This window comes from Leuciscus leuciscus (assembly GCF_965113295.1).
Source record: "Leuciscus leuciscus genome assembly, chromosome: 12".
Classification (NCBI taxonomy): Eukaryota; Metazoa; Chordata; class Actinopteri; order Cypriniformes; family Leuciscidae; genus Leuciscus; species Leuciscus leuciscus.
In genome coordinates, this window is record NC_138736.1 from 23158184 (window position 1) to 23429969 (window position 271786).

Below are 271786 nucleotides of genomic sequence, written 5' to 3' on the forward strand. Positions count from 1 at the left end.
CAAATCCCCCCTCCCCTCACACACTCAGAAACACAGAGAGAGGGAGAGAAAATTCTTCAGAAAATCCACATTCAAACCAAAATATCTCTCTTCCTGTTGGTCGGAGATCGTTAATGTAAATTAGAAAGTTGTCCGTCTTGATGAGAACAATACACATACCAAGTTTTGTTGCTGTTGATAAAACTAACCCCCCCACTTATGACTAAAGGTGGCGCTACTGAGCCCCTCACCACGCCCGTTTCTGAAACTTTGCACATGTCTACGGGCTAATAAATGTGATGTGTCTGTCGAGTTTCATCCAATTTCAAGTATGTTAAGAGTCTCAAAAGCATCAAAAAAGAATATTAAAGTTTGAAGCGTTGCCATGGCAACAGTATTAACCTGTTAAGCTGCAACGCCACTTTTGAAAAATCCCCAGAAATGACATACCCAAACTGAAACAGATACAGTTCATGAACCCTTTGCACTAAAAGCACAAGTATGATCTCATTTGAAGGCTGACACCTGGTAGTTTATTGTAAATGTAGAATTAATTATTGTCATAATGAAAAAAACTTTTTTTAAATAGCTTCAAAGTTTTGTAAAGTTATTAGAAATTTATTTTTATTAAACATATTCATGAAAATAAAATTGAAGTGGGCCCTGGAGCAATCTAGAAATGCACTGCAGCTAAAGCCATATGTGTGACCATGTTATATTTAAAATCTGAAAATGATAAGTCTAAAACTCTGTATTTGGTTAAATGTTTTTCAAGATCATGTCAAATTACTTTATTTTGATTAGACTCTAAAAATGCTACTGATGTTTAGTCATCATCTAAATCATCTATTCAGTCTATTGTCTTTATTGTTTTGTGGTGCAAACGAGCCCCATTCAGTCTCAGTCTCCCCAGTACACATTCACACACCTCTCCAGCCTGGTTATGGATCTAAATATGCATATCTTTTGTCTGCATTATAGTTACTAACGACTGGCTATTCACAGGCTATTCATAGGGTTTCAATCCCTAATTTATTTGATCAAAGTTCTCACTTATATTTGAAACTGTATCAAATGCACTAAAACATTTCAGAAAAGCATTACTATTTAGAAAAGAACCCCATAAAAGAATAACTTCTAGGTGACAGGTGCACCTGAGCTAGCTAGCATGTTAGCTTAGCACACCATCAATACACGACCATTTATGAGATTAAAACTATGTTTGTGCTTCAAACTTATTTTATAACGCAAGCCGATTGTTTTAAATAATCTTCTGTGATCTAATTTGGCTTCAGATAAAAAAAAAATCAGAAAGAAAATATATTATTTATAGTATGCACGATGATAAAGTCTATATCGATTAGCATTACATTATACATATAATCTATTATTATAAAAATACCTGGCATTGCTTGAAGAACACTCAAATATCAAATATCATTTGCAATCATGTTTATTGTCTTCAAAACGTCTATATCTGCATATTACAGCGATCTCTGTGTTAGCTTTGTGTGTAGCTGCTAACAGTGACGTCCTTGAAGGTCACATGATTATGTCTCTTCTTCATGTTCCATATATGGAGTATTATTGTGCATGTAGCGCCCTCTGGCTATTGGTATGAATTGAAAACACAGCACATCTCAGTAAGAAGCGCTCATAATGATTACATCGACGCATTTGGGTATAAATTCAATAAATATTATTCCTGTCTATAGAAATATGATGTGAATCTATGAGAATATATCAATATTTCTCCAAGTCTGCACATTTTTTAGCTAAAAGCCCTGAGGGACGTTGTTTTGTGAAGCACTGTCATGACAACAGCACGGAGTTTTTTTTTCTGAATGGACCAGCTGACGCTCATAAATCATATTAAAGGGATCAACGCATTTTTTCATTTCATAACTCCTGACACAAATTAAGACATAACTGTCACTATAAGTTTCTCAGAATACAATAGTTGTCAAATACTGAAACTTGAGTCTAATATCTTTTTAATGATGTATAGTTTGTCAAGGTAAAACATTTAATCTGATAGTAACTTTGAACTAAATAAATAAAAAAACGCTTCAGTGCGCCGACGCACTGGTGAGGGTTAACAGGTTAAAGATATCAAAAATCCTTTCACAGGTCTACATCTGCCGTGTGTTTACATTATACACATAAACTTTGAAGCAAATCGGGTAAAAATAAGAGGGTGATTTCAAAGCATTTTGAAAGGGACACACTTCCTGCTGCCAGTTGGTGGCGCTATAACTTTGACTCACAATAGTCACATCCATGTGATCGGCCTCTTACAACGAACACACTGCTGAAGTTTAATCAAGATCAGTTAATGTATGCAGAAGTTATAACACACTTCCTGTTTCCATTATTCGCCATCAATTCGTGTCCTCGCCACGGCCAAACCGTTCGAGATATCAAAAATCTGTTCGCAATTTAGCATCCTCAATGTCTTGACTTCATGCTGACTGAGTTTGGAGGCGAATGGATGAATTCCCTAGGAGGAGTACATTCAATTCCACAGCATGCGTTTCCAAACAACCCATAATAGCCGACTTCCTGTTGGGCTGGCGTAAAAAGTAAAAGTACGAAAGTTGTTTGGCCCGATGAGATCTATATGTGTATTGAGTTTCATATTATTACATGCAAGCGTGTCTGATTTATGGACCAAACTTTCGGACCCCGTTCAAGGGGGCGCTGTTGAGCCCCCCTGCCACGCCCGGGTACCAGCTTCAGCCCGGCCCTGATGGCCGCAGGTTCTGACCTGTGTGCAAAATTTCAAGAGTTTTCGAGCATGTTAAAGGCCCCAAAAATGCCCAAAAGGTTGACAGAAAAATAAGAATAATAATAATAATAATAATAAATATAGCTGCGAGCAGCGATTGCGGGCCCAAGCCGGTGGCACCGCCACCCTGGTGCCTTTAGTTACACTAAAGGCACCGGGGTGGCGGTTTCACCGGCTTGGGCCCTCCATCGCTGCTCGCAGCTATATTTATATATATATATATATATATATATATATATATATATATATATATATATATATATAACAACAAAAACAAAAACAAAATATATATATATATATTTTTTTTTTTTTAAGTGTGTTTATATATATATATATATATATATATATTTTTTTTTTTTTTTTTGTTGTTGTTGTTGTTGTTATATATATATATATATATATATATATATATATATATATATATATATATTAAATTTTTTGGATGCTAAACATTTGTTTATTATAGGCTTTGTACTTCACTCACGTTCCACTATTGAAGGGAAAAATTATCCTCTTAACATGCGCAAATATGTGCTTGGAAACATCACAGTTTAGCGGTGATTACTGTGTTTAAATAGTCAGTACAATTCATACTATTCAGAGCAGTGTAATTTTTATATGTTAGGTTGACTATTTTATTATTATATTTTATAAAGGCTATAATGAACAGACTGCGATATCAAGATTGCAATGCGCTCGCTCTGCACCATTATCAATGTCCGTGCGGACGAACATATTTTACTTTCGTTTTTAAGTTACCGATTCAAAAGCCCCCAGCGATGTCACACATCGATTAACCGGTGGGAAAATTTTCCCACAGTCACATCCCTAATATATTTATATATAAATACAATAGGCCAACCTGAAAGAGAATTTTACTTGCCCGATTGAATGATCAATCCATAAACATATGTCTTAATCATGAATGACTCAGTCATTCAAACGAATCGTTTGAACGAATGAATCAATGACTCACTCATTAAGACGGTCGCCTGGCGACACTTAATGGTGGTTTAGTGTTATGTTTAAAAGTATCATTATTTCCAACGTGTGTGTGATTTGTATGTGCAACATTATCAATGTCCGTGCGGACGTCCGTATTTTTCTTTCACATTTATATTAGCAATTTAAAAGCACCCGCTCGTGTCACACGTCGATTAACCGGTGGGAAAATATCCTCAGACACATACTTAATAAATGTATATTTAAATACAATATTGGCCTACCTAGTAAAAAGTTGTATATACTATTTTGATGTCCTTTTGGACACAAGAGGGCAGAATAGCCCTATGCATGACTTTTTTTTTTTTTTTTACTTTACTGTTTTTAATTTTAGAACAAAATTAGAATAAAATTCTTTTTAAAAACAGAAAAAAATGGGTTTAGTTGTAATATTTGTATACTTTTATATAGAAATAAATGGTATATAATTACATTTTTAGAAGATTTGAGGCTTTTTAGTGTTTCCTTTTTGGACTTTAATCCCTCGCCATAGCAAAACCGTTTGAGATATTTATTATCCGTTCACAATTTAGCATATTTAATGTATTTTCATCATGTTGAAAAAGTTTGGTTGGAATAAAATAAATAGTTTAAGAGGAGTGGCTAAAACTTCAGAGGCTGATTTAGCAAAAAAATCCACATTCAGACCAAAATATCTGACTTCCTGATGGCCGGAGCTAATGAATGTAAATTAGAAAGTTGTCCGGCTTGATGAGTACAATATACAAACTATTTTTTTTTTACTGTAGTTAAAACTAACCCCCCCACTTTTGTCAAAAGCATGTTGAAAGTGACACACTTCCTGCTGCCAGTTGGTGGCGCTATAACTTTGACTCACAATAGTTACATCCATCTGATCGGCCTCTTACCACGAACACACTGCTGAAGTTTCATCAAGATCAGTTTTTGTATGCAGAAGTTATTCCACTTCGTGTTTCTCTTTTCTCGCCATAAATTCGTTTCCTCGCCACGGCCAAACCGTTCGAGATATCAAAAATCCGTCCGCAATTTAGAACCCTCAATGTCTTGACTTCATGCACACCGAGTTTGGTGGGTATTGGATGAATTCTGTAGGAGGAGTACTTCGCATTCCACAGCAAGCGTTTTCCAAACAACCCATAATAGCCGACTTCCTGTTGGGCTGGCGTAAAACTTAGAGCACGAAAGTTGTTCGGCCCGATGAGATCTATATGTGTACCGAGTTTCATATCATTACATGCAAGTGTGTTTGATTTATGGACAAGTGTTAGGATCCCGTTCCAGGGGGCGCTGTTGAGCCCCCCTGCCACACCCGGGTACCAGCTTCAGCCCGGCCCTGATGGCCGCACGTTCTGACCTGTGTGCAAAGTTTCAAGAGTTTTCGAGCACGTTTAAGGCCCCAAAAGCCCCTGAAACCTTGAAAAACAGGAATTTTAAACAAATCTCACTCAAAAGACAAATCCCCCCACCCCTCACACACACAGAGACGCAGAGGCAGAGAGAGAGAGGGAGAGAATTCTCCAAAAAATCACATTCAAACCAAAATATCTCACTTCCTGTTGGTCACAGCTTATGACTATGAATTAGAAAGTTGTCCGGCTTGATGAGAACAATATACATAACGATTTTTGTGACTCTACTTAAAACTAAGCCCCCACTTATGACTAAAGGTGGCGCTACTGAGCCCCTCACCACGCCCGTTTCTGAAACTTTGCACATGTCTACGGGCTAATAAATGTGATGTGTCTGTCGAGTTTCATCCAATTTCAAGTATGTTAAGAGTCTCAAAAGCATCAAAAAAGAATATTAAAGTTTGAAGCGTTGCCATGGCAACAGTATTAAAGATATCAAAAATCCTTTCACAGGTCTACATCTGCCGTGTGTTTACATTATACACATAAAGTTTGAAGCAAATCGGTTAAAAATAAGAGGGTGATTTCAAAGCATTTTGAAAGGGACACACTTCCTACTGCCAGTTGGTGGCGCTATAACTTTGACTCACAATAGTCACATCCATGTGATCGGCCTCTTACAATGAACACACTGTGGAAGTTTCATCAAGATCAGTTAATGTATGCTGAAGTTATAATACACTTCCTGTGACCCTTTATTCGCCATAAATTCGTTTCCTCGCCACAGCCAAACCGTTCGACATATCAAAAATCCCCTGGCAATTTTTCATCCTCAATGTCTTGACTTCATGCACACCGAGTTTGGAGGCAATTGGATCAATTCTCTAGGAGGAGTAGATCACATTCCACAGCATGCGTTTCCAAACAACCCATAATAGCCGACTTCCTGTTGGGCTGGCGTAAAAAGTAAAAGTAGGAAAGTTGTTCGGCCCGATGAGATCTATATATGTACCGAGTTTCATATTATTACATGCAAGCGTATGATTTATGGACCAAGTTTTCGGACCCCGTTCAAGGGGGCGCTGTTGAGCCCCCCTGCCACGCCCGGGTACCAGCTTCAGCCCGGCCCTGATGGCCGCGGGTTCTGACCCGTGTGCAAAGTTTCAAGAGTTTTCGAGCACGTTAAGGGTCTGAAAAGTGCCCGAAAGGTTGACAGAAAAATAATAATAATAATAATAATAATAAATAATCCTACCGAAAACAATAGGGCCTTCGCCCTTTCAGGGCTTGGGCCCTAATAATAATAAATAATCCTACCGGAAACAATAGGGCCTTCGCCCTTTCAGGGCTTGGGCCCTAAATATAGCTGCGAGCAGCGATTGCGGGCCCAAGCCGGTGGCACCGCCACCCTGGTGCCTTTAGTTACACTAAAGCCACCGGGGTGGCGGTGTCACCGGCTTGGGCCCTCCATCGCTGCTCGCAGCTATATTTATATAAATATATATATATATATATATATATAAATAAATGTAACAAAAAATATATACATTATATATATGTAACAATAAATAAATAAATAAATAAATAAATATATATATATATATATATATATATATATATATATATATATACACTGTATATATGGTGTGCATCCACGGCGAGGAACGGGCAGAGAAGAGCGAACGTTTTTTAGTTCATTCCTACTTCCATAGGAATTAATTGAAAACGCTCGCTCTGCACCATTATCCATGTCAGTGCGGACAAACATATTTTACTTTCATTTTTAAGTTAGCAATTCAAAAGCCCCCAGCAGTGTCACACGTTGATTAACCGATGGTAAAATATTCCTCACCGTCACATACCAGTACCTAGTATATTTTATATAGATACAATAGGCCTACCTGACTTTGAACACAAGAGGGCAGTATAGCACTATGAATGACATATTTTAAAAAGAAAATTTGGACTAAAAAAACATTCTGGATGTTTTTAAACTTAAACAATTATTAAATAGAAAAAAAAAAGAATAAAATGGGTTTAGTTCTGATATTTGTATAATTTTATATAGAAATACATGGTGTATAATTACATTTTAAGAAGATAGGAGGTTTTTAGTGTTTCCTTTTTTGACATTACTTTAATCCCTCGCCATAGCAAAACCGTTTGAGATATTTATTATGCGTTTACAATTTAGCATCTTTAATGTATTTTCATCATGTTGAAAAAGTGTTGTGGGAATAAAATAAACCACTTAAGAGGACTGGGTAAAAATTCAGAGGCTGATTTTGCAAAGAAATCCACATTCAAACCAAAATATCTGACTTCCTGTTGGTCTGAGCTAATGACTGTAAATTAGAAAGTTGTCCGGCTTGATGAGACCAATATACGTACTGATTTTTATAACTGTGGGTAAAACTAACCCCCCCACTTTTGTCAAAGCATTTTGAAAGTGACACACTTCCTGCTACCAATTGGTGGCGCTATAACTTTGACTCACAATAGTTACATCCATCTGATCGGCCTCTTACCACGAACACACTGCTGAAGTTTCATCAAGATCAGTTAATGTATGCAGAAGTTATAACACACTTCGTGTTTCCATTATTCGCCATAAATTCATTTCCTCGCCACGGCCAAACCGTTCGAGATATCAAAAATCCGCTGGCAATTTATCATCCTCAATGTCTTGACTTCATGCTGACCGAGTTTGGTGGCAATCCGATCAATTCCCAAGGAGAAGTATATCGAAATCCAGGGGCATGCGTTTCCAAACAACCCATAATTGCCGACTTCCTGTTGGGCTGGCGTAAAACTTAGAGCACGAAAGTTGTTCAAGCCGATGAGATCTATATGTGTACCGAGTTTCATATTATTACATGCAAGCGTGTTTGATTTATGGACAAGTGTTCGAATCCCATTCCAGGGGGCGCTGTCGAGCCCCCCTGCCACGCCCGGGTACCAGCTTCAGCCCGGCCCTAATGGCTGCGGGTTCTGACCTGTGTGCAAAGTTTCAAGAGTTTCCAAGCATGTTAAGGGCCCCAAATGCCCCTGAAACCATGAAAACCAATAATTCAAAGTATTCTCACTCAAAGAAAAATCTCTCCCCCCCCTCTCCCTCTCCCTCTCACAGAGAGAGAGAAAATTCTTCGAAACATCCACATTCAAACCAAAATATCTGACTTCCTGTTGGTCGGAGGTAATGAATGTAAATTAGAAAGTTGTCCGGCTCGACGAGAACAATATACGTACTGAGTTTTATCATTGTAGATAAAAGTATAGACCTAACTCCCCCTCTTTTGTCAAAAGGTGGCGCTACTGAGCCCCTGCACCACGCCCGTTTCTGAAACTTTGCACATGTCTACTGGCTAATAAATGTGATGTGTCTGTCGAGTTTCATACAATTTCAAGTATGTTAAGAGTCTCAAAAGCATCAAAAAAGAATATTAAAGTTTGATGCGTTGCCACGGCAACAGTATCTAAGATATCAATAATCCTTTCACAGGTCTACATCTGCCGTGTGTCTACATTATACACATAAAGTTTGAAGCAAATCGGTTAAAAATAAGAGGGTGATTTCAAAGCATTTTGAAAGTGACACATGTCCTGCTGCCAGTTGGTGGCGCTATAACTTTGACTCACAATAGTCATCTCCATGTGATCGGCCTCTTACAATGAACACACTGTGGAAGTTTCATCAAGATCAGTTAATGTATGCTGAAGTTATAATACACTTCCTGTGACCCTTTATTCGCCATAAATTCATTTCCTCGCCACGGCCAAACCGTTCGAGATATCAAAAATCCCCTGGCAATTTTTCATCCTCAATGTCTTGACTTCATGCACACCGAGTTTGGAGGCAATTGGATCAATTCTCTAGGAGGAGTACATCAAATTCCTGAGCATGCGTTTCCAAACAACCCATAATAGCCGACTTCCTGTTGGGCTGGCGTAAAAAGTAAAAGTAGGAAAGTTGTTCGGCCCGATGAGATCTATATATGTACCGAGTTTCATATTATTACATGCAAGCGTGTCTGATTTATGGACCAAGTTTTCGGACCCCGTTCAAGGGGGCGCTGTTGAGCCCCCCTGCCACGCCCGGGTACCAGCTTCAGCCCGGCCCTGATGGCCGCGGGTTCTGACCCGTGTGCAAAGTTTCAAGAGTTTTCGAGCACGTTAAGGGTCTCAAAAGTGCCCGAAAGGTTGACAGAAAAATAATAATAATAATAATAATAATAAATAATCCTACCGAAAACAATAGGGCCTTCGCCCTTTCAGGGCTTGGGCCCTAATAAATAATCCTACCGAAAACAATAGGGCCTTCGCCCTGTCAGGGCTTGGGCCCTAATAAATAATCCTACCGGAAACAATAGGGCCTTCGCCCTTTCAGGGCTTGGGCCCTAATAATAATAATAAATAATCCTACCGGAAACAATAGGGCCTTCGCCCTTTCAGGGCTTGGGCCCTAATAATCCTACCGAAAACAATAGGGCCTTCGCCCTTTCAGGGCTTGGGCCCTAATAATAATAAATAATCCTACCGGAAACAATAGGGCCTTCGCCCTTTCAGGGCTTGGGCCCTAATAATTAAAGCTGCAAGCAGCATTTATCGGGGTTCAAGCATTTAAGGCCTTTAAGCACATAAGCATTTAAGACATTAAGTTTTATTTAGCAAGCATGTAATCACTGACATAATAGACGGAAAAGACCATTTACAGCCAATACAGGCAGTTTACCATGGGAAATATATGGTTTTAAAACTTTTTAACAGTTATAGTGCCACCTATGGTCCGATCTCCATAAAATTGTTTACTGTGACCTCAAATTGAACCCATACACATGTGTACTGAGTTTGGTGAAGATATCTCATTTACTTCTTGAGTTATAGCCATTTTAGTAAAATAGGCTCCTCCCACAACAATTTACTACATTCTAGTATTATTTACTATGATTCTAGCATGATTTACTATAGTTTACCATGATTTACCACAATATACTACATTCTAGTATGATTTACCATTGTTTACTGTGATTCTAGCATGGTTTACCATAGTTTATCATGATTTATCATAGTTTACCATGATTTACCCTGTTCTAGCATAGTTTACCATGTTCTAGCATAGTTTACCATGTTCTAGCATGATTTGCCATGATATACCATGTTCTAGAATGATTTGCCATGATTCTAGCATGATTTACATTGATACACCACATTCTAACATGATTTACCATAGTTTATCATGGTTTACCATGATTTACCCTGTTTTAGCATAGTTTACCATGATTTACCACGTTCTAGGATGATTTGCCAGGATTCTTGCATGGTTTACCTTGATACACCACATTATAGTATTATTTACTATGATTTACCATGTTTCTAGCAATTATGTGAAGTGTCAGTGCAAATGAAGTGATGAACACTGACAAAATCTGATTGTGTTATAATAGTTATTGTTATATAAGTGATTTTTAGAGTCTAAATATGAATGTGAGCACATGTGAAAAGACTTCATTAATAAGTAGAATGGCCAGCAGAGGGCAGAAGAAGACCACTTATTGGCTCACTTTCACTTTAAACTTCATGATTTTCACCAGTTTTCTGGACTAAAGCAAACCAGTTTTTCCATGTTAACTCAATAATGCATGCTTACACACACACACACACACACACACACACAGAGAGAAATAAACATACACAAATACAAATATGTTTTTAATGTTTTGGAATATGTTATTGAGAAAATATATGTATTGGTCTATTACAATTCCTTTGTGATCTAATAATATAAAAAAGAAAAGAAAAAAAAAGAAAAAATGATTGCTTTTTAAAGCATTTGTTTGTTTCCCAATACTGAAAACGAATGAAAAGGTCATGCGTAATACTGCTGCTCCCTCTAGTGGACAGTGGTATTACAGCTTCCATCTTACAGTTGAACTGATTGAATGAATTAATGAATGGGAATTTGGTTTTTCACTTATATCTCGGGAACCAGAAGGCGAAAAATTCTGAAACTCAAGAGCATAGATAGTGCTTGAGGAGCCCTGTTGAATGAGACCATCAATTATTTACTATGATTTACCATGTTTCTAGCGTGATTTACCACATTACTAGCAATTATGTGAAGTGTCAGTGCAAATGAAGTGATAAACACTGACAAAATATGATTGTGTTATAATAGTTATTGTAATATAAGTATGTTCCATGTTAACTCAATAATGCATGCTTACACACACACACACACACACACACACACACACACACACACACACACACACACACACACACACACACACACACACACACACACGGTCACGTCTCCTCTGATGTCTGATCTCCACACACACACACACACACACACACACAAACACACACACACTGCACAGGTCAAATAGACCTATATTCAGTCTGTCCAATGGTTGATACAACAGAGTATCCCACCGGTCACAATTGTGACCGATCATAAAACACACTTTTTCACACACTTTTCCATGAAAATATCTAAAAATTATGATTGATTGTTTCAAAGGGATACTAATGACACATGATTTGGATATTTTTGTGTCTGGGAAAAATTTGGGATTAAATGGGTTAACCCATTTAATCCCACCGGTCACAATAGTGACCGTAAAAAAATGTTTCATTTCTAAGGCTATAAAAATGTTACTGAATGATCTATCAATGCATTTCCAGCAGATATTGAAATAGTAAAGGGTCTCAATGAAATATGTGCAGTGTCGCATGTTTACTGTAAATTGTCACATGACCAGAGCTGTTTACTTTCTGTTTGCGCCAAGACAAGTTTTTGGTACACATCATGTTTAAGGTGTCTAGTATTGATATATGCATTTGCAATTACTCAACTTTGTTTAATGTGGTCATAGAACTCACAAACATGTCAACGGCAACAATAGTGACCGGTGGGATAACCCATTGTATCTACATGCTAATACACATAGGCTAACTGTTCTACCTTACTTTCTACCTAATTTTACACACAGACACACGTACACACACGGTCACACACACACACACACACACACACACACACACACACACACACACACACACACACACACACACACACACACACACACAGATACAAATATGTTTTCAATGTCTTTAGGATGTGTTATTGTGAAAAAATATTTTAATGGTCTAACCATTTCATATATTTCATTGTGATCTATATTATCAGTCCAATAATAATAAAAAAAAAATAGCTTTAATCATTTGTTTGTTGGCCAAAGCTGAAAGCTGATAAAAAGATTAATACTATGTCTAATACTGCTGCTCCCTCTAGTTGACAACAGTGGAATTACAGCCTCCATCTTACAGTTGAAGTGTTTGAATGAATGAATGGGAATGGGGGGGGCGCTCCCGAGGCCCGCGACGACACGTTTCGATCAAGAGCCCGGAGAGGACCTTACCATAAAAATTTGAGCGCGCACCGACTTTCCGTTTTCGAGTTATGAGTGAATTTGTACTGCGGGGCGTGGCCTAAATGCCGTTTTACTTTCGTTTTCATGTTAAATGTTAAAATAATGATTTTATAAAGTCTAAATATGAATTATATAACAATATTACGGAGTAGTATGATGAAATGACAGCAGGGGGCAGTAAAATACCACTTATTGGCTTAATATGTCATGGTATTCATTTTAAGGCTACATATTGAAGTGACCCTATTATAGCCATCCAAATGAAGAAGTTATACTTTTTCTGATAATTATTTATCTAGAGAGTCCAGAGAATTGCACTGCACTGGTTTTGAACATTATTATATGAACATTATGTTCATAGATGGAAAACACTATTTACAGCCAATACAGGCAATTTACCATAGGAAATATATGGTTTTAAAGCCTTTTAACAGTTATAGCGCCACCTATGGTCCGATCTCCATAAAATGTTGCATGCTTGTTAATGATGTTATGTCACATATGCTCATCAATTTTTGTGAAGTTCTGAGTTTTCGTTTAGGATTTATAGGCTTTTTAGTGCAACCGAGGGAACAGTTTGAGAATTCGTGAGTACGGTTTATAAACTGAGCAGACGAATTGCAAAACCGTCGCCACGGATTGTGTTTTTTTTCTCCCACAGGTGACTTCCCAGGCTCCGTAGTTTTCTTTTGTCAAATTTATTTTATACATTTCATGGTCCATATATTACAGCATACACAATTTGTTCTAAGTTTCACCCTTTTGTATAAATAGTGATGAAATTAAAAGTATAACACCTGTGTGTTTGCATCTAATAATTTTGATAGCATTTAATTTTTTTAGATTTGGAATATTTTCAATATGGTATTATACTTTAGAAATAGCAAATTGCGGTCTTATTCCATTTTGTATTATGTTAGGATTTTACAGATTTGAAAAGAAAGTATGTATTCAAATTGGCCTGTTCATGAATGAGAAAATAGTTTATGTAATTTAAAAGATCTAGCCATTGAATGCATTTTGTGCTAAAGCAATGATAAATGATCCACAGTTTAGCCTGTTGTGCTCACTGTGTGAAAAGATTTAAAAAACAAAACAAATGGTCTAAGTATTGAGAAACTGGTCCAATAGTGATTGTACGTACTTTGCTTGATCATACATTTCATGATCACAGGACACATAAACATGTAGGTGGTGTCACAAACTTTGCATATTACAAAACAATGTAAAAATGTTATTATACTTTTTATATTTATTCTTGGTTTATGATGCCCTTTCCCAACATAATTGCATTTTATATAAAAAATTACAATATTTTTACAATAAAATATTGCAACTTTATAATGGGTCTTATTCAGCAACTGATACATTTTTAACTGACTGATTTATAGTTCCCCACCGGTAACAATTGTGACCAAGAATAATTCTCATGCTTTCACTAACTTTAAATATTTAAAAGGCATGCAGTTTGTTTCTTCATGAGTTTGTAAATATATAAATATAAATATGTATAAATATGTCTGCTCACTTTGCTTTGAACAATGTGGTAATACATTTTTGAAAAATACAGATTTCCCATCATGTTGAAATATCTGGTTGTAAAGCTCTTATAAGATGATATAAATATGTATGGTTAATATTGCCTTTGTATCCAACAAATTAGTATTTAGCTTGATATTTAAAAAAAAAAAAAAAAATACAACAAAAATGACAATGTTTCATTTTTTAATCTTAAATTTTATTGAATTAACTATTTTATGTCTGATGGGTTAAGGAAAGGTATAAGGAAACACACTTTTTAATACTATGCATTTTTGCAAAACAGTCTTGAACAGCTCAAATGCAAATGACTGAATACATGGAAAGTCCTAAACATATGGCTACTTCTAAAATTATGAAAAATATAGATTTCCATTTTTATCCAGAAAGGAAACCTATTCACATATACCTTATTTCCTAAAGAAAGACTGTAAAGAAATGTGAATATATTCTCATTCAGTGTCCATCACTTGGACAGATTCATCCACAACATCCAGTGGTAATGGAATAACTGTTTTTGTGAGCACAGTAGTAGTGCCTGGCTTGTATCTGTAGGTGCCCTCCCTGGTGCATTAGAAGAAAGAGAGAAAATGTTTTTGAATGTTAAGAGATTTTATGAATAAATATGTGCAGTTGTAAACTCAGAAGGTTATTAAAAGAGAATTGATCAGGATGAGAGTTGATTAGGGGTATATTCCAGAAAGCAGGTTGTGCATAAGTTTACGTGGTAAATATATATACAAGTAAATATATAGCAATATAGTATATATAATGAAACCTTAACATTCGGTTTCATTAAAAATGTCTACAAATTTATTGTCTTTAGTAAATCCTGACAGTGTTTATTTTAACCCCAAAAATCTGGCCCTATGTTTACTAAAAAATGGCATAGAATAGTTCACAAGTAAGTGAATAGAGTGCTGCAGGGATGACATTTTGTAGGCCAAAACCCGGAAATGAGTTAGCATTTTAGAACTTCCGGTTCCACCGTCCTGAAGTCAATAGATTTTTAAAAGTTTTTTTGTTTGCCAGAAATAAGGTCTGTGGGTAGGGTTAGGATTAGGGTTATCATTGCATTTTTTTTTTTTTAAATGTACTTGTCTTGAAAAAGGCTGTTGCTAACAAGTGGCTTCGTGAATGGGACTACAAAGGTTGTCAGGGACATTAAATGTCATCACACTGTACTGGAAAAATCATCTACTCGCTAGTCGGAAGTTGTCAATTTGTTGGAAGCTAGTGATGGTGAAGCTGAGGTCCTGCAATGTGGTGTAGTTTGTTTATAGCCTTCTGACAATTGTATTTATAGGCTTCAAATTTAAAAGTTGTTAATTTGTGAAGATTATCATGATGAACAAAAAGTGTAAGAATCTTTTTTTCTTTTTTTTTTTCTTTTATTGTTCACAGAGCTTATTTTCTGCAATAATACAAAAAAGCCAATGAAAACATCCTACTGAGTTTTTGTTGAGGGAACCAGGGTGATGCTAACTTCTGGGTTGGCCAACAAAAATAATAATCACTGCAGAGCTCTATACTAGGATGTACCTTCCTGTATGAGTGTGTTCACAGTGAACATACTCTTGAGTTGACTGAACTTACTTCTGGCCTTACATTTACATTTACATTTATTCATTTAGCTGACGCTTTTATACAAAGCGACTTACAATTGCTATATATGTCAGAGGTCGCACGCCTCTGGAGCAACTAGGGGTTAAGTGTCTTGCTCAGGGACACATTGGTGTCTTACAGTGGATTCGAACCCGGGTCTCTCACACCAAAGGCATGTGTCTTATCCATTGCGCCACTACCACCCCCTTGTTTTGGAACCGATAACTGAGTAAGAAATGTAATCAACCAAGAGTTCGGGGTAACCCTGCTTTCTGGAAAACCCAGGAAAATGGATACATTGAACTAAATTCTCATTTTAAAATGATGAAGAATTAATGTTACTGCAATCTTCCACATTACACTGGTATCTTACCTCAATCCTTTCTGAACAGGCTGGTCATATCCCCTCAGATAATCCACAGCTTTCTCTGTGATCACACATAGGTCTACATTGCTGCCAGAACCCAGATCACAGAAGATGCCTGCAGTGATGGCATCTCTCACCAGCTGCTTTCCTTCCTCCATCTTTACGTTCCCAAGCGTTTATGTAGGTGTGGAATTGACAAGAACAAATACAGAACGTGTTTTTGGGAAGTGGGATTCAACAATAAAGATTACATTGAGGGTAAGAAGCAAAGAATAAAAAATAAATGTCAGATTGTAATAGAAAACAGGAACAAAATTCTTTAAATTCTGAAACAGGATGCAACAGTTGGATGACAGTTGGATGTTTAGCAAAAAACTAAATCTTTTTATTTTAAAATATGTTGATTATGTGCCGTAAATCATTAGTTTTATATTTTACTGTTCCAGTATTTACAATTATTCATTGGATTGTAGTTCATTTCCATATAAAAGTTGTTCTTTTACCTTTGTCTTCTTTTGTCAATGTTACATTGAGCTCAAATTTGATAAAAGGAAGATCAAACATGCTTGCTTGACACACGAGAACGATTGAGGTTCATTCATTGAGCTTCTGCAGGGACCAATGAGGTTTGTTCTCGAGCATCAAGCAAGTGTTTGGGTGTACTTCCCCTTTGAAGGGCCCTCAGGGGTCCGTAGACCCCTAGTTAAAATGCAAATGTAACTACAATAACAGCATATACAATACCATGTTGGAAAATATCAATAAGAATGTCTAAAAGTTGTCTTACCTCCATATTTGGCTTGTAACGATCTTCAAATAGAGAAATGGCAGCAGCTGCTCCAGACCCTGTAATATATAGTTTTGCTAAATAAGTGCAGAAAAAACATGCCTGATTGTGTTCATTCAAATAAAGGAGATAAAGTACCCATGGTAAGGAAAGGAAGCTTATCATAGGAACCATGAGGGTAGACGCTATAGAGCTGTGGGCCGTTAATATCCACACCTCCCACAATTAGAGAAGAACCAATGTGCCCCTGATACCTAAAAAAAAAAAAAAAAAAAGGGAAACAATCAGCCCTAGTCCTGGACCTGGATAAGCCCTTTAAGATAAACTAATATTATCAGTCAACTAGTGAGCAATATCTTAAATAAATAAAGAATTATGTATTTTGATGTATCAGTCATTTTGGTATAATCACTTAAATCAAATTGAACGACTATGACACTTTCACCTGAACAGCATCTGTTTGAGCTGTCGGGTCACCATGGCCACAAGAGGAGGTCGTCCTGTGCTCAGCGAATGCAGTTCTACATTTGAAGACATCATCTGAGTAGTGACCTCAGCATCAGCAGCAACACCTGCACCACAACAGCTATTGTGGTAAGAAGAACGAAAGAAAAAGAAAACAATAAAAACAGGCACTATAAAATTTTGTTTAGACAGAGACTTGAATAATGATGATGAGCAACCAAAAGATTCACTCACTAGATTTTGGGAGCTATGTAGTGGATTTTCATGCAGTTTTTATCAGCTACGACCATATCATCCGTGGCTCTGGTGTCTGCACCTAAAATCACTCCATCCTAAAATAAAATCCATTTATTTTTTGGTTTATTATAACTAAATAGTACATACCATCATATTAATTTAATATCGCTAAGTTTATTTGCAATTACTTGAATTACAATATAGACTTAAATGATATGGAAATGAATTACAACATAGACTTAAATTATAAATATTTAATCAGTAATTAACAACACAAATCATGCTTTGCAGTGTCAAAACAGACTTTGAATATCAGGCCAGCAATGGTGGTGCCAGTCTTCCTGGCGTTTGGTGCACTGTAACCCTTCTCTGATAAATTTGCTTCCAGAACAGCATTTCTATAAATGAATAAACAAACAAACAGATACAATACAATTAAAAGATATGGCATTATTAAGGTAGGCCTACTTTTTGTCACTATTATGTTGTTTAGGAGTAGGCCATGTTTACTCATTCATGTGTCAAAACACTTTGATGTGTTGCATATGTTTTGGCTTCGTTACAGTCAGCATATTAGCGCTTGGCAATCAATGTAAATTGTAGTAATGTCTTGATCATATTATTTATTATTTACGTCTTGATCATGTTGTTATAGATGTCTCACCTGCGTGTGTTCTCAAAAGAGAATCCTCCGGTCGGCGTCTTTGTCGATGTGTGTAGCATATTTCACCTGCACACTGTATAATATGTAAAGTATAGCTCTAACAATCAGCTTTGGGTAAAGCTCTTTCTGATCACCGCTTTTGAACGTTTACTCGCTTCAGCTTTACACAAAGAGTCGGTGCGTCAGCACTTTTAACGCCCCAAACTGCAGAAGTTCCTTCTTTCACTTTCACTTCTGACACATGATCGCTTCTCTAGGCCATTCAGTCGAATGAAGCAGTTACTCTAACCGAACGGTTAGGGGTTAGGCCTATTTGTGCATACAAATAGGTAGGCTAAGTCTATTTTCTTGTAAAAAAAAAGTTTTATTCTATTATTGATCTATTTAATCTGGCCAATTTAAGATGGAAAAATAGCTTACACCAATAAAAGCAATTTATGAGTTAGATCAAAAAGAAATAATAGACCCTTAATTAAAAATTCAGATTTAAGAACAGGTTAAAGAATTCTGAAAATAAAGAATGTTATTTACACATGCAGAAATTGGATCAGTTTGAATGGATAGAGCAGGTTTACAAACAGTGTAGATTTGAATGTCATAACAGTGTTGTATAATTGGGGCATTATAACCGTATAATTTGACCCAGCGGTATAAAGATAAATAATAATGGCCCAAGAACTGATATGTAACGCTGGGGAATTCTAAATATGCAGGAGCGTTGGATCCAATTGCAGTCAATAATATTTATTAACAAATCAATCAAAAAACACAAGGACCAGAACATCTGAGAACAATGAAAACAAGAAATTTAGCTGCAAGCAGCAATTATCGGGGCCAAGCGCGAAGACAATAAGACATGCCAACATGGCTGGGTTGTTGCCTAACCCCAACTGCAACAATGAGAAATTAAAGATGATTTTAGGCAAAATGGCTGAAAAATCATATATTTAGTAACTAAAAATATGATTTACAGTTTCTCAATCGATTTGGTACATTTCTCCAAACTCTAACAGCTCTCAAAACAGTTAACACAGCAAACTAAACACACTCTTATGTTGGCGAAACAATTAAGTATTCACTGCACAATGAAACACAGCATTTTATTCTAGTAATGCATTTATTAAAATTCAATATTAACATCAAAACTAAAAGTGTGTTCTCTGTTGATTTGATAACAAATTCAGCTGAAGATACACAAAGAAATATATGAAAATACTTGTTTTTCCATTAAGTTCTTTAATGAGGAGTTCAGGTGTATAACAATGAGTTGTCACACCACAAAAAAATAGATAGGAGAATTCCTAAATTGGATTCAGGAAAGGAGAATATGGTGGAAGGAACACCATCCTGAAATGTGGGTGATTCTCAAACCACTCTCGCACTAGTGGTGGAATTGGACATTGTCCCAAACAACTACAAAATTCCACACCATTTTCTCCTGATCACCCTGCGGAAAAAGGATTTCATTGAGGAGGTTTAAAAAATGTAGGAGCCTTGCTGTGTTGTATGGTCCCAAGACAGCATTGTGTGCCACAACACCAGTTGTAGAAATTGTGGCACAGAGAGTGATGCTGCCTCCTCGTTGTCCAGGGACATTGACTGTAGCACGATGGCCAATCACATTTCTCCCTCTTCTCCTTTTTTTGTGAAGATTGAAGCCTGCTTCATCAATGTACAGGTACTCATAATGAGTTGCACTGCTATCCAACTCCAAGATTCTCTAGAGTAAAAAGAACACAAGGTACAATACAGTAAGTTAGTGTTTTACAGTAATGGCATTTGATTGCAGTCAATACTACTGTGAAACTGTTGCTGAAGTAGAATGATATAGTTACTTACCGGTTTTCCCTCTGAAATGTGCGGATAATTGAAGCCACTGTGGATCTGTTTATATTGGGCTGAACTCTCTGCCCAGCTTCTCTCAGTGAGAGACCATGATTTATGACATAAGTGTGGCTCTGATTTCATTTGAAACACGTGTACCTTATCCTTCCACCTCTCCTCCCTCCTCTTACACCTTGCCTTCCTCTTACACCTTGCTCTCCTCTTACACCTTGCGCTCCTCTTACACCTTGCCCTCCTCTTCCTCTGTCCATCTCTTCTTATATGTTCTACTCTTTCTCTTTCCACTATACCATTGCCCTCCAATCTATCCATCTCTTCTCCCTCTACTCCTCTATCTTCTCCTCTTCCTACATCCTCAGCTCTTCTTTCTCTTTCTCCTACATCCTCAGCTCTTCTTTCTCCTTCTCCTACATCTTCAGCTCATCTTGCTCTTGCTCTTGCTCTTTCTCCATCTCCATCTCCATCTCCATCTCCCTCTCCCTCTTCCTCTCCCTCTTCCTCTTCCTCTTCCTCTCCCTCTTCCTCTTCCCTGTCTACCACCTCTCACTCTTACACCTCTTCCTTTTCCACTGCTCATTCTTCTTCTTTTTATTGTCTTTTCTCTTCATTCATCTTCTTTGTTGTTTTTCTCTTCCCCTTTTGTAGTTGTTGTAATTAAGACAGATGTGTGAACAATTAGGAAATTGCCTTTTTCTGTGTTGAGTGGATTACTAACTCATCAGATATCAATTTGGGTTAATTGAGGACATAAGGTGTGCAACTGATTATTTTACAATTCACAGAGTTTTGTTTGTTGTGTTTTGAAAATGGTACAAAAATGCTTGTGATCTTTGTGAAGACCAATGAAAAAGCTGCAAATGTTTTTCCTGATATATTAAAGATTTGGTTGGCTGTATGAACTGCTGTGATAACATTAGGGAATTTTGTGCACAGTGTTTTGAGAAAATTATGCTTTTGATTTGTAATTTGTATGAAATGAAGGAGAATCTGTTTAGGACAATTACAAAGTGTACAGATCACTGTGTTAAATGTTTTGAGAGCAGTTACTTGAGTTTGGAGAAATGTACCAAATCGATTGAAAAACTGTAATGGATTATCAAGACACATACAGAGTTTTGTAACAGTACACCAATGCATTCGTAAAGTGTTGCATTTAATATCATGATATTATAAAGTAATTAATGGCAATGTCCTTGTTTTGTTCTATTATAGCGCCACCAAGTGGCGTAGTTCCACCGCTTTTTTTATGTGTTCTCAGAGTGAGCCTATACATGTGTGTGTCAAATTTGGTGAAAATATCTCATTTTGTTTTGGAGTTATAGACATTTATATGTGTTACGAACTGCTCCGACACACGAAGGTTGAGATCCAAGTGCAGCTTTAATTAAGAGGCAATCCAGACACGTAATCCAATATACAGGCAATAGGTCAAAACACAGGTAGGCCGTCCGTTCGTCCAAACAAACAAAACAGGCAGGGGTCAGAGGCAAAAGAGTTATCCACGGAACAGGCAAAAAATCCTAAAACCAGGGAAAATGCTCGGAAATGCAGTGCAACAACATACAAACCTTCGCAGTGAGTGAATGAGTGAACATGGTATAATAGGCTGAGACTAACAGGGTAATGAGACACAAGTGAATGCAATCAGTGATGATCAGTCCAGGCAGTGAGTTATGGGAAACGTAGTTTGTGAGGGAGTGATAATAGTCTGGTGACCGTTACAATATGTATGAGCCATTTTTCGTATCTCCGGACCAGTAGGTGGCGCTGCACCGAAACGCAGCATGTAGCCTCAAGTACCAAGTACCGGAACATGTACCAAGTTTGGTGTGAATACGTTAAAGCGTTGCGGAGATACACCCGTCAAAACTGTCACTTTGTTGAACTGTCACTGCAAAACTCTATACACAAATCCCTTCATTTCTCATTGCCTAAACCATGTTGTCATTTAGAAAGCACTAGCATTCAATATTGTTCACTCCAGTCAGCACAGCTTCAGCTCAGTTTGTACATAGATAGATAAAAGCGCCAGAGTCAGTTCATTCAGTTTTAGAACAATGGATCCAGAAAGACATGAAGGAAGAGGTCGAGGACACTGGAGTGGAGGAGGAGGAGGAGGAGGAGGAGGAGGAAGGTGGAGGTGAAGGGCAAGGAGACAAGTCTCGGATGAAATTTGTGCCACTCTAGTTGCCCATGTCCTTGTCCATGATATGACAATGAGGGAGGCTGGGCCAAATTTGAGTCGATTCACTGTCACCTCGATCAACCTTCCGGGAGAAAAACAGGTAGATGTACTTCAGACTGCTCTCTACTGTATTTTTTGAGAGCTGTACTATGTGCTGTTACTACACATACATGTACTGTAGCTGTTGCACTATACTAGCACTACTGTAAGTACTTGCACTAATGCATCAAAATGCCTCACATACAGATAGAGTTTTCTGAATGCTTCCATTTTGTAAAAAGGATGTTACAGTTACAGTAATCAGTACTTCTATTTTTCTAGGACACAGAGACGATGAAATGGAAGAAGCCTGCCAAATATTTCAGTTGATGCGTGCTAGCGGGAAAAAGGCATGCAAGAGGATTTTACCCCTCTGCCTGGCTAGGGCCAATATAGCCTGTGATGTGGACGAGATTCTCTGGCCTGTCCCAGACCAAAGACGGGATGCTGAGGCGGAATAAAAAAAATGTTGTGTGTGTTGTACTATGTAGTACATGAATGAATAAAAATGTGCCAATGTATCCATTGGTTGTGTCTTTTGTGTTCATCATGTGAAAAGGTTTGTGAGGAGGGGAACCACAAGCAACATAACTTACCAGTTTTGGAAATGTTGTGTTGAATTTATTGCACCAGTGTGTTAGACTATGTTGTAATGTGTGTGTTTTTGAGGGCTTGTGTGTCCTGTCTGAGGGCAAAGTTTGGTTTTTCAGCAAGAGTGAATGGTTTTGAGTATAGAGAAAATATGAAAATATGATGTTTGGGGAATTGGGTGAGACGTTGTGGATTTGTGTTTACTGTTTTGAGAATACGAGGCATAGTTTCAAGAAATGTGTTTAAGCAATCGAGAAAAACTGTAAACACTATAACCAGGCTTTTGAAGTAAAATTTCAAAACCATATCATTTATCAAAAGAGTAGATAGGAGTGGAGGAAGAGGTGAAGGAAGAGGAAAAGTAGGAGGTGGAAGATCAGAAAGAGCAGTAGGGAGTGGAGGAAGAGGTGAAGGAAGAGGATGAGGAAGGTGAAGGGGAAGGGCAAGGCCAAAGAGACAAGCAGTGCCACTCTAGTTGCCCATGTCTTTGTCATGGATCATGGAACATACCAAATGATGTTAAAGAAGGGAGTTTGCAACTAAATGTAATTTACTTGAGGTTCTGACAAAATATTCTATTTAAATGTTATAAATGAGTCTATTTATAGGCTAAATGTCTAAAATGTTATTAATTAGTCTACTAAAAATATGTAGGCCTGTTAATTTAAAGAAATTAATTGTGTTCAAAATAGTTTAAAATGAATGAATGAAGACTCGTTTCTTCCAGACTTTTTGAAGGAATCTCTTGAATGAATGATTCAATACTTTATTTTTCTTTTTTACAATTGCTAACAAGCGTTTATCAATACTTAAAGTACTTTTTCTTAACTCTTAACACACCTACATCACACAGCTAGCCAAATAGTTAATTTTCTCACCAAAACCACATTGTTAAATACAAACTCTAAATTTCGAAACACTAAAACCCTTTTTCTCAAAACACAGCAAACCCGACTCAAATCGAATCACTCGGTCAAAACACTAGCACAAATTTTCTATCCATTATGAAATCACAGCGCAATGTCTGTCAAAATACTAACAATTGATGGCATTGTGAAAACTGCATTAGGGCTCGCAAGTCCATGGCGTGGGCAGAGTGACAACTGACCAAGGTGGAGCCTATAGAAGTAATTCAACACAAAAGGTCAAGCAATATCCACACTATCATTATGAGATTTATTTTTCCACAATACATAACATTTCAAACCATCTATACAGAAAGTCATACTGTACTGCATGTATTTTCAAAAAAGTACTCATTGTTTCAAGAGTTGGTTGAAAATCATGCTGTAATACATAATGCTATAAAGCTATATAATGATATAATGCTTTAGTCTTTATATCCACAATGAGTAAGCCAAAGGCAACAGTGACAGGTAAAGAAAACTCCAGATGTAAATACTGAGAAAAAACCTTGGGAGAAACCAGGCTACATAGCTACCAATTCTCCTCTTGCTATATAGTCTGAACATTTGGAACATTGTCAATGGTAGTTACTATCTTGATTCAGGTGTTAGGTTCAAGTTTAATTGTGCGACAGTGAGTAATATTGTTTTCTCTGTGGCCCAGATGATGAAGGCAGTGGCAGCTGGGAAGTGTGCTGAAGTGCAGTCATTCCTTGTGTCACCCCATCCCACACCGTCTGTGAAGTCCATTGTGGAAGAGACTGGGCATCATCATTCTCAACATAACTTGGCAGGACAGAGCTTCTGTGGTAAAGATAAATATAGTTTAGGAACTGATACCATAATAATTGTATCCCCTCTACCTTAGTGGTCCGTGTACTTTTTTATCATTTCATTTCCTGTTTGGAATGGAATAACGAGAAATGAAAACAAGCTCGTTTAGTCTAGTTTTTTTAGTCTAGTTTAAAAAACGAAAAATTAGATTTTGGCTCGATTTTTCATTTTTCGTTTGTGGTTTACAAATCGGTTTATGGGTTCGATATTTCATTTGCACACGTGGGCGGCGCTGAAACGCCCCTTTCATCTGATTGGTCAAAACGCTCCGCCTTCAGTATGCTACGAGCTTTTCTTTCGAGGTGGCAGGCAGGGGTGCGTTTCCCGAAAGCATCGTTAGCCAACTATGGTCGCAAGTTCCGTCGTTATCAGCATAGTTCAACGAGTCGGTGTTTCCCGAAACCATCGTTCCAACAAACATTCGCAAACAGCATCGCAAAGTTGTGTGGTTGGAACGACAGCTCTCGAGCTGTGGTTAGAAGCATAGTTTCTAGATTGCATGACATGTGGACTAAATAAATCCGAATCTTGAGCAAAATAAGCAAGCTGTCATTCAGTACAACCTGTGTCTTTTATTTAGAATACATACAAATGTTTTAAGTCTTTGAGTTCTCTTACGAGAGGTCTCTCGTACTTGCGTAAGTATCTTACGTTAGGGGAAAACCTCTTTTCCTCGAGATATTGAAGCCAAAAATTATCGTTAATTTTGCAATAATGTAAAACGCATTGCAGCAGCATGCAGACCATAGACTGTAAAAAAATATGGACGTAGTGTCCGTGACGTCACCCGTAGGTTTCTGAAGAGCATTTTTGAAGCCTAAAGTGGGCGGAGCCGGCCGTCGCCATCTTGGCCTCGCGTCACTCCCGGATAACAGAAAATGGGCAAAGAGGCGGGGCGGGTGGGGAGGTAATGCTATGCTATATGCTACTGACAGTACCAAGTCTGCGACTGCACAGGGCCTCTAACTAAAGTGACAGTTGATGATGTAAAGCCAATTAAAAGTTCCTGTTTTTGCCCTTCGAAATATTATAATAGTTAAAAGACATGGCAACAAGTGAGACTGTGTATCGTGATTCTGTACTATTCTGCTAGTTGAAAATGTATATGCAGTAACTATTACTCTGAGAGAGTGTGTGTGACAGTGATTTATGTGCATACATGTCAGTCACTCTTTTTTTATAGTGTATGGTCCGTCAGCGCGGCATCGCTCGTCAAGTTCGTAGAGAGCTTATTCAGTCCATTTTAAATTCTGATTTTGGCCGCCTCTCAAATGGGTTAAACCATAGATATATTAACGTTACCTATGAAGTTCAAGTAAATGCGCTGGAAATCCGCGCTCATGTAAGGATGTGCATTTATTGCATGGACGGAGAAAGCGCCGACACCTGCAGGTTTTAATCTGACGGTACATAAGCATATTATAATCTATCTGTTCCGTGAGAGCAGAACAAACGAGCCTTTATTGACGTTTTTAAATCTGAAAACTCCAAAAAGCAACAAAATTGTCAGACATCCATTAGTGCATGTTCACAGAGGAAAACAACTGAAATACAGCGCTGTATACAGCGTCGATACTCGACGACAACGACGGAATCCAAAACCATGGGCGAAGTAATGGGTGTATTAAATTGTATGAAATAATCCCGAAAAAAAGCACAAACACTGCAGATATGGCAAGTTCAGCAACTAACATTTGCTGAGGTGAAGTGACGGCTAGACTAACAGCAGACAAACGGCTTGCATTGACATCAGCGGCAATCCACCTGTCACTCAAGTGGACACACCCTTAATTATGCAGAACTTTAAATATTAATCAATTAAACGGATGAGTTATAAAAAAATTCACCCCCCTCACAGTTGTCATGAAGGGCAAAATTAGCTGTATAGACCAAAGCCACATACAGACACCAGGCTGTAAACACGTTTTTTTATGCTGTAAAATTTGGCATTTTAACATGGGGGAGATACAGATTTGACTCACTTTTGACACCAGCCTCAAGCGGCCAGTCAACGAATTGCAGTTTAACTCACTTCCGTGTTGGTTTCAAGAGAGAGACGGGGAGGTTGCCGCGTGATGCAGACAGGGGCGAGACAGCTCGCGTGCCCATTGGCTGCTCTGCGGCAACTGCACCAGCCTATCGATAGAGGCCCCTCATGACGTCAGAACCAATGAGGGTGCGTTCGCTGAACCACAGCTCGGCCAGTCATTAGGAAGGAACGATCTGGTCATTCGCTTCCTTAGAGGAGCTAAGAGGCTGAACCCTCCCAGACCTCCCTCAGTTCCCGTTTGGGACCTTTCCACGGTTCTGGAAGCCATGAAAGGTGCCCCATTCGAGCCAATACAGTCAATAGACCTGAAACTCTTGTCTTTCAAAACAGTGTTTCTTCTGGCTCTCGCTTCAGTGAAGCGCATAGGGGATTTGCAAGCGCTCTCAGTGAGCGTGACGTGTATGGAGTTTGGGCCTAATCACTCGAGAGTCACACTCAAACCAAAGCACGGATATGTTCCTAAATCCCTCAATACACCGTTTAGGGCACAGGTGATCTCCCTGTCTGAAGAGGAAGGGGACGCAGGCTTCCTTTGCCCGGTCAGGGCGTTAAGGGCCTATGTGTCTCGCTCATCTGTTTTCAGACAGACGGAGCAGCTCTTTGTTTTGTTCAGCGGACGTTCTAAGGGACTAGCTGCGTCAAAACAGAGTCTATCCAGATGGATAGTTGATGCTATAGCGCTAGCTTACACATCCAAGGGCCTGCAATGCCCGATAGGTGTCAAAGCGCACTCCACAAGAGGCATGGCCTCGTCGTGGGCTTGGTCCAGTGGGATTGCCTTGCAAGATATCTGTATGGCGGCAGGCTGGGCCTCCCCGTCTACATTTATAAGGTTTTATAACCTCGAGGTTCCCGCTTTGCAAGCTAGGTTGCTCTCGGTTTATTTTTCAGTATTGCCCGCCCGATGCTATCAGCTCAGGATGCTGAAACTGCTAGAGCGTCGATCACTGATCGTCTGTATACTTCTGTGGGCAGTGCGTAAGTCCCCCATATTTATCAGTCCAGGCCGAGTTCGCCCTGGCTGTGTGGAACACTTGATATAACATGCTCTTATCAGAGCTCCATATTACAGGAATGATGCTATTCTAGCCCCTCTTCCCGGATTCTCTGTGAGTCCCTTGTGATTAGGCACTGTATGAGCCCCGGGCACCTGCCCTTGGGACTTTAGTGTTATGTCTCAAGCACGCACGGCGTTTTACATTGTGTTCCCCTAGCGTAAGATACTTACGCAAGTACGAGAGACCTCTTGTAAGAGAACGTACTCGGTTACTAACGTAACCTCGGTTCTCTCTAGAAGAGGGAACGAGTACTTGCGTATCTTGCCGTGCATGCGTCATGTTCTGATTCGCTTCAGCGATGAAAAACTGACCAAACCAGCCTCTCTGGGCCGTATTTATAGCCCTAGCCCCACCCGCTTTCGGCGGGACATGACGTAATGGGCGCGAAGCACCCTCATTGGTTCTGACGTCATGAGGGGCCTCTATCGATAGGCTGGTGCAGTTGCCGCAGAGCAGCCAATGGGCGCGCAAGCTGTCTCGCCCATGTCTGCATGCTGCTGCAATGCGTTTTACATTATTGCAAAATTAAGGATACTTTTTGGCTTCCATATCTCGAGGAAAAGAGGTTTTCCCCTAGCGTACGCAAGTATATCTATAGTATATATTGGGCGATTGTATATCTGTTGAAGTTATTAGTGGCGATCGGTTCGGAGGTGAACGCCGTAAGCGGAGCTCACATGTACACCCGGGAGGAACTCCTTTTATTAATCCCGTATCTTCCGAATGTTTGTTCTCAAGTGCAACTGCCTGAAGATTGCAAAGAGCTTTTAAGGAATTCTAGGACAAGGACATGGAACAGGATTTCATCGAAGAAACGAGGATCTAGAGGTGGGGTGCGACAGAGATTAAAAAGAAGAGGCCATAAACCTCCTTTACCTGTAATCACCCTCTCAAATGTACGGTCCCTAAGAAGTAAAACCGATGAACTGCTATTGAAAGCGAAATATGACAGCGATTTCAGACAAAGTAACTTGATATGTTTTACTGAGACCTGGCTAAAGGATGGAATACAGGACATCGACATAAGTGGATATACAATGATAAGAGCGGACAGAAATGTAGCCGCATCTCAAAAAGCAGTTGGAGGAGGTCTGTGTATCTATGTGGATAATAGGTGGGCCACTCGATTTCGTATATGTGAACAGGTATGTACTCCGGATTATGAACTCTTGTCAGTGGCTTTTAGACCTTTTTATCTTCCCAGGGAGTTTGGGCAAATAACAATTATTTTAGTATATGTTCCTGGACCGGATCATGTGAAAGCCGGGAACAAAATAGCAGAATGTTTTAATGAAGCACTGGCCCACTCACCTGAGCAACCAGTATTGATTCTGGGGGATATGAATTCATGTGATCTGTCAACTTTTTTACCTGCTCTACATCAATATGTTGGTTGCCCGACTAGACTCTCGCGTATCTTGGATAAATGTTATGGCAATATTGCCGAAGGATACAAAGCCATCTGTCGCCCCCCTCTGGGGAAGTCGGACCACAATATTGTACATTTATTTCCCAGATATCGGGCTAAGATTAAACGAGAGAAACCGACTGTGAAACAAGTACATTTGTGGACTGAACGGAGCAAAGAACAACTGAGAGACTGTTTTGAACAGACGGACTGGCAATTGTTTTTTAATGCTAATGACAATGTTCATGATATCACTGAAAGTATTACGTCCTACGTAAATTTTTGTGAGAGCAACTGTGTTGAAACAAAAACTGTATGTATATACCCAAACAATAAGAATTGGTTTACAAAAGATTTAAAAGTATGCCTCAATGAGAGGAAGGTAGCCTTTACGACGGGGGATAAGGTACTAGATAGAGAGAAAAATAGAGAACTTAGGGGGAAAATTAAAAGTGCTAAACTAGAATATAAAAATAAAATTGAAAGTAAGTTCTATAAGGGTAATGTAAAGCAAGCTTGGGAGGGACTGAATGTGATGATGGGAAGGAAGGGAAAGAAAACGAATCCCATTCAATCTCATAATGCATCTTTTGCTGATGAACTAAATGTATTTTTTGGCAGATTTGACACTGGTGAATGTAGCACTGAGGTTGATAGGATCTGTTCTGATATCCCCTTATATGAAAACATTACCCTGGAAGAACATGAAATTGCATACTGCTTGTCCCGCACAAAATTAAATAAGGCACCTGGACCTGATGGGTTGAATGGGCGTGTACTAAAGGATTGTGTTTATCAATTGACCGGGGTCTTTACACAGTTATTCCAGCTTTTGTTAAATACACGAATAGTACCAAACTTATGGAAGGTATCCACAGTTGTCCCAGTACCCAAAATTACAGGAGCAAAAGGGTTAAATGATTTTAGACCAATATCATTAACATCTGTTTTGGGGAAATGTATGGAAAGAGTAATTATGCGGCACTTAATGTATTTCGTGAGTGATGTCTTGGATCCATTGCAATTCGCATATAAAAAAGCAAGAGGTACTGATGATGCAGTTTTAACATTATATAATTCGGTTGCTGAGCATGTACAATTAACTTCAAATTATGCTAGAATTTTGTTTTTAGATTTTACATCAGCTTTTAACACGATGAAGATTCACATTTTAATTCAGCGACTGATTGATTTGGGGGTAAATGGTGGACTTATCTGGTGGATTAAAGATTTTCTATCTAATCGCCCGCAAAGAGTGGCTATTAATGGCAAATTGTCTGGAATTATCACATTAAATACAGGAGCCCCTCAGGGAGCAATTCTATCACCAATACTATTCTCTTTGTACATTAATGAGTATAAGATAAAAAATGAGGGGTTTAGTCTCCTTAAATATGCCGATGATATGGCACTTGTGGGTCTTATGAAAGTGGGAGATGTTGGTAGTGCTTCTGTATATTATGAACATGCTGAAGCACTTTTTGAGTGGTGCCAGTCGAGTGCACTGGTGATAAACACAAATAAGACAAAGGAGTTGGTAATAACTGGAGACAAGCGTAATATTTTGGGGTTGGAACCTGTAGTACTAAATGGAAATCCAATAGAATTTGTCAGTAATTTTAAGTATTTGGGGACATATATTGATGCCCAACTTAATTTTTTTGAAAATAGCATCTGTAAGAAGGCTCACCAGAGGTTACATCTAATTAGGAGGTTGAACCACTTTGGTGTGAGCAAGATTATACTCGAAATGGTTTATAAAAATTTTGTGGAAAGTATTCTGGTTTTTAATATGACATCATGGTATGGTAACCTGACTGTTGTGAATAAAGCTAGACTGTCCAAGATTGTGATTGAGGCAAGCAAAATAATTGGCAAGACACAGAGACACTTGAATGATCTTTATTGTGGAAAAGGTAAGGAAAAGGCTTTAAAGATAGTAGGGGATGTTTCTCATCCTCTACATAGCAAGTTTCAACTGCTGCCGTCTGGAAGACGTTATAGGCAACCACGAGTAATTAGGAAGGTTTACCAATTATCCTTTGTGCCAAATGTTGTCAAGATTTTAAATGGTAATGATTGATGTGTGCTTTGTTTATTACATCCCCCCCCCCCCCCCCCCCCCCCCCTTTTATTGTACTTAATGTGTTATGTGTTGTTGTACTGATGTGAAGCCAGAGACAAATTTCCACTACGTGGACAATAAAGTAAGTAAAGTAAAGTAATCGTTCCCTCTTCTAGAGAGAACCGAGGTTACGTTAGTAACCGAGTACGTTTTTCAAGAGATTTAAATCACCGTTTTTGAAGAGTGCGCATGTGCGAACGTGCTCTACTAAGTAAGAGTACGACTACGAGCCTATGACCAAATCTGGAAATAAAGCAAAATAACTGAGAAAAATTTGAAATAGTCCTCAGGTGCCATGTCTGTAATTTATATTAAAACATCTTGCATTAATTCGATCTCAAACAGTTTCATTAAAATAAGTTATTACTCCAACACGTGCGTGACGTCATAAACCAACGTGGTTGAACGACCACTTTGCGACAATATGGTTTCGGGAAACAGTCATCACTCATCATGATTAGATAGTTGATTTCTTAAACAATGCATCGTACTATGGTAGTTAAGCAGCGAGTTACGTCGTTGTTCGGGAAACGCACCCCTGAATAAGAGTCAGTAGCCTACGAGTACGGCACTGACAAATGCACTTTAATAAAATTATGTCTGAAACCACCACTCACTGTTAACTACGCACACTATTTTAAGCAGAAATATGTTTCTGGTCACGTAATTCGTGCTGCTGCGACTTTGCAAGCGACCCCATTAATGTGAGCCATAGTATATGACAGATTATTTTAGCATGATGTATTTCCCATTGATAAATACAGAGCAAATTAGTTCCGTCACTTTGGATAAAAGAGAAGTGGAAAAAAAAACAATAATTGGCTGAACGTTACCATGATATAACATTTACCACCCTGGTCTTTTATTTACATCAAAAGGCAAGGCAGGTAGGCGTGTGTGACGTATAAATCATTTTGAAAATTGAATAGAAATAAAGATTATATTTATGAATGTATGCATGTGTAGCCTACTAAGTTCACATGAAAAGAAAGAGACAGAAAAGAGAGAAGCTAGAAGTGAACGTACATTAGACAAAATTAGCAGAGTTTGGGATTAATTAAAATCATGTTGGTTGAAGAGCACAGTATACCTTTTACATGTTATTAGTTTTATTATAAAACTAATACAAATTTATTACATACTGAATTGGTCGATGTTTCCTTTATTATGTTGGCTTGAAAAAGACAGCATATATTTAAACATTATTATTATGTATTATTATTATGAGAAATTGACTCTGCCTATAACTTTAATGCTTCACCAAACTCAGCTCTGACCTTCAGACTGGTCTGACTCGCTTATATCTTTTCTAACTAGTAAATGGTCAGACTGACTTTTCCAAAAAATCCATTGACTTGCATTATCTGTGCAATGAAGGCTTAATGCTGTCCACTAGAGGGGGCGACAGGGTAATAAGTCTTTTCTACTCTCTTTGCCTGTTTTGCATCAGTTTAAATGACAAATAATTGCATGAATTTCATTCATAAATAGGTCATATCTGTGTATGTGAACAAATTTGTTTTCCTTTCAAGTAGGCTATTGCCTACAAATTATCCTGCTTTTTGCAATGGCTTGCCATACTGCCCAGAATAAACAATATTTTCTCCACACGAGATGTTTAAAAACCCTGCATGTAGTGTTTGTGAAGACGAGCGCATGTCTTACAAAGGTTCCAGTTCTGTTTGGGCTATTGTAGTTTGTAATGCTTGTTATGTTCCTAAATTTAGATAGTATCTATCTATCTATCTATCTATCTATCTATCTATCTATCTATCTATCTATCTATCTATCTATCTATCTATCTATCTATCTATCTATCTATCTATCTATCTATCTATCTATCTGTCTGTCTGTCTGTCTGTCTATCTATCTATTTGTCTGTCTGTCTGTCTAACTATCTATCTGTCTGTCTGTCTGTCTGTCTGTCTGTCTGTCTGTCTGTCTATCTATCTATCTATCTATCTATCTATCTATCTATCTATCTATCTATCTATCTATCTATCTATCTATCTATCTATCTATCTATCTGTCTGTCTGTCTGTCTGTCTGTCTAACTATAACACACCACCTTTTTTAAACTGTTATTTAAAAAAGGTGGTCTGCTATATTTCACAAAGGAAGCCCATTTGTGCGGTCGTTGGTGTTATACGAGAATGACATTCTGAATATGAGCCTACTGTAAAATTAGCTGGCTTAAATAAACCATGTTAATCCTATATATATATATATATATATATATATATATATATATATATATATATATATATATATATATATATATATATATAACCACTTGAGAAATATATCTAAATATGTATCTAATTTTCTCATCTAATGATTTTCCTTCTATGTGGTTTGGCCTTTGTATTCTTGTAAACTTTTGGGATAAATTTTTCAGACTTTTTACATACTATGGTTTACCAAAATCATATGTGTAGCATGTTTAGTCTCTATAAACTCCAATCTTCATCCCCCATTTGTTAATTTACATCACATTTTGCTAACTTTATGACGCATTAGTATTATAAGCATCTTTAAGATTCTTGTGTTAAACATCCAATCAAATTACATGTTCAGAGGCCTGCTCGAACAATGGGTCTTAAAGAAATTTCCCTCCAAAGGAAAACAGTTCTTATTGGCTTACACACCTCCAGAGGGTGTGACATCTTAACGCTTTAAAGATTACTGATCACAAGATCAGCTCCTCTTCTTCATGTTCATGTTTTCGTCGCTTTTTGTTTCGCTTCTTCAAGCTTTTGTTTTCTTCAAGTTTGTTTTGTCTACCTAAGTTCGCCCTCTCTCTGCTTTTTGTTTTACGTCTTGCCTCGTTTTAGTCCCGTGCTCATTCATTCCTACCTACGAGTGAAACGGACTTAAACTGAGTTTCCGGCAACTCCGCTTACGAGTAAACCATTTGAACTTCCCGCGGACGACGCGCTCCTGAGAACCCGGAGAACGCTTCCAACTAACGGACACACCAAAGACAGACACACGCATTCTCGTTCAGCCACAAAGTACCATGCAAGTATTATTTCTATCGAGATTTATATGCGTTTAAAGGGATACTTCAGGATTTAGCATTAAGCTTTGTATTAGTAGAAAACCTGTAGTATTTTCGAATGACCATGCTTTCCACCCTCATATCCCTCTGAGACGAGAGATTTTTTTCCTTTTTTTGTCTAGAAAAAATCCTCCGATGACGCAAAAATCGTCATTTTGCGTCATCAGAGGATTTTTGGGCCAGAGACTAAAGACTACAGCCAATAGGAGGGGCTGTCCCGCGTGTTTTCAGCCCACCCATAGGAGGTGGGATCTCACTCACAGAATGTACACAGTGTCAGCCGTCTTTCTTTGGAAGCTAAGCAAGCAGGCTCTTGTTCTGTGGAGAAAGCTGAGAGCTGACCATCCTCTTTTTCCAGGACATGTCCGGCCGTCCAGATCGTCCAAAATGTCCGGGATTCAGAAAACTTTTGCTTTCTGCAGTCGCCATTCATTGTTTACATGCACACCTTTTGTTTCAGTCTAACTGAATTCATACCGAATGATGAATCTGAATGTAGTGTTTACATGAACGCTAAACAAGTGATCGGTTGATGTGCGTTTTAACATTGCTAAGAAAATTCCCGCTCCTCTGTGAGAGATACGAGACCGGTGCGTCTCACACGCTCATCAGTAATCACGCCACCGGCCTCGCGTCGTTGTCCCGCGGCCCTAGTCTCGTCCTGCTCGCCACAGTAAACATAATGAATTGCGACTGTAGAACGCAAAAGCCAAATCCCGGACATTTTGGGCGATCTCGAAATCCCAGGCAGACTCGTCACACTCACTAGTAGCCTAGCGCTCTCTTACCGGTCTCTTGGGGGTGGCCTTCTAGGGCAGCGAAGCAAGTGCATTCTGGGAGTTGTTGTCTTTCATCCACATAAGCCAAAAATAAATTTTCTGGCTTTTCTCAGTCTAGAAAGCTCCAAATTCAAAAATAATTTCACATTTCTTCTACATAAATGACCCATTTTAAATACTAGAGGTGGGAATCTTTAGTCACCTCACGATCCGATCCGATTCCGATTCTGGAGGTCACGATCCGATTCCAGATCGATTCTTTATCTACTTTCCCCCCCTTATTAATTCATTAGTTTACATAAGTAATTAAGTACTTTTTTTTATAATTACTAATTTAAAAAACAGTTGTATTTTAAGAATTTTAAACTTATATAATTTCAAACCATACAAGCAAGTAGCAAATAATAAAGAGGAGCATAGAAACATGACAAACAACAAACAAAGAGTGCTTTCAGTATTTAAGATTATCTGAACATTTTCCATTCAAGAACTGTGAGTGATTTTTCTTCATCGTACTTTTGTATTTTATGTCCTATGACATAGACTGCGGGAGATCTATTAAGCTGCATTCACGCTCGGATCTCTTTTGAAATATAAGAAGTAGGCTAATGTGGTTTAGGGGTTGCACGACTACTGATTTCTGCTAGTCGATTTCTTATCAAAACAATACTCGAGTTACTCGACTACTCGTGGTTCATGCTACTGTAAATGAAAAGACATGAAATAGCTAGATCTTATCAATAAACATTTATTAATTCATAGCCTAATGCAACAATTACATAAGTAAACTCTCAAAACATTATAATTATGACATTTAATTTTTAAATTTTCATGTAACAGTCTAAAGCCAAATAAATAGCCGTTCTTGCCTTTCATTTCAGACGTCTGCTTCTAGGGGCCGTTCACATATCGCGTCTTTTTCGCGCCCAAGGTCGTTATTTCAAATGTAGGCGTGCGGCGAGCGCGCTCATAATGGAAGCAACGTGGTGCGCTAGTTTTTCCAGGCGGGTTTTTCCTTCTCATCTCCAGAAATATATCTAGTAGTAAAGCTAATGCAAGGGCTAGAAACCAATTAATCCTTTGCTGATACTTCTTCGTCGTCATCATGGAGAGCGCAGTTCACGGTTGCATAGCAACGACAGACGCCATGGGAGTGCAAGCGCTTGTAGGAGACAGCGGCCGTGCTTTCCACACGTTTTTAGACGCAATATGTGAACGGCCTCTTGCAGAGTTGGCCAATTACAATATCCTTGATGAAATACTTCCACACATCTGACGTGTGGTGTCTGTTGGTGACGTTCGCCATTTTTAATTAATTTATGGTTAATGGTCGCTCGAGTAGTCGATTGTTTCCGACAGCGTCGACTAGTGGTTGAAGTAGTCGATCTATCGACTACTCGACTAGTCATGCAAGCCCTAATGTGGTTTGTCCTGTCCGTTTAATCCCTTGCTTAAGACATAACTGGCTGTGTTTACGTTCATTTTGCACAAGTATATTAAACCACTTACACGGAGTCGCACAGCCGCTTGCGCGAGCAGTCTTCTATACAAACAAAGCGCGCGTCAGCATTTAAAATTGAAAGCAGCCTTCTGTTAGTGAGATTCATATTTTAAATATCTAAGTCCACTCTATTCCAAACCACATAAATGTATGACTTCGTAGAGCATTTGTAAGGAAAATACAGACGGGCGAGACAGCACACTTTAAGTGTAACATCAAAACAAGCGCGCGTCTCTCACAGCGCATCCTGTGCAATGAAGCCTGTGAATGTCCTTGTAATTCGCTTCAACCTTTCCGAACTTTATGAAAGATTATTTTACGGAAGGTTCGAGTTGTGTACGTGTGTGATGAATTGTTAGCAAGCAGAAGACGGGTGTTTCTAAAGCAAACTCAGCGTCATTGCACATCTGGTAAAAAACTAAGCTCAGAATCGATTCTGAAATTCTCAGAATCGATTCTGAAATTCTCAGAATCGATCCAGAATCGTTGGAGAGAGAATCGCGATGCATCAATTTTTTTCTCCCACCACTATTAAATACACATTCATCTTTCCAGAGGTGAAGTATCCCTTTAAAGGAACAAGCCGACTTCTTGGGACTTTAGCTTATTCACCTTATCCCCCAGAGTTAGATAAGTCCATACATACCTTTTTCATCTCCGTGCGTGCTGTAACTCTGTCTGACGCACCCACCACTAGCCTAGCTTAGCACAAAGACTGAAGCTAGCATACTGCTCCCAATAAGTGACAAAATAACGCCAACATTTTCCTATTTACAGGTTGTGATTTGCATAGTCACAGCGTGTACGAATAACAAGGTCACATGAGACACAACCATCTTCTAACCGTATACATACTGGGAACTATATTCTCAGAAGACGAAGCACTGCTACTTCTGCGGAGTGATTTACTCCAATTCTGAGCGAACTCTGGTCCTCACCACGGGGCTTCTCAGGCGCGGCGAGCAAATCACTCCGCCCAAGTAGCAGTGCTTCGCCTTCTGAGAATATGTGACCATGTTATTTGTACACGCTGTGACTATACAAATCACAACATGTAAATAGGAAAATGTTGCCGTTATTTTGTCACTTATTGGGAGCAGTAGGGTCAATTTATTTATTTATTTTATTTTTTACAGATTGGGCTTTGGTCGGACTTGGGCTCATTGAGCTTTTCTCCTTTCATCGTGCCCATAATATACGTGCAGAGCGCAGGCTACTGTATGAAATATTGTTATATTGATAATATTATAAATATGCAACGCAATATGCGATCACGCGAGTAATGCGGCGCGTGTGCAAGGTGACAGTTGACCAAGCAGAGCATCAGGGAGAAGTTGGAGCGTAAGGAGTTACTAAAAGTTCCCAATACTTCAGGAAAAGCTGCATTTTGAAAGAGTTTTGATTTGATTACCAAGCCTGAAGCCTTCAACAGTGGATGCTATTCTTTTTCTTCACAACGATCGCGAGAAAACAGTGAATGAGCCTACTCAGTTCAACAGATTTTTTTTTTCTTTATTATATTTTTATTATTATTTAACATTAGCCAGTTGGCGAAGAGTTCTTTGAAACGTTGTTCTTCAGTAAAGTTACTTGACATCAAAAAAAGGTAGGCCGTAAATCTTTATTTACTGCTGGATCACATTTGGCTATATAATACTCTCTACTGGATGCTTTTGCTTCTCTGTAATGGACAGTCTGTATTAATATTTGTGGGCATAATTGTCGGTGGTGGTAGTTATGTTTGAGGCCTATAATAAAATTTTACCTAGTAGCGTGTGAATGTGTGTGTGTGTATGTGTGTGCGTCTAGCAGAGACAGCGCGCATCAGAGAGCGCACGTCAGAGAAAGCTCAAAGTGATATTGATGTTGGTCTCGAGTCGGGTTCGGGCTGAAAAATTGCAGACGCTTTCGAGCTGGGGCCGGATTAGGGCTTGAACACCACGGGCCAGGTCTCGGTTAGGGCTGGATGTTTTGCCCCGTGCAGGGCTCTGGGCAGTATGCTAGCTGGAGCCGTTTACCTCCAGTCTTTGTGCTAAGCTAGGCTAGCGATGGGTGCGTCAGACGGAGTTACAGCACACACGGAGATAAAAATGGTATTTATGGACTTATGGAACTCTGGGGGATACGGTGAATAAGCCAAAGTCCCAAAAAGTCGGCGTGTTCCTTTAACCCCCTGAGGTCGGCTGTATCGCCGGCGATACCAGCTCGCTTTTTTTTTATCAATGTAAAAGAAACTCATAAATACTCTGTTGACTTTGATTTTCCATAGGAGTTTCATACATCAATCGATTCTGTTAAATGTGTATTATTTCTGTGTATACTCACAATAAAAACAAAGTGTTGTGATTTTTGCCAAATAAAGAAAAATAAACACGAAGCGAGTTCTGCCTTCTCTCTGCCAGTGAAGTCCATTCTGAAACGCGTCCGAAAATGAACAATAACTCAGCGAATACTCAGTCAAACAGGCATACAGACACAAAGGCATGAAGCTTGAATTCTCTTCTTTTAAATGAAGTAATTTATATAAAAAACAAATATTCTCATCTTGTGAAATCTGTATTAAAAGAGAGCGATTCCAGTCGAGCTCATCTCATCTCATTACGTTTTAATCGGCCCCGCCCATGGAGAGCGCGCGCTATTCAAACGCAAATGACTGAGACGATCCCATACAAACTGTGAACGCCCACATATCAGCTCGAGAAAAACATATCAGCTCGAGAAAACACATCAAGTTTATTCAGATAAGTGTACTTGTCTACACTGTCTCGCAGCGCTGTGAGGAATAATAATAATGGAAAACTTACCTCAGAAGTGCTGGTATTTGGAGGAGCAACGGATGGAATACTGTAGTAAGTTTTTTTTCATTCTCAAGTAAATCGCGTTTCTGTGTGAATGAATGAACGGCAGAGATGCGCTGTATAACAATAACGACTCGGGGTAAATGTGAATTAGCTCAAGAATATAGGGAATTTTGGAAATATTAATAAATATGACTCATGGTCATAATTCATAAGTCGCATGTACATTTTTTTTATCAATTATCGAGATTACCTTGTTCTGTACTGTCTGATCATGACAGTTAAGAAGGGGGTATCCCTCTTCAAACTCCAAGAAAGTTTTATCTTCTGGCCACGAATATCAAACTTACTGAGTTTCTGAATTAAGAACTACTAAATGTAGTTTATATCGAGCTTGTAGCTTAGATCTTTGAAATTTCATTGACTTTATAAGGTGGGTTTTCAAACACAGAGACAATTAAAAGTATAAATGGGTTTATTAATAAAATGGCACACACTAGAGATTATATAAACTACAAATATAAACGTACGTAAAAATGCAAACAAACAAGCAAACATTTAACCAAACAAAACATAAAACATAGCGTGATCAGAATGAAATGAAATGAAAGGAAGAAAGATATAGAGAGAAGGGAAAAGCTAGTAATTATTACATACAGAAACCTAAGTTACGAGACACCTGGAACAGCTTTTATAGGAATCAATATACTTGCGAGTGCTCTTTCTGGTCAGGCTGAAGCTGATGCAGGAAGCGAGGATGGTGTCCTGTTTCTGCTGCGTCTTCCGGTGTCGCGGGAAGCTTGAAAGGCTCACTGAATGTAATGTTACCGGAAAATAAAGTTCATCTCCCGGGATGGGAGAGGTTTAAGGTCTTTGTTGCAAGGGACGCAGCTACGACTCGAACATGTGCTCGCTCGATGGAGAAGGCCAGGGCCTCCTCCAGATGTTCCTTTGGAGAAGTGCTGCGCCGAGGAAGAGGGTCAAGAGAAGTTGGATGAGTTGAGAGAGTTGGAAGAGATAAGAGGGCGAGGAAACTGAAGGTTTGGACTTTTATCAGTGTCCCATGTGCCGTCCCCTCCTTCGTGTAGGACGAATCAGCTGTCGAGAATTTTCGAGCGGGAAGATTCCTTTGTCCGGTTAGACACGCCCACTCGAATGAGTCATGATTGACTTTAACTTGAGAGGATTTTCTCCAGACATATGAACTTATAAAACAATACGCATCACTGAATTCTGCTATCGGAATTCAACTCCGTTAGCTGGAGAGGATTACAGAGATATCAAAAATGGAATATAGGCTTTGTAGCAATGCAAAGATACATTATTATGCATTTGTATAGGCATTTGCAGTTCTATTAATGTTACAAATAGGACATGTATGCTTTCCTATGGTTTACACACACCTCTTAACACACAAATTTATATATTTAGTACATTTAAGAGTGACTTTATGGGTAAAAGTCCTTTTCTGTAAGGGGGTTTCTGTTTCAAAGTCCAGAGTGTGTTTGTGTGTGGGGTGGTGGTCAGCTTTTATGACCTGCCAATGAGATCGGATTACGGGATGCGATTCTACTGGGAGAACATTCTTCAGAAATACATTTCAGAGCCAAACACTCGAAGATCATAACTATAAGATCAAAACAACATTAATCACACATGCATAATGGAATTGTACATATATTTTAAAGAAATATTGCTTATCCTGAGTTACACACAAATGTTGGTCTCTTGGTGTGTGTGTGTGTGTGTGTGTGTTCTGGAATGTCACGAGTCTATAAAAGTCACAGGGAGTCCATGCTGAAATGGGGGTTTTAGAGGGGATTCTCCAAAACAGGGTTTCCTTATGTGACTCAAATGTCCCTCGGGGGAGCCACAAAGATGCAATTTTGACCGTTCAAGCAGACTTGGAGGCGCCATGACAAACTCGTTGTCTAAGGAGACAACGAAGGATGTGTTTGGAGATCAGGATTTACTAATTTGAACAGCATGTGACCGCATGTCATAGTCATTGTCGTTACATATTCCCCCTTTTTGTTAGATGAAGACCGGGGATGGACTTCATCGAACAACAAATTAGCACAATGGATGACAGGTGAATCCTGATGGTCGTGTAGCAGGTGGATCATGATGGTAGGATAGCAGGTGGTCCTTAGAAGCTGAGGATTCAGCTCGATGAGGTTCGGCGTGGTCTCTGACTTGGCACCCCCTTTCCGGGGATTCCCTCTGAGACCTTGGACACGGCTTTCGTGAGCTTGGCTGCAGATGTTCACATCTCGTTGAGTCCTGTACAGGATGAAAGCCAAGACGAGTGTCGGGGTGTGGTCGGTGACCGTGGAGAGACACAGCACAGTGTCAGCTGCGGTCCAGATTTGGACACAGGTGAGGTATTCAGGCTGGGCGGTTGCCCATGCTTGGAGGGCTGTGTTGACAGGAGCCATGTTCATGAGTTGGGACCCCCCCCCTTTCCTCAAACCAGAGGTCCAGTTCTGGATCTAAGGTGAAGTTGTAGTTCTTGGAGGATGGGAGTTCCAGTGCTGTCTGGCTCAGGGTGTTTTCGTAAGATGGTACCATGACAGGTCACCAAGGTGTGGGATGGCACCTGTTGGTACTTGAATTGACATACTCTGGTTGAGCATGTTGACACGTGTGGCAGTGTCATGCTGGTCGTGAGTTACAGTGGCTGTGGAAGTTCGGTCTGAATTTCGGCCATGGGCCGTCTTACTGTGACTATGTTTGCTGGTGTTGAGGTAGTGTGCTCTTTCGACGTTGCTGGGTTTGAGTCGAACGTACACTTTCTGAGTGTGGGTCCTGCCTTGGTAGTCAGGAGTCGGGGCTGCTCTCTCTCCATGCGATGCCGGATGCCGGACCTGGTGAGGTGATGTCCGATCGTGGCTGCTTTCTCGCGAACCACCACAGCATCCTGTTAGAGGCAAAAGGGAGAGAGAGAGAGAAAGGGAGGAAAAATTTCAGCGAGGGTCGTCCTTGGTTGGCTTAGGACAGTCTTTTTGGTTCGCTGTCACCAACCTGTATGCCACATGCTTTGATGTCCCATGCATGGCTTTTTGGCACATGTGGCGTCATTGTTACGCCTGACCCCCCCCCCTTGTGCTTTGTGGCCTTACAAGCTGTGGCGCTGTGATGGCAACAGGTGCACAATGCGTATTGAAGTCCTGTGAACGCAACATGTGCGTGGTGGCAGACAGCTGTCTGAGGCACTGGTTGTCAGTGAGCTCCGATGGCCTGCGAGGGTGGTGGAGGGGTAAGTGGTGGCATAGGAAAAGTCTGTTCATCAGAGGCCCGCATGACTTTCTTTGTACACAGCGGAGGTAGCGTAAGCGGCTCTGAGGCGTGCAGTGTAGTTGGTAAAGTTCGTTTGTGCTGTGTAATCACTGCAATCATTAGGGTGGGTGGGTTGTCTGTATGTGGCGCAGACATTGGTCTGGTTACTCAGCTGCGGTTCAGTCATGACCTTGAAGCAGTCGGTGTTAGTGTTCGTTTTCTGTGTCTGTGTCAGACGTGGCTGCACTGTCTTCATCTGTTGTGTAAGAAGACTCGGGCTCACCAGTGTTCTGGGGAGAGTGGTTCCAGTTTCGACGGTCTGGGCTTGGAGTTCTGGACGGCGGGTGGTGCTGGTTCCAGAATCTTTCCGAGCGCTCGGTCCGATGCTTTGGATGAGCACCGTCACCGTCGTGCTGCCATCTGCTGGCCTGGAACGGTGTTGATTCTCTGTGGTAAGGTCTGTGACTGAGGGGTTGTTGGACAATTTCTGTGTCTAACTCTGAGCAGTGCTCAGAGACGGAGTAGATTGTGTGTGTTTTTACAGTCTTTTCATCCATAGCCCTTTGCTTGGTGTGAGCCTTGTGGGCTAAGTCTCTGAGTTTTCGAATAGACATGGTTCGTGGGCAGACGAGCACGCCGAGATGTTTACTCACGGTGCTATGCAGGTTCCGCAGAAACAAAGTTCTAAAGGTTATATCTTCTTCCATATCTGGTGTGTTGGTTGCTCCGAAGAACGTTTGTCGGAGTCGGCCATAGTAGGAGTGTGGGTGTTCAAGTCGGGCCTGTTTGACGTCAAATGCCGTGATAAACCCTTGGTCTGATTCTGGGTCAGAGAATTCACGGATCAAAGCTTGTCGCAGTTGCTTGTAATCTGCTTTGACAGTCTCTGGTTGGCGATCCAGAAAACTACGCACATCTCTGCTTGAGGTGATTCTTACCAGGTACAATTTGTCCCAAGCTGTCGCGTTGGCGACAGTTTGCAGGTGAAAGTCAATGTCTTGAAGGTACGCATGAACACTGCAGTCTCCGGCAAACGTAGGAATGTTTCTGGCCAGCTTGTCAAGGCTTGTTGGAGGAGAGCTGTTGCTGGGGGCCCAATCCGTCTGGAGAGGATTCTGACCCTTTGCAGCTCCGCCCCCTTTAGCTTTTGGTGTTTGGCTGACAGGCGCGGACTCGCTGGAAGGGGGAACCGGTGTGAGATGTTCTTCCCCTTCCCGGTCACTGTTAAGTCTGTAAGAATGTCTCAGTTCTCTGCGAACAATGTCAAGTTCGTCTCTGAGATCGTGTCTCTGCTGAGTGAGCTGATGGATTTCAGTCTCTGCTCTCTCAAGGAGAGCTTCAGCCCGTTGGAGCCTTTCGTTGAGTTCCTTCCGTGTGTTTTCCTCCGACTGCTGTCTTTGATCTGTGTGCCGATGAAGATCGTCCAGGGCTTTTTGAAGTCTTTCAACTTCCTGTTGTAGCGTTGTGTCCGTCTCGTCCTCTTCCTCGGTCAGGAAGATTAGCTGGTCTAGCCGACTCTGTGTGTGGGCTCGGTCCTTCCGGGCTTCCGTGGCTTGAAGCCGTAGTGCGGCTGCCTTCTGCTCCAGGTCGAGGTCGTGCCAGCGGACTGAGGGATTGGGTGGGCTTGACATCTCGGCTTACTGTGAGCGAGAGAAGCACAGCACACACACAAAAAGAGACAAAATGCAAGTTTGTTTTGGGTTAATGAGCTATACTCATACGGGCTATGCCGTCTATGAGAATTTCGGGGCTAACTGATGCCGACAGTTAGCTGAGCCAATTTCGTGGGTATGGATGAAACCCACAATAGAGATTTGGACAGGCGGTAGCCTGGGGGTCGTTTTAGCGACGCCCGCTTTGATCGTCACTCTATTATTCAGCTTTCCTGGGGTCTCTCTTAGGTTCTGTGTCTAAGTGAAATGAAAGAAACAAATCACAACAGAGTGGAGAAAGAGACAAGGTTGAAGGTAGGGAAGATCAGAGGGAAACACAACACAAGGAAGTGAATTGGTCTGCAATGAAATGTCACAAACAATAACACGGGGAGCGTTATTTAAGGAAAATAAATAAAATGAGATAAAATAAAATAAAATAAAGAGGCCTAAGCCTTATTAAGGTTGTCTTGTTGCTGGCTCTCAAAGGTTCATTGTTTGTGATATGTTTGCCATTCTGTGATCTGCTCTTTCTTTCTTTATTTACTTTCGTTATTCTGTTTATATATACAGTATATTCTTTATTAAATGTAGTTGTATGTTTTATAGTTTCATTTATTAAAAATCCATTATACATTTGATTGTCTCTGTCTGCTGCTAGAACAAAGCCTATTACATGTGTGATCTTAAGCTACAAGCTTTACATTTTGATTAACCTGCAGGTTAGTAATCTTATAGAACAAGAAGGTTATGGTTCATGGCCAGAATAATAGCTTTTCTTGAGAGTTCATAAGAATAAGAATACTCCTTGAGAGTTGATAAGAAGATCGTATGGTCAGTTCGGCGGACGAACGGATTATTCGATGTGGAATTAATTTTGTAGGTTATTCTTAAATTTGATCTATAGCCTATCTGTATATTTATAGTTAATTATAATTCATTGTGATTAATTATCTATATACAGAGATACAAATATACGGGCTATGTATTCCCTTTTTTGGTGATTTAAAATGTGTAGGTAATAATGGCTCATAACCAGTATGATTAATTGTTAATTATTAATTATTAATTATACATTCCCCTCATTTGAGCTGATTTCGCTACAAAAGTAAGCAGTGTTGGGCTCACGTAAATCTCTCATTAGAATCAAAATGTTTCAACATTTGCGATGTATTTGGATGCTAAACTATTCTTTATCATAGGCTTTGTACTTCACTCACGTTCCAATATCGACGGAAAAAAATCATCTTCTTCACACACATGACTATTTAAACAGAACAGATTAGTGTAATTTTTATATGTTGGGTTGACTATTTTATTATTATATTTTATTAAGGCTATAATGAACAGGCTGCGATGTCAAGATTGCAATGCTGGAATGTGTGTGTGTGTGTGTGTGTGTCGCGCAGGCGCAATTGAACAGCGGACACATAAAAACATACTCCCGTCATTTTGTTCATACAGGACATCATTCAAACTGCAAAGTGTTAACTTATATTTGTGTACAGTCACAATAAAACACAACATTGTGCTTTTGTAAAATAAATTCAAGCAATCCGCCCCCCGAAAGGTGCTAATTTATTGCACCTTTCCACTTTATCTTCTATAGTGGTAAAATATTCTCACTGTCACATACCTAGTATATTTTTATATAGATACAATAGATTTTGAACACAAGAGGAAAGTATAGCCCTATGTATGACTTAATTATTATTTTTACTATAACTGTTTTTAAACTTATAAATAATTCTTAAATTGAAAAATAAATAAATAAAATGGGTTCAGTTGTGATATTTGTATACTTTTATATAGAAATAAATTGTGTATAATTACATTTTTAGAAGATATGAGGCTTTTAGTGTTTCCTTTTTGGACATTAATCCCTCACTATAACAAAACCGTTTGAGATGTTTAATATCCGTTCACAATTTAGCATCTTTAATGTATTTTCATCATGTTGAAAAAGTTTGGTGTGAATAAAATAAACCACTTAGGAGTAGCTAAAATCTCAGTCTGAAATATCCCAAAAAAAATCCACATTCAAAACAAACTATCTGACTTCCTGTTTCTCAGAGCTAATGACTGTAAATTAGAAAGTTGTCCGGCTCAATGAGAACAATATACATACTGAGTTTTGTAACTGTAGGTAAAACTAGCTGAACAATTTCATATGTTCAGTGAATACATATATTTTTTTATTTTACCTTAAGCCTTTAAGCTAAAATTAACAATGCATCGTGTTGCTTGGGGATAATTAGTTGGAGGCAATTTGTTGAGTCAATATTTAATTGTCAGTTTCCAAAATATATATATATTTTTCTTTTTATAGTGTATATCCTAAGAGTATCAGCATAAGTGAAAACTCCTTGATTCCAAGTATTATCTCCCAAGGGAAGCACATACATGGTGGAAAACTGGTAAATGTGAGGTAAGAGCTTCCCTGTAGCTGTAGGCCTACAGCAAATCAGATGCAAAGTAGGCTATGCAATAAACTTGGCATTTGTGAATGTCACTTTACATGTCTGCAACTTCAAATCAAAACACCTGTGTATTCTTTGCATGCAAATCGAAACATGTAGCCTTTCACATAAGAGCTGCAAGTGTAAAATATCACTTTCAAAAACCATATTGCACAAACCAAGGAACTACAAACCATATGCAAATGTGCAGCCAGACTGACAAAACTCCTTTTATTTAGCATAGAGAACTCAAATTCGCAAAAACTAATTTCTGCTCTCAGTAGCCCAATAACAGAAAAACTGTACTTCAAGTACTAACATTAAACATACATTTTCAAACAAACTGAATGCATGTCAGCACAGCATTTGTACATAAGAAAAAATAAATAAAAATAAATAGGTTTGGGTCTATTTTTTTTTTCCATCAACCACCTTTGGTTGAGTCGCCCGAATACTGAACAGATCTCGCAAATTTACTTCAGGATCAATATGGTGTGGGATTTTGCGCTCATTAAACAGGCCTGTCAGATCAGCTTCCAGTTTGGCCCTCTGAGTGATGTTCATGCGTAATGAAAAAAGAGAGTGAAGGTCTTCAACCAGAGGATGTCGATTCCGCCCTTCCAATCGTTTCTGCCAACTCTTACTGCTCCGCTTATGTGGATGCTAAATACAAGTGTTAGAGACAATTGGCTGCGTTTTATATATAAAAAGAAACCTGCATAAAACTGATTTGTTAACGTGGCAATGTACAGCATGTCATAGATGCCATTGATGTAGTTCAAGCAGCTGTTAACCCATCATACTCTTCAGGGATATAACTACCTTGAGTTTGGCCACATCAGGTTCATGACGCAACATGTGGCGGACAAGGCTTTCCTGTAGAAAAAGCACAGGTAAGGTTACTAACACAATATACTGTAGAACTCCAACATGTGAACACATGTGGCCCTACAAGTAAAAACTTGTGCTGTCAATTGATAAATTATTAAATCACTTCTGAATATAATCATGATTAATCCGCTCCTAACATTAAAGTTAATACTTTTAATTTGTAATAAATTTCACATTTAAACCAAAACCATTCCAAATTAATGTAGAAAGAGCAAAGACAGTAGCATGCGTTTTAAATTTGTTTCATGGCAAATTTTAATGAAACATCACCAATACTGCTAAAGAAGTCTATGAAAGATTTTTTTTCCCCTTCAATTTTATCCATTAAGTATAGCCATTCAGCATTAGAGGTGTAACGGTTCAAAATTAGTTAAGTCACTTATTTAAATAGCGCTTTACAATACAGATTGTTTCAAAGCAGCTTTACAGAGATAACCGGAAAAAGCACATTGCAGCGCTTCCGGGTTCTACGTCAAAATGCCACCTCACTATTCAACAGATATTGTAGGTCTAACAGGTAGGATATAACGTGTTTAACTTTATTCAATTTCTGTATACAGTCTTCACTGCATAACCTATAAATGGAATAGATTAATCCTTGTTAAAGCTATATAAAAGTCATTCAGTCAAGAGCAGCGAGTTGGTGACTTTGTTCTTTGATAAGGTTATCCTATTTCTTTACAAAAAGGGGGATTTCAACTACAGTTCAACTGCATGTGATAGTGCAGTAGTCTACCATCCCTACCACATTCCTCACTGTACTCACACGCATGGCAAAAGTCTTGCTGCAGCCAGGGAAGGAACAGCCGTGTGAGAGCAGCTGCAGATGAACCTTTCGAATATGGTGCTGCAGATTGAAGGTTGTGGAAAAGTATGCCTGGCAACCTTGACTGGGACATAGCAAAACTGGTTTCTGCAAGGCATGCGTCCGCTTGTGCCTTCTCAAGGCATCACGTTTCCGGAAGGCCTTTTGACATACCATACAGGAGAATGATGCTGTTGACAAAATTAAGTGAACTTGTGTAAACCATTACGGTCACAAGAAGCGTGCATAGCACTCATGGGAAATGGAAAGGTACTGGCAGTTTACATCCAATAACTAAAATGTTTGCACTGGTTTACCTGGGTGACTCGCCATGTGTTTCCGTAAATTCCTCCAGGTGTGCACACTGATGGGACATTCAGCATAAAGACAGTGATAACCTGAAGAAACAGTTACTGGGTGGCCATTGTAAAACCGTTACGGATAAAGTGGTCTCTTTCTGCCATTTTTTTTATACAGTTGGTAATAGCAGAGGTGTTTGAGTAATTGTACTTCATTACAGTACCAATAGAGTAACCTGCCATTGAAAATTCTAACAACCTTTAAAAGGCAGAAACTGCACATTGTCAAAATTGAGTTGTGACCAAGATTGTCTGGGTTTGACCCAACTGTGTTTTGATTCAGAGAAAAGAGATGGCATAACCCTTCATGCTCAATTCAATAAAAAGCCATTTTATTTTTAAAGGTGCATTAAGCAACTTTTTCATGTTAAAAATACCCGTTTTCTAACCCATACATGCTTAAACAATTGCCTGATGGGCTGAATGAGCCCTTCTCTGATCACTGAGATTGTCTCTATAATCCTGTAAAGTAAAATAAATAAGAGGGATTCGGGCCGGAATTTTAGACTGGGCGTGACGTCATGCGCGTTCACGGCACGCTCACCTGGCTGTCTGGCAGGTTTGTGTATTCCCCGCCATTCTCCGTAGAAGATGGATTCTAAGAGACCGGCTTGTAGTTCATTTCAAACACCAACGCAAACTCCACGCAAGATAAAAAAAAAAGAAAACTTTTGTCCGTGAGCGTGCACACTTCTGGCTGCAGTTTCGCTTGCCGCCAGAGGTGGCATAGTTCTGCAAAAACTCAGAGACTTGCGCAATGCACCTTTAAGCTCCAGTATTGCAAAATTTGCAGTAGGGATGAGCAAGGCACAACCTAAAGCGGGGCTAGTTGTAACACGTTTGAAATACTTTCATACATGCTAGCATGACGAAACTTAGTTTACCAGTTGACATTTCAACACTATAGAAGAATCTTTGGAAGAGATCACTGAACATTTAACAATAGCAAAAGTAAATGTACATTTTTCCAATTATGTTTTTGTTTTTCAAATTAGACAAATCTGATATTTTAATTGAATTATATTTTAAAAGAGGCCATAGTTGCGCAGGTGGGGCACGTCGTCACCCTGTATTACAATGTGCCCATATTAGATCTATGCTATTCTGTGATGTTAGCGATGTAATTCACATTAACAACTTTTATGAATTCTATTGTGGGACCATAAAGAGGTGGATAAAGACAGTCAATGTTCAGAAATGTTATTATGTTTTGAACTATGGGGTGGGCGATACGGCAAAAATATAATTTCACGATTTTTTTTCAGGAAAATCACGATTCACGATTTTAATCACGATTCTTTTTTATGTTGGTTTTACTATTACAGCATTACAGCCAAACTAATGTCCATATTTTAAAAACAAAGCCTTAGGTAACAAAATATAAAATAAAAAAAGAATGGCAGACAGGGGCGAAGATAAAAATTGTCATTATTTTCTTTGTTATTAAATATTAAGATCAAATATACACATTACACATTCACAACTTAATATACAAATAAGTTATACATGATATTTATTAAAGCTACTATTAAAAGTTATCAGTCAAGAGCAGGGAGTGATTTTCTCTTTGCATTTTGTGGTTTTATTAACATTAAAGGGATAGTTCTCCTAAAAATTCAAATTGTCATAATTTACTCTCAAGTTCTTTTAAACTCGAATAGGTTTATTTCTTCTGTTGAAAATAAGTTATTTGGAAGAATGTGGGTAAACAAACAGTTGATGTACCCCAGTGACTTCCATAGTATATTTCTCATATGGAAGTCAATGGGGACCAGCTACTGTTTGGATAGCCACATTCTTCAAAATATTAATATTAGAAAATACTAGAAAGAAATTAATACAGGTTTGGAACAACATTAGTTAATGAGATAGTTCACCCAAAAATAAAAATGATCCCTTTAAGGGCAAGCGGCAGCGTGTTTACTATTGCTACTGTCCCTTTAAGAGCTGCGCGCGACGCGTCTAATATACACGCATTTGACAAGCAGATTTTCTCTCAATTTTCTCAAGTTTGCTTTCACTTTAGACATAACCGACTTTGTTTATGTAAACCTTGTGTATTTGACAGTATTAGCACAATAAGACTCGAAAGATAACTTGGTTATCTTTCGGATAGTCCATACTGGATAGTCCAGTATCCAGGCGCTGGTAGACAGGCTTTTAGTGCATGTGAGATTCACATCTACGCGCTGAGAAACGCACACGTTAGAACAGCGCATCAGCACGCGAATTAAATGTTTAACCGACAAGGCATTAAAGGGATAGTTCACCCAAAAATGAAAATTCTGTCATCATTTACTCACCCTCAAGTTGTTTCAAACCTGTATAAATTTCTTTTTTTCTGCTGAACACAAAAGATATTTTGAAAAATGTCTAACCAAACAGTTGATGGACCCCATTGACTTCCATAGTATATATTTTTTTTTTTCTACTATGGAAGTCAATGGGGTCCATCAACTGTTTGGTTTCAAAATATCTTTTGTGTTCAGCAGAAAAAAGAAATTCATACAGGTTTGAAACAACTTGAGGGTGAGTAAATGACAGAATTTTCATTTTTGGGTGAACTATCCCTTTAAAGCACATGCAAATTATGAACTTTTGTGAACTGCAGTGTCTCGTTCCGCTGTGTTAACATTTTATGTGAATATACGTTGCGTTGTTCAGTATGTTGGGACAGAGGCGCCAGAACAGCAACTAATAGAATGCACGATACTACGATATTTCTTCAAAAGCAGATCGTGGAGACATTAATCATCCACGATCAAAAATCGTCATATCGCACACCCCACTGAGGCATATAGCGGTGTTCTCCGGTGTGTTTGTTGTCAAACTCAAGATAAGATTTAAAAACAAAAAGCGCCATTATTTTGTATGAAAGTTAATTGCATTTAATTAAAATATTTTAGACTTGTGTATTTTTTTTAGATCAGATAACATGTTACAATGTACACCACCTACGGGGCATGTCACATTTCACTTCAAAAATCAAGAGAAAAAAAAAGAAAAAAAAACAACTATACACGAATTAAACAAAACAATAGTAGACATGTGAAATTAATGTAGGGAAAAAAACTCTGAACCCCAAGTAGGTTTACACAAACTGAGAAAGTCAAAAAGCACTAGGTTATGCCCTGCTCTCCCCCATCTTGCCTCAGTAGGGTAGAATGGTCAGGACCTTCAATTTTAGATGCTTGGGAGTTGAGCTTGTACATCAGTGCACTTTACCTTGTCGTTTTTATAAGTAAAAACTTGACAGTACACATACTTACCAGAAAACAATCAAGTAAATAAACAATGGTTATTCAGTTAATGCCAATAAAAAGAACACTTAAAGAATTGATGAATCCTCACCTGTGTGTCTTCTATAATGAGCTTTCCGCGCAATGTGAGACTCAAACCTCATTCCACAGCCACTTTTCGAGCACCTTGTGCAGAATTTTTTTATTTATATTTCCTCCATATTTTACTTTCAGCGGTCAAAGTTATAAAGCATTTATATATATATATATAAAATAATAATAAATAAAATAAAAAGTTTACCTGAAACTTGAAGTGCCGTGCGTCGCCAGGTGCAGTTTTAACGCTCGTCTTTTCCTGAACGTCTTTGCGCACTGATGTTCTTTACACTGGGGAAACAGACTCAGTTTTGGTAAGCATTTAATTATTTCACAAACAGCAAAATGCGGCAAGAGCCAGTAAATGTGTGGTGGGAAGAGAAAATGGGAGTCAAACCTGGAAGTAATCGCATTTTTCACTGTGCGCGTAACGCACGTGCCTCTTAAGTTTGTCTGCGGCGTAGAAGTTTTTGCCACAAGCAGCAGCAGTGCACCTGCTCAATGATAAACATTTAAGTAAAAAAAAAAGAAATGGTTAGTCCATTAATATAGGTTTATACATTAAGAACCGTCATTCTAAACTGGCCAAAAGTTCAATCATTAAAACAAAGACTTTAAAAACAAAGAATTCCCTTGCAACACATGACTAAAGTAGCCTACAAACAATCCACATAGCCCCTCAATTAATACGATGCCATAACCTCAGAATTAAGAATTTGAAAATGTTTACCCAGGTAAGTCACCCAAATGTGTATACATGCGTCTAAAGTGTCTCTAACATGTGCCTTAACAGGTCTAACGGCAGGACACGCCGGACAAATATACGAAATACTGTAGCCTATTTTAAACTGATCGCATTTAATAACTCTATTTTGCCTACTTGAAGTTTTTCTCGCTGCTGTGTACCGAAGCATGCCGAGTCAGGTGCGATTTACGGGTGAAGCTGCGTCCACATCCCACAAATACACACTTGTGAGGCCGCTAAAGAGAACAAAAAGAAAAATCTTATAAATGTGAAAAAAAATTCTTTTTTTTTCTTACACTTAAAGTGTACTACAACTCACCGCACCAGTGTGCACAGTCTCGTGCTCCAGCAGACGCCATTGTCGAGTGAATGTCGCGCCACATTCAGCATAAGAGCAGTTGAACAACTGCTGTCGCGGCACAGCATCCTCTTTCTTAACCACCTGTGTGTTCATCATTTTACAAACGTGCTTGCAACTACCAATGCGTTTTTACCGTGATTTTTTTTTTTTCCCAGTTCGAACTATTAATTGCTTGATGACCATGTCGGCTTTAAGGTCACTCCTACCACCTGCATATGGTTGCGCTAATGATGTTTGCCAATAAGTTAATGAGAGCACAGCCGGTGTCATAAACAATGATCTGTCTAACGTTTTTTTACATTACTTTAGCTCATTAATATAAGTTAAGCCATTTTAAACTTTTTTATAGTCCTACAAGATTGATGATTTATTAAAATCAGTTGAATATAATTTAAGTAAAATTGACTTGTACAACCAAGTTGATTGTATGTAAACATTTAAGGCATGCAGCTTTCTTTTCTTTTTTTTGTGTGTGTGTGTGTGTGTGTGTGTGTGTGTGTGACATATACACTGTACAACTTATAATTGTACTTTATGGTGACTGTGGGCTGCATTTACATGTTAGGATTATGGTGGCTAGCAAACAACGTTGTACAGGTTGATTTGACGGTTGTCCACATTGTGCATCAAATCTTCTGAAACTGCCAGAATTTGGCTGGAATTTGGCTGTTGGCGAACATGTCAAACTAGCAATCAAAGACTCCCGATTTTGAATCAGATAAATCTTTTAGGACTCTCATCATTTGTCTCAGATAACCACATCGTAGCAAAAATTGTGCAGGTGAACCCTACTTTAGTTTACAGCCTGCACAAGCGCCACTCTTCAGCATTATGGTAACCACAAAATTGAAAAACATTACAGAAACAGATCTAAATGTCCAACATATCTGAACATTAAACGCATAGGCCTAACTTTAATAGCCTGGTAATACCAAACTCTGCTACTTCGCTTTGCTTCGTAGACAGAGTCTGGCATGGCATAATTGAAAAGCGTTTTCTTTGGGGTGCTTGTCTGAAGTTTAAAATCATTGGTTACCCGTAAGCCAATCACATAACGTTTGGTTATGGTGTGTGTTATGCACATGCTCAGCCGCATCTAACTTCCACTGTAAACACATGTATGATGCGAAAACAAAACCATCTAGCGAAATACCGGAGTGAACATGGCTGTGAACGACTTTGCAGATTATGTGAAGTAAATCTACGCATCCACGATACAATCAGCGGCTACGTCACGGCTCTCAGCCCGCCCTCTGTTCGTTGATTGGCCGGCTGTTTTCAGGCCGGAGGAAAACGGAAAGCTATGACGCTGTCTCAGACTGAGTACAGTCTGTACGGAAGTACGAAGTCTGACATAGTCAGGCTATAACTTTAATGCCTGCAACAGACTTTTAGCAATCCTATAAGATCATTAGAAATCACAACTTATTCTTAGAAATCACACTGTACGCCAGGGTTCCTCAATAGGCGGCCCGCGGGCCACATCCGGCCCGTGAGAGGAAAATGTTTGGCCCGCGCTTATTTCAAGGTTGTAATGGTAACATCAGCGTAAGCACGTCACTGGCGTTAAAATTCAAACGCAGTATCTGACAGCATTCGCGCACATTGAAAATGGCAAGTGTTAAGAAAAGGAATGTGGACACAGAAAATAGACGATTCAAATCTTAATGGACTGAACAATTTTGTTTTATTTTGCCTGACCACAACAACGCAAAGCCAACGTGTTTGTTATGCACGCAGACCGTGGCTGTCTGTAAGGCTGATAATATCAAACGCCATTTCAACTCATTGCACTGCAATTTTAACAGCAATTTTCCTGAACATTCTGAGAGTCGCAAACAGAAGGTAACACAATTGGTAGCAGCTTACAAGCAATCAGTTGCTGTTATTCATAAAACCACATCCATACAGGAGAATGCCACCGCAGCATCCTTACGTGTGGCTTGGAACCTGGCAAAGGCCAAAAAGCCGTTCACGGATGCCAAATTAATTAAAACTTGTGCGATTGACATAGTGGATGACAAAACCAAAAAAAATGGTTGTGGAGCTATTACAGAAGGTGCCATTATCCGATTGCACGGCAACAAGAAGAGGAGAGGCATTGGCGGGTGAGTGTCTGTCCAATCTTTTATCCGACATAAAGAAAGCCGAAGTCATGTCACTTGCAATAGACTCGTCTTGCGACCGAACTGACATTGAACAGCTGTCAGTGTTCGTCAGATATTTTGATGGGAAGGTTTTCCGCGAAGAGCTGCTTTGTTTGCTGCCAATACAAGGACGTACAACCGGAGAAATTATTTTTAACGAACTGATGCAATTCTTTGAAAAGAATGGATTAGATTTAAGCAAAGTTGTGTCAGTTGTCACTGACGGTGCTCCGTCAATGGTTGGACATCACAAAGGCCTGATAAGCAGGCTAGCTGCTGTCAATCCAAAACTCATAGCATTTCACTGTATAATTCATAAATCGGTGTTATGCGCCAAATTGTCTGGAAAAATAAAAGAGACAATGGATACTGTGATGAGGCTGGTAAACTTTATTTGCGCAAGTTCTGGTCTGCAACATCGCCTTTTCCGAGCCTTGCAGGAGGAAATGTCTGTAGAACGGCACAATCTATTGCTGCACAATGATGTACGATGGCTGAGCAAGGGCCGTGTGCTAGAGTGTGTGAACTTCAAAATGAACTTTGTTAATTTTTAAGCAGCCTTCAAAGCCAAAAGGCAGAGACATTTCTGAGGTTTTTGACCGACAACATAGAGATGGCATTCGTGCATTTTTTGTGCAATATCATGTCTCACCTAAATCAGCTTAATTTGCAATTGCAAGGCAAGAACCACACTATTGCTGACATGTACGAAGCGGTTGAAGCTTTTCGTTTAAAGCTGACCCTTTTTGAGCGGGATCTTCAAGGGAGAAAGCTGCACTTTCCGTATTTACAACAGCATTGCGAGAAACACCAGGTGCAAGAGGACCCGTTAATGCGCGACTTTGTGATGAGACTGGCAGAGAATTTCAAAGAGCGATTTCAGAGCTTTAACCTGTCAAGTGAACTCCTTCTCTTACTAAGACAGCCATTTTCAGTCCCAGCAGATGGACAATGGACTGCTGAGGCCAAATGCCTGGTTTCATCCTTGGATTAAGCATCTTTGCAGCTGGATGTTTTGGAAATGTCAAAGTCTCACTTGATCAGAGAGCAACACAAGGAGGCTAGTGTGAGCGACATTTGGACAAAAGTTGTTACTCAAGCTAAATTCAAGAACAGCAGAATTATTGCAATGTTCCTTCTTTCAATGTTCCCATCCACTTACATCTGTGAGTCATCGTTTTCTATAATGAACAACATCAAGAACCAGGATAGAAACAGACTGTCCAGTGTGCACCTTGATCAGTGTCTCAGAATTGCTACAACAGAATATAGCCCTAACATCAGAGCTATTGCTTCAGCCTCTCGCTGTCACTCCTCTCATTGAATGGGGAGTACATGACAGTTAATACTTTTAGTTTGATCCAAGTAAGAAAAATAAAATATTAATTCTAATAGGTCTAATAATTGAATCTGCTTAGGGAAATTGATGAGAAGAGATCCAGTGTGGTGATGAGCAGGATCAGTCGACTCCCATGCAGACATGGAGATCCAGAGTTGTTTTTTGTTCATTTGTTTTTAGTTTTCTTTATCTGAATACAAAAATGCTCATAACTGCTTGAATAAAATAAAATAATGAATAAAAATAAATAAAATCAGAATAATTATATTGTGATTTGTGACTCTTTTAACAAAACAACAACAATAATAGCAGAAGAGCAAACATTAAGGTCATAACATTTTGGTCGGTGGCCCTTGGCTTTGTATCGTCGGCAGAATTTGGCCCTTGGTAAAAACCAATTGAGGAACCCTGATCTAGTGGCTGTAGTTGAAAATTCATGTTAATTTTATTAGTGTTTGTTTTTCAATAGATGGCAGCCAAACCATGGCACATATTTCATCACCATGAGTGAAATTGAGAAATGTACAGATGTTCTTTAGTGAATTTTATATAAAATAGCAACATTTTATGTAAATGTATATATTTAAATTATTACAAATTGAGGCAAATAAATTTAAATACCATAAATCCCCCTAACTGCACAACTGTGCAGTAAAAACAATAAAGTGAGTGATATTATGTTTTTTTATGTTACAAAATCACATTTTACTGTCTGGTTAGTTGGACAGAAAAAGGAATATTGTTGCCCTATGTGTTGCCAACTTCAGAAAAGATAAATATGGAACAATTGTGGTTCTTTATAGGAAAATAAGGGACACTAAAAATATTGTTGGGTAACTATAACGGGGTTTGCGTATGGTGCAATGCCTGCCCTGATAGCCATAACTTTGTCCACAAAATGAGACAGAAAATGGTTGCAGTCATCATTAGAAAACACAGGGACAAGAGATGTAGCAGGAGAAACAATGTTGTTAATAGTCTCAAAGGCGGTATCCTCACAACTATGTTTCTTTTTAGAAAGAAATGGTATCTGCGAGGATTTTCAGTCAGGATTTAGACTGTACCATGGTACTGAGACAGCTCTCATCAGAGTCACAAATTATTTGTCGTATCATCCGATCGTGGTTGTATCTCGCTATTAGTGTTACTCGATCTTAGTGCTGCATTTGATACTATTGACCACAACATTCTTTTAAATAGACTCGAAAATTATGTTGGCATTAGTGGAATTGCATTAGCATGGTTTAAATCATACTTATCTGACCGTTATCAGTTTGTAGCAGTAAATGAAGAGATGTCTTATCGATCACAAGTTCAGTATGGCGTACCACAAGGCTCAGCACTAGGACTGTTGCTTTTCACTCTGTACATGCTATCCTTGGGAGATATCATTAGGAAGCATGGCATTAGTTTTCACTGTTATGCTGATGATACTCAGCTCTATACAGTATTTCTTCACGCCCTGACGAAACTTACCAATTCATAAAATTAACGGAATGCATAGCTGATATAAAAAAATTGGATGACTAGAAAAAAACAGAGATTCTAATTATTGGACAAAAAACGTCCTCCCGTAATAACCTAGAATACTGTCTAACACTTGATGGCTGCTCTGTCAAGTCTTTGTCGTCGGTTAGGAACCTGGGTGTGCTCTTTGATACCAATCTTTCATTTGGAAGTCATGTGTCTAGTATCTCAGGATATGTGTCACAAGCAGCTCCCTCCCTCCCACCCTCCACACTCCAGAGCACAGTGGGATTGCTGGGCACTGTGAAAGTGATAAAAAGAGGTTTTCTGATAATGCTGTATATTTCACAAGATTTCACACTAGCAATAGTTGAAAAGGTTGAAAAACATTATGTTCTTTAAATGAATATATCACTTGATATAAAATTAAATATCTTACAAAAAATCTACTGAACCAATTATTTTAGTTTTAGATGAATAAATAAAATCATCTTACATTTTCAAGAGAGTTGAAGAAGCAGCTCCTAACATATAGATGTCCATTCAACGTATGAATGGGTTCACAAAAATGCAATGAGTTTAAAGTTAAATACAAAAGACCCCAGAGTGTTTTCCTGAAGCGCCTCTCACACCAGCGTTTGACAGTCATGAGACATTGTGAATGTTTTGTTAGTGCTAGATTTATTTCAAAGTATAATCTTAAAAGTTTAAATTATATCTTTTAAAAATACAAGATGTTTTAAATTTAATTAAATGAATTATTTAAAGTCTTAATAAAAACAAATATTCTGCATCGATGGTCTGTGGAAAACTTGACTTGAACTTAAAGTATATTTTTAATTTATCAGGGGTATGTAAAATAATTCGAAATTTGAAGTGTCACAAGTCATCTCACATATGAAATGTTCAATAATTCCTTAAGTTGTATCTGTGAGAAAATCCCCACATATCTTCAGAGAGAGAGAGAGAGAGAGCAACAATGAAAACATTTAGAATTGATGATGCCTCAGGCTGCCCCCCATTGATAGGCTGCTTATAAGGTCCTTCCGATCACCACCACATCTTCAGAGAAATACGTTACTTGACAATAATACAAGCTTCATGATATAGGGTGACAGACCAGATGAGCCTCTGTGCATCATGTTGCAGCATATGTAATGTTAGTCTGCTAACGCCTTTCCAGAGTGAAAGTACTACGTTTATTTCAAAGCATAATCGTAAAAGTTTAAATATGATATTTTAAAATGAAAAGATTGTTTAAATTAAATCTTTAAACTAAGTTTTAATACATTCGTATCTTCTATTTATCTTTTAGAAGTATAAAGTATAATTTGTATTAAACAACGTCTCTTCAAAACTTTAGATTGTTGAACATTTTAAAGAAAAAACTGTACTTAGTCGTCTTAAATCTCATTTATATGAAAAGATTCAATCAGCATTTTCAAAATAAATAAATAAATAATTTAAATCAGTTCTAAGCTGTTTTGCACACACACACACACACACACACACACACACACACACACACACACACACACACACACACACACACACACACACACACACACACACACACACACACACACACAAAATCCCAATTTAGAAAATCACCACACATTTTCAGAGACGCGATGTGCCCAGCATAAGTAAAGTTTGTCTTGAGCGAATATTTCATTTTACTCGTCTTAATTCAAAGCAAGATCTTACTTTTTCTACGGTAGCTATGATTTATTGCACGTATATAGTGTATATCATTTTAAAATTTCTTGTATCTCCCGAATTATCCTTAATCAGTGTGGAAACACACAGGGTGAAACCCTTTACTGAGGATATGAGGATAGACTATCGGTTATCTACTCAAAATATATGTAGAATTTAAAAATTTTAGCATTGCGACAGGCTTTCTGTCTGTTGGAGGCATGAACAGACTTTGGGGAGAGCTGGTGATGCTATAGCAGGAAGTAGGGATGCACCGATTGGGAAATTCTGGGCCGATACCGATACCGATGTTTAACATAACAACTTGGCCGATGGCCGATGCCGATGTTTTTTCTTTTTGTTATTTATTCCTTCTTTTGTGCCACGGAAACATACAAGTCTTTCGGCTCTTGATCACACTATTAGGGCTGGTCCGAATACCATTTTTTGAGCTTCGAAGCTTCGTTAGTAATGAACATCGAATATTCGAAGCTTCGGAGAGAGAGGGTGCTGAACATATTCTTCTCTCTAATAAAGGCAGGAATCTCTATGTGTCTGTATGTCGGTTTGCATTTTTATTATTTCGAGAACCGTTCATCCAACCGACTTCACAAGGGAGTGCAGTGTCGCATTTGGTGCAATATAGACGGACACGCGAGACGCGACACATTCAGAATTAATAAACTTTTAGTAAACTACAGATCAGCGCGAGCGGGAAGCGGCGGGATATGCTCCAAGAACGGACACTGGACTAGTGATATAAAATGCACACACACAGGTCTGTTAAATTAAGCAATACTTTTAATGTAGTTTAATATTTTTCTGACTAACAAATTACTGACACAGTAAAGGGTAGATTTAAATAAAGAAAAACGAAATAGAAATAAAGAAAAACGAAATTTAAATAAAGAAAAAACTAAATTTAAATAAAGAAAAACTAAATTTAAATAAAGAAAAAACTAAATTTAAATAAAGAAAAACTTAAGAAATTAAGTTCAATTAAAAACGAGATTAATTTAGATTGATAATAACGGGTAAAAAGCCTAATACATTTTGTTTCTATTATTCTATTTTTCACAATGTCAAAGCAACGCAGCTTAACCCAAAACACAAGCTCAGGCATGCACTTTCTCTGTAAGAACGTGTCTCACGCAGGCAGTGTGCAAACTCCAACCTGTTAACATGGGAGCCTAAATAAAAACGGACATGCCACACAGCTGAGACGCTCACGCCACGCAGCCAGTGTGTCGCCGGCCTTACCCCTCATTTACACTGCACACATCTGCGGTGCATTACGTCTGCGACAAGGTTTTAGTCCGTCCTCCACGCGGTGCCAACTCACACCAGGAGCATTTCAGAAGCGGAGCGACTGGATGCGCGAGACCACGTGATTCGCCTGTCCGACGTGGTTTTTCTTGATTTTTGGGTTTCTAGAACTTTCTACCATACAGTCTATGGTTTCTACCAAGGATATTGGTGTCTAATACGTTTGGGAGTTTGCACATGGTGTTTATTTTGAATTTGACAATGTTTTTTTTACTTTTAGTTTGTATTTCCGGTGCGACTTGGACGCGCGTCCGTCAAAAATAGACTAGGCGCCTATATTTAGCGAAGCGGCGTGGAGAGCCGCTTCTGGGAAGCTTCTGAAACGCGCCGCGTCGCGGCCGGTGTAAACACGAGCATTGACTAGAATGGGCGCGATCAGCTCCGGTAGCCGTGTCGCAGCCGTAATGCGCCGCAGAGGTGTGCAGTGTAAATGAGGGGTTACGGCGCTGATCCACTTGTCCGTGCGACACTTTTGTCGCGCCGCGCTCCACTATATTCCTATGGGTGACGTCAAGCGACTTTGTCGCACCCGCAAAGCATTCCGGGAAGGCGGCGCTTCATTTAAAAAAATGCTGCGCGTCAAAAAGCTGGCCGATGCCCATCTTTATGCAAATGAAGTCCGTTAAACGCGACGCGTCTATCCAATAGAAGTAGAGCATATGGAGACGGAGGGAAGTCTCTCGCAGGTCCTCTGTTCTAATACGCTACATTTCCCGCTCGGTCAAAACCACGCCCATAGCGGTTAACGCCCATCAACGTACCAATGTGGGGAGGCGTCGCGACACCACGCGACAGTCGTGTCGGACAAGTGGATCAGCGCCGTTACGGTACGTTCACACGGGGCGTCAGCGTCAACGCTTGACGGAAGGCGTGGCTGAAGTTTGGCACTGACACCATGGTCATAGCAGCGTCAGCCAATGAAATTTAAAATGTATCCTCAGTTTGCTGCTCTTGAACAGGATGAACGTGATTGGCTGCCGCCTGGCTACTGTATTTGCATAGAGCGATCCTGATTGGCTGACGCTTCCGTCTGCGGCGCTTCACTGGCGTTGCTCGCGGCAGAAGTTGAAAAATTCTCAACTTCTGCCGCGAGCAACGCCAGTGAAGCGCCGCCGACGGATCCACAATTCTTTTCGGCAACGCTTGACGTCACCCATTCAAAGTCAATGGGAAGCGTTGACGCAGACGCCCCGTGTGAACGTACCGTCATTCAAGCGCAAGTGAGAACCGTATCGCGGGGGATCCCAGGTTGTTAAATGACTTTCTAACAGCCCCCCCTCTTGAAATTTCAATGGAACACGTATTGCAAACTGCAAAACGCTGATCTTTCTCTGAAACTGTCAAATATTGCCACACGACCGCCATCTTCTTTGCTTAATCTAAGTTACTGAGGAGAGTGCGTGGGTGCCCTCTTCCGTCTCGGTATCTCCCCCCGCCCAAATAAAAAGAGGGAAAAAAAGTTTCTCCTGAGCACAGCGTTCATGACACTTATCATCGGCGAATTTCATTTTTATTTCCCGATGGCCGATGGCAGTTAACGAGGCAAATATCGCCCGTTACCGATGTTCAGCCGATGCATCGGTGCATCCCTAGCAGGAAGCATGCCCTTTGACCTCCTCGATTTTGAAGGCTTTTTTTGTTAAAGGCCCTACAAGTTAGTTCTTAAAAAACATGCACTTACTTTTCGTATTAATAATTTGTGTGATTCCACATCATAGATAGAGGGAAAGTTGCACTAAAATGAACTGTCAATTTAGTCAAAAATTCTCAAACAGAAAGACTATCACCTAAATTCTTAATGGTAATTTATTCCTATAAACACTGAATGTTGACAGCTCTCAAAGAAAAGTCTTCACCTAAAACACATACAGTCCAACATACAAAATGTGAAATGGTGACAACTGCTATGAACAAGATGACTAAATCTAGTGGAGTAATAAAACCATAATTTGCAAACTTTTGTGTATTTATTATAAACAGTGCTTTTCAACCCTCTTTTCTTAGTGATTTGGTCTTTTTGAATCTTACATGGGTGTTTTGGACACATGTGATTCCAGTATAAAGATTATGTTTTAAAGTTAGTGTGTGGAACTTTGCAACACTACCGTGTGACAAAATATGTTGCTGTGTAAAAATACACCCAAAGATTTAAGCACAACTAATTACACACATACTAAGTAGGAGAATATCTAACTGTATATTGTATATTGTGAACATTCCATTATCTGTTTATTTTGGGGTCAGAGAACATCCTTAGCTCATACATCTCTTTAATTTTGTGCTGGATGTTGAAGTGTTAGTTAAAAGATAAAGGTATTAGTTAATAACAAACAAACAAAAACTTTAAATCAAAATGAAGCCATAATATTAAAAGTAAAATATGGTATAATTACAGTTTGAAAATGACTTCCATAATATTTTCTTTTAGTAAAGCTATGCCTGGATCACCCAACACAAAGTTTTGCATTGTGAGTGAGACCTCGCAAAGATTACACCAATAGATTTCTCAAACATTGCATGTTTGCACTATGCCTGAAACTTACTAATCAACATGCATTTCTGTAGGTTTGTCAAAAAAGAAAAAGAATCTGTTATCATGGTTTAGTTGTATTTTAAACCACTGCTTTTTCTTAAAAACATTGTGTCAGACGTATTTAGTAGCATTATTCTCTTGTTTCATCGTGTAATAACTCCATATTTATCAGGCTGATAAAAGTAGCATGAACCTTTGTAGAAATAAGAAAAGTAAATTTATAAAACAAAAAGAACCAGTTAAGCACTGAATGGTTTAGGACCAAAGTACATTTCTGATCTTCTGTTTGTCTGCTTTCTGTCCCAGACTTTTATGCACCATATATCTGGAACAAACTCCAAGAAAACTTGTTTAAAGTTAAGGCTAACCTTTAGCTTAATTTTGTTTGCCACTACCTTTTATTAATAAAAAATAAAAAAAAATAAAAAATTATTTCTTACACTGCACTGTAACTTTTATCTTGTTTTTGTTTAAGTATTTTAAAGTGTTTTTGATTGTTTTCTTATATTGTATTTTTATATTGCCTTGCTGTTGAAATGTGCTATTCAAATAAACCTGCCAAGTTAAAAAGTCCTATTTTCATATCATAATGATCTAAAGAAAAGAGTAAAAGATATTTGTGGCTTTCATAACACATTATAATAGGTTGCACATGTTTCATGTTTACCCCTTTGAATTCAGATAATTCGAGTTTAAGGGCACATGGAAACTTACAGTTCACTGTACACTGTTACCCGCTAAAATGTCACAATTCCAACAACAACAAATAGGCTAATTTAGATTTTAAAAAAATAGCACATGTCAAAACGAAAACACAGATACTTAACAGACAAAAATAGGAATGTCTTTTACCTGTTCTCTTCGACCAACAGATAAGTGAATGCAATGCTCCGTCTCGTTTAAAATGTTTTGTGGTAGAAAAATGTAAGAATAAAATTATAAACTGTATTTTAAACTAACCATTATTAACAGTAATAACGCATGAACTGTATTCCTCTCTTTAGGGCTAACATTCTAACACTTGGAAACACATTGTACTAAAAAGTTCTGTTTTTGTCTGTTTGAGTTATGGAAAATTGTCTAGTGCTGACTGTAACAAAATCTAAAATATACTGGGCCCTATCTTGCACCCAGCGCAATTGACTTTGTACACAGACGCATGTATCATTCCTATTTTGCACCGCGCACAGCAGACTTTTCCCTCCACAGACGCACGTTGGTAAACCAGGAAATACACTTGCGCTCCCCAGGGCGGTTCAGCGCAAAGAGGAGGCGTGTTCCGGCACAAACGTTCCCTATTTTGCAGGTTTAGAAAACAATTCCGAAAAACCTACTCTAAAGTCAGTGGCGCGTTGCGCATGATATATGCTATTTTAAGGGCGCATGCTTGGCCATAATCAATGTAGCGTGTGCACAACGCGCATACACTTTGATTCTCTCATCTACACAGAAGCAGAAGTTCTCATTTTTGCAAATCATACATTATTACAATAGATAGATAGATAGATAGATAGATAGATAGATAGATAGACAGTTTATTATAAAAGCATACATCTAGCTTACACATTTACCCAAATTATCATACGCCTGTTTAACTGAAGTTAATTTGGGTGGGTTTCTCCCATCCCCAATGTCACTTCTCTGTGTTTTACGGCCCTGACGAGAACGTCGGTCTCCTCGGCTGTGAACCACTCCTGGCGTGCGCCTGGCAAATCCGCCGTTATAATAGGAATTCACCATAGAACAAGCGTGCCTGCTCTTAAAGGGAATGTGAGATATCGCTCTGATTGGTTTATTTCACGTTACGCCCAAACCACACCTATGAATAATGAAGCTACTTCAGACCAACCCATTTTAGATTTGCATCGGGCGCAAGAGTCATTTATCCCGCCGGTATAATAACAACAGCGCCCAAGACCCGCCCACAAGGTTACTTGCGTTTCGCGCTTGATACTTACGTTTCAGATCGTTAAAATAGGGCCCACTGTCTCTCTTGTCCCAAGACATATTGAGTAATCAACAGAACTCTTAACCCTTTACTTGTGTTTTTTCTGTGTTCCAAGATATTTTTGCATAGGCCACTAACAGAGGGTGAAAAGGAGGGGGCTTGCTTCATATTAATAGAAGGTGACAATATTAAAGTCATGAGTTAGGCAGGTGATTTGGTTTCTATGTGTCATGTCTTTATCCTATAAAACCTGATGTATTATTCTATGTGGGTGAGATTTCTCTGAGAACTGCTTGAGAAACTCTCCCGGCTGTGAATAAAGCATTTAAAGGACAATTGCTAGAGTTTGTCTGTCATTTATGCTGCGCAGCAAGAAAACTAGTTAGTAAGAGAAAACTAGTTACTAAGGGAAAACAAGTTAGACTAGGAGACTTATTGAGTGGGGACGTCGATTTGTAGACGAGACCCAGGGGACGTCGATTTGTAGACGAGACACAGATAGACTAAACGTCAACAGTAGACGTTAAAGGGGACGTCGATTTGTAGACGAGACTCAGAAAGATAGGTTTAGGGAAAAATCTACCACAGTTTCAAAACGGTGGAAATGTTTATCGCGCGATCGCGAGAAGAGTGATCTCTAGCCTACTAATTATCAAATCTCACGTTGCCAGTAGTCATGTCTCAGTAGGGCTGTTGCCATCTAGTGGTTGAGAAATGTAATTGCATTTTTATTTACTTTAAAATGAAAAACATTCAAATAATATCGTAGATTGTGTATGAATGTTATGTGTGACAGCAAACATGAAGCTGCGTGGGCGAAAAACATGTAAACAATTTTAAGACTATTTTGGCTATACTAATCACTGGTCTAAATCAGGGCTATTGCCAAGCCGTTAAACGTTGACCACTGATTGCCTCAATTTTGCCGGGTGGGCTAAAAGCAGAATGCACATCCCAATTCAGAGCTAAATCTACAGATCGACCATGTCATGAAATGATACTTGCACCTTGATATTATTACCAATGTGAACATAATGGGATATCAACCATCTCATGCACTGCCTGGCAAAAAAAAAAAAAAAAAAACTACAATTAATCAGTTTTGACTATAAGTGGGCTACAAATAGCCGGTCTGACTACGAGCTAAATTGTGGCTACGCACAGCCTACACATAGAACATGTCAAAGAAATGAAACCAAACACCTTGTAATCACAGTTGACTGTGCCTACATGATGGAATATCATAAATCTCGCAAGTTATTTTGGAAAAAAATGACATGCAACCAGATTCAATGCTATTTTTGGCTAAAAGTGGGTTACACATAGCCGGACTATATCGGGTCTATATTTAACCGAGACGGTGAAATGACAGCTATTGCTTGCTGGGTCTTTAGCACATTTGAACACCAACAACAACAAATATTTTAGCAAAATATATTTATAATTCAGTGTTAATGTATATTTTAGTCTGAATTGTTGCGCTCCTTTTCCGTCTGTTCGTTCACGGAGGTTTAGCCTGCAGAAGGCTCGTCCACTCATGACAGCAAAATGGAAATATTTGGTTGAATTTCTAACATTTACAGATGGAGAATATGTCCGTGGAATGTTAGTAATTGAGGAAATTATTGGATGTCACTTCAGCTTAAAGATTATAAATAGAGGTATATTTGTTTCCACCAATCGCTGCACAAGTGAAGTTTACGTATGATGATGAAAGCACGTTAGTGCGAGCCCTCCCATTGCAGTGCCTGCAGTAAAAAAAAAAAAAAAAACTTGTTTGAGATGAGCAAAATCTGCACAGAACCGATCACCGGTGATCAGCGCGAGATGCATGCCGGTAAGAAATGTGTCCGAGTGCGGTCCGCCTTGCTCTGATGTCATGCTGACGTATGTCAAAAATCTCTCGCGAGCGCAAGGCGGGTGTGTCGGATTCTGCAGTTGCGCACAGTTGCTCTCCACCGACTGCGCTGATCAAAAGCACGATGGGAACCGACTTGCTGACGACACAGCTTAATTGGTTTAAACAACCGTGATGTATTGTTCTCTTTTAAAATGTTTGATTTTAAAACTCTGATATCATGTTTTATGTGTATATGTTATGTGTGAATATTCCCAAACTATCTGACAGTGCGATCTCTTTGGGTTATGCAATTACATTTTTATACATAATTTTTATAACAAAATACATAAAAACACATATGTCTGTATTAAAGAAAAAAATATTGATAAACATGTATTTGGAATGGAATTAAATAACAAGTACTTTGGGTGTCTTGTTAAATATTTAAATTTTTTTTCATATAAAAGCAACAGAACTTAAATTACATCCAGTTTATTAGCAGGGTCATTCTATGAAAATGTCAATTTTTCTGTCCCATGCCTTTACAGAAATACTACACTTAAAAAACACTTTAGGGTTACAATTTCTTTACATTTTAAAATAAAACAATATGTTATTTGAACAATTACACCTTCTTGAGCCATCAATGTGGCAATATTTGATTTTTATTAATTATATAGAATTCCAAGCACCACAGAAGTGCTCGTCCCCACAGTCATACAGAGGGAAAGTGCTTTATTTTGAGGTCAATAACAGATTTTTACATCATTTAAAATACAATAATGTATACATAACTATCAAATATATTATGTAAATTATATATATAAAAAAATGCAGAATAAATATTATAAAATTTATAATGAAAGTAGTGGTCCCCTGGAGTTGTGTCACTGGTGTTACCATTAAACAAAAATATCTTATTTTGAAATAAAAATCACACTGATGACATCACTTGACTTCCTTCTTCCAATTTCCCGAATATCTATGAAGAAAAGCCCATAGTAGATCCACTGTCTCTTTTCCGTTATCAGAAATCTTCCCAGTTATCTCATGATTTCATATGAAGCTTTTAGTTAAACTCACTGGTATGACCCACTTTACTGTTAGGTAGTTGTACAAAAAAAAAAAAAAAACTAGAATTCAAATGGATTAAACTACTTAATTTAGTTAGTATACCATGATTGACAACATGTGGTTTGTTACCTTGCAGCAGCCATTTTGTAAAATGAAAAAATTGTCACTGGTGTCACCAGTGTCACTCCCATTTATAGATAAACTTTATTCAAAGCTATTCATTTAGATTATATGCCAAATGTAACAATTTAGTCTCATCTACTTAATTATAGTAGCAGAATAATGATCTTTGGTCTTATGCATGCCATTGGTAATTCATTGTGTCACTGGTGTTACTGTCTTTTTTTTCTGTCACATTAAATACAATGTCACATGTGACATAATAATAATGTTAAGTCCATTTAATTCTGCTCCACTCAAAAGTTAAGATTTAAAAGATTTTATCATTACTTGATTTTAACTGGTTTTCAAATATTTTCATTGTTATAGCAAATAGATGGTAGCGCAGATGAACTAATCTCATTCAAGCACACTTTTAACAAATCTGATTAAAATAAATAAAACATCATCTCCTTATTTGTTGCATTATTATAATTTGTCGGTAACTCTGTCTACATGTGCTGAAAAAAATTTGAAATCATATTTCATAAAAACCTTTAATATTGCCAAAGAAGTAAGGTAACACCAGTGACAAAAAAATGGTACATGCGGTCTTTAAATAAATGTACAAAAAATATAAAAAATCATTAAGCTGTCATTTATGCGTATTCATAAAGTCAACGAGTGTAGTCTAATAATGTGGTGTAAGTTTAAATGTTAGAAAAATAAATCAATTTTAAGACATCTTGCCTGACTTGCCATACCAAAAGTGGACGTTTCTGTAGAATGAACCAGCAACACTGTGCACGAGCGTCAATGCCGCGATATCCGCCTTTGATCTCGCAGATGTCAGATCCACTACGAGAAGAGGGAAATGTCCGGATTGCCTGCGCTTCATCACTCCTCCCCTCACTGCAGCCGGCTACTCTCGCATACATCTCAGGCGAGGCGAGGCTCAAACAAGTCTAAAGTCCCTTTCACACTTTGGTGGTCCGTCGCCCAATCGCCCTAATGAAGAAACCGCCCCTGCTAGCAAGTTATCTGAATCTGAGAGAAACAGGAAATTATCCAAGAGTACAACTATTTTTTTTTTTACACATTGAGGCTCCACACTCCAGTCCAGTCGGTGGCGGTAACGCAACCAATGATGTTTTGCCGACCGTCAATAAACAACAAGAAGAAGAGTGAGCGGCGCGCGCATAAGTCACATAGTAGCCTAATTACATTATTCATTTAATTCAATAATAACCAAGATCACCACCGGCACCGAGTCTTAACATGGTAAGTTATTACAGCATTACTGACCATTTTGTCTCAGTCACGACGATTTGACAGTCTGTCACGAGTATTTGTTTACGGTTGAGAAATTGGTCATTTATAACCCTTTTCATAACTCTATTGCATTGCTGATTTCTGTTTGCCTGTGTTTACTAATGCCTTCTTCAAGAGAACATAAAAAAGTTAATAGTATGCGTAAACACTTTAGGTGGGCGCAGTTTAATGATTACTCTACTGCTGTGGCATTTATGAACCAACCAAAAAAGCGCAGAATGTTTTGTCACAAAGAATGAAAGCTGCTCATACTACTAAACTAATAAACAATTAATTAACGGAACAAATCAACAATTAATCCGTTGCACATCAGTCAGTGCAAGACAAAAGATGCGATCGGAAGAAATGGTCATTTAGCAATGATTTATTCTAATAATCTGTAGCTTATAAATTTGATGTATACACATTTGGTGGGCTGTGTTTCCCTACAGCATCCTAAGCAACATTGGTGCCAGTGGTTCGATGATTTTAGGAAACGCAGGCATGACAATTCGCTTGTAAAATGAAACTTGTAAAGTTGAAACTGCAGAATATATCCTTTATTAAAGGGTCATGAAAACCCTATTATTGAAAATAATTGAAAATACATTTTCCGCTTTAAAAATAAATAAAAATAAAGATGGACAGTGACAGAGAAATGTGCACAAATTAAGCATACTTTCCATACAATTGAGGGATTATCGAAATATCTAAATTTTAATAAGGAGTGATTATTTAACAAAAGGCATGTAAAACGGTCAGGGTTACATTTCACACACACACACACACACACACACACACACACACACACACACACACACACACACACACACACACACACACACACACACACACAGAAGCGATAGAAAAGTCCTCGGGAACGCATCACTCGCAAGACGCAACCTGCCTTGGTGTTCAAGGCCGAAGTCCACCATTCTCCAGTTGAGTGGTTGCTACACACACATAGTTTAGATGTGTCCGTGGTTGGTGACCAACCGCCCGCAGCCAGAGTCTAGCCCTGGCAGCATCGCGGGGAAAGATGCACTGGAACTTTTGCACCACGAAAACAAACGCGCGTCCCATCATTGCCTGTCTCATCTACTATGCAATATCACAGTTTGACATGTCTGTTATTGGAAAGTTCCACGTGGTGTCATGACTAATTAAGAGCAAGTGTCTTCTCATTGGATAAGAAAACTCAGTACATGAATAATTATGAGACACAGATGAGTCATCAAAGTACTGACACGATGAAGATTTTAAACCCGGAAGATGAAAATAGCGGAAAAAAACTAAAATTTAACCATTTCCCCCCTACTATTAAATCTAACAGATGCTAACAATGTCTTCAATGGTGTTCAACACACATAACTCTGAAATCTCAGAAAATGTGGTTTAGGGTTTCATGACCCTTTAATGAGCTGTTCTCTCCTGTACTCCTATAGATAGCTAGGAGGGTTACATCTAGAATACAATGCCTTACACCCAACACTGATTGGCAGCAGTGTTTCCCACAGGATTTTGTGAGACATGGGAGGTGGACCTCAGTCCTTCTAGGTCCCCCCCATCCCAACAAAAGTACATTTTGTATTTTAAAGTTAAATTCATCAATCTGGTCCACCTTGAGAGTTAAAAAATAAGAGCTCCAAATGTTCAATGTGCAAAGAAGTACAGAATTGAACCTGAACTTAAAACTCTTTTTAGATGCGATGTAGTGTCTCAGTCTACATTACATTAACACTGGTGCTTTAGGAAGCCAAACAATTAGAATATGATAATATTTTTATATTATTATAATTATTCCTATGACAGTAATGGTCATATTGTAAAACAAATTTACTGTAAAATAAATGGAAATGAATAGTTCATAATATATTATTTTACTTATACACAGTAGGGAATTTACAATACTATACATGATCTATGTTGGAAATGATGCAAGTGTGAAAATAATGCATACTAAATGCATGCTAAACTCCACAGCACATGCATTCATTCAATGTGAACTGAGCTGTTCTGAGACATGGAAAGTGCGCACTTCGCTTTGAAACACGCAGTGCAAACAGACTATATAAGCTGTTTCTCGTTTTGATGCATGCACACACACACACACACAAATGCGGTCATTCCGTGTCAACTCAACCAGATGTCCCCGGCTAAATGTTTTGATTTTGATAATTTAAAGAAAAAAGCCAAAATATTAAATAATATGAATGTAAGTGGGCAGTTTGCTAAATGAATGAATGAGGCATTTATTTAGCGTTTTCATATGTACACTGTAAAAAATGATCGTAATTTTAACGGTAAAAGACTGTAAAAATGCTACAGTGAAAAACTGTTAATTGGTTAACAGAAAGTTTCCGTACTATATACGGTAAATAACTGTGATAGATCTAACGGTACATTTAATGTAATTTTACTGTAACATACCGTTAAATTTACAGTTTTTGAAAGTGAAAAAACAACTCATTGTATAATTTACAGTGAAAAACCGTAAATTGACATTCCCACAATTCCCTGTGACACTTCACATTTGATGTATTTTTGTTGAAATAACTATGTTTGTTTCTTCATAGTTTTCTTCGTTTTTTCTAATCAGTTATGTACATTAGGGGTTTATGTTACATTTAATGTTGTTAAATTAATGTTTATTGCATTTTTAAAATTTCATGTGTTACCATGATGGTGTTTAATGTTTGTGTGAATGACACTGTGCAGCTTCTATATATATTAGTATTAACTTTCTTGTGGAAGAACTGCTTGTGTTGAGCTTTGATTGATCATGTGACTCTCATCACTGCTGTGATTGGTGGTTATCAGTGTACAAAACAGATATTAATACTTCAATAGGACGGTAAATTAACTTTATATCATATTACTGAAAATTACTGTTATATTTACTGGATTATACTGTAAAATTGACATGTTGTTCAGAATAGCACGTACATTTTACAGTTTAAACCAGTAAATATAACAGAACTCCAGTGTGTTATATGCTGGTTTAAACTGTAAAATGTACATGTTATTCGGTAAAAGCAATTACTGTTTTGTTGTATATTTTACGGAATTGTTCTGGTAACCCCAGCTGCCAGTTTTTTTCCGTAAAAACTACGGGATTTTTTTTACAATGTACACCCAAAGCACTTTACAATCATATCAGGGAATCTCTCCTCAACCACCACCAGTGTGCAGCATCCACTTGGATGATGCGACAGCAGCAACAGTACAACGGCGCCAGTGCGCTCACTAGTGTTGGGCGATATGCTCTATTTTCATATCGTCCTATCGTCAGCCTTTGAGATCGGCGATACACGATATTATCGTGAGGGGGGCGGGGCTTACTTATTTGATAATTAACTTGCTTATTTACTCGTTAATTTGCTTGTTTTATTAGTTCGTTTTATATATGAGAATTGTGTTCTATTTTGCTAGCAAAGGTGGAGTGTTTATTAATAGGCTAAATCAGGTTATTTCCCGGGATAGTGAGGTAAAAAAAGATCCTAGAGTATTTCAACATGTCAGCGGGAAATTTACGGACACACATTATCCTCTCATGCCGTTACAGATGCAGCATTTTGACTGTACTTCTGCACGAGATGGGAACACGTTTTAATCATTTCTTAGGTCAAGAAAGAGTCGGAGTTTGTGATATATGTCCTCCTACCAGTCCTCTCTCTGTCTGTATGCACTTCACATATCGCATTTCAATAAGCCCAAAGAACGCGGGTTGTGTTTTAAATGCCGGGAGAAATCAAAGGCAAAAATCTAAAAGTCGATCGGTTTATATAGGCTACTTAAACTTATGACTTGACTCCGATAAAGGAAAACGGGTTAATGTGTTTACATGACATGCATTGTCAGTTTATTCAGCATAATCAAGTTAATAACGTGCATGTAAACGCACTCATTCCCTGAAAATGAAAGCAGAAACGGACTGAGCTTTCGCTGCATTAACGGTGCGTTCTCTCAGAGATGACGGTGGCTATTCGGTTGTTAAGTCGTGACGTAACCAATACTCTTTCCGGGTCCAAAGTCCAGGTCCTCTCTACCTACCTACCGCTAGGGGTGTGCGATATGACGATTTTTTATCGTGGACGATTAAAATGTCTCCACGATCTGCTTTTGAAGAAATTTCGTAGGATCGCGCATTCTCAGTTGCTGTTCTGGCGCCTCTGTCCCAACATACTGAACAACGCGACGTATATTCAGATCAAATGTTAACGGAGCGGAACGGGACACTACAGTTCACAAAAGTTCATAATTTGCATGTGCTTTAATGCCTTGTCGGTTAAACATTTAATTCGCGTGCTGATGCGCTGTTCTAACGTGTGCGTTTCTCAGCGTGTATATGTGAAGCTCACATGCACTAAAAGCCAGTCTACCAGCGCCTGAATACTGGTCTAAGTTATCTTTCGAGTCTTATTGTGCTAATACTGTCAAATACACACAAGGTTTACATAAACAAAGTCGGTTATGTCTAAAGTGAAAGCAAACTTGAGAAAATTGAGAGAAAATCTGCTTGTCAAATGCGTGTATAAAAGACGCGTCGAGTGCAGCTCTTAAAGAGACAGTAGTAATAGTAAACACGCTGCCGTTTGTCCTTAAAGGGATAGTTCACCCAAAAAAAAAAATGATCTCATTATTTACGCACTATAATGTTGTTCCAAGCCTGTATTAATTTCCTTCTAATATTTTTCTAATATTAATATTTTGAAGAATGTGGCTATACAAACAGTAGCTGGTCCCCACTGACTTCCATAAGAGAAAAATATACTGGAAGTCACATTCTTCCAAATAACTTTTATTTTCAACAGAAGAAAGAAACTTATTCGAGTTTAAAACAACTTGAGAGAGTAAATTATGACAATTTGAATTTTTAGGAGAATTATCCCTTTATTGTTAATATGGTGGTAGCGCAATGGATAAGACACATGCCTTTGGTGTGAGAGACCCGGGTTCGAATCCACTGTGAGACACCAATGTGTCCCTGAGCAAGACACTTAACCCCTAGTTGCTCCAGAGGCGTGCGACCTCTGACATATATAGCAATTGTAAGTCGCTTTGTATAAAAGCGTCAGCTAAATGAATAAATGTAAATGTAAATGTAAATGTTAATAAAACAACAAAATGCAAAGAGAAAATCACTCACTGCTCTTGACTGATAACTTTAATAGTAGCTTTAATAAGTATCAATTTATAATTTATACAGTGAAGTCTATGTTTTGTTTTATTTTCATATTTGTTCATTTAATTACTTTCTTCAATGCTACTGTTTAATACACCTGTAGCTGAAAACAAAGCACTGTTTATTTGATTTGTATATTAAGTTGTGTGTGTAATGTGTATCTTTGATCTTAATATTTAATAACAAAGAAAATAATGACAAATATTTTTTATCTTCGCTCCGTCTGCCATTCTTTTTTATTTTATATTTTGTTACCTAAGGCTTTGTTTTTAAAATATGGACATTAGTTTGGCTGTAATGCTCAGTCACAAAATAGTAAAACCAACATAAAAAAGAATCGTGATAAAATCGTTAATCGTGATTTTCCTGAAAAAAATCGTGATATGATATTTTTACCATATCGCCCACCCCTACCTACCGCTTTCGCTGGTGTTTTGGTTATTATTGAGTGTTTTTACAATGCCGCAGTACTGTGTCCCGTGTCCCGAGCTAACTCACTTCAACCTCATAAATCTTCTTTTTCACTGATGCCTGGACTCTACCCTTAATTATGCCACCTGAGTGATGAGCTACACTAACCACTCTGTTGGTGTTAAAGGAATTTAAACCCTTTTTGACCGCCAAGGGTGCCTCACTAAGAAGGACGTGATCGTAAATAAATGTACAGGTTCCACCATTGTTATTTCTGGACGAGAGGAGCGCTTGGACCCAAAACGTCACGCGTGACGTCAGACTTAACAATCGGATAACGGTATAACAACTATCTTAATTTACTGGCTTAATATTTCTCTTGTGGACTTACATTATTGACAGTGAAACAATTAGAAGAATATTACTTGTTAAACAAGTGTTTGAAGTTGCTTTTGATTTTCACAGATGGCAGAGTTGTGTGCGTTCGTGAACTAAAGACTTTTATTAGGCCTATATAATTTTAGTGATATTATTATTATCAATAATATTTTGTAATTGTATTGTTTTTAGTGTTATTAGTGTCATTAAATGTTTTGTTAATGTGCTATGGAAACAAAATACTGACGAACAACGATGCCGTCTTCATCTTGGCTCTGTATAAGAATGATGCGTCTGTTAAAACAAGCACTCTTGACAATTTGTGAATGGACATCATACACGCGTCGGTGATGTCGCAAGTGTGGTGATGTCGTTATGAATTTAGGCAAGGCAAATTAATTGTAGTTCCTAATTAATTTAATAACAATACTAGCTTCATAATAATAATAATAATAATGATTTAATACATTAATGGGAAAACGAGCTAATTATCGTATTGATATCAGGGCTGGACTGGTAATCTGGCATACCGGGCAAATGCCCGGTGGGCCGACGTGCTTTTTGGGCCGATACATCTCATACTTTTTTTTTCTTTTTTTTTTTCGGCCCATAAAACTCATAGATCGGCGGCCCATTCGTTTTGTTTTGTTTAATTGACGGCGCTGGGTTAATGCCGGTGTAATGCATTGGTCAAAAAAAAAGTAAGCGTTAGTTTTTTTCCCACTGACAGACCGGCCCATGAAACGCGTAGATCAGCGGCCCATTGGTTGTTTTCTTGATTGACACTGGGCTGGCCCAATCACATCTTTAAACACCTCCCCCTTTGGGCTTTGAGTGAGCGTGCAATGTCAGTGTGTATCTGTCAAAACAGTCTGAGACATGGAGAAGAAACGCATGGAATGTGCAGAGAAATAGCGTGAAAAATAGATACAGGCCCTTCAAGCAGACGCTGTAAAATGTGACAAAATATATGTTTTCTGCAGCAGCAGGACCTTCATCAGCTCCCGTGGCTGATGAGGAGGATAGTGAGGAGGATCAGGAGAGAGATGAGAAAGGGTAGAGTCTGCGGTAAGCAGAACTACGTTCAAAACACTTTGGCTATGAGTGTAGGAACCCATTACCCAGTTACGCATTATTTCCACATCTGCATAGTTGACGATTACAGAAATTTACTAGAAGTTTAAAGAGACGCGTTTTATCCATGTTTTCCGCCAAAATAGAAGCTTGATGCAGTTTCCGTCAAAATAAAAGATCAATCTCTTTCAAGTTTAGAAATTAGTACAAAACTAATTATGAAAGTTTTCTTTATTTTTCAGTGTATTTGTTTTACAATATATGGCTATAAGGCTACTGTCATGAGATTAATATTATAATTATTATTATGTAGTAGTGTAATATAGACAGACACTGTTACTAAAAGAAGTTAGATTTTTTCTTTGTTTAATTTGCACACTGAATATGGGTTGGAGCTTTTAATTTCGAACCCTCAAACTGCACCAGATTGATGAATATAACATTAAAATGCACAAAAGTTTCTTAGGGGGAGCCTGCCCCCAGACCCCCCTAGAAGGACTGAGGTCCACCCACCACAGTTTTACCAAAAATCTTGTGAGAAACACTAGTATTGCTATGCCAATGCAGCTTATAGCTTGTTTTTTGGATGCATCACTGTGCAGTATAGTTCAATTGTATTAATAAATTATTCTGTTAACTCTCACTCATTACATGGCATTAGTGGTTTTAATGAATAGGAGTTGAACAAAAACATATTCAAGGGCGTGCAAAGATGGGTGGTGTTTATGATCATATGTAGTGGGCCAGTCTGGGCCAAAATGCCAGGGCCGATTTTCTGTCCCAGTCCAGCCCTGATTGATATCATCAAAGGCATCTGCCAGCAGCGATATCTCTGACTATCGTCGATACACAATACTACCGTCTATCGGCACAACCCTAGCGCTCACAACACACCAGCTATAGGTGGAGAGAAGAGAGTGATAGAGCCAATTCAATGGAAAGGAATTATTAGGAGGCAATGATTGGCAAGGGCCAATTTTTAATGACCACAGAGAGTCAGGACCTCGGTTTAACGTCTCATCCGAAGGACGGATGGCAGCATCATTATTTTATTTTTACGCAGAGATTGGTAGTTCTATTAGTAAAGTCTGTTTACTTTAGCAATCTTTGTTGCATTATATGGCAACAGTTTGCCCCGAGTTTGCATGCCTGGCTGTAACTCAAGAAGTTACAGGCATTAAGGAATATCCTTAATATCCTTTTAGATGCTAATTATAAAAACAGGAATTTTCTATTCATGAATAGAAAAGAGAACTAGACTAATACATTTAGTCTAGTTTCAACGTTATTTGCTCCGAGGATGGCACCGTCTTTTAGAACAACTATTCGCTGTATCGCTGCCATGGTTTGAGCAAACTCGTCACCACAATCATTCCCTTTAAATAGACTATTAAGCCTTTAATGGTTCGGCTTCAATTGATCTAAGGCCTAACCTTAGCTTCTCCAAAGGTGGAGAAGGTCTGGCTTAAATACACTAAATCCTCACCAGTATAGGAACTGGAGTAAACCAACTCTGTAGCCACACTATAGCCTTCACATTAAGAATCCAAATGCAGGGAGTAAACCACACTGTAAATACAACACAATACAAAAGACATTGCTATCATTACAGAACTTATTTATTGACAAATATTCTGCAAAACAACACATTTTCTATTTGCATTAGGTACACATATTTTAAGGTGATGATGAAGTTCTATTCCACTCTTCAAGATTAATAAAAAAATAAAATAAAAAAAATTCACAAAATTAGAGTACAAACTGGAATAAATAAATGCTCAACCTTACAATTATCCATATGGATTGCAGCTACTTGGACAATCTTTTGAAGGACTATGCAAAATAAATCAGCCTTGCGGAGCACTTTAGGTCAAGATAAATAAAGTTTTTTTTTCTAAACCACCAGTTACTACTGGTGTATTTTAATACTTTAGGGTAGTCCATTGGGGCCATAAATCAAACCAAAGAGGAGAGTAACAACTGTGGCAAAGGTCTTGCACATTATCTGGACCAATCTGCTCTTATAGTACTACAGAGAGGCACCTTATATTTGGGTTTGAGTGGATAGTGGCAACATCATCTTCAACGATAGTTAAGATCCTCATCTTCTCCCCTTGTGAATGTCTTCTTGCTCTGTGTCCTGCAGTAGAAAATAAATCAGCATAAAATTAGGGTCATTTTTATTTTATTTTATTGAATTATGTTAGACCAGAGTGTTCCTAAAGGTCTGCTTATGTAACTTCACTTGAAACACGGTCATGTTTAACCTTATGATTAGAGCCCGACCGATATATCGGCGGGCCGATATTAGGCATTTTTCAAACTATCGGTATCGGCATTTATAATGGCCGATAAATGAATATTTAAAAAAATAAAATAAAAGCGGACGAAACACCCTTCAACCATGTTATGAGTGTTGGCGCTGCATAGTTTGTCCACCAGAGGGCACTATACAAGGAAGATCGCTCGGGCTAGAGGAGTGGTTACGAACAGAGTCCAGAGTTCACCAGCGCTGGATGATTCTGTCAGCATTAAAGACTTTTAAAATAATTTAACTCGCGTTCATGTTTGAATGCCTTGTGTTTGTGATGCAAAAGACTATGCGCACTAACCATTACCATAGTAAACATAGTAAACGCTTGAAGATACGCAGTGCAAAAACATAGTGAACGCTTGAAGAAATCAGACCAATCATAAAGGCTATCACAGTCATGTTTTTATTTTATCTGTCAGTAGCCTACGTCTCGTCTCTTTATACCGGACTATCATAAAATAAAGCAACTTTTTTTTTCGGGAGCTTCCTCTGTTTCTCTGACTGAAAATATCTGTATGGGAGTCGAGAGAGTGCTAAAGCTCCTCAGGTCGTATTTTTGGTGGCATATATTTGTAGAAATGATCATTCTTTTCCTAAATGTGATGTAAATATGTCCTGTAACTACCAGATAAACAGTAACAGACGCGACTGAAGAAGTAAGTGTGTCCTCTTTCTTTTGTGAAATAGACCTAACGGTAATTTATTTCTGAGTGACTAATGTGCAATTTTGACATAAATTAATTCATTATGATCAATGTATCACTTTTTATTGTAAACCTGTGGTAAAACATCGATGCTTGGGTTTTAAATATTCAAGTAAACAACAAAAATCATGTAAAATCAATATAAATCAATATCATGTTTGTTTTCAACGCTGTTTCCAGTGATTTCTGATTAGTTTTCAAATCACAACGAACTTATTCTGCCTAAATAAAGTAATGATTACTGTATTTATAACTAGCATATCTGTAGTTCCAGTCTCTGCATTGTAAAATGTAAGTTAGGCACGCGAGGAGTTAACATTTAGACATAGAGAAAAAGTATCAAACATAGCCTGTGCATAAAAGTTAGCTTTTCTTTTACACGTGTGTGAAATCCAAGTGTGCGTTGCTGACTTTGTTTAACCGCAGCATTAACGAGTCAAATAATTTATTTAGTGCATCACTAAGTAGTAGATTTTAGAAGGCAGGCAGCAAATGATGATTGAAAATGGTTTGTTGTAGCTTGATGGAATAGATGGATAGAATTAAAAGAGTGCAGGTAAAGGGATAAGCAAGTTGACATTGTAATTATAAGGTAGCTTATAACATTGACATTTGGCAGACGCTTTTATCAAAAGCGACTTACATTGCATTTTAAGGTACACATTTACAATCTTATCAGTTCTACACACACACACAATTACATAATTGATTTATTACTGTCAATATTAATAATAATAGTTGACTTTTTTTTGTTCAAAGGACTTTGTTTCATATCTTAAGTTTGTATTTTTATACATTATATTTATCAGAACTTTAATATATTCTGTTCTGTTGTGACAATAAAACAAACAAGTTTATTTTTAAACTGCATTATCATATTATTTTAGTAAGGCTGAGGACTCTTAAATAACGACAAATAACTAATGTTAGGGAAATCTGTTCATGTTTTGTTACGCGTTTCTGGATTTAAAAATATATATATATATCGGCCGATATATCGGAATATCGGATTTTTAAATCACCAAATATTTGTATCGGTATCGGCCTTAAAAATCCTTTATCGGTCGGGCTCTACTTATGATTGTGCACTGTATTGTTTTAACAGGTTAGATATCAGAGGGAATGTCTCCAGACAGTGTTGTGAAACAGTAATTTTCGACTGTCTTTGCTTTGATAAAATAACAACTTGTTGAATGTGTGCTACCAGGTGAAGTCAAACTGATCACTGAGAAAGTTTCAACTACGATTATTTAATAAAGTAATTTTTACCATGACTTTGTCTGTTGATGATAAGTTTTGTATATCACACAAAACCTATCTCTTAACAGCATCTGGTAAATAGGTGAAATATATCAGGTGTGAGTGTATATGCTGATGATCTTCTTACCAGGCAAGTCTTCAGAATGTTTCCAGACTTTTCCCTCATAAACAAAGGCAGAACTTTAAGAGTTGTAGACTTTCTTTGAGGAAGCACATTGGAGTTTCTGTGTCTGAAAGACAGAAAAACAAATATGGAACACGTTATATACAAAGAGAAGCATGGGAATTACCTTGAAAAAGAGATGGCACCATTCAGCCTTTAACCAGAGAGATATGATCACATGCAAAATAATTACTTGATGATCAAGTTGGTCTAGGAGGATCTTCATCTCATCTCCATACGCTCCACCACTTGCTTTGTACGACTAGATTTGTATTCATTTAACCAAGAGAAAAAGGTGCTCTTCGGATCAGTTTGTGTGATCCTGTAATACTCAGCAGAGAGCAGAGACCCTGAAAAACAAAAAAACATTGTTGAAACAGTAAGAATTAAGTGTAGACCAACACAAGTAAATTCAGTTCAACTCACCTGATCTTTTCAAAAATAAAGGCCACTGTTTTAGCACATCCAAGGATCTTGTCACTGTACTGATGTTCTTTAGTCTAAAAAGGACAAATACAACAGAACAAAGATACATAATTTTATTAAACAAAACAACAACAAAAAAAATCATTTACAGTAGGTTAATTTAACACGTAGTAAAAATAATAAAGAAATTGAATAATCAAATGTGAAAAAGAATCAAAGCATAGTTTTCACTGTATTTATTAAATATGACAGATATTAAAGATACAAAAGTTATTATAAGAGCAGTGAGCCATTTTGTCTTTTGTAGCCTAATATTTAAGGATACACAATATTTGTATCCTATTCACTTTAAAACATACTGCACACATCACTTACATTGAATTGGCTCTATCACTCTCTCTCCTCTCTCCACCTATAGCTGGTGTGTGGTGAGCGCACTGGCGCCGTTGTACTGTGGCTGCCGTCGCATCATCCAAGTGGATGCTGCACACTGGAGGTGGTTGAGGAGAGATCCCCTGATATGATTGTAAAGCGCTTTGGGTGTACAGTAGTACATATGAAAGCGCTATATAAATGCCTCATTCATTCATACTACCCATTCTATTATTTAATATGCGAAGTTAACATACATATTTTTAACATAACACATTAGTTTTGCATATATAGGCCAATATTATTACATTTTTCCTCTAAATTGTATTGTATTTAATTATATTGCACTGTAGAATGACTGAGCCTCAACCTAAGCATGTACAAATTGTAACTGAAATTTGTATACGTGACAAATAAACTTGAAATTAAATTGAACGGACTGCGGTCACTTTAAGAGCTCATGGATCTAATACTGAAACATCTAGGTTTCACAAAATTGGTTATGTTCACTTAAAGGAGAAGTTCACTTTTAAAAAAACTTTTGCTGATAATTTACTCACCCCCATGTCATCCAAGATGTCCATGTCTTTCTTTCTTCAGTCGAAAAGAAATTAAGGTTTTTGATAAAAACATTCCAGGATTTTTCCCCATATTATGGATTCTAATGGGACCCAAACGGTTCAAGGTCCAAATGACAGTTTCAGTGCAGCTGCAAAGGGCTTTAAACGATACCAGACGATGAATAAGGGTCTTATCTAGCGAAACGATCGGTCATTTCAAAAATAAATAAAAAAGTTTAAGTTTTATAAGCACAAATGTTCGCCTTGCTCTGTTCTGTGATGCGCGTTCGTGACGTCACGTAATACGCAATTACGTTGAAAAGGTCAAGTTTGATGTGTTTACAAATGTGCGGGAGGAGGACCATATACACATTTTCAAATGTATTTGTGTCAGTTTATCGTTTAAAATGCCCATTTCGTGTGCGTATCCTGGGTGTTTTAATATTAAAAAGCCAAAAAGAACATTTTTCAAGCGTGACCTTTTCAACGTAATTGCGTATTACGTGACGTCACGAACGCGCATCACAGAACAGAGCAAGGCGAACATTTGTGCTTATAAAACGTAAACTTTTTTATTTATTTTTGAAATGACCGATCGTTTCGCTAGATAAGACCCTTATTCATCGTCTGGTATCGTTTAAAGCCCTTTGCAGCTGCACTGAAACTGTCATTTGGACCTTGAACTGTTTGGGTCCCATTGGAATCCATAATATGGGGAAAAATCCTGGAATGTTTTCATCAAAAACCTTAATTTCTTTTCGACTGAAGAAAGAAAGACATGGACATCTTGGATGACATGGGGGTGAGTAAATTATAAGCAAAAGTTTTTTGAGAAGTGAACTTCTCCTTTAAGACATTGCCGACCGTGTTTACTTGAATACTTTTTTTATTTTGTTTTTTTGTTATTGACATAATTGTATGTGTATGTCACTATTAAATCGCAATACGCCACGAAAGATAGCTGAATTCGCACTCAGATTCTGTCCGAGTCCGAGAGAAGCGGCATTCTGTCTCTCAATCACCGCAAGCACCGCATTTAAGTCTTTATTCACAACTTACTGAGCTTAACATTTTTAACATCTTTTAAACACCATGCACGTCCTTGTCCTTCTTTTCTCATTCAAGCATGTTTCCTCACTCTAACGTTAAGACTGGGTAACTTAACGTTAGCACGTTAGTAGCAATGTGCTACGTGGATAATCTCTAACAATAGAAACTTATCGTCACCACAAAAATCTTTTAACATAATACTATATTTTATCAACATATGTGTGCAATTTATAGCCTATTTTCATGTATAAAGCTTAAAGAAAACTTACCTCAATCGGATGAAATCCAGTCCCTTCGATAGCGTGGTTGAAGGAGGAAACGTACTCGGTTACTAACGTAACCTCGGTTCTCTCTAGAAGAAGGAACGAGTACTGCGTAAGATATCTTACGCTAGGGGAAAATCCTTTTTCCGCGAGATATTGAAGCCAAAAATTATCCTTAATTTTGTAATAATGCAAAACGCGTTGCGGCAGCATGCAGACATAGGCGAGGCAGCTCGCGCGCCTATTGGCTGCTCTGCGGCAACTGCAGCAGCCTATCGAGCGAGGCCTGGCGTGACGCCAGACCCAATCAGGGCACTTCGCGCCCGCTGCGTCACGTCCCGCCGAAATGGGCGTGGTCTAGGCCTATAAATACCGCTCGCAGGCAGCTATTATCTAGTTTTTCATCATCGAAGCAACCAGAGCGTGTGCATGCACGGCAAGATACGCAGTACTCGTTCCCTCTTCTAGAGAGAACTGAGGTTACGTTAGTAACCGAGTACGTTCTCTTACGAGAGGTCTCTCGTACTGCGTAAGATATCTTACGCTAGGGGACCCAATGCAAAACGCCGTGCATGCTGAGATCTGACACCAAAGACCCAAGGGCGAAAACCCGGGGTACATATAGTGCACAATCACTCAGGGAACTCACAGGGAGTCCGGGAAGAGGGAGGGGCGGAGCCGCACTCTTCCACATATGGCAGCGTCGCTTAGATGCGAATTTCATCATACAGACAGGGCGGGGTACGGCCTGAACTGATGGGGAAATGTGGGTCTTACACAGTTTGCCCAGGCACATCTTGTGCTGCTGCTTTTCACTGTTGATCACCGAGCTGTGCTCAGTAGACGCAGGATTCTGAGCTGATAGCATCAGGTCAGATAATACTGGTTAACTTAGACCGACAGCAGCCTGGCCTGCAGGGCGGGAACCTCTAGGTTGTAGAACCTTATAAATGTAGATGGGGAGGCCCAGCCTGCAGCCGTACAAATATCTTGCAAGGCAGTCCCACTTGACCAGGCCCACGAAGAGGCCATGCCTCTCGTGGAGTGCGCTCTGACACCCAACGGGCACTGCATGCCCTTGGAAGCGTATGCCAGCGCTATAGCATCAACTATCCATCTGGATAGGCTCTGTTTCGACGCGGCTAGTCCCTTAGAACGCCCGCTAAACGAAACAAAGAGCTGCTCCGTTTGTCTGAAAACAGACGAGCGAGACACATAAGCTCGTAATGCCCTGACTGGGCAAAGGAGGCCCGCGTCTCTTTCCTCATCAGGGACCGGTAGGGCTGACAGGGAGATAACCTGCGCCCTAAACGGTGTGTTGAGGGATTTTGGAACATAACCGTGCTTAGGTTTGAGTATAACTTTCGAGTCATTAGGCCCAAACTCCATGCACGTCGCGCTCACAGAGAGCACGTGTAAGTCCCCTATGCGCTTCACTGAAGCGAGAGCCAGCAGAAACACAGTCTTGAAAGACAGATGTTTCAAATCAATTGACTGTAAAGGCTCGAATGGCGCACCTTTCATGGCTTCCAGAACCATAGAAAGGTCCCATACGGGGACTGCGGGAGGTCTGGGAGGATTCAGTCTCTTAGCCCCTCTAAGGAAGCGGATGACTAAATCGTTCCTTCCTATTGACTGACCATGCGTTGTTCCTGAGAACGCTGCTATAGCCGCCACATAAACTTTGAGCGTGGAGGGGGCCCTGCCCTTGTCCAACAGCTCTTGTAGGAAGGAAAGCACCTCCGTCACTCCACAGTCTGTGGGTGACACGCCACGGGCTGTGCACCAGCCCGAAAACACTGACCATTTCGAGGAGTAGAGCCGTCTCGTAGACGGAGCTCTAGCCTGCGTGATCGTGTTTAATACTCCTTTAGGGAGTCCAACATGTACCCGTTGATGGCCCAGACATGAAGGGACCATAATTCCGGGTGAGGATGCCAGATCGAGCCGTGGGCCTGTGAGAGGAGGTCTCTCCTCACTGGTACTGGCCACGGGGCAGTACTTGCTAACTGCATCACGACTGGGAACCAAGGTTGGTTTTCCAAGAACGGTGCTACCAGCAATACTGAGCATCCTTCTTCCCTGAGCCGCTCTATCACCTGAGGCAGGAGAGAGACGGGGGGGAAAGCGTAGAGCAGGCGGCGGGGCCACACATGGGCCATTTCTGCTCTTGGAGAAAAATTCCGGACAGTGAGCGTTTTCTTGAGACGCAAACAGGTCTACTTCCGCTCTGCCGAATTTCTTCCACAGCAGTTGGACTGTCTGTGGGTGTAGAGACCATTCGCCTGCCGGTACATTGTTCCTGGACAGTCTGTCTGGTCCTATATTCAGGAGCCCTGGCACGTGCGCTGCTCTGAGCGAGCGCAGGTTGCACTGAGCCCATACCAGGAGGCGTTCTGCTAGCCTGTACAAGTTCCTGGACCTGAGGCCGCCCTGGCGATTTATGTAGGACACCACAGACATGTTGTCCGAACGGACCAGGACGTGGCGTCCTTTTATTTGGGGACAAAAACGCGTCAGAGCGTTGTTTACTGCCAGCATTTCGAGGCAGTTTATGTGCAGGAGCTTCTCCCGTTCCGACCACTGGCCGAAGAACGGTCTGCCCCTCGAGCAGCGCTCCCCATCCCGAGGTGGACGCGTCCGTGGACACCACTTTCACCCTCGAGGAAGTCCCCAGGCTTACACCTGACTGGTACCAGTCGTTCGCTCTCCAGGGTTTCAGAGCTGTGACGCACTTCTGATTGACCCTGAGGCGAAGCAAACCGGATGCCCACGCTCGGCGAGGGACTCGCGCTTTCAGCCAAAACTGCAGCGGGCGCATGCGGAGCAGGGCCAGCTGGAGCAGGCCCAGCTGGAGCACTGATGATGCTGAGGCCATGAGACCCAGCATCTTCTGAAACTTCTTGAGCGGGACAGACGCGCCGCAGCGGAACGAGTTCGCTGTGCGTTGAATGTCTACCGCGCGCTGTGGTGATAGTCGCGCTATCATGGACAGCGAGTCCAATTCTGTGCCCAGGAAAGATATCTTCTGACTGGGTGACAGAGAGCTCTTCGCCCAATTGACACTGAGACCCAAATTCTCGAGGTGATCGAGTAAAACGGTCGTGTGTTCTATGAGCACTGAGCGAGATTGCGCTGGAATCAGCCAATCGTCCAAATAGTTCAGTACTCGCATGCCTCTCATTCTGAGGGGTGCGAGTGCCGCATCCATGCACTTCGTAAACGTACGGGGTGCCAGGGACAAACCGAACAGGAGGACTGTGTACTGATATGCCTGGCCCTCGAAGGCGAATCTCAAATATCGCCTGTGACGTGACGCTATCTGTATTTGAAAATACGCGTCTTTCAGATCTATTGACACAAACCAATCTCCTTGGCGAATCTGCACGAGGATTTGTCTGGTCATGAGCATCCTGAACTGTCGCTTCACAAGCACTCTGTTCAGTTGCCTCAGATCTAGTATGGGTCTGAGACCCCCGTCTTTTTTCGGTACCAGGAAGTATCTGCTGTATAGCCCTCCTTCGCTCTGAACTTGAGAGAGAGAGGCTCTATGGCCCCTTAGTTCAATAGTTTCGCCACTTCGGCTCGAAGTAAATGTGCTACTTCTGCTTTTACCGTGGTCTCGACGCGCGCCGCATAGCGGCGAGGGCGTCGGCGAAACTGTAGCGAATAGCCTCTATTTATAATGTCCAGCACCCACTTCGAAAACCCCGGGCAGCTTTGCCCATGCGTCTGCATGAATAGCTAGGGGTTGAATACGAAGCGCGCTCCGCTCGCTCAGCGATGGAGAAGCTTCGGCGTGCTGTAACACAAGCGTCGCGCTCGTGACATTTGAGGCATGGGGCGCGCTGATAACAGCGGGCAGATTGCCCACGCTCGACTCCTCTGCGGTGGTCAACCGCGAGGGGGAGGGCTGGGCGGTTCCCGTAGGAACTGTCATGTCTATGTGTGGATGTGGGCGTGGGACAGCGGGCACATTTATCACACCGAAAGCATCGTTCGCTTGAGTGAAGTGAATGCACGTTGGTTTCGTTTTTACAGAAACCGTGAGACATGCATAACGTGGTGTTAGTGGGCACTGGGTAGTGGGCACATTCACCATGTTTGAAGCGCAATCGATCTGAGTCGATTCATGTGCGCGAGCCCTGTGTGACGGGCTGTGCTTGTGTGTAGAGATGGGCAGTGGGCATTCTTTCTACACATAAAACACCATCGGCCGTGGCCAGGACACCAGAAAAATCACACTTATGGGATTTATCTGGGTAGCCGTAAAAGCGGCGTTTGTGTGCAGGCAAGCGTGCTGCGTCGCCGACTTGTTTACTGCAGAATACACTGGAACAGTCACATTTACTGGAACTGAACGAGCGAGAAGTTGCCATAGAAACAGAGAGCGTCAACATGCTAGCGTTTATTGCAGGCCTGCGTGCATTACAACAGACTCGTTCACTGCAATATTGACATTTCCAGTCGCCTGAATTTCAGAGGGGAATGGGAAATGTATAGGAAATGGAGGTCGGTCCGTCCGCAGCGGTACCAGAAAACTCCCTTTTTTCCTTACGCCAGTGACGCACGGAACACCATAGAAACGGTGTTTGGGTGCAGGCGAGCGGGTTGTACAACGTGCTCGTTGGCTGCAAAATACAAATCTGCAGTCGCCTTTTCAGGGAACTGACAGAGCGAGCATTGACGGCATAATTTTATCTGCCGGTAGACCCGGGATCGAACGCGGGTCTCTCGCGCGCAAAAACCTGAGAGTCTGCCACTGGGCCACAGGGGGAGACACATTGTAACTCAGTTAGCGCGAGTATTATCAGAGAGCGTCAACGTGCTGGCGTTTGTTTGCAGGCATGCGTGTATTACAACAGGCTTGCTCACTGCAATACTGACATTTCCAGTCGCCCGAACTTCAGAGGGGAATGAGAAATGTACGAGAAAGAGGAGGTCGGTCCGTCCGCGGCGGGACCAGAAACACTCTCTTTTCTCCTTTCGCCAGTGACGCATGGAAACCATAGAAACGGTGTTTGGGTGCAGGCGAGCGGGTTGTGCAACACGCTCGTTGGCTGCAAAATGCACATCTGCAGTCACTTTTCAGGGAACTGACAGAGCGAAGCATTGGCGGCATAATTTTAACTGCCGCTAGACCGGGATTCGAACACCGGTCTCTCATGAGGAAAACCTATGATTCCGCCACTGAGCCACAGGGGGGAACACAAAGGCTTACGGATGCACGAGCATATAAGAGCGTCAACATGTTTTCTTCGGCGTTTGCTTGCAGGCGCGCTTGTATTAAAACAAGCTCGTCTGCCGCAATATTGATATTTCCAGTCGCATGATCAGGGAACTGGGAAATGTATGAGAAATTGAAGGTCAGTCCATCCTCGGAGGGACTAAAAACACTCCTTTCGCCGGTGAGTGACGCATGAATGGGGCGCAGAGGCAGGGTAGCTTTCTTATAACGTAAAGAAAAACTAACCCCGACCGTCCGCTTCCAGCCTCCCTTGTGAGCGGCGCAGTTTGCGCGGCTTGAACAGAGGGAGAGAGAAAGCTAGCCCCGTGACCGCCCGCTCCTGACATCCCCTGTGAGCGGCGCGAGAACAGAGCGAGAGCTGCGTGATCAGGAAAAGGGGCGTCTTCAAAAAGACGCCCAGCTCTTTTAGTGCAATGATAGTGTGTGTCGCGGCGGCGAGCACACACACATACATAAACACAGTAGCAGAGAAAGGATATAACGCCGGATAGCGCAGCAGGAAGGCAAGGAAGGCGGCGCGGCCAGCGACTTCAGTGACTCGTCCCGCTGAAGGTGCTCTCTTTCAGACGGCGCGGCTTCTTCTCCAGCTCCAGCGATGCGTGTGCTTCGCTTGAAGGATGAAAAATCAGATAATAGCTGCCTGCGAGCGGTATTTATATGCCTAGACCACGCCCATTTCGGCAGGACGTGACGCAGCGGGCGCGAAGTGCCCTGATTGGGTCTGGCGTCACGCCAGGCCTCGCTCGATAGGCTGCTGCAGTTGCCGCAGAGCAGCCAATAGGCGCGCGAGCTGCCTCGCCTATGTCTGCATGCTGCCGCAACGCGTTTTGCATTATTACAAAATTAAGGATAATTTTTGGCTTCAATATCTCGCGGAAAAAGGATTTTCCCCTAGCGTAAGATATCTTACGCAGTACGAGAGACCTCTCGTAAGAGAACCCCGAGTAACGTACAGCGAGACAGACTGCGCATGCGCGATGACGGGAAGTTAAACGTTCGAACTATGAAATCAAAATATTAAGTTTTCTCAACTTAATTGTTTGTTCATTGGACAAAATAGTAGTACACTTGCAGTTAAATAGTTTTCATAAGTAAACTCAACATTGCAGTCAAAAATTTGCCCACTCAACTTAAAATTTTAAACTGAGTTAACAATTTGCAAGTTGGATTTTTTACAGTGCAGGTAGCATGCAAAAAACAAACAAACATTGATTTGATGTTTAAAGAAGAGAAAATAAACAGATACATAATATGTCATTAATAAACAATAGTTTTATAGTTTTATAGAACATAGCATAGCTAATAAAACGACAGAGGAGATCATCTTTGTTCATCAAACTTACAAATAAGCGGTTTAGTAAAAAAATAAAAAATAAAACACAAATGTGTAATGTCCTTATTTTATTGAAAACTGAAAGCCAGATTGGTAAATGAAGCGTGTTGTGTTATTCGTTGATATGTGCACCTATTACTGAACATACACAACAGCGTCTTCACTCCCAGTGCAATTTTCCATGCAATCTTACCAAAACAACATAGCAAATGATAAAGACAATTAAACTGCTGCTGAGCAAACTAAGTCACCATGTAATGGAAGTTAGGCCATCCTTAAAAATATTTTGGTTTGCAGTAAAAAAAAAAAAAAAGGTAGGTCTATATATATTTTTTTTTTTCAAAATGTAATGGAAAAAAATATATTTAAAGAAAGTACAATTTTGATCATGGTGATTACGTAGGTATGAATTTGAACAAATTTGCATATTGTGATGTCACTGAAAGTTTTTCCAGAACTTTGTGCCAAGTTAAAGCGTTGTCGAGAGAAAAAAGAGAGAGATTTTGAGAAAAAAATATATTTTTATGAAATAACATTTGAAAAACCTGTATAAACTGAACACCAAAGAACAATATTAACTATTGAGTGGTGGTGATGCATTCATCATGTAACATGTAAGGGTGGCACTGCCAATAACGCACCTAAAAGCTGTCACAAAGAACCGGCAAAAGTAATGATTATGAATATGTCAAATATAGCAAGGAGATATTTCAGTTGTTTATTAATAAACAACTGTGTCAGTGTCGGCTGCAAAGATGAAGTTGACAATGCTGACTCGAGATCTTCGCAGTGAACGCGCCAGAGAGAAATGCACATTTCATACGGATTACATAAGCAGAGAGCAGTCTGTTTTCTTTCGTTTTGAATTGTTTTGTTTAAAAGTACACATTTCAAGCTTTCTATATTTCTCAGGTCTGTGAGGCAAGTAGCTTATACGCTGAGTTTCAGTTCATTTATGAGACGAGCTCCAGTTCACGCGCCTGATTATTGATTAAAATTAAGATACAATTAATACAAAACGAAATTCACTTTAAATAAAAGCTTTCTACAAAAATAAACTTAATGAAGTGGTCAAAATCATGTCTGCCCACTTTATTTGTCTCCCGATATATTGCGCATCTTATGATCTTACTCATGCTTTTCACTTTTCATATAATCAACATAGATTAAATAAAATAAATAAAAATTATTTTATTTAACCCTCATGTGTTGTTCGGGTCATTTTGACCCAGAGAAGATTTTCTTTTTCCCGAAAATACTACTTAATGTTATCGCTTTGGACTGAAACTTAGTGACTTTGTTCACAAATGGTATAACTACTTCTAAAATGTTTTTTGACAATTTTCGTACTTTTTTTTAGGGGGGGGGGGGGGGGGGGTTGTCACCTTGTTACACTTGTGCTGTTCCCGGTCAAAAATGACCGGACTACAAAAATAGCTTATAAATCACTTGTTATGCTAGGCTATATTTTCACCCAATATTAGATTCAATCCTTGTCAACTTGTTCTCTTTCGATTAGGACTGGTTTTATATTTCTATTTGCATCTGATTAATCCTAGGCCTCATTTATTTGAGAGTAGGCATCTCATTTTTTGAATATTTTGGAAATATTAAAGAAAATCTGAAGAAAATTGGCACTGTTGATCACACTAGTCTACTTTAATTTTTCACCAGGAATTTTGATTTGAAAAACTTTTATTTTGTACAAAATGGCACAGAGTTACACTTGTGGTGTTCCCGGTCAAAAATGACCGGCCTACAAAAAATTGCTTATAAATCACTTGTTATGCTACAGTATATTATCACCCAATATTGGATTCAATCTTTTTGTCCACTTGTTCTCTTTCAATTAGGACTGGTTTTATATTTGTATTTGCATCTGATTGATTCATCCAGCTCAGGAAACATCTCCACATTACCTTGTTCAACACACTCAGCCCATCTTTCCAGCTTTTTCACAAATGCATACATTTTCTCATTCATTGTCAGGATGTTTGTGTTTGGACCTTGTAATGAAAGATTAAGCATGTTAAGCCTTTCGAATATACAGGCCAAATAAGCAAGTTTTGACAACCAATCTGGATCTACCAGGTGATGCGCGAATTCAGATTTAGATTCTTTCAAAAATGAGTGCACTTCCTCACACGGTTCGTAAAGCCGGCTTCCCGCGCCTTCCCGCGAGACAACCACCGGACTTCGGTATGAAACAGCAGCGGTTTACTGGACGTGATTTTATATGACTTACAATTTTGATTGCACCTTTGAGAACACTGTTAAGCTCACTGTTAAGCTCACTGTCAAGTGCTCTGCTAGCAAGAGACTCGCGGTGAAAGATGCAGTGCGTAAACTTAACACGAGGAGCCACAACTAAAACCTTTGCCTTGAGTCCCTTGTTTTTACCTACCATTGCACCTGCACCATCAGTACACCAGCGCAGTTATCCCATGAAAGTCGCATCTCTTTTAGTCTGGTGTCCAGCTTGTTGAAAATGTCACTGCCGGTACAAGTCCCCTCCAGCACTGAGCAGAAGAGCATTTCCTCATGCAGTTTTCCATCAAATGTGTATCTGATGAATGCCAGCAACTGAGAAGAATTAGAAACATCAGTAGATTCGTCAAACTGTAACGCAAATTTCTTTCCATTTAACCTATCAATCAATTGACTCTTATTGTCTTTTGAAACATCATGAATACGGCAAGCTATCGTGTCATTCGACAATGGGACAGTCATAAGCTCACTTGCAATTTTCTCACCATGCATGGCCCAACACATAGCCACAGCTGCAGGCTTTATCAAGGTTTCCCCGATCATGTGTGGCTTTTTGGACTGTGCTATCAGGTATGCAACTTCATAAGATGCCTTCAGAGCATTATCAGTAATTTGGGTTTGTTGTGCGAGTGTGCATTTTTGAGTCTGTAATTCCATCTCTTTTCTGCGAAAAAAGTCTATAGGTTTTTAAACACAAGTAGGGTGTCTTCTCTCCAAATGTCTCTGCATTTTTCCAGGCTTCATACTTTCATGGGCAAGCACTTCTGAACAGATTACACACTGAGTGTGATGTATTGTATGCTTGCAAGTTTTGCATATGAGACAGTAGAGATTCCGTAGTTATTGTGCTGGGAATGTTGGGAAATGTTCGGGGGGCGCGCGTTTGAAAACACAGAGTAAAGTTGTGGTCAAAAGACAGACATTCCGTCTCACGTGTATTCTTTTGAATAGATACTGTTGGAAACTTTTCCTTCTTCAAAGCAGAGACCAGGAGACGTTGGGATCTCGTTCAAGCAGAAGTTATTCTTTATTGAGAACTTCGCTTTGCGTTGCTGCAGTTCTTCCAACAAGTCTAAATCTAATACAGTATGCATTGTAGTTATATACATTCCAAGGGGGAGGGATTACATAGAGGCGGAGACTCTGAACAAAGCATGCAAATGAAGTAGGAACACACCCTACTCTGAGAGCGCTACCACTCCAATTGAATCAGCGTAACTATTCAAATGCTGATACTGGCAAGGAACTCCGGTTCCAAGAGCCATCCCAGAGCCATTAAAGACAAAAGGTGAAAGTCTCCCCTACAGCTAATCCAATCAACCTAACGATTCAACGTCTGAGCCAGGGGCTCCGAAAGCCATTTGGGCTCCGAAAGGTGAGACTCATTTAAAACACAATAGAGAAAACAGGACTGGCCGGAGTCTCTAGCTAGAAACTGACCCTACTAAAATCAAAGTCTTAAACCTAAATTAATTTAATAAATTTGTAATACAACAATACATCACAGAAAAATTGGCGACGAGGATAAAGTTTTGCTCACATTATGGCGCTTATTGGAAATATAAGCGAGTTTGTTCCGAAAGTAGAGTCTTGGTCAGTCACAATGTCTTACAAAGAGGACACTTTAAAGAATCATTTTGAGCCAAAGCCGTTGCTGATTGCAGAAAGATTCCGTTTTAATCATTGCAATCAAAGAGCTGATGAGATGGTGACGGAATATGGAGCGGAGCTGAAACAGTGCGCTGTGAGTTCGGAGCAACGCTGGACGAGGCATTGCGTGACCGTTTCGTAAGTGGAATCCGCAACGAAGCCTGCCAACGGCGAGTGTTGTCAGAATCTAATCTGACGTTTGAGATCGCATTGAGTATGGAGATGGCGGAGAAAGACACAGCAGCTGAGAGGGCTTGACTCGCGCTCGGGTGTAGTGCATAAAGTGGATGCGTGGGCGCGAGCAGCGCAACATTCCGATCACAGAGGGGAAAAAGTGCTATAGATGTCATGGCAAAGATCACAGCCCTCAGGTACGTCATTTCAAGGATGCAAAATGCCATAATTGTGGGAAAACTGGCCACATCAAAAGAGCTTGCAGAGGAAAAATGGAAGCTGGGAAAAGTAAACATGTGGAGAAGTGATGAGAACGACAAAAAGTCATTCATGGAGGCATTTAAAGTAAATGGCAAAGAAATTATGATGGAAATTGATACCGGTGCGGCCGTGAGTATCATATCTGAGAAACTATTTCAAGCTGCGTTCTCAAAAGAGCCACTAGAGGTTGCCGGAGTAAAGCTTAAAACATACACAGGAGAGATTATGCCTGTGTTGGGACAGTTTCAAGCTAATGTGAGCTACGAAAAACAATGTGAATTGCTACCCGTAATAGTAGTAAAAGGGGAGGGGCCAGCTCTGTGTGGCATAAATTGGCTACAAAAGCTCACCTTGAACTGGAAAAAATGTAAACATGTCAGTCAAAGTGCATCAAGCAAAGTCCCTTGAAGAGGTGCTCCAGGAGAATGGCTTGAGAGTGAAAAAGTCCAAATGTGAGATTGGGAAAAAGCTAATTGAATATCTAGGATTTGTGCTAGACAGCCAGGACCTTCATCCATCTCCAGACAAAGTTGCTGCAATCCGGGATGCACCAGCACCCACCTGTGTGAAGGAGCTGAGAGCATTTCTGGGTTTGGTCAACTATTATGGACGTTTTTTGCCCAACCAAAGTACAGTGGCAGCTCCCCTCTACAGACTGTTGAGAGATAATGTACCATGGGAATGGAAGCAGTCAGAGCAAAGAGCTTTTGAAAAATGTAAAGACTTGCTTACGAACGAAAGGGTTCTGGTTAGGGTTGTGCCGATAGACGATAGTATCGTGTATCGACGATAGTCAGAGATATCGCTGCTGGCAGATGCCTTTGACGATATCAATACGATAATTAGCTCGTTTTCCCATTAATGTATTAAATCATTATTATTATTATTATTATTATGAAGCTAGTATTGTTATTAAATTAAGAACTACAATTAATTTGCCTTGCCTAAATTCATAACGACATCACCACACTTGCGACATCACCGACTGTGTATGATATCCATTCACAAATTGTCAAGAGTGCTTGTTTTAACAGACGCATCATTCTTATACAGAGCCAAGATGAAGACGGCATCGTTGTTCGTCAGTATTTTGTTTCCATAGCACATTAACAAAACATTTAACGACACTAATAACACTAAAAACAATACGATTACAAAATATTAATGATAATAATAATATCACTAAAATTATATAGGCCTAATAAAAGTCTTTAGTTCACGAACGCCGCACAACTCTGCCATCTGTGAAAATCAAAAGCAACTTCAAACACTTGTTTAACAAGTAATATTCTTCTAATTGTTTCACTGTCAATAATGTAAGTCCACAAGATAAATATTAAGCCAGTAAATTAAGATAGTTGCTATACCGTTATATCCACCGTCGTCTCTGAGAGAACTGAGACGTAAGACATAAAGTTAATGCAGCGAAAGCTCAGTCCGTTTCTGCTTTCATTTTCAGGGAATGAGCGCGTTTACATGCACGTTATTAACTTGAATATGCTGAATAAACTGACAATGCATGTCATGTAAACACATTAACCCGTTTTCCTTTATCGGAGTCGAGTCATAAGTTTAAGTAGCCTATAAACCGATCGACTTTTAGATTTTTGCCTTTGATTTCTCCCGGCATTTAAAACACAACCCGCGTTCTTTGGGCTTATTGAAGTGCGATATGTGAAGTGCATACAGACAGAGAGAGGACTGGTAGGAGGACATATATCACAAACTCCGACTCTTTCTTGACCTAAGAAATTATTAAAATGTGTTCCCATCTCGTGCAGAAGTACAGTCAAAATGCTGCATCTGTAACGGCATGAGAGGATAATGTGTGTCCGTAAATTTCCCGCTGACATGTTGAAATACTCTAGGATCTTTTTTTACCTCACTATCCCGGGAAATAACCTGATTTAGCCTATTAATAAACACTCCACCTTTGCTAGCAAAATAGAAAACAATTCTCATATATAAAACGAACTAATAAAACAAGCAAATTAACGAGTAAATAAGCAAGTTAATAATCAAATAAGTAAGCCCCGCCCCCCTCACGATAATATCGTGTATCGCCGATCTCAAAGGCTGACGATAGGACGATATGAAAATAGAGCATATCGCCCAACACTAGTTCTGGTATATTATGATCCAAGTCTACCACTCACCTTAGCTTGCGATTCTTCAGCCTATGGGATTGGAGCTGTTTTGCAACATACCATGCCCACTGGAGAGGAACGTCCTGTGGCTTATGTCTCATGAATGCTGGCGCCTGTGGGGAGAAAGTATTCGCAAATAGAAAAAGAGGGGTTGGCGCTCATCTTTGGGGTAAAAAAATGTCACCAATATTTGTGGGGAAGGAAATTCAAGATGGTGACTGACCATAAACCTTTGTTGACTTTGTTCAGAGAGCATAAAAGTCTACTTTCCATGGCAGTGGCCAGGATTCAATGATGGGCAATCATCCTTTCAGCTTATGACTACCATATTGAATACTGTCCCTCAGAGAAACACAGTAATGTAGACGGCCTTTCGCATGTTCCCTTGCCGGACACGACTGATGTGGGCACAGCCCAGTGAATGAAATATTCATTCACTAATAGCTGAACACTTCGAACAAGCTCCCTTGAATGTGGACCAGGTGGCACGTGTAACACGCAAAGACAAGGTGTTATCCAAAGTCCTGAAGTATGTCATGGAGGGTTGGCCGATGGATGTGGATGAAAGTTTGAAAGCTTACCACTCACGCAGATATGAATTGTCTGCAGAGAGAGCCTGAGGAGTTCAAAAACTTCATGCAGCTAAATGGCATTCTTCATTCAACTAGTGCGCCAGGTCATCCTGCTACCAACGACCTTGCAGAAAGATATGTGCAGACATTTAAAAGCGGAATAAAGAAACTTGCACACTTGACAATGGACTTGGAAGACAAGATCTCTCTTTTCCTAATGCAGTATCGCACTACTCCAAACTGCACTACAGGCTAATCGCCAGCAGATCTTTTTCTTAATAGACATGTGCACACTCGCCTGGACTTTGTTCATCCAGATGTCACTGTTCGCAGGAAGCAATACCTGCAGAAGTTCTATTATGACCAACGTTCTGTGGAGAGGTCTTTTTCTGCAAAGGATGCAGTGTACCTCCGAAACACCACAGGAGGGGGGGAACAAATGGATTCCAGGTGTGATAGTAAAGCAGACCGGGCCAGTGTCTTACAAGGTTCAGGGACGAAACACATATGTCACTTTCAGGAGACATGGTGACCAGTTGAGACCCCGGGTTGTAGAGGATGAGCTTGTTAAAGAGACTGATTGTTCAGGGACTGACACTCCGATTCAACCCTATGCACCAGAGGAAAAACAAGCAGTCCCTGAGCCTTCTCAAGAGGACTGTGGAGGGGTTACAGGGGTGGCTCCGAGTCCACGCCGCTCATCCAGAAGTAGAAAACCACCAAAACGTTTTGACCTGTAATACATGAAACATACACCCATTGCATTAGCACTACGGTATAGGACTGTTATGGTCTTATATATAAATACAAAGCTTATTTTGTTCTATGATGTTTTTTGGAGAAGAAAAAAAAAGTAACTGTTATGTTGTTGGTAAAGCCAATCATGTTTTGTGCCATGCGCGTGTTTCAGTGTGAATCTGAATGTACCTTTGTTTAAAAAGGGGGGTAATGTGATGTATTGTATGCTTGCAAGTTTTTCATTTGAGACCGTAGAGATTCCTTAGTCATAGTGCTGGGAATGTTGGGAAATGTTCGGGGGCGCGCGTTTTCGCAGATAAAAAACACAGAATAAAGTTGTGGTCAAAAGACAGACATTCCGTCTCTCGTAGGGCTGCACGATTAATCGTATTTTAATAGCGATAACGATATCTGCCTCTCTCGATTAATTTGAAGAAATCGTCGCGATATTTGCCCGCTCGTTTTTTTATCCTGAAAACGCTTTTTTTTTATTAGACATTTGCATTATCTTGCATTATTAACAAGTCCCCACTAGCATTGATGTTTGTGGTTGCCAGATCTAAATAGCTTAAATCTCCCAAATCACCCAAACAGAGCTTTTCTCTTATGCTGGGTACACACCAAAAGATTTTTTACATCTTATAAGATTTTCAAAATGTGACAGACCACAAACATGAGGACAAAAAATCCTAGATTTAAGCGTTTTGCTCCTGTAGTGTGTGGTGTGCCATGATGTGACAAAGACAGCACACCACACACAAACAGATTTTCAACCAGAGTCTCGACTATGAACACAGGAAATCTCGCAAAATATCGTGAGACTTCAGAATAAGCATGATGGACGATATGCAGGAAGAAATTGCGATAGTGTTTGGAATGATTTTCACAGAAAATTCACGTGAAAAAACCATTGTACCTACCATTATATATAACCTTTTATAAAGAAATATATTCATTCTTTATTGTCTTTATTTATTATTTATTGGATGTATTGTCTCTTTAGAAAAAGTTATTGAATCCCTCTAGTCTATAGAACCTCACTGAACCCTTAACACTCAGGTTTTTTTTTTTAATCTTTTTTTTTAATTGATTTTAAGAATTATACAATTACAGTCAGGGGGGTACAAAGAGTAAATCCGATAAACAAACATAAAAAGACATATACATAAACAGTGACAAACTTAAAAGTTAAACAAAAATTTGAAAATGTTTACAGATTGAAACGCACTTTGCAGCTTTCTTATTTTTCAAACCCAATATTGTGTTTAGGTATTGTAACATTTCTGCTCTTAAAATGAAAAACAAAGGCTTGTTTCCTCGAAATTTACACTTATGAATAGTACTAAATCTTCACATTAAGCTTCCTGCAAGTGTAAGTGTGTGTGTGTGTGTGTGTGTGTGTGTGTGTGTGTGTGTGTGTGTGTGTGTGTGTGTGTGTGTGTGTGTGTGTGTGTGTGTGTGTGTGTGTGTGTGTGTGTGTGTGTGTGTGTGTGTGTGTGTGTGTGTGTGTGTGTGAGAATGACCGTGTCTTCCATCATCTCGCTTTCTGATTGGATATTGTTTCGTTTCACGTGATAATCTCCAGAGCGTGCGCGTGTTTGTCCTCGGAGTTCCCCCCACACATCAGGATTTCTGATCGTAAATATTAATCATGTTTAATATTTACGATTCGCGATCGGAGCGGCTCCGATGTTCTTCCGAGCAGGTTCGGACACTCTTAACACACCTCACACCAAGGGAAAATCTGATAAAATAATCTGTTAAACCATCAAGATAATCGGGACATAGCTAGGATTGTCGGAAGGGGAGAAATCGGCCCAAAATCAGCCCGATTATCTTTTGGTGTGTACCCAGCATTACATTTTATGCCCAGTGTTTTACTTAATCGGTGCAATCTGGCAACCGCGCTACACTGCGGAAAAAACACTGATCTCCACAGTGATATTCTGTTTGCATGAAATTGTTTTACAGCCAGTCTGTTTCTTCACAAGCCACTTGTGCTGTTTGTGTGACAAAATCTGTTTCTAAATGAGTTTCACTGTTCTATTTTTTAAGTTTAAGTTTTTACCAGTTTTCATGATGTGAATCAGTTGAAAACGACAGCCACTGACCGTTTTCAGTATGTATCAACAAGTAGCAGGGCCGGCCCTGACCAATTTGCTGCCCTAGGCAAGATTTTACCTGGTGCCCCATGCATCACAGCCCATTTCACCCCGTCATTGTGTTCATGATTATTTAGCCTATATACAGTACAGGCCAAAAGTTTGGAAACATTACTATTTTTAATGTTTTTGAAAGAAGTTTCTTCTGCTCATCAAGCCTGCATTTATTTGATCAAAAATACAGAAAAAAAGGAATATTGTGATATATTATTACAATTTAAAATAATTGGTTTTCAATTTATTATACTTTAAATTATCATTTCTGTGATGCAAAGCTGAATTTTCAGGATCATTACTCCAGTCTTCAGTGTCACATGTGACATCCAGTCTATCACATGATCCTTTAGAAATCATTCTAGTATTCTGATTTATTATGAGTGTTGGAAACAGTTCTGCTGCCTAATATATTTGATGAATAAAAGGTTAAAAAGAACTGCATTTATTCAAAAAAAAATATATATATTTTCTAATAATATAAATCTTCTTTACTATCACTTTTGATCAATTTAACACATCCTTGCTGAATAAAAGTATTGATTTATTTCAAAAAAAGAAAGAAAAAAAATTACTGACCCCAAATTACTGACCAGTAGTGTATATTGTTGTTACAAAATATTTCTATTTTTAAAACATTTGCTGCTTCTTTTTATTTTTTATTTTAATTTTTTTAAACTTTTTATTCATCAAAGTATCCTAAAAAAGTATCACAGGTTATGAAAAAATATTAAGCAGCAGAACTGTTTCCAACTTTGATAATGAATCATCATATTACTATGATTTCTAAAGGATCATGTGATAGACTGGAGTAATGATCCTGAAAATTCAGCTTTGCATCACAGAAATAAATGATAATTTAAAGTATAATAAATTGAAAACCAATTATTTTAAATTGTAATAATATATCACAATATTACATTTTTTTTTCTGTATTTTTGATCAAATAAATGCAGGCTTGATGAGCAGAAGAAACTTCTTTCAAAAACATTAAAAATAGTAATGTGTCCCAACTTTTGGCCTGTACTGTATTTAATATGTACACATTACAGCCTAAACACAAATAGCAAGAGCATTACATCTAGCATTCAAGTCAAGTCACCTTTATTTATATAGCGCTTTTTATAATACAGATTATTTAAAGGCAGCTTTACAGTGATAACAGGAAAATAACGCAAAAAAAGTTTGCTTCTCCTGTACAGCAGATCTAGAAGAAAATAGTGTCATAGTCCAGCTTAAGTAAGTTCAGTGATGGGGTTTTTTTTTTTTTTTTTTTGTAAATAAGTTATTAATTTATTTCATTTAAATATAGCCACTCTGGATAAAACAGTGATGTCATCGTCCAAATGTCATTCATACACAAACTATTCATTGAGGCCTGGCTTTTACCTGTTTGTCCAATAAGGCTAAGGAAATACATTTTAAAATTTTACATAAAATATATCCTGTCAACTCTAATATTTCTAAATATTTGGGTATTGACAGCTCATGTGCCTTTTGTAAACAAGCAGAGGAGACATGTTTTATGATTGCCCGATATCCAAAAAATGTTGGTCTGACCTAGGTTCTTACATAGGCCTATCTGCCAGTGTGACTCTTCCTTTCAGTTTAAAAGACATTATTTTTTATTATAATGACGATAAAAATAAACCCCTAGAGTGTGTTGTTAATTTCTTTATTCTATACGGAAAATTCTTCATTCATAAACAAAAATTTGCAAATAACATTCTGTCTTATCCTTATTTTGATTCTGAATTGAGCTCACTCCTTCATTCTCTTCGTTATATAAATAATTTTAAAAAACCTACGATTTATACAATATTATAAAGAAATATTTAAAGTAAATGCATGCACTTAAAAGCTTTCCTTGTATGTATGTTTTCTTGTCATTTCTCTCTGCCATGTCATCCTTGTATTATTAGGGGCCAAGCACCGAAGGTGCGGAGGCACCTATTGTATTTCTTCTTCTTCTTCTTCTTCTTCTTCTTCTTCTTCTTCCTCTTCCTCTTCCTCTTCCTCTTCCTCTTCCTCTTCCTCTTCCTCTTCCTCTTCCTCCTCCTCCTCCTCCTCCTCCGGCAGCCCATAGAACCGCTTGTGGAAAAGTTATGAAATTTGGCACACTGATAGAGGACAGTCTGAGAAGTCACCATAGCAAATTTGGTGTCTTAAAACCAATCCCTCTAGCGCCACCAACTGTCCAAAATTTCACTCATGTTTATGCTAATAACTTTTGAACCGTAAGGCCTATCAACAAAATTAGCTCAAGACGATTCGATTGCACCCTATGACGTCATTTTCCGTCATGGAAATTTTTCCGCCATTTTGAATTTTCCGAAAAACCTACTTTTTCGAACTCGTCCTAGACGGTTTGTCCGATTTGCACGAAAATTGAACCAGATCATCTTCAGGCAGTGCTGACCAAAAGTTATGGAATTCAAATTGATTCGTCAAACCGTTTTCGATTAAACGCTCGAACAAACGTAGCGAGGCAAAAACAGACGTAAAGCTGTATCTCCGCAACATGTCATCACAAGCATGACCTGAGGCAACATGCTGCGTTTCGGCGCAGCGCCACCTACTGGTCCGGAGATATGAAAAATGGCTATTTTTGCTTATAACTTCTGAACAGTTTGTCCAAAAATCATAAAATTTGTCTTGTTAGATTCAGGGCGACATGCCGAGTCGACTGATATCCAATTTTACCATATCGGCCATTTTGACTGTCGGCCATTTTGAATTTTGTGCTAAAATGCTGTATTTTAAGAAGGCATGAACGGATTGTTACGAAACTTGGTATGGGTCATCAACACAATGTCCTGAAGGAGCGTGAGAAGTTTCGAAACAGCGCCACCTAGTGGTGAATTTGTTTTTTCAAATGCTTATAACTTTGGGTGTGGTCGACTTATTTTCACGAGACTCATCTAATTAGACTCCTGAATCCTTTCGCCTTACGGTTTGTGTAGCGTTGTGATTTAGCGCTTAAAAAACATTTGGCTATATCTTCGAAACCGCTTGTCCGATCGAGACGAAACCACCGTCAGAAGTTTGGAAACATAGGTCGATAGCTTGATGCCAAAGCCCAAATGCGAAAATATTGATAGTAAGGGGTAGTAAAATTCAATCAAAGTCATGTGTCAGTCATTTTTTACGTGTTTTTTCATATAAATGTCTATAACTCTGAAGTGATTTGAGATATTTTCACCAAAATTGACACACATATGTATGGGCTCACTCTGAGGACACATACAAAAAAATGTGGGACTGAGCCTCTTGGTGGCGCTATAATAGAACAAAACATGAAATTCCCATTGACTTCAATACAGTTTTGTGAAATGCATTGGTGTAATATTACGAAACTCAGAATGTGCCAACAACACCATCCCCTGAAGGTACTCAAAATATTTCGAAACAGCGCCACCTTGTGGTCAAAAGTTATAACAAAATTTCCAAAAAGGCTAATAACTTTTGAATAAATCTGCCTATTGAAATGCCACTGCTCTTAATAGATTCCTTGGGTCAAGCCGAGAACATAGATACCAAGTTTTCCTTATTTGGCCGAACTTCCTGTCCGCCATCTTGATTTTCAGTCAAAACCTACTTTTTCAAACTCCTCCTAGACCGTTTGTCCGATTTTCACCAAAATCGAATCGTATCATCTCCAGACCGTGCCGACTAAAAGTTATGGATTTCGTGTCGATAGACGAAACCGTTTTCGTATAGCGCAGCAGCAAAGTTGAGGCATGATGCTAATAGCACTATTCAGGCTTTATCTCTCCAATGCCTTGACACATTGACACCAAACTTTATGTGTCATTGTCACTTCACTCTGACCACATCACATCAGTTTTGTAACTGCGCCACCTATTGGTCGAAAGTGATAATCCATTAAATCATATTTTTAATTATTGTTTCTATGATTTTTCAGGCATTTTGCCTAAAATCCTCTTTAAATGTCTTTAATTGCTCATTGTTGCAGTTGGTCTGACATTTTCAGACATGTCGGCATGTCTTGTCGTCTTACTCTGCTTGGCCCCGGTAATGGCTGCTTGCAGCTATATTTATTATTATTATTAGGGGCCAAGCACCTATTGTATCTGTTCCCGTTCTTATTATTATTAGGGGCCAAGCACCGAAGGTGCGGAGGCACCTATTGTATCTGTTCCCGTTCTTATTATTCCTCTTTTTCTTTTTCTTCTTCCGACTGGGAGTCTATGGCAGCCCATAGAACCGCTTGCGGGAAAGTTATGAAATTTGGCACACTGATAGAGGACAGTCTGAAAAGTCCCCATAGCAAATTTTGTGTCTTCAAACCAATCCCTCTAGCGCCACCAACTGCCCAAAGTTCCACTCATGTTTATGCTAATAACTTCTGAACCGTAAGGCCAATCAACAAAATTCTTGTTTCCTCTGATTCCTGAGCTCATGACGATTCGAATGCACCATATGACGTCATTTTCCGTCATTAAAATATTTCCGTCATTAAAATATGGCCGCCATTTTGAATTTTTCTAAAAACCTACTTTTTCGAACTCGTCCTAGACGGTTTGTCCGATTTGCACGAAAATTGATCCAGATCATCTTCAGGCAGTGCTGACCAAAAGTTATGGAATTCAAATTGATTCGTCAAACCATTTTCGATAAACACTCGAACAAATTTTAGCGCCTGTAAAAACAGATGTAAGGCTGTATCTCCGCAACGCTTTATCGGATTTAGACCAAACTTGGTACATGTCATCACAAGCATGACCTGAGGCTACATGCTGCGTTTCGGCGCAGCGCCACCTACTGGTCCGGAGATATGAAAAATGGCTATTGTTGCTTATAACTTCTGAACAGTTTGTCCAAAAATTATAAAATTGGTCTCGTTAGATTCAGGGCAACATGCCGAGTCGACTGATATTCAATTTTACCATATCGGCCATTTTGACTGTTGGCCATTTTGAATTTTGTGCTAAAATGCTGTATTTTAAGAACGCATGAATGGATTGTTACGAAACTTGGTATGGGTCATCAGCACGGTGTCCTGAAAGAACCTGAGAAGTTTCGAAACAGCGCCACCTAGTGGTGAATTTGTTTTTTCAAATGCTTATAACTTTGGGTGTGGTCGACTTATTTTAACCCTCTGGGGTCTGAGTGGTTTTTGGGGTCCTTGAGATGTTCTGACATGCCCTGACATTTGTGCTTTTTTCAGTTGCTTATAAACATATTAATGGCAAAGGTATAATTACACTCTATTTAGCACAAACAGGGCTACCATAATATGTGAGTAACATGCATGTACATGTTTGTATTTTTGAGAGAATAATGTTTATGCATGGTTATTGAAAAAACTAAAAACTAAAGTTTTTGAAATAAGGCCACAAAACACATACTAAATATGTGACAATAAGACTCTTGACTAATGGATGTCATTGCCTAGAGTTTTTTCTCCAAAATGATGTGAAAATCATCCTGCCCTTATCATTCACATAACACAATACATTGATTTAAATCTTGTAAAACACTTTTTGTTTGTAAAGACAATATGCGCAAGGGCCCCATTCAACAGCATCATGCATATGTAGTGGTTCACACCTGAGGAGACAATGGGGCCCGCATACTTAATGAGCCATTCATTCAGGTGTGTCACCTATAGCCACAAGAAAGAATGCAAGAGCTATATATATATATATATATATATATATATATATATATATATATATATATATATATATAATTTTTTTTTTTTTTTATTTAATTTTTTTTTTTTTTTGCACAAATTTTGCTTGCAAATTGTATAATATCCAAGGAAAACATGTCTAGTAATTGTGCAGTTAATTCTCATACTGTATTTTCAGTTTTGGAATATGTATCCTCTCCCCACATTTGTCAATAGCAAAACACAATAAAAATTATTTAAAGAAAAGTCTTATATTTACCTTTTAAAATTTGTTAACATCTACCTTGTAAATATATTTTTTTATTAAAAAGGTTACAATTACAACAACAATTTAAGTGTAATCTTTCTTTGTAAAAACTAAAGTATACATTTTATCATACCTATTTCAAAGTTAAGGATTCATTACTTCGAATATAGCCTACATTGACAAAACATACTATATTTAACATATTAGCAAAAATTGGCAAACAAAAGCTTATTTGAGGTGGCAGATATTTTACAGTAAAAATGTGTAATCTATCCAAAACTAATCAACGAAATGTTGTCTTTCATATGTCTGTAACATCGGTCTTTCGTTTTTATTATAAGGAATATAAATGTTAATTTGCAGTTTAATACGTTGCTTATACAAATACATTTTATTTCAACACATTTCAGTTGTGGTAAACAGCGCATCGCTGCCGTTCATTCATTCACACACAGAAACGCGATTTACTTGAGAATGAAAAAAAACTTACTACAGTATTCCATCCGTTGCTCCTCGAAATACCAGCACTTCTGAGGTACGTTTTCCATTAGTATTAGCCTATTCCTCACAGCGCTGCGAGACAGTGTAGACAAGTACACTGATCATCTGAATAAACTTGATGTGTTTTCTCGAGCTGATATGGGGGCGTTCACAGTTTGTATGGCATCGTCTCAGTCATTTGCGTTTGAATAGCGCGCGCTCTCCGTGGGCGGGGCCGATTAAAACGTAATGAGCTGAGATGAGCTCGACTGGAATCGCTCTCTTTTAATACAGATTTCACAAGATGAGAATATTTGTTTTTTATATAAATTACTTCATTTAAAAGAAGAGAATTCAAGCTTCATGCCTGTGTGTCTGTATGCCTGTTTGACTGAGTATTTGCTCAGTTATTGTTCATTTTCGGACGCGTTTCAGAATGGACTTCACTGGCAGAGAGAAGGCAGAACTCGCTTCGTGTTTATTTTTCTTTATTTGGCAAAAAGCACAACACTTTGTTTTTATTGTGAGTATACACAAAAATAATACACATTTAACAGAATCGATTGATGTATGAAACTCCTATGGAAAATCAAAGTCAACAGAGTATTTATGAGTTTCTTTTACACTGATTAAAAAAAAGCGAGCTGGTATCGCCGGCGATACCTCCGACCTCAGGGGGTTAACAAGACTAATCTGATATAAAGTCGCAATTACGAGTAAAAAAGTCAGAATTCTGACTTTATATCTCGCAATTCTGACTTTATATCTCGCAATTCTGACTTTATAACACGCAATTTTGACTTTATATCTCGCAATTATGTTTTATAAAGTCAGAATTGCGTGATATAAAGTCGCAATTGCGAGAAAAAAAGTCAGAATTCTGACTTTATATCTCGCAATTCTGACTTTATATCACGCAATTCTGACTTTTTTTCTCAGAATTCTGACTTTATATCTTGCAATTGCGACTTTATATCTCACAATTCTGACTTTATATCTCACAATTCTGACTTCATATCTCGCAATTCTGAGAAAAAAAGTCAGAATTGTGAGATAAAAAGTCGCAATTTATTTATTTTTATTTTTTTTCTGTGGCGGAAACAAGCTTCCATACAAACATGATCCCTGCACGATCTAATCTATAGCGTCTTATTAACTCACTGTTATTCATTGTCTGCAACACATTTCTTCTCCCTCTTCCTCTTTCTGCCATTTTATCCTCTGCTAAAGAAACTCTTAAGCCTCTTAAAAGTCCCCGTCCGTGCTCCTAACAATTTTGACCTTAAGACCTCTTTTAAGGGTTAAGATGCTTTCTGAATTACTTTTTTCTTTACTAGGATTTTTTCTTTAATTTTAAGAGTTAACGCCCACATTTCTAGGGCTGGGCATCGTTCAGAATTTTTCGATCCGGTGCCAATTTCGATACCTCAGTTTCGATACCGATTCCTAACGATACTTTTTTCGATACCATATGTTTTAAAATTAATTTCAACATCAACAAAAATACATTAAACACAAAGCTTTTATTTTCCACCTTAATTGTGAATCAAAACAGTTATCAAAATAAAATAAAAAATCTGGTAAAACTACTCACTTAGCATGTCCACAAAACGTATATTTTTCTCTCCGTTTTGGCCTTCCGTCCACACGGAGACGGCGTTTTTATTAATGAAAATGAAGCTTTTTTGAAAACGCACTCCATAGTGGATACATTTGAAAACGCGGCAATACATGAGAGCAGTTGCGTTTTAGACCAAACATACGGTGACTGCGTGCGACCTGGACCGCATCAGTGAATGGTGAGATATTTTACTAAATAAAATTATCCTGTCAGACGAATTGCGCGATAACTTCATTATTTATTTTTCCATCTGAATCATATCAGTGATCTTTGGTGGGGATTAACACATGCGCAGTAAGGTGAATTAAGCGTTTTCAGGCGTTTCTCAAAAGTTTCTCATCCACACTGAAACGTCCGAAAACGCCTGAAAACGCTAGTGTGGACGGAGAGCGTTTATAAACGAAAACGCCGTTTTCAAATGTATCCGGATTAATGTAGACATAGCCTAACATTAATAAAATGACTGCCTGTCAGTCAGTCATCAGGGGAGAGAAAACACCATTGTGGCTGCTTGTTTAGTAAGAGGAAGTGTAACGTCAACAGCACCGCGACCGCTTTCTGCTCGCCATTAAATTAATATCATATCGCAGCAAACGCTGTCTGCGTGAAGTTTTAAAAAACTGTTACCACACTTGAGACCAACCGTGACTCTCTGTGACTTCAGCAAAACTGCAAACAGTTTAATCCGTCCGCACCTCTCCGTGTGTGTGTGGGTCGGAGCTCCGCTCTTTGTCAATATGCAGAGAGGACAGATAAGCTTGCGCTTACGCGCTCAGATGGAACCGAAATTTGGCACCGAAAGATAAAGAATTTTTCGATACTCATAGAATTGGAGTATTTTTTTCGATACCATAAAAGTATCGAAGTTCGGTACCCAGCCCTACACATTTCTACGAATTTTCTTAGAATTTTGTCACTAGGAGCTACTCTTTGCATTAAGATTCTTTATGAATACGGGCCCTGAATCCTTGCTGAGTCCTACGATACCAAACATGCTAGGTTTCGCCTTACGGTTTGTGTAGCATTGTGATTTAGCGCTTAAAAAACATCTGGCGATATCTTCGAAACCGCTAGTCCGATCGTGACGAAACCACCGTCAGAAGTTTGGAAACATAGGTCGATAGCTATACGCCAATGCCCAAATGCGAAAATATTGATAGTAAGGGGTAGTAAAATCCAATCAAAGTCATGTGTCAGTCATTTTTTACGTGTTTTTTTCATATAAATGTCTATAACTCCGAAGCGAATTGAGATATCTTCACCAAAATTGACACAAATATGTATGGGCTCACTCTGAGGACACATAAAAAAATGGTGGGACTGAGCCTCTTGGTGGCGCTATAACAGAACAAAACATGAAATTCCCATTGACTTCAATACAGTTTTGTGAAATAAAATGCTATACTGAACAAATGCATTGGTGTAATATTACGAAACTCAGAATGTGCCATCAGCACCATCCCCTGAAGGTACCCAAAATATTTTGAGACAGCGCCACCTAATGGTCAAAAGTGATAATCAATTAAATCATATTTTTAATGACTCTTTCTATGATTTTTCAGCCATTTCGCCTAAAATCCTCTTTAAATGTCTTTAATTGCTCATTGTTGCAGTTGATCTGACACTATCAGCCATGTCTTGTCGTCTTATTCTGCTTGGCCCCGGTAATGGCTGCTTGCAGCTATATATTTATTATTATTATTATTATTATTATTATTTTTATTTTAAAATTTTTTATGGCTTGTTTTTATGTATGTGTATGTAATTCCTTGATAATGTGATTTTGTTCTTGAGCAAAAAAACAAAACACAACAAAAAAACTATTCATTGAGCACTAGCAAAAGTGTTTGTTTTCCAGTTGATGGTAGCAATCTTCCACTAAACTGTGGCACGTTTCATGTTTTCACCATGAATGAAACTGAGAAATGTCGTCTTTAATGTGAATTTTACATAAAACATTGCTACATTTACTTTACATTTAAGACATTTACATAAAACCTGTATATAAATATCATTACTAATTTCGGCACCAAAAAAAAGAAAAAAAAAGCCATATATCACCCCGCAAAACTGCACAAAGAGTAAAACATGAATTAAAGTGATAGTAGGCCTAAATCATACCTGTCAACACTCCCGTTTTTCCCGGGTTTCTCCCGTTTTTTTAGCCCTATCTCCCGGACCCCTCCCGGTTTGTTATTTCTCCCAGGAAATATAATTTGCATGGCCCAAACTCCTTAATGAAATATCGGACCAATATGTTTGTCTAATGTTGACACTTTCGTGTAATGTTAACTTTCACCGTGTTTAGACCTGGCGCGAGCTGCCAGGCCCATTTCTACAGGGGCGCACGAGTGTGTTAAGTGCCCTCAAACAAAAGCAATGCTGTCTACATTGGATGCGGCGAGAGGCTACGCTACACAACAAATTACCAACAACTGATCGCGCGCGCTCTGTTTCTGACGCACTTCAAGCACTCGCTGGGCGGGGGAAGATTGAGGTGCCGGACCGGAGTCGGGGGACTTAGTTACATTTTTGTGGAGTTTTTTTGCTTTATTTGGTAGTATTTTGAATAGCATTTGCCTATTCCGCCTATGCCGCGGGCCGGCCCTGACAAGTAGACTATTTTTCTTTGCAGTACGAATTTGCTGAGCGATCTGGATCTGTACTTTGTCTCATTTGCAACTGAAATGTGTCGCTTAGAAGATCTAATGTGAAGATGCATCACAAAGCGCTCATCTAACGTTAAATCATGCCATTTGTATTGACTTGCTGTCTGAGGAAGTTGTCATAGTTGGTTAAATGAAGTCTGATGGTTTGAAATTAACATTGTCAAATCACTGGCCAATTTGGCATGTTATTACGTTTACTCACTTTGCTGGGGAAATTCGTGTAAGCCAAATCTGCGCGGATTTTGCGCAAATACTCGTGAGTCATCATGATCTATTAAATACAGTGTATTGCGCAGAATCTGCGCGTTTCTGGCTAACTTGAAGACACACGTCACTACACAACAAATAACGGTGCGCTTGTTCACTTGCATTGAAGCAATAGCGTAGATTAAAAAGCATTTGGTTAACAGAAAAGACATTGATATTTTACAGCATCCTACATGTTCTTTGTACTGTATTGATCTGTCCACCTAAAACACATTTTTGGTAAAAAAAGATGAGAATGAATGTGGAAGGGTGGAGATATCTGGATGACAGGATTTTGTTTGAATAAGAAATGAATGTATGAAATCCAAATTTGAATATAGCCTTATGTAAATAAGCTGTGAAATTTCTTTTTTTTTTGGCTAGTAGAATAATAATAATAATAATAATAATTCATTACATTTATATAGCGTTTTTCTCGGCACTCAAAGCGCTTTACATGGAAGCCCCCCTTCCATGTAAAGCGCTTTGAGTGCCGAGAAAAACGCTCATGTAGAAGTTCTGAATGGCCGTAACTTAAATTTTGTTACCAAAATGGCCGGTGGGTGAAAGTTAATTTCAAACCCTGTTTTTATATATATATATATATATAAACCGTTAACGGTCTTTTCTCTTTCTCTGTGGTTTCTCAAATGAGAATAATCGTGATTAATTATCACCATTATAATTTTGAGCAAAATAATCGTGATTATCAGTTTAACCATTATCGTGCAGCCCTAGTCGCACGTGTATTCTTTTGAATAGATACATCACACTGAGGATGGTCCACGTCGTTGACAGTAAAGCAAGTGAATCCATACTTTATGAATTCCTCTTGATATTTCCTATGTTTCCTACATTGGTCAGAAGGGGTCTTGCTCTTGTGTTTAGTAGAGGTAGGCCTACACGGTTCAGGCGATTCAGGCAGACTGTCCACAATTTCCTCAACATTTTTGACCTTGCGAATTACAAATTTATCCATTTTTGCAGTTGCAGTTTCCACGTGCAGTTGCGTGCTGTATTGATAACTAACGATCAGTCGCCGCACGGTGACGTCATATCTCAGAGTCAAGAAATATTAAACTTTTTTTTAAAAACCCTCAAATCACTTCTGTCTTTAGAAATCAGAAAATATTTATTTGTAATCTTAACTTTTAACATTGATAAATGTTTTCAGACATTTTTCAAATCAACTCCCCCAGTCACAACCCCCAGTTTGAGAACCACTGGCCTACAGTACAGAGAAATTTAATGTCGGATTTGAGCGAACGGCGTCTTACCGTTGAGCATGTGGGGGGAGAGGTATGATTTTCGAACAATCATCGAATATTATTTTGCTTGATATGCCAATCCTTAATATTTGGTGTTTTAAATGCCTGTTTGAGGTCTCTGTGAAAGTTTTAAAGCAGTCTTTTAGTGCCGCTTTCAGAGCGCTCACGTCCGAAACGGAGAACTGTCACATCCGTAACATTGTTTTTTCCTCATAAATGCGAACACGAAAAATAAAATAAAATGAATATTTTAGAACGTAGCCTACGTTTGTATGTAGGCTTAGGCAATTTATATTCACAATACTTACTAAAATATAATTTATTTAATTTTATTGCATTTGGATTAGTTGTTTGAAGAGTAAAAAAAAATAATAATCGGACGGTCTTAATGCAAGTTTACAACCGGCATGTCGGTCGGACAAAAAAATATATATAAAAAAAAATTGGGTCGGTCCTAAAACGTTGGTTGGGTTATGGCAAACAAGAATATTTTTAAGGATGGACTTATGGCCGACTTTACTTCTGTTTTGTGACATGTCTGAGTGAAACTGCTTTTCTAGTGTGAAAAACTATAGAGCGGGACTTACTGCATCCATCAATATAAATTCAACATGTATTGGCATCTGAAAATACAAATTTTGTATTTTGTACATTTTGTGTGGGTTTTATTATATGGTTATATGGTTATATGGTTGGCTATAGACCTTGGTCAGGGTAGATGCCATATTGAATTTTACTTGGATGAAAACGAGGCTGTGAAGGACAGACCTAGAATCCTTAAAGTGGCATGCAGTGTGTATAAAGGTCATAGGTCGAAATAACTTTCAAAACTTGAACACACTGTACTTGTATCCCTATGCAGCCTCGTTTTTCATGTTGAATATTTTGTGGATGAAATATTAATGGATGAATATTTTGTTTGGGGTCTTCCCTGCCTGCCACACCTGCATAAACCTGCTACACAAGCCACACCTGCATAAACCATATTTCCATATGTAAATTTACCTTACTAAAAAGCTATAGCAATAATCGTTATATAAATAAAAGAAATAAGTATTATTTTTCACAGTGTGGCTCTGGACTCAGAGCTGGACATGGACATGGGCTCTGGACTCAACATTAAGTTTTTACTAACCACACCACAAAAAAAAGAAAAAGTTATTGTTTTTGTAGTTTTGATGTGAAGTTAACTACTGCTTCGAAAATGTTAGAAACATTATTATTCTTTTGGTCTTGAAATTAGAAGGGGTTGTCACTTTACGTTCGAAAATCGTTTGGACAATCGATCGGACCAACCAACACAAGTTTTGAAAACGAAAATAGGGAATCGATGTTAACGGCCTTCTCGGAGCGCGTCCAGCTCATCACGATACGCCTGCAGCGAACGCACGTCACACAGCAACTGCAGGCTCTAACAAACACGCATAACAGGAAATTATACTTCTGCATAATGTGGCTCTTTTTACTACAAAAATGTGAAATCTGCCGGTATTCAGACAGTCTCATGCATACAGATACAGATTCGGGCTACGGGCTACAATCGCCTACGTAGGCGAAATTTGTTTGACATTTATAATCGTAAACCCAGCCATGTTGAAGCCTGCAGTAATGTTTTTCACTGATGTTATTAGGGATGGGGCCGATCCAGTATCGGTATCGGGACCGATACCAGCGTAATTCACGTATCGGATTTTCCCGATCCAACCTGCAGAGATATCCGATATCCATGAGTCATGTCTGCGCTTTAACGTTGTCTGCTTAAATGACTCCAAAAGTGATTCCCGCGGGCCAGTCTGCTAGCTGGCTGCAAACTGCGGAATGGATTTACTGAACGGAGGCGCGGCTCAATGAGAGACAGAGTTATGAGACACGCCCCCCCTCAGGAAATCCATTCCGCAGTTTGCGGCTAGCCAACAACATCCGCTGTGTGGAAATACTTCACACTGGAAACACCGCAGAGCAAGACAGCGAAATGCAATGTTTGCAAAGCCGTAATTCAGAGCTCTTTGAAGCTCCCTCGCCTCGCGTCGTACAACACAACGAACGCAATCAAACATTTAAAAAAGCACCACGTTACTGTGCGTTCACACCAAACGCGAATAGCGCGTCAAATTCGCGTCTATTTGGACGCTTGAATATTATGAATCCATTCGCGCGTCCAGAGAAAAATTGACGCGCGTAAAAAGCAAAAGTTTGAAGCGAAATTGACGCGCGTCTGAGGCAAAATCTGTTTGCAAGATGCTGATGTTGATCGAGCATTAATCGAGAGAGTTACCGCATCGGAGCGAGGATCACCCTTCAGATAGTGTGTGTGTGTGTAAGATGTTTACACTTGCACTTTTCTTATATTTCAAGACTCAAGTATTTGACATTTTGGGAATGTAATAAATATTGACATGACAATCAATTTGAAACCCTTACAGTTGCACATTTGTTTTCAGAATGGGATTTGTTTTACTGTTAACAGGATTTCCTGTTTTTCTGACTTCCTTTTCTGACTTTAGTTAGTAAACAGAGATTTAGTTTAGTTAGTTTAGTTAGTTACCTCAAGTTGCATTTTGGGACATACATGCATACATGCGTAACGTTACATATCATAACTTACTTGCCTGTTGAGAGAAGTTTATTTCAGCAACAATAATGATAATAATAATATTAACGCAAACACAACTCTGGTATCGGAATAGTATCGGTATCGGCCGATATCCAAATTCAGGTATCGGGATCGGATCGGAAGTGAAAAAATGTGGATCGGTGCATCCCTAGATGTTATGGCAGTCCACTCTGCTTATATTTTTTCGAGAATGTTGCACTCCTGTTTGTCATTGTGCACGAAACTTCACGCCAATAAATCATCGGAAATATTGCTGACTTGTGTGCGTCTCAAGCGCCCTCTTTACATTCGTCCTAATGCCTGTTAGTTGTCCGTGGATTTGCCTATATTTGGCGTTTAAAATGGAAACGTCTTTAGACATGGAAAATCGATTTTACAATCGATTCAATGAACACTTATGTCTCAAAAATCGAAAAGGATTTTTTCACAAAAGTGACAGCCCTATTGCCACCATGTTTTTTAAAAAAATCATTACTTTCATTACCACAGCAGGAAAAGTAGCCTAATGTGAGACTTCTCACAAACTTCTCAAGCTTACTAAAGGCAGTTGCCAATTACAAGCAATAGGACAAATACATACAATAGATCAAAGATACTAATTAAATGAAACAGTGCTTTCGGTTTTTCAGTCAGGTTTATACTAATGAAATACTACTACATTTAATAAAGTAAAAATGTGCATCGATTCTTATCCACCATTTTCCTAATGAACCTACTGCATTTTAGATTATGGGAGGCACTTCCGGTTTGGAGAAGTTCCACTCAAAAAGACGAGAACAAATCATTTCAAATAATAAGGTTGGGCTACAAATAATCCTTTTCCATCAGTTCTAACGAGACTGTATTATAACGAGAATAATAATCAAGCTTTAGTGGTTATACATGGTCCGTTGTAGTAATTTGTTAATACTTTTATACTTTTAAATTTCCTTTTAATATTCGATGGTTGAAGTGTGAGTAATGTCATCTCATTGTACCCAGTTTTTTAAAATGCGTAATTGCTTTCATAGAGCGAACATTTTGCTGATTGCTTAGTTTAACGGCAGTTACTCCTATAATTCACACAATCATCATGTGGCGTAGGAAAAAGGTGGATTAAAGCTACTAAGTTATTCAGTCAAGAGCAGTTTGGGATTTCCTCTGTTTTTTATTGTTGTTGTAATTTTATAATCTTAAGGCAGAATAAAACTTAAAACTTTCATCAGTTGCCTCCTGTTTTTAAAAACCTTCTTGAATGGCTTGATAATGCTTAGCTTTTTTAATTCACAACTTCACAGATTCCTGAGCTAACAAAAAGTTCAGTGAGCATGAGGGACCCGAAGAGGGTGGAACAGATATTGACATCCATGAGAAATGCTGGATCCAGCACACTACAGGTAATTATGGCTTCTTTATAATTGGTGGATGCTTTTGTGTTTCAATAAATGATATGTCAAATATTGGTAAGGTCAAAGCCAGGCAGAATGTTCAGAAAGTAGGATTGGTGCATGCAGGATAAATGACTGGGTAACAACAATGGCAGTGCCTAGCAAAGATAAATAAAAAAACGTTAAAAAGACGCTTTTCCACTGTCATGCCAAACCTCTCTCTTTGCTTTATCATTCCATTCCATGCTGATCTGGCCCAGCTGGTACTGAGATGCCCAATAGCCCATAAATGTCACATTTAAAATTTTCCTTCACTGTATATTTAAGACACCCTACGAAATCTTTGGATTCTCTTTTAGCGTGCTTAAATTATATTAAAAACTGGATGGCGAACAGAGGTCATTGTTTTCGGCCAGCCAAATGACTGTACTAAGGTCCTTTTAGATATGAGCCCATTGTTTTGGCCAGCCAAATGACTGTCATAAGGTTCTTTTAGATACGAGCCCATTGGCATCTTACTTTAAAACGTCTGTAAGAGATTTAGGCTTCCTAATAGATGGGGTGGAAAGGATCACAGTTGATCTGTACGGACCAGGCCCCATGGTTCCATGTGATTCGTGGATTAACTGCTAAATTTAACCATCATAGAGTGTAAGTTTATAATTTGGATGTGTTTTGTCTTGCCAATTTACACATTCAAACAATTTTAAACGTGGAAGAAGAGGCGAAAATTGGGACTCGCGCGTTATCTTTGCGCACACTCGAATCCGCGCGTGCACGGAGAGGGGGAGAGGGGGAGAGAGGCGCGTTTCAGATAGCTTCCGAACACCGAATTGATTCCTCTTTCGTGTTTCCTTGCCCTTGAACGGACACAAACACAAAATGATGTCAAAATACCCGTCTCGGCAAGTATTCTCTCGTTTATATCATAAGTGAACAGTTGAGAAAGTAATGTTTGGATTTTTGTCAGTTTTTTCCGGTCGGTATAGTCGGTCTTAAAGTGACAGCAGACACCTAATATTCCTACTGTTTTCTGTGTCATTAATGTTAATAACATAACAAATTTACAGCTTTAACAAAGATAAAACTATATTTAATTTCTACAGTGTTATTTTACGTTTGGCTTAAAGGAACACTCCACCGTTTTTTTAAATAGGGCTTATTCACCTTCTTTCCTACATTTAGATAGGTGGGCAAATGCATTTTTGTCTCAGTGCATGCGTTGTTTTAGTTTGACAGGGTCGGCGCTAGCTTATCTTAGCACAATGAATGGAATCCTTTGTTGCCAGCTAGCATGGCCTGAGTAAAAGTGATAAAAAAAACAAAAAAAAAACATGATGAGCGTGCCAGCAGTTGTCTCACATCTACCGAGGATTTCACGGCGTTGATCCATCCTGCAGTAACTTTTACTCTATTTTTTTTCCCGGTGTGATAAAGTGAACTGGAAAAAAAGCCCCACGCCGAATGGACCAAATGGATAACTGTCCACAGAGTAAGTGATTATTTTAAACATGACGCATGTATAGATCGAAAAGTAAATGTGGATAGGAGCAGGCTTCACTCAATGTGTACACTTGTCAATTTTAAGAGTGCTGGCCTAGATAATTATAAAACATGAAGTGGGAGAGAGGCCGCACTATGCTTAAATATATTTATATTTTTATTTTTAGTTGCACAGACACGTTTCGGCGCGTGCCTTCGTCAGTGTGCACACTGAAGAAGGCACGCGCCGAAACGCGTCTGTGTAAATAAAAATAAAAATATATTTAAGCTTAGTGCGGCCTCTCTCCCACTTCATACATGTATAGATCGACCCATATTATACCTGTATTCACATTCACATATTATACCACATATTCACATTTCATGTGTTGCGTGATATCTCTGCGCCCAAGTAGCAGTGCTTCGCCTAAGCAGCAGTGCTTCGCCTGTGCTTCCCCCTAATATAGTCCCAAGTCAATATCTGCCTAGGAAATCACCTAGTGTTAATCTGCATTGCTATTTGTACTCGTTGTGAATACGCAGGCCACAAGAAGTAATTAGGTGTTTTTTTTTTTATCACTTTTATTCAGGCCATGCTAGCTGGCAACAAAGGATTCCATTCATTGTGCTAAGCTAGCGCCGACCCTGTCAAACTAAAACAACGCATGCACTGAGACAAACATGCATTTGCCCACCTATCTAAATGTAGGAAAGAAGGTGAATAAGCCCTATTTCAAAAAACGGTGGAGGGTTCCTTTAATTATTAATTTCTGTACCTGGATACTATTTTTAGACTTTAACTTTATTTAGTATTCATCTCTGCTTGTAATTTGTGTATTTCTTCTTATTTTGTTACTGACTGTTCACTTGTTTTAAATAATGTGTGAACTTTATCAGTTAGGCTAGTAGTTTTTGATGTAGTATCAAAGAACTTCAGGTGAGCTTTACACAGACCAGGAAAAACCTAGTCTAAAGTCAGTGGCGAATTATTCAGATGCTATTTTAAGGGTACATGCTTGGCCATAATGTAGGCATAAATCTAGCTTGCAAATTTACCCAAATTATTATACGCCTGTTAAAACGAAGCTAATTTGGATGGGTTTCTCCCATTCCCAGACAATGTCACTTCTCTGTCTTTTACGGCCCTGACGAGAACGTTGGTCTCCTCGGCTGTGAACTGCTCCTGGCGTGCGCCTGGCAAATCCGCCATTATAATAGCAATCCGCCATGGAACAAGCGCACCTGCTTTTAAAGGGAATGTGAGATGACGCTCTGATTGGTTTATTTCACGTTACGCCCAAACCACACCTATGAGTAATGTAGCTACTGCAGACCAACCCATTTTAGATTTGCGTCGGGCGCAAGAGTAATTTATCCCGCCGGTATAATAGCAACAGCGCCAATGAGATCCCACAAAGTTACTTGCGTTTGATACTTGCGTTTCAGATCGTTAAAATGGGGCCCTTACATTTTGTGTTTGCTCCATCCATGCAATAAATGTGCACCCTTGAATGAGCAGGGTTTTACTTCAACTGCTCAGGTAATGCCAATGGTATGACCCATTTCCTTAAAACTTCAGTTAATAATTTTATAGAAAATAATGGCAATGAAAGCGTATTATTTCAACACAGCAGGAGTGACCACGCAATGTCTTGGAAGCTGTATCAATGGTTTGATCGGTTTGACTCAGCACTATCTGTCTCGATAGAGAGCTTTCATCTGCTCATATGAATAGCAGTGGCCGTCCTGAGGAGAGCACAAACGTGGGCTTCTCAAAAATGTCAATGAGAGCTACGGACGGAGCACAACACAATCCAGTGAAAGGCGGTAAAGAGTGCAGCGCTGCACATAGAATCTGTGAAGGAGAGCAGTGAGGACGCGAATGACGGTGCACAAAGTCTCCATTAATTTGCGCATGTAGTAATTTAATGTTTATATATTTTAAAGCACTGAATCGCTATCGAATCGCGATTAATTCGATTCTTAGCATTTTAAATCGATAATTGATTGAAATCAACGATGCACGATTCAAAAATACGTTTCAAGATTGATGCATATGCATTGTCAAGATTTATAATTGAGAAAACGAGTGAATCATTACACCCAGGGCTTGACATTAAGTTTTTTGCTCACTAGCCAATGTGGCTAGTGGTTTTCCAAAGTTACTAGCCACACAGCATTTTTACTTGCCACATTTTTGTTGTTGTGAAATTATCCGATAAAAGTTGACTATGGCGTGCTAAAATTTACTTGAACTAGATTTACCCTTTTAAATGTAAAACCACACCCAAATCAAGACTACATAAATATATAACAATACAGGTCATTATCATTAGCTCTGATAAGGTTGTGTGTAAAGCTCCTTTTTTAAAATAAAACCATGTATTATGTATTATATGTCGCCACATTGCTCCACCGGCATACGACGTAACTCCAGCAGGGCAGCTAGCTGTCTCTTCGATTCTTTGTTGTCGGTCACTAGCGATCAATACTCATTAGGGCTGTCAAAATCGCTCAAAAATGACATTCGAATATTCCCTCTAAAAAAACCACATAGCTTATATTCGAACTATTCGAACATCTGGTTGCGCATTTTGTCAATGACGCGCATTACGTCAATAACAGGACAAATTAATACAAAGAGACATAACTACTTGTATAGGTAGTTTATTTAAGTTTAAACATATTTGACAACGTATTACCTACACGAAAACAAGTAAATCAACTAATGGCCAAGACCGCAGACCTCGCTCACTCGCAGGCACTCTTTCTCTCTCTCGCCCTCACCCTCATGCTGCGTTCACACCAAACGCGAATAGAGCGTCTGGAGCGAGTGTAAAGACGCGTTTACGCGCGTCTGGAGGTCTTGCGGCGCGAATGAGGCGCCACGCGCTCTGTGCATAACAGATAAGCAAATGTTGAGTGCTGATCAAGAGATTTGTGCAAGCAATTTAAGGTCGCAACTCTTATATAGCAGGCTTCATTCAGTGATTGAAACAAATATTATTAACATTAATTGAAGTTTTACAGTAGGCTATATAGAACCGACATTGAACGCTCCGAGCGAGCTGTGCTGTGATAAACATGGAACTTTTCCTTGACATGAAACGGTAAATAATCAAACCAGTGGAAGCCTGCAGTGCATGAAACTGCTGTATCTAACCTACCTTATTCATGCAATATCTATTCAGTCAGTACAGTAGCCTACACTTTGGTAATGTTTCTGTTTAACGTTAAATAAAATGACCCCTCAGGCAGCGCGCCCACTCGCAAAGCAGACAGCCGCGCCTCTGCTACCGCGGGCGTTTTTCCACATTCGAATATTAATTTTCACCTTTGAAATTCTGTTTTTTAAAACTATTCGAATATATATTCGAATTTAGAATATTCGTTGACAGCCCTATGGGAGTTGTAGTGTCGTAGTGTCACACTTATTTCAGATGCCTTTTGAAAAGACTACAATTATTCATCCCGCCAAAGTGGCTAGTTGGAGTGACTGTGTTACCCGCCACGAGCAAAATCCACCCGCATTTGGCGGGTTGGCGGGTGTTAATGTCAAGCCCTGATTACACCCCTAGTCAAGATGAATTGACAAGTTTGCTTAGGCCCAATCCCAATTCTAATTTGTATCCCTTCGCCTACACTTACCAATTCCCCTTGCTCCTTGAAACAGAGTGGCAAAAGAGTAGGGATGAAAATATTCCCCTAAGAAATGGGACACCACAACTACTCCAACTACTTTCAAAGGAGCAAACTTCCAAAATGCCGTTAATTCTGACATGGTATGCTGTCAAAGTTACCGGGTATGAGATATGAACATATGTTGTGGGACTATCGTGCAGTCAGTTTAACGGTGTAACATAAGCAAACTTAAGCAAATTTTTTTTTTTTTTTTTGCAAACGTTTCTTTGAAGAACATGATTGTAAATATGAACACATTGAATGTAACATAAACGATTATTTGTTGTTAAAGTCCTTATTAACGCCAAAATACATTTATGGGTCTCCTTTTTCGGTAGCCATGTTGCCGCTGTAGCCGATGAATTTATCATACCCCCTCCGTTTGCGGGGGGGTCTGAAAAACTTCATTTTAATTCTAATATTTAGCTTATGTTAAAGGAGATGTTGAGGTGCTCATTTGATTGAACCGCGTTCTCATCACAATGCAGATACCAGTTTTTTAATTTTTTTATTCTTGTGTTTTCTATTGTAAGCCCGACTCCCTTGGCCCAATGGAGGCATCCGGTCTGCGGGTGAAGGTTTTTGCGTGTTACTGTCTCTCCTCGTGGCAAAATAATTTAATTAAATTAAATACATTTTCTCATATGTATTTTCTCATTATTTCATCTGACTTTTTTTTTTATCACTAAAGGTTTTAGTGATATCTGTGCATCATTAATGTGAGCGAATGTTTGACTGTTCTTTTTAACTCTTTTCTGAAAATAATGTCCGAGTCCGTTAGAAAAACAAAACAAATGTTTACATATTATTATGTCAGGTAAAAGTATCATGCCAATTACATAATCAGTTCAAAGATAATCAATACAAAACATCAAATGCTGTGGAATAAAGAAAAGAGATGTGAACCCGACATTAGAAAGTACATGACACTGAGAATCTCGGCCGCTCTCAACATCACGGGCTGATCTGAGGTACAGAATCGCGCCAAGCCTCTTGTTGCATATAGACAGACACTGTTTTTCACATGGAAACATTTGCTAACAATGAGAATTTGCATTCGGAGTTTACACCTTTCGAGAGCAGGAGGCCATTTGCCTGGAAGACCCACCCTACTTTGTGTGACAATTATCTCTAAACTCTGAAATACCTTATTACCTTTTGGTTTACTTCTTTGGGAATGAGACCTTTGTACCAGTCGCACTGAGACATTTCAAATGATACCAAACATGTGCAATACTGTATGATAATTATTCACATTAAACCATATCGATTTTTGGGTGAATTTCAGGTGATCTCAGCATGATAGAAAGAGGGAATGGGGGATCAAGGGAAAAAGATGTAGATTAGGATTGCTTAGGTGAGACTTGCATCTCGAATGATGGTGCTAGTTTCACAAGAGAGAGTTCAAATGTTAATTTCCAGAAAGGTCCTTTGTCTTCTCAGTGAGTGGTCATTCCTCAAGTAGACTACCTGGCATTTATCTCATTTCTTACACTATTGAGTACAGTGCTTGAATGTAATGACATGGGAATTTGATGGGTTTTTGTTGTTTATGTTGTAGGTGATCTCAGATTTTGATATGACTCTTACCAGGTTTGCCTACAATGGCAAACGCTGTCCTACCTGCCATAGTGAGTACAACAATCACTAATATTTATTTTAGTGTTGCTGAGTTATTTGTCTAAGGTTCCAGATTTACTAAACAGGGCAAATTAGCGTGAGAGCACAAAAACAAAAAAGCGCAGATGGGAGTGGAAAGTTCTGCGTGTGATCTACTGACTACATGCAAATTAAAAGACAACAGTAAAGTTGTCTCTTTAAATTCATAATTTTTAACCACTGGTGCTTCAGCCATACACATTCAGACTTTGGCCATAAGTTTTGACTCCTGTGTTCACTCTATGCTCCAACCAACTGTTTGAAAAATGTGTAAAAAATGTGAAACCATGCATCCTATTTGAAAACAATTACTTTTCCACATCCCTATTACTAATGCACAATTGCAGAAAATGTACGTTGACATGCAAAAATGTTTTTAGCTAAGCAAAATTCTTGTCACGTGCATCTCTCAGTCACTCTAAATATATGGTTAATTGATAAAACATTAAGCATAGTATGCTAGATTAAGGCAGCAAGACTTTTTAATTTTTTTTATTATAATTTCATTAAAATTTCTCATTTGATGTTTTGTTTTGTATAAATATATGTCAAATCTAACATTAATGTTAACACTGTAAATAAACTTTAGAAAATGAATGTTAAATCATTTAATGTTGCATAGATTGCCCCTCTGTTGATAAAATAGATAATAAATTATCTGCTTTCAGATATATTGGAGAATAGTAAACTCATCAGTGAAGACTGCAAAGACAAGGTGAGAAAGTAGATCTTTTTCAAAATTAACATTTTGAGCAAACATTCAGTTTTCACTTGGAAATTTTTGTGTAATTATAACTTGATTTAACTGTTATGTGTTTGATGTGAGAATTAAGGACATCAGGGTAATCCCAAGGGAATTAGAGGCTACGTTGTCATATTTATCTAAAACAGTCACATGACCCCCCCCCCCCCCCCCCCCCCCCCCATTATGAACATCAAAGTAATAGCAGTAAATGCAAAAACACACACACACACAAAAAAGAGTTGATTATTGATTTTAGTCCATACTAGGTCTCAGAATTTTTTTATATGTATTATTTATTCCGTCCTTCGGAAGGTCCTGACTCTCTGTGGTCATTAAAAATCCCATGGCACTTCTCGTAAAAGAGTAAGGGTGAAACTCTGGTGTCCTGGCCAAATTCCCTTTTGGCCTTTATCAATCATGGTCTCCTAATAATCCCCATCCACTGAATTGGCTCGATCACAGTCTCGTATAGGCGGTGTGTGGTGAGCGCACTGGCGTCGTTGTACTGTGACTGCCGCTGCATCATCCAAGTGGATGCTACACACTGGTGGTGGTTGAGGAGAGCCCCCTGATATGATTGTAAAGCGCAATATTATATATATATATATATATATATATATGAAAAATATGTTATTTATATGTAAAATATTTATATATAATAGAAATTATATATACAGTATATACATGCAAATATTTCTTAAATATATACATGAATGTGTATGTATTTATATATACAAAATAATTATCTTTGATCAATGTTTATGAGAATAAAGCTGTAAAATTTTCATATAAAGCTATCGTGTCTCTTCATAAGACTGACTAAACAACTTGTTTCATATTGATTGTGTTTACTGTCTTTATGAACTTTTTGTACAGCCATGGCCAAAAGTTTACTAAAATTACCATAAATGTTGTGTTTCACACAGTTTGCTGCTTCAATTGTTGTGGTGTCGATTTACATTGTTTCCAGATTATTGTGCAACGTGATCATATACATCATATTAACAGATGCATTTTAAATACTTCAAAAAATCATTAATTGGCCAAAAAATAAATAAATAGAAAAGCCCAAAACAAAACCCAAATTTCTCCTTTTTTGTTTTTTGGCCCTTCTGCTCGAACTGACACGTACACAAAATTATGTCAAAATATCAAAACACAGTTTTGTCTTAATTGAATCTAAACAGCTGAAAAAGAAAACACAAAAAATTATACCCTAAGCACAGAAATGATTGCTACAGACAACCAGCCCTTTACTGTTGTTTCAGATATTGGCTTCCAGTGCTTGCTGACAATGATAGAATTGATATACAATCAAAAGTGAAAAATACTACCGCACAGACATGCTGGACAGTGTGTAGAAAAAAGTGTGAACAGCGAATTAAGACACTAATTACTTCAGAGAATGTTGGCCCCTATTTGTCCTTCACCACAGACTGTTGGTCTGGAGAAACTGAATCACTAATAAGCCTAACATGTCATTTTATAGACAGTAACTGGCAAAGGAAGCAGGTAGTACTAAATGTCAAGGCCATGTCTGACTCCCATACTGGGCACTACATCAGGGAGATGTTCCTTAGCATGCTGAATGATTGGGACCTCAACCAAGACAGTGGTGCTTGTGCTGCGAGACAGTGGTGCAAACATGATTAAAGGCCTCAGACTGGCCAAATATGGAAGACTTTAGCTGCAGTGCACACACATAACAAGTAGAGCCTGTGCAGCAGGGCAATTGGGTGACGGTGAGGTGTAGTCGCGGGACAAAACACCGCTCTTCCGTTCCGATTACATCAAATAGATTCTCCCCACTCAGTGAAACACCCACTGAGAATCCTGTTGAATGTGCCCAAGTTATTGTCGATTCTATTACACGGAACCTGAAAATAGAGACACCAGCATAGTCACATGTTTGCCGGGTGCCAGAGCGCCTGACATCAAATCAAATTTAAAAGTGTTGGCTAATGCTAATCGCAAATTCTCTAAGATTATTATTCACGTCGGCACTAATGATGTTCGACTTCGCCAGTCAGAGATCACCAAAATTTATGTTAAAGAGGTGTGTGAACTCGCAAGTACAATATCAGGCACTGTAATTTGCTCTGGCCCCCTTCCTGTTCGCAGGAGTGATGAGATACTTAGTAGATTGTCCTCACTCAATGGCTGGCTTAGATCTGCTTATTTTTCAAACATATTAGAAGAAAGTAAACAAAACCCTAGGTATTTATTTGAAACAGTGGCTAAATTAACGAAAAATAAATCTACCCCAGACGTTTCCGAGCAGCACAGCAGTAATGACTTTATGAACTTCTTTACTAACAAGATTGATAATGTCAGCAAGAAAATTATAACTAAGCAACCGTCAACTACAGTATTTCATCAGACAGTGCATTGTAGTCTCCTTGAGGAAAAATTTGATTCATTCATTGCTATAGGAGAGGAAGAATTTACTAAACTCGTTAAATCATCTAAAACGACAACATGTATGTTAGACCCTATACCGACTAAGCTATTGAAAGAGATGCTTCCAGAGGTCATAGAACCTCTTCTTAATATCATTAATTATTTTTAAACCGCTTTTTAAAACCCGTAACTTGATCCTAGCGAATTAGTCAATTACAGGCCGATCTCAAATCTACCTTTTCTGTCAATGATACGAGAAAAGGCAGTATCCTCACAACTATGTTCCTTTTTTAGAAATAAATGATATCTGCGAGGATTTTCAGTCAGGATTTAGACCGTACCATAGTACTGAGACAGCTCTCATTAGAGTTACAAATTATTTGCTCTTATCCGATCGTGGTTGTACAGTGAGGAAGATAAGTATTTAAACACCCTGCTATTTTGCAAGTTCTCCCACTTAGAAATCATGGAGGGGTCTGAAATTGTCATCATAGGTGCATGTCCACTATGAGAGACATAATCTAAAAAAAAAAATCCAGAAATCACAATGTATGATTTTTTAACTATTTATTTGTATGATACAGCTGCAAATAAGTATTTGAACACCTGAGAAAATCAATGTTAATATTTGGTACAGTAGCCTTTGTTTGCAATTACAGAGGTCAAACGTTTCCTGTAGTTTTTCACCAAGTTTGCACACACTGCAGGAGGGATTTTGGCCCACTCCTCCACACAGGTCAGGTTTCTGGGCTGTCGCTGAGAAACACGGAGTTTGAGCTCCCTCCAAAGATTCCCTATTGGGTTTAGGTCTGGAGACTGGCTAGGCCACGCCAGAACCTTGATATGCTTCTTACAGAGCCACTCCTTGGTTATCCTGGCTGTGTGCTTCGGGTCATTGTCATGTTGGAAGACCCAGCCTCGACCCATCTTCAATGCTCTAACTGAGGGAAGGAGGTTGTTCCCCAAAATCTCGCAATACATGGCCCCAGTCATCCTCTCCTTAATACAGTGCAGTCGCCCTGTCCCATGTGCAGAAAAACACCCCCAAAGCATGATGCTACCACCCCCATGCTTCACAGTAGGGATGGTGTTCTTGGGATGGTACTCATCATTCTTCTTCCTCCAAACACAGTTAGTGGAATTATGACCAAAAAGTTCTATTTTGGTCTCATCTGACCACATGACTTTCTCCCATGACTCCTCTGGATCATCCAAATGGTCATTGGCAAACTTAAGACGGGCCTTGACATGTGCTGGTTTAAAGGACAAATCCAGTGAAAAATGAACCTAGGGGTAATTAACACATGGTTACCGAGTCAGATCGTTCCCTGGGGTGCGTTTTCATGATAATCGAATGTAAAGAGTTTTATTTATAAAAACAGATTAGCTCATAACACTAGTATATAGGGCAGAGAGTAAGTAAAAACACATCGCAAGTTAATACCACTAACAAGGCTCAAAATAGCCTCACACTAACACGGTATCATGATGAGGGTCCATACATGCAAACCGAAGCATTGAGAACTTTGTAAGTGTACAGACAGTTTAAGAAGAAGATACTTTATAAAGACAGTACATTACGCGTTTACATGCAGGATCCATCTTGGAAAACAGTCTCGACTAGTCGAGCAACGAACGCCGCGCTAAGTGAGCTGGTCGATAGGAATTACGCATAGTGAAATCTAACGTAGCATGGCGTTCGTGACTCGATTAGTCGAGACTGTTTTCCAAAATGGATCCTGCATGGATCCTGCATGTAAACGCGTTATGTACTGTCTTTATAAAGTATCTTCTTATTAAACTGTCTGTACACTTACAAAGTTCTCAATGCTTCGGTTTGCATGTATGGACCCTCATCATGATACCGTGTTAGTGTGAGGCTATTTTGAGCCTTGTTAGTGGTATTAACTTGCGATGTGTTTTACTTACTCTCTGCCCCATATACTAGTGTTATGAGCTAATCTGTTTTTATAAATAAAACTCTTTACATTCGATTATCATGAAAACGCACCCCAGGGAACGACCGACTCGGTAACCATGTGTTAATTACCCCTAGGTTCATTTTTCACTGGATTTGTCCTTTAAGCAGGGGAACCTTCCGTGCCATGCATGATTTCAAACCATGACGTCTTAGTGTATTACCAACAGTAACCTTGGAAACGGTGGTCCCAGCTCTTTTCAGGTCATTGACCAGCTCCTCCTGTGTAGTTCTGGGCTGATTTCTCACCTTTCTTAGGATCATTGAGACCCCACGAGGTGAGATCTTGCATGGAGCCCCAGTCCGAGGGAGATTGACAGTCATGTTTAGCTTCTTCCATTTTCTAATGATTGCTCCAACAGTGGACCTTTTTTCACCAAGCTGCTTGGCAATTTCCCCGTAGCCCTTTCCAGCCTTGTGGAGGTGTACAATTTTGTCTCTAGTGTCTTTGGACAGCTCTTTGGTCTTGGCCATGTTAGTAGTTGGATTCTTACTGATTGTATGGGGTGGACAGGTGTCTTTATGCAGCTAACGACCTCAAACAGGTGCATCTAATTTAGGATAATAAATGGAGTGGAGGTGGACATTTTAAAGGCAGACTAACAGGTCTTTGAGGGTCAGAATTCTAGCTGATAGACAGGTGTTCAAATACTTATTTGCAGCTGTATCATACAAATAAATAGTTAAAAAATCATATATTGTGATTTCTGGAATTTTTTTTTTTAGATTATGTCTCTCACAGCAGAGATGCTCACAAGTCTCTGAGCTAGAGTCCAAGTCAAGTCTCAAGTCTTTGAGCTAGAGTCCAAGTCAAGTCTCAAGTCTCTGAGCTAGAGTCCAAGTCAAGTCTCAAGTCTCTGAGCTAGAGTCCAAGTCAAGTCTCAAGTCTATTGTGGTTATAATAAGTGTTGCATCGCGTACAGCGACCCCTCCAGGCTGCTTAAAACACTGCATAGCTATATATAAGGAATTCAAAGCATGTAATATGTTATTATGACTCCTTTATTTATTACAGTATCAGCTTTGATTTTGGTATATAATCAAGGTAAACAGGCTATTGCAACATGACAAAAACACCAAGAATGCTTTACTTTTAAGTTAATATCTGTATTTTGCCTTGTAGCATGAACATACAGTACAGACCAAAAATTTTGTTTCTGATGAAAAAGGACTCCCTTGTCTGTCGCTGAATTATAATGAAAGGCCTTGGCTCCTATTTTGCTGGCTCTGTGGGGCTATAAGACCAAATATATAAAAATGTTATACCTTACACTTACAGTACTAAAATTGACATACTCCTATTTAGTGCAAAACTGCAAAACATCACATTGTAGCTAAATGCAAAACACTATTGCAACGAACCAAATGATGTGAAATATACTATTATAAAAATATACTTTTATTGACCCCTTTCCGTGGATGAAAAACACTGAAAAACACTGATTGATCGATATTATGAATGAGAAATATACATTTCGGTAAGTTGTACTGTATCTTTCAACAGCGTTCGTGTTTATTTACTATTAGCTAGTAGAAAGGATCGGTTCACTTTAGAGATCTGTCACGTCACATTTACAAGCGCCAAAACGGTATTTATTGTTTGAATTTCGTAATTGAATTGACAGAATTTGAGAGCTGACATTTTTTTCTATCATAAGTAACCTACTCTGTCTAGTCTGTCGGTCTCCGTGTCCTCTTTGCTTCGCGATTTTTTCTGTGCGTGAGAAAATGGATGTGCGGCGTGCGAGCGTGTGAAAAGTGTCAATCGCGTGAGTCTCACGGTGAATGCGTGACAGTTGGCAGCTCTGTTGAAGTTTTTAAACCCAAAGCTTACGATGAATGGCACAGCAGCCAGTGGCCGGTGCAGTCGACATGTTTGTTGTCCTCTCATGTGTGGCCGCGCGCAGCAGTTACGTTGGCAGGTTATAGGTAACGGAGGGAGGGGAATAACAGCGAGCTCGTCAGACGTTTCCTAATAATAAACAATGTTCACGAGTCCCGCAGCTCGAGTCCGAGTCGAGTCTGAAGTCTTTCGAGGACAAGTCTCAAGTCGAGTCTGAAGTCACGCTGTGTGCAACTTAAGTCGCACTCGAGTCCGAGTCTCAAACTCGAGTCCCCATCTCTGTCTCACAGTGGACATGCACCTACGATGACAATTTCAGACCCCTCCATGATTTCCAAGTGGGAGAACTTGCAAAATAGCAGGGTGTTCAAATACTTATTTTCCTCAGGCCATCCTTAAAAATATTTTGGTTTGCCGTAACAGCCCCAAAAAAAAAAAAAAAAAAGGTCGGTAGGTCGGTCTGTATTTTTTTTTTTTTGAGATTCAATGTAAAAAAAAAAAAAAGGTGCAATTTTGGTCATGGTGATTACGTCGGTATGAATTTAAACAAAATATGCATATCGGGACTTCACTGACAGTTTTTCAGAACTTCGTGCCAAGTTATATTAAATAACAATTAGAAAACCTGTATAAACTGAACTGAATATTATAGCGGTGGTGACGTGTTCATGTAACATCTAAGGGTGCGCTGCCAATAACGCGCCTAAAAGCTGTCAAAACTGGGAAAAGTAGCCTAATGATTATTAGTATGTCAAAAATATCAAGGAGACATTTCAATTGTTTATTAATAAACAAGTGTTTTCTGTGTCAAAGATGAAGTTGACGATGACTCGATCTTCGCAGTGAACGCGCCAGAGAGAAATGCACATTTCATTACATAAGCAGAGAACAGTCTGTTTTCTTTCGTTTTGAATTGTTTTGTTTAAAAGTGTACATTTCATGCTTTCTCTCTCTCTCTCTCTCTCTCTCTCTCTCTCTCTCTCTCTCTCTCTCTCTCTCTCTCTATCTATATATATATATATCTATATATATATATATATATCTATATATCTATATATATATATATATATATATTATATATATATATTAATATATAATATATATATATATATATATATATATATATATATATATATATATATATTATATATTAAATTATTAAATTCAAGAAATTGGTTGATGAAACATTGATTAAAATTAAGATACAATTAATACAAAACGAAATTCACTTTAAAGACAGGCTTTCTAAAAAAAAAAAAACTTAATGAAGTGGTCAAAATCATGTCCGCCCACTCCATTTGTCTCCCGATATTTTCGGGATCATCTCATCTTATTCATGCTTTTCACTTTTCATATAATCAACATGAAATTTTAAAAAATATATATTATTTTATTTAACCCTCTGAGGTCTGAGCTGTTTTCTGGGCCCTGGAGGTGGTCTGACATGCTCTGACTTTTGTGTTTTTTTCTGTTACTAGTGACATTTTCATGGCTAAAGTCTAATTACACTGTATTCAGCACAAACTCTGCTATAATAATATATCAGCAGCATGTATGTAAAAGTTTGTAGTTTTGAGATAATGACATTTATGCGTGGTTTGTGAAAATACAAAAAAAAAATTCTCACTGAAATAAGGCCATGAAACCCATACTGATTATTTCTTCACAAGACTTTTGAAAATTGTATGACATAGCCTAGAATATTTGCTCCAAAACTATGTGAAAATCACCCTGACTGCTCATTCAGATAAGACAATATATTGATTTAAAAATTCTAAGACGTGTTTTGTGTGACAAAGCCATATGCGAAGAGGCGTGACCATCTCATTAATATGTAAGCTTTTAACACCTGAGAAAGACAAAGACACTCCCCTAACTGCCCTATTAGGAGCGATCAGGCCCTGTCATTCAGAGCAACCTTGCACAAAGAATGAGGAGATTTAAAAAAGAATGGCTTTTAGATTGTTTGGATTTATTTACAACACAACACAATCCAAAAATACAAATGACAAAAGAGCACATTGAAAACAATGATCCAAAGACAGAGACCTTTGTGCCATTCCTAAAAACATACCTTTCATTTCCAAGGTGTTTGATTTTCACTTTACCATGTTCATGTACAGAGACTCATGTGAATGTTGAAGTCAGCAGGAAAGAAAAAAAAAAAAGAAAAAAAACTGTGAACATACTGATATCAAGAGAAACTATAGGGCTGCACGATTTTGGGAATAGATTTTAGATTTTTCTGGTTAAAATTTCTTTTTAAAATTCACAGAATACACACACACACGTTTCCAACAATATATAATGACACCAGGTTTGTTGTGCCTTGTAGGCATAGGCTACGCAGTGCTGCATAAAATAATAATAACAATAAATTAAATCTTCCAAAAGATTTCAAGAACAACTACGCTAGAGAAAAATATATTGATTATCATATGTTACTTCAAATGTTTCCATTCGTTATGATGATATGAAATGAGATAATAGTACAAACATAAAGCCTAATGTTTGGTGCATTTTTCCTTTCAAACGCAATCGCGCTCCAAAATATGATACATTCAAACCCACAGCGCGCTCCAAAATGTGATAACATTCAAACGCCATCGCGCTCCAAAATATTAAACATTATGGTTATACATATCTATGTTTGAGCAGATATCCACAAACAGTATTTAACAGGAAACACGGGTCTAAATAGTATAATATTCACCATATATCTAGCAACAGTTCAACTGCAATGTGAAGTTTATGCAACAATACCATAAACTAATAAGTAAGAATTTCTTACCTTACATCTATCTTGTCTTCAAATCGCGTTCTTCTTCTTCTGATGTAAATCCAATGTAAGCTCAGACGTGTCTTCCAAACTCGACGAAAAGCAGAGACTTGTGAAGTGTTTTGGTGTTTTGCGTTTGAGGTAAGGAGGGCGTTCGCGTCCCATGTGGAGATTTGCATGTGAATCTCTTTTGCGCGAGTGGGCGTGTCGAATTAAAAAGTAATTAGCAAGCGTTTGAGATACTGGACATCCTGTTGGTTTTATACAAATTACTTAAACAGAGAATATTTGTTTTCAGTTTGAATCCGATCATTTAAAAGTACACACTTAAATGTGTATAAAGGTATATGGCTCATAAATGTGTGAGAAGTATTCGCTGAGTTATGTTTCAGTTTATAGACGTGCTCAAGAAAAAAAAGTTCACCGCGACGGAGAGGCAGAACGCACACCCTGTTTATTTTCTTTATTTTACAAAAGCACAATGTTTTGATTTGATTGTAAGTGGACACATACAAAAGTAGAAATATCACAGATTCTTTTTTTATATTTCTTTTTTCTGTATAACCATAAATGACGGAGTAATTTAAGTTTATGTTGCTGCTATGTGAAAAAAATCCAGCAAAACGCGTCGGCGCGTTTCTCGACCTCAGAGGGTTAAACATGAATACGAAACTAAATCGTTTTTTAATGACTGGGCTACAACACATACTGTAGGCCTATTAGCCTACAGAGAAATTTAATGTCGGTGCGTCTTGCCGGTGAGCATGTGAGGGGAGAGATAGGCTACAATTTTCGATCAATCATATTATTTTGCTCGATATGCCAATTCTTAATATTTGGTGTTTTAAATGCCTGTTTGAGATCTCTGTGAAAGTTTTAGTGCCGCTTTCAGCGGTCACGTCTGTAACATTGTTTCTTCCTCATAAATGCGAACACGAAAAATAAAATAAAATGAATATATTATGTTCTGTGGAGAGCCGACCCCTCTTCATCCGGTGGGTATATTACTTTTGATTTGCGCAGTGCAATTCATAGAATCACTAAAACATATTTTTCGTGGATCAGAGTGTCGCGATTTTGGTTTCATTTCGCATACAGCCACACAGCCCTTATAATCATAGATGACGCCACAGGTTTTTATTTAAAAGAAAGAGCATAGCCTACGTTTGTATGTAGGCCTATTTATATTCACAATACTTACTAAAATATAATTATTATCATTTTATTGCATTTGTATTAGTTGTTTGAAGAGTAAAAAAAAAATCGGTCGGTTGTAAAGTTTACAACCGGCAAGTCGGTCGGACTAAAAGGGGGAAAAAAATAATTAATTGGGTCGGCCCTAAATTGACAGGGTCGGTCGGGTTACGGCAAACAAGAATATTTTTAAGGATGGCCTCACTGTATATTAGTGTTACTCGATCTTAGTGCTGCATTTGATACTATTGACCACAACATTCTTTTAAAGGGGACCTATTATGCCCCTTTTCACAAGATGTAAAATAAGTCTATGATGTCCCCAGTGTGTGTATGTGAAGTTTTCATGAGCTCGCGCTCAGTCTCAGGACAATTTCATCTCACGGAATGATGATAATATCAGAAACTCTCAGTAACGGTGGTCATTTCGACCCGGAGTCGGACAATAATGCCTACAGAGTCAGAGTGCTGTATGGAGATGGAACAGGTATAGTTTAGTTTAATTACGGTTATAACCAGGGCTTGACATTAACACCCGCCAAGCCGCCAAATGCGGGTGGATTTTGCTCATGGCGGGTAACATAGTCACTCCAACTAGCCACTGTGGCGGGTTGAATAATTGTAGTCTTTTCAAAAGGCATCTGAAATAAGTGTGACACTACGACACTACAACTCCCATAGGGCTGTCAACGAATATTCTAAATTCGAATATATATTCGAATAGTTTTAAAAAACAGAATTTCGAAGGTGAAAATTAATATTCGAATGTGGAAAAACGCCCGCGGTAGCAGAGGCGCGGCTGTCTGCTTTGCGAGTGGGCGCGCTGCCTGAGGGGTCAGGGACAGGTAACAGGAAGAAGCGTTAACGTTAAACAGAAACATTACTAAAGTGTAGGCTACTGTAATGACTGAATAGATATTGCATGAATAAGGTAGGTTAGATACAGCAGTTTCATGCACTACAGGCTTCCACTGGTTTGATTATTTACCGTTTCATGTCAAGGAAAAGTTCCATGTTTACCACAGCACAGATCGCTCGGAGCGTTCAATGTCAGTTCTATATAGAAACCTTTATTTATCCCACAATGGGGAAATTCGCTATATAATATAGGCTAAAAACTTCAATTATTGTTAATAATATTTGTTTCAATCACTGAATGAAGCCTGCTATATAAGAGTCGCGACCTTAATTTGCTTGCCCAAAACTCTTGATCAGCACTCAACGTTTGCTTATTGTTGTTCATTTAAACCGTTATGCACAGAGAGCGTGACGCCTCATTCGCGCCGCAAGACCTCCAGACGCGCGTAAACGCGTCTTTACACTCACGCCAGACGCTCTATTCGCGTTTGGTGTGAACGCAGCATGAGGGTGAGAGAGAGAAAGAGTGCCTGCGAGTGAGCGAGCGAGAGTGAGGTCTGCGGTCTTGGCCATTAGTTGATTTACTTGTTTTTGTGTAGGTAATACGTTGTCAAATGTGTTTAAACTTAAATAAACTACCTATACAAGTAGTTATGTCTCTTTGTATTAATTTGCCCTGTTATTGACGTAATGCGAGTCATTGACAAAATGCGCAACCATGTTCGAATAGTTCGAATATAGGCTGTGTTTTTTTTTAGAGAGAATATTCGAACGTCATTTTTGAGCAATTTTGACAGCCCTAATGAGTATTACATGCACACAGTGTATGCCGGTGGAGCTATGTGGCGATATGTAATATAAAAGCATGGTTTTATTTAAAAAAAGGAGCTTTACACACAACCTTATCAGAGCTAATGATAATTACCTGTTTTGTGTAGTCTTGATTTGGGTGTGTACAGTGGTTTTACATTTAAAAGGGTTGTAAATCTAGTTCAAGTAAATTTTAGCACGCCATAGTCGACTTTTAAAAGGTAATTTCACAAAAACAAAAATGTGGCTAGTAAAAATGCTGTGTGGCTAGTAACTTTGGAAAACCACTAGCCACATTGGCTAGTGAGCAAAAAAGTTAATGTCAAGCCCTGGTTATAACGTATTTGTCATCTGCTTGTATGTATCCACTATTAATAGCCTACAAGTCTGCTGTTTCGGACCAGGTCCGAATGATGATCAAAAATATACTGATGAGTTTAATAAAGTTTATTCAACTGCTTCGCCTAAGCAGCAGTTGAATGAGAAAAATGGCGTCAGGCAGGTGTGGAGTACTAATCACACTTTGCATCTTCACACTATTTTATACGTTTTTATGGCATTTTAATGAAGTTGAAAATCGTTTTTTTACTTTAAACAATGAAATTCAGCAATCTACCTCAGGATATAAACATCTTGGTTTTGGAAAGAACGTTATCTACACGCTGATCTATCGCCCTTGGACCACATGTTCTAGAAAATCAAGTCGCAGCCAAAGACGCGGCTATAAAAGACACTTGAGTGATTTGTTAATCATTTTAATGTGTTTGCTGGTGTCTGGAGACATACATCAATGTCCAGGGCCGGGGTCATGTGAAGGTGGTGAAGGAGTTAATGCGATTTTTGTCGAGGAGAATCGTCGGAACATGGCTATGGAGCAATGTCGGCGTTCGGAAGTTGTGACTGCATGGAACCTGATGGCGGATCAGTGGAGTGATTTGCATCCTTGTCATGAAACACGAGATGTGTATCAAACGGACTATGGTGTGTCTGAGTTTTTTTCGATCACGGAGAAAGAAGGAATGAAACAGAGGAGCCAATTGACTAAATCTTCTGTGAAGGATGAGGAAGAAACGCTACTCAAGGATGCGATGACGTCCTCGTTAAGCGATTACAGAACTTTTAGATCAATGAAAGGTTTGCATATGGCTCACCTCAACGTCAGAAGTCTTCTTCCAAAGATAAGTGAACTACGATATTTATGTCAAGAATCTAAAGTGGCGTTGTTTAGCTGCAGCGAAACATGGCTTGATGATTCAATATTGGATGCAGAGATTCAAATTGACAATTATTGTTTGTTCAGAAGAGATCGAAATCGGAAAGGAGGTGGTGTATGTGTATATGTAAGGTCAGATTTGGTGTGTAATGAGAGAAGTGATTTTATAAACTCTACAGTGGAGGCGATTTGGCTTGAAGTTTTGTTGCCAAAGAGTAAACCGATTTTGGTTGGTATTTGTTATCGTCCTCCGGATCAAAGTGATTTTTTTTTTTTTTGTTACTTCTTTTTTATTTTGAATGTTCTTCAGATCCCCATTTACAACAATTACTTCCACACAGAAACAATACCCTTTACAGGGGGTCATAACATTCACACATCCTTACGTGTATGATCAATTCCAAAGAAAAATATGTCCAAAGTTACAAGGATATGAAGAAATAAAAAATAATTAACAACGTTTAAAGTAAACAATTTGAACAGAACAAACATCAACTTAAAACAAAACATGGGTTGTATACAAGTTCCCCTGGCAAATATAACCAGTTATTTCTACTGATCCTCCATCACTGTCATTAATGGTGCCCATCTTTCAATAAAAAGTTCCCTCTGTAATCTCAACGAATATGTAATTTTTTCCATAGTGTAAATATTTCTCAAAATTGTTAGCCATTCAGCTTGGTTTGGTGACTCGTTTTTAAGCCACTTTATTGTAATTGCTTTCTTTGCTGCTATCAGTAATATCTGTAATAAATACATCTTTTTCCTACTGCATATCACAGCTGGTTTAATCCCTAGAATTGCTATCAGAGGGTCTCTTATCAGCTCAACATTCAATACTTTATTAATATATGTAAAAATGGATTTCCAAAAGTTATCCAACAAAGGGCATTGCCAAAAAATATGTGAGTGAGTAGCCATTGTCTCTCCACACCCCCTCCAACACTGACTTGATTGATCCGGATTCATTTTAGCCACAACTTGTGGTGTTCTGAAAAATCTGTTATTAATTTTCCATTGAAATTCCTTCCACAAATTGGCGTTCGTGACTTTATGAGCCTGAGTACATATCTCAAACCAAACTTCTTCACTTATTTCGAGCCGTAGCTCCCTAGTCCACTTGTCTTTCACATAGAATGAATTATCTCTTGTCATTGAAACAATGATTTTATAAACATTGGTTATTGGTTTCCTCATATGTTCTCCACCCTGAATTTTTAATAAATACTGTTCTAATAGGGAGGGCTCTATTAATCTGTTCCAGTTTGGGTGTTTCAGTATAAAACTCCTTAATTGTAGGTATCTGAAAAAATCTGTTCTTGGTAGTTTAAATTCTGTTCTCAGTTGTTCAAATGATTTGAAGTTGTTATTACTAAATAATTGGTGTACATAATGAAGGTTCAAAAGTTTCCAGTTTTTAAATCCTGTATCCAGTCTCAATGGAAGAAAATCTCTAGTATAAGTAATTGAACTCAAAACAGAGAAATCGCCTGTTAGCTTAAATATTTGTTGTATTTCCTTCCAGGCTACATATGTTGTGTTCGACCATTCTCCCAAAAGTTCTCTGGTGGATTTAACCCTATTAAAGGGGATCACTGACAAGGGCATATCAGGACTGTAACTTTTTTCTATATTGAGCCATCTTGTACTTGTGTCATCTGATAACCACACTATCATTGCACGTAATTGTGACGCTAACCAATAATGCTTCAAGTTGGGTACGCCTAGACCCCCTTTAGTTTTTGTCAGTTGTAAGACTTTATATCTAACTCTGGGTCTCCTACCCTGCCATATAAATCTTGAGGTGAGACGATCTAACAGACTAAAAGTAGATTTAGGCGGAGAAATTGGTAGAGTTTGAAAAAGAAAGAGGAGCCTTGGGAGAACAAAGTGATTTTTATGAGAGTTTGGATGAGGTCTTAAATAGGTCTAATTATGTTTTAGGTCAAGAATTGCTTATTCTGGGCGATTTAAATACAGATATGTTGAAGAAAGATTCATCAGTGTTTAAGCAGTTTAGTTCATTTTGTAAATCATATGCATTGAATCAAATTATCAATGACCCAACCAGAATTACTTCTAAAAGCAGTACAATTATTGATGTTATATTGGTTTCAGACATTTCTAGGATATATGGAAGTGGTGTTTTGGAGCTTGGTTTAAGTGATCACAATATGGTATATGTTTGTAGGAAATTAAAGAGAGAGGCTATAAGTCATCATAATACATTAAAAATTAGATCGCTTAAAAGATACAGTCCACAAATTTTTGTTGATGAACTTAGCAAGGTTAATTGGAAAGAAGTGATGCAGTTTGATGATGTGGATACAGTTTGGGACAGGTTTAAAAAGAGATTTGTGCAAGTTTTGAATAAAGTTGCACCTTGCAAAGAAATAAGAATCAAGCAAAGAACAGAACCCTGGATGACAGATAGTATTTTAAAAGATATCAAGGAACGTAATAATAGCTTAAAATTATTCAAAAAAGTTGGAAATAAAGATAATTATAACAAATTTAAACGTAAAAGAAATGAGATAAGATGCAAGATTAAAGAGGCCAAAAAAATGTTTTTGATGAATGAAATCAGTGATCTTTTGAAGCTAAACAAGACTCTAAAAAACTATGGCGAATCTTGAGTGGTTTAGGCTATCGGCAAAAGGTTAAAAGTAAAGATTCAAAAATCAGTCTCAAAATTAATGGTCAATTGATGACAGATCAGAAAAAGGTAGCGAATTGTTTAAATGAGTTTTTTACCACGGTGGGCGAAAATTTAGTAAAAGAGCTTCCAGCAAAATCAGATTTATATGATGATAATTTGGTTAAAGAATATTATGATAATTGTGGTGTTGCCTTAGGAGGCTTTTCATTTAACAAAGTAAAAGAGGTGACAGTTTATAAGAAATTAAGTGAATTGAAGTGCAATAAAGCCACAGGGTTAGATAATATTCCGGCTAAGTTTATTAAAGACGCTGCTAATTTTATAACTCCTATGGTTACTCACATTTTAAATCTCTCTATCTGCCAGAATAAGGTACCGGCTGAATTTAAACAAGCTAAAATGTTTCCCCTTTTCAAAAAAGGGAGTAGGCTAGAGTGTAATAATTATAGGCCTGTGTCAATCCTGTCTTCGTTATCAAAAAATTTTTGCAAAAAATTTTTTTGACCAAATTGAAGAATATTTTTCCAATTTTAGTATTTTATATGAATTTCAGTCTGGTTTTAGAAGGTTGCATTCCACAGAGTCAACTATTCTATATTTGACGGATTATATAAAGAAAGGAATAGATAAAGGTAAATTAAGTGGGATGGTACTGCTCGATTTACGAAAAGCCTTTGACACAGTTGACCATAGTATTCTGTTGCTGAAATTAAATGCTATGGGTTTTGACTCTAATTCATGTAAATGGATCAAATCCTATCTTACGAACAGGTGTCAAATGGTCGATGTAAATGGAGTGTGCTCAGACTTTTTGCCGATCTCTAGTGGAGTACCTCAAGGTAGTGTATTAGGGCCCTTACTTTTTTTAATTTATATAAATGATTTAAAGATGGCCTGTTCTAGCCACTTATATGCGGATGATGCCATAATAATAGTTACTGATGAAAATAAAGAAACAATAGAAAACAAGTTAAGTAGAGAAATTGTAGAAGTGTCTAATTGGTGTTTTCAAAATAAGCTATTTTTGCACTTAGGGAAAACTGAGGTTATTTTATTCGGTTCTGCTGCAAAGTTGAAGAAATGTCCCAACTCAGAAATAAGGGTGGGAGATGAGTATTTTAGCACGGCAGATAGCATGGCAGCTGTAGCTTTATCGAAAATAAACAATCGAATAAAAATTTTAGCAAGACAGGCTGCTTATTTAGATAAACAAACAATGACAATGTTAGCTGGTGCATTAGTGCAACCTCATTTCGACTATGCAGTAACTTTTTGGTACAGTGGCTCTAAAAAACATGTTAAAAATAAATTACAGACTGCTCAGAACAGGTTGTGCAGAATCGTTCTGGGGTTGCATCCTCGTATGCATCTTAACAATAACCATTTTAGGGAATTGGGTATTTTAAAAGTGGATAAAAGAGTTATGTTTATTAAAATTATGATGGTGTACAAAATAATTCAGAGAACTGTTCCTAAATACTTGTATGACTACTATGTTTTTGTGAGAGATGTACATTGTATTTCTACAAGGGCAAGGATAAATAATATATATCTGTACTGGTTTAAAAGTGTAGTTGGGAAAAATTCGTTTTTGTACTCAAGTGCAGTTGCTTGGAACGAATTGCCTGATCATATAAAACAATTTCAGGAGGCATGGCCCTTTAGAAGAGAAGTTAAAAAATGGCTTTCCAATTAGGATGCCTTAAAGGTCCCATTCCATGGATTATTTTTATTATTTTATCATGTTTCCAGGGGTGCCCTTATAATGTTAGTATGTTTTTTAGATAAAATTTTTTTATAATTTAGAAATAAAAGGCATATTTCCTAGCCTGATTTCATTCCCTGGTTTGAACACTCTGTTTGAAGGGGCGTGTCTGCTGAGAGACTTCAGCGTAAACGCCCTCTGCTGTGATTGGCTGAAATGCTTGCATATGAAATATCTGGCATTACATGTGAAACTATCTGGAAAACTTTTACTATTACAGCTATTATACGTTTTTACTATTACAGCTATCGGAATTAACGAATCGTGAGAAGTTTTTTAAGTATTTAGATCTATTTCAATCACATAAAAAATTGCAGTGACGAGCATTGAGCAGATGACAGCCTGTTGATCGCGTGAAAAAAGACTATATGGGGAGGCTGCAGACCTGGAGCCGGTAGATCTACGCCCCTAGCAGTTTTACGCCCCTGGCAGTTTTACGCCCCTGCTGTTCCTGATGCGTCCAGTAGGGGGATATGCTGCGAAATAACACCATTAAATCGATGCTCAAAACTTACACAATAATAACCGTCCAGTTCATAGATTTTGCCCGAATTTGTGGTTTTTGTTAATTTAAATATTAAACGTTTTAGTATAAATCTGCACTGCACTATGGATTAAAATATCTCTAGATATTAGGTTGGGCTTCACTCAGCCTACAGAAGACTATTTGTTTTCATGAATTAAAAAATAACACACATAGTTGGATCAGATGACAAGTAATGATATATGACCTACTATAGAATAGTTAATTGAATATTGAATACATTAATATTGAATAAATAGTAATAATAATAATACTAATTAATAATAATAGAATATTCACTGTATGTTTTTATACAGGAGACTGAGTGAAATATGTTGTTGTGAATTTATATAAAGTTACAATTAGATATTAAACATATTTAGCCCATTAGACATACAGCACCGTGTAATCATATGGATCCTGGATTAAATATCTGCTGTACTATTCACTTAGTCATCATACAGCTACAAAACAGTGTCCTTCATAGCATTTTATGAAGACAAACACAATTTATCCCTTTTCTAAAATTCCAAGGGCCATTTATAAGAAAGAGACAATATTTTTGTTCACAAAAACATTATTTATCAACACCATTTATGAATTATGATGACTCCCCTATGGCTTGCCACTCTGCTTTAACTGTTTTTCTATCCTCCTGTCAAAGTGCTTCTGCTCACTGATAAAAAATTAAAATTAAATTAAACAAACAAATGTAAAAAGGACATCCATGGTGAATTTTATTTTGTCAAATTCAAAAGCAGCAGGACTCACTGTTAAATTTTGTATAAAATTCCTGAATCCTTAATTTTTTATCACAGTTGCTTTTGTACATTTCATCATTATTCATTATATCAATTCATTTTTTCCTTCATTAGTGAAATTCTAAATACACCTCCGCAATTCATCAATTCAGGACACATTTACAAAATAAAGTGTAATAGAAATGTATTGAAAACATGCTTAACAGTTTATGACAACTAGTCAGCCATTTTGCATTTAATGACTTATGCAAGGAACTAATGCCTAGATGTTTTGAGGAGTATGACAATTCAACAGAGAAATAGTATAATAGGCCTATATTTTTTATCAACATGACATAAAGAGTTGATAATGTAGGAAACAGCAGACAGTTGTACATTATGAATTGCATGAATGTACCAAAGCATTTGCAATTTGTATAAAATGAGAAATTGCTTTTATGATGTGCACAAGTGAAAGATGATGTGATTTCAGGTGTGATCTGAGAAATGCACCAAAGCAACTGAGAAAAAATATAAAAAGGACATCCATGGTGAATTTGATCTAGTCACAGTGTGTGTGTGTCTGTGTTGCCCAGAATTTATGTCAGATGAGTGTGGATTGCATCAATTTGCTCCTGATCTTCAAAGTACAATGGCACAGGTACTTGTTGGTGGAACACTTTTGGAAAAAGTGTCAAGACACTTTGATTTCTTTTGGCCACTGATGATGGACTGTGCAGAGAAAATTTAAAAAATGACATTAAAAACATGTCCTTGTATGTCTCTGTAAGTCATTTATTTACTAGAGAAGCTATTGGTTTGGAATGCAGTTAAAAAAGAGATGGGTGTTTATAGTTTATAAAAGTTTCGAGAGAGAGAGAGAGAGAGAGAGAGAGAGAGAGAGAGAGAGAGATTTCCATAGCTAAAGCAAACACACTGGGATGCATCATGCAAGTTACTTGGCAAAGAAAAATCCCACTTTAAGTGCACACAGCCTACATTTTAATCCAGATCAGTACGCTATTTTAAGAAAAATGTATATTTAGATATAAATGAGATAGTTAGATCTCATTTTATAAGAAACAACTCAAACCAGAAAGGAGTAAAGGAGTCTTACCAGAAGAGGCAAGATAAAGACGGGCAACAAAAGAACATTCAAAAGAAAATTAATTTTGAAAGTGAGTAGAGAAGACTAGGGGCAGCTAAACTTACACGTGGTAAGCTATAACTTATAAATTTAAGCCAGACAGAACATCAACCTGACCGTCCAGAACTTTTTGTCTCTCGAAATAAATGATAGACCTATCCATTGATATAAATAAATGAATTGATATCTACCTAGCTCTATCAAGCTATTCGTTTATAAATAATAAATGTTGCATCATTGCTAAACAACAATAACTTTAGCGGATTATTTATTATACCTCAATCAATTCGTGTCAATGTACAGCCTCCCCCTACTGGACGCATCAGGAACAGCAGGGGCGTAAAACTGCCAGGGGCGTAAAACTGCTTGGGGCGTATATCTACCGGCTCCAGGTCTGCAGCCTCCCCTTACTCAAAAAAGATCTTATCATTGCAACGCAGTTTCAGCACTCACTAATGATTTCACCAATGCAAACATGAGGTATATAAATACAGTAAGAGCTTCGTTGTGCAGTGTAACAGCGTCATTGATTTCATAACGAGTTTTGGCAAGTGTCCATATTAAACTCGCGCTGTGTGATTGACAGCTTGGACGATTGGAAAGGGGTTGTTCTTTGATCGCTTTCTGTATATTAATCACAGTTTAAGTAAGATTATTTTCATCCTACTAAGAGAAACGATGTGAAGTTGATCGCTACTTCCATATTAAATCACTACTTGTACTTACCGCTTGCTGGAATATAGTTGAAATTTCCCCCTTCGTCAATATGAAACGCTGAGAGAAGCCTGCTTGATATTATCCCAGGTTAGAAAAACAGTCCGTGGTGAAAAGGACAGAGCAAACTAACAACTTCGAATTAAACTTTTGCGGTATCCGATTATAGGTAAACATCAACCGTCTGTTGACATTTCGCCATCAATACGCCTGTGTTCCTGTGGGCGGAGGTTAGTCTAAACACGGTTCTGGTGATGTCATTAATGCAAGAAGTAGAGGGGTGTAGTCCAATCGAGCCGTTTTATGTAGTCAACTTCTGTTAAATAAAATATCTCGCTTGGCATTGAACTTTGAGCTTTATAATTTTACAGATATTATTTATACTCTAACAACAACATTACACACTAACTAAAGTTTGAAACATGGGATCACATAGAACGGGACCTTTAAGAATTTGTAAAGTGTGAGTTGCTTGTTATTTGATTTTATTCCCATTTGAACTGTTCGTTTCATTTTATGCAGGTAGAGGACCACAATGGAAATAAGCCTGTGGCTTTTTTGTGTATTTTATCCTCAACAAATTGTATTCAATGTATATGAACTGCCTCTGGCATGATTGTATAAGTTTATGATTATTGTTGAAATAAATCAAATCAAATCAAATATTGTACATCACACAAAAGATGAAGCGTCAGTTTTACTCCAGAAAATCACCGTAAGAGCTGAGTAAACACAGTATAAGAAGTGCGTAAGTACATAAACGAATTTCGGTACAGTTGAGGGAGCATTTTCTTTGAAAACAAAATAATTCCACCAGATTTCGGGAGTAAATAGAGAGAGCTATGTGGATTAATACATCCAGCCACACAACACCTACAACGCTTGGGAGACATTCTCGTCAGTGCAGCAATGGCGGATGTGTAGAACTCGCTGTGAACTCGATCAGGGCGGGTCTATGTTAAAACGGCAGTGTCTGTCAACACTCGTGGGCGAGGCCTGTGGCTTTAGTGACGTCACTAAAGCCGCATTCTGAAAACAGGTAGTTGGGAGACACTGCTTTTGATTTATGGGGATTAATAAAAAAAGGAGTGAGTGGATTTTTATCACTATTGGGTGGTTGTGTACACACACTGCCAACATACATTTATGTCCAAACAGCATGCAAAAGTGAATTTTGCATAATAGGTCCCCTTTAAATAGACTCGAAAATTATGTTGGCATTAGTGGAATTGCATTAGCATGGTTTAAATCATACTTATCTGACCGTTATCAGTTTGTAGCAGTAAATGAAGAGATGTCTTATCGATCACAAGTTCAGTATGGCATACCACAAGGCTCAGTACTAGGACCGTTGCTGTTCACTCTGTAGATGCTACCCTTGGGAGATATAATTTGGAAGCATGGAATTAGTTTTCACTGTTATGCTGATGATACTCAGCTTTATATTTCTTCACGCCCTGACGAAACTTACCAATTCACAAAATTAACGGAATGCATAGCTGATATAAAAAATGGATGACTAGTAATTTCCTACTATTTAATTCTGAAAAAAACAAAAAACAGATTCTAATTATTGGACAAAACACTTCCTCACGTAATAACCTAGAATACTGTCTAACACTTAGGCTGCTCTGTCAAGTCTTCGTCATTGGTTAGGAACCTCGGTGTGCTCTTTGATCTAGATCCAAGATGGCGCCGCTCAATGGCGACTCGGTACTACTCTCTGTTTTGTTTGTTTGTTTGGTGTTGTCCTGCATGTTCCTAGAACCCAGCCTTGGTATTGTTCAGTATGACAGATCTGCATTACTTCATATTCGGGACAGCATGCCCGGTTTCCTGTTTGATCTACCGCCGGATTTCCAACCACACAAGGAGCGGCTTAAACAATGCTGGAAGACTCGGAAGCGGGGTGTGAGGGGTGGCGCTCTTGTCCGGCTTAGGCGTCGCATCTACCGCCCAGCTCTACCAAGCCTGATTCTTTCCAATGTCCGCTCCCTGGCAAACAAAATGGATGAACTTTCTATGCTCATTCGTACACAGAGAGACTTCAGGGACGCCGCCGCTATCTGCCTGTCTGAGACCTGGTTGGTTGAAAGTTTCCCGGACTCCATGTTACAACTAGCCGGCTTTTCTCTACACCGTGCAGACCGCTCTGCGTGCTCACAAAAACTATGTGGAGGTGGGGTTGGCTGCTACATCAATAGCAACTGGTGTTCGGACTGCAAAAACTTGTCACAAACCTGCTTGTCTCTCACTGTGATGTGTAAGCCCTTCTACTTGCCTCGAGAGTTTTCTTCTGTTGTCCTGATGGTTATTTATATTCCCCCGGACGCCTCTGCTCCGGCTGCTCTGCAGCAACTTGTGTATAATATCACAGAGGTAGAAAACAACAATCCCAACGCTGCCATGTTTGTGCTGGGAGATTTCAACCATGTCTCCTTGAGGAAGGCACTCCCCAGATACAAACCCCAAATCCAGATCGCTACCAGGAAGGATAAAACACTGGATCAATGTTATTCTCCTATTCCTGAGGCATATCATGCTGGGGCCAGGGCCCCCTTGGGTGAGTCCGACCACAACACTATTTTTATCAGACCAAAATATCGCCAGAAACTTAAATTGGCGAAACCAACTGTCAAACTTTTTAGGAAATGGTCCCCACAAGCCATAGACACATTACAGGACTGCTTAGACTCCACGGTATGGAGTAACTTTTGGTCTGATGGTCAGGATATTAACATCTTTACTGATACCGTCACATCCTATATTCAATTCTGTGAGAGTGTTTGTATTCCTACAAGAGCTGTTCATGTCTTTAATAACAGTAAGCCCTGGTTCAATAATGTAGTGAGAGTGCTATGTAAGAAAAAACAGGCTGCTTTTAAGAGTGGTGAAATGGTACAATACAAATTACTGAAATATGAATTTCAGCGAGCTGTGTTGAAATCCAAGGCTTCCTATAAAGCTAAGCTTGAAAATAAACTACATGCAAATGACATCAAAGGTGTCTGGCGTGGGCTGCAGGACATTACTGATTATAAGATCAAACACCATGCTCCAGTTAGTGACCCCTCTCTTCCTGGGAGGCTTAATGACTTCTACTGTCGTTTTGCCAGGGAAGTAACAAATCACTGGATTGGTTAAAATGATAAGCTGCATAAAATATTATTTTCTCTGTTTTTTATTTGACTTCAGAGTTGAAAGTGGGCTTAAAGGGTACATGGGCTTAATGGGTACACTTACCCTATGCGCTTTTGAATATATGTGTGCAGGCGTGTAGTCCTTCCCTACAAACCAACCCTCAACAAACTACTTCTACTGTCGCCCCCCCCCCCCCCCCCCCCTCTAATGTAGTTAAAATCTACATATGTACGTGTCCTCTTTGTGGACTTTAGCTCTGCGTTCAACACCATCGTTCCTGTGAAGCTGATTAACACTTTACAGGAGCTAGGTGTTAGAACATCACTTTGCAAATGGATTTTCAACTTTCTATGCGATATGAAGCAGGTGGTTAAAATGAGTGATTACGTCTCACAGTCAAAGGGCTCTATCTTGCACCCAGCGCAATTGACTTTGTACACCGACGCATGTATCATTCCTATTTTGCACCCGCGCAAAGCGCGCTTTTCCCTCCACAGAAGCACGTCGCTAAACTAGGGAATGAACTTGCGCTCCCTGGGCGGTTCAGCGCAAAAAAGGAGGCGTGTTCCGGCGCAAACAATCCCTTTTGCTATTTTGCTGTTCCATAAAACAATTGCGCCACTGACCAGAAAAAACCTAGTCTAAAGTCAGTGGCGCGTTGCGCGTTGTTCATTATGCTATTTTAAGGGCGCATGCTTGGCCATAATCAATGTAGCGTGTGCACAACGCGCATACACTTTGATTCTCTCATCTAAGCAGCAGTTTTCATTTTTGCAAATCATACATTATTACGATAGATAGATAGATAGATAGATAGATAGATAGATAGATAGATAGATAGATAGATAGACAATTTATTATAAAAGCATACATCTAGCTTACACATTTACCCAAATTATCATACGCCTGTTTAACTGAAGTTAATTTGGGTGGGTTTCTCCATCCCCAATGTCACTTCTCTGTGTTTTACGGCCCTGACGAGAACGTTGCTCTCCTCGGCTGTGAACCGTGCCTGGCAAATCCGCCGTTATGATAGGAATCCGCTTTAGTACAAGCGCGCCTGCTCTTAAAGGGAATGTGAGATGACACTCTGATTGGTTTATTTCACGTTACGCCCAAACCACACCTATGAATAATGAAGCTACTTCAGACCAACCCCTTTTAGATTTGCGTCGGGCGCAAGAGTCATTTATCACGCCGGGAAAATAGCAACAGCGCCCGAGACCCGCCCACAAAGTTACTTGCGCTTTGCGCTTGACACTTGCGTTTTAGATCGTTAAAATAGGGCCCAAAGTTTTTGAACACTGGCACCCCTCAGGGCTGCGTCCTTTCCCCACTTCTGTACTCTTTATACACACAATTCTGTCAATCACACACCAGTTCAGTTTTGTTGTTGAAGTTTGCTGACGATACCTCTGTAGTTGGTCTTATTACTAACGGAGATGAGTCTGACTACCGCAGAGAAGTGGAGGGGCTGGTGAAATGGTGCGAAAGCTTTAACTTGACACTTAACATTTTAAAAACCAAGGAACTGGTAGTGGATTTAAGAAGGACCCCTAGTCCCCTCCCTACGCTCTCCATTAATGGGGTGGAGGTGGAGAGGGTCACTTCCTTCCAGTTCCTTGGGACCACAATCCAGGAATCATTATCATGGGAGCTCAACACTAATATTAAGATTAGTAAAGTTCACCAGCGACTCCACTTTCTGCAGCAGCTCAAAAAGTTTAGAGTCAGCCGAGTTGCCATGACCCACTTTTATTGGTCAACAATTGAAAGCGTGCTCACTTTTTCCATGCTTGTCTGGTTCGGTCACACAACCGCTCAGGACAAAACTAGGATGGAAAGAGTAGTACGCAGAGCATCAAAAATCATAGGCTGTAGCCTCCCTTCACTTTCTTAACTTTTCTCCACCAGAATAATCAGAAAGGGTAAAAACATCATAGCGGACCACTCTCACCCTGCTCACCATCTCTTTAATCTCCTCCCATCAGAAAGAAGATATAGGAGCATTAAGACTTCCACATCACGTTTCAGAGACAGCGCTTACCCTCTGGCTATCAGATATCTGAATTTGCACTGACTGCAGCACTTTATCAACTGTATGCACTGTGCACTTTCTTTGCCGAGGGGTATTGTCTTTTTTTTTTATATCTGCGGGGTTTTGGTCTAATGTCCTACTGTTTGCTGGGTATTGTTGGTGTACATTGTCTGTTTTTTTGTACTTATGATGTCTGTCTTTTAGGTTATTTACATCTGAGAGTTGTACCAAGACAAATTCCTATCAACTTGTTGACATGGCAATAAATTTATTGAATTGAATTTAATTTAATTGATACCAATCTTTCATTTGAAAGTCACGTGTCTAGTATCTGTAAAACCACATTTTTCCATCTTAAAAATATATCTAAATTACATCATGTGCTCTCATTGACAAATGCGGAACAATTAGTTAATGCGTTCATTACATCAAGGCTAGATTAGTGTAATGCTCTTATGGGTGGTTGCCCTGCTCGCTTAATAAACAAATTACAGCTGGTCCAAAACGCAGCAGCTCGAGTTCTTACTAGAACCAGGAAGTACGACCATATTACCCCCGTTCTGTCAACACTGCATTGGCTCTCTATTAAACATCATATAAATTTTAAAATATTGCTGGTTACTTGCAAAGCACTAAATGGTTTAGCTCCGCAGTACTTGAGTGAGTTCTTAACGCATTATAGTCCTTCACGTCTATTGCGATCTCAAAATTCCGGCCAGTTGATAATACCTAGAATATCAAAATCGACTGCTGGCGGTAGATCCTTTTCCTATTTAGCACCAAAACTTTGGAACAGTCTTCCTAACATTGTCCGGGAATCAGACACACTCTGTCAGTTCAAATCTAGACTAAAAACACATATATTTGGCCTAGTATACACATAACACATTATAGACTTCTGAAATTCAATGTTAGGCTGCATAGTTTAGGTCAGCCGGAGCCGGGAACACTTCCCATAAATCCTGATGTACTCGTTACATCATAAGAAGAATGGTGTCTATGCTAATATTAGTCTCTCTGGTTATCCTGAGGTTTACCACAGTCCGCCGGATCCAGGCCGTTTCCTGATCTAATGAAGGACCTGAGCCTGGACGCGACGACAACGCAGTCCTGAAGTGTCAACTAGTCTCTCCCTTGTGAAGGCCTCCCTCCCCTCCCTTTATCTCTCTACTGATAAAGCGTTGTCAGGATAATTCTGGTTTGCATGGCTATGAAAAATCTGTATTATAAATTTTAAGGCCAGACAAGTAGTTTGTTGAGGGTTGGTTTGTAGGGAAGGACTACACGCCTGCACACATATATTCAAAAGCGCATAGGGTAAGTGTACCCATTAAGCCCATGTACCCTTTAAGCCCACTTTCAACTCTGAAGTCAAATAAAAAACAGAGAAAATAATATTTTATGCAGCTTATCATTTTAACCAATCCAGTGATTTGTTACTTCCCTGGCATTTTTTATTGCATACCAATCACATTTGGCAATGTTGAGTTAGCCCCACCCATGTGCATGCTGTCTCAGGGGACCTCACACAAAGTCACCCTAAAACTTTGGTGTTTAAGGACCCTTCAGAAATCAACACATTTCTGCAATTTTCAGCCATTTCTCTGGTAACTACATTGATATTATGTCAAATAAGAGATAAATGTATTGTTTTTTGTGTATGAACAAATAGTACTTTATCATTTTATATAATTTTCCTTTAAATGGAAAGATGAGTTTTATTAGCCTGCGTTCAAAGCTAATCTCTAGGTCAAACCATTAGCCTTACAGAAAGATAGACTGCCAAAGAATTAAGCATGTGAACTACAAACAGTAAATGTTTTGTGATTCATTTTAGATTAATTTACAAATAAATACATCAAAAATAGTTTTGTAGAGAAGATTATTTGTATAAATTAACTTTTTTTTAAGATGGGCTTAAATGGTACAGTGCCACAAAACGCATGCAAACTACAGTCAACACAAGCTAACCTTAAATGAAAAGGATTTTTTTTTAACTGAATAAATTGTCACTGAATAATTAACAATAAATTGTCACTGAATAAATATATTGATGTTTTACTTCTTTAAAATATATTTTTTTGTATATATATTTTGTGAATCAAAGATGATGTGGGCTTATTTGGAACACATGCGGGCTTCAATGGTGCCAAAGTACCAATTAAGCCCATGCCAGACTTCTGACTTTATTCCTAAATTATCTTAATTGTATATTCTTAAATGTACATCAAGTAATTAATAACATTTCAAATGAGAGATTAATCTTGCATTTTAACAAATGATTTTTCTTATAAACTGTCAAAATCTATGAAAAAAACCTAAACTTAGATTTTGGTGGGCTTAATGGGTACACTTACCCTACCTATAGACTGAACTCGTTATATGCATGTGCACGCCAGAAGAGTTTTCTGTTAAAACGGTGTTGTGTTAGTGGCCCCTAAGTTAGTAACTAATGATCGTTGCGACAGAAGTGAATCAATCAAAACTAACTTTAGCTGGACAATAACTTTATTTTAGAGCTGCTATAAAGCCAAAACAATCTCTGTTACTTAAGTTTCCTATTATCACTGTAAAGCTGCTTTGTCAAGGACAGTGTCAAGAAGGGTAGCAAAAGCCACTTCTTTCCAAGAAAAACATCATGGTGCGATGATGAACCTGTGGGTTATCATCACGTGAACATCAGTTCACAGTATTATTGTGTACATTGATTTATTGTTTATTATGTTATGATTATTATTTCATATGTGTATAGAGACAATGTTTAGTTTTCAAACTGTGTTTTGTAGTAGAGTGTAAGTATTGAACAGAGACTTTGAAGACTTTATATTTCTTTTTTATTTTGCATATATTTTTATTGGTTAAGACATTACATAGTATACAGTGGGTATGGAAAGTATTCAGACCCCCTTTTTCACTCTTTGTTATATTGCAGCCATTTGCTAAAATCATTTAAGTTCATTTTTTTTTCCTCATTATTGTACACACAGCACCCTATATTGACAGACAAACACAGAATTGTTGACATTTTTGCACATTTATTAAAAAAGAAAAACTGAAATATCACATATTCAGACCCTTTGCTGTGACACTCATATATTTAACTCAGGTGCTGTCCATTTCTTCTGATCATCCTTGAGATGGTTCTACACCTTCATTTGAGTCCAGCTGTGTTTGATTATACTGATTGGACTTGATTAGGAAAGCCACACACCTGTCTATATAAGACCTTAAAGCTCACTGCATGTCAGAGCAAATGAGAATCATGAGGTCAAAGGAACTGCCTGAAGAGCTCAGAGACAGAATTGTGGCAAGGCACAGATCTGGCCAAGGTTACAAAAAAAATTCTGCTGCACTTAAGGTTCCTAAGAGCACAGTGGCCTCCATAATCCTTAAATGGAAGACGTTTGGGACGACCAGAACCCTTCCTAGAGCTGGCCGTCCGGCCAAACTGAGCTATCGGGGGAGAAGAGCCCAAAGATCACTGTGGCTGAGCTCCAGAGATGCAGTCGGGAGCTGGGAGAAAGTTGTAGTAAGTCAACCATCACTGCAGCCATCCACCAGTCGGGGCTTTATGGCAGAGTTTTTCAGCTGCAGGGACAGGACGACTGGTTGCAATCGAGGGAAAGATGAATGCGGGCAAGTACAGGGATATCCTGGACGAAAACCTTCTCCAGAGTGCTTTGGACCTCAGACTGGGCCGAAGGTTCACCTTCCAACAAGACAATGACCCTAAGCACACAGCTAAAATAACGAAGGAGTGGCTTCACAACAACTCCGTGACTGTTCTTGAATGGCCCAGCCAGAGCCCTGACTTAAACCCAATTGAGCCTCTCTGGAGAGACCTGAAAATGGCTGTCCACCAACGTTTACCTTCCAACCTGACAGAACTGGAGAGGATCAGCAAGGAGGAATGGCAGAGGATACCCAAATCCAGGTGTGAAAAACTTGTTGCATCTTTCCCAAAAAGACTCATGGCTGTATTAGATCAAAAGGGTGCTTCTACTAAATACTGAGCAAAGGGTCTGAATACTTAGGACCATGTGATATTTCAGTTTTTCTTTTTTAATAAATGTGCAAAAATGTCAACAATTCTGTGTTTTTCTGTCAATATGGGGTGCTGTGTGTACAATAATGAGGAACAAAAATGAACTTAAATGATTTTAGCAAATGGCTGCAATATAACAAAGAGTGAAAAATTTAAGGGGGTCTGAATACTTTCCGTACCTTACACTGTATCTTACCTGTCTGGTCCAGTGTTTGGTAGGGAATGGTCAGATGACGTAAAGCTCCTGAATTTACCTTATTAGTGGTTATACCATTTACTAGGGCAGAGAAGTATAGGAATGCTCTGAAATGGTAATGGTATCTTAATGGTCAGATTTCATGGGTGTTAAACGACCCCTACTGATGGTATGATCCGCTAGTGTTTGGCGGGAAGATTGCATATACAAGCTAGAGGGTTTGTGCGTGAGAGGGGAGGATGGGCTACGAGTTAGGCTTGTTGAGCCACAGTCGGGCCAAGGACCAGGGGTCTCATTTATAAAACTGTGCGTAGGATCCTTACTAAAAGTGTACGTGTGCCCGAAAGCCAAAAACGGCGTACGCCAAAAAATATTCAGACTTATAAAACCGTTTGTACGCCAGAACCTGCGCAGAATTCACTTTATAAATGCCAGTCAGCGGAAGATTGGTGTCCAATAAGCGTTCATATAGTTATCTTTATCTTTTTGCCCCTCCTCGTCACTTCGCCACGATTAGAAACACCTGCATCGATGTCTTATTTTTATTGGTGGCAAGTCCTTGTGCATGCGCTTTTTAAAAAAATGACTTCATATATGGTTTTTAGGTACTTTTCCTGTCTTGTCTTCTCACAACCTTTGACCTAGTTTTTGTCTTCACATACTCTTTGACCTGTTTTCTCTGTCTTCCCATGGTTTTGTCTTCCCATACTCTTAGGCCTAGTTTTCTCTAACATTACAGCATTTATTTGGACCCATGTATGAGACAGATGAAATTCTCCAATAGCCGTCACATTACATTAATAAAAATCATGTAGTAGCCTATCCTTGCCTTGTTTTTGAATACAGAAATCAAATAGTGTAAAATACATTTCAGAGAAAGTTTTTCTCAATCTTTTCCACTGGCCAAATTGTAATTTTAATTGATTTATATTTTTAATGGAAACAGATAGGCCTTGCGCATTATTTGCACGAAACTATTTTCTCAGACAATCTGGTATTATCAAGATAAGCAATTGTCTCTGTGGTTAAAACATTAAAACACAGCACGCCACAGGAAAAGTTTTCAAAAACATTGCATCCACAACAAATATTTCTATTGATTGAATATAAAAAAAATGTGTAACTTCTCAGTAATGATTTCATGTTTAAGTGTTTAACTCCATTAATTTGAAAGGCATATTTAATCTAAATGTTTATATCAGAAGTAAAACATAGTTTAAATCATTATTTTATTTATTTAATCTTTTATTTAATTTATTTAATTTGTTTTCTGCTCTCAGCATGTTTTATTTATGTTTTGTACAGTCTATTTTGAGTATTTTTGATGATTTGTTTTGTTTATTTTTAACTTTATTTGGAGCATGTGTGCAGAGACAGCTGTCATAATAATTCACTTGGACTTTAATGATTCCCTATGTTGTTCTCAACTCATTCCATCTTTTCCTGGGCCTGTCGGCAAAACAAATTCACGTTACAACTCAGGGTAACTGTATACAACCAGCCATCCGACACCTGGCCGTTGCAGTTTTTCAACTGGCGGCAGTGGTTGTAACTGCATCCCGACACATGGTGGCAGCGGTGGTTCCAGGCCGTAAAAGGGGAAATGAGTACACAGGCAGGTGAAATCATGCGGTCCCAGCTTTGCCTCGTTTAATGAAAGCGGCAGAAGTTGACTTCTCGTCGAGGGGAAAATGTCACCAAAGAAACAAGATGGAGCTAAGGGCAAAGAAGATGGTAAACCAGCAGAGCAACTGGAGGCCACCAGTTCATCTCCAATGCACGATGAAATGACTTCAGGTAGTACGTCAGAGCAGATGGCCACAATGCTACAAACTTTTCTACATAGTCAGCAGCAAAGAGAGGAACGGCTGGAAAAGGAAGCGTAACGTCACGAGCACAAATATCGGATACTTCAACACCAATTCGTACAACTACAGTGAAGAAAGCTCTAAAGACAAGAACGACTTGTCAAAAGGAACGTCAGTGGTGAGTGAAACACCAGAGGCTACATATTTAATTTCAGATTCAAATGTGCGTCCTAGGTGACAACAGGCACAAAGTGAAGCGACGACATCAGCAGCTGCAGATGAAGCTGCAACGGGAAGACAAGGTTATGGTTCATCAAGCTTTAACAGCGCAAGGATGCTGCCTTTGGTCAAGTGATGAGGACATTGAGCATTATTTAATGACTTTTGAACGTATTACTCAAGCGTGCAATTGGCCTAGTCATGACTGGATGTTACATCTCTTACCGTTGCTAACAGGCAAGGTCAAGGGAAGCTTATTTGGCTATGGAGCCTGATAATTCAATGAACTATGACTGTGTTAAACAGATGATACTTGACAAGTTTAAAATGAACCCAGAAACCTTCTGTCAACGTTTCAGAGCGTACAGTTTAGGAGATGAAACGCCACGTGAACTGTATGTAAGACTTAAAGATCTGTACGAAAAGTGGATGGTCCCTTCACGACGAACTAAACAAGAGATTGGCGATCAAATAGTGCTGGAACAGTTTCTCAAATTGCTGAATCCAGAAGCAAGAACATGGGTGAAGCAGAATGGCCCTACTTCATGTAAGAAAGCTGCAGAACTGGCAGAGACGTTCATGGCTGCAAGGCGATCGCTGCATCAGCCGAGATGATGGCGAGGCATCAACCACAGCCCAACCGGTAAGTCTGGGGATGTTAAGTGTAGTGGTCTGAGAAATTTTGAGGCTGAGAGACGAACATTGCAAAACAGTTCTACTCCGAGTAACAGTATGCAGGCATGTGGAGTTAGTCAGTACAACAGAAGGTCTGTGATTTATGTATCATACATCCTGCCTGGCAGGGCATAAAAAAGCTGATTTTCCAGTGCAAAATATGTCTACTACTCGCCTGTGTAACGAGTTAAGATCTTCAGTGAAGCTTAACAAGATCGAACTGAACACGGACACAGCAGTGGAGGTGATGATTGGAAACACTTTGTTTAAAGCATTGGTCGATTCAGGTTCAAGCCAGACATTAGTGAGACCAGAATGTTTGGGAAAGTCAAATGTGCTGAAACATGATAAGCTGAGAGTCTGTTGTATTCATGGCAATGAAAAAGAGTATCCTACAATTGAGATTGTAATTGAAATTGAAGGCCAAGCCTATAAGTTATCAGTTGGAGTAATTGACATATCACCTTATCCAGTGATATTAGGCAGAGATGTACCTGTGTTGGTGGATTTGTTACAGAGTGATAAAAACGTAGCAGATGTTATGGTCGTAACAAGAGCACAGGCTAATCAAGATGAGGTCAGTAAACAGCTTTTGCAAGATTTATCGTTCAATGTGGTTTCTAAAAACAGTAAATCTAGGAGGGAGAAACGTCAAGATAAAGTTATGGGTACTGAAGTAATTGAAAATGTGACAAAACCGAAACACAGACGATCTTGAGCAAATTCCTCATGATATTGTGCATGTGCAAAGGCAGGATGAAACTTTGAAACTGTTGTTTGAGAAAACTAAGTCTAACAGTACAACGTCTGCATTAATTCAGAAAGATCAGCTGATGATCAAAGATGACAAGTTGTACTTAATAAGTGCTGAAGGTGAGAGATTGGTGGTACTGGAGTCAGTGAGATTAAAAGTATTACAATTGGGTGATTCAGTACCATGGGCAGGATATTTAGGCCAGCAGAAAACAGTCTAGAATCGCTAGTAAGTTTTATTGGCCTAGGCTCTATACAGATGTTGTGGATTTTTGTAAATCATGCCCAGAATGTCAGCTGGTGAAACCAGCTAAAAAGAGTGACAGAGCACCTCTTGTAAGTTTACCTATTATTGACATACCAATTTCTCGTATTGCAATGGACATCATAGGACCTTTGGAAAGGAGTAGATCGGGTAATAAGTACATTTTGGTTGTTGCTGATTACGCTACACGTGATCCAGAAGTTTTTCCTCTCAGAAACATCAAGACAAGGCAGGTTGTGAATGCACTGGTTATTTTTTTTTTTTTCTCGAGTAGGATTGCCTAAAGAGATAATCACAGACCCAGGGCACTAACTTTACGTCTAAGTTAATGAAACAAGTTTGCTCAATGTTACACATACATCCTATACAGACCACTCCTTATCACCCTCAGACTGATGGTATGGTGGAGAGATTTAATCAGACATTGAAGTCAATGTCACAATAGTTTGTACAGGTACTGATACAGGGACTGATTGGGACTAATGGTTGCTGTATTTGATGTGCGCTTATCGTGAAGTTCCACAGTCATCAACAGGCTTCTTACCATTTGAGATGCTATATGGACGTCAGGTTTGTGGACCGTTGGATATGCTAAAAGAGGCTTGGAAAGGAGGTAATGCACGTGAGCAAACAAACATTCTGTCATATGTTATGAAGATGAGAGAGAAATTGGACTCAATGACAGAGGTTGTGAGGGCTAACATGACAAAAGCACAGCAGCAACAGAAACACTGGTATGACCAGTCAAGTAGGAAAAGAACGCTGACTCCAGGGCAGAAGGTACTGTTATTACTTCCTACTAGTGATGTATGTCTCGAGACCGGTCTTGGTCTCGAGACCGGTCTCGAGACCACTTTTACGTGGTCTCGGTCTTGTCACGGTCTTGACGGTCTTTGGTCTTGGTCTTGTCTTGGTCTCGGACCTCTCGGTCTTGTCTAGGTCTCGCTGTCTCAGACCGACATAGTGGTCGGGGGATTTAGCAATACAATACTACAATATCCACGATGACACAACGTTCGATAATGCAACATTATTATCCGCAACGGAACGGATTGAAGCGCGCGTCCGACTGAAAGTTCGGCGTGTGCGCGAGTCACACCAGAAAACACTTTATCCGCGCCACTGATCGCCGCGGCAACGAGCACTTTGATCACTTGATTTAAAAAACACATATCAGTGACATGATGGGTTTTATCTTCATTAAGGAGATTTGGGGTAACTGCACAACTGACAGATGACTTTGAGCGCACCGCCAACGGTGTGTGTGTGTGTGTGTGTGTGTGTGTGTGTGTGTGTAACCATAGCGACAAAACGACCAACTTTCGGATCCTGCACTTCAGCTTATAATTTAGTTTTTAAAAATTTAATTATGTATTTAAAAGTTGCAGAATGGATTAATTTGGAGACTCCGAAATCGGCAGAGATAGGCAGGCATTTGCTTAGATGAATTTGTGACTTTGATGTGTGTGTGTGTGTGTGTGTGTGTGTGTGTGTTGTTTGATTACAGTATTGTATTTAAGATGGTGTTAGACTAAATAAATGGTCTTTTAAATATCATATGCATATCTCCGTTGTGTTGACTAAACATTAGGCCTAATCCAAGTTTACAATTGTGTATCTTTAATTTGATTTTACGATTTCATCTACACATTAAGTATATTTTCAATTGGTTACATATTTCTCATTCTTTAGACAGTTGTTGGAGGAGCAAGATTGTGTTGGAGGTGTTTGATGTTTTGTCAGATGAACCAATCAGTACCAGTCATGTCAGTCCTCAACAGTACACAAAAGTTAAGGGAGTCTCAATCCTCTAATAGTGCAGTAACAGCCGTCATGCAATTGCTACACATAGTTGATCTCACCCAGTCTGCATAAACATTTACAATGAGATCACAGTCACACACATGACATGGTCTGTCTATGTATTGTTCTGCCTGTGTAGTTGAAGTAATACCGTCTAATATGTATTGAATGTAAACTGCGGCTGAACCCTAGAATGCTGCTATTCTTGAATTCATACAAGTTGCTTAGCTTCAACACTGTTTTTTTCCCCCTCCGGTCTCGACTTGGTCTCGGTCTTGGTCTTGACTTGGTCTTGGTCTTGACTTGGTCTGTCTTGGTCTTGGTCTTGGTCTTGTCTTGGTCTCGATACCCTCTGGTCTTGGTAGTGTCTTGGTCTCGGTTTAGGCGGTCTTGACTACAAGTCTACTTCCTACTACTGAAAGTTCACTTTTGGCTAAATGGCAAGGGGCATATGAAGTGCTTAAAAAGCTAAGTCCCACGAATTATGAGATTGCTGTACCTGACCGTAAGAAAAAGTCTCATATTTTCCATATTAATCTTTTGAGGCATTGGAAGGAGAGAAAAGGCTCAGGGCCAGAGCAGCTGTGAGCAAGGAAAGTGGAGGATGAAGAGGAATTGGAGGAACAATATTTTCCTGTTAATTAAAAAGTCAACTTTCCCACTAATAGATCATCTAGCACCTAAACAGCAAAAAGAGTTCCAGAATCTAGTACCAGGGGGACAGCTTTGCAGCAGTGTACATTGACGATTTCGTCATTTTCAGCGAGTTCTGCAAACATCTTGAACACCTGGCAAAGATGTTTGAAAGAACACAAAGAAATGCCAGATCGCCAAACAGGAAGTTTCGGTGTAAAATTTAGTCATTTAGGAGTAAGATCGCGTGGGTGTTTGAATCGAGATCGAGATCTTTTAAAGATTAATCGTGCAGCTCCAAAGTCTTTATATTCTCTCTATGCGTTGATATCTGACACAAAGCGTTTATGAGTAGCGCGACGTCTTTTCAGTGCATTCATTACTATTTTAAGGATAAGCTCCAAGTGCTCGCCCACACAGAACCATTTTCGGAACCGAAACTTAGGAATTTCGCACGGTTTTTGTTATTTTTCAAAAACACTAACGGTTCTTGATAAGAACTGATTCTCGGTTCCCAACCCTAGTTACAACTCAGGGTAACTGTATACAACCAGCCATCTGACACCTGGCCGTTGCGGCTTTTCGACACAAGGCGGCAGTGGTTGTAACAGCATCCCAACACATGGACAGACTGAAATTCTGTTATTTTCTCTGATGAAGCACTCTTCCGACTGTGTGGAACATCTGGAAAATTGATTATCCAGAGAAGAAAAGGTATACAATGAAGTTTTGGGTGAAAGGACTTTCAATGAAGGGAATGATGTTCATTGACGTTCAATCTTAAGTTCTAATACATTATTGCTTACATAAGACTCAACATTGAAGTATATGCATATTCTTACACCACTTTTAATTGGTGAAACTTCCTGGTAACCAAACACGTGTATTCTACCAGGTGAAACACACATGTATGGTGGCATGGTAGCACACAGCGGCCACTTCGGGTCCACTAATATGGTGCATTTTAACCCTCTGGGGTCTAAGTTGTTTTGGGGGTCCTTGAGATGGTCTGACATGCCCTGACATTTGTGCTTTTTTCAGTTGCTTATAAACATATTAATGTCAAAGGTATAATTACACTCTATTTAGCACAAACAGGGCTACCATAATATGTGAGCAACATGTATGTACATGTTTGTATTTTTGAGAAAATAATGTTTATGCATGGTTATTGAAAAAAACAAAAAATGAACATTTCTGAAATAAGGCCACAAAACACATACTAAATGTGTCCACAAGACTTCTGAATAATGCATTTTGTCGCCTAGAGTTTTTTTCTTCAAAATGATGTGAAAATCATCCTGCCTAATCGTTCACATAAAACAATACATTGATTTAAATTTTGTAAGACACTTTTTGTTTGGAAAGGCAATATGCGGATGGCCGTGATTCACACCTGAGGAGACAATGACCTGCATACTTAATTAGCCTTTCATTCAGGTGTGTCACTGAGCCACGAGAAAGAATGCAAGGACAAAATATATATATATATATATATATATATATATATATATATATATATATATATATATATATATATACACTCACCTAAAGGATTATTAGGAACACCATACTAATACTGTGTTTGACCCCCTTTCGCCTTCAGAACTGCCTTAATTCTACGTGGCATTGATTCAACAAGGTGCTGAAATTATTCTTTAGAAATGTTGGCCCATATTGATAGGATAGCATCTTGCAGTTGATGGAGATTTGTGGGATGCACATCCAGGGCACGAAGCTCCCGTTCCACCACATCCCAAAGATGCTCTATTGGGTTGAGATCTGGTGACTGTGGGGGCCATTTTAGTACAGCGAACTCATTGTCATGTTCAAGAAACCAATTTGAAATGATTCGAGCTTTGTGACATGGTGCATTATCCTGCTGGAAGTAGCCATCAGAGGATGGGTACATGGTGGTCATAAAGGGATGGACATGGTCAGAAACAATGCTCAGGTAGGCCGTGGCATTTAAACGATGCCCAATTGGCACTAAGGGGCCTAAAGTGTGCCAAGAAAACATCCCCCACACCATTACACCACCTCCACCAGCCTGCACAGTGGTAACAAGGCATGATGGATCCATGTTCTCATTCTGTTTACGCCAAATTCTGACTCTACCATCTAAATGTCTCAACAGAAATCGAGACTCATCAGACCAGGCAACATTTTTCCAGTCTTCAACTGTCCAATTTTGGTGAGCTCGTGCAAATTGTAGCCTCTTTTTCCTATTTGTAGTGGAGATGAGTGGTACCCGGTGGGGTCTTCTGCTGTTGTAGCCCATCCGCCTCAAGGTTGTGCGTGTTGTGGCTTCACAAATGCTTTGCTGCATACCTCGGTTGTAACGAGTGGTTATTTCAGTCAAAGTTGCTCTTCTATCAACTTGAATCAGTCGGCCCATTCTCCTCTGACCTCTAGCATCAACAAGGCATTTTCGCCCACAGGACTGCCGCATACTGGATGTTTTTCCCTTTTCACACCATTCTTTGTAAACCCTAGAAATGGTTGTGTGTGAAAATCCCAGTAACTGAGCAGATTGTGGAATACTCAGACCGGCCCGTCTGGCACCAACAACCATGCCACGCTCAAAATTGCTTAAATCACCTTTCTTTCCCATTCTGACATTCAGTTTGGAGTTCAGGAGATTGTCTTGACCAGGACCACACCCCTAAATGCATTGAAGCAACTGCCATGTGATTGGTTGATTAGATAATTGCATTAATGAGAAATTGAACAGGTGTTCCTAATAATCCTTTAGGTGAGTGTATATATATGTTGTAGCCCATATATAATATATATATATATATATATATATATATATATATATATATATATATATATATATATATGTATTATTAAAAAGGTTATACAATTACAACAACATTTAAAATTGTAACAATTCCAGTGTAATCTTTCTTTGTAAAAACTAAAGTATACATTTTATCATACGTAATTCAATTCATATGAGCAGAAATTGGCAACATTATAAGCTTATTTGATGTGGCAGTATTTTACAGTAAAATTTTGTAGTCGATTTTTACTCATCTCAGTATAGCAATGGAGTTTGGTAAAAGCTGTTCATTCATTCACACACAAAAACGCGATTCATTTTTAAACAGTATTTTTGCCAGCTGTAATAGCTCCACAACAGTGTGCATCTGTGCGTTCATTCATTCACACACAGAAACGCGATTCATATTTAAACAGTCTTTTTGCGTACAGACACTTGCGATTAGAACAAAGCAAATAGAACTGACCTATTCCTCAGCCGGATCCGTTTGCTCCTCGAAATGAAACTTCCAGAACTTCTGAGGTAAATTTTCCAGGATTATTATCAAGATAGTATTATTCCTCACAGCGTCGTTAAGTACATGAGTCTGAAAGTGAACTCTCGGTGTGTGTTATCCAGCTGATGTGGGCATTTCACAGGTCTGTATGGGATCGCCTCACATTTGCGTTTGAATAGCGCGTGCTCTCCGTGGGCGGAGTCACATTCAATTTAATGAGCTGAGATGAGAACGACTGACATCTCTCTCTTTTCATACATATTACATAAACTGTGAATATTTTTTTTTTAATAAAAATTACTTCATTTAAAAGAAGAGAATTCAAGCTTCATGCCTGTGTGTCTGTATGCCTGTTTGACTGAGTATTCGCTGAGTTAGTTCATTTTCGGACGCGTTTCAGAATGGACTACACTGACAGAGAGAAAGCCGAACTCGCATCATGTTTATTTTTCTTTATTTGGCGAAAAGCACAACACTTTGTTTTTATTGTGAGTATACACAAAAATAATACACACTTAACAGGATTGAGTGATGTAAAACACAAGTATGTAAGATCAAAATCAACAGAGTATTTTTCGTCTCTGTTGCACTGATAAGGAAAAAAACGAGCCTACTGCGCCGGCGCGACAGCCGACCTCAGGGGGTTAAGTGAAGCTTACACCAATTTGGAAACCTTTTTAAATAGATGCACATTGTTAGTAATTGTGAACATGTCTACCATTGCCAAATTCAGCTGAACACTGGAGAACAAAGCTCAGGAGGAATAAACGATGGACTGCGAGACGAGCTACGCAACCTCTGGCTACTATGCGAACCAGGCCCTGGGATTGCGGTATTGCTTGATGCTGCTGGCCGGAAGAGAGGGCATCGGACACGGTGTGCGAGGCTGCAGAAGCGAGGAAAGTGGGCCGGCATCCGTACTAAGCTAAAAGCTAACCCAAGCCGTCCAGCTCTTCCATCCATTCTCCTCTCCAATGTCCGCTCTTTCAATAATAAAATGGACTTGCTCCAACTACAGCGAACTTCCCAGCGTGAAATCAGGGACTGCAGTGTTTTAATTCTCACCGAAACATGGCTCAACGACAGCATTCCGGACGCAGCCATTCAGCTAGTCGTGGTAACTGCACATCGCGCCGACAGGATAGCAGCACTGTCCGATAAGACTCGCGGGGGTGGTCTGTGTGTTTATAGAAACAATGAATGGTGCAGGAATGCAGTTGTGTTTTCAAGCTACTGTTTGTCTCTGGTAGAGTTTATGACTGTGAAATGCCACACATATTACTTGCCCAGAGAGTTTACCACTGTGCTTATGGTTGCGGTGTACATTCCACACGGCGCTAAGTGATCTCTACAGGGCTATCACTAACCTACAGACAGCACACCCCGATTAATTTTTCATTGTTGGCAGAGATTTTAACCATGCAAATCTGAAATCACTGCTTTCAAAGTTCCACCAGCATGTTGATTTTGCAACCCGTGGTAAAAACACTTTGGACCTTGTTTACACCAACATTCATTGTGCTTACAAGGCTGCACCCCGCCCCCACATCGGCGGCTCGGATACATTTTCTGTTAGGCTATACCTAGCATATAGACCACTTCTGAAACGTGCCAAACCGCTTCTGAAAGGTGAGAACCTGGTCTGAGGGTGCCATCTCAGCACTTCTGGACTGCTTTGAGCACACAGACTGGAATATGTTCAGAGAGGCTGCTATGAAGGTAATATGATGCTATAAAGAATCGCATGCTAGATTTGTGAAAGTGCACATAAGATTGTAAGCGTAAATTACATTTGCACACGCAAGAGAAGATTTGTAAAGGTGTACATCGCCTTTCAAGTGAAAGAAAAAAAATTTCAGCATTTTACTGTTATTCGTAAGTGTAATGCATGTATTGTGAAACATATCATGCTAACGCAAAATAAATAGGATCTGTATTCTTCTGACTTCCATTTTTCCGTGCTTACACCAAATTTACCACATTTGTTTTACCACATAATTTATACATTTTTGGGGCCTGTTTTAAAAAGAGCTGTTTTGGAGTGTCCCACCTTAAATGTTAATGAGCTGCATAATATCCCGGCCCTGCTGCTGGACCCAGATGATGAAGAGACACGAATGAGAATGGACTAAACGTCTCGGAATGGTTATTTGATACATTTATGTACTTACAAAGTTTTAATCGCGTCCCCTTTGCAATTATGGATGTGCAACACACACACACACACGAACTGTGATAACGTTCGCAATTTTTTGAAACTACACACACACACACACACACACACACACAAATACTGTGATAACGTTTGCTAAGTACAAACGATTTATTTATTTTTCTCTTAAGGGGAGGGAGATAGACGTTTACTGTCTATGGAGATAGAGCAGACCTTAATTTATTTACATTTGTAATTGCTGCAAAAATGATAGCCTACGTGACATAAAACTGTCTGACGTTGTTTGTTGAGACATCTATGATGACGACAATAAATAGCTTTAGACGCATTTGTTGTTGAACTGGCTGACATCGATTGAAATGACTATTTGCTCAAAAATCATAAAATACACTTACTTCTGGAGGTGACGTTGAATCGCGAACTGTAGGCAATGATCCACACTTGATTAACTTTGACCCTCGTTCACTAAACAGTCAGTCAGAAAATGAAGGAAGTTTAAGTGGCGCCGTTTCTTCATAAATAAAATCCATCCGCTGCGTTTTCAGTGGCTCTGATGTCAGTGAAGACTACTATGTCCATTCTTAAATTCCACAACAGAACACCTAAGTTACACTTCTTATGAGACATTACACACCGGCTGTCGTTGAAACAATGGAGGATGCAGATCACCGAGGGCGGGGTCTATGCCAAAACCAGACTGTCAATCAAACCGCGTCGGTGGGGCTTAGCGCATTTCTACGTCACAGTGAGGGAAATCTAGAACAGGGCGTTCTGAGACAGTGCTTGTGATTTATTGAGATAGTAAAAAAAACTACTGGGTGGATTTTTATCATTCTAGGGTGGTTTTGCTCACACACTGCCAACACACATTTATGTTCAAACACCATGTAAAAGTGAATTTTGCATAATAGGTGCCCTTTAATAACTAAAAAAAATGCAGTTTTTTTAATTTCCTGAAAAATAATGGTTTTGGAGATACGAGGATTCCGCCCGACAGCGACGATATGTAATGCATGCTCTATAGATGTTTTTGAGTATAAAGGTGACCTCAGGTTTAGCAAAATTCAGGTAAACCTTCAGACTTGAACTGCGGTTTCTTCAGCCGCTACTTCCTCATCCCAAAGAAGGATGAATCAGGTTGAATGCTCAGAAGATTGTCCTAACTACTTCTCAGCAGACCACTTTCCTGGGTGTCTAACTCGATTCTCTCTCGATGCAGCCCCGTCTGGCCCCTGCTCAAGTTTCCAGTCTCTGTGCGTGCTTGGCCAAATTTCACGCTCGGCCATCATGTAGCGGTGGGCATATGTCGCAGGTCTCTGGGGCTCATGGCAGCAGCCTCTCCTGTGCTGTTCTTGGGTCTCCTTCAAATGAGACCATTCCTGTGGTGGATGAAACTCAGGGGCATCCGCCATTCTTGGTCTGCCTTCCGCCTGCTGAGAGTGTCGCGCAGTTGCCTTTGCGCTCTTTGGAGGTGGAACGTATCCCCCTTTTTACTTCAGGGGGTCAAGATGAGTGTAGTTTGCCGTTGCCAGGTTGTCACGACGGACGCCTCTTTGACTGGTTGGGGTGCGGTCTTCGAGGGCAGACCGGCGTGCAGTGTTTGGATGGGCGAGCACATCTCTCGTGGCACATAAATTGCCTCAAGTTGCAAGCTGTCTCTCTGGCCCTGGGTCATTTTCTCCCGGCCCTGATGGGCTTTCATGTCATTGTCAGGACGGACAACATGGCAGTGGTGTCCCATGTGAATCGCCAGGGAGGCTCGCGGTTGTGCACCCTCGACAGGCATGCACACCGCCTCCTCCTTTAGGCTCAAGACAGGTTTCTTTTGCTGAGAGCAGTTCACGTTCCAGGGGACCTTAGCGTCGCAGCGGACTTTCTGTCGAGACAGAAGCTCAAGTCGGGGGAATGGATGTTGCACTGCCAAACAGTGGCTCAAATTTGGAGCATGTTTGGCAGAGGTGGACCTCTTTGCATCGCAGAACTCGACACAGTGCCTCCTGTGGTTTCCCCTTGCCCTTACAGTTGAGACTGTATACATTCCCTCCGGTCAAGCTAATCCCTGCAGTCATTTGCAGAGTGAGGGAGTGTGGAATCCGCCTCGTTCTGGTAGCCCCATTCTGGCCATCCTAGATGTGGTTCGTGGAACTGAGCTTTATTGGAATCAAAAGAATGGTTATGAACCACAGAAACCACCAACACTAGGCAAAACGACATGAGAAAGGAGAAATATGCAATTACTTAAAGGTGCATTAAGCAACTTTTCATGTTAAAAATACCCATTTTTCTAACCCATACATGCTTAAACAATTGCCTGATGGGCTGAATGAGCCCTTCTATGATCTCTGCGATTGCCTCTATAATCCTGTACAGTAAAATAAATAAGAGGGATTCGGGACGGAATCGACTGGGCGTGACGTCATGCGCGTTCACGCTCACCTGGCTATGTCTGGCAGGTTTGTGTATTCGCCGCCATTATCCGCATCAGCGAAGACAACTCAAGCGACTTTGGCAAAAGTAGAAGATGGATTCAAAGAGACCGGCTTCTAGTTCATCCCAAACCCCAACGCAAACTCCACGTAACCGCGTGCACAACTCTGGTTGCAGTTTCGCGTGTCGCCAGAAGGGGGCATAGTTCTGCAAAAACTCAGAGACTTGCGCAATGCACCTTTAAGGGAAATTGTACTTTTTTTTTGCATAAATATGCTTGTAACTAATTGCTTTAATATGTAATTTTACTTGTAATCACTTATCCATCATGCAAATATGCTAAATAGAATATTACATGGCCCAAACATGTATCAGGCACCAGTACTCCTGGTCTAGGAGGAATACAAAGGAGTAATGGTCATTTTAAGGACCTGACGGCCGCCATTTTGAAAACGGGGCCTTTCTTGGTGTAGACTTGGATTTTAGCCTTTCCCCGTTATTATTTGATTCACAGGACCGGACACCAGTTATCTTGGCAAGAAAAATCTTTATTCTTATATGTCAGGAGAGAAACTCTGAGAAGATGTTATATTCATGCCAGGTCTATGCGTTTCCGTGTTTCTCTGCTGTAGCACAGTAAGATTGAGCTTAAATACACAACTGAGCAACTTTCGTCTTCCTTTTAAGGTATCAAAAACATATAGCTTATGTTTAAAATGGAATGTATACTTAATTCTTACACATGGTGCAATCCACTATCCCTCTGTGTATACATTAATACATTAATGGTATACAAATGGTACATTTGCATCAGTTGAAACATAAATGTTCTTGCAAAGACCATACCAACTGTACACATTTGAAGTATCAGCATCATTGGAACTCTCTGCTAAGTGAACATTGCATTGCACACATACATTTAAGCAGAAAACAAAATCCTCCCAGCTACCCTCCTTGTGTCTAAAATATGCTCCTTAAACACATGTCCATGCAATCTATAGTCTAACTCGTGCATTTTAAACTTCATAAGATAATACAACTAATAAAGAATACTAATAAAGAATAATAATACAGATACATAATATAAAATAATGAAATTATATTCAAAGATGAAATTTTTGTCTTCACTTGGAGTCAAACTTTGGTAAACTTTATGTATGTTTTGAAGTACATCTGATACTACTGTAAACCACTGAGAAACCTTTTGTTAGAATTGTTTTGGGGTCAAGCCATATTTGCAGCTGACTAGCAGTAGGACTGCATTGTTTGTGGATATATATATATGATTGTGTCTATTAGCTACAAAGTCCTAGTCACTGCAGGGTGCAAAATAACTACATTTAAGATTACACTAAAAACTTAATTGTAATTTAATACATATTTAATTAATTAAATGTATATGTATTATTTACCGTTATTTATTAAAAAGTGTTATATCATCATCATTAGGCACACAGTAGTTGACAAAACACTTTGTTTTATTTTAATTAAACAACATACAATATAACACACTATTTATAATTAAATTAATAATTTTGTCTTTATTCAATATCAGCGTCATATCATATGTATACATGCAGTTATAATAGTCATTACAATTCAAGTCTTATAATAACTGGTAAAACCTGAAAACCAAAGGAAGAAAACATAGGCATTTTTTACTGTCTTTAGACAATATACAATATCACTCAATATTACTGTTAAATTCTATGGTTATGCCGTAAATGAGTCATACCTGTCATGACATTCCCTTCTCAGCCTTCTCTTATAAAATAACCTTTTTATCATAGTCAAATCTACATATGGTTCCCAGCAAAAGTATTGTTTAGCGTTAAAACATGTTGAAGATTAGCATACAGGCTGTCGATTACTTAAATGAAAAGGTGTTTCCTCACAAAAGCGGTTTATTCGTTGTAGTGAAGCCTCCTCTCCATTGACATCCATTCATAAAAAAAACAGGCTCTGCTCTCCTTTCCTGCGTACCAGCGTTAATGCTGAATTATTCCTCTGCATCAGACCTACACCGGAGCCTCTGCTGTCGGCTATGCGTTGGTTTTCATTTATACTTTTGCGTCGTTGTCCACATTGACACGAAAGGAGGGAGCATGTGAAACCCGAGGGAGGGGTTCTAGCAGACCAATCACAGTGCTTGTGTCCGTGTAGAATTGACGCGTTGTTACATTTTTGGAGAAGTGCGCGTTAGGGTACGCTGAAGGGTACGCATACACACAGCCTACGACGTAGCTACAGTATAGTGCGAGTTTGTCGCAGAAGTATAAATTGGGCTTTAGCATTAGCCGTTACGCTTTTTTGGCTAAAGGTTGCAGGCTTGTCATCTAGTGGCTTTGCGGTGAACCATTGAAATTGGTAAGTGTTTTGAAACAAAACTTCAAAACAGTTATGACGTAATGAAGCTTAGTTTACTAAAATCACGTGACTGGCAGCAGTGTTTTGAAATTGCCATCACTATTAGTTTGTAATCTTGATGCTGCTGAAAGTAGGCCTAAATACTTTCATAGTGCAGTATCTGCACTACAGCATGCATCATTTCACCTGTCTACTGATCAGGGGTGATTCCAGAATTATTATTATTATTATTATTATACTGAAATGGGTTACAATAATATTTTTTCCCCTTTTACATGTATTTTAAGGACATCTCTAAATTATGCACCATTTATCACCTGCATATTCCATTGTGTAACCACTAGATGGCTGTATAGCCCTATATATAAACATATCAAGATGCTGTGTATTCCCTGGATGCTGGGTCTGACTTTGCATTTGATTTTGCATTTGGATTATGTATATTTATTCAGACAATATTAAAGACTAGTTTTTGTCAAAGTTGAGTTTATGTTGATTGGAAGTATCAGTTTTTCATTACAGTCAAATCCGGACATAGAGAAAGCATATTGTTATTCATACTAGCTACATATCATAGCTTGATCCGCGCAGCTAAAAGAAAGCTGAGAACTGTCCAAATCGGGTTATTTCGGGTTATAACTTTTTTGCCCCATGTACACAAAAAGTCATTTATACATTTGCAACAGTTTATTTTTTTACACAAAGGTTGGTTTTACGTGATCAATTTGTTTTACGGTTCCTGACTCTGTTGTTTTCGCTTGGAAATTGCTGTTCAATGGCCTGCAATACTTTTGGCCGTATTTGTGCAAAAATAACGTGCCAAAGGTGTGAGCGTGGAAAAATGGAAGTCAGAATAATACAGATTCTATTTATTTTGCGTTAGCATGAGGCTGCAGTTTCTCAATACATGCATTACACTTACAAATAACAGTAAAATGGTGCAAATATTTTTTTCTTACACTTGAAAGGTGAATTACACCTTAACAAATCTTCTCTTGCGCGTGCAAATTTAATTTACGCTTGCAATCTTATGTACACTTTCACAAATCTTATCCTGCGCATGCGATTCTTCATGGCATCATATTAACTGCTACATACTGCTACATACCACAACATCACAGATTTGGATGACTGGCTACATCAACAAATGCATAGATGATCTGACTTCCTTCAAGACCATTTTCACACATGCAAACCAGAAACCGTGGATGACTGCTGAAGTGTGATTGCTGCTGAAAAAGACTCTGCCTTCATGTCTGAAGACAAGGCAGCCCTCCATACAGCAAGGGCCAATCTGTCTCGGGCTATTCAAGAGGCAAAGCGTAAATACGCAGAAAGAATCCACAGCCATTTCACAAACATCAAGGACACAACGCGACGGCGTATGTGGCAAGGCATTTAGGCCATCACAGACTACAAAGCAAAACCACCTCTCTGTGATGACGACACCTCACTCCCAGATACCCTGAATTATTTCTATGCCCGATTTGAAGCACAGAACAACATGCCAGAGGAGGCTTCAACTCCTACCGATCATTTACTTCGCCTTTCTGCAGTAGACGTTAGGAATATTCTATCCTGAGTTAACCCACGGAAAGCTGCAGGTCCTGACAATATACCTGGCAGGGTGCACAGAGAATATGCTGATCAGCTTGCAGATGTCCTCACGGACCTCTTCAACATTTCCCTGAGCCAGAGAGTTGTTCCTGTGTGCTTCAAGACGACTACCATCATCCCTGTGCCAAATAAATCTGTGTCCTGTCTGAATGACTACCGGCCTTTGCACTTACACCTATCATCATGAAGTGCTTCGAGCGGCTAGTCATGAAACACAAAGAACAGTCTTCCCACCACACTGTACCCATTTCAGTACACACATCATCCTAACCGTTCAACAGAGGACGCCATATCTGCTATCATACATCTGTCTCTGACTCATCTAGATAAAAAAGATAATTACGTAAGAATGCTGTTCATAGACTTTAGTTCAGCATTCAACACAATCATCCCACAACAACTGACAACAAAGCTGAGCCTGTTGGGTTTAAACACCTCCCTCTGCAACTAGATCCTGGACTTTTTGACTAGGAGACCCCAGTCTGTCAAGATCGACAACTCCACCTCCTGCACCATCACACTGAACACCGGTGTCCCCAAGGGTTGTGTGCTTAGTCCTCTGCTGTTCACCCTGCTGACCCATGACTGTGCTACTAAGTTTATTTCTAATCACATCATCAAGTTTGCTGACGATACTACAGTTGTGGGCCTCATCAGCAATAACGATGAGTCAGCGTATAGGTGACTATATAGCTTGCAGTATGGTGTAGAGACAACAATCTATCTCTTAATGTTGATAAGACTAAAGAGATGATTGTCGACTTCAGGAGAACCCAAGTGGACCACTCACCACATCATTCAGTGTTCTGGGTGGTTGCTATGGTGTTGCTAGGGTATTTTGGGTGGTTGCTAGGGTCTTTTGGGTGGTTGCTAGGATATTTTGGGTGGTTACTAGGGTCTTTTGGGTGGTTGCTAGGCGGTTGCTAGGGTATTTTGGGTGGTTGCTAGGGTGTTCTGGGTGGTTGCTAGGCGGTTGCTAGGGTATTATGGGTGGTTACTAGGATGTTTTGGGTGGTTGCTAGGGTGTTGCTAGGGTATTTTGGGTGGTTATTAGAGTGTTCTGGGTGGTTGCTATGGTGTTGCTAGGGTATTTTGGGTGGTTGCTAGGGTCTTTTGGGTGGTTGCTAGGCGGTTGCTAGGGTGTTTTGGGTGGTTGCTAGGATATTTTGGGTGGTTGCTAGGGTATTCTGGGTGGTTGCTAGGTAGTTGCTAGGGTGTTCTGGGTGGTTGCTATGGTATTCAGGGCGGTTGATATGGTGTTACTAGGTGGTTGGTAGTTGTCACAGATGGTTACTATGGAGTTTTTATAGAGTTCTTACACTCTAAAAACTCCTGGGTTAAAAATAACCCATAATGGGTTATTTTTGACCCAACTCCTGGGTTAAAAAGGGACCAACTAATTTATGGGTTATTTCAATTCAGAAAATTGGGTTATGCTTTTTGACCCAAATTCTGGGTTAAATACCGGACCCAAATGTTGGGTTTAAAAAACCCAACATCTGGGTAGAAATAACCCAAAAGTTGGGTCAAAAATAACCTAACTTGGGTCACTATCCCAGTATGCCTTATTTCCTTTGTTTTACATTATATTACACACTTCAAGCACTTTTACATTTTTATTGCATTAAATAAAAATCTATAAGAAAAAACACACACTTGGACATGTTTATTTTCATATTTATTTTAGGTCACACTGTAATAACAATATTAGAAATAAAAAATAGAAAAATAAACAACAATTCTCAGAAGAGCCTCAGGAATTTAAGCCTGGGGCCAACTTTGGGGACAAGATTTTTGATAGTGTCCTCATCAAAGAGAAGAAATGCCTCCTCATCTATCTGAAAAACAGAAAACAAGACAACATGAGTATTGTTAATAAGTCGAGACAATTGTGAACCACTCACCAGACACTCTTTCATTATCAAGCTAACAAATAATCACTTTTAAGGGAATGCAGTGGCTTTTTTTTTTTTTTTTTTTACGTGGCCCAAATTGCTAGTTAACTAATGTGGTTCTTTTGCAGCATTAACATTACCCATTTTGTGTGAATGACATATTTTCTTTCATTAAAAAGTGTAATGACAGCCCATTCTTATGCATAACAGCTTAAAGACAAGGCACAATAATATTTTAGGGTTGTACTGTACATACCCCACTGTTGAAGAAGTTGTGACTTTCACAAAATCTTGCACTGACACATTTAAGTCTTATAAAAAAAAATTAAAAAAAATGTAGGTATAGCGAGATGATATAAGGGCAATAAGAGTAAAATGCTCACCTCTAAAATTCTCTGTCAGCTCAGACAGCTGCCACTCAGTTAGCTTATCAGCGACAAAACTGTCCATTCAAAATAACCTGGAGAAAACATAGCAATATAGAGGTTAGAAACAATTTGAAGACTTGACCCGCTTCTTTAACTCTCACTAGTAGAGCACTGTATAATATGATAAGCACGGCACAGCTGGTAAACATAACTCAACTGTTGTGTTGCCTCGTCGCTCTGTAGCCGCGGCTATGGGGCTCGCACACTGGACGAGAAGCGCCGCATCGCATCGCATCGCATCGCGTCGCGACTAGGACAACTCGAGGTATCGCACACCGGACGTGCACTCTCTCAAGGGGCTCGCACACCGGACGCGAAGCGCAGCGCCGCTCCACAGTGCAGCACAGTGCACAGTGCACTCCACAGTGCACCAAACGCAAATCAATTATAACACTAGACTATCGATGCAAATAGTGTTCGTCTTTAAAATTCGAACACATTCTCTATGAGTGTAACGTTAGCCTACACACACCGGCGGTCTGTCCGCGGCACCCAGCAACGGCTCAGGACCGTGTTCAAAATCGCGTCCGGTGTGCGATAACGTTACCTCGAGTTGTCCTAGATGTCGTGATAGCCGTGATAGCGGCTACATGCCAACCACAGAATTACCACGGCTAACGCTAGTCTCAACGTAGCAACGTATTTTTTTTTTAGCAAATGGTGCTAAACTAGCAACAGGGACATGGACACAGAAAAGTTAACATTACATCAACACTGAAAATACTCTCTTACCTTGAATATAGATGAAGTTGCACCGATGAAGCACAGGCCAAAATGGATCGAGCGCGAAGTGACGGTTATTTCAAACGACTGTTGTGAGAAAATTCCAGAACAACTGCGAGAGAGAGAGAGAGAGAGAGAGAGAGAGAGAGAGAGAGAGAGAGAGAGAGAGAGAGAGAGAGAGAGAGAGAGAAAGCCAACCCTATAACCCAGAACATGGGTTACTCTTTGAAAAATAACCCAGAAACCCAAACAACCCATGAATTGGGTCAAAATATTAGCCCTATAACCCAGAAAATGGTTACTCTCTGAAAAAATAACCCATCATTTTAACCCAACACAAATAACCCAGAAAATGGGTTGAAGAAATAACCCAGGAGTTTTTAGAGTGTAGCATGATCTTGGCTAATCGCTATTAGCATGTAGCGCACGCACACTCAGAGTTTATGAGTTTAGAGTTTATAAGTGTGCTAGGTTTAGAGTTTATAAGTTTAAATGAGTTTACAGTTTATAAGTTTAAATGAGTTTAAGAGTTCAGAGTTTATATATTTATGAGTTTAAGAGTTCATAAGTCTATGAATTCATGAGTTTATAAGTGTATGAGTTTAGAGTTTATAAGTTTAAATGAAGTAAATTTAGTAGTTTGAAGTTTAAATTAGTTTAAAGGGGTGGTTCGGGATTTTTGACATCGGACCTCATTTTTAAGTCAGCCTGGTTGTTATTCATCAGTGGAGACATTTTTTTTTCAAAATTATCCAGTCCTTATATTTGGATAGTTAGCCGATGCTAGGCTAGCGCGAGTCAATGGTATATGTTAGCCAGCCATTAAAAACCGTTTTACCCACTCCACAGTGCACCAAACGCAAATCAATTATAACACTAGACTATCGATGCAAATGTCCGTTGAGAGAATAATGTTAGAAATCAAACTTACCTTTCATCTCAATGATCCCAAAGGAACTAGTTTCTCAGCAGCTGCGGAATTTTACATTGCTCCGGTTAGTAATGCGGCAAAAAGTAAACACAGAACAGAAGCGCACTACAGTGTACCAGCGGCAGGTAAATACACTTGCATGTGTGTACCGGCTCACTCGGTTGCCTAGGTAATCAATATCACTCCGCTGCTGCTGTAGACAAGGCTTATGATTACAGGGAACAAATTATAACTAATGCAATGTGATGAAAGGTAAGTTTGATTTCTAACATTATTCTCTCAACGGACATATACATCGATAGTCTAGTGTTATAACTGATTTGCGTTTGGTGCACTGTGGAGTGGGTAAAACGGTTTTTAATGGCTGGCTAACATATACCATTGACTCGCGCTAGCCTAGCATCGGCTAACTATCCAAATATAAGGACTGGATAATTTTTTTTTTTAAATGTCTCCAGTAAATTTAGTAGTTTGAAGTTTAAATTAGTTTAAAGTTTAAATTAGTTTGAAGTTTAATTTAGTTTAAAGTTTAATTTAGTTTGAGTTTAATTTAGTTTGAAGTTTAATTTAGTTTGAAGTAGATAGATAGATGAGTTTATTAGTTTAAATGAGTCTCAATGGCTCACATAGTATATAGAACGGCAGTTTGGTTTAGTCTTCAAGGTTTTTAGATTTGAATTTTTGTCGGTTGGTCAGTTTGAAAATGAAAACATTCCACAATGTTAAGTCAATGGGAGTTTTTCCGAGTTTTGATCATCATTTTTAGGAAAACTGTAAGTCCGATCAGTTAGAAAAGAGAAAGCAACTCGAGTCAGAACAGTTTGAGTGTCTTAGCCGAGTTTGGAGTATGTAGAGTTAAAGCTCTAGGCTGCATTAAAGTTATATTTTTTAGTCTCAGAAGAATAATAATAAGTTTAAATAGCATTTCAGTAAGTTGGCTCTCTCAAGCCAACTTAATTATAAAAGTCTATAATGTGTTATGTGTATACTTGGCCAAAGATATGTGTTTTTTGTCTAGATTTGAACTGACAGAGAGTGTCTGCTTCCCGGACAATGTTAGGAAGACCGTTCCAAAGTTTTGGTGCTAAATAGGAAAAGGATCTACCGCCAGCAGTTGATTTTAATATTCTAGGTATTATCAACTGGCTGGAATTTTGAGATCGCAATAAACGTGAAGGACTATAATGCGTTAAGAGGTCGCTCAAGAACTGGGGAGATAAACCATTTAGTGGTTTGTAAGTGATCAGCAATATGTTAAAATTGATGCAATGTTTAATATGCAGTGTTGACAGAACCAGGCTAATCTGGTCATACTTCCTGGTTCTGGTAAGAACTCTAGCTGCTGCATTTTGGACCAGCTGTAGTTTATTATTTATTTAATTTATTAAGCATGCAGGGCAACCACCCATTATAGCATTACAATAATCTAGCCTTGATGTCATGAACGCATGAACTAATTGTTCCGCATTAGTTATTGAGAGCATATGACATAATTTAGATATATTTTTAAGATGGAAAAATGCAGTTTTACAGATACTAGACATGTGACTTTCAAATGAAAGATTGGTATCAAAGAGCACACCCAGGTTCCTAACCGACGACGAAGACTTGACAGAGCAGCCATCAAGTGTTAGACAGTATTCTAGGTTATTATGTGAGGACGTTTTTTGTCCAAAAATTTGAATCTCTGTTTTTTTCAGAATTAAGTAGTAGGAAATTACTAGTCATCCAGTTTTTCATATCAGCTATGCATTCCGTTAATTTTGTGAATTGGTAAGTTTCGTCAGGGCGTGAAGAAATATAGAGCCGAGTATCATCAGCATACCAGTGTAAACTAATGCCATGCTTCCTAATGATATCTTCTAAGGGTAGCATGTACAGACTGAACAGAAATGGTCCTTGTAAGGAGCCTTGTGGTACGCCATACTGAACTTTTGATCGATAAGACTTCTCTTCATTTACTGCTAGAAACTGATAACGGTCAGATAAGTATGATTTAAACCATGCTAATGCAATTCTACTAATGCCAACATAATTTTCGAGTCTATTTAAAAGAATGTTGTAGTCAATAGTATAAAATGCAGCACTAAGATCAAGTAACACTTATAGAGAGATACAACCAGGATCGGATGATAAGAGCAAATCATTTGTGACTCTAATAAGAGCTGTCTCAGTACTATGGTACTAGATAATGATCTGAGATGTCATCGCTCTGCTGTAGAATTTCAACGGCATCAACATTGATTCCATGTGATAATATTAGATCTAGAGTATTATTACAACAATGAGGATTAACCACATAATCAATGTAACTGAAGGATGAGTTTGTTCAGTTGAAAGTAGTTTACATACCTCTTAGAAAATCTGAAAGACATTTACCTAAGAAAAGGTAGAGAAGGGTCATTTTCAGCAAAAAAGAAATGTCCCTTTTCCAGGATACTGTATTTTTAAAGATAATTTTATGTAATATCCAAATAAGTTTTAAAGATCTTTATTGGAAAGGGTTTAAAAATGTTTTTCATACTTTTTTAATGAACTATAAACAATTGCACATACACCTGTGGAAAACAACAAAGTACAAAGAAAAAATATAATTCATGGCTCTTGTCTGAATAACTTTTGTAACTTTAATAAGGATAAATCTATATTTAATTTATACAGTGAAGACTATTGCCAAAGACCTGCCAGGCTCTACACCCAGCCAATCGCAGCGCACAGTCTAACCAAAATACTGATTCACACACACCTGCACGCCATCTCCCTCGCCACCAGGGGCCCGTTCTTCGTACATCGCTAACTCAGTTAGCTGGATTTGATTGTTGACGATTTGGCATGATCTTGGATTGTTTGGTTCTTCGAATCTCATCCTGGACTTGCTGTCATAGCAACAGGTCCGTAAGCTTAAACCTGCTCGGGAGCAGGCTTATTTCATGTAAACAGGATTAGACTGCGGCTCATAAGCGGAGCTGATACGGGAAGTCCAGCGCAGCGCGATAGTGCACTTTCTGATATATATTTTTTTTTCTCGTGACTCGTGAGATTGTCGTTTACATTATTAATTTGTTGGAAAAGCACATTTATTTTCAACTTGTCGGAGTCGGGCTTTAACTACAGCACAAACTGTTTGCATTGCCCTAAGATTATTTGTGAGTGGCTCTTTCCTTTGGAGATGCGGAGAACTTGATGGAAAGTGCTGTCTGTCGTGTCATTCGGAGTTTACCTGGTGCTTTTAGGTTTAAAAAACAGTTTTAGGTTTTTGTGTGGCATTCCAAGCCACTTAAGACCCCAATGTTGTAAAGCAGTTTTTTTTTAAAGCAGTTTTTTTAGGCTATCATATTTTTTTATGAGGATCATGCAATCATGACCATGCCGATTACAGTAGCCTATATGTCACTCAGGGATACTCCACTTTAAAATAAAAATTCTGCCATCATATACTCACCCTCATGTTGTTTCAAACCTGTATGAATTTCTTTCTTCTGTTGAACAGAAAGGAAGATATTTAGAAGAATATCAGTAACCAGACAGTTTCTGGTCTCATTGACTTCCATAGTAGGAAAAAAAACATAGCCTACTATGGAAGTCAATGAGACCAGATCACATCAATGGAACAAATGTGGAAAGAGTCAAAAGCTCCAAGTTTCTTGATGTGCATATGACAGAGGACCTCTCCTGAACTTTTAACTCCACCTGCCTAGTCAAGAAGGCCCAGCAGCGTGTCTACTTTATGCGGAGGCTGAAGAGAGCCAAACTTTCTCCTCCCATTCTCACCTCCTTCTACAGAGGGTTGATAGAGAGCATCCTGACCAGCTGTTTTACTGTGTGGTACGGGAACTGCACAGCCTCTGACCGCAAGACTCTACAGCGGATTGTGAGGACAGCGGAAAAGATCATCATGATCTCTTTACCCACTATAGATACCTCATTCAACAACCGCTGCATCCACAGAGCCATCCATATTTGCAGACGACCCCTTTTAGATTAGATTAGATTCAACTTTATTGTCATTACACAAGTACAGGTACAAGGCAACGAAATGCAGTTTAGGTCTAACCAGAAGTGCAATAGCAGCAAGTGCAGGATATACAGTGGTTCCATAAGTGCAGAACATGGATATGTACTGAATAAATATAGAGTTGAATACTATTATAAACAAAAATTTACAGGTAGATTTGTCCTATGAATATAATATACAGATAACTATTACTGTGAACAGAATTTACAGCTAGATATGTACTGAATATAATATACAGATGGCTGTTACTATAAACAGAATTTTACAGATAGATATGTACTATGAATATATATACAGATGGCTGTTACTATAAACAGAATGTGAGCATAATATACAGATGGCTATTACCAGAGGTGGGACAAAGTCATTGTTATGCAAGTCACAAGTAAGTCTCAAGTCTTTGCCCTCGAGTCCCAAGTCAAGTCGAGTCAAAGATGAGGCAAGTCCCGAGTCGAGTCAAAAGTCAAAGCCAACAAGTCTCAAGTCGAGTCCAAAGTCCTACGATTTTAGTTTCGAGTCATTTCAAGTCCTCTTACCACAGAAATAAAATGTATACAAATCATGTATGTCTGTAAGATTTGTATTTATTTAAACCTCTTTTTATACAATGACATTAATCAAATACAGTAAAAACCAGAAAATTATATACATAAAATACATAAAAAACAGGGGGGGGGGTGGCATTGTGATGCAATTATTAATAATTGTGATGTAATTTTTGCATCACAATAAGTGTATTGTGATTGTCAAAACATTTTAGTAACTAAACTGAATTTTATTAGGTTTAGTGACAACATGTTACAATGTTTACATGGTTCAATTTCTTGTAAGCTACGCTTTTTTATTATTATTTTAGTTCAATTCAATTATTGTGATTTGATTTAATATTGACTCATTTGGATAAATATTAGGTAGGCTACACAATATAGGCATTAATTTTTCTCAAGAAAAAAACAACTCACCTAATGCTGTAAACATACAGAGAGCCCTATCAGCTGGCAGGTTAAAAATATTTTTTATATTACAACTTTATTTAATGATATAAGTAAAAATATAATAAACATGCAATATAGTACACATATTTAGCAAAATACTCTCTATAGCTCTTTTTTTCTAGCCAACTAACGTGCAATAGCCTATTATGGTCATTAAATGGCTTTCCTGAGGTAAATGTTATGTGACATAATTGTTCTCCAACTGTTTTATTGACCCCTTTGATTGATGGGTCGATATTATGAACGAGGAAAATACATTTCGGTAAGTTGTACTCTTTCAACAGTGTTCATTCGTGTTTAACGTTATTTACTATCAGCTAGAGATGATCGGTTCATGTGCCGCTAGGGATCTGTCGTGTCACATTTACAAGCGCCAAAACGGTATTTATTGTCTGAATTTCATAATAAAATTGACAGAATCTGAGAGCTGAGATTTTTTTTATATCATAAGTAACCTGCTCTGTCTAGTCTGTCGATCTCCGTGTCCTCTTTGCCTCGCGATTTTTCTGTGCGTGAGAGCGTGTGAAAAGTGTCAATTGCGTGTGTCTCACGGTGAATGCGTGAGAGTTGGCAGCTATGTCAGCTAGTAAGTTACGGTACATCCGATAAGGTGCTTAGCATTCGTTCAAATTCGTAGCATGCGTTGTTGCTTGTTGCGCTTCATTCATGGTTGTCTTGCAATGTGCCTGCTAGATGCTGTCGAAATCAAAACAACGTGGGACTACAGTGATTGGATGTCGTACAGGCAGCGCGCGCGCTCTCTGCATGCATACAGGTGGTGCACATTTTTTCCACAGATGCAGATAAACTGAGAGCGGCGCGGCCGTGTGAAATTTTTTTCCCCCGTTTTCATGGGAAGTAGCAAGTCTTCTCGAGTCAAAAGGCGCAAGTCCAAGTTAAGTCACGAGTCATTGATGTTAAAGTCCAAGTCGAGTTGCAAGTCTTTGTACATTTTGTCGAGTCGAGTCTGAAGTCATTAAATTCATGACTCGAGTCTGACTCGAGTCCAAGTCACATGACTCGAGTCCACACCTCTGGCTATTACTATAAACAGAATTTTACAAATAGATATATGTATACGTTAGGCTAAAAATGAGCAGTATAACAATGGATTTAAAGTAGTGCAAATAAAGTTTGGACAGAAGCTATCCGAGTGAAAGTGCAGTGGAAAGTAATTGCATATTACAGTTAAAGTACGGTATTGCAAATGTATATGTAAACAGTCGGTACTGTAAATAAACAGTCGGCAGTGCAAATTGAGCATATTCCAGTCAAGGTAGTAGTGCAAGATGCATATGTAAACAGTTGTTACTATAATAACAGTCAGCAGTGCAAATGAACATTATAGTATTGCAAATAACAAAATGGAGGCAGGTGTGAGGAGGGAGAGGAGAGTCAATCAGTATATGAGTGGAGTGGGATCAATGAGGGTTAGAGTTTAATAAAGAGACAGCTCTGGGGAAAAAACTGTTCTTTAGTCTGCTGGTCCTGGTCCGTAGGCACCTGAAACGCCTGCCGGAGGGCAGGAGAGAAAACAGTCTGTGGGCTGGGTGAGAGGAGTCCTTAAGGATGCTGCGAGCTCGATGCAGACAGCGTTTCCTCTGGATGTGCTCGATGGCAGGTAATGGAGTCCCAGTGATGCGCTGGGCAGTTTTCACCACCCGCTGCAGTGCCTTGCGCTCTGCAACAGAACAGCTCCCATACCACACTGTAGCACAGTTGGTCAGGATGCTTTCTATTGCACAGCGATAGAAGTTCACCAGGATAGTGGAGGAAAGCTGATTCTTCCTCAGTGTCCTCAGGAAGAAAAGGCGCTGGTGAGCCTTCTTGACCAGGCTGGAGAAGAAGTTGACCAGCCTTCTCACCCCTTTCATGGACTGTTCACCCTTCTGCCATCTGTAATCTACATGATTACAATTTACAGTCCATATTCAGTGTATCTGTTTTTCGAGAATATTTATTGTCTTGTACATTTTTTTTATTGTTGTTTATTGTGTATTTGCACTGTATTTATATACAGTATATATGCAATATTTATCTTTGACACATTATATGGTGTGCAGAAAACAGAACACTGCTATTTCTTGACATCAAAGTTTTATCTAGTCTGTTATATTTCTGTTCATATTTTTTTAACAGAAATATTTGTATAAATGTTTTGTTTTTGTTTTTTTGTTTTTTTTTACAGCTGCAGAATCTTCTGGACATATACTACCCTATAGAGATCGATTCCACATGCTCCGTGGAAGAGAAGTTACCACTAATGGTTGAATGGTAAGACACATCTACTCATTACACAGCTAAGCTCTCAACAACAAACAAGAGTGCCTGTGATTTTCATTTTTCAACATATTGGCCACATCTATGGGGAGACATCTAGTAAAAAAAAAAAAAAAAGTCATGTTTATACAATTTTTTTATTACAAATTATGTTGTTTGTATAAGAATTTGAATAAATAATATGTATGTATAATACGTACTCTGTACGTGCTGGTTACACATGCACATTGATTTCTTTTTGCACTAATTTTGTCCACAAGGTGGCAACAGTGTGTTAAATAATAAGGTAGTCAAAGAAAAACTCAAACAGAAGAGACAAGCATGTGCAAGCTACAACAGTGGATGGCTAAGTGGATGAGAGATTGTGTGAGGAGGTTAGAAAGTACTCTTATTTGTATAACTCTAGCCTAAATTATTATAAAGATGTGTATATGGGTTATAACCTGTTACAAGAGTTTGTGTTGTTGTTATTCTTTTTTGTTATCAAAGTTGATTCTCACAAATAATTTAGAGAAAAGCTCTAGGGGGTTTCAAACCTTTTTTGAGTCAGGGACCCCTTACAGAGTAGAACATTTTCCAAGGACCCCCTCACAATTATAACTGTAATCAAACCCAGTTAATGTGGGTGAGAGTAATGAACATAATATGCTTCGGTGGAAACGGTCGCCATTGTAAATCTACTTTTTAACAATAGGCTACAACTCAATTTTATTAGGCCTGTTTACCGTATTTTCCAGAAAATTAGTCACACTGGTTAGTCGAACCTGGTCAAACTTGTGTTGTTGAGAGAAAAAACACAAATAAGTTGCATCTTATTAGGTCTTAGGTCTTTAGCACCTTTACATTTCCGGATGATGTGCAGCACTATTATGAAGAGGTTTTGAAAAAGTTTGACGAACATTTTGTGCCAAAGCGGAATACGATACATGAACGTGCCTGTTTCCATAGACGCTCACAGCTCCATGGGGAGAGCGTGGAGGCGTTTGTCAGAGAGCTTTATAAGCTTGCAGAGCACTGCGATTTCGGAGCAACTAAAGATGAACAGATAAGGGATCGCATTGTAATAGGCATCGCAGATGGAGAAGTGTCGCAAAGTTACAACTCGAAACGGACTTGACATTGGAGAAGGCAATCAGTATTGCGCGACAGTCAGAGCTTATTAAAGCACAAAACGCCAGCGCAAGAGCAACAAATGTTGAGGTGGGTGCCGTTAATGGACGCAAGTACAAGCAGCCTAGGCAGTACGACAAAAGGTATGCCAAAAACAAAGATGAACAATACAAGAACGTGACACATCAAGCAAGGAAAATGTGCACAAGATGTGGGAGACAGCATGATTACGGTGCATGTCCAGCTACAGGTAAACGCTGTCGCAAATGCAATAAAACGGGACATTTTGAAGCACTGTGCAAAACTAAGAATGTGAATGCAATTGAAACTACTGACGGTGACAGTGATGAGGGCAGTGCATGGTTTCTCGGGGCTGTTGCGGATGGCAGTGAATGTGATGAGGACAAATGGTATGAAGACCTACAAATCAATGGCACAACTGTTACGTTCCGGATTGATACAGGCGCAGATGTAACGGTGATTCCCGAGGAAACATATTCATCCCTGCAACAGCGCCCTCTCCTGGTGATGACAAAATCAGCCTTCACAAGCCCAGGTGGAAAGCTCGTGTGTAAAGGCAAGTTTATGACACACTGTGAAAAACATGGAGAGACTTTCCCATTTTGGATTTATGTTATGTCAGGCCCCTTCACAACAAACTTACTTGGACGGAAAACTGCAATCAAAATGGGACTAGTGCGCAGAGTAAATGGACTCGAGTCATACGATGATGTATTTGGGAACATTGGACTGTTAAATTGTGAGCCAGTCAAAATAGAGCTTAGGCCGGACGCCAAGCCATACAGCATTGTAACCCCACGGCGCATCCCATTTCCAATCCTACCTCAAGTGGAGGAGGAACTGAAGCGAATGCAGTCTCTTGGCATCATAGAAGAAGTAAAGGAAGCCACAGACTGGTGTGCTCCTATGGTGCCAGTGATTAAAAAGAACAAGAAACCTCGGATCTGTGTGGATCTTACCAAACTGAATAAAGCAGTGAAAAGAGAAAGGTTCATCCTGCCCACGCTAGAGGATATTGCACCAAAACTGTCAGGGGCAACAGTGTTCTCCACGGTGGACGCATCAAGTGGGTTTTGGCAGATCCCACTTGAGGAGAGCAGCAGGAAACTTACAACCTTTATTACTCCAGTGGGCCGCTTCTGTTTCCGTCGCCTTCCTTTCGGCATTACATCTGCACCGGAAATATTTCAGCAGAAAATGAGCTCACTTCTGAGAGATCACACCGGCACAGAAGTTGTCATGGATGACATTCTGATCTTTGGCAAGGACAAGGAAGACCACGACCAGAACCTACAAGCTGTGATGAAAACAATTAAAGCTTCAGGACTGAAACTAAACAAGGACAAATGTCAATTCAGGAAACCTGAGATTCACTATTTTGGACACATCATTGGGAAGAATGGCATTAAACCGGACACTGAGAAAGTCAGAGCCATTGCGGAACTTCCCAGCCCAACGAACATAACGGAACTGCGTCAAAGGATTGGAATGATAAACTACTTGGGAAAATTCCTTCCTGATCTCTCCACCGTCATGCACCCTATAAACAGCCTATTGAAGAGCGACACAGTGTGGACATGGGGAGAAGCACAAGAGGAAGCCTTCAAAAAGGTAAAAGGCATGCTAACCTCAGCACCCGTACTGGCATATTATGACACAACAAAGCCAACAGTGGTAAGCGCAGATGCAAGTAGTTATGGCCTAGGGGGCGCACTCTACCAAGAACACAGTGACGGACTCCGACCAGTCGCCTTTTGTTCGAGGACACTGACAGAGACTGAGCGTAGGTACTCCCAGATAGAGAAGGAATGCCTTGCCAGTGTGCGGGCATGCGAGCGCTTCGGGAGGTACTTACAAGGTATGGACAGGTTCGTGCTTGAGACCGACCACAAACCTCTGGTTCCACTTATCAACAGTTATGGCCTGGATAAAGCACCTGTTAGGTGTCAGAGGTTATTGATGTGTCTAATGAAGTTTAACGCAGAAGCTGTTCACGTACCTGGAAAACAGCTCGTTGTTGCTGACACCCTGTCTCGCAACCCCCTGCAGGGCGGTACTGTGTCAGACACAGAGCATGATGTCAAAGCTTATGTTCAGGCAGTGATTGGAACTAGACCAATCACCAAAGACAGACTTAATGCAATGAGAGAAGGCACAAGCAACGATAACATTCTTCAAACGGTGATTCGTTACACAAGTAATGGCTGGCCCTCAGATTTGTCCCGCCTGCCACACAACCTGCTCAAGTATCACGCCGCTAGAGCTCACCTGTCTGAAGTCAATGGACTCTTGCTGCATGATTGACCGCATTGTTGTTCCTCTTTCAATGCAAAAGACTGTGCTGTCACAAATACATGCGGGTCATCAGGGACTCACGAAGTGCCGGAAAAGGGCTAACATTTCAGTGTGGTGGCCAGGTGTCGGGAGAGACATTGCTGAGCTTGTAAAAGCATGTGAGTTTTGCATCAAGATAAACCAACTCAAAGAAAAGAGCCACTGATCACCACACCACTGCCAATAGGAGCTTGGCAGAAGATAGCCGCTGATTTATTTGAACTTGAAGGTAAACAGTATTTGGTAGCAACAGACTATTACTCACGCTACATTGAGATTTCTCACTTACCTTCCACAAGCAGCAACCAAGTCATCACTCGCCTGAAGTGCATGTTCGCCAGGTGGGGGATCCCGTTTGAGCTAGTTACAGATAATGGCCCTCAATTCGCTTCAGCGGACTTTCGCCAGTTCAGTGAGGAGTACAACTTTGAGCACACGACGTCAAGCCCTCACTACCCTCAAGCGAATGGAGCTGCTGAGAGGAGTGTAGCCATCGCAAAGAGAATCCTTCGACAACCGGATCCACAACTAGCCTTGTTGAGTTACAGAGCTACAACTATCACCGCAACAGGCCAGAGCCCAGCTCAACTGATGATCGGACGAGAAATCAGAACCACAGTTCCTGTGTTGCCACAGCAGCTGAGCCCGACTGCAGTTGACCATCAGGCGGTAAGATTTAAGGACCAACAATCCAAAGCTGCCTACCGCTTCTTCTACAACAAGCGTCACTCAACCCGACCTCTGCCTACACTGCAGCCTGGTCAGAGGGTTAACCCCCTGAGGTCTACGGTATCGCCGGCGATACCAGCTCGCTTTTTTTTTATTAGTGTAAAAGAAACTCATAAATACTCTGTTGACTTTGATTTTCCATAGGAGTTTCATACATCAATCGATTCTGTTAAATGTGTATTATTTTTGTGTATACTCACAATAAAAACAAAGTGTTGTGCTTTTTGCCAAATAAAGAAAAATAAACACGAAGCGAGTTCTGCCTTCTCTCTGCCAGTGAAGTCCATTCTGAAACGCGTCCGAAAATGAACAATAACTCAGCGAATACTCAGTCAAACAGGCATACAGACACACAGGCATGAAGCTTGAATTCTCTTCTTTTAAATGAAGTAATTTATATAAAAAACAAATATTCTCATCTTGTGAAATCTGTATTAAAAGAGAGCGATTCCAGTCGACCTCATTACATCTAATTCAGATGTAATGTGACTCCGCCCACAGAGAGCGCGCGCTATTCAAACGCAAATGGCTGAGGCAATCCTGTGAACGCCCCCATCAGCTCGAGAAAACACACAAGTTTATTTAGATCATTGTTTACACCGTCTTGCAGCGCTGTGAGGAATAATACTAATGGAAAATGTCCCTCAGAAGTGCAGGTATATCGAGGAGCGAGCTGAGGAATACTAGTAAGTTTTTTCCTTCTCACGTGGGTTTCTGTTTATGAATGAATAAACGGCAGAGATGCGCGCTGTTTACCACAGCTGGCAAAGACAGTTTAAATTTAAATCGCGTGTGTGAATGAATGATGATGTTTTAGCAAACTGTATTGCTATACTGAGATGAGTAAAAACGTTACAGTCAGACGAAATATGAAAGACAACATTTTGTTTAGTAGATTTGGGTACAGTTTTTACTGTAGAATATACTGCCACATCAAATAAGCTTTTGTTTAGCAATTTCTATATATAAAATACTATTTTTGTCAAAAATAAAGTCATCAACTAAGATGTTAGCTGTTCCAATGTTGGCTATATTCAAACTAATGAATACATAGATAAAATGTAGGCCTATAATAATTTTTTTTACAAAGAAAGAGTACACTTGAAATATTGTTGAAATTGTAATTATTGTTGTAATTGTAACCGTTTTAATAAAATAGCAAAACATATTTACAAGATAGATGTAAGCAAAATCTTAAATGGTCAATGTAAGTCTTCTTCTAAATATATCTTTTGTCCTTGCATTGTGGCTCAGTCAGTGTCACACCTGAGTGAATGGCTCATCATTATGCAGAGTGGGTGGGACATTGAATTCTAAGGTGTAAACCACTCCTCGTTCACGCCCCCCTCGCATATTGGCTTTCCAAGCAAAACCTGATTTACATCAATTTAAATCAATGTATGGTTTTATGTGAATGATAAAGCAAGACTATTTTCACATAATTTTGAAGGAAAAAACTATAGGCGACGACATCCATTAGTCAAAAGTCGTATTGCCACATATTTAGTATGTGTTTTGTGGCCTTATTTCAAAAACTTTAATTTTTAGTTTTTTCGATAACCACGCATAAACATTATTCTCTCAAAAATGAAAACATGTACATACATGTGGCTCACATATTATTGTAGTCCTGTTTGTGCTATATAGAGTGAATTTACACCTTTGCCATTAATATGTTTATAAGCAACTGAAAAAAGCACAAATGTCAGAGCATGTCAGAACACCCCCAGGGCCCAAAAAACCGCTCAGACTCCAGAGGGTTAATGTCAAACTGGATGGGGAGAAGGGCTGGAAAACCCCAGCAAAAGTTATCGCGAAAGCTCAAGAGCCCAGGTCCTATCTAATTCAAACCGACCAAGGGACTGTTGCCCGCAGGAACAGGAGGCATTTGCAAGAAGTGCCTGAGCCAGTATCTGAAAGTGCTGGACAAGAGACTAATAATGATGACTATGACTTTGCCACCCAAGGTGACACAGACATCCCTCTCACTGCTACTAGTTCACCTGTGTCCTGTGCTCCAACTATTTCCCCGAGTTCGGGCGCCTCTCCAAAGAGAACCTTAGCCGGGAGAGCTATTAGACCACCTGCCAGGTTTAAGGACTATGTTTAAGATGAAAATGTCCTTTACTGGTCGTGTATTGTGTTACGGTACTGACTTCTTGTTCTGATATTATTATGGAAGTTACAGTGACAGTTAAATTGCTAAAAGTAAAAAAAAAGTATTTTGTTCAAGACTTTGCTTATCTGAATATATTGACAGACAGCTAAGAGATAAAGGTACTTACGATATTTGGTATAAATGCTTAATTGGCTGTTAAAACAAAATTAATAGAAATGTAATACTGCTTATTGGAATTTACTTAAGAGGGGAGATGTGATGTGATTTAAATGATTATTGCAGTAAGCTCCACTAGGAGGTGCTACTGGCTTTTGTATTCTTTAGCTCTGCTTGTTTTACGGCAGATGACCTGCTCTTCGGCAGTTGTAATATTGTTGTTAAATACTTGATGTGTGTGTATATATATATATACACATTATATATATATATATATATATATATATATATATATATATATATATATATATATATATATATATATATATATATAATATGTGTATATATATATATATATATATAATATGTATATATGTATGTATAAAATAAAAATAAATTATAGTGCCATTCATTACAAACAAAATTTATTTTAAATGCCAAGCCTATAACAAACTTGGGCCTTTTTAAAATCGAAACTGAGCCCTGCAGTGGGTTCACGTACCTCTCATTTGGCATGAATCGTTAGTCGCAGCACCAACATTTGGTTGCTAAACTATTTTTTAAGATAAGATAATGTACTTAAGAAATGTAATTATGTAATAGCTTTTGTCCTAAATGAGGTTCTAACTGAAATTGCCATGGTTACCAAACAGATAAGATAGGATTCTAAAGTTAGGATCTTTCTGTAATATGCTCCAAGATGAACAAATGATAAAACTCAGTTTGCTGAATATCAGATCCCTTTCTATAAAAGCACTTATTTTTAATTATTTAATTACAGATCATAACCGAGATGTGCTGTGTTTGACAGAAACCTGGCTAAAACCAGACAGTTACATTACTTTAAATGAGTCTATTTGCATTTGTACTGCGTTTGGTACTATCGACCCTAACATTCTTTTTAATCAGAGGTGGGTAGAGTATCCAAAAACTGTACTCAAGTAAAAGTACAAGTACTTATAGAAATATTTACTCAAAGTAAAAGTAATAATCTTAATAGTTACTTGAGTAAGAGTAAAAAAGTATCCAATGAAAAAAACTACTCAAGTAGCTAGTTACTAGTTACTTCGGATCATATAGGCTTTTATATATATATATATATATATATATATAAAAGCCTATATGATCCGAAGTAACTAGTTTAAATAAAACGTTACGTTACGTTGGGCGACGTTCCTCTCGTTACTTTATTTTAATGCAATATGTGTTGTTAAATGCGTAGTTTATTCCAAGCGCGATGTATCTTTTTTCTGGGCTTGAGCGATGCTCAATTCACAAATGAATCACTCTTTTGAGTCGATTCTGTTCAAAGACTTCATCAAACAAGTTGGCAGATCTGTCTAAATCAGTTCGCGAATCAGTTTGAATGATCTGTTCAGTTTCCTGCTCTCACTAAATCGTCTGAAGCGCTTTCAATTCACACTCGACTTGGAGTCGAAACAGGAAGATTTAAGAACAATAAGAGCGTTGGATGAAGTGGCTGTGGACCTACAGTAGCCTACAGTCAAGTGAGAGCAAATCTTCAAATGCATCATATTTTTGCCAGCGATGAAGGTCTTTATTTTTATGTCTGTGAATGAATGATTCCACAGGACGATATATTCGATTTCATTTCACTCAGGTAATACATTTTCCAACCAAGCAGATTATTACGCCACGATAGCAGCATTACTAGAAAGTATGACATACTTTGACATATATATATATATATATGTATGTATACTTATATATATATACATAATGGGGGTGGTGGTGGCGCAATGGATACAATGCCTTTGGTGTGAGAGACCCGGGTTCGAATCCACTGTGAGACACCAATGTGTCCCTGAGCAAGACACTTAACCCCTAGTTGCTCCAGAGGCGTGCGACCTCTGACATAATTAGCAATTGTAAGTCGCTTTGGATAAAAGCGTCAGCTAAATGAATAAATGTAAATATATATATATATATGAAGACTTCAGATGCAAGCCTCTGAGTGCCATCTTAAACTTTCTTCTAAAACAAGCATTTTTATCAAGCTCGTATATTTAAGTTCAGTAATTTCACTTTAATGACAATTAATAGGTACTTTTCATTGCCATTTAAGTGAAATAACTGAACATAAACATACAAGCTTCATAAAAATGCTCTTTTAGAAGAAAATTTCAGATGGTACTTAGAGGCTTTTGCATCTGAAGTCGTCATATATATAAAATTATATTATTTAGATTTTTTTTTATTTAAATGACTATTATTATCATAAGTAGATAGGCTGTCTTTGCAACAAAAACATCTGTAGCCCGAAAATCATTGCCTGTCCTTTTGTTTGTATAATAGTAAATTATACAACTACATTTGGATTATTAGACAATGTCGAAATAAAGTGAATCTGCATTCTGCAGAGTGTTGCATTCAAAGGCATGTAATTGACACAGAATAGTTAAAACTCTTCACATGTACTCGAGCTCATGACTGCTACTGAACATCTGAACACAAAAAAAACAAACAAAAGTACATCGACGGATCTTCTTCTGTCTGTTCTCCAAAATATAATCAAATGTATATTTCTGCAAGCATGTTTAAACTGGTTAACGTTAACTGTGTCTACAGCAGGCAAAGGCATTCGTTTTCAAGTCGAGTTCAAGACTTCACAACAATACACACAAACTACCGCGGGATGGCGTGTGTTCATAAACTGTGAACAATGGTAGCTTATTTAATGTATAAATTAATGTATATGTCCAAAAAACAGGTAATGTCATACTTTCTAGTAATGCTGCTATCGTGGCGTAATAATCTGCTTGGTTGGAAAATGTATTACCTGAGTGAAATGAAATCGAATATATCGTCCTGTGGAATCATTCATTCACAGACATAAAAATAAAGACCTTCATCGCTGGCAAAAATATGATGCATTTGAAGATTTGCTCTCACTTGACTGTAGGCTACTGTAGGTCCACAGCCACTTCATCCAACGCTCTTATTGTTCTTAAATCTTCCTGTTTCGACTCCAAGTCGAGTGTGAATTGAAAGCGCTTCAGACGATTTAGTGAGTGCAGGAAACTGAACAGATCATTCAAACTGATTCGCGAACTGATTTAGACAGATCTGCCAACTTGTTTGATGAAGTCTTTGAACAGAATCGACTCAAAATAGTGATTCATTTGTGAATTGAGCATCGCTCAAGCCCAGAAAAAAGATACATCGCGCTTGGAATAAACTACGCATTTAACAACACATATTGCATTAAAATAAAGTAATGAGAGGAACGTCGCCCAACGTAACGAAGTAAAAGTAAATTTTTTTCATTAGAAATGTACTCAAGTTAAAGTACCCACATTCAAATCTACTCTTAAAAGTAAAATTTTTCCAAAAAAATACTCAAGTAAATGTAACGAAGTAAATGTACTTCGTTACTACCCACCTCTGTTTTTAATAGACTTGAAAATGATGTTGCCATTAGTGGAATTGCATTGTCATGGTTTAAATCATACTCATCTGACCATTAGCAATTTGTGGCAGTAAATTAAGATGTGTCATATCTAGGGCTGCAACTATAATTTTGATAATAGATTAATATGTCGATGTGTCGGATGAAACATTGTTATACATTAAGGGCCCTATTTTAACGATCTGAAACGCAAGTATCAAACGCGAAACGCAAGTAATTTTGTGGGTGGATCCCGAAACAAATCTAAAATGGGTTAGTCTGAAGTAGCTACATTACTCATAGGTGTGGTTTGGGCGTAACGTGAAATAAACCAATCAGAGCATCATCTCACATTCCCTTTAAAAGCAGGCGCGCTTGTTACATGGCGGATTTCTATTATAATGACGGATTTGCCAGGAGCAGTTCTCATCAGGGCCATAAAAGACAGAGAAGTGACATTTTATGGGGATGGGAGAAACCCACCCAAATAAGCTTCGGTTAAACAGGCGTATAATCATTTGGGTAAATGTGTAAGCTAGATTTATGCCTATTTTTTCACATCTTCATGGACACCACAATGATTTTCCTCATGTGGAATATTTTTCCTTGTAATTATGTATGGTTTGCACAAAAAACTAACTGCTGCGTCTGTGTAGATGTGAGAAGCAAAGTGTATGCGCGTTGTGCACACGCTACATTATGGCCAAGCATGCGCCCTTAAAATAGCATCTAAATAATGCGCCTCTGACTTTTGACTAGGTTTTTCCTGGTCTGTGGCAGAATTGTTTTCTGGAACTGCAAAATAGCACCAGGGAACGTTTGCGCCGGAACACGCCGCCTCTTTTCGCTGAACTGCCAGTTCAAGTTCATTCCCTAATTTACCGACCGTCTGTGGAGGGAAAAGTCCGCTGTGCATCGGGTGCAAAATAGGAAGGAATGATACATGCGTCAGTGTACAATGTCAGTTGCGCTGGGTGCAAGATAGGGCCCTAAAAGTATTTGTTCAATTAAGAATACATTTTTATCCTTTTTTTTTTTTTTTTTACATATTCTGCCCAATGCTGTCCTACAAACAATGTATAATTTAAAACCTATGAAAACAAATATAGTGAATGCATCTGTATGTTGGCTATGCTGTACATTAGTCCAGGCAAAGTAGCGTTTTACGACAGACTAATTGTAAAATATTTTTTTGCAGCTTAGATCTTTTCTATGAGGTGTTCAGAACAACATACTAAAAGTCCTAAGAAATCCTAGTTGAGGAAATATGTTAAATTCTCATCAATCCGAGATGTGTGCCAATAAGGCCAGCCAACAGTACACCCCAATAGGGCTATTTTTTTTTTTCCTTTACTCCTATCAAAATGAAACTTTACACAATGTTAGTACCCATGAAAAGTAAAAAAAATTGTATTACAAGTTTCTTTGAAAATGAATTTTAATATGCAAATGAGCTATACACTAATCGAATATGCCCAAAATACACCCAAATAGGCATAATTATTTCCTTTACACCTACCACAATAAAACTTTACATAGTAAAAGTATACATGAAAAGTAACTTTTTGTGTATTACAAGTTTCTTTTGAAATGAATTTGAATATGCACATGAGCGCCACACTTATTGAATATTTGCATAGGCAGAAACACCATTCATATGTATGACAAATACATCGGCCCAATCTTCATCCAATCATCCTACTGCCAATAGGTGATGGCAATGCTGCTTTTAGACTGGCCTCTAACCTGAAAACTGCCTGGCTTGGTAGTACCTGCCAGGGGTATAACCCCCGCCAGTATAGTCTTCAGGGTCACGGAGGCACACAAGCCTCCCCACCACGACAAGATAGCAACAACAGGGGAGGTTTCTTTTTGGTGTTTTTTTTTTTTTTAACTAACCTAGATATTGCTGTTGCTAGCTTCTCATAACACTGCAAAGCTACTTTACAAACGGTGGAAGTCTGATATGTGGCCCGCCTGGTCTGAAATACTTGCTAACTACAAAAAGAGAAGCAGTTTTGGTGTCTGGCAAAATTATTTTAAAGAGCTGGAATGTCTGGAAAGTGTGTCTATCTGGTTTTTCATCTGTCTTCTGTTTGAGAGTTTTGATTGTATTCTGGACATGAGGATCAAAAGTTAAATGAGCATCAAATATCACCCCCAAATTTTAGTCTGCCATATTAGTCTGTCTGTCTCATCCTTATACCAAAGTTACTGTAGTCAGCCGTATCCGTGCCGCATCCAGATCAGATGATGGACCTGCACCTAAACAGGTCCGCAGAACTGCTTTATAGATGTGTAATAAAGTTCAAAGCTCAGGAAATGAGGAGGCTGGAACCGGCAAACGATCAGCGTGAAGTTTTAATCATAGAATGAACAAACAGCAAAACAAAAGTGAAACATAATACAACATAAATGTCCCAGGCTTGGTTCTCTCTCATTTTCCACCGTCATCACTCTTCCTTTCATCCATCCAGAGCTCCTCTATGGGACTCAAGATCGCTCTGTTCCCACGGCTCTCAGCCTCGCCCTGCTTGCCACAAGATGAAATTAACTAATTTAATAATTGATGATCATTACAATGGAACTGAATCAACACTAAACTGACTTCAGCTGAACAATGACACTATTTTCTTTTTAGAGCTGCATTACATGAAGATCAAGAAGAGCTCTGTTTGCATCATTGAAAGCTGCTTTGAAACAATCTGTATTGTATAAAGTGATATGTAAATAACAGTGACTTGGCTTGATCTTGATTAGACTTTTGTTGTCAAATGTGATCTTCCAGTTTTATTTACATTGCCATATTTGACATTACAAAAAAAGACAGTACTTAAGCCATTATTGTAAGCTGCTGTGTGAACCTGACATTTCAAGAATCACATCAGTAAGTAAATGCAGTTGTCAGTCTCAAACATTCGTCTTTTTTTTAGTAAAGCTGTGGTACTGTCACATTTTTTTTATTATTAATTTTTTTTTATATAATTTCTTTTTGCTTGCTGCTTTTACTTTTTTCTCTTATTTTTTTTTATGCACTTTTTCCGTTGCTGTTTTGTATTTACACTAATTGTTAGTTGTTATTTTTAGCTGTAAGTGTGTGTGTGTGTGTGTGTGTGTGTGTGTGTGTGTGTGTGTGTGTGTGTGTGTGTGTGTGTGTGTGTGTGTGTGTGTGTGTGTGTGCGCAGGTGGACTAAAGCTCATGAGCTCCTTGTGGAGCAGAAGATCAGTAAGGATCATTTGGTTCGAGCTGTGAAAGAGTCTGAAGCCATGCTGAGGTCAGACCATTAAGGGAAACACTAACAAGCGTTTGGAAGTGTTGTGATTAACAGTTCTTGACTAGTCAAATAAAAAATAGCTCTGAAAATAGATTTCTCAAACTTGAATTAACAGAAATGATTATTGTAATCAGTAGTTACTTAATACTAAATGCATGCCCTCTATATGCACAAACTGTAAGAGACTACATTGATTTTGACAATGATATCTAAGAGTGTCTCGTTAGAAGATGATTACACATGTATGTCAGTAATAAAATTGATCATGTGTTTGTCAGGGATGGATACAAGCAGTTCTTTGATCATCTCCATCAGATGTCTGTTCCGCTGCTGATTTTCTCTGCTGGGATTGGGGATGTGTTAGAGGAAGTGATCAGACAAGCTGGTGTCTTCCATCCTAATGTCAAAGTCTTCTCCAACTATATGGACTTTGATGATTCTGTGAGTCTTCCATCTTTTTATTTAAAGAACAGTAACCCTTCTAGAGATTTCAGGTACTACATAGATTTTCCACCAAATAACTTAAATTGCAGAAAAAAAAAAATATATATATTCTGTGGTAGCTTGTTTCCGCCATGTAATAAAAAATTAAAAAGGTAATTGCAACGTTTTATCTCACAATTCTAACTTTGGTCATGACTTTTTGTCCATTTTTACATACAGAAAAAATTGTGACTTTTTTTCTCAGAATTGCAAGTTTATATCTCAATTCTCAATTCATAACTCACAATTGCATGTTATAAAGTCAGAATTGCGGAATTATCATCTTTTTCTTTTTTTTGTGGCAGAAACAAGCTTCCATGTTCTTCAGTGCACATTGTTCTTAATGAAAAAAATCTTCAGAATAAATATAATCATCATAAAAATAAAAAATAGGAATATAATCATTAACTATTAACAGACATTTATTATAATAATAATAAATATAGCTGCGAGCAGCGATTACGGGCCCAAGCCGGTGGCACCGCCACCCTGGTGCCTTTAGTTATACTACAATTTGCCTTTAGGCTACAATTTGCACGAGCTCACCAAAATTGGACAGTTGAAGACTGGAAAAAGGTTGCCTGGTCTGATGAGTCTCGATTTCTGTTGAGACATTCAGATGGTAGAGTCAGAATTTGGCGTAAACAGAATGAGAACATGGATCCATCATGCCTTGTTACCACTGTGCAGGCTGGTGGAGGTGGTGTAATGGTGTGGGGGATGTTTTCTTGGCACACTTTAGGCCCCTTAGTGCCAATTGGGCATCGTTTAAATGCCACAGCCTACCTGAACATTGTTTCTGACCATGTCCATCCCTTTATGACCACCATGTACCCATCCTCTGATGGCTACTTCCAGCAGGATAATGCACCATGTCACAAAGCTCGAATCATTTCAAACTGGTTTCTTGAACATGACAATGAGTTCCCTATCGTCCGGTCACTACGACGTACGTCGTGGTGAACGACGAATAGGAATCTCGCTAGAGAGGCCAATCTACTTCGAGTGAAACTAAAACAAGCCAATACACATTGGCGTGCAATCATTTGTATCAGCTGCGCAGCCTCGCAGCGCGGGTATTTAACGAGCAGCTGATGCGATTGCACTTCAGCTTTTTGCTTCGGAGCCAAGCACTTCGATGCGTCTTCTGAGAGTGGAAGGAAACGAGCCTTTTGGATCTCTCTTTCGGTGCGGGTGTCACAACACGGCAGCGGGGACAGTCTTCTTTTTCTTCTTTGTGTGTTTGTCTTTCTGTGGTTTGTCACGGTAAACTGAGCAAACAAAAAAGGCTGTTTTTACAGCTGGTAAGGTGCGCCGCGAGCGCTCAAAGGCTGTTATTACAGCTGGTAAGACAGCGAGAAGAGAGAGAGCGCACAGACGGGTGCACATTCCCGTTTGTGTCCGCAGTGTCTGTTCCCCCTGTGTGTTTCAGCACCAGTGAGAGCAGTCCCTAAAAGAGCTTACACAGATAGAGAGCGTCTTTTTCAAGTGAGAAAAAATTACTTTCTATCTGTGTGTTTCTGGATGCGGTCGTTACCTGGGCTCACAGGATGGTCACAAACGCTGCCTCGTGTGTCTGGGCATTAAACACGCTGAGGCAGCGTTTGTGGATGAGTCATGTACCCATTGTGGGAAGATGACCATCGCGGAGCTGCGGTCGAGACTCACGTTCCTGCAAAGGGGCGGAGTCCCCGTGCCGCTGCCTCGATCCAATCCTCCTCAGAGGGTTGCTTCGGGCAGTGACGTGGGTGACCTGAGGATCACGGTGAGCGCGTCTCCTTCGGGGAACCAACCCCCTAGGAGCCCTCACCCCTCTCATGCTCCGCAGCCAGTTGAGCCCCCATTGGAGAAAGCTGGACCATCCTCGCGGTGTGTACCGGTTGTCTCCTTTGGGGCTCCCTGTGAGGATCAGATGTCGATCGCGGCATCGGAGGGTGGGTCAGATGTCTCTGCGGATGACGACTCAGCGCCGTTACCTCCTTCGGGTGTGTCAACGATGCCTGAGACGGACCCGGAGATGATGGCCATGCTTTCCCGGGCCGCCAACGGGGTCGGGCTCGTGTGGAATCCTCCACCGTGTCCCGAACCCTCGAGGTTGGACGATTGGTATCTCGGGGTGGCGCGCGCTGGTTCTCAGCAACCCACCCCAGTGCCTTTCTTCCCGGAAGTGCATGAGGAGCTTACGGGGGCGTGGACGGCACCTTTCACTGCCAGAAACCGTTCCGGTGGCTCCTCCTCCCTCACCACCCTTGATGGCGGGGCAGCTAAGGGATACACGCGCATCCCGCCAGTGGAACGGGCCGTTGCTATGCAACTGTGCCCTAACTCCACTTGGCGCGGAGAACCGTGTCTCCCTTCACGGGCCTGTAAGTACTCGTCGGATCTAACCGGCAAGGCTTACAAGGCCTGTGGGGAAGCTGCCTCTGCCATGCACGCCATGGCGTTGCTGCAGGTTCATCAGGCCAAGGCACTGAAGAACCTGCACGAGGGTGGTCATGATCCCCAAGTTCTTCAGGAACTTCGTATCGCGACGGACCTCGCGCTTCGTGCGACGAAGGTGACCGCGCGGTCGGTGGGTCGTGCGATGTCCACCATGGTGGTCCAGGAACGCCATCTCTGGCTGTGTCTGGCGGACATGCGGGAGACCGACAAGCTCCGGTTCCTTAACGCCCCCGTGTCCCAGACCGGCCTCTTCGGCGACGCGGTCGAGAACTTCGCCCAGCAGTTCTCGGCTGTACAAAAGCAGACTGAGGCCATCCGTCACATCCTGCCGCGGCGGCCAGCTGCTGCTCCCACCCCTCCGTCTGCGGCTCCTCAGTCTGCTCGTCGCCGAGGGCGGCCTCCTGCGTCTGCCCCTGCTCCCGCGCCGCCGCAGCAGCCTCCATCTAAACGGCGCCGTGGAGCCAGTCGCAGGCGGGCCGCCCCGCCCGTCCAGGACCCCGCTAAGAAGGGCGGCAAAGCCAGGAGCAAGCGGCCCTAGGACGGGCGACCCAGAGATGGCAGGGACTGCTCTCCAGGAGACGATGACCGCATCGCTCCATCCCCCGGAAGAGGGCCGGGTGGAAAATCCTTGTTTTCCTTTTGTTTTTGTTCCGCCGCTGGCCTCAAAACCAGCGGTACCCAAATTTTCAATAAAAGAGCAGTTTCTTACATCTCTGGGTCCGAAGAGGGCCCGGAGAGCAGTGGGGGGAGAGAATCCTCACCACTCTCATCCGCCTCTGCTATCGCCAGCAGGCAGCAGTGTGCAGTTCGAGGACGCAACCAAGCCGCCTCCTGCACCTCCGGCCTCGTGGAATCAGGTAAGTGTTGCACAGCACACTCAGACTCCGCTACGGGCTGCCTCCCAGAGAGAGCCTCCCGAGTCGAGCCCCTGTGTTCCACCTCGCTGCCCCACTCCGGGTACGCCTACGGTCCCTTTGGTCCCGCTTGTACGGTCTCTGCGAGCCTGGTTAGCGCTCCCCAGTCCGTCTCGCTGGCTAATTCGGACCATCAGGCTCGGCTATGCGATTCAGTTCGCCCGGCGTCCCCCCAAGTTTCGGGCCATCCACTCCACTACAGTGAGAGCAGCCGATGCCCATGTCTTGCGCGCGGAGATCGCAGTCCTACTGGCGAAGGACGCGATAGAGCCGGTCCCTCCAGCCGATATGAGGTCAGGGCACTACAGTCCCTACTTCATTGTACCCAAGAAAGGTGGTGGGTTACGACCGATCTTGGACCTGCGAGTTTTGAATCGGAGCCTTCACAAGCTACCGTTCAAAATGCTTACGCAGAAACGCATTTTCGAATGCATCCGTCCCCAAGATTGGTTTGCAGCGATCGACCTGAAGGACGCGTACTTTCATGTCTCGATTCTTCCTCGACACAGGCCGTTTCTGCGCTTTGCGTTCGAGGGTCGAGCATATCAGTACAAGGTCCTGCCCTTCGGGCTGGCCCTGTCTCCTCGTGTCTTCACGAAAGTCACGGAGGGGGCCCTTGTTCCCATGAGAGAACAGGGCGTTCGCATTCTCAACTATCTCGACGACTGGCTCATACTGGCACACTCTCGAGATCAGTTATGCGAACACAGGGACCTCGTGCTCAGGCACCTCAGCCAGCTGGGCCTTCAGGTCAACTGGGAGAAGAGCAAACTCGCCCCCGTGCAGAGGATCTCTTATCTCGGTATGGAGTTGGATTCGGTCGCTCAGACAGCGCGTCTCACAGAGCAACGCGCTCAGTCGGTGCTGAACTGCTTGAACACGTTCAAAGGCAGGACGGCGGTCCCACTGAAATTCTTTCAGAGGCTTCTGGGGCATATGGCAGCGGCAGCAGCGGTAACTCCGCTCGGGCTGCTTCATATGAGACCGCTTCAGCACTGGCTTCACGGCCGAGTCCCGAGATGGGCGTGGCATCACGGCACTCACCGGGTGGCAATCACACCGGCGTGCCGCCAGACCTTCAGCCCGTGGTCAGACCCCTCGTTCCTTCGGGCAGGAGTCCCCTTGGAACAGGTGTCCAGGCATGCTGTGGTATTCACAGATGCCTCTGCCACCGGCTGGGGTGCCACGTACAACGGGCATGCAGTATCAGGGGTGTGGACGGGCCCCCAACTGCACTGGCACATCAACTGCCTCGAGTTGCTAGCAGTTCGTCTCGCTCTGAGCCGCCTAAAAAGGCCACTACAGGGCAGAGACGTGCTGGTCCGTACGGACAACACTGCGACCGTTGCGTACATCAACCGTCAAGGTGGTCTACGCTCCCGTCGCATGTCGCAACTCGCCCGCCATCTCCTCCTTTGGAGTCAGAAGCGTCTGAGGTCGCTTCGAGCCATGTATGTCCCCGGTGTGCTCAACCGTGTGGCCGACGAGCTATCACGAGCTGTGCTCCCGGGAGAATGGCGACTCCACCCCCAGGTGGTTCAGCTGATCTGGAGAGAGTTCGGGGAGGCTCAGGTAGACCTGTTTGCCTCCTCAGAGACCTCCCACTGCCAGCTGTTTTACTCCCTGACCGAGGGAACACTCGGCACGGACGCACTGGCTCACAGCTGGCCCCGGGGCCTCTGCAAATATGCATTTCCCCCAGTGAGCCTACTTGCACAGACCCTGTGCAAAGTCAGGGAGGACGAGGAGCAGGTCCTTCTGGTGGCTCCCTATTGGCCCACCCGGACTTGGTTCCCAGAACTCATGCTCCTCGTGACAGTCCCTCCCTGGCCCATTCCTCTGAGGAAGGATCTTCTGACTCAGAGACGGGGCACCCTATGGCACCCGCGTCCAGACCTCTGGAAACTCCATGTCTGGTCCCTAGACGGGACGCGGAGGTTCTAGGTGACTTACCCCCAGAGGTACTTAACACCATCACTTCTGCGCGAGCGCCGTCTACGAGACGTGCGTACGCCTTGAAGTGGAACCTGTTCGTTGAGTGGTGTTCCTCCCGTAGAGAGGACCCCCGAAGATGTTCGATAGGGTCAGTGCTTTCCTTCTTGCAGCAAGGGTTGGAGCGAAGGCTGTCTCCCTCCACCCTTAAAGTACATGCTGCTGCTATTTCAGCATATCATGACCACATAGATGGCAAAACAGTTGGGAAGCACGACCTGGTCGTCAGGTTCCTTAGGGGGGCGAGACGATTAAATCCTCCTCGTCCCCCCTCCATACCCTCTTGGGACCTTTCCCTGGTGCTCCGAGCACTTCAGGATGCTCCCTTTGAGCCTTTGCAGTCAGCAGACTTAAAGCTTCTCTCCTTGAAGACTTTGCTGCTGATTGCACTGGCTTCGATCAAGAGGGTAGGGGACCTGCAAGCATTTTCGGTCGACGAATCGTGCCTAGAGTTCGGGCCGGGTGACAACCATGTTGTACTGAGACCCCGGCCTGGCTATGTGCCCAAGGTTCCTACCACTCCCTTTAGAGATCAGGTAGTGAACCTGCAAGCGCTGCCCCTGGAGGAGGCAGACCCAGCCCTGGCTTTGCTCTGTCCCGTTCGCGCTCTGCGTATGTACGTGGACAGAACTCAAAGCATCAGGACCTCAGACCAGCTCTTTGTCTGTTACGGAGGCCAGCAGAAGGGAAAGGCTGTCTCCAAGCAGAGGATGGCCCACTGGATAGTGGATGCCATCGCCTTGGCTTACCAAGCTCAAGGCGTGCCCTGCCCGCTCAGGTTGCATGCACACTCCACGAGAGGCGTTGCATCCTCCTGGGCGCTGGCACGTGGCTCCTCGCTAACAGATATCTGTAGAGCTGCGGGCTGGGCGACACCTAACACGTTCGCTAGATTCTATAGCCTACGTGTAGAGCCTGTGTCCTCCCGTGTTCTCACCCTAAACGGGTAGAAGCACTGTGAGTACCGGCTCTGTCGGCTTGCTGCATCCTACTGTGCATCCTTATTGCTCCAGAGTCGAACCTGTTGAGTCCTCCAACACCCTCGGCACGGACATGGCGGAGCGTCCAGTGCCAGGCCTTTATCCGCTGAATCCTTGAGATCCGGGTCTCGGCTGGGTCCCATATGTGTGACCCTACGGGGATCCCATATGTGTATATTCTCCACGGCTGCTCCTAAACGGAAGCCCGTGTCTTTCCCTTGGGCTAAGTCACCCATTATTCATATGCAGTACAACCCTCGGGTTAGTCCATATGTCTATTCCCACATAACTCTTCTTAAGAATGTGGCTCCCGCAGCATTCCCCTCCCTCAGATCGGGCACGCTTTCCCAGTGTTATCCAATAATCTCACTGTATGGGTTATAACGGAACAACAGTGACGGATACTCTCGGTGTAAGCCTTCTCCTATCGTTCTTCCAGGCAAGAAGGTGTGGAGGCTTACACAGGGCGCTGGATGGGGTGCAGCAGCTGTGGCGCTTTGGTAGGGATTCCTATTCGTCGTTCACCACGACGTACGTCGTAGTGACCGGACGATAGGGAACGTCTCGGTTACATATGGTAACCCTCGTTCCCTGAGGGAGGGAACGGAGACGTACGTCCCGTCGCCACATCTGCTGCTACCCGCAGGGGCGTCCAGCTTTTTCAGGCTTGGCTCCTCAGCAAAAAACTGAAGTGCAATCGCATCAGCTGCTCGTTAAATACCCGCGCTGCGAGGCTGCGCAGCTGATACAAATGATTGCACGCCAATGTGTATTGGCTTGTTTTAGTTTCACTCGAAGTAGATTGGCCTCTCTAGCGAGATTCCTATTCGTCGTTCACCACGACGTACGTCTCCGTTCCCTCCCTCAGGGAACGAGGGTTACCATATGTAACCGAGACGTTCACTGTACTAAAATGGCCCCCACAGTCACCAGATCTCAACCCAATAGAGCATCTTTGGGATGTGGTGGAACGGGAGCAATGTGCATCCCACAAATCTCCATCAACTGCAAGATGCTATCCTATCAATATGGGCCAACATTTCTAAAGAATGCTTTCAGCACCTTGTTGAATCAATGCCACGTAGAATTAAGGCAGTTCTGAAGGCGAAAGGGGGTCAAACACAGTATTAGTATGGTGTTCCTAATAATCCTTTAGGTGAGTGTGTATATATATATCAGAAAACAAAATATATCAGAAAACAAAATATATCAGAAAACAAAATATATACATTAACAAAAAAATTGTATATATATATATATATATATATATATATATATATATATATATATATATATATATATATACACACACACTTAAAAATATATATATATATAAATTTATATCTATATTCTTTTTCCCCCTATATATATATATATTCATAAGGTGCGCGTCCACGGCAAGGAACGGGCAGAACAGAGTCAAAGTTTTTTTAGTTCATTCCTACTTCCATAGGAATTCATTGAAAACGCTCGCTCTGCTCTGCACCATTTTCCATGTCAGTGTGGACGAACATATTTTACTTTCGTTTTTAAGTTAGCGATTCAAAAGCCCCCAGCGGTGTCACATGTTGATTAACCCTCTGGGGTCTGAGCTGTTTTCTGGCCCTGGAGGTGTTCTGACATGCTCTGACATTTGTGCTTATTTCTGTTACTTGTGACATTGTCATGGCTAAAGTCTTATTACACTGTATTTAGCACAAACTCTGCTACAATAATATATCAGCAGCATGTATGTAAAAGTTTGTAGTTTTGAGATAATGACATTTATGCGTGGTTTGTGAAAATACAAAAAAAAATTGTCACTGAAATAAGGCCATGAAACCCATACTGATTATTTCTTCACAAGACTTTTGAAAATTGTATCACGTAGCCTAGAATATTTGCTCCAAAACTATGTGAAAATCACCCTGACTGCTCATTCAGATAAGACAATATATTGATTTAAAATTTCTAAGACGTGTTTTGTGTGAGAAAGCCTTATGCGAAGAGGCGTGATCATCTCATTAATATGTAAGCCTTTAACACCTGAGAAAGACAAAGACACTCCCCTAACTGCCCTATTAGGAGCTATCAGGCCCTGTCATTCAGAGCAACCTTGCACAAAGAATGAGGAGATTTAAAAAAGAATGGCTTTTAGATTGTTTGGATTTATTTACAACACAACATAATCCAAAGATACACAACAAATGACAAAAGAGCACATTGAAAACAATGATCCAAAGACAGAGACCTTTGTGCCATTCCTAAAAACATTGTACATACCTTTCATTTCCAAGGTGTTTGATTTTCACTTTACCATTCATATACAGAGACTCGTGTGAATGTTCATGTCAGCAGGACTCAGTGGCATCTGGGCCCTGAAAGAAAAGAAAAAAAGTGAACATACTGGTATCAAGAGAAACTAGGCCTGCACGATTTTGGGAATAGATTTTAGATTTTTCTGGTTAAAATTGCTTTTTAAAAATCACAGAATACACACACACACACACACACACACACACACACACACACACACACAAATGTTTCCAACAATATATAATATAATGAACACCAGGTTTGTTGTGCCTTGAAGGCATAGGCTATGCGCAGTGCTGCATAAAATAATAATAACAATAGCCTATAGCAGCCTATAAATCTTCCAAAAGATTTCAGTAACAACTACGCTAGAGAAAAATATATTGATTATCATATGTTACTTCAAATGTTTCCATTCGTTATGATGATATGAAATGAGATAATAGTAAAAACATAAAGCCTAATGTTTGGTGCATTTTGCTTTTCACACGCGATCACGCTCCAAAATATGATACATTCAAACGCACAGCATGCTCCAAAATATGAAACATTATGGTTACCATATTATACATATCTACGTTTGAGCAGATATCCACAAACAGTATTTAACAGTAAACACGGGTCTAAATATTATAATATTCACCATATATACTGATTGGCTTCATCACTGTCTCCTCTCCACCAGTAAGCTGGTGTGTGGTGAGCGTTCTGGCGCAATATGGCTGCCGTCGCATCATCCAAGTGGATGCTGCACATTGGTGGTGGTTGAGGAGATTCCCCCCTTCTATGTAAAGCGCTTTGAGTGCCGAGAAAAGCGCTATATAAATGTAATGAATTATTATTATTATTATTATATCTAGCAACAGTTCAACTGCAATGTGAAGTTTATGCAACAATACCATAAACTAATAAGTAAGAATTTCTTACCTTACATCTTTCTTGTCTTCAAATCGCGTTCTTCTTCTTCTGAGGTAAATCCAATGTAAGCTCATAGCACGTCTTTCAAACTTGACGAAAAGCAGAGACTTGTGAAGTTTTTGGGTGTTTTGTTTTTGAGGTAACGAGCGCGTTCGCGTTCCATGTGGAGATTTGCATGTGAATCTCTTTTGCGCGAGTGGGCGTGGTCAAATAAAAAATAATAAGCAAGCGTTTTAGATACTGGACATCCTGTTGGTTTTATACAAATTAGTTAAACAGAGAATATTTGTTTTCAGTTTGAATCCGATCATTTAAAAGTACACACTTAAATGTTTATAAAGGTATATGGCTCATAAATGTGTGACAAGTATTCGCTGAGTTGTGTTTGTTTATAGACGTGCTCAAGAAAAAAAAGTTCACCGCGACGGAGAGGCAGAACGCACACCCTGTTTATTTTCTTTATTTTACAAAAGCACAATGTTTTGATTTGATTGTAAGTGGACACATACAAAAGTAGAAATATCACAGATTTTTTTTTATATTTCTTTTTTCTGTATGACCATAAATGACAGAGTAATTTAAGTTTATTGTGCTACAATGTGAAGAAAATCCAGCAAAACGCGGGGGCGCGTTTGCCGACCTCAGAGGGTTAACCAGTGTTAAAATATTCTCACCGTCACATACCTAGTATATTTTTATATAGATACAATAGGCCTACCTGATTTTGAACACAAGAGGGCAGTATAGCACTATGAATGACATAATTTATTCATTTTTTGGACTAAAAAAACATTCTGGATGTTTTTAAACTTTAATTATTAAACTGAAAAAAAAGAATAAAATGGGTTCTGAGTTCTGATATTTGTATAATTTTATATAGAATTTTTAGAAGATATGAGGCTTTTAGTGTTTCCTTTTTTGACATTAACCTGTTAACCCTCTGAGGTCGGCAAACGCGCCCCCGCGTTTTGCTGGATTTTCTTCACATTGTAGTACAATAAACTTAAATTACTCCGTCATTTATGGTTATACAGAAAAAAGAAATATAAAAAAAGAATCTGTGATATTTCTACTTTTGTATGTGTCCACTTACAATCAAATCAAAATATTGTGCTTTTGTAAAATAAAGAAAATAAACAGGGTGTGCGTTCTGCCTCTCCGTCGCGGTGAACTTTTTTTTCTTGAGCACGTCTATAAACTGAAACAAAACTCAGCGAATACTTGTCACACATTTATGAGCCATATACTGTACCTTTATACACATTTAAGTGTGTACTTTTAAATGATCGGATTCAAACTGAAAAAAATATTCTCTGTTTAAGTAATTTGTATAAAACCAACAGGATGTCCAGTATCTCAAACGCTTGCTAATTACTTTTAATTCGACCACGCCCACTCGCGCAAAAGTGATTCACATGCAAATCGTCCACATGGGACGCAAACGCCCTTGTTACCTCAAACACAAAACACCAAAAAACTTCACAAGTCTCTGCTTTTCGTCGAGTTTGGAAGACACGTCTGAGCTTACATTGGATTTAACTCAGAAGAAGAAGAACGCGATTTGAAGACAAGAAAGATGTAAGGTAAGAAATTCTTACTTATTAGTTTATGGTATTGTTGCATAAACTTCACATTGCAGTTGAACTGTTGCTAGATATATGGTGAATATTATACTATTTAGACCCGTGTTTACTGTTAAATACTGTTAAATACTGTTTGTGGATATCTACTCAAACATAGATATGTATAACCATAATGTTTAATATTTTGGAGCGCGATGGCGTTTGAATGTATCATATTTTGGAGCCTGATCGCGTTTGAATGTATCATATTTTGGAGCGCGATCCCGTTTGAATGTATCATATTTTGGAGCGCGATCGCGTTTGAATGTATCATATTTTGGAGCGCGATCGCGTTTGAATGTATCATATTTTGGAGCGCGCTGTGGGTTTGAATGTATCATATTTTGGAGCGCGCTGTGCGTTTGAATGTATCATATTTTGGAGCGCGATCGCGTTTGAAAGGAAAAATGCACCAAACATTAGGCTTTATGTTTTTACTATTATCTCATTTCATATCATCATAACGAATGGAAACATTTGAAGTAACATAAGATAATCAATATATTTTTCTCTAGCATTGTTACTGAAATCTTTTGGAAGATTTATAGGCTGCTATAGGTTATTGTTATAATTATTTTATGCAGTACTGCACATAGCTTATGCCTACAAGGCACAACAAACATGGTGTTCATTATATTATATATTGTTGGAAACATTTGTGTGTGTGTGTGTGTATTCTGTGAATTTTAAAAAGCAATTTTAACCAGAAAAATCTGCTGACTTCAACATTCACATGAGTCTCTGTACATGAACATGGTAAAGTGAAAATCAAACACCTTGGAAATGAAAGGTATGTACAATGTTTTTAGGAATGGCACAAAGGTCTCTGTCTTTGGATCATTGTTTTCAATGTGCTCTTTTGTCATTTGTTGTGTATCTTTGGATTATGTTGTGTTGTAAATAAATCCAAACAATCTAAAAGCCATTCTTTTTTAAATCTCCTCATTCTTTGTGCAAGGTTGCTCTGAATGACAGGGCCTGATAGCTCCTAATAGGGCAGTTAGGGGAGTGTCTTTGTCTTTCTCAGGTGTTGAAGGCTTACATAATCATGAGATGATCACGCCTCTTCGCATATGGCTTTCTCACACAAAACACGTCTTAGAAATTTTAAATCAATATATTGTCTTATCTGAATGAGCAGTCAGGGTGATTTTCACATAGTTTTGGAGCAAATATTCTAGGCTACGTCATACAATTTTCAAAAGTCTTGTGAAGAAATAATCAGTATGGGTTTCATGGCCTTATTTCAGTGACAATTTTTTGGGGTATTTGCACAAACCACGCATAAATGTCATTATCTCAAAACTACAAACTTTTACATACATGCTGCTGATATATTATTGTAGCAGAGTTTGTGCTAAATACAGTGTAATAAGACTTTAGCCATGACAATGTCACAAGTAACAGAAATAAGCACAAATGTCAGAGCATGTCAGAACACCTCCAGGGCCAGAAAACAGCTCAGACCTCAGAGGGTTAAGCTTCACCAGTGCGTCGGCGCACTGAAGCGTTTTTTTTATTTATTTAGTTCAAAGTTACTATCAGATTTAATGTTACCTTGACAAACTATACATCATTAAAAAGATATAAGACTCAAGTTTCAGTATTTGACCACTATTGTATTCTGAGAAACTTATAGTGACAGTTATGTCTTAATTTGTGGAAAATGCACAATAATAGTCCATATGGAACATGAAGAAGAGCCATAATCATGTGACATTCCAGGAAGTCACGGACACATTCAAAGCTAACAGATATCGCTGTAATAGGAGTCTGCGCAAGATGGCGGATTGAACGGTTGGAGGAAATTAGTGCACCTGGGGAAGTTCCTTAATTTGAGTTTTTTATATTAGTTACCCTGCTAAACAGCTGGAAATGACTGTCTGACCATGCCGAACGAACAAAAGAACAAAAAAGACGATGAAAAAAGCCTCCGAGCTACGCGATATTCAGACCATGATTACGGAATGGACATGGAGACTGCGTCCAACAGTGAAGGAAAAAGAGGCCATGACGAGATAAATAACTCCCCGCCATCAACTCCATCCAAAGGAGCACATGTGAAGAAAATGTCCAAGCAAAATCCAACCGCGGTGACCAAAAGATGGCGGAGCTTGACGTTAAGCTAACTCAGAACACTGCGATGATTGCCAATCTTACGAAGTCAATTGAATTCAATGCTGAAGGGGTCAAGGAATGCAAGGAGAAGATTTTTACGGAAAGAAGTTGACGAATTCACAGAAAATCAAAGGAGCAAGACAGATACAGACGACGCTGGAATTTGAGAATAAAGGGAATCAAAGAGAAGGTAACGTTGGATGAAAACATCAGGCAAGAGGTGATACGACTGCTGGGGGAGATCGCACCAGAATGGTCCCAGAAAATGGAGGAATACGTGGACACTGTACACCGCCTGGGGAGGAAGGAGGATAACAAGACACGCCAGGTGATTGTGCAGTTCACCAAGCGTCAACATAGAGATGCCATCTGGAGAATGACTAAAAAGTCACAGGTCTGTGAGGCTGCAGGGATCCGTTTCGCCGAGGATTTGACGAAGGACGACATGCTGGAAAGGGGAAAACTCTGGCCGCAAATTCTGCAAGCAAGGAAAGCGGGTGAGAAGGCATATTACAGGGGACCTTTTGGCTACATAAACGGTCGTCGCAAATATGCCAGAGAATAAAAAACAAGTCATCATAGAAAGACTTTTGAAAATTATCATTTAAAGGCAGGGTAACGTTACATCCTTATTTGTTTGAATGTTAGAGGATTACCTTTTAGTTATATTTCTAAAGAACTAAAAAGAGATCTTTACTATTTTAGTTAGGCTAAATATTAGGCTATATATATTTTTTTGTTTCCTTTGGTGGCTATTGTTACTGCTTTATTGTTACAGCAGTATTTTCTGTTAAAAAAATTATTTTTCTATGTTAAAGACGAGTTTATTGTTAACTTCTTTGAACACAAGAGGCCTTAGAGATTCAGTGAAGAGGAAAGCAATATTTTTGTTTTGTAAGGGTCAAAATGCCCACTGTACTTTCTTACAAGAGACTCACTCCTGTGACGCTGATGCCACCTTCTGGTCAAACCAATGGGGGGAAAAGATTATATTCAGTCATGGTTCCAATCGATCTGGCGGTGTAGCCATCTGCTTCAATAAATGTCCAGGGAAAGTAATCACTTTTAAAGCTGATGGATTTGGTCACTGGCTTGCTGTTGTGTTAAATATTGAAGGGATTTTTATTATTTTGTAAAACATTCAGCTTAATAGACATTTGGAGGGATAGGAGCCCAGAGGTCATTCAATTCTCCTGGATCAAACCCAATGGTAGTAGTAAATCCAGAATAGATTTATGGTTAGCAACACCTGGAATTTCTAGCAATGTCTCAAATGTGTCGATTAATAGTGCACCTTTAACTGATCACTGTGTAATAAATCTTGTATTAAATCCAGATAATAGGCCCAAAAATAAAAAAGATTACTGGAAATTGAATGCAGACCTTCTAAAAGATGAGGAATATAATAGAATTATCCGAAATTTGATAGAGAAAATTAAAAATGATATACATGTAGGCAATTATAGTAGTAGATGGGAGTACTTTAAGTTTAAGGCAAGGGAGTTTTCGATACAATACAGTAAATCCAAACATAGCAAACAAAAGCAATATGAGATCCAATTGGTACAGGACATTAATAGATACTGTGATAAAACTCTAATGTCCAATTCTGATAAAAGCACTTTCATTAACCTACAAGAAAAACTAGATCACTTGTATCTTAAAAAAGCTCAAGGGGCTTATGTAAGGTCTCGGGCTAAATGGATAGAGGAAGGGGAGAAAAACACATCTTATTTTAGTGGATTAGAGAAAAGGAGACAGGAGAGAAAGATAATTAATTCATTAATGATTAATGATACAGAGTGCACAGATCATAAAACAATATCTGAAGAAATTTATAAATTTTACTCCAAACTTTATGGCTCTGAATATTCAAGATATGACTCAGATATTTTCCTTGGTGGTTTGAGGCCGTATATCCCCAAAATAGAATTAGCCTTTAAAGAAATATGTGACTCTGAGATCAGAATGGCAGAATTAGATGAAGCAATTAAGAGAATAGCAGTAGGGAAAGCACCAGGACAAGATGGCCTGACATCCAATTTTTACAAATTATTTTGGGTTGACCTGAAAGGATTTTTATTGGAGGCTATAAAGGACATTTTGAGCAATAGGACACTTACACCTTCAATTAAACAGAGGCTAATAACTCTCATTCCCAAACAAGGTAAAGACAAAAGATATATATCAATAATCTTCGCCCTATCACCTTATTGAACACTGACTATAAGCTGTTTTCTCATGTGATTGCTGACAGGTTGAGGAATGGTCTGGCTGATGTTATAAGTGATACTCAATCTGGTTTTCTCCGAGACAGATCTATACATAACAATATAAGATTGGTATTAGATCTGTTAGACTATAAGCACTTAAATAAGGATGATGGAATTATTCTTTTGTTGGACTTTTACAAGGCCTTCGACATGGTCGAACATAGATTTCTTTTAAGGACTCTGGAGTGTTTTGGGTTTGGGAATAAGTTTATTGACATAATCAATCTGCTATATACAGACATCAATAGTTCAGTGTCTCTGCCATTTGGAACATCTAAGCACTTTGATATAAAAAGAGGCATTCGACAAGGTTGTCCAACCTTGCCTTTATTTATCATTGTAGCCGAATTACTAGCAATCCATGTAAAAAATAGCCTGAACATCCAACCCCTAAATGTCATGGGAAATTCATTGGTAATAAGTCAATTGGCAGATGACACCACACTTTTTTTAAAGAATGCAAGACAAATTCCGGTGGCATTAAAAGAGATTTATTTGTTCTCCAAAGCATCTGGTTTAAAATTGAATATGGAGAAATGTGAAATTTTAACTATTCAAGACCATGACATGATTAATATGTATAATATCCCAGTTAAAAATGAAGTCAGATACTTGGGTATTATAATTTCTAAAGATAAAAAGGTTAGAGAAACATCCAACATAGAAAATATCATTCAGAAAAATAGAACTATTCTTAACAGTTGGCTTCAAAGAGACTTATCTGTTTTTGGACGCATTTTACTTACTAAAATGCAAAGCTTGTCAAGACTTACCTTCCCAGCCTACGCATATACCCGACAAATTAATTAAGAAGATCAATCAAGATAATTTCAATTTTATATGGAACAATAAATATTATTATGTAAATAAAAGCGATACAGTGAAACCTGCCAAAGAAGGGGGGTTCAATGCCATTGACTTTGACCCAATGAATGGTACCATCAAATTAAAATGGTTACAAAAATAAATAAATAAAAGGTGATCATTTCTGGTTTGATTTCCCCTTCAAAATCTTCAAAATGTTTGGTGGCATACATTTCTTGTTAAGATGTGACTTCAACATTTCCAAACTACCAATTAAGCTTTCAACTTTCCATCAACAGGTTCTCCAATACTGAAAACTCATATACAAACATAACTTTACTCCTCACACGGTCCCAATATGGAATAACAGAAGTATATTAATTAAGGGAAAATCTTTTTTCTACAGTGAATGGATGGAAAAGGGTGTCTGGTCGATTGTTCATTTATTAGATAATTGTGGTAACTTCTTAACATATGATGTTTTCATCCGGAAATGCAGTTTGATGTGCACTGAGAGGCAATTTAAAACTGTAATTCAGGCAATCCCACAAGCTCTGATCACTTTAGTAAAAGGCATGTTAACATACTCTGTGGTTATTCCCAGAGAGTCCACGTTAATCATAGATGCATATAATTTATTAGATAAAAATAAATGTAATAATACTTTTTTTTTTAAATGTTCTCACTTCGATCTGCTTCCCCTCACCATTCAAGAGAAAACATATCTTCCAGAAATTTACCAGTAATTGTTTAGTGAAGATAAGAACCAGTTACCTTTCTTTTCCTATTTCACCGAAGGTAAAAGAAGTTCACTTCAAAGTGATGAATGAGATTTATCCATGTAACAACTTCTTGCATCAAAGATTTAATATGGATGTGAATGTTTGTACTTTCTGTAATTCTGACATTGAAACCGCAGAACATCTCTTCTTCTCTTGTAGTGTAACCCAGACCTTCTGGGATGCTTTCCAGTACTGGATCATGTACGATACACAAAATATCCCAATTTTAACGAATTGAATGAATGAATACGTTATATTTGGACTTCAAATGGAGAACAGAACAACTGAGTTTGGAGTGAATAATCTGATTTTAATGGCAAAATATTTCATACACAAATGTCGATTTCTTAAAACATCCCCTGTCTTTAATGCCTTTCTAAATGATATAATTCTGTATAAACAATCCCTGAAATGTTGCAAAACAAAAAAAGCCCTAATTTTTCATGAATACTTATGCAAACTCATTCCTTAGTGTCTACTGCTGAGTCTCTTGGTCTCTTTCCCCTTTATTTATTTATTGTTTTATTTTTATTTATTTTATTAGAGGCTAATTTTATATCTGAGGCAAAATATCTGACTTCCTGATGCTCGGAGCTAATGACTGTAAATTAGAAAATTGTCCGACTCGATGAGACCAATATGCGTACTGATTTTTGTGACTGTACATAAAATTAACCCCCCCCACTTTTGTCAAAAGCATTTAGAAAGTGACACACTTCCTGCTGCCAGTTGGTGGCGCTATAACTTTGACTCACAATAGTTACATACAAGTGATCGGCCTCTTACCACGAATACACTGCTGAAGTTTCATCAAGATCAGTTAATGTATGCAGAAGTTATAACACTTCGTTTTTATCTTTTCTCGCCATAAATTCGTTTCCTCGCCACGGCCAAACCGTTCGAGATATCAAAAATCCGTTCGCAAGAATTCATCCTCAATGTCTTGACTTCATTCACACCGAGTTTGGTGGTGATCGGATGAATTCTCTAGGAGTATTTCACATTCCATTGTATGCGTTTTCCAAACAACGTATAATAACCGACTTCCTGTTGGGCTGGTGTAAAACTTAGAGCACGAAAATTGTTCGGCCCGATGGGATCTATATGTGTACTGAGTTTCATATTATTACATGCAAGCGTGTTTGATTTATGGACCAAGTTTCGGACACCATTCCAGGGGGCGCTGTCGAGCCCCCCTGCCACGCCCGGGTACCAGCTTCAGTCCGGCCCTGATGGCCGCAGGTTCTGACATGTGTGCAAAATTTCAAGAGTTTTTGAGCATGTTAAGGGCCCCAAAAGTGGCAAAAAGGCAAAAAGGCAAAAAAATCAAATAAATTATAATCCTTCCGGAAACAATAGGGCCTTCACCCTTTCAGGGCTTGGGCCCTAATAACTAGATTAAAAAGTTTGTCGAGACAAACTTTTAAATTGGCTTGAGAAAGTTTGGACGAGAAAGTTTGGACCAGAAAGTCTGAAGAAGTTTAAAGTAGTTTGAAGTTTAAAGTAGTTTGAAGTTTAAAGTAGTTTGAAGTTTAATTTAGTTTAAAGTTTAAAGTAGTTTGAAGTTTAAAGTATAGATTAATCTGTCGATTATTTTTTCGATTAATCGATGAATCTGATTTTTTTTAAAACATTAATTTCCAACACTTTATTCAAAAACAGAACTGACAGTGCAAATTCACAGTGCGAAGTGCACAAAGAGGTTGCTCCTTGAACATCCTTGAGCTGTTAAAGTAAAAAAAAAAAAAAAAAACATACACATGCTTTACATCTGCCAAATATATAGGCTTTTTAAATAAGGTGCACAGAAAGATGTACATTTTGTATAAAGGGACCTGAGCTGTCAGAACAATAAATAATGTATACAAAATAAAGAAAAATACAAATCAGAAACTTAACAGGATTTGTTTGAACATCAGAACTTGTTCTCTACACTACACTCACAGACGCACATGCTCACAAACTCTCACTCACAGATGCACACACTCACAAACTTGTTTTTTTGTTTTTTGTCAAAGATGTTATAATCTTTAACAAAATGTTTGAGACCAAACGGTCTCTCTTGCGCAGTGTCGCTCGCTCGTGGAGTTCGCTTCGCTTTTGTCCAGTCCGGCGCCTCATAGCTCTGCTCCGCACTCAACTCAACTTTTTAAAATTTATACTCAAAAATCTCCGCGACTTATTGAGTGGCGCAATAGCGACAGAACGAATCGATTTAATCGATTCGTTGTTGCAGCCCTAGTTTAAAGTTCAAATTAGTTTGAAGTTTCAAGTAGTTTAAAGTTTCAAGTAGTTTAAAGTTAAAAAGTTGCTAGGCGGTTGCTAGGGTGTTCTGGGTGGTTGTTATGTTGTTGCTAGGCGGTTGCTAGGGTATTCTGGGTGGTTGCTAGGCGGTTGGTAGGGTGTTTTGGGTGGTTGCTAGGGTGTTGCTATGGTGTTAGTAAGCAGTTGCTAGGTGGTTGCTATGGAATTTGGGTGGTTGCTAGGGTGTTCTGGGTGGTTGCTAGGCAGTTGCTATGGTGTTACTAAGCGGTTGCTAGGCGGTTGCTATGGAATTTTGGGTGGTTGCTAGGGTGTTCTGGGTGGTTGCTATGGTGTTGCTAGGGTATTATGAGTGGTTGATAGGGTGTTGCTAGGTGGTTGCTAGGGTGTTCTGGGTGGTTGCTAGGGTATTCTGGGTGGTTGCTAGGGTGTTCTGGGTGGTTGATAGGGTGTTGCTAGGTGGTTGCTATGATGTTACTAAGCGGTTGCTAGGCGGTTGCTATGGTATTTTGGGTGGTTGCTAGGGTGTTCTGGGTGGTTGCTAGGGTGTTCTGGGTGGTTGCTAGGGTGTTCTGGGTGGTTGCGAGGGTGTTGTTAGGCGGTTGCTAGGGTTTTCTTGGTGGTTACTGTGGTGTTGCTAGGCTGTTGCTAGGGTACTTTGGGTGGTTGCTAGGGCGTTTATAGGGGGTTGCTTGGCTGTTCAGGGCGGTTGTTATGGTGTTACTAGGTGGTTGGTAGTTGTCAAAGATGGTTACTATGGAGTTTTTATAGAGTTTTTAGCATCATCTTGGCATGATTTAGCACTTAACTAATCACTATTAGCATGTTGCTATTCACTGCTAGCATGTGTAGCATGTTGGAAGTGCTGTTTTGCTAGCATGAGTCAAAAGAGCCAAACCTCATCTCTATATGATGTTCTGATACAGAGATATAGGTCTTGCAAAACGGTTGCTAGGGTACTCAAGTTTGGTTGCTATGGAGTTGCGTGGGAGCTGGAATCTTTAAACGTAATAAGTTTAAAGTAGTTTAAAGTTTAAATTAGTTTGAAGTTTAAAGTAGTTTAAAGTGATTTAGCACTTAACTAATCGCTATTAGCATGTAGCTATTCACTGCTAGCATGTGTAGCATGTTGGAAGTGCTGTTTGCTAGCATGAGTCAAAAGAGCCAAACCTCATCTCTATACGATGTTCTGATACAGAGATATAGGTCTTGCAAAACGGTTGCTATGGAGTTGATTGGGAGCTGGAAGCATTAAACCAAAGAGTATAGAAGTACCAAGAGGCGAAACTCAATAGAACGTTCCATTGCAACAAACGCACCCATGCGCAGAGCTGCAGCTCCGCCATCTTGGACTGAACGCAACACAGCTGTCATAGAATTGAACGATACCGGTTCCAATTCAAAAGCGGTTAAGGGAACTAAATAGTAGTTTCTAGTTTTTAATCTCTCTATAGCTTTAACTAAAATGGCGTGTTGACAGGCTTGGGAGGGTTACTTTAAAAATGTATTCCGTTACAGTTACAAATTACTTCATAAAAAAAGTATTCAGTAACGTAATCCAAGTACTATAATATGAAAGTAATGCAACTGATTACTTTTGGATTACTTCAAGGTCATGTATATAAATAAAGTCAAGCAAGAAGAAATATTATTAAAAAAAACCAACTATTTATTAAAAATGTGGTCCAGTGTACAATATTTGCAAAATATACACACATGCCTGAATATATATTTATGTAAAGGGCTATACAGACATCTAGTGGCTAACGTATAGTATTACAGATTATTTTGTTTTATTTTTAACTAATTTTTAACTAAAAAATAAAAGAACAACATTTAAAAATTTTACACAATCTACATATTACTTTATTTTAAAATAGGCCTACATGTTGACTAAAGCCGTGATCTTTCTTAATTTGCCTGACTGAACTTGGGGCGTTGGCAGTGGGAGTTCCCCTATGTTACCTAGAGACAGCGAACATCGCGTTACGTGAGAAAAGATTAAGAAAGGACATTTTGGGTAACGTACTAAAAAAGCTACTCTCCTAATTTCTACAAAATAGCAGTGGAATTTCCATGAATTAAGAGTGATTTTACCCGTAGGCAGCATCGTTTCTACTAGCAGCAGTGATTCACTCTGCGTCTGAGATCGTAGGCTGTTATTTGCGCATGCACCAGCGCGTGGCACAAGTGGAACTACTGTATAATCAAGCAGTGCTTAATATAGTGTTATTATGCCAAAATACTTATTTATTTAGTTTTAAATGAAACCATTGTAATCCTGAAAGTATTCCCCCTTTTTTCAAAATGTAACTATAATCTGATTACTACGTTTTTTGACGTAACTGTAACGGATTACAGTTACTGGATTTTTGTATCCTGATTACATAACGCCGTTACATGTATTCCGTTACTCCCCAACCCTGCGTGTTGAATAATGTACAACAAAATAATGCTAATGGATCGGTTTATAATTAAACAATTTCGTCATAGAGCATGAAGCTGTCAAATGGGCTACTTATTTACCCCAATAACTTTTGGGGATAACTCCTGTTTTCATACACAGCACAATTTTACAACACCAGTAACAACAGCCCATGTTCCTCATGAAATGATTGACAAATTCCTTGAAAAAGCCAAAACACAATGAACAGTGAGTAGGTGAAAGGGACAACACATTAGTCAAGAGAGAATATTTAATAGTAATAGAAGATCATCACAAAATTAAATTAATAAAATTGGTGATGGTTAGTAGATCACCACATCATTTCTGCCTGCATTACACACAACAAATCAAACAATGTGCAAGTAAAGTGCACACATTTATTACAAATTGAATGGCAATGAATTAATAAAGCGGTCATTTGCCAAGTTAGGTGTTCATATATCTCTGAAAATGTGCAATTTAAAAAGCCTATTTCGAGTCTTGACTCAATTTCGACCAAATACATAACGTTAGCAAACTGTTACTGCGGTTATGGGATAGCTTACATTAACGTTACAGCACCTGTTATCATTGACGTTAGCTCACTTTAACGTTAATAAAAACCTTTTCTACTTTACCTCTCTGGATCTTTGGGGAATCTATGAAATGCTAGTTGATTGGTTGTACACTGGTAGTTGTTGCAGTTGATGGCAGAACACTGTTTTCTTTGTTTCTAATTATTTCCAGACATAATGTTAATGCTGTATACGGTAGTTGTGCTAATGGTAAAGCCGTTGGTTCAGTCCAAAATGGCGACAACGCAACAGCAGCGCCATCTAGCGATTGTTGTCAAAATGGCAACGGAGTTTCACCTCTTGGTACTTCTATACTCTTTGATTAAACTTAAGAAGTTTAAAGTGGTTTGAAGTTTAAAGTAGTTTAAAGTAGTTTGAAGTTTATGATAGATAGATAGATAGATAGATAGATAGATAGATAGATAGATAGATAGATAGATAGATGGATAGATAGATAGATAATATCTAGATGCGAAAGTTCGTCGAGACAAACTTTAAGTTGGCTTGAGAAAGTTTGGAGCAGAACGTTTTTTGCTAGGCGGTTGCTAGGATGTTATGGGTGGTTGCTATGGTGTTGCTAGGGTGTTTTGGGCGGTTGCTAGGGTGTTCTGGGTGGTTGCTAGGTGGTTGCTAGGGTGTCCTGTGTGGTTGCTAGGGTGTTCTAGGTGGTTGCTAGGGTATTCTGGGTGGTTGCTAGGCGGTTGCTAGGGTGTTCTGGGTGGTTGCTAGGCTGTTTTGGGTGGTTGCTAGGGTATTCTGGGTGGTTGCTAGGCGGTTGCTAGGATATTTCTGGTGGTTGCTAGGGTCTTTTGGGTGGTTGCTAGGCGGTTGCTAGGATATTTTGGGTGGTTGCTAGGGTCTTTTGGGTGGTTGCTAGGCGGTTGCTAGGGTCTTTTGGGTGGTTGCTAGGGTGTTTTGGGTGGTTGCTAGGCGGTTGCTAGGGTGTTATGAGTGGTTACTAGGATGTTTTGGGTGGTTGCTAGGCGGTTGCTAGGGTATTTTGGGTGGTTGCTAGGGTGTTCTGGGTGGTTGCTAGGCGGTTGCTAGGGTGTTATGAATGGTTACTAGGATGTTTTGGGTGGTTGCTAGGGTGTTGCTAGGGTATTTGGGGTGGTTACTAGGGTGTTCTGGGTTGTTGCTAGGCGGTTGCAAGGGTATTTTGGGTGGTTGCTAGGGTCTTTTGGGTGGTTGCTAGGCGGTTGCTAGGATATTTTAGGTGGTTGCTAGAGTGTTCTGGGTGGTTGCTAGGCGGTTGCTAGGGTGTCCTGGGTGGTTGCTATGGAGATTTTAGGCCATTACTTATTGGCTGCTCAATAATATAAATCCTCTGAGGGAGAGAGAGGGAGATAATCTTAGGGGTGTCAGGCCCTTTGGCCGTTTCTCAATATGCGTTCTTGTCTGTACTTGTGTTCTTGTGAACTTGTGAAACGTCATCATTCGCTGCCCAAGTACTGTCCCAATACACAAGTTTGCATTTTGGCAAGAACGGTTAAAAATCCTGGAAGTGTTCTTGACACGCCCATTTTACAGAGGATGCATCGGTTGGTAACTTGTGTGAACTTGACGGCAGAAATATCCCAGCATTCATTTCGGCGTTCGAGGAAGGAGTTATGTTTTGGTTATTTAAACCCGTTATTTAACCCGTTTAAACCATTATTTAAATCGCGTTATGTTTGGGTACTGCAGACGGCGTCTGTGCGAGGGTATTATTGCGCAATACCAGCAAGAACACATCGTCTCAAACTGTCAGCAGCGTTCTGTGTGCTCGTCACCTTGTGAGTTCATTCTTCCAAGAACAACTAGCAAGAGCGTTCTCCCCAAGAACACAAGTCCGTTCTTTGCATTCTTGGTTTTGAGAAACAGCCTTTGTGTCTGTGTGTGTGAAAACGTCAGTTTGGATTTGAATTTTTTTTGAATGCCCAATGTTAAGTCAATGGGAGTTTTTCCGAGTTTTGTCATTTGTAGGAAAACCGTAAGACCGATCAGTCTGAAAAGATAGAGCAACTCGAGTCAGAACAGTTTGAGTGTCTGAGCCGAGTTTGGAGTATGTAGAGTTAAAGCTCTAGGAGGAGAAAGAGTATAAATTTTTAGTAAGAAGAATAATAATAACTAGATGCGAAAGTTCGTCGAGACAAACTTTAAGTTGGCTTGAGAAAGTTTGGACCGGAAAGTTTTTTGATAGGCGGTTGCTAGGATGTTATGGGTGGTCGCTATGGTGTTTCTAGGGTGTTTTGGGCAATTGCTAGGGTGTTCTGGGTGGTTGCTAGGTGGTTGCTAGGGTCTTTTGGGTGGTTGCTAGGGTGTTATGGGTGGTTGCTAGGGTGTTTTGGGTGGTTGCTAGGGTATTCTGGGTGGTTGCTAGGATATTTTGGGTGGTTGCTAGGGTCTTTTGGGTGGTTGCTAGGCGGTTGCTAGGGTGTTCTGGGTGGTTTCTAGGGTGTTTTGGGTGGTTGCTAGGGTATTCTGGGTGGTTGCTATGCGGTTGCTAGGATATTTAGGGTGGTTGCTAGGGTCTTTTGGGTGGTTGCTAGGCGGTTGCTAGGGTATTTTGGGTGGTTGCTAGGGTATTCTGGGTAGTTGCTAGGGTATTTTGGGTGGTTGCTAGGCTATTTTGGGTGGTTGCTAGGGTCTTTTGGGTGGTTGCTAGGCGGTTGCTAGGGTATTTTGGGTGGTTGCTATGGTATTCTGGGTGGTTGCTAGGGTCTTTTGGGTGGTTGCTAGGCGGTTGCTAGGGTGTTCTGGGTGGTTGCTAGGGTGTTTTGGGTGGTTGCTAGGGTATTCTGGGTGGTTGCTAGGCGGTTGCTAGGATATTTTGGGTGGTTGCTAGGGTGTTCTGGGTGGTTACTAGGATGTTTTGTGTGGTTGCTATGGTGTTGCTAGGGTATTTTGGGTGGTTGCTAGGGTGTTCTGGATGGTTGCTAGGCGGTTGCTAGGGTGTTCTGGGTGGTTACTAGGATGTTTTGTGTGGTTGCTATGGTGTTGCTAGTGTATTTTGGGTGGTTGCTAGGGTCTTTTGGGTGGTTGCTAGGCGGTTGCTAGGGTGTAGTTGGGTGGTTGCTAGGTGGTTGCTAGGGTGTTCTGGGTGGTTGCTAGGATATTTTGGGTGGTTGCTAGGGTCTGGTGGTTTTGGTGGAATAAAGAAAAATGCGAAAGTTCGTCGAGACAAACTTTAAGTTGGCTTGAGAAAGTTTGGAGCAGAAAGTTTTTTGCTAGGCGGTTGCTAGGATGTTATGGGTGGTTGCTATGGTGTTGCTAGGGTATTTTGGGCGGTTGCTAGGGTGTCCTGTGTGGTTGCTAGGGTCTTTTGGGTGGTTGCTAGGGTATTTTGGGTGGTTACTAGGGTGCTCTAGGTGATTGCTAGGGTATTCTGGGTGGTTGCTAGGCAGTTGCTAGGGTGTTCTGGGTGGTTGCTAGGCTGTTTTGGGTGGTTGCTAGGGTATTCTGGGTGGTTGCTAGGCGGTTGCTAGGATATTTCTGGTGGTTGCTAGGGTCTTTTGGGTGGTTGCTAGGGTCTTTTGGGTGGTTGCTAGGCGTTTGCTAGGGTATTTTGGGTGGTTGCTAGGGTGTTCTGGGTGGTTGCTAGCCGGTTGCTAGGGTATTATGAGTGGTTACTAGGATGTGTTGGGTGGTTGCTAGGGTGTTGCTAGGGTATTTGGGGTGGTTACTAGGGTGTTCTGGGTTGTTGCTAGGTGGTTGCTAGGATATTTTGGGTGGTTGCTAGGGTATTTTGTGTGGTTGCTAGACGGTTGCTAGGGTATTTTGGGTGGTTGCTAGGCGGTTGCTAGGGTGTTATGAGTGGTTACTATGATGTTTTGGGTGGTTGCTAGGGTGTTGCTAGGGTATTTGGGGGGGTTACTAGGGTGTTCTGGGTTGTTGCTAGGAGGTTGCTGGGATATTTTGGGTGGTTGCTAGGGTGTTCTGGGTGGTTGATTGGTGGTTGCTAGGATATTTTCAGTGGTTGCTATGGTCTTTTGGGTAGTTGCTAGGCGGTTGCTAGGGTATTTTGGGTGGTTGCTAGGGTGTTCTGGGTGGTTGCTAGGATGTTATGGGTGGTTACTAGGGTGTTCTGGGTGGTTGCTAGGCGGTTGCAAGGATATTTTCGGTGGTTGCTAGGGTATTTTGGGTGGTTGCTAGGGTATTTTGGGTGGTTGCTAGGGTGTTGCTAGATGGTTGCTAGGGTGTTCTGGGTGGTTGATATGGTGTTGCTAGGCGGTTGCTAGGGTGTTCTGGGTGGTTGCTAGGCGGTTGCTAAGGTATTCTGGGTGGTTGCTAGGGTGTTCTGGGTGGTTGCTATGGTTTTGCTAGGCGGTTGCTAAGGTATTCAGGGCGGTTGATATGGTGTTACTGGGTGGTTGGTAGTTGTCACAGATGGTTACTATGGAGTTTTTATAGAGTTCTTAGCATGATTTAACACTTAACTAATCACTATTAGCATGTAGCTATTCACTGCTAGCATGTGTAGCATGTTGGAAGTGCTGTTTGCTAGCATGAGTCAAAAGAGCCAAACCTCATCTCTATAAGATGTTCTGATACAGAGATATAGGTCTTGCAAAACGGTTGCTAGGGTACTCAAGTTTGGACCAGAAAGTTTGAAGAAGTTTAAATTAATTTGAAGTTTAAATTAGTTTAAAGTTTAAATTCATTTGAAGTTTAAATTAGTTTAAAGTTTAAATTAGTTTAAAGTTTAATTTAGTTTGAAGTTTAAATTAGTTTAAAGTAGTTTGAAGTTTAAATTAGTTTAAAGTTTAAATTAGTTTAAAGTTTAAATTAGTTTAAAGTTTAAATTAGTTTAAAGTTTAAATTAAAGTTTAAATTCATTTGAAGTTTAAATTAGTTTGAAGTTTAAATTAGTTTGAAGTTTAAATTAGTTTAAAGTTTAAATTAGTTTAAAGTTTAAATTCATTTGAAGTTTAAATTAGTTTGAAGTTTAAATTAGTTTAAAGTAGTTTGAAGTTTAAATTAGTTTGAAGTTTGAAGTAGTTTAAAGTTAAAAAGTTGCTAGGGTGTTTCTAGTGGGTTGCTAAAGTGTCCTGGGTGATTGCTAGGTGCTTCCTTGTCTCGCATAGCCAGACCTTCAGACTGACGGCAGAAGGTCTGGACTCTATCGCAGCATTTCTTGGCCAAGGACCGCCCAAGAGGACGTTTGACTGACATGTACTGTGACACAACCAATCACAGTTTGTTTTGTACCGCGTCATATTTAGGGGCGTGACAATATAATGTTGATGTCCCTACAATAACAGACCGGCGTGCATCTAATAAATGATTCATTCAAGAACCTTGTGCAAGTTTACTGCATCAATGGAGCCGTGAACTTCACATACTTTTGAAAATACAGCGTTTAGTTGATCGTGGTAAGCGCTCATTGTCTCAGTTGTAAAAACAATGGCTTTCTTCTTCCACGAGGGGTTTTGGCGTCATGACATTTGTTTCCCGGCGGACCAAAAATAAACGCGACACTTCGCGCCACCCGGAAATCTGATAAAATTCAACCAATCAGATGACGACTTTGACATTCCTGAAGTGTTTCCAGTTAAGTGTACCATATGCATCAGACGTTTAGCCAACGTTCCGTGGGCGTGACGTCTGAGGCTGAGACTAGGTGCTTCCTAAGGTATTCTGGGTGGTTGCTAGGCGGTTGCTAGGGTGTTATGGGTGGTTGCTAGGCTGTTTTGGGTGGTTGCTAGGGTATTCTGGTTGGTTGCTAGGCAGTTGCTAGGGTATTTTGGGTGGTTGCTAGGCGGTTGCTAGGGTATTTAGGGTGGTTTCTAGGGTGTTCTGGGTGGTTGCTAGGTGGTTGCTAGGGTGTTATGGGTGGTTACTAGGATGTTTTGGGTGGTTGCTAGGGTGTTGCTAGGGTATTTTGGGTGGTTACTAGAGTGTTCTGGATGGTTGCTATGGTGTTGCTAGGGTATTTCTGGTGGTTGCTAGGGTATTTTGGGTGGTTACTAGGCGGTTTCTAGGGTCTTTTGGGTGGTTGCTAGGGTATTTTGGTGGTTGCTATGGTGTTCTGGGTGGTTGCTAGGCGGTTGCTAGGGTGTTATGGGTGGTTGCTATGGTGTTGCTAGGGTATTTTGGGTGGTTGCTAGGGTATTTTGGGTGGTTACTAGGCGGTTGCTAGGGTCTTTTGGGTGGTTGCTAGGGTATTTTGGTGGTTGCTAGGGTGTTGCTAGGGTGTTATGGGTGGTTACTAGAGTGTTCTGGGTGGTTGCTATGGTGTTGCTAGGGTATTTTGGGTGGTTGCTAGGGTCTTTTGGGTGGTTGCTAGGCGGTTGCTAGGGTGTTTTGGGTGGTTGCTAGGATATTTTGGGTGGTTGCTAGGCGGTTGCTAGGGAATTTTGGGTGGTTGCTAGGGTATTTTGGGTGGTTGCTAGGGTGTTATGGGTGGTTGCTAGGCGGTTGCTAGGGTATTTTGGGTGGTTGCTAGGGTCTTTTGGGTGGTTGCTAGGCGGTTGCTAGGGTGTTTTGGGTGGTTGCTATGGTGTTGCTAGGATATTTTGGGTGGTTGCTATGGTGTTGCTAGGGTCTTTTGGGTGGTTGCTATGGTGTTGCTAGGGTCTTTTGGGTGGTTGCTAGGCGGTTACTAGGGTGTTTTGGGTGGTTGCTAGGGTCTTTTGGGTGGTTGCTAGGCGGTTGCTATGGTGTTATGGGTGGCTGCTAGGCGGTTGCTAGGGTATTTTGGGTGGTTACTAGAGTGTTATGGGTGGTTGCTATGGTGTTGCTAGGGTATTTTGGGTGGTTGCTAGGCGGTTGCTAGGATATTTTGGGTGGTTGCTAGGGTCTTTTGGGTGGTTGCTAGGCGGTTGCTAGGGTATTTTGGGTGGTTGCTAGGGTGTTCTGGGTGGTTGCTATGGTATTCAGGGCGGTTGATATGGTGTTACTAGGTGGTTGGTAGTTGTCACAGATGGTTACTCTGGAGTTTTTATAGAGTTCTTAGCATGATCTTGGCATGATTTAACACTTTACTAAGCGCTATTAGCATGTAGCGCACGCACACTCAGAGTTTATGAGTTTAGAGTTTATAAGAGTATAAATTGATGAGTTTATAAGTGTACAAGGTTTAGAGTTTATAAGTTTAAATGAATTTACAGTTTATAAGTTTAAATGAGTTTAAGAGTTCAGAGTTTATACATTTATGAGTTTAAGAGTTCATAAGTCTATGAATTCATGAGTTTATAAGTTAATTAGTTTATAAGTGTATGAGTTTAGAGTTTATAAGTTTAAATTAAGTAAATTTAGTAGTTTGAAGTTTAAATTAGTTTTAAGTTTAATTTAGTTTGAAGTTTAAATTAGTTTTAAGTTTAATTTAGTTTGAAGTTTAATTTAGTTTGAAGTAGATAGATAGATGAGTTTATTAGTTTAAATGAAGTAAATTTAGAAGTTTGAAGTTTAAATTAGTTTGAAGTTTAAATTAGTTTGAAGTTTAATTTAGTTTGAAGTTTAATTTAGTTTGAAGTTTAATTTAGTTTGAAGTTTAATTTAGTTTGAAGTAGATAGATAGATGAGTTTATTAGTTTAAATGAGCCTCAATGGCTCATATAGTATATAGAACGGCAGTTTGGTTTAGTCTTCAAGGTGTTTAGATTTGAATTTTTGTCGGTTGGAGAGTTTAAAAAGCTCTGCATTCCACAATGTTAAGTCAATGGGAGTTTTTTCGAGTTTTGATCGTCATTTTTAGGAAAACCGTAAGTCCGATCAGTTAGAAAAGATATAGCATACCGAGTCAGAATAGTCTGAAGGTCTGAGCCGAGTTTGGAGTATGTAGAGTTAAAGCTCTAGGCTGTATTAAAGTTATATTTTAGTCTCAGAAGAATAATAATAATAAGTTTAAATAGCATTTCAGTAAGTTGGCTTTCTCAGCCAACTTAATAAGTTTAAGTACAATATCAGTAAGTTGGCTTTCTCAGCCAACTTAACTAGAATGTACATTTCCTGAAGAAAATGTGAAGTGGTGCTTGCAGTGGCAAAACTCGCCACTGGGCAGATGCTAACACAATTAACATGTTGTGATACCATGATATACCACGTTTTAGCATTATTTACCACGATTTACCATGTTTCTAAGATGATTTACTACGATTTACCACATTCCAGCATGATTTACTATGATTAACATGTTGTTAGAATGATGCTAGCATGATTAGCATGTTGGTAGCATGATGCTAGCATGATTAGCATGTTGCTAGCATGCTTTTAACAAGATGTTAGCATGATTAGCATTTTGCTAGCATGTTTTTAGCTAGATGCTAACATGATTAGCATGTTGCTAGCATTATGCTAGCACGATTAACATGTTGTTAGCATGATGCTAGCTTGAATAACATTTTGCTAGCATTATGCTAGCTTAATTAGCATATTGGTAGCATGATGCTAGCATGATTAGCATGTTGCTAGCATGATGCTAGCTTGATTAGCATGATGCTAGCTTGATTAGCATGTTGGTAGCTTGATGCTAGCATTATTAGCATGTTGCTAGCATGTTTTTAGCTAGATGCTAACATGATTAACATGTTTCTAGCATGATGCTAGCTTGATTAGCATGTTGCTAGCATGATGCTAGCTTGATTAGTATGTTGAAAGCATAATGCTAGCATTATTAGCATGATGCTAGCTTGATTAGCATGTTGCTAGCATGATGCTAGCATGATTAGTATGTTGCTAGCATGTTTTTAGCAAGATGCTGTTGCCAGGTGGTTGCTAGGGTTTTCTGGGTGGTTGCTATGGTGTTGCTAGGCAGTTGCTAAGGTGTTCTGGGTGGTTGCTAGGCGGTTGCTAGGGTATTATTGGTGGTTGCTAGGGCTTTGCTAGGTTGTTGCTAGGGTGTTCTGGGTGGTTGCTATGGTGTTGCTAGGCAGTTGCTAGGGTGTTCTGGGTGGTTGATAGGCCTTTTTATGGAGTTCTTAAAATCTTTAATAACGGGGCCGTATACACAAGCATGGAGCGATATCGCAAGGCTACGAAAAACAAAGAAATGTTTTTTATTGGTTTAGGGTGGTTGCTAGGGAGCTCTTAGTGGTTGCTAGGGTGCTGTAACTGGTTGCTAGGGTGTGGCTATGAAGATTTTAGGCCATTACTTATTGGTTGCTTGATAATATAAATCCTCTGAGGGAGAGAGAGAGGGAGAGACGCAGGGGTGTCAGGCCCTTTGGAGTCTGTGGCTGTTTCTCAAAACCAAGAATGCAAAGAACGGACTTGTGTTCTTGGGGAGAACGCTCTTGCTAGTTGTTCTTGGAAGAATGAACTCACAAGGTGACGAGCACACAGAACGCTTCTGACAGTTTGAGACGATGTGTTCTTGCTGGTATTGCGCAATAATACCCCCGCACAGACGCCGTCTGCAGTACCCAAACATAACGCGATTTAAATAACGGTTTAAACGGTTTAAATAACCCAAACATAACTCCTTCCTCGAACGCCGAAATGAATGCTGGGATATTTCTGCCGTCAAGTTCACACAAGTTACCAACCGATGCATCCTCTGTAAAATGGGCGTGTCAAGAACACTTCCGGGATTTTTAACCGTTCTTGCCAAAATGCAAACTTGTGTATTGGGACAGTACTTGGGCAGCGAATGATGACGTTTCACAAGTTCACAAGAACACAAGTACAGACAAGAACGCATATTGAGAAACGGCCTGTGTGTGTGAAAACGGCAGTTGGGATTCAAATGTTTTTAGAATGCCCAATGTTAAATCAATGGGACTTTTTTGGCCGCTTTTTCGTCCGCTGTGCGAACATCGTACACCCGATCGCTTAGAAAAGTCATAGCACACCTCTCCTAAATGAGCCGGTCGATTTGACACCTCACTCAGGGGTCTGTGACAAACTGTGCGGGGCAAGTTACGCGCCAAACTTTGTGTATAATAAGTATTAACAATAACAATAGTGTTGCTTTAAACAGCACCACTAATAAGTATGGAGGATAACAATAGTGATGCCTTGCTTTCAGCAAGCACCACTAACTAGAATGTACATTTCCTGAAGAAAATGTGAAGTGGTGCTTGCAGTGGCAAAACTCACCACTCGGTTGCTAGGGTGTTGTACATGATTGCATACGAGCCAACAACCATGTCTGTACGATGTTGTGGAGCTGAAATATGGCTTCTATATGTTTCAATATGGTTGCTAGGTGGCTCTAAACGGTTGCTATGGTGTGAATACACAGTAACCATGGTGATATTTTACAGACTGTTTCCCAAACGAAACAAAAGATCCAAACCCCCTCTCTATACGATGTTCTGATGAAAAGACATGGGTCTTGATAAACGGTTGCTAGGGTACTCTGTTTGGTTGCTAGGGAGTGGTTTGGCAGCTGCCAATCATGAAACTCCAAAGGCTGCTTGTCAGTATGAATGATATAAACCAACTCCCATGCCTCTGTGACATTCAGAGTGGAAGATATTCCTCTTTGGACTTTGGTTGCTAGGGTACTCTGTTTGGTTGCTATGGAGTTGCTTGGCAGCTGCCAATGATGAAACTGCCAAGGCTTCTTGTCACTATGAATGATATAAACCAACTCCCATGCCTCGGTGACATTCAGAATGGAAGAAATGCCTCTTTGGATTTTGGTTGCTAGGGTACTCTGTTTGGTTGCTATGGAGATGCGTGGCAGCTGCCAATCATGAAATTCCAAAGGCTGCTTGTCAGTATGAATTATATAAACCAACCTCCATGCCTCTGTGACATTCAGAATGGAAGATATCCCTCTTTGGATTTTGGTTGCTAAGGTGCTCGACAATGGTTGCTAGGGATGGGCTAGGAAGCGTTGAGGTGATTCATGATTGGCTGTTTGCTGCTCCGAGTCAAATGAGACCACCCTCATGTTTCTATGACAATTCAGTCCGGAGATATCCCTTTGATGTCTTTCAATGGAAGTCTATGGAACTTGTTGCTAAGGTGCTCTAAATGGTTGCTAGGGCGTGGCTTGATAGCTTCACAATGATCCTGAGAGACTGATTGGTCGTCTGAGTAAAATGAGCCCGCCCCCTTGTCTCTATGACACTGTGATCCAGAATTACGTTCAATACAAAAACCTTATGTAATTTACCATAGTAGGAAAAACACATGCTATGGTGTAGGACGGCCCATGTCCTACACCATAGTAAGTCAATGGGAAACTTTGGGCAGCTCCTGCCCCCCAGGGGTGCAACTTTTACCCCATTGTGAGGTATGTTCTTACAGAGCCTGTCAGCCTCTTCAAATGTGGCAAATCACACGTTTCTGCGAAATCCTCACTCAGAGCTACGAGTCATCAAAGTTCGTCGCAATGTTAAGTCTATAGGATTTTTCGGCCGCTTTTTCGCCCCTGGGGGCGAACACCGTACCCCCGATCGCTTATAAAAGTCATAGCACACCTCTCCTCAATACGCTGGTCGATTTGACACCTCATTCATGGGTCTGTGATAAACGGTGCGGGACGAGTTACGCGCCAAACTTTTTGTGGAAAAATAAGAAGAAGAAGAAGAAGAAGAAGAATAAGTATGGAGGATAACAATAGTGATGCCTTGCTTTCAGCAAGCACCACTAATAAGTATGGAGGATAACAATAGTGATGCCTTGCTTTCAGCAAGCACCACTAATAAGAAGAATAATAAGTATGAAGGATAACAATAGTGTTGCTTTGAAAAAGCACCACTAATAATAAGAATAATAAGTATGAGCAACAATAACAATAGTGTTGCTTTGAAAAGCACCACTAATAAGAATAATAAGTATGAGCAATAACAATAGTGTTGCGTTGAAAAGCACCACTAATAAAAATAAGAATAATAAGTATGGAGGATAACAATAGTGTTGCTTTGAAAAGCACCACTAATAAGTTTAAGTACAATATCAGTAAATTGGCTTTCTCAAGCCAACTTAATAAGTTTAAATAGGATTTCAGTAAGTTGGCTCTCTCAAGCCAACTTAATAATACATTTTATGTGTATTGCACTTTACATTACAGCAATCTCTATATAAAATAAACTATAAAAAAGTGAAAAGCTTTTTTTTAAAAGATATGTTTTTAGGTTTAGTTTAAAAACATCTGTAGGGCATTCCACAGCCTCAGAGCAGCCGATGAAAAGGCCCTATCCCCCATGCTGCAGAGCTTGGTTCTGGGGGCTTGGAGGGTGTTTGTGTTTGCAGACCGGAGGGTGGGTGAGGAGTTCCTAAAGGTAAAGGGGGTCATGTCCGTGAATGCATTGGTGGGTGAGGAGTAGGCTTACTACGATAGTCGGTGTTACCAGTGTTACACGGTATTCAGTCGCAACACCGGTTTCATCACTTGCCCACCGCGGCACAGCAAAAAAAAAAGTAAAGTTTAAAGCGTTAAAAATATTTAACGCAATTACGCAGTATCCGTTTTTTGTCACCCGTTGACTAGCATTGTATGATCACGCTCTTATTAATGTGAATGCTTTTAAACCATTCAAGCGCGACAAGACTAAAGAGACCGCGCTGTAAGTCCTGCCTATTACACACACACACACACACGCACACAACCCACAGAAAAGACACTATCGTATCGAGTACAGTATCGAGTTCTCTTTCGGGCTTGAACAAACCATAACACACACAAATTATGCCAAAATGTCCGTTTTGTCGAGTGTCCTCATAAGAGCAGTCTTAAATTATTTAAATAAAGTGAACGTGGAGATTTGTGAGAAAATGGGACGCGTGTCAGATCAATTTCACACGTGTCAGCGTCTCTGTCAGCAGCGGCTGGTCTTAAAGTGTCATTAATGTTAATCAAAGAACAAAGGTAAGAGAGTAAATTACTCACTCAGACCCGGCGCCAGGAGGATTATTATACTGCCAGCCTAATAATCATGAATGCACTCTGCTATCTTTTAACACATCTCCGGCGAACGGCTTCTTCACGGAAAAGAAAAACTCTTCATGAAGCGCAGTGAAATTCAGCGACCTATGTGGCGTTTCCTGATGGATCGAGGTTGTTCGTTAACTACATTTTATATGTGCAATTCACACGAGCTCTAAGTGCATGCGAGGCTGCTGTGAGAAGTCAAACTTTATTAATGAAACAGAAAATCAGAGGGAATTATTTCTTTAATGTATTTTTTATTTTATTTTATTTTTTTTGGTTGGCCGGTCACACGGCTTTCATAGTTTTCAGTTACGTGACTGGTGCGGAGACCTGGAGTGTTATTAAAAAAATTGATTTAGTTTTGTTCAAATTTTTATTTTGAATTTAGTTTTATTTTTAAACTTTTGGATTCAACCCATGTTCTCAAGCAGTGAAAAATAGAGGACACTGACAACACGCTGACAGACAGGACCGAGCAGGTAATATTTAATATGAAACAAAGTCTCAACTTTCAGATTTGGCCAGTCAAAGAAAATTAAACAATAAATAGGCCTACCATTTTGTGGCTCTTTAATGTGTCGTGACAGATTGCCTCAGTTAAAGCCAGGTTCAAATCTACCGACATTAATCTATAACTCTCCTGACTGCTTTGTCGGACAAAAATGGTGGATTTTGATTGGTCAGACTCAGATCGCATGTCAATCAAACTCCCTGCGAAGGATGAATTGACGCTAATTTAAGCACCAGCTCTCCCCTGGTGTTCTTAAATAAAATTTCATTAATGTGCATGCAAGAAACATTTTATGTGCATGCAAAAAAAAAAACTTTAGGTTACTTACGTAACCCCGGTTCTCTGATAACATGAGTGAGGTATCTCACTATGGGAAACGCCTCTGGGCGTGACAGATCCTGGAAGCACCAATCACACCACGTCTGTCAGTTGACAGACCAATCACGACAGTGATGCGGGAGTCCCGCCTCCCTAATATATACCACTGCCGGTGGTCCATACTTCATTCTCTGCATATCTCTTCTCTGTGCACTGCAAGGAGGGAAGTACCTCACTCATGTTATCAGAGAACTGGGGTTACGTAAGTAACCTAAAGTTCTCTTTCAAACATTCGCTCGGTATCTCACTATGGGATATAGACAACTCCCGTATTGCAGATATGCTGTCCGAAGCAGGCATGTCAACCAACTCATTGATGTATGTACAGTGAGGAAAATAAGTATTTGAACACCCTGCTATTTTGCAAGTTCTCCCACTTAGAAATCATGGAGGGGTCTGAAATTGTCATTGTAGGTTCATGTCCACTGTGAGAGACATAATCTAAAAAAAAAAAATCCAGAAATCACAATGTATGATTTTTTTTAAACTATTTATTTGTATGATACAGCTGCAAATAAGTATTTGAACACCTGAGAAAATCAATGTTAATATTTGGTACAGTAGCCTTTGTTTGCAATTACAGAGGTCAAACGTTTCCTGTAGTTTTTCACCAGGTTTGCACACACTGCAGGAGGGATTTTGGCCCACTCCTCCACACAGATCTTCTCTAGATCAGTCAGGTTTCTGGGCTGTCGCTGAGAAACATGGAGTTTGAGCTCCCTCCAAAGATTATCTATTGGGTTTAGGTCTGGAGACTGGCTAGGCCACGCCAGAACCTTGATATGCTTCTTACAGAGCCACTCCTTGGTTATCCTGGCTGTGTGCTTCGGGTCATTGTCATGTTGGAAGACCCAGCCTCGACCCATCTTCAATGCTCTAACTGAGGGAAGGAGGTTGTTCCCCAAAATCTCGCAATACATGGCCCCGGTCATCCTCTACTTAATACAGTGCAGTCGCCCTGTCCCATGTGCAAAAAAACACCCCCAAAGCATGATGCTACCACCCCCATGCTTCACAGTAGGGATGGTGTTCTTGGGATGGTACTCATCATTCTTCTTCCTCCAAACACGGTTAGTGGAATTATGACCAAAAAGTTCTATTTTGGTCTCATCTGACCACATGACTTTCTCCCATGACTCCTCTGGATCATCCAAATGGTCATTGGCAAACTTAAGACGGGCCTTGACATGTGCTGGTTTAAGCAGGGGAACCTTCCGTGCCATGCATGATTTCAAACCATGACGTCTTAGTGTATTACCAACAGTAACCTTGGAAACGGTGGTCCCAGCTCTTTTCAGGTCATTGACCAGCTCCTCCCGTGTAGTTCTGGGCTGATTTCTCACCTTTCTTAGGATCATTGAGACCCCACGAGGTGAGATCTTGCATGGAGCCCCAGTCCGAGGGAGATTGACAGTCATGTTTAGCTTCTTCCATTTTCTAATGATTGCTCCAACAGTGGACCTTTTTTCACCAAGCTGCTTGGCAATTTCCCCGTAGCCCTTTCCAGCCTTGTGGAGGTGTACAATTTTGTCTCTAGTGTCTTTGGACAGGTCTTTGGTCTTGGCCATGTTAGTAGTTGAATTTGTACTGATTGTATGGGGTGGACAGGTGTCTTTATGCAGCTAACGACCTCAAACAGGTGCATCTAATTTAGGATAATAAATGGAGTGGAGGTGGACATTTTAAAGGCAGACTAACAGGTCTTTGAGGGTCAGAATTCTAGCTGATAGACAGGTGTTCAAATACTTATTTGCAGCTGTATCATACAAATAAATAGTTAAAAAATCATATATTGTGATTTCTGGATTTTTTTTTTTTTTAGATTATGTCTCTCACAGTGGACATGCACCTACGATGATAATTTCAGACCCCTCCATGATTTCCAAGTGGGAGAACTTGCAAAATAGCAGGGTGTTCAAATACTTATTTTCCTCACTGTATGTCTTGAACTGAAACACCCTTAAATAGTGCTTATAAGGTAACCCGATCAGCCCTTCCGGAGGACAGAGACCCATGTCATTATAACCTAATATAATAGCTTCCACTACCCAGTGGGACAGGCGCTGACGCGAAAAAGGTTTCCCTTTATGAGAATCAGCCCATGAAACAAATAACTGATTACTCTTCCTTAGTGCTTTCATTCTGTTCTCATTGTGATGCAACCACGGACAGGTCATTCCATGTCGAGGAAAAAGGCTGCGGATGGAAAGCCAGTAAATCCACCTCTTTACAGGCGAGAGCTGACTCGCTAACTTTAGGCACAAACGCTGGATTCGTTTTGAGAGTTACTCTCGAGTAATCCATAGCGAACTGCATACAGGAGTTATGAACCGATAACGCGTGAAGTTCACTAACACGCTTTGCGGTCGTAAGAGCCAATAATAAAGCAGACTTTAGCGAAAGGAGCTTTAATTCAACACTCTCTATTCATGGGTTTCATCCGGTCCCTTTCCACAGGTGTATAAAATCAAGCACCTAGATTATGAATGCAGACTGCATTGTGCTTGATTAATACACCTGTGGAAAGGGACCGGATGAAATCCATGAATAGGCTCAAAAGGGGGCTGAGATAGTGCGTTAAGGACCACAGACAGATCCCATGGCAGAATCAATGGCTTTGAAATCCTGTTCAAATGCTGTGCACCTCTCATAAACCTGCATACAAGCGGGTTTTGACCTATAGTGTTTCCCACATGACACGCAGAAATTGCGGCAAGATAAACCTTAACAGTTGAAAAGGCTCTGCTCTTATCCAAAAGTTCCTACAGGAAACATAACATCATAACATCCGCGACAGAACAGAGAAAAGGGACAATGTGTCTGTGTGTGCACCATCGCTCAAACACACTCCATTTCCGATCATATGCAGAGCGCCTTGAAGCTGCTCGTGCATTCTGAATTGTTTCTATCACCCTCGGAGGCAAACCCTTCACACTCAAGTTTAACCTCTCATGGGCCAGGCCCAAAGAGCCACTTTGTCTGGGGCTGGGTGAAAAATCTCCCCGCGCGCTTGTGAGAGAAGGTCCCTCCGCAACGGGAGAGGCCAGGGCTGGTCGCAAAGGAGTTGAATTATCGCCGTCAACCACAACTTCCCTGGCCAGTTCGGGGCAATCATTATGACTGAGTGACCATACTCTCTTACCCTTCTTAAAGTTGGAACGACCAGACTCAGTGGAGGAAACGCGTACAGGAGTGCGTTTGGCCACGGGTGTGCCAGAGCATCCACACCCATAGGCGCACCGTCTCTCGCCAGAGAGAAGAATAAGAGGGCACTGAGTGTTTTTGTGCAAGGCAAAGAGATCTACGGCAGCTCAGCCGAACCTCTCCCACAACTAGCTCACTACCTGAGGGTGGAGAGTCCATTCTCCATACAGAAGATTTCCTCTGGACAGGAGATCCGCCCCCACATTCATTATTCCCGGGACATGCCCGTAGTGAATGAAAATGCTTTGCACCCCACACAATTAGTTTCCGTGCCACTAATAACTGCCAGCTTGAACGTTCTTAGGACATTATCCAGAGATAGAGAGTTCATAATATTGAGAAGAGGCTCTTCTGCTACATGTAACAACTCTTTCAGTAATTTAGTGGGTATTGGATCTAATAAAATGTTGTTGGTTTAGATGTAATAAGTTTATTCAACTCTCCCTGTCCTATAGTTGTAAAGCACTGCAATTGATCTTGAGGGGTCATAATTGAGACTAAATTATAAAACGCTGTATGTTTACATTTACAATTGTATTTCGGATGCTTTCGATTTTCTCAGTGAAGAAATTCATAAAGTCATTACTACTAAACTGTGATGGAATATTCAGTTCAGGTGACGTCTGTTTATTTGTTAATCTAGCCACTGCACAAAATAAAAATCTTGGATTGTTTTGGTTATTTTCTATGAGTTTGCAAAGATGCTCGGCCCTGGCTTCTTTTAGAGCCTTTTTAAAGCAGGACAAACTGTCTCTCCACGCAATTCTAAAGACTTCTAAAGGAGGTCAGATATAAAATATATTGGATTTCAATTGTCATGTGAAGATATTAAGGAGATGACTGATGGGACGATGTTAGAGAATTTGGTGTGCAACAGATTCTGAGCGTTGACAAATATATTATCTTGTAAAATGTGTGGTCCTTACCGAAACTGAACTAAACAACATAATTGTGACAATATTAATGTTGATTATTATTCTGTGTTTATTATGGTTTTGGGGTGTAGGGAGCTCTGGGTAGAGGTAGTGCCTTTGTTTCCTGATAGCTGCACTCAACTAATGAGTGGACGGACACACTGGTCCTCATCTATCTCCTAAATCTCTCACGTCTGGCTCTTGGTGCCACACCCCGGTACACCGCTTCAGCTGGCGGGCTAAACGACGTGAGGGGGTGATGTTTCCACACTGCATCACTGGGTGAATGAACTTCCACACTGCATCACTGGGTGAATGAACTCCCACGACGGAGTCACAGGCCACCTACCAGCTATGGTTTCAAATAGCAGGGAAGGCAGATCTCTTCAGCCTTGGCTGGCCATCTGCCTAGGAGAGGGAAACTCTGATGTAAAACCTACGGCCCGAGGTGTCACCGTCCCAGATTGCTAGGCCATGGCAGTTGAAGCCTGGGCTTAAAGGGTGGGGTCAGTTCTGCACATACTGCACTCCACTTGAAAACTCCTCTGCGCAGGCAAGAAGGAAATATCCATGTCTACCCCTCTGATCTACATAGCCTTCTTCAGGATGTCCCAGCAAATGACAAGATTGTCATCCTTGGTGACTTCAATGCCAGAGTGGGCAGAGATTTAGAAACCTGGAAAGGTGTACTTGGAAGGCATGGTGTGGGCAGCTGCAACGATAATGGAAGCTTGTTACTCGAACTCTGCACTGAACAGCAGTGCACAGCAGTGCTGTCACTAATGCATTCATATAAATGTTTACTGTGCTACTTCATCTGTATCTGATTTAGAACGGGACGAAATTAATGACTCAAAGACAAAAGAACTGATAAAAACTGTAAACTGATGTTATGTAGGAGTGCAGTGTCATATGGCAAAGCTGTGCAAAAGGCAACCCGCATTCGAGTCTCAGCTTGAGGTTTAGGCTTATTTGTTCATTAATGACGTCATCAGCGACTAGTCAACGTCGACTCAGCTCACATAAATGTGACGTAAATAAACAACATTCAATAGGTCGTTCAACCCCTATTATTAACATATTAGCTTCCCTTTAAATATATATTTCCTTCATTTGAGCTTTAAAAATGTAAAAGATAAGGAATATTACATGATAAATATTTAATTATCATAATAATTCTGAACTGTGTAGAAACCATCAATGTTATAAGTGATCAGTGACAAACACTCCTGATGTAGACCAGAAACTTTAAGGTATTTGCTTCTGAAAATTACAGCATAAACCACAAAACACCACCACATTATTAGGTTAATGCTCATCAGTGTGACTTACTGTGGGCTTTGCAGGGTGTTTTACGAGCATTTAAAGGAGAGCTAATTCACATCTACAACAAACGGGAAGGAGCTGTGCTCAATGTTGAACACTTCAAAGAGCTCCAGAGCCGCTGTAATGTCCTGCTGCTCGGAGACTCTCTCGGGGATCTCAACATGGCTGATGGAGTCATGGACTTACAAAACATCCTGAAGATCGGATACCTCAATGATAAGGTAATAAAAAATGGAATAGAACTTTAAGAAAAAAAGGGGGAAACACATGAATGTTTTTGTTTGTTTGTTTGTTTGTTTTTTCTTAGGTGGATGAGAGGAGACAGTCATACTTTGACACCTATGATATCATCCTGGAGAAAGACGAAACCATGGATGTTCCCAATGCCATTCTGCTATACATCACAGGACAATGAACTTAGAACTATATTGTTCAGATCTCCAAGAAAAGGACAGACTTATCTTGATTTTCTTGGTGTCTCCATTATGCTAAACATGTTAATAGGGTTACACATAATAGTCCACTTTAGACATTCTACTAACTATAAGTAACTGTTCAACTACATTTACATTTACATTTACATTTATTCATTTAGCTGACGCTTTTATACAAAGCGACTTACAATTGCTATATATGTCAGAGGTCGCACGCCTCTGGAGCAACTAGGGGTTAAGTGTCTTGCTCAGGGACACATTGGTGTCTCACAGTGGATTCGAACCCGGGTCTCTCACACCAAAGGCATGTGTCTTATCCATTGCGCCACCACCACCCCAGTGATAGTTATACATTTACATTTAGCTGACGCTTTTATCCAAAGCGACATACAATTGCTATAAATGTCAGAGATCGCACGCCTCTGGAGCAACTAGGGGTTAACTGTCTTGCTCAGGGACACAGTGGATTCGAACCCGGGTCTCTCACACCAAAGGCATGTGTCTTATCCATTGTGCCACCCCCACCCTTGTCAACTACATGTCAACTAACTCTCATTAGAGTATTAGTAGGCTGTAGTAGACTGTCAGTAGACTGTTAGGTGTGGTTATGGTTATGGTTAGGTGTTAGGTTTCGGGTTAGGAGAATAAGTTGACTTTAGTTCCCAAGTTCCTTATAGTCAGTAGAATGTCTTGTTGGAGGAGCATCAAAATAAAGTGTTAGCAGGTATTAAGCAGACAGTCTACTGATACTCTAATGACAGTACATCATCTGTCTCGGAAATCTGAAACAATAAAACTACATAATATATGTTTAAAACAAAACAGATGTCTCCTATATTTGCAGTTGAATCTGTGGTGGACAGGACATGAAAATCCATCAATACTAAAAATAATGTTTATGTTCACATGTGGACTAAACAGCAGTTAATAAACTATTGCTTCAACTGATCTCGAACTTTTTAACTTCAGTAAACACACAGAAATGAATCGATCAACTGCACACACCTGGTCGAAAGCTGATGACGTAACATGCAGGTAGGTCCGCCCTCACGTGATACTGATTGGTCGATTGATAAGCTTAAATCTGATTGGCTAAAGAGTACGACTCATCTGTGTAGGAGGAGAGCGCTGCCAGGAAAGTCTCAAAAACACACACACACACACACACACACCCAAGGCGATTCACACGTGAATGACGATTTACACATTCACATTCAAGAATAAACTTGTACATTTTAAACATTCAAAGGTTTTTGTGCACAATTGTACATCTACGAATTGTGTTTTGCATTTGTGAAGTGTATTTTGTGAATATATATATATTTTTTTTTTTTCACGCACGTGAATTTTTTTGTGTGTACGTGAATTAGGTTTCATGCATGTGAAATTGTCTACACATGTGTGAATCATGTTTTTTGCGTGAATTATATTAGAGACTAATCCACTTCCATAATGGAGGCATTCAAGAAACTGTACAGTGCAGAATTTTATGACCAACATGTAATTTTTGCTTCTTGTACAGCAGGAATGATGGGTCTGATTGCAGAAGCCAATACACAGGTCCGGTTATCACCTTGCAAGGTTATCCAAAATAATGATTTGTTTAGAGGATGCTGCAAGTTGGCTGTTGGCATCATCTTTTCAGACACTGACTCTCCTGTCAATCTGTATGTAGTGTAGTTGTCCTTCATGGTCAATATTTTCACATATTTTAAGTCACATGTGCTGATATAGTCACCTGATATAGCCACCAGGCAACATAGTATGTCTCCACCCCTTACAAACTTTATCCTTGCATGACATTCACTTTTATGGTTTAGAATTTGATGATTTATTGAGTTTCGTTTAAGGTCACCATGATGGAGATCAGCGTTTGCTTTAGTTGGGCTCTTGACTTTTGCACATTAGGTTTTCTCTGGCTGCTGTAACCCGTGTGTTTATAAAGCACATTTGTTATGGCACGAAAGTCAAGAGAAAATATGATCAGATGTTGATGGTTAAGTATTGATGATGACAGTCATCATGTAGTGACGCAATGTAACACGCCGCACTATTAGCAACTGGCTGCATCCAACTGGAGCCTAGGGATGCTCATAGAAACAAGCCATAATAAAAAACAAACAAAACATAAGTGACAGTAACCGGACCGGAGTCGGGTTTCATGAATAAGGGGGCTGGAGCACCTGAACCAGGCTCGCTCTATAACATAAGTCCTGGGACAGTTGTGCTTATAGACAGTAATAATAATAAACTTTATTTTATATAGCGCCTTTAAATGTTACTTCTCAAAGCGCTTTACACAGACAAGAATACAATGAGAAGATAAAATGTTAATCGGTAGATAACAAGCAAAATGAAACAATAAAACTCAACATGCAACTAACATACAAAATAGCCTACAAAATATACAATCAACCAATACACTGCTAAATCACATAAAAGCAAGTCTAAAAAAATTTGTTTTAAGCAAAGATTTAAAAGCACTAAAATATTCAGCATGTCTAATCTCATATGGAATAGAATTCCAGAGTTTTGGAGCAAGGGATGAAAAAGCCCGGTCACCCATAGAGCGCAAGTGAGTTGAGGGAACAGTCAGAAGGCCAGAGTCGGAGGAACGGAGTATAAACAGTTAAAAGTTCGGATAGATACTGGGGTGCTAGGCCATGTAAGGCCTTATAAGCAAGCATAAGTATTTTAAAATCTATTCGAAACCTGACAGGGAGCCAGTGAAGGGACTCCAAAATAGGGGTGATGTGCTCTCTAGTCCTGGTTCGTGTCAGGATTCTAGCAGCTGAATTTTGGACATATTGCAATTTATTTAGGGTCGTTTTCGAGACTCCTGCTAGTAAAGCATTGCAATAATCAATACGAGAGAAAACGAATGTATTGATCAATTTTTCTGCCACAGTAAATGATAACATGGGACGCAATCTAGCAATAGTTCTAAGATGAAAAAAATGACATTTTAACAGTGTTCTGGACATGAGGGTCAAATGTTAAGTGAGTGTCAAAGATCACCCCCAAGTTTCTTAATTTTGTTTGGAATTCCACATCAGAGCCATCAACATTAAACGTTAAAGATCCGGCTTTACGTAATTTGTGAGTAGAACCAATGATCATAATCTCTGTTTTATCACTATTAAGGCAAAGAAAATTTGTATTCATCCAAATTTTTATCTCAGAAATGCAATGTTCCAGAAAAACAACAGCCGCTGTTGTTTGATCACCAGGTTTTGAGTGAATGTAAATCTGGGTGTCATCTGCATACAAGTGAAATTTAAGTCCGAGAGATCTAAGGAGCTGACCAAGAGGAAAAATTACTGACAGAATGTTTCATTTTTGGGTGAACTAACCCTTTAAGCGAAGAGACCATACAACAGGAAAATATAAAAAAATTGTTTAGCCATTCTTTTGATTCAACACCTGAGAACACTGATACATTGTAAAGTCTTTGTCACACTTAAAAACAGAAAAACAGAGGTGAATAAAACAGAAAGACATGGGCCGTAGTATGTTCTGTAGGGTCCAGACAAGATGTTCCAATTTGCTTTAGCAGTCGGCCCATGCTTTCAAAAGCTATATCATATAAATAAATAAATCATATGTCATTAGTAGTATTAACATATACTTTGTGTCAAAATGATGATTTATGACCTGATTTATGACTCTGGGTTGTGTGCCCTGTCACAGGGAATCCATGTGTCACTCAAATTGACTGGTCAGTGGGTGTCAAATATGTTTTAAAGGGGGAACGTCAACTGGGGGGAAACTGTTGCTGATTGTATTTTCCTTTGATTGTTGGTGGTTAAATTCGCCCAAGCAGGTATTAAGTACTGTTGACACCCTGAGTGTCAAAATATTTGTTGTTTGATCAATAAGGTAGCCTATATGTTAATTGAGTCAAGACATTCAGGAATACCATTACCCCTACACCACACTGGCTATATTCATTAAAAAAACATGTGTGTGTGTGTGTGTGTGTGTGTGTGTGTGTGTGTGTGTGTGTGTGTGTGTGTGTGTGTGTGTGTGTGTGTGTGTGTGTGTGTGTGTGTGTGTGTGTGTCAGTAGGATCAGTTGTACCTGAACTTTAGGTTTTATGTTAATGCCTAAGACAAAGAATCAGACACGTTCATCAAGCCAAAGAGTCCTAATTACCCACACCCCCCTACTATATTCTTCTCAAAAAGAAAAGGTGTTGTTGTTGTTTTTTTCTAGAACATCTGTATCTGTTTCCTGACGCCAATAGGATCAGTGTTAAAAAATACAAAGAATCAAAACATTTATCTAACTCACAGTGAAGGGGTTTACGAGTGGAACTGGCGGGGGAAGAGTGCATCCTAAATGGGTTTGTTAATGGTTTTACGACAGTTGCTTAGGCTAGATGTTTAAAGAATGACACTTCATCAAAAGCTTTCTGGTGATTCTCTGGGCTCGCACACAAAAACATCTTTTTAGTGTATATAAATTTGTTTGTTACTTTTGTTATTTTAGTATTTTTTTACAGAAAATGTTTTAGTTTTTAACCCAACCCATAGTGTGTGTGTGTGTGTGGCGCGCGCGTGTGTGTGTGTGTGTGTGTGTGTGCGTGCGTGCGTGCGTGCGTGCGTGCGTGCGTGCGTGTGTGTGTGTCTATCTATCTCTCTGTCATAAACTTCAAACTACTTTAAACTTTAAACCAATTTAAACTTCTTAAGTTTAAAGCTCCCAGCTCCCAAGCAACTCCATAGCAACCAAACTTGAGTATCCTAGCAACCATTTTGCAAGACCTATATCTCTGTATCAGAACAGCGTATAGAGATGAGGTTTGGCTCTTTTGACTCATGCTAGCAAACAGCACTTTCAACATGCTACACATGCTAGCAGTGAATAGCTACATGCTAATAGCGATTAGTTAAGTAAGAACTCTATAAAAACTCCATAGTAACCATCTGTGACAACTACCAACCACCTAGTAACACCATATCAACCGCTCTGAATACCATAGCAACCACCCAGAACACCCTAGCAACCACCCAAAACACCCTAGCAACCACCCAGAACACCCTAGCAACCACCCAAAACACCCTAGCAACCACCCAAAATATCCTAGCAACCACCCAGAACACCCTAGCAACCACCCAAAACACCCTAGCAACCGCCTAGCAACCACCAAAATACCCTAGCAACCAACCAAAATACCCTAGCAACACCATAGCAACCACACAAAACATCCTAGTAACCACCCATAACACCCTAGCAACCGCCTAGCAACCACCCAGAACACCCTAGCAACCACCCAAAATACCCTACCAACACCATAGCAACCACACAAAACATCCTAGTAACCACCCATAACACCCTAGCAACCGCCTAGCAACCACCCAGAACACCCTAGCAACCACCCAAAACACCCTAGCAACCACCCAAAATAGCCTAGCAACACCATAGCAACCACACAAAACATCCTAGTAACCACCCATAACACCCTAGCAATCGCCTAGCAACCATCCAGAACACCCTAGCAACCACCCAAAACACCCTAGCAACCACCCTAAATACCCTAGCATCACCATAGCAACCACACAAAATATCCTAGTAACCACCCATAACACCCTAGCAATCGCCTAGCAACCACCCAGAACACCCTAGCAACCACCCAAAACACCCTAGCAACCACCCTAAATATCCTAGCAACCGCATAGCAACCACCCAGAATACCCTAGCAACCACCCAGAACACCCTAGCAACCACCCAAAATAGCCTAGCAACCACCCAGAACACCCTAGCAACCACCTAGCAACCACACAGAACACCCTAGCAACCACCCAAAAGACCCTAGCAACCACCCAAAATATCCTAGCAACCACCCAGAACACCCTAGCAACCACCCAAAACACCCTAGCAACCAACCAGAACACCCTAGCAACCGCCTAGCAACCACCCAAAAGACCCTAGCAACCACCCAGAATACCATAGCAACCACCCAAAATACCCTAGCAACCACCCAAAAGACCCTAGCAACCACCCAAAATAGCCTAGCAACCACCCAAAATACCCTAGCAACCACCCAGAATACCCTAGCAACCACCCAAAATACCCTAGCAACGGCCTAGCAACCACCCAAATGACCCTAGCAACCACCCTAAATATACTAGCAACCGCATAGCAACCACCCAGAATACCCTAGCAACCACCCAAAACACCCTAGCAACCACCCAGAACACCCTAGCAACCGCCTAGCAACCACCCAAAAGACCCTAGCAACCACCTAGCAACCACCCAGAATACCCTAGCAACCACCCAAAACACCCTAGCAACCGCCTAGCAACCACCCAAAAGACCCTAGCAACCACCCAGAATACCCTAGAAACCACCCAAAACACCCTAGCAACCATCCAGAACACCCTAGCAACCGCCTAGCAACCACCCAAAAGACCCTAGCAACCACCTAGCAACCACCCAAAAGATCCTAGCAACCACCCAGGACACCCTAGCAACCACCCAGAACACCCTAGCAACCTCAAAAAAATACCCTAGTAACACCATATCAACCGCTCTGAATACCATAGCAACCACCCAGAACACCCTAGCAACCACCTAGCAACCATCCAGAACACCCTAGCAACCACCCAAAAGACCCTAGCAACCACCCAAAATATCCTAGCAACCACCCAGAACACCCTAGCAACCACCTAGCAACCACCCAAAACACCCTAGCAACCGCCTAGCAACCACCCAAAATACCCTAGCAACACCATAGCAACCACACAATACATCCTAGTAACCACCCATAACACCCTAGCAACCGCCTAGCAACCACCCAGAACACCCTAGCAACCACCCAAAACACCCTAGCAACCTCCCAAAATACCTTAGCAACAGCATAGCAACCACACAAAACATCCTAGTAACCACCCATAACACCCTAGCAACCGCCTAGCAACCACCCAGAACACCCTAGCAACCACCCAAAACACCCTAGCAACCACCCAAAATATCCTAGCAACCGCCTAGCAACCACCCAGAATACCCTAGCAACCACCCAAAACACCCTAGCAACCACCCAAAATACCCTAGCAACCACCCAAAAGACCTTAGCAACCACTCAAAACACCCTAGCAACTGCCTAACAACCACCCAGAACACCCTAACAACCACCCAGAACACCCTAGCAACCAGCCAAAATACCCTAGGACACCCTAGCAACACCATAGCAACCACTCAGAACACCCTAGCAACCACCTAGCAACCACCCAGAACACCCTAGCAACCAGCCAAAATACCCTAGCAACCGCCTAGCAACCACCCAGGACACCCTAGCAACCACTTAGCAACCACCCAGAACACCCTAGCAACCGCCCAAAATACCCTAGAAACACCATAGCAACCACCCATAACATCCTTGCAACCGCCTAGCAAAAAATGTTCTGCTCCAAACTTTCTCAAGCCAACTTAAAGTTTGTCTCGACGAACTTTCGCATCTAGTTAGTGGTGCTTTTTTAATTAGTGGTGCTTTTTTAAAGCAACACTATTGTTATCCTTCATACTTATTATACACAAAGTTTGGCGCGTAACTTGCCCCGCACCGTTTGTCACAGACCCCTGATTGAGGTGTCATATCGACCGGCTCATTGAGGAGAGGTGTGCTATGACTTTTCTAAGCGATCGGGTGTACGATGTTCGCACAGCGGACGAAAAAGCGGCCAAAAAAGTCCCATTGACTTTGCATGGGGAGTTCTAAAAACTGTTTTTGCTGTTTTCACACACACAGACTCCAAAGGGCCTGTGTATTCACACCCTAGCAACCGTTTAGAGCCACCTAGCAACCATATTTCAACATATAGAATCCATATTTCAGCTCCACAACATCGTACAGACATGGTTATTGGCTCGTATGCAATCATGTACAACACCCTAGCAACCGAATGGCGAGTTTTGCCACTGCAAGCACCACTTCACATTTTCTTCAGGAAATGTACATTCTAGTTAAGTTGGCTTGAGAAAGCCAACATATTGAAATCCTATTTAAACTTATTATTATTAGTGGTGCTTTTCAAAGCAACACTATTGTTATTGTCACTCATACTTATTATTCTTTTTTTTATTAGTGGTGCTTGCTGAAAGCAAGGCATCACTATTGTTATCCTCCATACTTATTATTATTAGTGGTGCTTGCTGAAAGCAAGGCATCACTATTGTTATGCTATGACTTTTATAAGCGATCGGGGTACGGTGATCGCCCCAGGGGCGAAAAAGCGGCCGAAAAATCCCATAGACTTAACATTGCGACGAACTTTGATGACTCATAGCTCTGAGCGAGGATTTCGCAGAAACGTGTGATTTGCCACATTTGAAGAGGCTGACAGGCTCTGTAAGAACATACCTCACAATGGGGTAAAAGTTGCACCCCTGGGGGGCAGAAGCTATCCAAAGTTTCCCATTGACTTCATGGGCCGTCCTACACCATAGCATTTGTTTTTCCTACTATGGTAAAATACATAAGGTTTTTGTATTGAACATAGCTCTGGATCACAGTGTCATAGAGACAAGGGGGCGGGCTCATTTTACTCAGATGACCAATCAGTCTCTCAGGATCATTGTGAAGCTATCAAGCCACGCCCTAGCAACCATTTAGAGCACCTTAGCAACAAGTTCCATAGACTTCCATTGAAAGACATCAAAGGGATATCTCCGGACTGATTTGTCATAGAAACATGAGGGTGGTCTCATTTGACTCGGGGCAGCAAACCGCCAATCATGAATCACCTCAACACTTCCTAGCCCATCCCTAGCAACCATTGTCGAGCACCTTAGCAACCAAAATCCAAAGAGGGATATCTTCCATTCTGAATGTCACAGAGGCATGGGAGTTGGTTTATATCATTCATACTGACAAGCAGCCTTTGGAGTTTCATGACTGGCAGCTGCCAAGCCACTCCCTAGCAACCAAATAGAGTACCCTAGCAACCAAAATCCAGAGAGGGATATCTTCCATTCTGTATGTCACAGAGGCATGGGAGTTGGTTTATATCATTCATACTGACAAGCAGCCTTTGGAGTTTCATGTTTGGCAGCTGCCAAGCCACTCCCTAGCAACCAAACAGAGTACCCTAGCAACCAAAATCCAAAGAGGGATATCTTCCATTCCGAATGTCACAGAGACATGGGAGTTGGTTTATATCATTCATAGTGACAAGAAGCCTTTGCAGTTTCATCATTAGCAATTGTCAAGCAACTCCATAGCAACCAAACAGAGTACCCTAGCAACCAAAATCCAAAGAGGGATATCTTCCATTCGAATGTCACAGAGGCATGGGAGTTGGTTTATATCATTCATAGTGACAAGAAGCCTTTGGAGTTTCATCATTGGCAGCTGCCTAGCAACTCCATAGCAACCAAACAGAGTACCCTAGCAACCATTTTACAAGACCTACATCTCTGCATCAGAATATTGTATAGAGATGGGGGTTGGCTCATTAGTTTAGGTTGGAAAACAGTCTGTAAATATCACCATGGTAACTGTGTATTCACACCCTAGCAACCGTTTAGAGCCACCTAGCAACCATGTTGCAACATATAGAAGCCATATTTTAGCTCCACAACATCATACAGACATGGTTGTTGGCTCGTATGCAATCATGTACAACACCCTAGCAACCGAGTGGCGAATTTTGCCACTGCAAGCACCACTTCACATTTTCTTCAGGAAATGTACATTCTAGTTATTAAGTTGGCTTGAGAAAGCCAACATATTGAAATCCTATTTAAACTTATTAAGTTGGCTTGAGAAAGCCAACTTACTGATATTGTACTTAAACTTATTATTATTATTCTTCTTACTAAAAATTTATACTCTATCTCCTCCTAGAGCTTTAACTCTACATACTCCAAACTTGGCTCAGACACTCAAACTGTTCTGACTCGAGTTGCTATATCTTTTCAGACTGATCGGACTTACGGTTTTCCTACAAATGATGATCAAAACTCAGAAAAACTCCCATTGACTTAACATTGGGCATTCTAAAATTCTAACTCACCAACCGACAAAAATTTAAATCTAAATCCCTTGAAGACTAATTCAAACTGCCATTCTATATATATTAGCCAATGAAACTCATTTAAACTAATAAACTCTAATCTCATACACTTATAAACTAATTAACTTAAATTTAATAACTAATTAACTAATAAACTCATGAATTCATAGACTCTGAACTCTAAACTCATTTAAACTTATAAACTCTAAACTCAAAAACTTGTACACTTATAAACTAATCAATTCATACACTTATAAACTCTAAACTCATCAACTCTGAGTGTGTGTGTGTGCGTGTGTGTGTGTGTGTGTGTGTGTGTGTGTGTGTGTGTGTGTGTGTGTGTGTGTGTGTGTGTGTGTATCTATCTACCGCTCTGAATACCATAGCAACCACCCAGAACACCCTAGCAACCACCTAGCAACCATCCAGAACACCCTAGCAACCACCCAAAAGACCCTAGCAACCACCTAGCAACCACCCAAAACACCCTAGCAACCGCCTAGCAACCACCCAAAATACCCTAGCAACACCATAGCAACCACACAAAACATCCTAGTAACCACCCATAACACCCTAGCAACCGCCTAGCAACCACCCAGAACACCCTAGCAACCACCCAAAACACCCTAGCAACACCATAGCAACCACACAAAACATCCTAGTAACCACCCATAACACCCTAGCAACCGCCTAGCAACCACCCAGAACACCCTAGCAACCGCCCAAAATATCCTAGCAACCGCCTAGCAACCACCCAGAATGCCCTAGCAACCACCCAAAACACCCTAGCAACCACCCAGAACACCCTAGCAACCGCCTAGCAACCACCCAAAAGACCCTAGCAACCACCCAGAAGACCATAGCAACCACCCAAAATACCCTAGCAACCGCCTAGCAACCACCCAAAAGACCCTAGCAACCACCCAAAAGACCCTAGCAACCACCCAAAATAGCCTAGCAACCACCCAAAATACCCTAGCAACCACCAAGCAACCACCCAAAAGACCCTAGCAACCACCCTAAATATCCTAGCAACCGCATAGCAACCACCAAGAATAGCCTAGCAACCACCCAAAACACCCTAGCAACCACCCAGAACACCCTAGCAACCACCCAAAATAGCCTAGCAACCACCCAAAATACCCTAGCAACCACCAAGCAACCACCCAAAAGACCCTAGCAACCACCCTAAATATCCTAGCAACCGCATAGCAACCACCCAGAAGACCCTAGCAACCACCCAAAAGACCCTAGCAACCACCCAGAATACCCTAGCAACCACCCAAAAAAACCTAGCAACCACCCAGAACACCCTAGCAACCGCCTAGCAACCACCTAAAAGACCCTAGCAACCACCTAGCAACCACCCAAAAGACCCTAGCAACCACCCAGGACACCCTAGCAACCACCTAGCAACCACCCAGAACACCCTAGCAACCTCCCAAAATACCCTAGGAACACCATAGCAACCACCCATAAAATCCTAGCAACCGCCTAGCAAAAAACTTTCTGCTCCAAACTTTCTCAAGCCAACATAAAGTTTGTCTCGACGAACTTTCACATCTAGTTATGTTGGCTTGAGAAAGCCAACATATTGAAATCCTATTTAAACTTATTATGTTGGCTTGAGAAAGCCAATATATTGAAATCCTATTTAAACTTATTATGTTGGCTTGAGAAAGCCAATATATTGAAATCCTATTTAAACTTATTATTAAGTTGGCTTGAGAAAGCCAACATATTGAAATCCTATTTAAACTTATTATTATTATTATGTTGGCTTGAGAAAGCCAACATATTGAAATCCTATTTAAACTTATTAAGTTGGCTTGAGAAAGCCAACTTACTGATATTGTACTTAAACTTATTATTAAGTTGGCTTGAGAAAGCCAACATATTGAAATCCTATTTAAACTTATTATTATTCTTCTTACTAAAACTGTTGACTCTAACTCGTCCTAGAGCTTTAACTCTACATACTCCAAACTCGGCTCAGACACTCAAACTGATCTGAAGTTATATGCTATATCTTTTCAGACTGATCGGACTTACGGTTTTCCTACAAATGACGATCAAAACTCGGAAAAACTCCCATTGACTTAACATTGGGCATTCTAAAAAAATTCAAACTCACCAACCGACAAAAATTTAAATCTAAATCCCTTGAAAACTAATTCAAACTGCCATTCTATATATATTAGCCAATGAAACTCATTTAAACTAATAAACTCTAATCTCATACACTTATAAACTAATTAACTTAAATTTAATAACTAATTAACTAATAAACTCGTGAATTCATAGACTTATGAACTCTTAAACTCATAAATTAATAAACTCTGAACTCTAAACTCATTTAAACTTATAAACTCTAAACTCAAAAACTTGTACACTTATAAACTCATCAATTTATACACTTATAAACTCTAAACTCATAAACTCTGAGTGTGTGTGTGTGTGTGTGTGTGTGTATCTATTTACCGCTCTGAATACCATAGCAACCACCCAGAACACCCTAGCAACCACCTAGCAACCACGCAAAAGACCCTAGCAACCACCCAAAATACCCTAGCAACCACCCAAAATATCCTAGCAACCACCCAAAAGACCCTAGCAACCACCCAAAACACCCTAGCAACCGCCTAGCAACCACCCAAAAGACCCTAGCAACCACCCAAAACACCCTAGCAACCACCTAGCAACCACCCAAAAGACCCTAGCAACCACCCAAAACACCCTAGCAACCGCCTAGCAACCACCCAAAAGACCCTAGCAACCACCCAAAATATCCTAGCAACCACCCAAAAGACCCTAGCAACCACCCAAAACACCCTAGCAACCACCCAAAATACCCTAGCAACACCCTAGCAACCACACAAAACATCCTAGTAACCACCCATAACACCCTAGCAACCGCCTAGCAACCACCCAGAACACCCTAGCAACAACCCAAAACACCCTAGCAACCGCCTAGCAACCACCCATAATACCCTAGCAACCACCCAAAACACCCTAGCAACCACCCAGAACACCCTAGCAACCGCCTAGCAACCACCCAAAACACCCTAGCAACCACCCAAAATACCCTAGCAACCGCCTAGCAACCACCCAAAAGACCCTAGCAACCACCCAATATAGCCTAGCAACCACCCAAAATACCCTAGCAACCACCCAAAATACCCTAGCAACCGCCTAGCAACCACCCAAAAGACCCTAGCAACCACCCTAAATATCCTAGCAACCGCATAGCAACCACCCAGAATACCCTAGCAACCACCCAAAACACCCTAGCAACCACCCAGAACACCCTAGCAACCGCCTAGCAACCACCCAAAAGACCCTAGCAACCACCCAAAATATCCTAGCAACCGCCTAGCAACCACCCAGAATACCCTAGCAACCACCCAAAACACCCTAGCAACCACCCAAAATACCCTAGCAACCACCCAAAACACCCTAGCAACCACCCAAAATATCCTAGCAACCGCCTAGCAACCACCCATAATACCCTAGCAACCACCCAAAACACCCTAGCAACCACCCAGAACACCTTAGCAACCGCCTAGCAACCACCCAAAAAACCCTAGCAACCACCCAAAAGACCCTAACAACCACCCAAAAGACCCTAGCAACCACCCAAAATAGCCTAGCAACCACCCAAAATACCCTAGCAACCGCCTAGCAACCACCCAAAAGACCCTAGCAACCACCCTAAATATCCTAGCAACCGCATAGCAACCACCCAAAACACCCTAGCAACCACCCAAAACACCCTAGCAACCGCATAGCAACCACCCAAAACACCCTAGCAACCACCCAAAATACCCTAGCAACCACCCAAAAGACCCTAGCAACCTCCCAAAATATCCTAGCAACACCATAGCAACCACCCATAACATCCTAGCAACCGCCTAGCAAAAAACGTTCTGGTCCAAACTTTCTCAAGCCAACTTAAAGTTTGTCTCGACGAACTTTCGCATCTAGTTAGTGGTGCTTTTTCAAAGCAACACTAGTGTTATTGTCACTCATACTTATTATTCTTTTTATTATTATTATTATTCTGGACAAAGTTTGGCGCGTAACTTGCCCCGCACCGTTTGTCACAGACCCCTGAGTGAGGTGTCAAATCGAGCGGCTCATTGAGGAGAGGTGTGCTATATCTTTTCTAAGCGATCGGGTGTACGATGTTCGCACAGCGGACGAAAAAGCGGCCAAAAAAGTCCCATTGACTTAACATGGGGAGTTCTAAAAACATTTGAATCCCAACTGCCGTTTTCACACACACCACTCCAAAGGGCCTGACACCCCTGCGTTTCTCTCCCTCTCTCTCTCCCTCAGAGGATTTATATTATCAAGCAGCCAATAAGTAATGGCCTAAAATCTTGATAGCCACACCCTAGCAACCAGTTACAGCACCCTAGCAACCACTAAGAGCTCCCTAGCAACCACCCTAAACCAATAAATAATATAAAAACATTTTTTTTACATTTTTTAAAGCAATATCACACTCGTAGCCTTGCGATATTGCTCCATGCTTGTGCCTATTCGGCCATAGGCACGAGGCCGCAGGCCGAGTGCCGTACTGAAGGAACTCGTTATTAAAGATTTTAAGAACTCTATAAAAACTCCATAGTAACCATATTTGACAACTACCAACCACCTAGTAACACCATAGCAACTACCAAAAATACCTTAGCAACCACCCTGAACACCCTAGCAACGTCTAGAAATGCTCTAGTAACCACCAAAAAACTCTAGCAACCACCCAAAACACCCTAGCAACTGCCTAGCAACCACCCAGAACACCTAGCAACTGCCTAGCAATGCCCTAGCATCCACCCAGAATACCATAGCAACTGCCTAGCAACACCATAGCAACCACCCAGAACATCCTAGCAACCACCTAGCAACGCCCTAGCAACTGCCTAGCAACTACCAAGAATACCCTAGCAACTGCCTAGCAACCACCCAGAACACCTTAGCAACTGCCTAGCAACACCATAGCAACCACCCAGAAAACCCTAGCAACCACCTGGCAACAGCGTCTTGCTAAAAACATGCTAGCAACATACTAATCATGCTAGCATCATGCTAGCAACATGTTAATCAAGCTAGCATCATGCTAGCATTATGCTAATCAAGCTAGCAACATGCTAATAATGCTAGCATTATGCTACCAACATGCTAATCAAGCTAGCATCATGCTATCAACATGTTAATCAAGCTAGCATAATGCTAGCAAAATGCTAATCAAGCTAGCATCAATGCTAGCAACATGCTAATCAAGCTAGCATAATGTTAGCAACATGCTAATCATGTTAGCATCTAGCTAAAAACATGCTAGCAACATGCTAATCATGCTAGCATCAAGCTACCAACATGCTAATTAAGCTAGCATCATGTTAACATCATGCTAATCAAGCTAGCATCATGCTAGAAACATGCTAATCATGTTAGCATCTAGTTAAAACCATGCTAGCAACATGCTAATCATGCTAGCATCATGTTACCAATATGCTAATTAAGCTAGCATAATGCTAGCAAAATGTTATTCAAGCTAACATCATGCTAACAACATGTTAATCAAGCTAGCATAATGCTAGCAACATGCTAATCATGTTAGCATCTAGCTAAAAACATGCTAGCAAAATGCTAATCATGCTAACATCTTGTTAAAAGCATGCTAGCAACATGCTAATCATGCTAGCATCATGCTACCAACATGCTAATCATGTTAACAACATGCTAATCATGCTAGCATCATTTTAACAACATGTTAATCATAGTAAATCATGCTGGAATGTGGTAAATCGTAGTAAATCATCTTAGAAACATGGTAAATCGTGGTAAATAATGCTAAAACGTGGTATATCATGGTATCACAACATGTTAATTGTGTTAGCAGACCCAGTGGCGAGTTTTGCCACTGCAAGCACCACTTCACATTTTCTTCAGGAAATGTACATTCTAGTTAAGTTGGCTTGAGAAAGCCAACATATTGAAATCCTATTTAAACTTATTATTATTATTCTTCTGTGGAAACTGTTGACTCTAACTCGTCCTAGAGCTTTAACTCTACATACTCCAAACTCGGCTCAGACAATCAAACTGATCTGAAGTTAGTTGCTATATCTTTTCAGACTGATCGGACTTACGGTTTTCCTACAAATGACGATCAAAACTCGGAAAAACTCCCATTGACTTAACATTGGGCATTCTAAAAAAATTCAAACTCACCAACCGACAAAAATTCAAATCTAAATCCCTTGAAAACTAAATCAAACTGCCATTCTATATATATTAGCCAATGAAACTCATTTAAACTAATAAACTCTAATTTCATACACTTATAAACTAATTAACTTAAATTTAATAACTAATTAACTAATAAACTCATGAATTCATAGACTTATGAACTCTTAAACTCATAAATTAATAAACTCTGAACTCTAAACTCATTTAAACTTATAAACTCTAAACTCAAAAACGTGTACACTTATAAACTCATCAATTTATACACTTATAAACTCTAAACTCATAAACTCTGAGTGTGTGTGTGTGTGTGTGTGTGTGTGTGTGTGTGTGTGTGTCTGAGTGAGTGAGTGTGTGTGTGTGTGTGTGTGTGTGTGTGTGTGTGTGTGTGTCTGAGTGAGTGAGTGTGTGTGTGTGTGTGTGTGTGTGTGTGTGTGTGTGTGTGTGTGTGTGTGTGTGTGTGTGTCTGAGTGTGTCTGTGTGTGTGTGTGTGTGTGTGTGTGTGTGTGTGTGTGTGTGTGTGTGTGTGTGTGTCTGAGTGAGTGTGTGTGTCTGAGTGAGTGTGTGTGTGTGTGTGTGTGTGTGTGTATCTATCTATCTACCGCTCTGAATACCATAGCAACCACCCAGAACACCCTAGCAACCACCTAGCAACCACCCAGAACACCCTAGCAACCACCCAAAAGACCCTAGCAACCGCCTAGCAACCACCCAAAAGACCCTAGCAACCACCCAAAACACCCTAGCAACCGCCTAGCAACCACACAAAACATCCTAGTAACCACCCATAACACCCTAGCAACCGCCTAGCAACCACCCAGAACTACCTAGCAACCACCCAAAACACCCTAGCAACCACCCATAATACCCTAGCAACCACCCAAAACACCCTAGCAACCACCCAGAACACCCTAGCAACCGCCTAGCAACCACCCAAAAGACCCTAGCAACCACCCAAAATACCCTAGCAACCGCCTAGCAACCACCCAAAAGACCCTAGCAACCACCCAAAAGACCCTAGCAACCACCCAAAATACCCTAGCAACCGCCTAGCAACCACCCAAAAGACCCTAGCAACCACCCAAAATACCCTAGCAACACCATAGCAACCAAACAAAACATCCTAGTAACCACCCATAACACCCTAGCAACCGCCTAGCAACCACCCAGAACACCCTAGCAACCACCCAAAATACCCTAGCAACACCATAGCAACCACACAAAACATCCTAGTAACCACCCATAACACCCTAGCAACCGCCTAGCAACCACCCAGAACACCCTAGCAACCACCCAAAATATCCTAGCAACCGCCTAGCAACCACCCAGAATACCCTAGCAACCACCCAGAACACCCTAGCAACCACCTAGCAACCACCCAAAAGACCCTAGCAACCACCCAAAAGACCCTAGCAACCACCCAAAATATCCTAGCAACCACCCAGAACACCCTAGCAACCGCCTAGCAACCACCCAAAAGACCCTAGCAACCACCCAGAATACCCTAGCAACCACCTAGCAACCACCCAAAATAGCCTAGCAACCACCCAAAATACCCTAGCAACCGCCTAGCAACCACCCAAAAGACCCTAGCAACCACCCTTAATATCCTAGCAACCGCATAGCAACCACCCAGAATACCCTAGCAACCACCCAAAACACCCTAGCAACCACCCAGAACACCCTAGCAACCGCCTAGCAACTGCCCAAAAGACCCTAGCAACCACCCAGGACACCCTAGCAACCACCCAGGACACCCTAGCAACCACCTAGCGACCACCCATAACATCCTAGCAACCGCGTATCAAAAAACGTTACGGTCCAAACTTTCTCAAGCCAACTTAAAGTTTGTCTCGACAAACTTTCGCATCTAGTTAAGTTGGCTTGAGAAAGCCAACATATTGAAATCCTATTTAAACTTATTAAGTTGGCTTGAGAAAGCCAACATATTGAAATCCTATTTAAACTTATTATTATTATTAATATTATTATTCTTCTGTTAAAAACTGTTGACTCAAACTCGCCCTAGAGCTTTAACTCTACATACTCCAAACTCGGCTCAGACACTCAAACTGATCTGCAGCTATATGCTATATATTTTCAGACTGATCGGACTTACGGTTTTCCTACAAATGACGATCAAAACTCGGAAAAACTCCCATTGACTTAACATTGGGCATTCTAAAAAAATTCAAACTCACCAACCGACAAAAATTCAAATCTAAATCCCTTGAAAACTAAATCAAACTGCCATTCTATATATATTAGCCAATGAAACTCATTTAAACTAATAAACTCTAATCTCATACACTTATAAACTAATTAACTTAAATTTAATAACTAATTAACTAATAAACTCATGAATTCATATACTTATGAACTCTTAAACTCATAAATTAATAAACTCTGAACTCTAAACTCATTTAAACTTATAAACTCTAAACTCAAAAACTTGTACACTTATAAACTCATCAATTTATACACTTATAAACTCTAAACTCATAAACTCTGAGTGTGTGTGTGTGTGTGTGTGTGTGTGTGTGTGTGTGTATCTATCTATCTACCGCTCTGAATACCATAGCAACCACCCAGAACACCCTAGCAACCACCTAGCAACCACCCAGAACACCCTAGCAACCACCCAAAAGACCCTAGCAACCACCCAAAATATCCTAGCAACCACCCAAAAGACCCTAGTAACCACCCAAAACACCCTAGCAACCGCCTAGCAACCACCCAAAAGACCCTAGCAACCACCCAAAACACCCTAGCAACCACCCAAAATACCCTAGCAACACCATAGCAACCACACAAAACATCCTAGTAACCACCCATAACATCCTAGCAACTGCCTAGCAACCACCCAGAACACCCTAGCAACCACCCAAAACACCCTAGCAACCACCCAAAATATCCTAGCAACCGCCTAGCAACCACCCATAATACCCTAGCAACCACCCAAAACACCCTAGCAACCACCTAGAACACCCTAGCAACCGCCTAGCAACCACCCAAAAGACCCTAGCAACCACCCAAAACACCCTAGCAACCACCCAAAATACCCTAGCAACACCATAGCAACCACACAAAACATCCTAGTAACCACCCATAACACCCTAGCAACCGCCTAGCAACCACCCAGAACACCCTAGCAACCACCCAAAACACCCTAGCAACCACCCAAAATATCCTAGCAACCGCCTAGCAACCACCCAAAAGACCCTAGCAACCACCCAAAAGACCCTAGCAACCACCCAAAATACCCTAGCAACACCATAGCAACCACACAAAACATCCTAGTAACCACCCATAACACCCTAGCAACCGCCTAGCAACCACCCAAAACACCCTAGCAACCACCCAAAATATCCTAGCAACCGCCTAGCAACCACCCAAAACACCCTAGCAACCACCCAGAACATCCTAGCAACTGCCTAGCAACCACCCAAAAGACCCTAGCATCCACCCAAAACACCCTAGCAACCGCCTAGCAACCACCCAGAATACCCTAGCAACCACCCAAAATACCCTAGCAACCGCCTAGCAACCACCCTAAATATCCTAGCAACCGCATAGCAACAACCCAAAACACCCTAGCAACCACCCAGAACACCCTAGCAACCGCCTAGCAACCACCCAAAACACCCTAGCAACCACCCAAAACACCCTAGCAACACCATAGCAACCACACAAAACATCCTAGTAACCACCCATAACACCCTAGCAACCGCCTAGCAACCACCCAGAACACCCTAGCAACCACCCAAAACACCATAGCAACCACACAAAACACCCTAGCAACCTCCCAAAATACCCTAGCAACACCATAGCAACACCATAGCAACATCCTAGCAACCGCCTAGCAAAAAACGTTCTGGTCCAAACTTTCTCAAGCCAACTTAAAGTTTGTCTCGACGAACTTTCGCATCTAGTTATTATTATTATTCTTCTTACTAAAACTGTTGACTCAAACTCGCCCTAGAGCTTTAACTCTACATACTTCAAACTCGGCTCAGACACTCAAACTGATCTGCAGCTATATGCTATATCTTTTCAGACTGATCGGACTTACGGTTTTCCTACAAATGACGATCAAAACTCGGAAAAACTCCCATTGACTTAACATTGGGCATTCTAAAAAAATTCAAACTCACCAACCGACAAAAATTCAAATCTAAATCCCTTGAAAACTAAACCAAACTGCCATTCTATATATATTAGCCAATGAAACTCATTTAAACTAAAAAACTCTAATCTCATACACTTATAAACTAATTAACTTAAATTTAATAACTAATTAACTAATAAACTCATGAATTCATAGACTTATGAACTCTTAAACTCATAAATTAATAAACTCTGAACTCTAAACTCATTTAAACTTATAAACTCTAAACTCAAAAACTTGTACACTTATAAACTCATCAATTTATACACTTATAAACTCTAAACTCATAAACTCTGAGTGTGTGTGTGTGTGTGTGTGTGTGTGTGTGTGTGTGTGTCTGAGTGTCTGAGTGAGTGTGTGAGCGAGGTAGTCTGTTTGAGTGTGTGTGTGTGTGTGTGTGTGTGTGTGTGTATCTATCTATCTACCGCTCTGAATACCATAGCAACCACCCAGAACACCCTAGCAACCACCCAGAACACCCTAGCAACCACCCAAAAGACCCTAGCAACACCATAGCAACCACACAAAACATCCTAGTAACCACCCATAACACCCTAGCAACCGCCTAGCAACCACCCAGAACACCCTAGCAACCACCCAAAAGACCCTAGCAACCGCCTAGCAACCACCCAGAATACCCTAGCAACCACCCAAAACACCCTAGCAACCACCCAAAACACCCTAGCAACCGCCTAGCAACCACCCAGAATACCCTAGCAACCACCCAAAACACCCTAGCAACCACCCAGAACACCCTAGCAACCGCCTAGCAACCACCCAGAATACCCTAGCAACTACCCAAAACACCCTAGCAACCGCCTAGCAACCACCCAGAATACCCTAGCAACCACCCAAAACACCCTAGCAACCACCCAGAACACCATAGCAACCACCTAGCAACCACCCAAAAGACCCTAGCAACCGCCTAGCAACCACCCAGAATACCCTAGCAACCACCCAAAACACCCTAGCAACCACCCAGAACACCCTAGCAACCGCCTAGCAACCACCCAGAACACCCTAGCAACCACCCAAAAGACCCTAGCAACCACCCAAAAAACCCTAGCAACCGCCTAGCAACCACCCAGAATACCCTAGCAACCACCCAAAACACCCTAGCAACCACCCAAAACACCCTAGCAACCGCCTAGCAACCACCCAGAATACCCTAGCAACCACCCAAAACACCCTAGCAACCACCCAGAACACCATAGCAACCGCCTAGCAACCACCCAAAAGACCCTAGCAACCGCCTAGCAACCACCCAGAATATCCTAGCAACCACCCAGGACACCCTAGCAACCACCTAGCAACCACCCAGAACACCCTAGCAACCTCCCAAAATACCCTAGGAACACCATAGCAACCACCCATAAAATCCTAGCAACCGCCTAGCAAAAAACGTTCTGCTCCAAACTTTCTCAAGCCAACTTAAAGTTTGTCTCGACGAACTTTCGCATCTAGTTATTATTAATCTTCTGTGAAAAACTATTGACTCAAACTCGCCCTAGAGCTTTAACTCTACATACTCCAAACTCGGCTCAGACACTCAAACTGATCTGAAGTTTTATGCTATATCTTTTCAGACTGATCGGACTTACGGTTTTCCTACAAATGACGATCAAAACTCGGAAAAAGTCCCATTGACTTAACATTGGGCATTCTAAAAAAATTCAAACTCACCAACCGACAAAAATTCAAATCTAAATCCCTTGAAAACTAAATCAAACTGCCATTCTATATATATTAGCCAATGAAACTCATTTAAACTAATAAACTCTAATTTCATACACTTATAAACTAATTAACTTAAATTGAATAACTAATTAACTAATAAACTCATGAATTCATAGACTTATGAACTCTTAAACTCATAAATTAATAAACTCTGAACTCATTTAAACTTATAAACTCTACACTCAAAAACTTGTACACTTATAAACTCATCAATTTATACACTTATAAACTCTAAACTCATAAACTCTGAGTGTGTGTGTGTGTGTATGTGTGTGTGTGTGTGTGAATCTATCTATCTACCGCTCTGAATACCATAGCAACCACCCAGAACACCCTAGCAACCACCTAGCAACCACCCAGAACACCCTAGCAACCACCCAAAAGACCCTAGCAACCACCCAAAATATCCTAGCAACCACCCAAAACACCCTAGCAACCACCTAGCAACCACCCAGAACACCCTAGCAACCACCCAAAAGACCCTAGCAACCACCCAAAAGACCCTAGCAACCACCCAAAAGACCCTAGCAACCACCTAGCAACCACCCAAAAGACCATAGCAACCACCCAAAACACCCTAGCAACCGCCTAGCAACCACCCAAAAGACCCTAGCAACCACCCAAAATACCCTAGCAACCGCCTAGCAACCACCCAAAAGACCCTAGCAACCACCCAAAACACCATAGCAACCACCCAAAATATCCTAGCAACCGCCTAGCAACCACCCAGAATACCCTAGCAACCACCCAAAACACCCTAGCAACCACCCAAAACACCCTAGCAACCGCCTAGCAACCACCCAAAAGACCCTAGCAACCACCCAAAATACCCTAGCAACCGCCTAGCAACCACCCAAAAGACCCTAGCAACCACCCAAAATAGCCTAGCAACCACCCAGAATACCCTAGCAACCACCCAAAATACCCTAGCAACCGCCTAGCAACCACCCAAAAGACCCTAGCAACCACCCTAAATATCCCAGCAACCGCATAGCAACCACCCAGAATACCCTAGCAACCACCCAAAACACCCTAGCAACCACCCAGAACACCCTAGCAACCGCCTAGCAACCACCCAAAAGACCCTAGCAACCACCCAAAATATCCTAGCAACCGCCTAGCAACCACCCAGAATACCCTAGCAACCACCCAAAACACCCTAGCAACCACCCAAAACACCCTAGCAACCACCCAGAACACCCTAGCAACCGCCTAGCAACCACCCAAAATACCCTAGCAACCACCCAAAAGACCCTAGCAACCACCCAGGACACCCTAGCAACCACCTAGCAACCACCCAGAACACCCCAGCAACCTCCCAAAATACCCTAGCAACACCATAGCAACACCATAGCAACATCCTAGCAACCGCCTAGCAAAAAACGTTCTGGTCCAAACTTTCTCAAGCCAACTTAAAGTTTGTCTCGACGAACTTTCGCATCTAGTTATTATTAACCCTCTGGGCGCCACGGTCGAGTTTACTCGACAAGATGCGGCACTGAATAAAACGGCCGATTTTGTCAAATAGGGTGTCAAATTTCGTTCAACCTCCCCTCCACTAGTTGGCAGACATGTTATACTTCATCCCCGACTCAAAAAAAAGTCATGCTTCTATACAAAATATTCGAGCTAGAGCGCAATCAGCGCATTGAATCAGTGCGAACAAAAGCGGAGCTAGTGTGCGAGTGAGCCATTTTATCAGAGCAATATTGTCAACGTCAGCGAGTATTTGCATTAGATTATTATTATTATTATTATCTAATGGCATCAATAAAGCTTACCCGCAATGAAGTGTTGGGTCTTCTATTCGCGGACCCTGATTCTGAAGGGGAATAACGTTATCTGCCTTCAGAAAATGACGGTGACTCTGAAAGTGAAAGTATAGCCCTACACCAAGCACAAACGGTGAATCCTTTGCCCAATATAACGTTAGATGGTCCTTTGCCCAATGTCAGTGGTGGGAACAATGTTTCCCGGGGTCGGAGTGTTCATCGCGAAGTTAGCAGGCGTGTTAGTGTTGTGGGGAACGGCGGCCGCGGGAGATTTTTACCGCGCTAGCCGTGGTGATCGTGTGCCTCTCCGCAATCGCGGCGACAGTATTGTGGTGGAGACTTTGTCTAATGCCACTGGGTATGTTAGACGAGGTCGAAGTATTCATAGTTAGGGGGCAACGTGGAGGCAGGGTGGGGAGTCGCAATGACAATGACAGTAGTCCGAGCTGTGCACACTCGGCGCGCGCGCGAGGCAGATCTGGCCGCGCCCGCGCTGCTGCTCGTAGCAGGAGAAGAGGCGATGTGACACGGGGCAGAGGGGCTATTATGCATAGTCTATCGCAAGACCACACCATGAAACACTACAAGAAATGTCACCTGGATGAATAGGGAGTCATTATCTCTACAGCAAAAGCCCTGCAACAATTGTTTTTGTCTGCCATTTATTACACTGTTGATTTACTATCTATTTCCCTGACCATTTAGTAGTGTACAATATGTGTTCTTTTTTGTGTGTTCATGTCCTTGTGATGTGTGCGTCTTTGTCAGCTAAAAAAAATAAACATCAACAAAAACCATAAAAATTCTATAATCCAAGATGACCGCCACCATATGACGTCATAATATGCAAATTAGATGGGAAAATGTAATCCCTACATAAACTTTGGGTCATCCTTAATATTTCTCTAATTTACAGAAAGTCTCTATCTTTTATCACTTTTAAGATATAGCCTTTTGAAATTAAGATGTCAAAATCGAACGTTTTAGGAAAAAACCTCTGGCGCCTAAAGGGTTAATATTATTATTATTCTTCTGTGAAAAACTATTGACTCAAACTCGTCCTAGAGCTTTAACTCTACATACTCCAAACTCGTCTCAGACACTCAAACTGATCTGAAGTTAGTTGCTATATCTTTTTTGACGATCAAAACTCGGAAAAACTCCCATTGACTTAACATTGGGCATTCTAAAAAAATTCAAACTCACCAACCGACAAAAATTCAAATCTAAATCCCTTGAAAACTAAATCAAACTGCCATTCTATATATATTAGCCAATGAAACTCATTTAAACTAATAAACTCTAATCTCATACACTTATAAACTAATTAACTTAAATTTAATAACTAATTAACTAATTAACTCATGAATTCATAGACTTATGAACTCTAAACTCATTTAAACTTATAAACTCTAAACTCAAAAACTTGTACACTTATAAACTCATCAATTTATACACTTATAAACTCTAAACTCATAAACTCTGAGTGTGTGTGTGTGTGTATCTATCTATCTACCGCTCTGAATACCATAGCAACCACCCAGAACACCCTAGCAACCACCTAGCAACCACCCAGAACACCCTAGCAACCACCCAAAAGACCCTAGCAACCACCCAAAATATCCTAGCAACCACCCAAAAGACCCTAGCAACCACCCAAAACACCCTAGCAACCGCCTAGCAACCACCCAAAACACCCTAGCAACCACCCAAAACACCCTAGCAACACCATAGCAACCACACAAAACATCCTAGTAACCACCCATAACACCCTAGCAACCGCCTAGCAACCACCCAGAACACCCTAGCAACCACCCAAAACACCCTAGCAACCACCCAAAATATCCTAGCAACCGCCAGCAACCACCCAAAAGACCCTAGCAACCACCCAAAACACCCTAGCAACCACCCAAAATACCCTAGCAACACCATAGCAACCACCCACAAGACCCTAGCAACCACCCAAAACACCCTAGCAACCACCCAAAATACCCTAGCAACACCATAGCAACCACACAAAACATCCTAGTAACCACCCATAACACCCTAGCAACCACCCAAAACACCCTAGCAACCGCCTAGCAACCGCCCAAAGGACCCTAGCAACCACCCAAAAGACCCTAGCAACCACCCAAAAGACCCTAGCAACCGCCTAGCAACCGCCTAGCAACCACCCAGAATACCCTAGCAACCACCCAAAACACCCTAGCAACCACCCAGAACACCCTAGCAACCGCCTAGCAACCACCCAAAAGACCCTAGCAACCACCCAGGACACCCTAGCAACCACCTAAAACACCCCAGAAACCACCCAAAACACCCTAGCAACCGCCTAGCAACCACCCAAAAGACCCTAGCAACCACCCAAAATACCCTAGCAACCACCCAAAATACCCTAGCAACCGCCTAGCAACCACCCAAAAGACCCTAGCAACCACCCAGAACACCCTAGCAACCACCCAAAATACCCTAGCAACCACCCAAAAGACCCTAGCAACCGCCTAGCAACCACCCAGAATACCCTAGCAACCACCCAAAATACCCTAGCAACCGCCTAGCAACCACCCAAAACACCCTAGCAACCACCCAAAACACCCTAGCAACCACCTAGCAACCACCCAGAACACCCTAGCAACCTCCCAAAATACCCTAGCAACACCATAGCAACATCCTAGCAACCGCCTAGAAAAAAACTTTCTGGTCCAAACTTTCTCAAGCCAACATAAAGTTTGTCTCGACGAACTTTCGCATCTAGTTATTATTATTATTCTTCTTACTAAAACTGTTGACTCAAACTCGCCCTAGAGCTTTAACTCTACATACTCCAAACTCGGTTTTCCTACAAATGACGATCAAAACTCGGAAAAACTCCCATTGACTTAACATTGGGCATTCTAAAAAAATTCAAACTCACCAACCGACAAAAATTCAAATCTAAATCCCTTGAAAACTAAATCAAACTGCCATTCTATATATATTAGCCAATGAAACTCATTTAAACTAATAAACTCTAATTTCATACACTTATAAACTAATTAACTTAAATTTAATAACTAATTAACTAATAAACTCATGAATTCATAGACTTATGAACTCTTAAACTCATAAATTAATTAAAGCTGCAAGCAGCGATGAAAGGGCCCTCGCACCCGTGCCGCCGCCACCCGGTGGCTTTAGGAAGACAGAGCATGGTTGGACAATGTGCATTTAAGGAGGTATATATAGTAGTTGCTAGCATGTTTAGTATGTTTTTTAGCATGCTTAGTACACAATAGTTATGTGGTTAGTACTGCATTACTGTGTTAACCATGTCAGTTTCTGTTGCCAGTAGGTGGGGCTATGTCTATATCTGAATATCGCTATGTAGATGTGTTCAGTGCAGGACTTTTATCAAACATGTGAAGTTTGGGGCAGATTGAACATTGTATGCTTGAGTTACAACAACTTCCTTTAGCATTTCTAGCAGGTTTTATGATGTTTCTAGCATATTACATATTAATTTTGGGGTAGATTGGACATTGCATGCCTGAGTTACAGCAAATTCATATTTAATTGCAGTAATAGGATGCTTTAACACTTAGCTAAGTATTTGATTGCATGTTTCTAGTATGTTGCTAACATGTTTAGCAGTTGGTGACACTTTTTTATATGTTATTAGGAGTCCAGAATAGTGTTAAACGTCACTTCCTGTTGCCAGCAGGCGGCGCTATGACTATATCTGAATATGAGCATGGACTTGTGTTCAGGAGATAACTATTATCAAACGTGTGAAGTTTGGGGTAGATTGGACATTGTATGCCTAAGTTACAACAACTTCCTTTAGCATTTCTAGCATGCTTTAGAACTTAGCTATGTGTTGCTAGCATGTTTCTTGCATGTTACATATTAAGTTTGGGGCAGATTGGACATTCCATGCCTGTGTTACAGCAAATTCCTATTTAATTGCAGCAATAGCATGCTTTAGCACTTAGCTAAGTGTTTGCTAACATGTTTCTAGTACGTTGTTAGCATGTTTAGCACTTGCTGGCACTTTTTTATATGTTATCAGGAGTCCACAACAGTGTTTAACATGTCACTTCCTGTTGCCAGCAGGCGGTGCTATGACTGTAACTGAATGAGCATGGTCATGTGTTCAGGACAGAACGCTTATCAAAAGTGTGAAGTTTGGCGCAGATTGGACATTGCCTTCTTGAGTAACAACAACATCCTGTTTCATTGAATTAGCATGCTTTAGCACTTAGCTAAGTATTGCTAGCATGTTTTAACATGTTTCTAGCATTTTTAGAAGTCAATGGCATTTTTAACATGTTGCTAGAACGGCATCAATGTGTTAAATATGACACTTCCTGTTACCAGTAGGTGGCGCTATTACTATAACTGAATATTCTCATGTAGATGTGTTCAGGCCATGACTCTTATCAAACGTGTGAAGTCTGGGGCAGATTGGACATTCTGTGCCTGAGTTACAACAAATTTCTATTTAATTGCAGTAATAGCATGCTTTAGCACTTAGCTAAGTGTTTGCTAGCATGTTTTAGCATGTTTCTAGTATGTTGTTAGCATGTTTAGCACTTGCTGGCACTTTTTTATATGTTATCAGGAGTCCACAAGAGTGTTAAACATGTCACTTCCTGTTGCCAGCAGGTGGCGCTATGACTATAACTGAATATGAGCATGGTCATGTGTTCAGGACAGAACGCTTATCAAAAGTGTGAAGTTTGGGGCAGATTGGACATTCCATGCCTTAGTTACAGCAACTTCCTATTTATTTGCAGCAATAGCATGCTTTAGCACTTAGCTAAGTGTTTGCTAACATGTTTCTAGTATGTTGTTAGCATGTTTAGCACTTACTGGCACTTTTTTATATGTTACCAGGAGTCCACAACAGTGTTTAACATGTCACTTCCTGTTGCCAGCAGGTGGCGCTATGACTGTAACTGAATATGAGCATGGTCATGTGTTCAGGACAGAACGCTTATCAAAAGTGTGAAGTTTGGCGCAGATTGGACATTGCCTTCTTGAGTAACAACAACATCCTGTTTCATTGAATTAGCATGCTTTAGCACTTAGCTAAGTATTGCTAGCATGTTTTAACATGTTTCTAGCATTTTTAGAAGTCAATGGCATTTTTAACATGTTGCTAGAACGGCATCAATGTGTTAAACATGACACTTCCTGTTACCAGTAGGTGGCGCTATTACTATAACTGAATATTTTCATGTAGATGTGTTCAGGCCATGACTCTTATCAAACGTGTGAAGTTTGGGGCAGATTGGACATTCCATGCCTGAGTTACAGCAAATTCCTATTTAATTGCAGTAATAGCATGCTTTAGCACTTAGTTAAGTGTTTGCTAGCATGTTTCTAGTAAGTTGTTAGCATGTTTAGCACTTGCTGGCACTTTTTTATATGTTATCAGGAGTCCACAAGAGTGTTAAACATGTCACTTCTTGTTGCCAGCAGGTGGCGCTATGACTGTAACTGAATATGAGCATGGTCATGTGTTCAGGACAGAACGCTTATCAAAAGTGTGAAGTTTGGGGCAGATTGGACATTCCATGCCTGAGTTACAGCAACTTCCTGTTTCATGGCGAAACATCAAAATTTGTCAGGCCGCCGAGGACCCGCCCTTCGACGAAAACTCAAGATCTTCGCAATTTAACGTCGCAAAGGCCTTAAGATTACACTCACCAAATTTGAAGATGATCAGATTAAAACTGTAGGAGGAGTTCGTTAAAGTACGAGGCCTGAAAATGGCAAAAAGTGCACAAAAATCAGAGAGGAAGTTGAAAATGGCTGACTTCCTGTTGTGTTTAGAGCTATGCTCCAAGAGACTTTTTTGTAGGTATTAGGTCCTTACACATATGTACCGAATTTCGTACACGTACGTGGAACACAGCGGGAGGCGCACTCCGTTGAACTTTTATAGGTGGCGCTATCGAGCCATTTTGCCCCGCCCAATTCTGAAACCTATATCAGATGTAAATTTTCGCCAGTTCTGACGCGTGTGCAAAGTTTCGTGAGTTTTCGAGCATGTTTAGGCCCTCAAAAATGCAATTAAATGCGGAGAAGAATAATAATAATAATAATAATTAAAGCTGCAAGCAGCGATGAAAGGGCCCTCGCACCCGTGCCATCGTCACTCGTTGGCTTTAGGAAGACAGAGCATGGTTGGGCAATGTGCATTTAAGGAGGTATACAGTATATAGTAGTTGCTAGCATGTTTAGTATGTTTTTAGCATGCTTAGTACACAATAGGTATGTGGTTAGTACTGCATTACTGTGTTAACCAGTTCAGTTTCTGTTGGCAGTAGGTGGGGTTATATATCTGAATATTGCTTTGTAGATGTGTTCAGTGCAGGACTTTTATCAAGTATGTGAAGTTTGGGGCAGATTGGATATTGTATGTTTGAGTTACAGCAAATTCATATTTAATTGTAGTAATAGTATGGTTTAGTACTTATAGTGTTTACTAGTATGTTTTAGCATGTTTCTAGTATGTTGGTAGGATGTTAAGCACCTACTGGCATTTTTTTAATATGTTATTAGGAGTCCACAACAGTGTTTAACATGTCACTTCCTGTTGCCAGCAGGTGGCGCTTTGACTGTAACTGAATATGAGCATTGTCATGTGTTCAAGACAGAACGCTTATCAAAAGTGTGAAGTTTGGCGCAGATTGGACATTGCCTTCTTGAGTAACAACAACATCCTGTTTCATTATATTAGCATGCTTTAGCACTTAGCTTAGTATTGCTAGCATGTTTTAACATGTTTCTAGCATGTTTAGAAGTCAATGGTATTTTTAACATGTTGCTAGAACGGCATCAACGTGTTAAACATGACACTTCCTGTTACCAGTAGGTGGCGCTATTACTATAACTGAATATTCTCATGTAGATGTGTTCAGGCCATGACTCTTATCAAACGTGTGAAGTTTGGGGCAGACTGGACATTCCGTGCCTGTGTTACAGCAAATTCCTATTTAATTGCAGTATTAGCATGCTTTAGCACTAAGCTAAGTGTTTGCTAGCATTTTTTAACATGTTTCTAGTATGTTGTTAGCATGTTTAGCACATGCTGGAACTTTTTTATATGTTATTAGGAGTCCACAACAGTGTTTAACATGTCACTTCCTGTTGCCAGCAGGTGGCGCTATGACTGTAACTGAATATGAGCATGGTCATGTGTTCAGGACAGAACGCTTATCAAAAGAGTGAAGTTTGGCGCAGATTGGACATTGCCTTCTTGAGTAACAACAACATCCTGTTTCATTGAATTAACATGCTTTAGCACTTAGCTAAGTTTTGCTAGCATGTTTTAACATGTTTCTAGCATGTTTAGAAGTCAATGGCATTTTTAACATGTTGCTAGAACGGCATCAACGTGTTAAACATGACACTTCCTGTTACCAGTAGGTGGCGCTATTACTATAACTGAATATTCTCATGTAGATGTGTTCAGGCCATGACTCTTATCAAACGTGTGACGTTTGGGGCAGACTGGACATTCCGTGCCTGTGTTTCAGCAAATTCCTATTTAATTGCAGTATTAGCATGCTTAAGCACTTAGCTAAGTGTTTGCTAGCATGTTTTAGCATTTTTCTAGTATGTTGTTAGCATGTTTAGCACTTGCTGGCACTTTTGTATATGTTATTAGGAGTCCACAACAGTGTTTAACATGTCACTTCCTGTTGCCAGCAGGTGGCGCTATGACTGTAACTGAATATGTGCATGGTCATGTGTTCAGGACAAAACGCTTATCAAAAGTGTGAAGTTTGGCGCAGATTGGACATTGCCTTCTTGAGTAACAACAACATCCTGTTTCATTGAATTAGCATGCTTTAGCACTTTGCTAAGTATTGCTAGCATGTTTAGAAGTCAATGGCATTTTTAACATGTTGCTAGAACAGCATCAACGTGTTAAACATGTTACTTCCTGTTGCCAATAGGTGGCGCTATTATGTAACGTAAACGACTCGGGGTAAATGTGAATTAGCTCAAGAATATAGGGAATATTAATATTTATAACGCATGGTCATAATTCATAAGTCGCATGTACATTTATTTTATCAATTTTCGAGATTACCTTGTTCTGTACTGTCTGATCATTACAGTTAAGAAGGGGTATCCCTTTTAAACTCCACGAAAGTTTTATCTTCTGGCCGCGAATATCAAACTTTCTGAGTTTATGAATTAAAACTACTCAAGGTAGTCAATATCGAGCTTGTAGCTTAGATCTTGAAGTTTCATTGACTTTTATAAGGTGGGTTTTCAAACACAGAGACAATTAAAAGTATAAATGGGTTTATTAATAAAATGGCACACACTAGAGATTATATAAACTACAAACATAAACGTACGTAAAAATGCAAACAAACCAATAAACATTTAACCGAACACAA

General features: G+C 39.9%; 3 protein-coding genes and 6 long non-coding RNA genes across 12 annotated transcripts; 5 read left to right on the forward strand and 4 right to left on the reverse strand.

The window, feature by feature from the left end:
* Positions 1–14252: 14252 nt before the first annotated feature.
* Positions 14253–18410, reverse strand: psmb10 (proteasome 20S subunit beta 10). Its single transcript, XM_082186802.1, has 8 exons — positions 18201–18410; positions 17841–17934; positions 17534–17631; positions 17280–17420; positions 16973–17088; positions 16835–16893; positions 16054–16205; positions 14253–14639 (listed from the first exon to the last, which is right to left on the reverse strand). The coding sequence occupies exons 1-8, from the start codon at positions 18257–18259 to the stop codon at positions 14528–14530; spliced, it is 831 nt and encodes a 276-aa protein (XP_082042928.1). The 5' UTR covers positions 18260–18410; the 3' UTR covers positions 14253–14527.
* Positions 18411–46791: 28381 nt separating this feature from the next.
* Positions 46792–69680, reverse strand: 42sp43 (P43 5S RNA-binding protein). 2 transcript variants are annotated; one of them, XM_082186771.1, is made up of 9 exons: positions 53224–54791; positions 53040–53140; positions 52557–52653; positions 52365–52450; positions 52176–52249; positions 48783–48863; positions 48427–48656; positions 47592–47645; positions 46813–47432 (listed from the first exon to the last, which is right to left on the reverse strand). In XM_082186771.1, exons 1-9 carry the CDS (start codon positions 53359–53361, stop codon positions 47178–47180), a joined length of 1116 nt encoding a protein of 371 aa, XP_082042897.1. In that variant the 5' UTR covers positions 53362–54791; the 3' UTR covers positions 46813–47177. The 2 variants fall into 2 exon arrangements, with proteins under 2 accessions (XP_082042898.1, XP_082042897.1); XM_082186772.1 differs by lacking the exons at positions 53040–53140; positions 53224–54791 and adding an exon at positions 69501–69680 and having other exon boundaries at positions 46792–47432.
* Positions 69681–69862: 182 nt separating this feature from the next.
* LOC309511529 (cytosolic 5'-nucleotidase 3-like) lies at positions 69863–239781 on the forward strand. 3 transcript variants are annotated; one of them, XM_082186794.1, is made up of 9 exons: positions 69863–70017; positions 116836–116934; positions 123650–123719; positions 124416–124462; positions 183735–183820; positions 196890–196979; positions 197258–197420; positions 239026–239226; positions 239313–239778. In XM_082186794.1, exons 1-9 carry the CDS (start codon positions 70015–70017, stop codon positions 239418–239420), a joined length of 867 nt encoding a protein of 288 aa, XP_082042920.1. In that variant the 5' UTR covers positions 69863–70014; the 3' UTR covers positions 239421–239778. The 3 variants fall into 3 exon arrangements, with proteins under 3 accessions (XP_082042920.1, XP_082042921.1, XP_082042922.1); XM_082186795.1 differs by lacking the exon at positions 196890–196979 and having other exon boundaries at positions 239313–239780; XM_082186796.1 differs by lacking the exons at positions 123650–123719; positions 124416–124462 and having other exon boundaries at positions 239313–239781.
* On the reverse strand, positions 70851–74027 carry LOC309511582. The gene is made up of 2 exons (XR_014210694.1): positions 73174–74027; positions 70851–72323 (listed from the first exon to the last, which is right to left on the reverse strand). It is a non-coding gene; the product is annotated as an uncharacterized lncRNA (long non-coding RNA).
* LOC309510758 lies at positions 96059–97263 on the forward strand. The gene is made up of 2 exons (XR_014210427.1): positions 96059–96130; positions 96202–97263. It is a non-coding gene; the product is annotated as an uncharacterized lncRNA (long non-coding RNA).
* On the reverse strand, positions 174221–176046 carry LOC309511570. The gene is made up of 2 exons (XR_014210681.1): positions 174838–176046; positions 174221–174397 (listed from the first exon to the last, which is right to left on the reverse strand). It is a non-coding gene; the product is annotated as an uncharacterized lncRNA (long non-coding RNA).
* Positions 209345–218671, forward strand: LOC309511624. The gene is made up of 2 exons (XR_014210735.1): positions 209345–216949; positions 217250–218671. It is a non-coding gene; the product is annotated as an uncharacterized lncRNA (long non-coding RNA).
* On the forward strand, positions 222532–226026 carry LOC309511590. Its single transcript, XR_014210701.1, has 3 exons — positions 222532–222565; positions 224042–224094; positions 224170–226026. It is a non-coding gene; the product is annotated as an uncharacterized lncRNA (long non-coding RNA).
* A 190-nt stretch (positions 239782–239971) lies between the features above and the next one.
* Positions 239972–243451, forward strand: LOC309511587. Its single transcript, XR_014210698.1, has 2 exons — positions 239972–241154; positions 241187–243451. It is a non-coding gene; the product is annotated as an uncharacterized lncRNA (long non-coding RNA).
* Positions 243452–271786: the final 28335 nt, after the last annotated feature.

What these genes read in the sequence shown, in the direction of transcription:
- 42sp43 (XM_082186771.1), bottom strand. Translation starts at nt 53,361, where the DNA reads ATGATGAACACACAGGTGGTTAAGAAAGAGGATGCTGTGCCGCGACAG. An exon ending in AGACTGTGCACACTGGTGCG is followed by an intron (nt 53,141 to 53,223) that starts GTGAGTTGTAGT and finishes TGTTCTCTTTAG; the next exon opens with CGGCCTCACAAGTGTGTATT. An exon ending in ACACATGGCGAGTCACCCAG is followed by an intron (nt 48,657 to 48,782) that starts GTAAACCAGTGC and finishes TTTTGTCAACAG; the next exon opens with CATCATTCTCCTGTATGGTA.
- LOC309511529 (XM_082186794.1), top strand. An exon ending in GTGAAGACTGCAAAGACAAG is followed by an intron (nt 124,463 to 183,734) that starts GTGAGAAAGTAG and finishes TTTTTTTTACAG; the next exon opens with CTGCAGAATCTTCTGGACAT. An exon ending in ATATGGACTTTGATGATTCT is followed by an intron (nt 197,421 to 239,025) that starts GTGAGTCTTCCA and finishes TGGGCTTTGCAG; the next exon opens with GGTGTTTTACGAGCATTTAA.
- psmb10 (XM_082186802.1), bottom strand. Translation starts at nt 18,259, where the DNA reads ATGCTACACACATCGACAAAGACGCCGACCGGAGGATTCTCTTTTGAG. An exon ending in GCTTCCTTTCCTTACCATGG is followed by an intron (nt 16,894 to 16,972) that starts GTACTTTATCTC and finishes TATATATTACAG; the next exon opens with GGTCTGGAGCAGCTGCTGCC. An exon ending in CCTGTTCAGAAAGGATTGAG is followed by an intron (nt 14,640 to 16,053) that starts GTAAGATACCAG and finishes CTAATGCACCAG; the next exon opens with GGAGGGCACCTACAGATACA.